We start from the raw sequence: 288358 nt of genomic DNA, 5'->3' as shown, positions 1-288358 counted from the left end.
TCTAAACAAAACAAAAGGGAAGAATCCAAATTCTTAGAAAGAGAGAAAAGACTGATCGTTTCCAGAAATGGGGGTTAAGGAGCAGGGGACTGGGTGAAGGTGGTCAAAAGGTACAAACTTCCACTTATAAGGTAAATAAGTCCTGTGGATGTAATGCACAGCATGGTGACTATACTTAATAATACTTTATTATATATTTGAAAGTTGCTAAGAGTAGATCTTAAAAGAGTTCTCACCACAAGGAAAAAAATTGTAATTAGGTGAAGTGATGATGTTAAGTAAACTTGTAGTAATCATTTCACAATATATACATATATTAAGTTATTATGCTGTACACCTTAAATGAGTACAATATGTCAATTATACTCAATAAAACTAGAAAATATTAAAAATCCTCATAACACTTGAGGAGTATTTTCAAAAAGGAAAGGTTTTACATTGTGTGCTTCTGAGTAATCTCTTGATTTTCCATAACTTTAATTGGAATAGTGAATTATTTTTTAAGATTTTCATTCTTAAAAATATTTATGTAGCTGTCTGTATACTTTCAGATGGTGTTGTGCACTGGAAACATTGTCTTACAACAAGATGATTAGCCTTAGTACAAAATGGTTAGCTAAGATTTAAAGCTCTGTCATGCTTATAAAGTTAATCTTGTACAATCTACCATAGTTTCATTTTTAAAAAATCATATATATAACTCTTTCAGGTGTGTGGTAAAAAGCAAACAGCCAGATCTTGGAATGAAGTACTTTGAATCATCATTATATATGTTCTTTTTCTTTTTCTTTTATACTTTGGGCCTGAGACTGTCTTCCTTTGCCAGTTTGCTCAGATATGTTGTGATGCGACAGGTGGCTACCCTGCCTTCCTGTGTTCTATCTGAATTGAAATAAGTGATACTTAGGTACCCGTTGGCTCATCAAGCCCCATATATCTTGGTTGTCAGTTTGAAATGTAGAATGACAATCATTTTAGAGAGTCATCACTTCCCTGATCTAGTGACTCCAATGCAATCACAATTTCAGTCACAGCTAAACCAGCTTATTGTTGTCACCATACACTTAAGCAGTTTAGTGTTTGTCATTCATAGCCACTCCAGGGAACTGCAGAAATTGTTTCATGATAATTAGTAGTTCTTTGCAGATAAAATTGTTTATTAAACTCTTTTTGGTCAATTCATGAATAATCTTACATTTTTGAAATGTTTCTGTACTGGTTCAATTTTACTATAAAGAAGAAAATCTACTTCTCAGTAATATATGAGGGCAGTGAGGTTGGAAGGCAAAAGAATAAAACTGTATTTTTTTCAAGTTTTCTCTTATGTTTTTTTCTGTAGTGATATCTGATTCTTATTATTGTAATATTGTTGGAAATTTCATTTATGATCTAATTATATGGTGTCTTAGAATTATCTTTCCTGAAGTGTACCCAAGAAATGTCCAGATATCATCTGAAAAGTACATAAGCTTTGCAAATAAAGACAGACCATATATAAGTTCTAAATAATTTGTTAACATTTTTTACTTGGAAAATAATTGTCTACCAATGACCCACAGTAGCAAATCCCTACCTCATTTCTTAAGTAATTGTTTTTCTCTCAAAAAAGGATCATGTCATAAAATTTAGGGCAGTGGAGATGTATCAGAATATCTCAAATATTGGGTGTGATATAATGTCTTAATAAAATTCAGAGTGATATTGAGTTTGCATTTCTCATGGACTGATCTAAAATTTCACTCTGAGTAGCTGAATAGGAAGTTAAAACTGAATTGAACTGAGAAAATACAATAATCACTACCTGCAACTAAAACCCAAATCTGTGGGGGAGTTTCTGTGATATGCAATACAATATTTGGGAAGACTCTGCAAAGGATATACAAAAAAATATCCATACATAGTTTTCCTCATTTATTTAAAACATCTTTTTTGGAGTATAATTGCTTTACAATGTTGTGTTACTTTCTGCTGTATAACAAAGTGAATCAGCTATATGTACACATATATCCCCATATCCGTCCCTCTTTCACCTCCCTCCCACCCTCCCTATCCCACCCCTCTAGGTGGTCATAAGGCAGCAAGCTGATCTCCTGTGCTATGCAGCTGCTTCCCACGAGCTATCTATTTTATGTTTGGTAGTGTATATATGTCAATGCTACTCTCTCACTTAGTCCCAGCTTGCCCTTCCCCCTCCCTGTGTCCTCAAGTCCATTCTCTACGTCTGCGTCTTTATTCCTGTACTGCCCCTATGTTCTTCAGAACCTTTTTTTTTTTTTTAGATTCCATACATATGTGTTAGCATACGGTATTTGTTTTTCTCTTTCTGACTTACTTGACTCTGTATGACAGTCTCTAGGTCCATTTTCCTCATTTTATGTATATATAGAAATACCTGATATAAGTGAGAACTTCAATATAGCATAAGAGAAGTGATTACAATATGTATTAAACCATGTTTATAATGAATTACTTTAAAATATGAATAATCAGGGCTTCCCTGGTGGCGCAGTGGTTGAGAGTCCGCCTGCCGATGCAGGGGACACAGGTTCGTGCCCCAGTCCGGGAAGATCCCACATTCTGCAGAGCAGCTGGGCCCGTGAGCCATGGCCGCTGAGCCTGTGCGTCCGGAGCCTGTGCTCTGCAAATGGGAGAGGCCACAACAGTGAGAGGCCTGCGTACCGCCAAAAAAAAAAAGAATGATCTTTCTTAAGAAACCAGTCTTATTTGTTTATGGAATTTGTTAACTAGTTTATATTTAAAATATAAAAACAGACTCCCTCTTGTGAGAGCACCAGAATCACAACTAACTGCTGAACAATCATCGAAAGGAAGACACTGGAACTCACCAAAAAAGATACCCCACATCCAAAGACAAAGGAGAAGCCACACTGAGACAGTAGGAGTGGCGCAATCACAATAAAATCCAATCCCATAACTGCTGGGTGGGTGACTCACAAACTGGAGAACACTTATACCATAGAAGCCCACCCACTGGAGTGAAGGTTCTGAGCCCCACGTCAGGCTTCCCAACCTGGGGGTCTGGCAATGGGAGGAGGAATTCCTAGAGAATCAGATTTTGAAGGCTAGCGGGATTTGATTGCAGGACTTTGACAGGACTGGGAGAAACAGAGACTCCACACTTGGAGGGCACACACAAAGAAGTGTGCACATCGGGACCCAAAGGAAGGAGCAGTGACCCCATAGGAGACTGAAACAGACCTACCTGCTAGTGTTAGAGGGTCCCCTGCAGAGGTGGGGGTGGCTGTGCCTCACCATGAGGACAAGGACACTGACAGCAGAAGTTCTGGGAAGTACTCCTTGGCATGAGCCCTCCCAGAGTCCGCCATTAGTCCCACCAAAGAACGTGGGTAGGCCCCACTATAGCGTCAAACAACCAACATATATACAGTGGAATATTACTCAGCCATAAAAAGGAACTAAATTGGGTCATTTGTGGAGATGTGGATGGATCTAGAGACTGTCATACAGAGTGAAGTAAGTCAGAAAGAGAAAAACAAATATCGTATATTAAGGCTATGTGGAGCCTAGTAAAATGGTACAGATGAACCAGTTTGCCGGGCAGAAACTGAGACACAGATGTATAGAACAAACGTATGGACACCAAGGGGGGAAAGTGGTGGTAGTGGGGGGGGTGGTGTGATGAATTGGGAGGTTGGCATTGACATATATGCACTAATATGTATAAAATGGATAATAAGAACCTGCTGTTTAAAAAAATAAATTAAAATTCAAAAAAAAGAAAAAATATATAAAAACATGTCTATTGGATATGCTATTAAGATCAGTTTGAATGTACTGAATGGTTATGTGTTAACTCCACAGTAGAGAAGAGACCGTTAATTTAGGCATGGGAAAAAATCATTTAGGAGAATAAAAAGTTAAAATTAAAGTGATTTTTTTTAACTTGTAAAGAACAAGCTAACTGGGAAACTTGAATGAATTTCCTTGGAGTCATGGAGACAACCCCTACCCCAAGTAGAAAGCACAGGAAGTTTTCCATGCCCAGTGGACTCTTTTTTCCAAATGCTTTTTTGTTTCCTGCTAATTAATCTTTTACAATGAGTTCTTATTGGTGTTCCAAAAGTCATGCGTGATGTGACTTCTTTAACCAGGTACTATTACGGTGTGATTGTTAACTTCTTAGAGTTCTGATGATGATAGTTATTTCTTTTGAAGTTTATATGAATATCAATTCTAAATTGTGCAGTTACAAGGTGAAAATTTTTTAACAATTTTAAAAATTTTAACATGCAATTCTGCAATCTTAACTTTTGTAATAAATCAAGCTAGTAATTTGACTACTATCCCATTTGTCCCTCTAGTCATTTATACCATTTTTCTCCACTAGAATACAACTGCTTCCCCCGCTGAGAATATCCAAATTTATGTCCTCCTTGATTTTTTTAACCAACACTTGAGCTCTAAGATAGTGAAATACAAAACGCCACATGTTAACAGCTGGGTGTGTGAGTTCATTGCATATCTGCTGAAATCACTGAGTTAGATTTGGTGATTTCTTGCAAGCACATCTAGAGCAATTTCCCGACACAGAAGCATTCAGTTACAAATCTAAATATAATCAAACACCTAAGTAAAACCAAATTCTGAAGATGTAATTTAGCATGATGTCCATCTTAATAAAAGAGGGAAGCTTGGAGGTGAAATTTTGTTGTTCCATTTTATTTTCACTAAATTATTGCCATTTTCCATTGTTGAAGCCAATGTTCACTTTAAGTTTATACCAGAAGTTTACATTATCATGAACATTTGACAATTTGTAATTGAATGCTTACAGGCTAAAGAGGTTCTGCTCTTTCATTTGATGGATTGTGTCATGCCAGAGTCTGGCAGTGCATTTTATTTGACCTTTCTCCTTAACTCCATTCATCTTAAACCCCTTGTCACATGAGTGACGGGCCATCGTGATGTGATGGAACACAAAACTTCAAAAAGATGCATCACTTTGTCAGATAATTGCAGATCAAAAATCTTTTTAAAAAAATGTTTAGTGAGTTGGAGGACAACTTAGGCTAAATTAGGTTATAATGTTAAAGAGTAGAAGAGTAAACTTTGGAGATCAAAGATTACTGTTGGAATGTCTCTAATAATACTTACAAATGAAAAATCAGAATGCTTTGTAGGATCTTTCCTATAAATCAGGAGAAGTGACAAGACACAAAATTTTCCTAAAAAGGTTATTAGTGAGAGAAAATAATTTAACTAGATGTGTGTGCATAAACACACACACACACACACACACACACGTATACACACACACACCCTAGTTAAACTTTGGGCATTTATTTAAAAAAAACCCAAACTATCTTTATAGGGAGATACACAAACTTTGTTCATTTTGGGCCCATGATACTGTTAGGAACTTGATACAACTGAAGATGGGCAGTTTTGTATTCCTTGAGCAGAAATCATCTATCTTCTCACAGAACAAACATGATTGAGGTGAAGAAAGGGGTAGATTTCCTTATCTTTTGTAGGCCATTCATCTCACACCCAAGACTTTTTATTACAAAGTCCTGAAAGATTCTCTGCTTTGTGTGTTTATACCAATACACAGAGGCCACTCATATCGTAAATCAATGAACTAGTTTCTTATTTTGGCAGGATCAGCAGTGATTTAGTGGTGGAATATGAGCACAGAGTAAAGATATTGACCTGACACATTTTTATCCCTTCTCATGTGAGTATATTTTTTCTGTCTGTGGAAGAACAGAAAAATAAGAGAAACAAAATAATCAAGTTAGAAATACTATTGCCCAGGAACAGAAATGGAGAGAAGTAGAGACCTGAGTCCTCTTTAACAAGATACTGGAATTTGGTAATATTGTTTATCTATTATAAGAGTATACAACTATCCAAACACATATATATACATATAGATACACACATATATTGGAATTAATATTTTCTTTGTTCATTCATGTATTTAGTCATTCTAAGTCACATATTGTGTATTTTTTGAATAATAAAGCAATCATCAAAGACAACACAAAAAGACTTAACATCTCCAAAGTTTAACATATATGAATTAAATATATATATATATATTTATATATGGATATACATAAGTACTCTGGAACAACTAATATATTTATATTTTTCCCTATTATTGTATGATCTGTTTAATTTAGGTCATAAATTTTGTCCAATTCTCTCTTCTTCATAAGGTTGTAAAACCACTGTTATCCAAAGTAAATTAATACAGCAAATTGATACAGCAAATTATTAATACAGTAAATTAATTTCTATTAATATATAAAACAGTATGGAGGTTCCTCAAAAAATGAAACACAACACTACCATATGATTCAACAATTCCATTTCTGGGTATATATCCGAAGGAAACGACATAACTTTTTTTTTTTTTTTTTGCGGTACGCGGGCCTCTCACTGTTGTGGCCTCTCCCGTTGTGGAGCACAGGCTCCGGACGCGCAGGCTCAGCGGCCACGGCCCACGGGCCCAGCCGCTCCGCGGCATGTGGGATCCTCCCGGACCGGGGCACGAACCCGTGTCCCCTGCATCGGCAGGTGGACTCTCAACCACTGAGCCGCCAGGGAAGCCGACATCACTATCTTGAAGAGATATCTGCATCCCATTTTTGTTGCAACATTACTCACAGTAGCCGGGGCATGGGAACAACCTATCTGTCCATGGATGGATGAATAAAGAAAATGGTATATATACACAATGGAATATTTTCAGCCATAAAAAAGAAGGAAATCCTGCCATTTGTGATAACATGGATGAAACTGGAGGACGTTATGCTTAGTAAATAACCCAGACACATAAAGACATATATACTTTATGGTTTCACTTATATGTGGAATCTAAAAAAGTCAAACTCATAGAACCAGAGCACCATGGTGTTGCCATGGCCTGGGGGATGAAGAAATAGGAAGTTATGATCAAATGGAACAAACTTTCAGTTACAAGATGAATAAATTCTGGGGACCTAATGCACAGTATGGTGATTATAGGTAATAATACTTAATTGTATACTTGAAATTTGGCAAGACAGTAGTAGATCTTAAGTTTTTTCACCATGAAAAGAAATGGTAACTATGTGAGATGATGATATGTTAACTTGATTGTGGTAATCATTTCACAAATATTAAATCATCACATTATACACCTTAGTGTCACATTGTACAACCTAAATATAAACAATTTTTATTGGTCAATTATAACTCAAAAAAACTGAAAAAATCCAAAGTGGTATAAAAGAATGTTTTCTGGCAGTTGATATTAGGACACATTGTGCCCTGTCTTTATAATTTCCCTTTCCTTTGCTATTACCTTTTCTTTTTTCAAACAATGTTTCTTGGCATAAATGAATGCCAACAAGAAATGATATTTGATTCAGTTATTATTGTAGGATTTGTGCACCACCTGCAAAATATTTTATATAGTATCTTTATACTCTTTCTGTTGCCTTTCAAACTTAAGTGAAATGATATAAATGTTACATATATTTAACGGTGATAATTTTTGCTCTAAATTCTGAAAGATAAAATTTTCTACCTTAGTAAGGATTTACTTGCCATGAACATCATTTTTCACTACTACAGTAGATTTGGAAGAGATTAAATTTTAAAATGACCTGCATTGGCAGGCAGATTCTTAACTACTGCACCACCACGGAAGTCCCTATATGTATATTTTCTGTCCTGCTAATTTCTTTCATTCCCATATTCCATATCTTCTCTGTTTATCAACAGTATGTAATTAAAAAACTTTTTCTTCATTCACTGTTTCTCTTTTTTTTAAATTTTCTTTAACATGTTAAGTTCTTTTCCCCATGACAAGTTTTGAACATATTCTAAACTGTTTTCTCCTGCTGATAAATCTCAGCTTAAATACCACTGTCTCTAAAAAACATTCCATGACTACCCTGCTCTACCTAAAATAGTACTAAAATCTCCATGTTATTCTTTCTCAAAATCATTTTGTGTGTATGGGTGTGTGTGTGTTTATTCTCTTATGCTTTAGATTGTAAACTCTGTTAAGGGCTCATAGAGTGTGATTAACACATATGATCTATCTACTAATAAATGAATCATGGAATAAATGGATTGATCTGAGATGTAATATGGTCAGGGTTTTGCATTAAAATATATATGATTAATTTCTAATATTTGTTATAATGTGTTATTTTTAAAAGACTACTATTAGTACAAGTCCTTATGTCCAGAATCATGCCTATCATTGCCATTATAACTCTGAAGTCACTGGAGTAAAATATTGTTCTAAGCATTTAAATGCTACAATTTGTTTATTAATTTATCACATAACCGAGGGAGGTAGACCTTTAATGATGTACTTACCTGCCCAAATTGAAACTTATAGATCTCACTAAATCCCTTAATATAGTATATGTGTAATGCATTCACATTTTATATAGCAATTAGACCATAAAATTAATAGGAAAAATGTTATACCTAAGAGCATAAGTCTGGGATTTTATTCTATGACAGAGTCCGAAATCCAGATACATAACTCAGTGGTTGGCTTTGGATATTACCCCATTTAAATTTTTTGGACTTGATCTACTTTTTGTCTTCAATCTTATTTGGATCATTATTTTATAATTCTAGATCACTTTTGCATTGATGCTGATTATTCCCAGGTTACCTATACAGCCATTACTTTTGCATTTAAAATTGACTAATTCTACAAGACAAAGGACAACAGTCTTCTATTGTTTAACACTGAAAAAATTTTCATTCAAATTAACTACTAAATGTATTTTTAAAAAACAGGATTATGAAATGTTTGGAGTAACTGAAGAATTAGTGAATGTACTTTCTGATACCTTGATTTTACAAAGAAACTATTTTTAGATCAATTTTAATATGCCCAATATTAAAGTTTTCAAATTTTACTTTTTATTTCTATATTCTGTATTGTTTCAGGAAAGATGTAAGAAAGATAAGTTTTACAAAACACTTTCAATGAAGTCCAAATTTGAATTATTTCTGTGCTCTCTGAATATCCACAGATATCTTACTGGATTAAATGAGAATGCCACGTGGAACAGTAAAACAGGGTGGGTTAGTCTGCTAGGGCTGCCATAACAAAATATCACAGACTGGATGACTTAAACAACAGAAATGCATTTTCTCATAGCCCTGGAGACTGGAAGTCCAAGATCAGTGTTCTGGTGAAAACTTTCTTCTTGGCTTGCAGATGGCCATCTTCTCACTGTGTCCTCACATGGCCTTTCTGTGAGCATTTACTCATGGTGTCACATCCTTTTTGTTTAAAGACACCAGTCCTATTGGTGTCCTTTATGACCTTGTTTAACCTTAATTACCTCCTTAAAGGTCCTGTCTCCAAATATAGGTACATGGATGTAAGGGCTTCAACACATGGTTTAGGGAGGAATACAATTCAGTCTACTATACTCGTATTCAAAATATTGACGAACTCATTTTTCATTATTGTTAAAAATAATAAGTGACTGACAACTTATACTAAGCAAACAAGAAGGAAATTTATTCTGATCTTTTCTAATGAAAACTAAAATTGATTAAGTAATACAACTATAACTAATTGAGGAAAGACAACATAATTATTTCATACACGCATACACAAACACACACACACTCTATGTACATATTTAGGAAACATCGTATTTGCAATTCAGATTCAATTTTCCTGCCTCAGTGTTGGATCTAGAATTTCTCTGTAGGTGAGGGTAAGTAAAAATCTTCTGGCCAAAAGTATCTATGTGGTGAATGTGCATGGGAGTGTGTATCTATGTAGAATTGTGCTTGATGAAGAAGTAGTCTAAGGAGCTCACCTTAAAGCTTGGATTTCCTAGCAAGCACACTGATTTTACTTAAATTTTGTTTATTGGGAGGGAGACTGAGTGTGACTGAACCGTCCAAAATATCTTAGTGCTTCTCCTGATAAAGACTGTCAGCTCATACAGTACTTTTCTCGGTCTTAGCAAAACTTTAAACATCTGTGGAGACCAGAAACTATAGAATGTTCTGAAATACTCCAGAACTACTTGGGGGCAAGGTGGGGGGAGGAAAACTTAAATTACATTTAAAAAATGAAGGTATTATCACATAAAGTGCTCTATGTCTGTTTCTCTCAATAGATAGATCAATAGAGATTGTGTGTGTGCACGCTCTCTGCTCTCACAGCACTGATATGTTCAATCTGTACTATCAATTTTGCAGTAGATGATTGTTCTCAAACTATTAGCTTTGAACTCCAGAGCTGTCCTCAGCATATGATGATCGAAGCTTCTAAGATTCTTATCTTGCCTTCTTGACAAAATTTTAATTATTTGCTAAACAGTCCCAGGATGTGCTATACAAGATAAGCCATGGTGTATACCTAATTAAAGTTATGAAAAATGCTACAATGCCTACTTAGAAAAGAATAATTTAATGCCAAAATAATAATATAGATAAAAATATAAGTGATGTAAAAACAGAAAGTGAAGCATACACACACATATGCAGATACACACATACACACACATTTTGGGAGTGTGTGTGGCTGTTTGATTATGCCTTGTCTCTAAAAGTGCATTGAACTCAGATTGCTCAAACTAGGAAAGAAAACCAAGAAATCCTAAGACCAAAATAAATTCTTTCTCTGTGTGTTTTTAAATGTACATACCTTTTCATAAGAATCTGTTCTTCTTCACACACCCTGGTCTGTCATAAGAATTTTTTTCTTGGAAAGTCTACTCTCTTTTCTAATGTTTGACATGTCCATATTTAATATAGCTAAAACTGGCTTTTTAAAATCCCCTCACATAAAATGTACTTCGTGTTAATCTACCTCTTCTCAAGTATCTTTTATTAAACATAAAACTTAATCTTTCCTACTTTCTTCTAAGTTACCTTCCGCTTTTGAAATTCTGTAAGCATAGGAGTTTACATTGGGTCAAGCTATTTGGAGAGTTGAAAATGGTTAGTTATGAATTCAGCATGACCTTTTGAGCTGGATGACACTCTTCTAAGTTGGAAGCTATGTTAAAGAATCCCAATTTTTTTCATCACTAAAATGGGTATGAGTGCGTTAACCATTGTTTTGGGGGAGATCAGCCTATGGAAAGCACAATATATGACAAATAAACACTCAATACATATTAGACAATATTGCCTTGAAAATATACAATTTTATTTGTTTTCAAAAAATTTGCAATGCTACATATAAATTCTTTCATGATTTTTCATGAAATCTGAATCCTATGAGGTAGAAGGGGGAGAAGTTTTTGTATATTCTTTGAATTAAAAGAAGTAATACCAGAATATTAATGCCAAATATTTTGTGTATCAGATTAAAATAGAAGAGGAAACTTGTAAACTATTTTGTTGGATTAGTGTGACCTGGTAGGATGGGGGTGGGGCAGAAGTGGGGGAAAGGAATAAGCAAAAAAGTAATGCAGATTTTTAATAAAATAGTGATGTATTGCAGCAGCAGTAATGCAACTGTATATATATATATATTTTTTAAGTGGTCCAAATAGTTCCATTACCACTGTGAATAAACCATTCACCATTGTGGTTAGAAAAAGTTTATTTTAGCAATTTCCATACTTAAGGGCTTTCACTAAACAATGATTCTATGGTGGTGACTTTTTGGTGTGTCTAACTGTCCACAAAACTTAGCCTGAAACTGGCATTTCATGTCATTAAGAAACAAGTATTCAAAATATATTTATAATAATAATATAATAATAAAAGATTTACAAGGCTAGTTATTTAAGAAAAATAGTAACATTAAAATGTTAAAGAACTTTGTATACACACATGTTAAAATATTGTGGTTAAACATACAAAAAAATGTCTAAAAATATCATAAAGCATATTGATTGGAAATTACCTTTGCTGTCACAGATTTCTTTTTTAACAATCACTTTATATCAAGTTTGTTTCAACATTCCTAATGAAGGCAAATGGCACTAGCAAAAGTTAAGAATTTGTCTGATGTTTTCTAAAATATTTAAATATTAGTTAGCATTGCCAAGAAGTAATTGCCCTTTGTACACATTTTATAGATGTGCAACATTACCAAAGAACCCTGGCTTTTAAATATATATATATTTGAGGCAGAAAGGAAAGATTCTCATTGTAAGGTCATCTGGAGAGTAGTGCTACCCTCAGGACAGCCTGAGTTTTAGCTGGACTCTGAGAATATTTACAAAAACTGATGAAATTTCATCATTACAGTTCTCTGTGATTGAAGCCAACATATCAAATAAACCTATATTGAACTTTGTGCTGAGGTTATGAGCATGATACAGAGATAATTTGGAATAGGGTAGGAGTATTGTGTTTTGGTCATAATGAGTTTTTGGTCAAAAGAATGTGTGTTTATAAAATAATGGGACTGATTTTTCTTTCTAGTCTCATAAAACTTTTAAAGCTGCTTATAAAATTAAGATAAAAGTTTCCAATATTTTAAAAATAGTCAACCTAACACCATATACAAAAATAAACTCAAAATGGATTAAAGACCTAAATGTAAGGCCAGACATTATCAAACTCTGAGAGGAAAACTTAGGCAGAACACTCTATGACATAAATCACAGCAAGATCCTTTTTGACCCACCTCCTAGAGAAATGGAAATAAAAACAAAAATAAACAAATGGGACCTAATGAAACACAAAAGCTTTTACACAGCAAAGGAAACCATAAACAAGACTAAAAGACAACCCTCAGAATGGGAGAAAATATTTGCAAATGAAGCAACTGACAAAGGATTAATCTCCAAAATTTACAAGCAGCTCATGCAGCTCAATATCAAAAAAACAAACAACCCAATCCAGAAATGGGCAGAAGAACTAAATAGACATTTCTCCAAAGAAGATATACAGATTGCCAACAAACACATGAAAGAATGCTCAACATCATTAATCATTAGAGAAATGCAAATCAAAACTACAATGAGATATCATCTCACACTGGTCAGAATGGCCATCATCAAAAAAATCTACAAACAGTAAATGCTGGAGAGGGTGTGGAGAAAAGGGAACCCTCTTGTTGGTAGGAATGTAAATTGGTACAGCCACTATGGAGAACAGTATGGAGGTTCCTTAAAAAACTACAAATAGAACTACCATATGACCCAGCAATCCCACTACTGGGCATATACCCTGAGAAAACCATAATTCAAAAAGAGTCATGTCACAATGTTCATTGCAGCTCTATTTGCAATAGGCAGGACATGGAAGCAACCTAAGTGTCCATCAACAGATGAAGGGATAAAGAAGATGTGGCACATATATACAATGGAATATTACTCAGCCATAAAAAGAAACAAAATTGAGTTTTTTGTAATGAGGTGGATGGACCTAGAGTCTGTCATACAGAGTGAAGTAAATCAGAAGGAGAAAAGCAAATACCATATGCTAACACATATATATGGAATCTTAAAAAAAAAATGCTCATGAAGAACCTTGGGGCAAGATGGGAATAAAGACACAGACCTACTAGAGAATGGACTTGAGGATATGGGGAGGGAGCAGGGTAAGCTTGGACAAAGTGAGAGAGTGGCATGGACATATATACACTACCAAACGTAAAATAGATAGCTAGTGGGAAGCAGCTGCATAGCACAGGGAGATCAGCTCGATGCTTTGTGACCACCTAGAGGGGTGGGATAGGGAGGGTGAGAGGGAGGGAGATGCAAGAGGGAAGAGATATGGGGACATATGTATATGTATAACTGATTCACTTTGTTATAAAGCAGAAACACACCATTGTAAAGCAATTTTACTCCAATAAAGATGTTAAAAATAAATAAAAAAATAAAAATAGTCAACGTGATGAAGTAAGCATACATCTGTTGTTGACAGCTTTGCAGAGGGCAGTATATAATTGTCATTTTTGATACGCTAATTGGAAAATTAGATTTAATAATGTATAGCCATTTTGTAAACAAAGATATAAGTTAAAATTTTGTCAGTACTATCTTAAATCTTTATACCAATTCTTTATACCAACATATTTAATATTACATGATTTCTTATGGGCAAGAGTTATTAATCATTTTCTATTGAAATGAAAAGGTAACTCAGTCTAGTTACATGTCTCTAGATCATTGAAACATGACAGAATATATGATTTTCTGTTTTCAGCTAAATGCTTCTGCAAAAATATTTTTTATCGGTAACTATATTATGTTTAATCAATCCTTTTATTTTAAGAATAATGAGATTTGTTATTAGTCTTCTCTGGGGAAACAAGTGAGTAGCTTTCAAGCAAATAAGTGAATTATCTGTAAAATTGTCATTGACAAAAAAAACCCTATATTTTATGCACATAAGTAATGAAGGATAAAAATGAAATTGAAAAAGATCTCATATAAGATTATTTTAAAAGTCTGTGCTTGGTCATTGTCTACTCTAAGACCCTTATAATACAATCATAAATATTTAAACTGTTTGACATTAAATTCTTTTTTTCTTGTTTATTTGATGAAGTTAAGTCAGCTCTATCTATTCCTTTAAGCAGTGAGAGTTTTCTGCAAAACAGTTGCAGCATACCTGAATCTTCTTCAACCTTCAGAACCTTCTACATTTTCTGAATGAAAGATGTATATAAATGGTATTGGCATTCATAATACTTGTTAGAGAAAATCACTTCCATGTCCAACTTTCTAAATCAGATCATCTTTCTAATTCCAAATTTCAGACATATTTCTTATTGATCATTCTGACATTCATCTTTTCCTCACTTCCTGACACAGATATGATCCTCAGTAATCTAGTTTTATTTAAGATCCCAATCCCAATTGTCCCCAGTCTTATCAGGGTCCATAATATTTTAAGGTAAATTTCTTATTTATATCTGAAAAACTGCTTGTTCAGTATTTTCAAATGTTTATCATTGCCTGACTAGAGCAGCATATTGATTAAAGGAAGCAAACCATCACTTTGACAACAGGAAACACAGAAAAAAAAAAACTTTGAAATGCATATTAATGGCATAGGAGATTTCTAAAGACTACATTTAAAGGAACAAGAGGAGTCAGGAAGTGAGTTAATATTTTCTGTTTACTTGGAAATGTTATCAGAGAGAAAAGTAAAAATACTTTTTAGGATTCAGGAATTGGAACTGGAATATAATGGGATATAAACAGGTAATAGAGTTCTTCATGATTAAGATTAAAACAAAAACAAAAAAACCTGAAAGGAAAAATCCATACAAGTCTTATAGAAGAAAAAAGAATAAGGTTTTATTGACTTGTGATGATGGTAACATAAGGGTAATATATTCTAACATGGATAGATCTTGACCACAAGACACATAATAAAACAACTCATGTTTATTAAGCTTACTTAAGACCGTAGTTCTAAGGGCTTTTCTTACATTAATTCACTTAGTAGTCATAAAAGATCTGTGAGGTAAGAGCTAATAGTTTTCCATTTTTATAGATAATAAAACTAATAACATTTCTAAGATCAACGAATCAGTAAATGACAGACCCAGAACTTGAACGTGGCAAGATGGAGTCAAGGTAGCTCTCTTAATCATTATGCAACTGTATTTCCCTTTGATTGAGAAAGAGACAAACGTGTAACCTGGGAAAATCAATGAAGAACGGCAAAGCTATAATTAAATGGTGCAGAGTATTCTACGGCAACTCAGAAAAGGATATCCATCTACACGATCTCAGAACTTACTTTTGAAATTAAGTAAACTTAAAATAAGTGAAAAAAATAATGCAATGGATAGAAGGGAGTAATTGGACTTAAAGTGTTCTAAAGTTCTAAAATTATCTTGGGAGTATAGAAGAAAAACTTAATAACACATTTTGTTTTAAAGCATTTTTGAATATAATGTTATTATCTACACAATAATCTCTTGAGAATTAGTTAAAAGAATAATAAAAAATAGCAAAGTAATTATAGTTACTTCAAACATATGGATACCAAGTGGCCAATAAACATCTGAAGATCTATTCAACTTCAGTAGTCACCAAGGAAATGTAATTCTATTGCTAGATACATACCTGAAAAAAAATGTATTTCTCGCTGTGTTTATGTGTCTGTGTGTTTCACCAAAAACACACTTATAAGGATAGCAAAACTCTTCCAATAGCCTAAACTGGAAGTAAGCCAAATGTTCATCTACACTGGGGTAAATAAATGCACTGTGGTGTAATCATACAAAGAAATTATATACAAAAATGAGAGTGAACAATTTGAAACTGCATGAGTCTCACAAATATAATGATGAGTGAAAGAAGTCAGAAACAATGTATGCTACACAATTTCATTTACATACAGCTCAAATAAAGTAAAAATTAATCTCTGGTGTTAGAAGTCAGGGTAGTAGTTATTTTGTGAGTGGAAACAGTGATGAAAATGGTTTTGCACATAGACTCTGGGGTATGGTTAAAACTTTGTTTCTTGATCTTTGTGCTGGTTACACAACTGTTCCATCTGTGAAAAGCCATTAAACTGTGTACTTGTGAATTGTTATTTATATGAATATATTTTGTGAATGTTTTATTTCAATTAAATATTTCCATAAAATTAAATTTTATAGATGGAATTAGATATAGCAGAATGTATTCCCGATGTTTTTCCCGATGGCAAAACATGAAATGATATTTAAAAGGACGTTGTTTATTTTTAGTAATACTGTCAACAGGAGATAGTCAACTATCTGTATCAGTTTTATGTGTGTGTATACACACACACACACATATACACACACACATTATATACATATATACATCTTTATATATATGAATCTTCAATTCTTTATTTATATGATAGAATTTAAGAGTTCATATTTTAGCATTATGATTATGGGTTGGGAAAGAAAATGAACCTCATAACCAAGCATGGGCAGTGGTGCTAAAACTTTTTGAAAGCTGTGTACATATTTCTTAAATGTTTCATTACAAAAATTGTGTTCATCTAATTGATTGTGAGAGAACAAAACATATTTTTAGCCTTAAATGTTCAAAGCAAATAGCACATACTGCCTTCAAGTAGTAGTGCTGAAATTAAAAATAAATTTCCATCTCATCTTCAGGACAATGAGTCTCACAAAAAGGCCATTTTTCTCTAGTAATATTTACATATTTTATTTTCAGAATAAAAACTCAGAATAAAAATGCAATTTGATTTCTAATGTTTTAAATTGATCCTTAAGCACTAATAATGAGTATGAAAAAAAAAGTTACCTTTAGTATGTATTTATTTGCTACATAGGAATAAGTCTTTGTATGTAAAAAATAAAATGAATGAGTAATAAGGAAGCTTCCTGGAATTGGGCATAGTTTCTAAATTCTTTACCTGTATGTAGCACACTTAAACGCAACACTATTTTGAGAATCAGCACGGTTTTAGTTTTCCAAGAATTTTTGCTGTCACCAGAAATTCTATGACAGTTCTCGGGAACTAAAGTGTATGAATTTGAAAAGCTCCATTCTGTTACCTGAGAATTAAAAGGTACAGATATTGGTTAAAGGAAGGAATTGTACCATAATTCTATAAGCTCTCCTCTCTGATTTTCCCTTCTTATGCTCCCTATGAACTATATTAACCAAAAGGAAACTGTGGACCATCTTTTTGTTAGTATTGCCAACTAGAAATATGAAATAAATAAATGATATATAATTTTATTATCATATAATTATTTTGTAAAAAATAAATAATTAGTGATTAAAATCATATATGAAGCAATTCTTCCAGGGATAGGGGAAACATATTGATAAACATGGCTAAGGTAGGCAGAATAATGGCCTTCCAAAGATGAACTTGTGAGTATGTTGCAGTACATGAAAAAGGAAGGTAATCTTCTGGATGGCATTAAGGTTGCTAAACTGCCAGACAGGGTAATTATCCTGGACTGTCTGGAGGGGCGGGGGTAGAATGTAATCACAAGAGTCCTTGAAACTGCCAAAGAGAGGGAGAAGAAGAGAATCAGAGAATAGGCCCTCCAGAAGGGAATACGGCCCTGACAACACCTTGATTTTAGCTCAGTGAGAACTGTGCTGAACTTCTAACCTACAGAAATATAAGATAATACATTTCTGTTGTTTTAAGTTACTAAATTTGTGGTAATTTGTTATATCAGCAATAAAAAACTAATACAATTCTTATGAGCTGTATTTGCCAAGCAGCAAAACAGGGATGCTGTTACAATCAACTAAAACTGCATGGGCATGGACTAGGCACCAAAACAAGTGTTCACAGATTGTATAATTCTGGGTAAAGAGTCTCAAACTTATTCCAGTTTATAAAATATAAAACATGCTTCCACCATTACACTTCTGTTGGAAAGCAAAAGAATATGCTTCATTGTGCACTGTGGGGGAACTGGCAGAGCAAAGATTGGTTCCAACCAGAGCTCCTAATGCTGTCACTGAGGCCTGAAAAGCACCTGCTTACACATCATCTGCTTTAGTACCTCTGTCTCTGGTTATTGGGCAATGTTTCAAATGTATATTTTGTGCCAATCCAAAGCAGTTCTATCCACATTCCCTGCAGATCAAGGTCTAGGAGCAGAAGGTCATTGTGAACTAGCAATAGCTTAGAGGTATTTTAATGAGAGATAGAAGGAAAAAGATTGAGCTACGGAATATGGTTTGAGATGCAATTAGTCCCTGCTATTGCAAATGTAAATGAAGACTCAAGTAAAGGAAAAAGTTAAATTCCCCTTTTGTTGATGCCTATGGTTGTGTTCTCTCAGGATACAAATAAACAGAGAAAAAGAGTCTATCAGAGTCAAGTATGTCGGAAAACAGCTTAAGTTCACTCCTGCCAAAGTTGGCATCAGATTGAGCTGTCTCTGGTACTCAATTGCTAACAGCTGAAATGTAAACCACAGAGAGAGTAACTTCACACAGAGATACTAAATCTGTAAAAATTGTTCATTCATAAATTGGCAAGAAGTAGATGGAGGAGACAGAGTATATAGACTGAAATTCCAATATGGGAGTAAATAATTACTGAAATATAATTTTAATGAAAAAATGTATAGATTTGTTCCCAAGTTCTACATTACAAAATATAAAAAAAGAAGAAAGAGATTAGGTTCATTCACATGGAGTGTATGGATCACTTTGAAACAAGGAGTATTAATTTTGCTACTAGAAACCAGAGTATGTCGTGGTCACTGGATTAATTGGATCCTTACAAAATAGATCAGGTTGTGTAGTCTTAGTGATTTTTTTCCTCCTCTTTTGCTGTCAAACTAGTGATGCAGAGGTTGACCGTTTTGGATAAAATATCAGAATGGATTCTCTGTATCTGAATTTTTCCAGGTTCAAAACACTAGGGAAGTGAAAGTGACATGTATGTATTTTATAACTTATTTTCACTGTCTCCGATTATTTCAGATTGAATGGAGTTATGGAAATATGGGACCTTCTGACATCTCATGACTGATGAACTATAGCTCTGATTTTTATGATGATTGATTTTATTTTTCAATTGTTCTGATTTCTGAAAATTTAAGCACCCACTTAGCGTGAGACTGATAATGGTTATTTGTCATGTAGAAAATCTGACTTAGATTTATGGAACTGCTTGACATATTTCTGACCTGTTTGTACATGTGAATCCCTATTATTTTATTCATATATGAATTTGAAATAAAACAAGAATATCTGCTATTAGATTAGCTTGAGAAGGGCAAGTTCTTATTATTGGCACCACCGATTTTGGTGACAAAAAAGTATTGTAGTTTATCACCTTATTCCCAGAAGAATGTGTGTGTGCGTGTGTGTGTGTGTGTGTGTGTGTGTGTGTGTGTGTGTGTGTGTGTATTTTTTTTTCTCCCCTTCAAAATAAGCCCTTCCAGCAATATCACATTAACACAGGAATGACTGTTCTGTGGGTATGAACCACTATCAGATGCTGAAATGTTTTCAAATAGTCATTGCATGTAATAAAAAGAAAGAAGAGTTTATTCTTGGACCCAGCTGGCCAGCAAGCATTTATCTGGGATACTTATACATGTTAGTGTGAGTTCATCAAATCTAAAAGATTTTTCCCTTTCAGTTGAAATAATCATAGAAGTTTTGAGTTGGAGTTGACCTAAGACATAACCTTGCTTACCCACCTAAAGTAGAAATTATCAATGTCAGTATCTCTGGCAAGTGGTCATCCATTATATGTTTCAGATACTACAAGTGATAAGAAATTCAGTGTTTGAATCAGGTCATTTTATTGTTGAATAGACCAATTTTCTAAAAATATTCTCCTGTATGGTGAGGAATCTGCATCTTCTTAATACATACCCATTGATTCTTTATCTGGCCCCTATAGCTCTAAGAATATTGCAGCTGCTACCATCTTCCTCTCACCTTTGTCTCAGGTTCTATTACCCTTAATCCTAACATTGCTCTTTAGAAATGTTCTCCAGGGCTGTTGTGTATGTTGTTCACCATGTTTTGGATACATGCTGATTTTTCAACAGAGTCTTAAAACTTTGGCTTGAGAAGATTACTGGGTTTCTCCGGTGTAGACTTCAGAGACAGATATTGGCTTTCTGTCTTTTGAATACTATTATTCTGCTGAAGACCATGTTTTTTTTTTGTTTTTTTTTGTTTTTTTAATGTCTTTATTGCAGTATAATAGCTTTACAATAGTGTGTTAGTTTCTGCTTTATAACAAAGTGAATCAGTTATACATAAACATATGTTCCCATATCTCTTCCCTCTTGCATCTCCCTCCCTCCCACCCTCCCTATCCCACCCCTTTAGGTAGTCACAAAGCACCGAGCTGATCTCCCTATGAAATGGGGCTGCTTCCCACTAGCTATCGATTTTACATTTGGTAGTGTATATATGTCCATGCCACTCTCTCACTTTGTCCCAGCTTACCCTTCCCCCTCCCAGTATCCTCAAGTCCATTCTCTAGTAGGTCTGTGTCTTTATTCCCATCTTGCCCCTAGGTTCTTCATGACCATTTTTTTTTTTCGATTACCTATATATGCGTTAGCATATGGTATATGTTTTTCTCTTTCTGACTTACTTCACTTTGTCTGACAAATTCTAGGTCCATCCACCTAGATGGCTGAGTAATATTCCATTGTATATATGTGCCACATCTTCTTTGTCCATTCATTTGTCAGTGGACACTTAGGTTTCTTCTATGTCCTGGCTATTGTAAATAGAGCTGCAATGAATTTGAAGTACATGACTCTTTTTGAATTATGGTTTTCTCAGGGTATAGTAGTGGGCACAGTAGTGGGATTGCTGGGTTGTATGGTAGTTCTGTTTTTAGTTTTTTAAGGAACCTCCATACTGTTCTTCATAGTGGCTGTATCAATTTACATTCCCACCAACAGTGCAGGAGGGTTCCCTTTTCTCCACACCCTCTCCAGCATTTATAGTTGGTAGATTTTTTGATGATGGCCATTCTGACTGGTGTGAGGTGATACCTCATTGTAGTTTTGATTTGCGTTTCTCTAATAATTAGTGTTGTTGAGCATCCTTTCATGTCTTTGTTGGCAATCTGTATATCTTCTTTGGAGAAATGTCTATGTAGGTCTTCTTCCTATTTTTGCATTGGGTTCTTTTATTTATTTTTTTTATATTGAGCAGCATGAGCTGGTTGTAAATTTTGGAGATTAATCCTTTGTCAGTTGCTTCATTTGCAAATATTTTCTCCCATTCTGAGGGTTGTCTTTTCGTCTTGTTTATGGTTTCCTTTGCTGTGCAAAAGCTTTTGTGTTTCATTAGGTCCCATTTGTTTATTTTTGTTTTTATTTCCATTTCTCTAGGAGGTGGGTCGAAAAGGATCTTGCTGGGATTTAAGTCATAGAGTGTTCTGCCTATGTTTTCCTCTAAGGGTTTTATAGTGTGTGGCCTTACATTTAGGTCTTTAATTCATTTTGAGTTTATTTTTGTGTATGGTGTTAGGGAGTATTCTAATTTCATACTTTTACAGGTAGCTCTCCAGTTTCCCCAGCAGCACTTATGGAAAAGGCTGTCCTTTCTCCATTGTATATTCTTGCCTCCTGTATCAAAAATAAGGGGACCATATGTGTGTGGGTTTATCTCTGGGCTTTCTATCCTGTTCCATTGATCTATATGTCTGTTTTTGTGCCTGTACCATACTGTCTTGATGACTGTAGCTTTGTAGTATTATCTGAAGTCAGGGAGCCTGATTCCTCCAGCTCCATTTTTCTTTCTCAAGATTGCTTTGGCTATTTGGGGTCTTTTGTGTTTCCATACAAATTGTGAAATTTTTTGTTCTAGTTCTGTGAAAAATGCCATTGGTAGTTTGATAGGGATTGCACTGAATCTGTGGATTGCTTTGAGTAGTATAGTCATTTTCACAATGTTGATTCTTTCAATCCAAGAACATGGTATATCTCTCCATCTGTTTGTATCATCTTTAATTTCTTTCATCAGTGTCTTATAGTTTTCTGCATACAGGTCTTTTGTCTCCCTAGGTAGGTTTATTCGTAGGTTTTTTATTCTTTTTGTTGCAATGGTAAATGGGAGTGTTCCCTTAATTTCTCTTTCAGATTTTTCATCATTAGTGTATAGGAATGCAAGAGATTTCTGTGCATTAATGTTGTATCCTGCTGTTTTGCCAAATTCGTTGATTAGCTCTAGTAGTTTTCTGGTAGCATCTTTAGGATTCTCTCTGTACAGTATCATGTCATCTGCAAACAGTGATAGCTTTACGTCTTCTTTTCAGGTTTGGATTCTCTTTATTTTTTTTTTCCTCTCTGATTGCTGTGGCTAAAACTTCCAGAACAATGTTGAATAATAGTGGTGAGAGTGGGCAACCTTGTCCTGTTCCTGATCTTAGGTGAAATGGTTTCAGTTTTTTACCATTGAAGAGGATGTTGGCTGTGGGTTTGTCATATATGGCCTTTATTATGTTGAGGAAAGTTCCCTCAATGCCTACTTTCCACAGGGTTTTTATCATAACTGGGTGTTGAATTTTGTGAAAAGCTTTTTCTGCATCTATTGAGATGATCATATGGTTTTTCTCCTTCAATTTGTTAATATGGTGTATCCCATTGATTGATTTGCATATATTGAAGAATCCTTGAATTCCTGGGATAAACCCCACTTGATCATGGTGTATGATCCTTTTAATGTGCTGTTAGATTCTGTTTGCTAGTATTTTGTTGAGGATTTTTACATCTATGTTCATCAGTGATATTGGCCTGTAGTTTTCCATCTTTGTCACATCTTTGTCTGGTTTTGGTATCAGGGTGATGATAGCCTCATAGAATGAGTTTGGGAGTGTTCCTCTCTCTGCGATATTCTGGAAGAGTTTGAGAAGGATAGGTGTTAGGTCTTATCTAAATGATAGAATTCACCTGTGAAGCCATCTGGTCCTTGGTTTTTGTTTGTTGGAAGATTTTAAATCACAGTCTCAATTTCAGTGCTTGTGATTGGTCTGTTTATATTTTCTGTTTCTTCCTGGATCAGCCTCGGAAGGTTGTGCTTTTCTAAGGAATTGTCCATTTCTTCCAGGTTGTCCATTTTATTGGCATATAGTTACTTGTAGTAATCTCTCATGATCCTTGTATTTCTGCAGTGTCATTGTTAGCTCTCCTTTTTCATTTCTAATTGTATTGATTTGAGTCTTCTCCCTTTTATTCTTGATGAGTCTGGCTAATGGTTTATCAATTTTGTTTATCTTCTCAAAGACCCAGCTTTTAATTTTATTCATCTTTGCTATTGTTTCCTTCATTTATTTTTCATTTATTTCTGATCTGATCTTTATGATTTCTTTCCTTCTGCTAACTTTGAGGTTTTTCGGTTCTTATTTTTCTAATTGCATTAGATGTAAAGTTAGGTTGTTTATTTGAGATGTTTCTTGTTTCTTAAGGTAAGATTGTACTGCTATAAACTACCCTCTTAGAACTTCTGCTGCATCCATAGGTTTTGGGTTGTCGTGTTTTCATTGTCATTTTTTTCTAGGTATTTTTTGATTTCCTCTTTGATTTCTTCAGTGATCTCTTGTTTATTAAGTAGTGTATTGTTTAGCCTCCAAGTGTTTGTAATTTTTACAGATTTTTTTCCTGTAATCGATATCCAGTCTTAGAGCATTCTGTTTGGAAAAGATACTTGATACGATTTCAATTTTCTTAAATTTCCCAAGGCTTGATTTGTGACCCCAAGATATGATCTATCCTGGAGAATGTTCCATGAGCACTTGAGAAGAAAGTGTATTTTGTTGTTTTTGGATGGAATGTCCTATAAATATCAATGAAGTCCATCTTGTTTAATGTGTCATTTAAAGCTTGTGTTTCCTTATTTATTTTCATTTTGGATGATCTGTCCATTTGTGAAAGTGGGGTGTTAAATTCCCCTACCATGATTGTGTTACTGTCGATTTCCCATTTTATGGCTGTTTGCATTTGCCTTACGTATTGAGGTGTTCCTATGTCAGGTGCATAAATAACTACAATTTTTATATCTCCTTGGATTGATCCCTTGATCATTATGTAGGGTCCTTCTTTGTCTTTTGTATAAGTCTTTATTTTAAATTCTATTTTGTTTGATATGAGAATTGCTACTCCAGCTTTCTTTTGATTTCCATTTGCATGGAATATCTTTTTCCATCCCCTCACTTTCAGTCTGGATGTGTTCCTAGGTCTGAAGTGAGCCTCTTGTAGACAGCATATATACAGTCTTGTTTTGTATCGATTCAGCCAGTCTATGCCTTTTGGTTGGAGCATTTAATCCATTTACCTTTTAGGTAATTATCGATATGTATGTTCCTATTACCATTTTCTTAATTGTTTTGGGTTTGTTATTTGTAGGTCTTTTCTTTCTCTTGTGTTTCCTGCCTAGAGTAGTTCCTTTAGCATTTGTTGTAAAGCTGGTTTGGTGGTGCTGAATTCTCTTAGGTTGTGCTTGTCTGTAAAAGTTTTAATTTCCCCATCAAATCTGAATGAGATCCTTGCTGGGTAGAGTAATCTTGGTTGTAGATTTTTCTCCTTCATCACTTTAAATATGTCCTGCCAGTCCCTTCTAGCTTGCAGAGTTTCTGCTGAAAGATCAGCTGTTACCCTTATGGGGATTCCCTTGTATGTTATTTGCTATTTTTCCCTTGCTGCTTTTAATATTTTTTTTGTATTTAATTTTTGATAGTTTGATTAATATGTGTCTTGGCATATTTCTCCTTGGAGTTACCTGTATGGGACTCTCTGTGCTTTCTGGACTTGATTAACTATTTCCTTTCCCATATTAGGGAAGTTTTCAATTATAATCTCTTCATATATTTTCTCAGTCCCTTTCTTTTTCTCTTTTTCTTCTGGGACCCCTATAAATCAAATGTTGGTGCATTTAACCTAGAGGTCTCTGAGAGTGTCCTCAATTCTTTTCATTCTTTTTTCTTTATTCTGCTCTGCAGTAGTTATTTCCACTATTTTATCTTCCAGGTCACTTATCTGTTCTTCTACCTCAGTTATTCTCCTGTTGATTCCTTCTAGAGAATTTTTAATTTCATTTATTGTGTTGTTCATCATTGTTTGTTTCCTCTTTAGTTGTTCTATGTCCTTGTTAGACGTTTCTTGTATTTTCTCCATTCTATTTCCAAGATTTTGGATCCTCTTTACTCTCATTACTCTGAATTCTTTTTCAGGTAGACTGCCTATTTCCTCTTCATTTGGACCAGTGGGTTTTTACCTTGGTCCTTCATCTGTTGTGTGTTTCTCTGTCTTCTTATTTTGCTTAACTTACTGTATTTGGTGTCTCCTTTTTGCAGGCTGCAGGTTCGTATTTCCCATTGTTTTTGTTGTCTGCCTCCAGTGGCTAAGGATCATTCAGTGGGTTGTGTAGGCTTCTTGGTGGAGGGCACTATTGCATGTGTTCTAGTGGATGAGGTTGGATCTTTTCTTTCTGGTGGGCAGACCCGTGTCTGGTGGTGTGTTTTGGGGTGTCTGTGACCTTATTATTATTTTAGGCAGGCTTTCTGCTAATGGATGGTGTTGTGTGTCTGTTTTTCTAGTTGTTTGGCATAGGGTGTCCAGCACTGGAGACTGCTGGTCATTGAGTGGAGCTCTGTCTTGGTGTTGAGATGGAGATCTCTGGGAGATTTTCACCATTTGATATTATGTGGAGCTGGGAGGTCTCTGGTGGACCAATGTCCTGAACCTGGTTCTCCCACCTCAGAGGCACAGGCCTGACATACTGCCAGAGCACCAAGACCCTGTCATCTACATGGAAAAAGAGAAAAAGGAAAAATAAATAAAAAAAAATATATATATATATATCATTGCTCCCAAAGTCCATCACCTCAATTTGGGATGATTCGTTGTCTATTCAGGTATTCCACAAATGCAGGTACATCAAGTTGATTGTGGAGATTTAATCAGCTGCTCCTGAGGCTGCTGGGTGAGATTTCCCTTTCTCTTCTTTGTTGCACAGCTCCTGGGGTTCAGCTTTGGATTTGGCCCCGCCTCTGCATGTAGGTCGCATAAGGGCGTCTGTTCTTCACTCATGCAGGACGGGGTTAAAGTAGCAGCTGATTAGGGGTCTCTGACTCACTCAGGCCGGGGGGAGGGAGGGGTACGGATCTGGGGCGATCCTGCAGCGGCAGAGGCCGGCGTGATGTTGCAATAGCCTGAGGTGCGCCGTGTGTTCTCCCAGTGAAGTTGTCCCTGGTTCACGGGACCCTGGCAGTGGCCAGCCGCCCAGGCTCCCGGGAGGGGAGGTGTGGATAGTGACCTGTGCTTGCACACAGGCTTCTTGGTGGCGGCAGCAGCAGCCTTAGCGTCTCATGCCTGTCTCTGGGGTCCATGCTGATAGCCGCGGCTCGCGCCCATCTCAGGAGCTTGTTTAGGCAGTGCTCTGAGTCCCCTCTCCTCGCTGTGAAACAAAGAGGCAAGAAAAAGTCTCTTGCCTCTTCGGCAGTTCCAGACTTTTTCCCGGACACACTTCTGGCTAGCTGTGGCACGCTACTCCCCTCCAGGCTGTGTTCACGCAGTCAACCCCAGTCCTGTCCCTTGGATCTGACCTCCGAAGCCGGAGCCTCAGCTCCCAGCCCCTGCCCGCCCCAGCGGGTGAGCAGACAAGCCTCTTGGGCCAGTGAGTGCTGGTTGGCACCGATCCTCTGTGCGGGAATCTCTCTGCTTTGTCCTCTGCACCCCTGTTGTTGCCCTCTCCTCTGTGGCTTCAAAGCCTTCCCACCTACCACCCGCCGTCTTCGCCAGTGAAGGGGCTTCTACTGTGTGGAAACCTTTCCTCCTTCACAGCTCCTTCCCACTCCTTCCCACTGGTGCTTCCCCGTCCCTATTCTTTTGTCTCTGTTTTTTCTTTTCTCTTTTGCCCTACCCAGGTACGTGGGGAGTTTGTTGCGTTTTGGGAGGTCTGAGGTCTTCTGCCAGCATTCACTAGGTGTTCTCTAGGAGTTGTTCCACATGGAGATGTGGAGATGTATTTTTCATGTATTTTGGGGGAGGAAGGTGATATCCACTCTTACTCTTCTGCCATCTTGAAGGTCTCCTGAAGACCATGTTTTGTATTATTATTTAAATAGTCTTGTTTTCTTGGGACTCAAAATAGACTTTGGGTTTATTTCATTTAATTTTGTCTGAATTATTATTCAATCATGCTACCCTCTGACTCCTGAATCCTCCCTCCCTGTCACCACATCCACACACAGACACACACACATTATTTGCAGTTGATTTTTTAAACACGAATGCAACACTTCACATTTTCCTATGTCAGGGCATATTACTGCACTATTTTAGAAATTGTTTTATGCAATGTGGTGGTAGTTATTCCTGTAGCATAGTATAATCTTTTCAAGACTGGCTTCTGAGTCTTCACCCAAGTCATCTATTAAAAAAAGAAAAGTTTTACAAGAATAAGTCCAAAGACTGGTTTCTGTGGCATATTTTGAGAAGTCTCTTTCCATTAATCATCATACTTAATATAGTATTTCTTTAACATGATATGAAATTCTTTTGATACTTGAATAACAATTTCTTGAAACAATACATAGTATCAATAAAATTTCTGGGTATTTTCTCATTATACATGTTCTGACTCAAGCATGTTCATACATGTTCAATTTCTTTTAATACATGTTTGTTTCACCAATTTTAGTTTGAAGGAAATTTTATGCCCTGTAATACATCAGCATTATATTAGTTATTCTTACTGTTTAGGGATAATCTCCTTCATTTTCTCTCAGCATGTTGAGTAATCATCAACTTATTCTCTACTCTAGATTTCCTAAAGCTGTTAATTTTGGTTAGCAGCATTTTCTAAAAATTTATCTTTGGTGATGGACACTTCTTCCATCTTTTGCACATAGTATTTTCAAATATTGGCTTTCTGCCAGACATATTATTTTCATTCTAGGTGTCTCTTCAGAGTAAAAACATACAAATCTTTAGAAACAGGGAAGTTATAATAAGTAACTAGTTGTTGCCCCATTGCCAATTTTGTAGCCTATTTCAGAAGTCCACAAAAACTACCCACCGTCTTATATAACCATAACAGGTATGGCCATAAAGTTGGTGCTGTGTCATTTAATTTGCAAACTCAACTATAGATTTATAATTTAAGTTTTCTGGATATTTATTCAGTTGTATATGTTTTTCTTGTCCTATTTTTCTATTAAATCTGTTTGTAATTAAAGGTGTATACATTTTATTAGAAATAATGCAATCAAGAGACCAATTTTAGTATGTGGGAGAACCAATAAAGTCAATTAAAAGTCTAAATGAATACACATGAGGACAAGGCACAATAGGCAAATCAATGGCTTCACAAAGATTTTTGTGTTTAACATTTTCAGGTAATGGGGTGTCTTCTGATTTTATAGGAATGTTTCCCTCAGCAACATTTCTGTTTCTTTATTAAAAGTACAAGTTCTTAAAGTAGATTTTTTTGGCAGGAAAGGACTGTAGATACTTAGTATTTGACTCTTGTTAAACTCTGGAGAATACAGAGATTCAAATATTGCTACTACTTTCTTCATGAGCCCTAAAATATACCTAGATATACATACAAAAAACAAAGCAAAGCAGTATAGCTACAGTTGAATTTATATGTAGTAAGAACAATGCTATAACAGTTCTGAAGAATATGATATTTGGATGTTACAAACAAGGAGTTATTTGTGTAACTGTTATGGACTAAATAGTGTTCTCTCAAAAATAGCACATTGAAGCCCTAACCCCCAATATGACTGTGCTTGGAGATAGTGCCTCTAGGGAGGTAATTAAGGTTTAATAAGGTCATAAGACTGATAACCTAATCCACTGAGGCTTGTGTCCTTATGGAAAAAAAAAAGAGGTTATCAAATTGTTCTCTCTGCACTCACCGAGAAAAGTACATATGAAGACACTATGAGAAGGCTCCCTTGCAAGAACAGGGGAGAGACTTCACCAGTAACCAGCCTTGCTGGCACCTTGATCATGGACTTCTAAACTCCAGAATTGTGAGAAAATAAGTTTCTGTTGTTTGAGTAATACAGTATATGGTATTTTGTTACAGCAGCCTGAGCAGACTAATATAGTAGGTAAGTATTTTAGTACCAATTTATTGGAAGAAGACATTCAGATAATATGCATTTTCCTTTTTATTTATTATTAGCATATTTGCAATATAACAATCAAAATAACTTTTACTTAATTGATATTCAACAAGTAATCCATGTGTGTGTATCTTGATTTCTCTCTTCCCTTACAGAATGATTTAAATTGATGCGTGGACTTGCTTGTTCTCAGGTTCAGATAAAATTGAAAGTATTTTTGGACCCATAAAGACATGAATAAATTGAAGGTTGTCATAAATTGGTTAAAAAAAAAAAAAGCTTGGTGATGATCTGTAACTCCAAAACTCCTTCAAAGTGGCTGCAACTATTTTTTCTTTAATATTTTCTATTGCTATGAAGCTTGAGAAGTTAAGACTCTATCAGAGTTAACCAGAGAGGAAAATACTGAGAAGTCAGAAATATTAAAGAAAATTTTGAAAGTTAAAGAAAAAATATTCAAGAAAAATCTATGAAATTTATCTTACTTTAAGATACAGAAGATTGCATAATTACAGTCTTCTCAATCTTGGGGTCAAATTGGGTTGCAAAATAAAATATATTAATATTAGGGAAGAAGATGGTAAAAAATAAGTGGCCTCCTTCATAAACAATAGAGTTTTAAATAAAACATAGTGGGAGGAAATCTGTGCTTATAATATCATTAATGTGACAAAATTTTTCTTTCCCTTAATTATGTTGTATAGACAGTGATGAACAGAAAGGGGGACAGGCAAAATGGCAATATGTGTGGTAATAACCCAGTAACTCTTTGAGCCTGAAGAGATCTTCACCACCACATGTTATAGTAGATATAACTGATGAGCAGCACCATCCCCAGCCCACTGCATCTCCTGCTTCTGCTGACTCAATGCACTGGGTTTGACTATGGCACACTCTGTGACAGCATACCTCTCTACCACACGAGTCAAGTGGAACTCCTAGTCTTCATTCAAATAAAGCTATTCGTGACTATTTCATTTGTAAATCACTTATGATTTTTGTACCTATGATATAACATGTATGTGAAGCTGATGAGTTCATTATAATATATACAAATGAGAATTGAACTGGTTAAAAATGGCATCTGAGAATTCAGAATGGCATACATATACCCAAAGACTTTGAAAAACATTTTACATGTATTTTTGCATGTAATCCTCAGGAACTAGGTTTTTCACCAGTTTACAAATAGAAACACTGAGGGAGAGAATGGGTTAGTTACTAGGCAAACCTCACATTTAGGTCAACCTTAAGTCCTAGAGCTTATCCATCACACTAGACTGATTTGGAGAGGGGGCAGATGTTAAATATGATGAATACATAAAACTTGTTTAATTAAAATTAGCCAGACCTTCTGCAGAAATTGTATGTTTCTGCTGTCTAACAAACCCCAGCTTCTAGTAGCTAGGGTTAATGAATAGGCTGTGTGTGGGTACTTCCACAGTTAGAATGTGATGTGAGAATAAATACTATAAGGAGTAATGATCATGATGAGACATATTGAGAACTTTGGGAATAAGTGACCTGAGTTTATGAATTCAACCAGTTAGATAAATATAAGGCATATACTGAGGTTTATAGTATGGCTTTGGCTTCTCTATGATACTTAAAAATGTCCTCGTTCAAGTACACCCTTTGGAAATATATACCAAGAACCCAAATGCAAAGCACATACCAAAAACAAAACAAAATAAAACAAAATAGAACCTTGGGATACCAAAGGAAATTTACAGAGGACATTATTATTACTATTATTACTGTTATTTATGTCAGGTCTCTTTTTTGTGGCTGTTCGTTTGTTTTAAAGATAAAATATTGTCATCTGGGGAAAAAATGAGCATACGTTTAATTTAAACCCTATTCAAATCCATGCATATATAAAATAGTGAAAACAGGGTTTCACCTCTACTTATTTCCCGCTACAGAAAATAATTACAAAACTAATAAAACAAAAGTTTGTAAGGTAATTGGAAGGAAGTGAACAGTATAAATTCATTACACTCCAAACTAACATTATACAGCAGTGTTACATTAGGTAAGATATGTGTAAAAACATTGTTATAACAAAATAAAAGAATCTGAACATAAGTCTAGACAATAGATGGAGTAGAAAATACTTATATGGATTATATCTCAATTTTGGCTTCATGAGGTATAACATGTCTGGGTCAGAGGACAGTGACTTACCTCCCCAAACCTCAAATATCTGAGAAAACATGGTTTAAGAGCAGGAGTGAGAATCTGCTGCCACAGAGCTGAACAAAATGAGAGGATGCTTGTTGTCCTTCATGTCAATGACAACAGGTCTCTGGTAAGAGAGAAGAGTGGATTATGAAGTCTAGGAATCCTACTCTTCACATGAGATTGGGCTACTCTCGACCTTCCTACTCTGGTTCAAGCTGTAATTCTTTTTGTAGCCCTCTTTCTTCCTCCCTCAGTTAATCCTGTTCTCTTCTTTTCTCATCAATATTATCCTAAGTCCCTGCTAGGGACTTTTCCAAGTCTTGAAAATATGTTAATGAATTAGATTCCTAAAGAACTCTGATTCTAGTGGAAATGAAATAAAAGATAATAGGACGGGGAAATCACACATTTATGGAAAATTTATTTTACATGCCTCATTTTGTCTCATCATCACAACAATGAGATTGGTTCTGTCCAACATATGTGGAACCTGGGACTCATAGTTTTTAGAAAGTTGTCAAAGGATTGGAGATAAGTAAGAAAATTATCTTTGAAATCAGAAAATAAATGCATCAGCAACTTTAATAGTGTGCAGATGTTACTAATGAGGTGTAGAAGAAAGGCACTCAGTGAATTTAGGTATGTCTTTTGGGGATAGGGGAGAACTGAGTAGTCACAAAAGGCTTGGTGGAGAAGAAGATGGGGACTTATATTTAAAGAGTAGCAGATTTAAATTGATGGATAATATGGGGAATGGTTATCTGGGCACAGCAAGCTATATTTGCAAACATATGGTATTATGGGAAAGTATGGGATATTTGGTGAACCATAATTTGTGAAGTATAACTATCACAGGATACATGGTAGGAATGGTAGTCACAGAGTTTGAATAGAATGCAGGAACAAGATGAAGAAAAATCTAGTAACATATGGTACTAAATTTAAACTTTATACTTAAGGCAGTGGTAATCCACATAGAGATTTTTAGCAGAGTAGTTGCACAGATTGCACTTCTAAATTTACTGAGAGATAATGAGGAATGGAGAAAAATAGTGTAGGAGAGAAATGATGATACATACTCAAGCAGTGCTAGTGTGAATGGTGGCAGCACTTTGAGAGATAATCCGGAGTAACTAAATTTGTGCCCAGAACAGCCCCTTTTACAGTAATAGAAAAATGCCCCTTATAAAACCATGTTTGGTGATTGGTCTCTACATTTATATGTCCCATACATACATATGTGTATTTAATGAGTAAGAGGGAATTTGTCTATCATAGCAGCACATTGCTTTTAGAATAACATACATTTTCAAAGATTCTGCTAGTAATGCAAAGCATATTAATGCATTACCTGAATGTATTGCTGATTGTATGTGCACCACACTTCCACTTATATTCTGCATACTTCCCACAGGAATCATGGGCTTCATACTGCACAGGCAAAAATGTTCTGTAAATAGACTTCAATGACATTAATTGTATTTTATTTGCATAGTAACTCTGTTACAAATCAGTTTTTAAAAGATTAATCTTACTTAATTAAAGCAAATCTAAAGTAAAAAATAGTTATAAATCATTTACTAGGATATGTTTTTGCCATCATTTAAGAGAAAATTAATTTAACATTCTTAAAATATAATACCACAACAAAACACCACTCCCTATTTCTATTTTGGTTGCATGGACGTCCTCAGTTATTAAAAGAAATTTCTATGTACATTAAATACAAATTTTATCATTAGTTGCATGAAGTTTTTCAGCCCCTGAAAGGGATCCTGGCTGAAATCTGATTATTATAACATTATATCAATATGCTTCTTCATATTGCAAAGTGAGGTAGAAACTTACAGGTGCTTTAGTTTAAGAATATATTTCATCCTACTCATTTATTTTCTCTTCTCCTTGGTATTAGTTTGTTTTTTTTTAAAATAAATTTATTTATTTTTATTTTTGGCTGCGTTGGGTCCTCTATGCTGCGCGGCTTTCTCTAGTTTCAGCGAGTGGGGACTACTCTTTGTTGTGCTGCGTGGGCTTCTCATTGCGGTGGCTTCTCTTGTTTTGGAGCACAGGCTCTAGGCACGTGGGCTTCAGTAGTTGTGGCACACAGGCTTAGTTGCTCCGTGGCATGTGGGATCTTCCCGGACCAGGGCTCGGACCCGTGTCCCCTGCATTGGCAGGCGGATTCTTAACCACTGCACCACCAGGGAAATCCCAGCATTAGTTTCTTAAGTGCAAAGTATCATTTCATTGCATCATTGTATTTTTGAATGTTATTTTCATCAATTTCCCTCATATTATTTTCTTCAATACCCTTCAAATATGATTTTTAAAGCAAAAGTCTGTGCTCTTCTAAGCCTTTTATTCTTTGATCTGCCTTCTAAAATTTATTGTTTTGTTTCTCTATGCTATAAACATGCTCAAAACAATCTATCTGTTCTTCTAGTATTTGAATCACTGCCTATTCTTTTTTGACATGCACTTCTAATTTAAAGTCCTTGTATTTTCTTTCAATATCATTGCATCACTTGCCTTTTGCCATTTTGGAATTCAGTATACAAAAGGTCCTCTCTATTCCATTTTCATCTATACTTCAGGCCAAGTATGTTCATAATACAGTACATTTCTCTTCCTTTAAAACAAGTAGTCAAACCTATAAAATAGGCCTTATTCTTGTCTTCCCACACCAAAGTTATTGCAGTTTTCTCTTCTAAGTTTTTTTTTTTTTAAAGCTAAGAAATACTGAGCCCAGATATAAAAGTCATGTAGCACAGTGTACACAGATACTCAATAACTGTGTTTCTTGAGTTACACAATATAGAAAGGTGGGGACTGTGAGAAATTTTGACTGAGATCTATAAAGCATGAGCATTATGGACAGGCAAAAGTACAGTTTTTCTCTTTCCTCTTCTGCCAGTGAATAAACTTAGCAATGTACTTTATCATGGTAATCAATACAAATTTTTGCTGAAGATCTTTGATGAGCAGAGTGCTGTTCCATATCCTTGTAGATGTAAAGAGTTATAAAACACAGGTCCTGCTTTTAAGTATCTTTAATTTAGATGAAGAGTTAATAATTATATGATGCATAAAACATACTTTTTGGATCCAAAAAAAAAATGAAGGAATTTCACTTACCATAAAGAACAGATTGATTGGAAGTTAAAATTTCTGATGAGTTCATGCGATGCTTTCACTTGTTTTGTCCTGTTTCTTACTCCTTTTTAGGGAAAATCTTCAGGCTTAGCCATACCCAGACTGGGCAGTAATGTTGTAATGTAGAGAAAGGATATCTCCCTAAATACATGCATGCACACACGCACACACATTAAGTACAACTACAATGTCTTTAAATAAACTCACAGTAACATTTTCTCTGATCAGCAGGAGTAGTTCCATGCAGATAAATAAATTATAAACAATTCTATGAAAAAGAATAAATAGCATTAAAGCACTTCTGTTTATATGAGCATAAGTTGACATCATCTATCTTTACATGGAGTAAATGTGAAATGAATCATGAAATAAAATTAAAGTAACATCTTCATAATACAAAATACATTCATAAAATATTTTAAAGGGGTTTACTATAAAAATAAAACTATGAAATGGACTAAAATTGTTGGTAGTTATTTAGAGTATTGATAAATATTTAGAATAATTAACTTGAAAAATGTGTAGTAATTCACACTCTTCATATATAAAAGTTTTACAAATCATTAAAGAGAATGAACATGTTATAGCATTAAACGAAAGAATCAGGAATTCAGTTCTTTAGTAATATCAAATGTTTATATGCTTTTAATTCTCTCTAGCTATCTAAGTACATGTATCCATCATTTAGCTATATATTCATCCATATATATGCATCTGAATATACGGCTCTATAGTAATTTCTGAAGAAATGTATAGTTCATATTTTCTCTATTTTTTTCATGTGCTTTCTATACTCTACAAACACGACATTGGCATTATTATAACAATCAGAAAAAGAGAGTTTTGTGTATAAATTTCCATAGCCTTATAGAAAACTATTTGTGCCAAAATATTTCTAGAGATGTATTATGGAGTAATGCTCTGTGAGCCTTTTATTTCTGTAACCCCTTCCGAAGGAATCAGTGAGAGACATATCAAAAGTTATTCAGGTCATGGGCAGCCCCTCTGCACATGGTCCCCAGCTGCCATCTTGGATTGCAGTGTCTTTTGCCCCACTTCTGCACATGGCCCACCTGAGCTGAGGTGTTGGTGGCAGCCATTACACACTAGGAGCTCCATTGGAAGAGCTGGGTGCGAGGCCTCAGCATGTGGCCCCCTGTGAGCAAGAGAAACATGACTAAAAACAAAGAAAAAAAAAAGCCATCTCAGAGCTGTGACTATTTTCAAGGCTGCTGTTTTTCTCTGTGGAACACTACCTTTGGGGCAAAACAAGGAGGAAGCAGGTGATTCTAATGGGCAGCACAGAAGGAGAGCCACTACAGGCCAGCTTCTATAACCCTGGAGGCACTTCAGCCGTGTGGCTGACGGGTCGTGGTGCTCTGGCCAGGTGTCAGGCCTGAGCCTCTGAGGTGGGAGAGCTGAGTGAAGGACATTGGACCACCAGAGACCTCCCAGCCCCACGTAATATCAATCAGCAAGAGCTCTCTCAGAGATCTCCGTGTCAACACTAGACCCAGCTCCACTCAACAACAAGCAGGCTCCAGTGCTGGACAACCTATGCCAAACAACTAGTAAGACAGGAACACAACCCCAACCATCATCAGAGAGGCTGCCTAAAATCATACTAAGTTCACAGACACCGCAAAACACACTACCAGATGCAGTCCTGCCCACCAGAGAGACAAGATCCATCCTCATCCACCAGAACACAGGCACCGGTCCCCTCATGAGGAAGGCTACACAACCCACTGAACCAACCTTACCCACTGGGGGCAGACACCAAAAACAATGGAAACTATGAACCTGTAGCCTGTGAATAGGAGATGCCAAGCGCAGTAAGCTAAGCAAAATGAGAACACAGAGAAATACACAGCAGATGAAGGAGCACAGTAAAAACCCACCAGACCAAACAAATGAAGAGGAAATAGTCAGTCGACCTGAAAAAGAATTCAGAGTAATGAGAGTAAAGATTATCCAAAATCTTGGAAATAGAATGGAGAAAATACAAGAAATATTTCACAAGGAGCTAGAGCAACTAAAGAGGAAACAAACAATGATGAACAACACAACAAATGAAATGAAAAATACTCTAGATGGGATCAATAGCAGAATAACTGAGGCAGAAGAACGGACAAGTGACCTGGAAGATAAAATAGTGGAAATAACTACTGCAGAGCAGAATAAAGAAAAAAGAATGAAAAGAATTAAGGACATTCTCAGAGACCTCTAGGACAACATTAAACACACCAACATTCAATTGTAGATGTCCCAGAAGAAGAAGAGAAAAAGAAAGGGACTGAGAAAATATTTGAAGAGATTATAGTTGAAAACTTCCCTAATATGGGAAAGGAAATAGTCAATCAAGTCCAGGAAGTGCAGAGAGGCCCATACCTATAAATCCAAAGAGAAACATGCCAACACATATTAATCAAACTATCAAAAATTAAATACAAAAAAAGTATTAAAGCAGCAAGGGAAAAATAACAAATAACATACAAGGGAATTCCCGTAAGGGTAACAGCTGATCTTTCAGCAGAAACTCTGCAAGCCAGAAAGGAGTGGCAGGACATTTAAAGTGATGAAAGGGAAAAACCTACAACCAAGATTATTCTACCCAGCAAGGATCTCATTCAGATTTGATGGGGAAATTAAAACCATTACCAACAAGCAAAAGCTAAGAGAATTCAGCACCACTACACCAGCTTTACAACAAATGCTAAAGGACTACTCTAGACAGGAAAAACAAGAGCAGGAAAAGACCTACAATAACAAACCCAAAACAATTAAGAAAATGGTAATAGGAACATACATATTGATAATTACCTTAAACGTAAGTGGATTAAATGCTCAAATCAAAAGGCATAGATATATGCCGTATATATGCTGTCTACAAGAGACCCACTTCAAACCTAGGGACACATACTGACTGAAAGTGAGGGGATGGAATAGATATTCCATGCAAATGGAAATCAAAAGAAAGCTGGAGTAGGAATTCTCATATCAGATAAATAGACTTTAAAATAAAAACTATTACAAGGGACAAAGAAGGACACTACATAATGATCAAGGATCAATCAAAGAAGAAGATATAACAATTGTAAGTATTTATGCACCCAACATAGGAGCACCTCAATACATAAGGCAAATGCTAACAGCTATAAAAAGGGAAATCACTTTCACCAATGGATATATCAACCAAAATGAAAAAAAACTAAGGAAACATAAGTCTTAAATGATACATTAAACAAGATGGACTTAACTGATATTTATAGACATTCCAACCAAAAACAAGAATACAGTTTCTTCTCAAGTACACACAGAACATTCTCCAGGATAGATCACATCTTGGGTCACAAATCAAGCTTTGGTAAATTTAAGAAAATTGATATCATGTTAACTATCTTTTCCAACCACAATGCTAAGAGACTAGATATCAATTACAGGAAAAAATCTGTAAAAAATACAAACACATGGAAGCTAAACAATATACTACTAAAAAACCAAGCAATCAATGATGAAATCAAAGAGGAAATCAGAAAATACCTAGAAAAAATTACAATTACGATTACACCAGCCCAGAACCTATGGGATGCAGCAAAAGAAGTTCTAAGAGGGAAGTTTATAGCAATATAATCCTATCTCAAGAAATAAGAAAAATCTCAAATAAGCAACCTAACCTTACACCTAAAGCAATTAGAGAAAGAAAAACAAAAAATGCCCAAAGTTAGCAGAAGGAAAGAAAACATAAAGATCAGATCAGAAGTAAATGAAAATGATGTGAAGGAAATGATAGCAAAGATCAATAAAACTAAAAGCTGGTTCTTTGAGAAGACAAACAATATTGATAAACCATTAGCCAGACTCATCAAGAAAAAAAGAGAAAAGCCTCAAGTCAATAGAATTAGAAATGAAAAAGGAGAAGTAATAACTGACACTGAAGAAATACAAAGGATCATGAGAGATTATTACAGGCAACTATATGCCAAAAAAATGGACAACCTGGAAGAAATGGACAATTTCTTAGAAAAGCACAACCTTCTGAAACGGAACCAGGAAGAAATAGAAATTATAAACAGACCAATCACAAGCACTGAAATTGAAACTGTGATTAAAACTCTTCCAACAAACTAAAGCCCAGGCCCAGATGGCTTCACAGGCGAATTCTATCAAACATTTAGAGAAGAACTAACACCTATCCTTCTCAAACTCTTCCAAAATATAGCAGAGGGAGGAATACTCCCAAACTCATTCTACAAGGCCACCTTCACCCTGGTACCAAAACCAGACAAAGATATTCCGAAAAAAGAAAAGTAAAGACCAATATCACTGATGAACATAGATGCAACAATCCTTAACAAAATACTAGCAAACAGAATCTAACAGCACATTAAAAGGATCATAAACCATGATCAAGTGGGGTTTATCTCAAGAATGCAAGGATTCTTCTATATTTGCAAATCAATCAGTGTGATACACCATATTAACTGACTGAAGGATAAAAACAATATGATCATCTCAATAGATGCAGAAAAAGCTTTCAACAAAACTCAACACCCATTTATGATAAAAACCCTCCAGAAAGTAGGCTAGAGTGAACTTACCTGAATATAATTAAGGCCATATATGACAACCTACAGCCAACATTGTTCTGAATGGTGAAAAACTGAAACCGTTTCCACTAAGATCAGAAAGAAGACAAGGTTGCCCACTCTCACTACTATTATTCAGCATAGTTTTGGAAGTTTTAGCTGCATCAATGAGGCAAGAAAAAGAAATAAAAGCAATCAAAATCAGAAAAGAAGCAAAATTGTCACTGTTTGTAGATGACATGCTACTATACATAGAGAATCCTAAAGATGCCACCAGAAAACTACTAGAGCTAATCAATGAATTTGGAGAAGTAGCAGGATGCAAAATTAATGCACAGAAATATCCTGAATTCCTATACACTAATGATGAAAAATCTGAAAGAGAAATTAAGGAAACACTCCCATTTACCATTGCAACAAAAAGAATAAAATACCTAGGAATAAACCTACCTAAGGAGACAAAAGACCTGTATGCAGAAAACTATAAGACAGTGATGGAAGAAATTAAAGATGATACAAACAGATGGAGAGGTATACCATGTCATGGATTGGTAGAATCAACATTGTGAAAATAAGTATACTACCCAGAGCAATCTACAGATTCAATGCAATCCCTATTAAGCTACCAATGGCCTTTTTCACAGAAGTCGAAGAAAAACTTTCACAATTTGTATGGAAACACAAAAGACCCTGAGTAGCCAAAGCAATTTTGAGAAAGAAGAACGGCGCTGGAGGAATCAGGCTCCCTGTCTTCAGACTATACTACAAAGCTACAGTCATCAAGACAGTATGGTACTGGACCAAAAACAGAAATATAGATCAATGGAATAGGATAGAAAGCCCAGAGATAAACCCATGTATACATGGTCACCTTATCTTCAATAAAGGAGGCAAGAATATACAATGGAGAAAAAACAGCCTGTTCAATAAGTGGTGGTGTGCAAACTGGCCAGCTACATGTAAAAGAATGAAATTAGAACACTCCCTAACACTATACACAAAAATAAACTCAAAATGGATTAAAGACCTAAATGTAAGGCCAGACATTTTCAAACTCTTAGAGGAAAACATAGGCCAAACACTCTATATCATAAATCACAGCAAGATCCTTTTTGACCCACCTCGTAGAGAAATGGAAATAAAAACAAAAATAAAGAAATGTGACCTAAGGAAACTTAAAATCTTTTGCACAGCAAAGGAAAACATAAGATGAAAAGACAGCCCTCAGAATGGGAGAAAATATTTGCAAATGAAGCAACTGACAAAGGATAAATCTCCAAAATTTACAAGCAGCTCATGCAGCTCAGTATCAAAAAAACAAACAAACCAATCCAAAACTGGGCAGAAGACCTAAATAGACATTTCTCCAAAGAAGATATACAGATTGCCAACAAACACATGAAAGAATGCTCAACATCATTAATCATTAGAGAAATGCAAATGAAAACTACATTGAGGTATCACCTCATACCCGTCAGAATGGCCATCATCGAAAAATCTAGAAACAATAAATGCTGGAGAGGGTGTGGGGAAAAGGGAACCCTCTTGCACTGTTGGTGGGAATGTAAATTGATACAGCCACTATGGAGAACAGTATGGAGGTTCCTTAAAAACTAAAAATAGGGGGCTTCCCTGGTGGCGCAGTGGTTGAGAGTCCACCTGCCAATGCAGGGGACACGGGTTCGTGCCCCATTCCGGGAGGATCCCACATGCTGCGGAGCGGCTGGGCCCATGAGCCATGGCTGCTGGGCCTGCATGTCCGGAGCCTTTGCTCCGCAGCGGGAGAGGCCACAACAGTAAGCGGCTTACGTACCGCAAAAAAAAAGAAAAAAGAAACTTAAAAAAAAAAATACTAAATATAGAACTACCATATGACCCAGCAATCCCACTACTGGGCATATAAACTGAGAAAACCATAATTCAAAAAGAGTCATGTACCACAATGTTCATTGCAGCTCTATTTACAATAGCCAGGACATGGAAGCAACCTAAGTGTCCATCAACAGATGAATGGATATAGAAGATGTGGCACATATATGCAATGGAATATTACTCAGCCATAAAAAGAAACGAAATTGAGTTTTTTGTAGTGAGGTGGATGGACCTAGAGTCTGTCATACAGAGTGAAGTAAATCAGAAAGAGAAAAACAAATACCGTATGCTAACAGATATATATGGAATCTAAAAAAAAAAACAAAACTGGTTCTGAAGAACCTAGGGGCCAGACAGGAATAAAGACGTATATGTAGAGAATGGACTTGAGGACACGGGGAGTTGGCAGGGTAAGCTGGGACAAAGTGAGATAGTGGCATGGACATATATACACTACCAAATGTAAAACAGCTAGTTGGAAGCTGCTGCATAGCACAGGAAGATCAGCTCAGTGCTTTGTGACCACCAAGAGGTGCGGGATAGGGAGGCTGGGAGGGAGACGCAAGAGGGAGCGGATATGGGGATATATGTATACGTATAGCTGAATTACTTTGTTATACAGCAGCAAACTAACACAACAGTGTAAAGCAATTATACTCCAGTAAAGATGTTTAAAAAATCGTCCCTTAAAAAAAGTTATTCATTCAAGTAAATTAATATCAGCATTACTTATAAACATTTGGAAAGAATCTAAATCCAAAGAATTGGAAAATACTTAAGTATTGTTTGAGATAATCATGAGGTAGAATATTATGCAACCAGTTACATCATATTGGGAATTAATATTTAATGACTTGGGAGCAAGTTTATAACATGAGTTAATAAATACAAACACTATATCCAATATAATATAGTGACTTATACAGACATACTTTTAGGTACACATGGGTTTTATATGTTCATAGAATAGTACTAAAATTAAGTACATTAATATAGGAATTCTTCCAGTAGGATTTTAATTTTCTTTATGATTTTTTATATGTTAAAATATACCACCATGAAATCATATTGCTACTCCAATCAGATAAAAAGATAAATGGTGCAAAAAAGTGGGGCTAGGTGTCAATCTCTTTATTAGGTTTTATAGTAATGGATATAAAAAAGAGATAGGGTATTTTTCACATTGGGCCTGACATATAATTATGGAAATAATACAGAAAAGAATAGAAAAATGGAAAATGTAGTTAGTCCTCTGTGGGTTTGTGAATTTCTTAACTACTAGAAAACACAGTAAGCAGGCTTCTGTGGTTAGAAGATAGATTCATAATTTAGGAATGAGGAGGTTGGAAACTACTCAGAACTCATCTGACTTCCAGCAGGAGTAGATGAGCACTGATACTGTATTGTTGTGTAGCTAAAAAGTAGCTTGGAGGAAGTTATCCTGAGTAATTTCCACAGGCTGTGTTTATGTTGTGGCCTGCCAGAGAGTTTTTCTGTTAGTACTGTCATGAGTCTTGAGTGCCAGCAGGCTCCCTGGCCTGATGCATGTTCCAAGATGCCATATTCACGGATTAGACACACAGGGTACATATCGAGTTTTGGTGAGCATCTCACTAACTCTGCATCTCAACCTTATATAACTACCAAGGGGTTCAGGAGGGAAAGAAAATAAGCCCTGTTTGTTTCCCTAAATACCCAAAAGAACTTATGCTGCCATATTCTTAAATAATTTCCTGGTTTTTATAGTACAGTTTTGAGATTTAACAAAAGTCAGTGGACAGGAAAAGACAGGAAGTTAAGGATCCGTATATTTTCCTCACTTGTCCCAAGTAACAACAGATTCAATCTGGCTCTAATATTATTGTATATTTGGGTGAGAAATCACTGTGTAATTCAAATAATCCTTGACTTAAAATTCTAAAAATCTGAGATGAAATCTAGTTTTCTGATTTCTAGCTACATGACATTATTTATCTTAACATGTCAAGTTATTTAACACTTCAACTTCAGTTTCCTTTTCTGTAAAACAAGAGTATAAAATCTACTTTATAGGTTTGATGTGGGCTTTGAATGAGATTATTATTTTGGAAATGCAATGCAAAACATAAACATAACATTACTAGTTCTCTATTGCCCTTTCTTTTTTAATAAGACCTGTGGTCAGTGTAATTAGGGAACTTTGTGTCAGATGTATCTGATCAGTTCCTAGATCAGCCACTTACTAACTGAGCTCTTCTAACCTGTTTCAATTTTTTTCATTTGTAGTATAGAATATTATAATATAAATCGTAGCAGGGTTGAAAATATTGAAGTGAGAATAGGGGACATTTTAGGCTCTGCCATTTATTTGCCCGTAATTATCACAACTGTCCCTAAAAAGTTTGTGTTATCAGAGACAGAAAACAAATTTCACACAGTCACACAAAGGTAAAAGGCAGTATTCAACAGCAAGTCTTTCTAGCATCAAAGTCCCTTTCTGTTTTTTCACACTGCCACCTATTGTTGAGGCACCTAGAAGCCACCCCAATTTGTGCCTCTCGGTAACTTCATTGCTATGGGTAAGTTTCTCTGGACTTCTCTGTCCTCATCTGTAAAATAAGAAGCTGTATTAAATCATTATTTGCAATCTGGATTCATTTGAGGTCATGGGTTTCTCCAACCTTCTCAGAAACAACTTTGTGGGAAACTGAGGCAAACTGGAAAGTTCTACCTCTTCAGCTACCTCAAAAAGACCAGCTTTTCTATTATATTTTAAAATTTTCTTGTCTACATATTTAAGATTTCATTTGGGCAAAATACTCCATTGTTAAAAACAAGCTTGAAAACCACAATATTAGATATTCTCTAAGGATCTATTCATTCTAAAGTATTTAATTCTAATTAAATATATTTAAGGGCCTGGATTAGTCATAAGGTCAGAATAAACAATGGATAAGTCAGCAAATGAATATTTAGCCCTAGAAATATTTCCCTGGAATATGTGCTGAATATGAGTAGATGAATAAAGCAAATTTTGGGACAATTTCTTACATTGCTATTTATGATAAAATTAAGTTCTTTGGTCAAAAAAGTAAAAATGAAGGTTAAACTATCTGAGTATGTCTATGAGAGTAACAGACAGCTTATTCAGTGACTATATTAATAAATATATTAGCCAGAAGAAGGGTCAGAATAAACAAGTACAAAACAGATGTTCCAGGAGTACATACAAACCAAGAGAAATGGGATAGAGCCTTAAGAAGCATAATCAAATGTTCACCAAAACCAGTCCTGATCACTCAAGGACAGATGTCTGATGTAGCCAGAAGGGCAGGAGTACATCTCTAGAGACCTTGAGAGTTAGAGCTAGAATTTGAAGGCTGTAAGCAAAGATACGGATATTTCATCACATCTTCTGGTTCATTCACTCATTCAGTGATTCACTCAACATACATTTATTAAGGATGATATAGAAAATGAGTAACTGGTGGAAAAGTTTTTGAATAGTCAAATTGACTTTCTGAGACTGTAATTTACAATATGAAAGTAATGGTTCTCAGGAAAGGACAGAATTCACCTAAAATAGATTAAAGATAATGTGTGGAGAAAGATTCAATAACGTAATGAGAGAAATTTAAAACAACACTGGTGTGTATGAAGCAGGGAGAGGAAGGCATGTCTAGTAAATCAATAAAACCAGATGCTATGGGGAAGAAGCTATGTTATTCTTTTATTCTGTCCATCTCCACTACTAATACCATAGGCATATTCTCTACCCTGGAGTTTTAAAATTGCCCTTTTAACTGGCCTCTGTGCTTCTATTCAATCCATGACTGTTCCTTGCCCACAAAGCAACCATAATACTCTTTTTAAAACCAAACAGATTATATCTTGCCCCTGCTGTAAATCTCCAATGACATATTTTACTACATAGTACATACTATACTACAAAGATCCTCTACAAATAGGCCCTGCTCTCTCCATCCTCACCTTGTGCCATTGTCCCCTGTCCATCAGTACTGACCCAAGGGCTTTTGTTGATTTCTCAAACACCTCAGATCAATCCAACCTTAAGATTTTTGTACCAGCTATTCCAACTGAGTTGAATTCTATTTCCTGTGATCCTTCTATGGAAAGTTCATTCTATGGAGAATTTATTCTAACCTAAGCTTACTTATAATTCTCTCAGAATATATTGCTGACCATCAAATCTTAAGTAATCCCTCAGACACTTAGTGTTTAATCACTCTAGCTTTATGCTGGATCTGTGAAATTATAGTTTGTATCTCTCATTCAGTCACTATATGCACTATGTCTAGTTGTTACCTGGTACATATTAGGTTCTCTCTCTCTCTCTCTCCCTCTCTCTCTCTCTCTCTCTCTCTCTCTCTCTCTCTCTCTCTCTATATATATATATATATATATAAAGCATAAAAGTCAATTGTGAAGGTTATTCCCAGTCCAGAATAACAGAGTGTCAGAAACAATACCTGTGGTTTAAGATTGCTATTACAGGTTCATAGAATATGCAAAATAAGCAATGCTTATCTAAAATTTTCATGTAAACTATGTTACCTTACAATTGTTACCGAGACTGGGTGAGAGAGTGCTTTATCTGAGGAACATCAATGAAAGGACATTTCACATTAGTTAGAGATCTAATACAGAATTAAGGAAAGGGGAAAAAATGTAATGCATTTACATTACATTGATTACATTGTAATCATATTAGATACATTTTCATTTAGTCATCAAAACAACCCTGGAATATTTTCAAATATTTGTATCCCTGTTTATCAAATACTGGAACTGAGACTCAAAACAAGGGACAAAACTAATGACATATAGTTAATGATAGAGGTATTATATAATTCATGTTCATCTAATTCAAAATGAATTTCCATCAAACCAGATTAGAAATATCTTTGTAAATGTATTTAAAAAAAAAAAAAAAACCTCTTCCTTAAAATCAAGATCTTAATTAGAAGCCCAATATGTAAAGGGGCTTTTCCTATGGCTTCCATGGAGAGCTGAATTTCCCCTTCTGAGCTGCTCACGTGTTTCCTTTGTATATTTTCATATGTTCATGCAGCTTTAATCAAATCTTAAAGGCTTAGATGTCAGTCTGTCTTCTAAAAGTCATTCTGCCTCTATGGTCTCTGTAGGTTCTATATTGATTAATTGGCTTCTCCCAAATTTACTTAGAGGAAGAGCATAGGGACAAGGATATTGTTGAGAAGAAGAGATTTGTTTCGTAGCTGTATTTTCTCATGCTCAGTTGGAATACTTTTAGGTGATCTGATGGAAGTGGTGCTACATGCCTACTAATTAATTTTGTAGTTAACTTCCAGTTAACATTATAAATGTAAAGTAATTACAACCTCCACATGTGGATCAAATAGTCACATACATACATACATATATGAATACATACATGCATGCATGCACCAATAGTCCATTCTCCTTTCCCCAATTTATGTTCCCCAATTATTACCATAATTTATTTTTTTTGAAATTGCCACTTACTGAATCAAATAGAAAATTGGAGAGTAAGGAATATTTCCCTCCTGTAACAATCAAGAGGAATGCAGGCTGCAGAGAAGCACATGACATGGGCAGGCTGTAGAGAAGCACCTGTCATGCACAAAGTTAGGGTGTAGTTGCCCCTTTATTCCCTGACTAGGGAAATTAAGACATTGGAACCTAGCAGTAACCTGAAAGGTTGTACTGGTAAGAGAATGACAGCTCATGTAGAGGGTCATGTGCCAGGCTGAGTTGAATGTCCCTGCTATCATGGTGCAAAGTTTTGCCTCTTCACAGCTATTCTCCTTCTTGTTCACAGACCTTCCAGACCTCATAATTTTCTGGCCATTTGCTAGCCATGGAGCACCATTTATGTCACAGGCATAAATCTCAAGGATATACCTTTTCCTTGCCTCTACCTAGGGTTTATATTTTTCCCAATTAAACCCTCCAAATCCCCCCCAAATTATCTGATTATAACACTTTTCCCAAAAAGCAGCTACTTGCATAACTTTCTAACAACAGCACAAGCATCTAGAAAATGTAGAGCTGTCTCTTACATCTTAATGATAACTTATCTCTCAACTGTGACCAATGGGAATTTCTGGTTCTTCTCTCATTTAAGTGTTGGGAAAAACATACTTTCTGGAGAGATACCACAGGGCCCTTTTCCTTTAATAAATTTTTTGTAGTCTTATATAGTTAATTCTAATGCTAAATCCTACCCCATCCCTAAATTCCTTCCTCAGGAGCTGGACAGGGATGCCATCTTTCATCTGGAGCTTCATGATTCTGCTTCAAGGATAGGTCACCAAAGTGCTCACCCTACACACAGAGCAGCATTTCATTATTTCAGTGCTATTTCTCCCAGGCACTCCAGAATATCTGGAAGTGAGATTCATACCTAGCAATTTTGCCTTCCCTACTGTTGATAAGACTATAAATTGGTGCTGTTAATTCTTACACATGGACTTTTTTTTTCATGGTCCTTCCAGTTATAAATGGCAAAAGCAGTGATCATCCTTGTACCATAGTCATTTTTAAATACCATTATACTATACTATTTTACTTTTAAAAATATTTTTAATATTTTATTACACTCTTAACACATTTTATTACACCATACCATTTTGCCTGTACTTTTTCATCTATTTTCTATCTCATGCATTGTACTGGAAAGTCATTCAGAGAAAGAACAGTTTTTACATTGAACATTGTATATTGATATATCCTAAACACCTTGAATATTTCTGAGCCTCTAGTTTTTCCTCAGAGATTAAAAAAATAATGATTTTTTAAATGAATGGAAGGAGCATATATTGATGTTTAGACAACAGTGAATAATAACAATGGCTGACTAGATAGAAACTTATCCTTAAGTTCTACTGCACACTGAGAGAAGATCCTGAGCATGTTGCTTTCCTCACTCAGCACAGAGCAGTGATTGCTTTGCCATTGTGATTCCAAACAAATTTCAAGAATTCAAGACTGTGTTGTAATAGCGGGTATTGATATAGGCATGTAGCAAAAATTGTTTCTGTTGGTAGCACTGACCCTCCTTTCTACGAAATAGGGTATAGTTTTCATTGTTTACCAGTTGTTCTATTTAGTAGGTTCTTCCTTTTGTGTTCCTTAGATTTGGCTAATGCACCATTATCCAGAAGTTAGAGGAAAACCACACCTGGCTATAGCTTGGGAAGTCATGCCTGGATATTTCATATAGATAGGAGATAATAGCTGTTATTTATAAAATGCTTCCTCTGCCCAGAACTAGGAGATTTTGTTTATATGATAAAACACTTTTACTGGTACAGAGACTGAGGGCGAGGGAAGTTAAATAGTATCCAAAGTAGGAAGTTAAATTGTATACAAAGTAGCACAACTGAGACCACGTGAGCTCTCATAGACAGAATAATTAAAAGCTGCAATTCAAATTCATGTCATTTTCATTTTTTCATAAATTTATCTTTATTAATTTTAGACACTTTAGTTAATCATAAATGTGTAAATAAATTCTGAGAATTCTATAATACTCAAAGCTCAATACTATGCATTTCCCACATTTGTTTTCCATCCAAAGAAGATTTCCTCGACTGATTCTTTGCTACTTTAGTGTTTAAATATTCTTTTTTTACTTGGCTTCCAGTCTGCCCATATACTTTTTTTTGTTGAAATATAGTTGATTTACAATATTATATTTATTTTAGGGGTACAGCATAGTGATTCAGTATTTTTACGTATTATACTCCATTAAATGTTATTACAAGATAATGGCTATAATTCCCTATGCTATGCAATATATCTTTATTGCTTATCTATTTTATACATAGTAGTTTGTATCTCTTAATCTCATACCCATAACTTGCCCCTTCACCCTTCCGTCTCCCCTCTGGTAACCACTAGTTTGTTTTCTATATCTGTGAGTCTGTTTCTGTTTTGCTATATACATTTGTTTGTATTTTTTTTGGATTTCACACATAAGTGATATCATACAGTGGTTTTCTTACTCTGTCTGACTTATTTCACTAGGCATAATATTGTCTAGGTCCATCCATGTTGCTGCAAAGGCAGAATTTCATTCTTTTTTATGGCTAAGTAATATTCCATTGTATGTATATACCACATCTTCTTTATCCATTCCTCTGTTGATGGACATTTGGATTACTTCTATATCTTGGCTATTGTAAATAGTGTTGCTATGAACATTGGAATGCATGTCTTTTCAAATTAGTGTTTTCATTTTTTTCTGGATATATACCCAGGAGTAGAATGCTGGATCATATGGTAGTTCTATTTTTAATTTTTTTAGGAACCTCCATACTGTTGTCCATAGTGCTGCACAAGTTTAGTTTCCTACCAACAGTGTACAAGGGTTCTCTTTTCTCCACATCCTCTCCAATGTTTGTTATTTGTAGACTTTTTAATGATAGCCATTCTGTCAGGTGTGAGCTGATATCTCACCATTGCTTTGATAAATATTCCTCATTAAGATGGAGGAAATTGTTGTCATCTTAATCATATTGCCTCAAGACTTCAAAAAGCATCTAGAAAGGTATCAGATTGCATGTGTAGAGAATGATAGTGGATAAACCACACAGATCACTCAGACTTTTATCTAAAGAAGTAACCACCAATTTGGAGAGTACCATGCTGTTACTAATAATGAATAACGATTATTAAATCATAGGGCATGCAAAGATTATAATCAACATTATAAAAAACATTCAAAAGTCAACTGGATAGAAAGATTTCATTTTAGTATTGAGTTTTGCTTCTCTGTTTTTCAGTAGAGTCCTCTTTCTAAACCATTGCAGGATGCAAAACAAGATGTCTATTTAAAAACTCATATGCTGTGTTTTGCATGTTCAAATATAAGTTTTCTGGATATTGTATAGTTGCTATGCCACAGGCTTAACAATAAAAATTTAGTACTGGAAAAAAGTACAAATAGAAAGAGTAAAATTGTCTGTCTTTTCAGAGTATACTAAATTGTTCTTAAGGTAGCTTTCAGACTCTGATGCACTATTTATTTTTAGTCAAGATTATTGAACCATTTAGTAATGAATCCAGTATGTAAGCATACAGATATAGATCAGTATTTCCCAAAGTTCTTTGACCATGAATCAGCTTTATGGTCTAGTAGTTTGAGAAAATACCAGAAGTCCATGAGATGTAACATATACTAGGATTAAAAAGGTGACAAAATATAGCTCTGTAAATAAATTAACTGGAGAAATTATAAAAATATGGTCATATGCTTTTTATTATATAAGAAAAAGATAAGAGAATAATATCGACTTTGTATTAAATATTGTGTATTATCCCTTTGTACAATTTAACAAATTTATACTGAAATTGCGTGAGATAAATGATATCATCAGATAGATCAGAGGTCAGCAAATGTTTTCTGAAATGGGCCAGATAGTAAATATAATAAACTCTGGGAGCTATGCAAGTCGCTATCATAACTACTCAACTCTGCCATGTAGGGCAAAAGTAGCCACACACAATATGGAAGCAAATGGGTGTAGCTGGATTCTGATAAAATTGCATTTTCAAAAGCAGAAAACAGGCCTTATTTGGCCCAAGGACCATAGCTGGCCAATTCATGGACCTAGATTATTAACTAGGTTGTAGATGATGCAATGGTTAAATACTATATGGTGTTCATACATCAGTGCAAGGAAACAACAAGCAGAGCATTTGTTCAACAAGGAACTAATGGTGCATTCTTTGATACGGTGTATATTTTCTTAAAGGCAGATTAAATACGTAAAAGTTAGAATAATTTTATAGGTATATATGATATTTTACCTGTGACTTAAAATATATTTTAGCTAAAAATAATTATATAGCAATTTACTTCTTTTTTTCTTTCTCCCTCCTTCCCTCCCCCTCCCTCCCCCTCCCTCCCATCCTTCTTTCCTCCTTTCTTTTTCCTTTATTTGCATTTATTTTCTTTACTTTCAGTTATTTTTCTTTTTAAAACCTTTTATTAGCATCTTGCAGAATGAAATTATTTTCCAAATACAGTTTAGGAAATTCTTCTGGAGATGAATCAGGACAATAGTGCATCTTGTTTTATATAATCATAGATGCGTCTTTTTCTTTTCAGTGGCTGTATTCTACAGATAAATATCTGAATTCCCCATTTGCCATTGCTGACATAAATTATTTCTTAATATATTGGTCAATGTAGCATACTAGTAGAAATAACTCAGTCCTGATATAGAAAACTAAAGTTCTTCAAAAATGTGATATTAAAAAAATTAAAAGATTCAGTTAGTAAAAACAGCAGTTTCTTACAACCACTAAATAACTACTATCCTTGATCATTTTCTATGTTCTATATGTTCAAAGAAGTTTGGAAAATTTGCCTCTACCGTGTTCTGACACAATACTGGAGTGTAGTCTTGAGCAATCCCAAACTGATTCAACATGTTTGTGATTTGGTGTTATTTGAAGTCCTTTCCTCACCTAGGATTTATCAGTAACAGAACAGCAGCAAGGCAAAAACCCCTTTAGGTGAATCTCCTGTATTTTTACCATTCGGTAAATGAAGCTATTTAGGTTAAGATGTTGGGAAATGGAATACAGGAAACCTCCAGAAACTGGACAGAAAGAAAGAAAACAAAGCAAACAAAACAACTCCATAATAGTCCTTTCATCACCCAGGAAACCAATCTTTCTTCATGACAAAATACCATAGCATCAAATTAGACTTCTTTTTTATTTGGTTTATAAAGGAATTGATCAAAGAATTATGAGTCATCTACTCAGTTGTGATGTTTTAACAAAGCAGGGAGACAAATAGAGAACATGTAGTACGGTTATAGCAAACCTAGAAATGCAATCTTTTCCAATGCTTTGTTACTCAAAAAAAGCTCGAAACCATCTAGAGCCGAATTATTTCTTCATTAGACAGAAAATAAAACACTACGAACTTCTGAAGCAAGGAGGTTCATAAAATTAGTTAGTAAACAAGTGAGTAAAATAAGTGATTGACCTAAGTGCCAATTTGGGCCTATATTTTGCTTTAATTTAGCACCTTTTCTTTTTCTTTTATATTTACTGGATTATTACTATATTGTATATCTATCTCTCTATCTATCTTAGATACACACATATATATATACATATGCATCTATATATGTGTATGTATGTGTATATATATATATATGTATATATATATATATATATATATATATATATATATCCTTTAAAAAATAAAAATAATGTGTTTCTTGAATCACTTCTGGAAAGTGATTTTCCCCAGAGTTCTTTCTTCTCCTTCTGAATTATGGATATTTTTAATTCCAATAATCATTCAAGCTGGAAAACTTTAAATCTACTCCTCTTCAAATTCTGTCCTATCCCAACCAATGATACATGGAGCTCTTTCAATGATAGCTCTTATTTTTATTGATCAAAACTTTTTTCTTTCATCCTAACTCTATCTGACTCATTCAGGCTCTCATTATTCCTGTTCTGAACCACTGCAGCAGCCTCTCAATTCTGTCCTCTAACTCTGGTTTACCCTCATTTCACTGCAAACAAACATACACAGCTCCAAAGTCATGTTACAATACAGATCTCAACAGGTTAAACCTTTACTTTAATCTTTAATGTATCTTCAACTCCTTTAGGCAGAAGTCCAAACTGTAGTCACTGTTATACACACAGTGTGTTATTTTATGTTGCTAAGGCTTTTGCAGGCTCTCTGCTGGGTCTACCAGGTTCCAAAATCTCTCCTTTCTTCAAACTCTCGACATCTTTTCCAGGGAAGTACCTACTCATCATAAGGCAAGCAGCCAGAAAGTTACCTTTTGGATGTAATTGTACAAGACATGCATTAAGCAATTCCCACTTCTATACGTATACAAATAAAACAATACAATATAGTGTTGTCCCAAGAAGGTTATTATATTAGCTCATCAAGGAAAAGACAAATACTTTATTCATACCTCAATGCCCAAGACAGTTCACTGTCTGCATTAAGGGATCTTGACTGTAGGTATTTATGTAAAAATGAACCATCCACTGGAGACAGCTGCAAATTTATTCTTTTATCCCAATTTCAGGAGCTGAAGAGTAACAAAGTAGACACTAACTTTGGTGTCAGACAGCTGTAGGTTTTATACCTGGATCTATCTCTAATTTTGTGATCTTGGTCAAACTACTTAGACTAGGTTTCATTTCCTAATCCATGTACAGGGGATAATAGTACTTACAGATTTGGGTTTCAGACTTATTTGTTACTGCCTAATGAGTAATAGCAGTTGTTGCTATTATTACTGTTATTAACTGGATTTCAAAAATTTCTTATGTATAAACATTTGACTACCTTGCTATAATTCCCTTCCCCCAAATCTCTATTCAATATCACCCTAAGAGAAGTTCATCAATAACTTAAAGATAATTTTTGTGCATTTATTGTGTTAAGACCTTCATTTTATATTAGAAGTTCATAAATGACAACTAGATTTAGAACTTAGATCTAAATTTCTTTACTCTTTCAACTGCTTGGGTCTGAAGATATATATTTCTTATAGAGAGTTTAAACTTTTGAAATTCTCTCATATATAGAAGAATCATTTTAAAAACTCTCCAACTTTGTACTTAGATCATACAGATGCTTTTTAACATTAATTTGAATAGTTCTTTATGTGTTAATTATTTGTGTGTCCAATGACATAGAAAACCTAAAAGAAGAATTATACCTTATATACATTAAAACAATCTCCTAATTAATAGGTAGAAAAAGGAATGACAAATGAAGTTCTAACAAGAATTTTCTGGTATACATGTAACATTTTCTTGTATACCTAAAAGAATTTGAATCTATTGTTGGCTACCAATATTTTTCTATTATTCCCTAATTATTTATGTTTAAAGCTTCTGCTTGATGGTATTTCCCTTTAAGTATAGTCTCATGATTGTTCTTATTTCTTTTTTTTATTTTAACATCTTCATTGGAGTATAATTGCTTTACAATGGTATGTTAGTTTCAGCTTCACAACAAAATGAATCAGTTATATATATACATATGTTCCCATATCTCTTCCCGCTTGTGTCTCCCTCCCTCCCACCCTCCCTATCCCACCCCTCCAGGCAGTCACAAAGCACCCAGCTGATCTCCCTGTGCTATGCGGCTGCTTCCCACTAGCTATCTACCTTACGTTTGGTAGTGTATATATGTCCATGCCTCTCTCTCGCTTTGTCACCATTTACCCTTCCCCCTCCCCATAGCCTCAAGTCCATTCTCTAGTAAGTCTGTGTCTTTATTCCTGTTTCACCCCTAGGTTTTTCATGACATTTTTTTTTCTTAAATTCCATATATATGTGTTAGCATACGGTATTTGTCTCTCTCTTTCTGACTTACTTCACTCTGTATGACAGACTCTAGGTCTATCCACCTCATTACAAATAGCTCAATTTCGTTTCTTTTCATGGCTGAGTAATATTCCATTGTATATATGTGCCACATCTTCTTTATCCATTCATCCGATGATGGACACTTAGGTTGTTTCCATCTCTGGACTATTGTAAATAGAGCTGCAGTGAACATTTTGGTACATGACTCTTTCTGAATTACGGTTTTCTCAGGGTATATGCCCAGTAGTGGGATTGCTGGGTCATATGGTAGTTCTATTTCTAGTTTTTTAAGGAACCTCCATACTGTTCTCCACAGTGGCTGTATCAATTTACATTCCCACCAACAGTGTAAGAGGGTTCCCTTTTCTCCACACCCTCTCCAGCATTTACTGTTTCTAGATTTTTTGATGATGGCCATTCTGACTGGTGTGAGATGATATCTCATTGTAGTTTTGATTTGCATTTCTCTAATGATTAGTGATGTTGAGCATTCTTTCATGTGTTTGTTGGCACTCTGTATATCTTCTTTGGAGAAATGTCTATTTAGGTCTTCTGCCCATTTTTGGATTGGGTTGTTTGTTTTTTTGTTATTAAGCTGCATGAGCTGCTTATAAATTTTGGAGATTAATCCTTTGTCAGTTGCTTCATTTGCAAATATTTTCTCCCATTCTGAGGGTTGTCTTTTGGTCTTCTTTATGGTTTCCTTTGCTGCGCAAAAGCTTTTAAGTTTCATTAGGTCCCATTTGTTTACTTTTGTTTTTATTTCCATTACTCTAGGAGGTGGGTCAAAAAGGACCTTGCTGTGATTTACGTCATAGAGTGTCCTGCCTATGTTTTCCTCTAAGAGTTTGACAGTTTCTGGCCTTACATTTAGGTCTTTAATCCATTTTGAGCTTATTTTTGTGTATGGTGTTAGGGAGTGATCTAATCTCATACTTTTACATGTACCTGTCCAGTTTGCCCAGCACCACTTATTGAAGAGGCTGTCCTTTCTCTACTGTACATTCCTGCCTCCTTTGTCAAAGATAAGGTGACCATATGTGCGTGGGTTTATCTCTGGGCTTTCTATCTGGCATTCCTATACACTAAGGATATACTCTGGCATTCCTATACACTAAGGATGAAAAATCTGAAAGTGAAATCAAGAAAACACTCCCATTTACCATTGCAACAAAAGGAATAAAATATCTAGGAATAAACCTACCTAAGGAGACAAAAGACCTGTATGCAGAAAATTATAAGACACTGATGAAAGAAATTAAAGATGATACAAATAGATGGAGAGATATACCATGTTCTTGGATTGGAAGAATCAACATTGTGTAAATGACTGTACTACCCAAAGCAATCTACAGATTCAATGCAATCCCTATCAAACTACCACTGGCATTTTTCACAGAACTAGAACAAAAAATTTCACAATTTGTATGGAAACACAAAAGACCCCGAATAGCCAAAGCAATCTTGAGAACGAAAAACGGAGCTGGAGGAATCAGGCTTCCTGACTTCAGACTATACTACAAAGCTACAGTAATCAAGACAGAATGGTACTGGCACAAAAACAGAAATATTGATCAATGGAACAGGATAGAAAGCCCAGAGATAAACCCATGCACAGATTGTTCTTATTTATAATTGTGATTATGAATAATTATTTTTCAGAGCTACAAGCTGCAATTTTACTACTACATAGAATATTTAGCATAAGAGCTATTAAGATAGTGTATAGTGTGTCTCAACTGAATTGCTTAAGAAAAGTCACAGAATTTTGTACACAAAAGCAAACAATTAATAAAAGAATATTTCACAATAGAAATTTTATTAGTGCTTTATCTATTTACTTCCTTAGTATTTTAAATATAAATTGAAAAAAACTCTAAAAAATGAATCTGAATATAATAAATATAATTCATAATTAAAACTGATGTTTGTAGTCGATGTGTGCCAAAGGGTAACCAAAAACATTTGTTGATTCCATACAATTAAAGTCCATTCATGATCTTCAAAAAAATCCCAATTAATTACTAAGTATCCCTTTCACAATATAAAAAACTTGATAGGGCTTTTCTGTATTTGTCTTTTATTTCTTACCTAAAATATTTATTGTGACTTCGTATAGAAATATCCTATGACCAGGAAAAGCATAACGTTTTTATATGAATAAAATTAATCTTTGGTCTACAAGTAAAAAGTACGTGAAATGGAGAAAGGACAATATTTCTAAATAATTGGAAAAATCATCTTAATAATCAGTTTAAATCATTTTTATACTTATTGTCCAGCTAAAGCCTCTTCTTTCCTTAAGAGTAACATAAATACTTGTTTGATAAAAAGTATGCATTTAGTGACCATTATATTTAAATTTATATAATTTGAAAACCCCACATGGTTTTCAAGGTTGAATAATCATAAAATAGATCTAAATTCTTACTTAAAAATAATATGAAGTGTGATTCAGTTATTGTACTGTTTCATTTTTCAACATTTTCTTCTCTAGTAGGCTACCATAGCATCTAGGTTTTCATCATTAATAATATGCGTTTTTTCTACTACACTGTTTTATTGGAGACATTACATATGACATTAATGAGTAGAAAGGGTATTGAAAAGAATGTTGATAGCTTTAAACTCTAACAGAAGTTAAATTTATTTGCTCCTTGCTTCAATTTTTTGCAGTATAACTGTCTAATAACATTATATAATTCACTTGTCAATCAAAGTTTACCTTTGTATTAGCAATATGAAATTCACTTTGAATTGCATCCTTATATATTAATGTTAATGTACTATCAGTAAAATTCTTACTAAATTTTATAAAGATTATAATAGTAGTTCAATAAAGTGAGAAATTATTCCATAGCATTCCAGTAGGCAATATCATTGACATATTTAAAGTGGTGATACCTTTAGCATTGCGTTCATTTTTAAGAAATTATATTTTCCAACCATTGTTTAAGGTAAACAGTTGAACAAGCTACAAACATAAAAGATGTCTTCTAAAAAGTGGTTTTATATATGCAGTTTATTAAAAAAATAAAATGATCTTTAATATAGATTAATTGCATTACCCAGGCCAAATGATATTTTCTCTCAAGGACAAGAGCTTAGTTATGGAGTCCAAGGTTCATTTTGTTAGCTAAATGAAAATAAATTGGTGACAACTTAGAGTTAGCATCTAAGAACTCATAGAGGATTACTCTAACTTGAGAAGATTAAAAGTTCTTTAAAGAAAGAGACCTCTCTCAAAAATTCAATCCTGGCACCATTTCTGCCAATCATACCTGTAAATCATTAGACACACAGACACATACATATTTGGTGTTCAGCCAGCATGCTCCCTTATTACTTCTGATCTGTCTTGTATTCATTCTGTTTGCTTTGTGCTTATAGCTTTCTAATCATTAAATTATTTTGCCTAGTATTTGTGTTTATACATACACATATATATGTGTGTCTGAAATAAAGATCACATATTGTGAAAATCTTTCTGAGGATATGGTTAATAATAAATGAGTATTGAAACTCAAATTCTTTCTAAAGTGATATCTATTAGAATGCAATTCTATATAAAAGGAAGTAATATAAATGTAATAAAAATTACTCTTAAACAGGCTGAAAGAACATCTTGAGTAAAGACAGAATCTATGTGGGCTGGGGAGAAGAGTCTGGAGAATATGGTATATACAGAAAACTTACTGAGTCATTGGCATATGGTGAATGTAAAGAGAAATATTTGGAGGTAACACTAGAGATCTCTAAATGTCAACTGAAGAGAAAAGTCTGTCTCTGAGAGGCAATGAGAATCATTGAAGATGACTGAGCAGAGGATAGGTATGATCAGATTTATGATTTAGGAAGATTTACATCATCCACACCCATAAAGGGTTTAAGTAGAACTTAGAGGTAGGAGACCACATTGTTCTCATTTGGCCTCAGTGGTCGTGAAGAAAAAATACGAATAAATTGAGCTCATTTACTCTAATTCCACAGATATGAGTTAGAAAAGTATTTTTCATTCTTGAACACAAATATTCTTTTCTCTGACAGCATGAATTTACATTTTCTTTGATATATATATGTGAAGAAGGTTGGAATAGTATATTCTAAAAATATGCTTAATTAATAGAATTTATGTTACTCATCTATGAATCTTTTTACCTTACTCTCCATTAGATGAGTCGGATAGATATAAACAGGAAAGAAAGCAAAATTAGTCATTCTTTTCAAATCTAGGATATTGGAATCAGGGTATAGTTGAGTATAAAGGTACATTTTGCTGCTGAAACCAAATAGTTGTTGGTGCCTGGAGATTTCACATTGTGGAAAATGCTATAATTTTTGAATTCAGTAATAAACTATATCAAGAGAAAAATTAGTATCTCAAAATATGCTAAGGAATTGCAGACTGTTCTCCCCAAAGAAAGCAAGTGATGTGACAATAAGTTCTTTCTGAAGCAAGAGAAATCTTAAAGGAAAATGTGCTAATTATCTTTATCTGGGAATTTCATCAAAGAATTGGCATGTGGGGGTTTGTTGTTAACATAATTCATTGCTCGTGTCCATGCTGTGCTTGAATTTTCTTCAGTTTCACTCTAATTATTGCTTAAGTAATTATGGTCAGCTATTTTAATCGCTTTGAACCCAAGGAAGAAAAAAATGTAATAGTAGTTGTTTAATAATATCTTCTGGTAATGTAAGAAACAACATAGCAATAAAAGTTTTAATCATAAAGTGCAATCACAGCCCCACTGTCTTCCACTGTGTGTGCTCTCTTGTACCTAACTGGTATTGATGCAATCTATAATAGAAGAGCCAACTCCTCCTGGCACACTATTCTTTAACTATGTACTTCCATCCCATAAATCTAAAAGCTTTTGAAAAATTTTTTTTAATTTATTTTTTGGCTGCCTTGGGTCTGTTGCTGCCTGCAGGCTTTCACTAGTTGTGGTGAGCGGGGGCTGTTCTTCGTTGCAGTGCTTGGGCTTCTCGTGGCGGTGGCTTCTCTTGTTGCAGAGCACGGGCCATAGGTGCGGGCTTCAGAAGTTGTGGCACGTGGGCTCAGTAGTTGTGGCTTGTGGGCTCTAGAGTGCAGGCTCAGTAATTGTGGCACACAGGCTCAGCTGCTCTGCCGCATGTGGGATCTTCCCGGACCTGGGCTTGAACCCATGTCCCCTGCACGGGTAGGCAGATTCTTAACCACTGCGTCACCAGGGAGAGCCCAAGCTTTTGAAATTTGATTTTCAATCTTTCTTAGCTTCTTTAAATCTCTCAAATAGAATTTATTATTTCATAGACCTCTGATTAATATTGAGTCATTATAAAGCATTATAGGAGTAATGCTCTTCTGAATTGTGATTCAGATCTTATACAAAGAAAACACCTTCATTGCATTTTTAAAAATTAGAATATCTCACAATTTTTTAATTTATTATTTTTTAAGGGAATTTATAGATTTTTAGAAAGTCGCCTCTAAGTTGTTTGAAAGAATAACTATAGAAGGTTTGCAATGAACTATGCAAATATGAAGAGCCACTTTTAAAACTGACTTATAAGAAGGATCAAAACAAGCTCGACTTGAGAAAAACAAGCAAAATCTACTTATTGCGTGATCAGAAACAGTCAGTGCCCAAGTATCGAAGAGAAAGTTTGTTAGTCCTGCACATCATCTTCCATAAAGACTAAGAAATATAAGTAGTAATTCCACGATCCTGTGATTACTTAAGAACAAATGGAAGGTCCTATGTATGAACTGGGAAAATATCTGAGTCATGGGGAGAAATAAATTAAAAAGGTTTTCATTTAAAGGAACCTCAATAAAAATGCAAAAATAAAAGATAATATGCCTCTTTTTACATGGAATTTTAAAAGATTAATGTAGAAACAACCACAGCAGCCATAGTCTCAGAGAAGTCACCTTGTTTTCTAGTCATAAGACAACTATATAGCCGTATGTTCTATTCCATTATAAAAGTAGTAGTTAAATCTGGCCACACATTAGACATGCCTAGATTTTTAAATATCCAAGTCTGTGCCTCACCTATGGAGATTCTGATGTAATTGTTTTGGAATGGGGCTCAGAGACTGGCAGGGTTTCAGTGGCAACCCACATGATTCTAATTTGCAGAAAGGGTTGGGAATCACTGCATTAAGTGGAGGGAATGGTGATCCTGTTAGTTTATTCCATGCTGGGCATTGTGTAAACTCTTTACTTACATAAACTTATTTAATCCTTCCAGCAATCCTACATTGCAGAAATCACTCCCCTCATTTTGCTGATGGAACAAGTAGAAAAATTAAATAAATTGCCAAAAACAATACAGTTTATAAATGTTGAAACAAAGACTCAAACTAAGGCTATATGAATTCAAATCCCACACTCATAGCACCTTTACTCTCTAGTTTCTGCATCTAGGTTGTAATGATAGAGCAGTCCTGGTTTATTTCCTCTGCCCCTTCTGGACCAAAGGTGTCACATGTCATGACTTAAGGGGATTGTCTCCACTTCAGAAATAGGTAAAATGTGAAAAACCTAGAGAAGAATGTAGAAACCTTTTGCCTCCAACAGTGTCTGATACATAGACATGTTTTGTGAATTGCAGAATGTATTTAATATTTTTCTTTAAATTATTAAAAGTATAAATATTGGAAATTTTCCTTTAAAAATGAGAGTACAGATTCCACTTTAAAAGTTGTAAAATCTGTACAATTCTGGACCTAAACAGATGAAGGTCTTTAGCTATAAATAGGTTGTGCTTTCTCCTACTCACCATAGTTCCTGCAGATGCCTGTTGTCTCATATGCCAGTGTTTCTCATAGATTAATAATGTTCATGCAGTTAACCTGGGGTCTCATCAAAATGCAGATTTTGACTTAGCATTACTGGAATGAGGGCAGAGATTCAGCATTTCCAGCAAGTTTTTAGGTTATGCTGATGTTCCTGGTATTCTGACGACAACTTAAGTATCAAGGTTGTATACCACCTGTCATATTTACTTATATTACTTGACTTTAATCAATCAATTAATTTTGTGTCTCCCACTATGGCTATCTTTATGTAGTCTCACATTAACTAATTCACTCATGCTTTATTGGATAAAAATAAAAGCATGCGTTTCTAATTTTTTTTCCTTCTTTTCCTAGAAAAGTTGTTTTCTTTCTAAACTTGTCACATGGCACATAAGAAAGAACAAAAGTCCATTATGGATTTAGATTTTTACATTCCCCAGCCCAAATTCCCACGGGTGACATTAAGTGAACCATTTGATGCACACACACACAGTGTATTGCACTGCAAAAGAGAAACTCAAAATACAGAGAATTCTTTCTAGCAGAGTCTAAATTGAGCTACCCCAGAATAGAGATATCAGGCTGGAGTTTCACAAGGCCTCCAGGGGTTATGCATTCAATTTCAACAAGAGGCCAGTGGCAAGATAATAGCTGCTTTCCAAGTGGTGTACTTGGTAGTCATGCCTGGGAGGCAACAAGTCCTAAACCTCAAGGGTCACCTCCAGGCAGGGGCTGCCTTCTTTTGCCAGAGACCCCAATCATTAAAATTCTCAGGCATGAAGACTTCTAGTTCAAAGGAGTCATTAGGGTTGTGTGGTCCCCCCAATAAAAGCACTTTCTATATCATTCTTCCTGATCAAGAGAATCCCCTCCGCACTTATGGGATAGGGAAGTAAAAGTATATAAAACATCAACAAACTGAAAATTCAGTAGTAGAAGCCACAAAAAAACAGTACACTGAACTGGCCCAAAGGGCCACATCCACTGGTAATATTAGTTTTTCTTTCTTAATATAAACATTTTTCAAATGCTATCAGTTGAATTTGGGTGCCCCCTTTGCCCATGAACCTAAATAGGATGGTGACGTGGATGCATATATACAACAGTGCCATAAAAGTTTGAGTCCCTTCCTTCTTCAAGTTTACCTAGACTAATCGGATGAGTGAATATGCCCTTTAGGATTTACAGGAGACAGGAGGCCATCAGTCCCATTTTACACCTTTATAGCTCCTGAGTTTGAGGCAAAGAGACTGGAAATGGTCAGGGTGAAATTTGAAAACAGTTCTATTCCAATAAGCAATACACATTTGCCTTTGGTTTTCAGGCAGCAAATAGCTCAATCAAATGAAACTTCAGTATTTTCTGTTCACCCCAAATCCCATTCTGGGCAACAACATCTTCATTAATGACAACATCTATTTCAGCTTCGGATACATCTGGATTCGATAGCCACAGCCACATTGCTTTTCATCTGTGTCCACAATGGTTTATACTCCTTGGCTGATTTGGGTTTGACTAACAGATAAATGCTTCTTTTTTATGAAGTTCACATGAATCTGGTGAATCATCTGCTCCCTTACTAAAATAAGATATAAGTTTTCAACCAGTTTCAATATAAGGGCTAAGAGAGTTTCCAAGGTAGGAGGGATGACCACAAGAATTATCTAGATTTCTTTGGGCCACTTTTCCATTCTCCCTTGGATAGACTTTATGGGCATGGTAAATCCAATCTCGAGCAGTAGTATCCCAGATAATAGTTAGTACTTCATGTATTTTTTCCCATGGAAAATGGTGTGTCACAGGGATGTTTCCCTAAGAGAGTCAAAACTCTCTTATAGCAGGCAGGACACACTTCAAAAAACTCTGAGTCCTTTTAACATTCTCTCTAAATGGATATAAGTTTGGCATAATAGACTGTAGGGAATCTGGGGTGGGAGTGTGGGGCTCAGCCTTAAGACAACACAAACTTTGCCATTCTTCATTAATAAACAATAAATGCTCTGCCCCCCTTACCCCCCAAGTGAACAAGCCATTGTTCTAAACATTCACCTTCTTTACCCTTAGCAGTCGTAAATTTTTCTCTTTTCATACTCAGTGTAGAAAAGCATTTCTGTAACTTTTATCTGAAAGGAGACAGAACCTGGGAATTTCCTGGTGGTCCAGTGGTTAGGACTCCATGCTTTCACTGGTGAGGACCCGGATTCGATCTCTGTTTGGGGAACTAAAAATCCCACAAGCCGCACAGCCAAAAAAAAAAAAAAATAAGGCTGACAGGAGGCAGAACTTCCCACTGCTAATGAAATTTTTGGTTCTAGTAGTTATAGTTGGGTGGGCCTGCAGCTGACCACCAGACAACTTACTGGGCGGTGAGTTAGCTTCAAACTAGGGCATTGTCCGTGAAGCTATCTTTGAACCTACTTCTGGCTAGTTCGCCTACAACTACCTTCCCAATTCTGGCCCATGAGTAGGCAATAAAATGGAAAACCATTTATTTCCTGGTGGCCCATACAAATGGGTCAACATGTTTGCTACCAATCCTATGGACTTTCCTCAAATCCCATTAACTGGCCCATGAGATCTTCATCCTTCCTCTTCCAGAAAGTCTTGTCACTGCACCATCCAATCCTTATCAACAGTCAAGAAGTGTGAATTGTCTGAGATTTTGTACTGCCTGTAAGCTAACATTTTCCTCTGTTACAGTCATGGATGCTATCAGAAACAAAACAAAACACGCCTGGGTCAAAAAGTGAAAGAACATTATTCACAACAGTAGCAATAACCAGAGTAGCAGCACTTTTACTAAAACCCTGAATCCCTATCCCCACAGGGCAATGTGAAGAGAGTCAAGTGACACCTGACATACAGTGGGTTGTTTCTGGAGAGTCTCCCTCAGCTGAGGAAATGGGAAATTGTTATAATGGACTATAAACATTCCTGCCCTTTGCTCTAGAGCATAATACTATCTCTATCTTCCAAAGTTGTTTACTGTATATTCTTGAAAGATAATATAGAGCAAAAGCAGTCAGTGCCTTTTGTGTCAGGACATGCAAATATGGGAGAGGCCCATGAAGAAGTATCTCCCTACAGAGGCAAGTCAGCTATATCAGTAAACAGTACATAAGAGAGAACCAAAGGCAAGTGTAAAAATAAATGTCAGGTGGGATAACACAATATCTCAGGCAAATTTTATTTATAAGCCACATGCCTAAAAGCAAAATATGGAGAGATTGAAAATAACCCTCATCTGTGAGATTTTCTCTTTTCTCAGTTGCCCACTGCTTTTAATGAAGGCCTTGGGAGAGGGAGAGGAAGTCAGGATGCTTGTGGGCAGTCCCAAGTCATGCTTCTGTTGGGTCTACTTCTTTCCCCTGAAGAGCTCTGGGGCAGACCTCATGTTATCATTCCACTCACCCCCGTAGTACTGGGCTCAGTCTGCTGTGTTACTGTATCCTGCAATATATTAACAGCAGGAAGGCAAAGAGCAAGGCCTCAACTCAAAAATCTGTTGTAAGACAATTCTCTGGGAATGGTGTCTTACCCTCCTACACCCCGCCTGTCCTCTCCGTCCCCATGGAGTTCTTGTAGTGGAGTTCTTGTAGTCTTTATTTTGATTATTCCTATAAGTCTGTGCGCCACAACTACTGAGCCTGCACACTACAGCCTGCGAGCCACAACTACTGAGCCCACATGTCACAACTACCGAAGCCCACGAGCCTAGAGCCCATGCTCTGCAACGGGAAGCCACCTCAATGAGCAGCCCACGCACTACAATGAAGAGTAGACCCTGCTCGCTGCAACTAGTGAAAGCCTGCGCTGCAACGAAGACCCAATGCAGCCAAAAATAAATAAATAAATAAATAAATTTATTTATTTAAAAAAATCATTTTCCTTCTGTGGCATCTCTAAGGTTGGACTAAGGCAAGGAATCAGCCTGACCTTGTGTAGCATCTTGACAGCTAGGGCATCTGTTTTGCTTTTATCTTTTTAGAGTTGTTCGTTTTTTTGTCCATTTTGGCTCAGAACTGATAAACTCACTTCACTGAGTGATATTGAATGTCTCTCTTTTTACTTACTATGTAATTGGATTTAAAGCTGATCGTGTTAGGCATTAAACAATAAATACATTACTTTTTCTTCTTGCTTTCGTTATTGTTGCATGTTTGTCTCCCCACCCCAAATCTAGTTAATATCTTTTATTCTGTGCCATTTTACTCTGATATAGATATATGCCCCAAAACAAGAAAAACAGTAAAATACAATCTGGATTGAATTTCATGATAAAAGGTATTTTTAAAGCAAAGATTATAATTTTTTGACTTTGTTTGAATAATAAAAAAAAAAATCCCACCAGGACTCAGAGGCAAAAAATATACAAATCAATTTTCACTGCAAAGTAAAGGTGCTGTTACAGTGGAGGATTACTGGACCGAATGTCAGTATTATGACATAGTATGAGTGTGGTCGTGTTTGGTAATTGCAATCATTGTTGCTTTTGTTGTGGTCATCTATTTACAATGCTTGGTGTCAGTTTATTTATCTTTTGTAAAAATAAAATGCAGTGTGTGTGTGTGTGTGTGTGTGTGTGTGTGTGTGTGTGTGTGTGAAAAAAATAAATAACCGTATGGTATAACCCCTCATTTTGAGGCTAGTAAGAAAATGGATAAACCTGAAAATGCCCATTGTCTAAGACTGTCTCAATAATGACATTTCATCCAATAAATCCCATACATTCTCACACATGTACTACCCTAAAAAAAAAAAAAGCAAAGAGATTTTTTAACAGTCAAGAATTTTTTCATCAATAATGTAAGCTGCTTATTTTAAATTGTAGCACTATTACAGATGTGCGTGATAAATTTCTCCTGAATGCATGCTATCCCACAGATTTGAAACATATGAGTACTATGAATATCATATTGGCTCTGAAGTAGCACAGCCCTTATAAAAAAGCTTGGCAAAATATAGACTGTGTTTTATCTACTAGCACGTACTATCTCACCATTTAACAAGAAGATTATTATAGAAATAGAAGGAAAGACAACTCCTGACTTGGCTAAATTGTGAATTCACCATCCTCCTTGACTTGCTCTGCTAGGGTCTAAGTTGGACATCCAAGGCTACTCCTTTGCAACTCTGAACCACTCCATCTGGACTTTGCCTGGCAGTTTTACATGCTTGAATCATTCCTGATTTTATGCTTTTCAATAAAAATCCATTCATTCATGAATGATCTTATCAGCTATTGTCTCAACCATTCTTTTGATCAAAGGTAGTTCTTAAGAAAGTAATTGTTTAAATCAGTGTTTCTTAAAGTGTGGCCCCACTGAAATAAAATTGTCAAGTAAGGTCCAGGAATTTTTTTTTTAACTAAACTTCCTACGTGACTCTAAAGTCCTCAAAGGTTTGGAAAGCACTGCCCTAAACTAGTTTTTCCTAAACTAGAGGAAAAAATAACAGGAAAATTATAGGCATCCATTGAAAGGTATAAAGGAAAAACATTTTAGGCAAGCAGGAGGAGGGTGATTTCCTTCCAAACATGCCAATATGTTTATCAACTATGACATCTGGGTATAATGTTTACCAGGAATCAGTTTAAAGTATTTAAATCTTCATTATAGATACTGTGAACTTATATAATTATTGTATAATTTCTATCTCTTGAATTCATAGGCCACATCACACTTGTTTTGGTATAAAACCACAAAGGTATTAGCCCAACTACCCTATACAGTGTAATAGTGAGGGCCATAGGTTTTGGGCCACACTGGGGAATAAGTTTCAACATATGAATTTGGGGGACATAAACATTCAACCTATATCATAACCCCTGCTTTAAGTGAAATTCAGGCCCTTCTCAGAGGAAAATAGTTCCCCTCTAGCCTCTGAAACCAATCCTCATTCTGATGCCCTCATAATCCATACTCAAGAGATTGACCCTCTCCACTATTCTATTTTAGCCACTCTTTATTTTGGCCATTTGGGGGATTTTATGACCATACTGCACTTTCTCTGAAGCTATGGTATACAGTCTTTAGAACTGTCCAAATAGTTTAGAGCCCTGTCTGCCAACTCATTACCATGCTATAGAGTACATTTATTTTTTACTGAAAATTTTAGAAAGGGAGATCTTGTTCTGTGTGAAATTCTTTCAGTCAAAGAAGGGTATTCAAGCAGTGTGTACGAGTCTCTTGTCCCTCACACCTCCCCATCCTTTTGTTTTAGACCTGGAAAACAGGTCCCTGTCGTGGGCTCCATGATTCAAACGGCACCGCATATTACAAGTGTAACAATAGTATTTAGTATATTATAAAAATTTAAGAATACATGAGTGACTTTTCACTCAATTCCAGGGCTAAAAGGTAGCATAGTTCAATTCAGTTGCTTTAGTGACTACTACAACCTTTAATATCCCAGAGAAACATGACTCCACATCTCTTGCCTAATGTCTTTATTTATTTATTTTTAACATCTTTATTGGAGTATAATTGCTTTACAATGGTGTGTTAGTTTCTGCTTTATAACAAAGTGAATCAGCTATACATATATATATATATATACACCCATATCCCCTCCCTCTTGAGCCTCCCTCCCATCCTCCCTATCCCACCCCTGTAGGTCATTGTAAAGCGCTGAACTGATCTCCCTGTGCTATGCAGCTACTTCCCACTATCTATTTTACATTTGATAGTATATATAAGTCCATGCCACTCTCTCACTTCGTCCCAGCTTACCCTTCTCCCTCCCCATGTCAAGTCCATTCTCTCCCTCTGTGTCTTTCTTCAGTCCTGTCCTGCCCCTAGGTTCTTCTTTTTTTTTTTTTTTTTAGATTCCATACATATGTGTTAGCAAATGGTATTTATTTTTCTCTTTCTGACTTACTTCACTCTGCATGACAGTCTCTAGGCCCATCCATCTCACTACAAATAACTCAATTTTGTTTCTTTTTATGGCTAATATTCCATTGTATATATGTGCCATATCTTCTTTATCCATTCATCCGTTGATGGGCACTTAGGTTGTTGCTTCCATGTCCTGGCTATTGTAAATAGTGCTGCAGTGAACATTGTGGTACATGACTCTTTTTGAATTATGGTTTTCTCAGGGTATATGCCCAGTAGTGAGATTGCTGGGTCATTTTTAGTTTTTTAAGGAACCACCATACTGTTCTCCATAGTGGCTGTATCAATTTACATTCCCACCACAGTGCAAGAGGGTTCCCTTTTCTCCACACCCTCTCCAGCATTTATTGTTTGTAGATTTTATGATGATGGCCATTCCGACTGGTGTGAGGTGATACCTCATTGTAGTTTTGATTTGCATTTCTCTTATGATTAGTGATGTTGAGCATTCTTTCATGTGTTTGTTGGCTATCTGTATATCTTCTCTGGAGAAATGTCTATTTAGGTCTTCTACCAATTTTTGTATTGGGTTGTTTATTTTTTTGATATTGAGCTGCATGAGCTGCTTGTAAATTTTGGAGATTAATCCTTTGTCCAGTATTCATTTGCAAATATTTTCTCCCATTCTGAGGGTTGTCTTTTCATCTTGTTTATGGTTTCCTTTGCTGTGCAAAAGCTTTTAAGTTTCATTAGGTCCCATTTGTTTATTTTTGTTTTAATTTCCATTACTTTAGGAGGTGGATCAAAAAATGTCTTGCTGTGATTTATGTCAAAGAATGTTCTTCCTATGTTTTCCTCTAAGAGTTTTATAGTGCCCAGTCTTACATTTAGGTCTCTAATCCATTTTGAGTTTATTTTTGTGTATGGTGTTAGGGAGTGTTCTAATTTCATTCTTTTACATGTAGCCGTCCATTTTTCCCAGTACCACTTATTGAAGAGGCTGTCTTTTCTCTATTGCATATTCTTGCCTCCTTTATCAAAAATAAGGTGACCATATGTGCATGGGTTTATCCCTGGGCTTTCTATCCTGTTCCATTGATTTGTATTTCTGTTTTTGTGCCAGTACTATACTGTCTTGATTACTGTAGCTTTGTAGTATAGTCTGAAGTCTAGGAGCCTGATTCCTCCAGCCTCATTTTTCTTTCCCAAGATTGCTTTGGCTATTCAGGGTCTTTTGTGTTTCCATACAAACTGTGAAATATTTTGTTCTAGTTCTGTGAAAAATGCCATTGGTAGTTTGATAGGGATTGCATTAATTCTGTAGATTACTTTTGGTAGTACAGTCATTTTCACAATGTTGATTCTTCCAGTCCAAGAACATGGTATATCCTCTCTTGCCTTATGTCTTTAAAACACCAGGTAAATGAAGTATGCCACTATAATGTTTTTGGTAATTGGCCCTGCTTTGGAGTGAGGGAAGATTTCGAGTAACACAGTGCTTATGGAACAAAAAAGACATTGATAAACTTGTTAATTCTTTTATCTTATACAGCATAAACGTCAATTATTATTATATAGAAAACTATTATTTCCAATTTTCTCAGTAATGTCAGGGTATTCATTTTCTTGTTTATGGTTTTGATTTCCATGTACTAATTTGTGCTCCGGAATTAGCCATTAGTTAGCACAATTTTTATAACATTTACACTAGTTGGCTGAGGATATTAAATAATTCATATTAAATAATTCATATGGAGCTGTATTTGTACGTGTGTACGTCCAATTGTCAATGGATGAAATATGACAGCAATTTTTTTTTTTTTTTTTTTTTTTTTTTGCGGTACACGGGCCTCTCACTGTTGTGGCCTCTCCCGTTGTGGAGCACAGGCTCCGGATGCGCAGGCTCAGTGGCCATGGCTCACGGGCCCAGCCGCTCCACGGCATGTGGGATCTTCCCGGACCAGGGCACGAACCCGTGTCCCCTGCATTGGCAGGCGGACTCTCAACCACTGCGCCACCAGGGAAGCCTGATAGCAATTATTTACATTAGCAACTTCATAGGCATTGAATGTTGAGATTAAAATATTAAACAAAAATAAAATTAAATAAAATATTAAAACAAGGAAAAGTGAGTTAAAGAATTTTTATTTAAAATTTCAATATGCATTCAGTATAATTAGTATTTGCCCTTAAATTTTAATAGATACATTTAAATTTTGAGAATATACCTGTTTTTTTTTTTTTGAGAATATACCTGTTTTGAAAACATGAAGATATTATTTTGACATTAACATGAGCATTAATTTACATTATGTAAAATCTCCAAATTTTGAGTGGTTTGAATACAAATACAGTTGTTAAATCCTTTAAGTTATCACTACTGATCAAATGCTATTACATGAAAATCCTGGTCATAACATATTTTTCAAATTTTTATGGATAACTATTTACTAATTTATAGATTATATATACTTTTTTATTTCCCCTCCAAACATCACTAGCCTATAAGCTCAATACTTAATAATGTGTTATTATTAATTTTCTTTGATATTTTGCTTACTTTTATGTATAAAAACATAACTTTACACATATTTTTCTATGTTGTAATAAATTATATTTGTCAGGGTTATATTTTATTTAGCAGTTAGCATGATTCATTACTTTTAAATACATGGATTCACCATACCTAATGTCTCATTTATATTTTTGCCATGTCTACTACGTATGTTAGGGACCTACTCTTCCCCCAGAGCATGTCAAATGGAGACTCAGAAGTGAGAGTGGAGTGTTTATTGATCTAAATTGTACTGTAGTATGTGTATGTGTGTGTGTCAGTGTGTGTGTATGTGTGCTTATCAGGTGTGAGAAGATTTGCCAGGGATGACAGATGATGGTAATGAGGAGAAAAGAGAGATTGTAAAATAACTTGATTAAGTAGCCTAGTTGTAAAATCAAAACAAACACCATAACAAACACATTTTTTGAACTCACATTGGCAATGTCAGACTGTTTAATAAATTGGGTATATTATCTGGGAATTAATATTGACTTTTCCCCTATATTTAGGGTAGTGTTTTAGGTATAACTTTTTGTGGTCTTTCAAAATTGTCAAGAAAATATAGTTATAATAGCAAAGCAATCTGATATTGATGGGAAAGAGACTATTTTGCAAATAAAATTTTAGTGTTTTGTGAAGATAGGTTTCCTTTCTTCTCTCGAAGAGTCAACGTTTTTTATCAAATGAAATAGAATGCACTTACATTTCATCTCAGCAAGTTGTGTGCATTGGAACATTTAGGGGAAAAAATGAGGGAACGGTTGAATATAACTTATTTATTAGGATAGAACAATTATTTACAAGGAAATACTTACGAGAAAAAAAGGATAATTACTTATCATTCACTACCAATGGAGTTGCCTCTGCTTCCACTGATGGGGAAATGTTATAACTTATGTTTCCTGACATTCACTTCTAACTCTGCCAATCTCTCCCAGACTTCTAAATCTATCTCTAATTTCTCTATTGATTCCTGGGAAATTTCTGATGTGTATGAGGCACATCACGCTAATGTTTGTTAAAGAATAACTCAGGATCTCACCCAAATGCAAATGTGAGGGTTGATAGTCAGTGGGAGTTTAAATCACTTCAGAACTCCTGAATCAGCCCTATGCTGTGTGCTGTTTCTGACAATGCCAGTCTTGGCTTCTCATATTCCATCCAGCCCCAAAATAATACTTTGAGGTTTTCACCAAATAAACAGTAAGCAAATGATCCTCCATAAAATAATTCTTACTTTAATGTGTAACAAGATTTTGATTTTAATCTTACATATATTAAGGAAAAAATATGGCCAATGGATAGAGTATTTAATACCACTTCGTACTTATTAAAGAATCAGTGACTAAATGGTAAAATCAAGAACGTTCAAGTGCATTGTTTGATATTTTTCTCATGTTAAATACATCACAGGAAAAGATTTACTTTCATGATAACTTAGGTTGTATGTTCTTGTAATTAACCACCTTTTGGGAAGTCTCCCACAAATAGAGGAAGTTAGAAGGTACTCGTATAGGATTTCCAGAAGCAGAAGAAATGCTTCAATTTAATCAGAAATAGTTTGTCCCCAGTTGCCTGAAAATATGTTACTAGCAAAACTAACTCCAATAATTGTAAATTTTAATATCTTTGGGGATCTGTTTAATAATGAATAAAAACTCATTCTAGGACCATCTCAACTTTCTGGTTTCTCTGAGGCCAGCATTGTCATTAAATCTTAGTAAGAGAAATGTGAAAAATGGCTGTGTATATTCATTTAATTTATTTACATTGTGGCATCATCACTTTTAACTAAAGTTATCAAATAGAAACTTACTTTGCTGAGAATTTGGGGGAAAAAATATTTATTCTCAAAAAAACTCCAGGTTGAAAATTTAAATATTAGTGTGGGAATGGACATGGGGAAGGGTTGACTGCATTTTGTGAGCACTAAACTTTATCTGCCATCACTGACAAGGTCAAATAACTCTCTTAATCAAAAATAGCAAGAAGATAATATTTTGAAAGCTATTCTAACCTGCATTCTTTTACAAGTAGTACACTTTGTTTTATTTTTTAAGCCACATATCTCACCTAGGAGGAATTTTCTTTTCTGAATCTAATTCATTGTTGGATGTTACATTGCTACCTTAAGTTCTATCATCATGCACAAATAATTTAACTAATCAAAAGGAAACATTATGGAATGAAGAACTTAATAGTTAGTTGTATCACAAAAGTTTAAATAATTAAACTTTTGTTCCTTATAAGACCAAATATGAGAGAAGAGAATGAAGAGTCAAAAATTTTGAGGGACTCAACACAGGCATCTGTTAGAAAATTGTGTGTCAAATTGGTACAATTATTATTGTCTTCTTAATATAACCAGAGTGTTATAGCCAATCTTTTATCAATTTGTTTAATAAGCATTTGTGGAACACCAAGCATTTCCTTGGCACTCTGCTGAGGATACTAGGATTAGACAAAACTCCTGTTTTAATGGAATTTTGAGCCTTCTGAGAAAAAAACATATAAATCATCTTAGTTCATATTTGGGACAAGAGCAGCAAGGGGAAAAATACAGTGTAAAGTGAATATACTTCACATTGTACCTTACCTAGCTGAGGTGATTAGGAAAGATGTTCCTGAAGCAGAGACCTGAAACTCAGATTTGAAGATGAATTAGTAATTAGGAGAGGACTGCTACAGTAAGGGAGAGAAGAATATTTTAAAGCCCTGAGATTCATACACAGCCAAGAAGACCATAGTAAATGGTTTTGACCTAAGAGTTTTGGGAAGCCATTGAAGAGCATAGACAAGGTTGTTATAGGGTCAGATTTATTTGATTAAAAACTATATACTTTGGATATCTGCATTCAAGAAAAATGAATCTGGATGCAGACCTTACACTCTTCACAGAAATTCCTCAAAATGGATCAAAGATCTAAAAGTAAAACACAAAACTATACAGCTCTAAAGAATAACATAGGAGAAAACCTAGATGACCTTGTGTTTGGTGATGACTTTTTAGATAAAACACCAAAAGCATGATCATAATCATAAAGCAAAGAATTGATAAGCTGAACTTTATTGAAAATAAATTTTTCTGCTCTGTGAAGACACTGTAAGAGAATGAAATGAAAAGCCACAGATGGGGAGAAAATATTTACAAAAAATATATCTGATAAAGGAATTGTTATAAAAATATACAAAGAACTCTTGAAATTCAACAATAAGAAAACAAATAAGCTGACTGAAGAGTGGGCTGAACACTTTACCAGGTCAGCAAAGAAGAGTACACATGTTAAATAAGTACACAAAAAGATGATTCATATGATATACCAACTGAGAGATGCAAATTAAAACAACAATAGAATACCACTGCACACCCATTAGAATGCCTAAAGTCTAGACCATCAACAACACTGAAGAGTGTGGAGCAACAGGAACTCATTCATTGCTATTGGGAATGCAAAATGACACAGCCATTTCTTTAGAGGGCAGTTTGACTCTTCTTATATGATCCAGCAATTGTGCTCCTTGGCATTTATCCAAAGGAAATGAAAATTTATGTTCACAAAAAACCTACATCCTAATGTTTAGAGCAGCTTTACTCATAATTGCCAAAACTTGGAAACAAAAAATGTCTCTTAGTAGGTTAACAGGTAAACTCTGGTATATCCAGAAAATGAAATATTATTCAGCACTCAAAAGGAATGAGTTATCAGGCTATGAAAAGACATGGGCGAAACTTAAATGCATATAATGAAATGAAAGGAGGCAACCTGAAAAGTCTACATACTACATGATTCAAACTATATGACATGATGTAAAAGGCAAAACTATGGAGACAATAAAAGGATCAGTTGTTGCCAGGGGTTGTAGATCTGTGGGTGGGAAAGATGAATAGGCAGAACGTAGAGGATTTTTAGGATAGTGAAAATACTCTGTTTGATACTGTTATGTTAGATACATGCCCTTATACATTTCCCCAAACCCATAGAATGTACAACACATGGAGTGAAATTTAAGGTAAACTACGGACTTTGGGTAATAATGATGTCAATGTAGGTTTGTCAGTTGTAACAAATGTATTATCACTCTGGTGAGGAACATTGGCAATGGTGGGGTGGGGGGCCATTGAATGTGTACTCCAGGGAGTATATGGAAAATCTCTATACCTTCCCTTCAGTTTTGCTCTGAACATAAAATTTCTCTAAAAAATAAAGTCTATTAAAAAAAAAAAAAACCTATATGCTTCTGGGTTGTAGAGACTAGACTGCAGAACAAATGTGGGTGTATGGAGACCAGTTACAAACCTACTGCATAGTTCCAACAAGAGGGGACACTATAAAGAGATAGAATTGGTGAGATTAACGTACCTTAGAAAATACAAATTGAAAAGACTTAGTGACTGAGTAGTGAGATTGACACAAGTAAAAGTGTCAAGAATATCTTTCAAGTTATTGTCATGAGCAATTGCTTCACTGATAGGAATGTCGATTGCTTCTACTCTTTTTTGTAGATTGCCCCATTTTCATCATTAATTATCTTCCTTTTTCTAAAATTTAATGTTTTTTTTAATTTTTGGACCAGGGCTTGATTCTCAGCTCCCATTTTAACCCTCCCTTCCTTCCCCCACCATTTATTTCTCCCCCACCATTCTCTCTTCTTTTCTCCTCTTCTTTTCTCTTCATTTTTTTCTCTTCTCTGTCTTATCTTCTCTTTTCCTCTCCCCTCTTACCCTCTCCCTCCTTTTACTCATTATTAATCATCTTTTCTTTTCCTTGTTTTCTCTATATCACTCTATAAAAGTCCTCATCAAGTGTTATGTTGTCACAGGTTTGTCTTTCTGGAAATAGATGCAGAAATGGAACATGTCGGATATTTATTAGAGACTGGCACTTGTGGATCAGAGGGGAAGAGAGCAGGATTGGGCAGAGTAAGAAGTCAAACTACAGTGTGGGCCAATGAGACCCCTAGGAAACACCTGTGTGTAGAGGACCAGGGTTGTCCCATGGAGGTCAAACTTTTATATCTTCACTGTGGTCAGTTATTGGATGTCTGCTGCTCTGGGGATGTGTGATTTGGGAGAAGGGACTTTCTGTACCTGGCGCAGACCCTGAAGGAGCTGACAACTGGAGTCTCTCTGTTGAGAGCACTCCCAGCTGCTGGGTCAACAAGTCCTTCTATGAAGGAGCATCTCAAAGTAAATGTCTGTCTACTATACATGGCTTTCTGATAATGACACAAATATATCTCTACCATGGCTGTTCTCCTAAGCTTCCATACAAACTATTTAATATTTCTATGTTCATGTTTTATGCATTTCAACCGTACCATGTAATTCTTCCTCCAGTTTGCTCCTAATGACTTATCCAGCTTCATAAATAGCACCATTATCAGTTGTTCAAGCCAACGTCTTGGGCTATTTCATGATTTCTCCCATTCTTTGACTAGACTAAGTCAAATCATAATCAATTTATTTCATTTTTACCTCCAAAATATGCATCAGTCTCCATGTCCACAATGACCATTGTTTCAATTCACCAATTCACCATCATTGTCTCTCCCTTAGTCTTTTACAATGGCCTACTAATTTGTCCTCTAGGGTCCATAATTACACACCTCTGACATAAACTCCACACTATGGAGAGAATCATATTTTAATAAAATGAGTTGGATCTTTACATACTGCTTATTAAACATTCACGTGGTTTCTCACTATTCTTAAAATAGTATTCTAACTCCTTATTATAACTTCTGTGCCCAACTTGACACCTGGTCCCTTCTTATCTCTAAGACACCATCCCTAACCACATTTTTCTTCTATTATTTTCTTCTAGTCACATCGCCTACTTTTCTCCAATCAAAATTTGAATCTCATATCTACCCCTGTATATTTGCTTTTAAAGGTTCTTTTGCATGGAATTATCTTTCCTTGGCTCCCTGCATGTATCATTCACATTTCAGTTCAAATACAAACTCTTTAAATGTGACTTAACTGTACCACATAAACCACATCACCATGTTTATTCACTTCATTGCATATATCATGATCTATATGATCTATATTTATGGTTTTTACTTGTTTATTTACTCGATTCTCCCTTCCTACTCCCAGTACGAAGATTTTAAAGGCAGAAGATCGTGTGCCTTGTTAATTGTTGTATCACTAATACTTACAAAAAAGATTGCCTATCATATACTAAACATTCAAAATGTATTTTTGCCTCCATTAATGAATTGGCTGTGATCATGTTTGCTGAGATAGAAGAGGTTGAGAAGGAGCAGGTTTATGCCTGAAGATGTTGGATTAAGGTCTAGATATTGGGCATCACAAGTAGATATGTCCGATAGATAACTGAACACACGAGAATGTAACTTAAAAGGAAGATGTAAGCTGAAAATATAAACTAATCATCAGAGAAATGCAACTCAAAACCACAGTGAAATGTTACCTCACACTTGTTAGGATGGCTATTATCAAAACAAACAAACAACAAAAGACAGCAAATGTTGGTGAGGATATGGAGAAATTAGAACCCTTTGCACAGTGTTGGTGGGAATGTAAAATAGTGCAGCCACTATGTAAAACAGGATGGAGTTTCCTAAAAAAATTAAAAATAGAACTGCCACATGGTCCAGCAATCCCACTTTTGAGTCTTTATTTAAAAGAACTGAAATCAGGTTCTTGAAGAATATTAGCACTTTCGTGTGCCTTACAGCACTTTTCACACAAGCCAACATGTGAAAACAAAGTAAATGTTTATCAAAAGATGAATAGATTAAAAAAAAGTGTAGTATACATATGTACAATAATACTATTAGGCCTTAAAAACATAGGAAATTCTATAATATTGGACAACATGGATGAACCTTGAGGGAATTAAGCTAAATTAAATAATCCAGTTACAAAAAGACAAATACTGCATGATTCCACTTAGATGAGGTATCTAAAATAGTCAAATTCATAGACTCAAACTTTGGAATGATGGTTTTCAGGTGCTGGGGGAGAGGAAAATTAATGGGCGTAAAATTTCATTCAGCATGATAAATAAGCTGTAGAGATCTGCTGTTCAACAATATAAACAAAGTCAACTATAAAGTATTGTACAAGTACAAATTTGTTAAGTGGGTAGACCTCATGTTAAGTGTTCTCACCAAGGAAAACCCTGGGGTGCCTTGTATAGATAAAGCTTATGGGTGTCCTGGAAAGATTTTCCTGAAATCTGAAGAATGAGTAAGAATAAATTAGGCAATTGGTGGGGATGAGGTTTTTGGAATACCAGGAACGGCACATGCAAATTCACTGAGATAAACAGAATTTTGACATAGGGCAGAGATGGTACAAAGGCCAGTGTGATTCTATAACAGGTATTGATGAGAATAATGGCAAAAGAATAGACTGTAAATAAAAGCACAGGCTTGATATAAATGCCCTTATGGGTCTGAAGGATTTTATACTTTATCCAAACGACAATGAGAAACTATTAAACTGTTTTATATAAGTCAGCAATGTGTGTCTCTTTCTTTCTAAAAGATCCTTATGGCTTTATTATAGAAAGGAAATTACAAAGATAAATATGGGATGACCTGGTAGATAGTCACCAAAGACCATGCACATGACAGAGTAACTCAGAATAAGGAAGATATATAGAAATGGAAAAGAGAGGTCACATTTGAAAGTATTTGAGGAGATAATTTTTTTTTTTTTTTTTTTTTTTTTTTTTGCGGTACGCGGGCCTCTCACTGTTGTGGCCTCTCCTGTTGCAGAGCACAGGCTCAGGACGCGCAGGCTCAGCAGCCATGGCTCACGGGCCTAGCCACTCCGCAGCATGTGGCATCTTCCCGGACCGGGATACGAGCCCGTGTCCCCTGCATCGGCAGGCAGACTCTCAACCACTGCGCCACCAGGGGAGCCCCAAGGAGATAATTTTGAAGAAATTAGTGATCAACTGTGTAGTGGGTGGGTGTGGAAGTGTCAAGAAATACTCCGATTTTCCATCTCGTTCAGCTGAAATTCCATTTTGTTTTCTACTTATAATTATACAAGAGTGTAGAGCTGGAAGACATGCCTAAATTAAAAAAAATAGCATCTAGAGGATATAGACATTAATTGAATATGGGCATGAATAAATATTACGGACTAAAGAGCAGGAAGAAGAAAAATTGCTTTGAGTTGTAATAGTTAAAGGTCAGGTAACCAGAGGAGTATCAAAACAAGACTGAAAAGTAGCCAGTACATAAATAGATCAGTGCAACACCATAAAGAGAAATCAAGTTTTCAGAAAGAAGAGATGGTAAGCAGTGTTACCTACAGCTGAGGGTCAAGTAAAATGGTGCATTTGAAAATGTCCATTGGAGTTAGAGACCCTAGGGAAAGTCATTACTATAGAGTGATGAAGGTGAAAGCCATTTTCCTGCAGATTGAATGGAATTGTAGCCCTCTGATTCCTTCAAAACAGAAAACAAAATTATGAATCTATCAAAAAATCAGGCTAACATTTTACTTTGTGTGGGTCAGTATCAGTGATGAAATTAGCAACATTAATATGCTAGAGATTTCTAGGCAGATAAAACTGAATCCAAAGAGGAAATGCAGCATCTTACCAAATAATTCAGATATTTTTGGTTCTAGAGATTACACTGGCCCAGAAAAAGTGCTGACATTGAAGAATTGAAGGCAGGAGTAAAAGAAGTGAGACAAATGGGGATTCTCTCTCAAGTCTTCTCTTTGAGCTCATTATATCATATGGACATTCTTTTATTTAATTGTATTTTCAACACTTTTTCTCCTTTCATGATTTTTTAGGGGAAGCTATCCACAGATTTTAAATTAATGGATTTGTACAATAAATCACTTCTGTGTGGGAGAGGAAAAAAGTATAAGTTTCTGGCTTTGTTATCAAGGGGCTTACATTCGTAGACATGCATACGTGGAGCTTTCAAAAATCCTAGGCAAAACAAGAAAGAATGTAAACAAATCAATGCTTATGTTAATATTCAATACATTCCTTAAGCCACAGGTCAATGCATGCCATAGGAGTTAAAAAAATGATAGATTTCTTCTAGACCTGGCTCTGAGCTTTCTCTGTCATTCCAAGCAGTGTACTATTTCTTGGAAATCATCCAGATAAATTGCCATTGATCAGAACATGCACAGAAATGGGCAACATTACCATGTAACATTAAATCAACTTTTGATTAATGTATTCATTTAGTCCAAGGCGTTTCATAAGAGCCGAATTTCTTATGACAAAAAAGTTTTCTCTACTCCACTAACTTAAGACATCTCTTAAAATCTCATTCACAACTTCCAATGTGTATTTTCTCCATTCAAATTTTTTCTTCCACTTTGATAAACATTTCTATTTTCTGACAGAGCTTTTTTATTTTCTTACCTCTTGTTCTTTTCCTAGTTTGTATGTGCATGTGTGTGTGTATGCTTGACTACATATCAGTTACATTAGGAGTAAAGGTCGTACTTTAGTGATAAGTAAATAGAAGAGCCATACATTTGCTAGTGTTTACTGATCAAAACCAAAAAGAAACAAAGAAGATAAAAAGTATATTATGTGTTCTTTTATGTTAAAGCTAGTAAAATGATTATCTGATTAAAGCATACATGATAAAACCTTAAATAGGTCCAGAATCCTATGTCTGAAAATCCTGAGGTTACACATATTTTCAAATTCAGAATTATTCAAATTCTAGAAAGATAATACATGCATGGACTATATTATATAATATTCCCAGCAAGTTCTAAAGCAACACCCTATATTTACATAAATCAATATTACTGAAGTTAAAGAGTCACCCTACTTAGGACAAAATAATTATTTATTTGTGTTTAGCTAGAGTCAAATCATATAGTAATATGTTGATAAGTGATGTGGGTAAATATATACTGCAAATATCCTAATACTTCTCAATTCAAAGAAAATATTCATATTTCTATCTATTCTCCCTCTCTCCCTTTCTCTCGGTCTCTGTCTCTCTCTCTCTTTCCCCATGTAATTAATATGCATTCTGTCAGGTTGTTTGGAAATCTTAGTGAATGGGTCACTTCAATGTTAACACGTTCATTGTCATCAGGTTGGAGCTAGATATGTGATGATGGGACAGAAACAGGATTCTCGAGTAATGAGACAGAACTTCGATAGGCTGCTTTTAAAGAGAGGTTTCAGTTTCCCTTCCCTTCCTCATTAAATAGCCTTCTGTCTAAGCAGTCTATAATCGAGTAAAACTGCCATAATCTTCTGCTGATTGATAAATGGATCATGATCAAAGAAGGAAGTTAGTCGGTCACAATTTTTTACCATATCTTAGGGATTTTTCCACCTGTGTTCATAAACACTACTCTCCTCATGCTCATCATTCAAGCAATTTCTTCATCATCCATGGGATTGCACAATAGGAATATTGCTATAACTGTTCACCATTCTTTCAGTTTTCTCCAAGGATTATGATTTTTGTCCATTATTATCAAATTTGTCAACATATTGATAATTTTCAGCTGCTTCACAATTTGCAGGAAATTTTGCTATAGGTTTGCAGATACTTTGCATAATGATGCTTCTTGAATTCCTGAATATTCATACTTGTCTTTAATGTTTAATTCTTTGTGATATATTCTAGCTTAATAAACAAATCAGCCATATGAGTTTCCTTCTTCACTGTCAAATCTATTTAATCAGTACCAGTCATTATCTTTTTTTGTTTTTATGTTGTTTGTTTCGTTATAGTGTTTGCCTATTTTTCATTAGTTCTTGTAACCACTCTCAGGCTCCAGTGTAAAAACTTCAACAATTTATGTTTCTGTTTCTTTAAATCATATTCTAAAGAAAAAGTAATAATGGATTTTCTATATCACATTCCTTATTAAGATACCTCACAAACACACCTTGACGAAGCTTATACAATAACAACATTTGCTGAGATATTGATAGTAAAATTTGTTGTAATTTTCATCTCTTGATATTACTCATGGAGTTGTATTTAACATTTTTTGTCAACTTCACTATTTAATTTAACACAATGTCACAAAACACAAAACACAAAATACTGATGAACACAAGTGTGTGACTACTAGAGATACCAAATCTCAACAAGTGCCTCCTATCAGTTCAAATAAGATTTTTGCACAAAATATATTTTGTTTCCAAATTTACAGAAAAAAGAAAAGAAAAAGGAAATTTAGATTTTTGAGCTTTTCAGGTTTTGAAATTGCCCTGAAAGATTGTAGATCTATATTGATTTAAGATAGACATTTTAAATATCAGTTACAGGGGAATACCTTTTGATAAATGAATACTCATGATTAATCTAAAAATAGATACTAATAAAAGATACATATATTAGTTAACTCACTCCATTATGAAAACTAAAACATTACACATTTACATTCTTTTAGTCCTAAGATTTTCATTGATGATGAATACCTCCCTGCGTACTAGAAATGCTAAGAAATTTATATTTTATGTGCTAAAAAATTCATCAGTTTACCTGTATTAAATAATGCATTTAGACTTATAGCTAGCAAGACTTCCAGAAACTCTTCAGAAAATGGTTCATCTCATAGTCACTGACTTTTTTCAACAAGGAAACATTCATTTTTACATGCAAAGTATAACAAAGAATAAATGGTAGCTAGAGCTACATTACTTTGAATTTTTTTGATTTTTTTCTGTTTTGAGTACTTTACATGCAATTTTATCACTTTTAACACTTTTTAACTTTATTTTTATTTTATATTATTATGGTTGAAATGGTTTCCATTCACATTCCTAGGAAAACAGTAATTTAGGGTATTATGCATCATACTTATTTGTTTACTAAACAAATTTTATTTATTCTATTCTCACCTTGTGGCAGTCACTGTTCTAGGCATTCTGGACCTAGCAGTGAAGGAACCAAACCTCCTGAGTTATGAAGAATTAAATGTGTTAATACAATATGATTCTTAGAAGAGTACCTGGCATATAGTAAGCACTTAATAAATTATAGCCAGTAATAATATTAGAGGTGACTATATTTTATTATTAAGCAACTCTTCTACTGGCAAATACATGCTATAGATATATACAACAATTATAATATCACTTTATATGGAGATTGATGCTTTGAAGTAAACACAGTAGGTGAAAGGAGTGGGGTGCTCTTTAGTTAGGATAGTGAGAAAAAAATTCCTGTGAGGAGCTGAAATTTGAACTTAAACCTAATTGAAGGGAAATAACTGCAGAAACTCCTGCAGAGTTCTGGGGAAAGAGTATTTCAGGTAGAGTGATATTTAGTGCAATGCCCACAAGGAAGGAAAGAGATTGGTATGTTCAGAGGCTTGGAAAAATGTAGCCGGAACATACTACACTAGGAAGAAATAGGTAGGATATGAGGTCAGAGATTTGTAGGTTATTACATGCCATAGAAGGAGACTGAGTTTTACGCTAGTTGCTATGGGAAGCAAGCGGAGGGTCTTAAGAGGAATGTTGTTACCTGATTTGAAGGTAAAACATGATTCTTACTGCCCTTTGCTCATGTGTGCGGGGAAGAAGACCAGTTAGGAATCTAAAACATCAGTCCTAGTTAGACATAACGTTGGTTTGGGCTTGTTAGCAGTGGAGATGATGGAATCAGGCTAGATTATAGATGTAGCACTAATGGGATATGTTCATGAATTAATATAAAAGATGGCAGAAGAAGAGGAATCAAGAATGGGTTTTTTAATTGAACATTTGAATAGATGGGGTAACTTTATTCTAGAGAATACTGGAGAAGAAACAGATTTGATGTGAATGAACTTGTGTGTTGGAGTGGTGATGGTGGTGTGTGAGTGCAAACATGACTCCAATTTTGCTAACTATTCAAATGACAGAATGTTCTTTAAGTATAAATCTATGTGATAAATTCCCTAGATTATATTGCCAGAGGGGAAAAAAATACAACAGCCTGTTTGCTTTCTTTAATCAGTCACTGATTTATTAGCGTAGAAAATATTTCCTCTTTTAAGTTGGCTATCTGGAAATGAAGAGATAAATTTAATGCTCCATTACAATAAATAATTCCTTCCAGTTATATAGTACATTACTACCATTCTACCTTATAAATGGATTTTGAACAAACTTTATATTTTAATTCGCTTGCTTCATATGTGTTTTAAGAATACATGTTACTTCAAACTAGTTTGGGGACTCTGTAAATCATAGATGAATAAATAAGTAAATGAGTGAATTAATTAACAAATATCCGTTGCTTCAAATTCAGTCCATCAACAAATTTGGATAAATAGCAACACCACATACAAAATTCACTAATTAAAAATGTTAATTGTATCTAGCACTTGATGAAATTAAGCAATGAGTAAAATCTGACCTGTGAATCATAAATTCCTTACCTTCTCTTTCCTGAAGAATTAGCATTTGAGTAATTGAGCATATTTTTCTTACTAAATTGAGAAAAATAGTTGGTAAAATGTAGAAACAGCCACAGTTTGCCTCAGAGCTTGCTCACATTTAATATAAGCAAAGTGGCCAAAAAATTATTTTAATTCATATACAGACCAAAAAAAGCCTTACACACATGGTTTAAGAAGTACTCCTTGAGAATGTTAATTTATATATTCCTTTTCAGTTGTTGAGTAAGTGGAGAAACAATGCATGCATTTAGTTTTAGCCTTAAGAGAGATACATAAAACTTACTTTACTCTGTTATGCTTTCAGAGCAGCTTATAATTCTGACCCTTAAGAGTATTACAACCACTGAACTCACTTGTTCTCTGTCACCTCCTGAATAATATCACAGCCCCCCATTTCAAGGAAAACATCTATTGCTTCTGGCAAATCTCCTCTTCTTTGCAACATGAGAGGACTCTGAAGCCAGGCTGCCTAGCCCAAGGTTCTGTCGTCTGCACACTGGCTGTGTGCTCTTGGACAAGTTGCTTGCCTTCTGAAGCTTTATGTCTTGTTTGCAATCTAGACATGACGTAGTACTTTTTTCATACAATCATTGATAATAAATAAGCCACTTAATATAATTCTTCAAAAAGAATCAATGCTAAATTAAAATTAGCACTATCACAGTACCATTTTTTTCTCCTTCTGGACCCAATAGCAGGAATGCTCACAGGAAAAGCAAATGATGGTAATTAATTTAAAGTGATTTTAGTAATTTCTTTTGGAGACTCTGCCTCCAGCAGAGCAGCAGCAAAAAACTCTTGATTTGCACAATCAAGTCAGAAAGTCAAGAGTATTTGGAGGCCTTCTAGAATGTGTCAGGCCCAGGAGTGAGTAAGTGTTAGTTGTGTCTTCTTCATTTAGTTTTACATGAGAGGATATAAAGCAGATGTAAAATATTCTCATTAGCACTGAGAATAAGGTGGAGAATGTTGAGGGATGTGCAACAATTACCAATGGCTTGAATAAATACATTAGCTGTGGTTCCAGAAGGATAAATATACATAAACTAAAGAGAGAGGGAAAAGAGTTCAGAATAGAAAGACGAGAGATGATATATAAATAGCCAACAGCATATGAAAAGATGTTCAACATCACTAATCACTAGGAAAGTGCAAATCAAAACCACAGTGGGATATCATTTCACACCCCTGAGGATGGCTACTATAAAACACACACACATATATACACACACCATCTGAAAATAACAAGTGTTTTTGAGGATGTGGAGAAATTGGAACCTCTGTGCACTGTTGGTCGTATTGTAAAATGATGCAACCACTATGGAAAACAGTATGGAAGTTTTTCAAAGAGTGAAAGTAAAACTACCATATGAGCCAGCAATCCCATTTCTGGGTATATATCCAAAAGAAGTTAAAGCAGGGAAGAGATATTTACACACTCATGTTCATAGCAACACTTTTCACAATAGCCAAGAGATGGAAGCAACTGAACTGTCCATCCATGGGTGAATGGATAAAGAAAATGTGGCAAACACATATAAGTATGAATAAGCATATTATTCATCCTTATAAAAGAAGAAAATTCTGTCACATGCTACAACATGGATGAACCTTGAGGATATTATGCTAAATGAAATAAGCCAGTCACAAAAGTACAAATGCTTTTTGATTCCACTTACATAAGGTATATCTAAAGTAGTTAAATTTATAGAAACAGATATTAAAATGCTGTTTATCAGGGGTTCAGAAAAGGGGGTTGCTGTTTATTGTGTATAGAGTTACAGATTTGAAGGTGAGAAAGTTCTGGAAATATTTTACAACAATGTAAACATACTTAACACTACAGAACTGTACATTTACAAATAGTTAAGATGGTAAATTTTATATATGTTCTTACCACAATTAAAAAAATATATACAAAAGGAAGAGTGTTGCTATCAGCCCATAGAGGAGTGATGAACTACCTCACCCAATATTTCTTCAGATGTTGAGATTGATGACACCACACATATATTAGGAGGGTATGAAAAGGTTTATTACTCATATAATGATGAAGCTTTCTGAGGTCAAATAATGGTATGAAAGAACAAGAAGACTGGCTTGGGGTTTCATGGTATCTAGGGAGTGGGGCAGAGTTAGGGTTTCTGCATGTGAGTTGGGGCTTATGTGGTTTGTATTTTCGTGCAGTACTAAAGGAGGGAATATCTAAACTTTCTTAACTCATCCAGATGTGGGGCAGAATGGGAAGAGGAAATAGTGGGACTTGAAAGCCATAAGTGGTCAAAAAAATGAAGTCAGACTGTTAAAATTCATGATTGTTACAGACTATTACAATTATGATATTTGGCTGGTGACTGAAATGTGCCATGCTTCATTTAATTATATTTGGGCTTAAGTAAGCTACTGGGGTCCTCTATGATGCTTATAGCCTTGAGGCCATAAGTGAGGTGAAATTTTCATTGAATGCTTTGTTCATAAGCTCCTCATTGTCACTTTTGTATAGTGCCTTGTACTGTGACTTTTATGTAAAGAAAAATGTGAGACCTTCATTTATAGTGAGGATATATATGAAGTGAGAGATTCCTAGAGTTCCTTACCCCCAAAGAGGAAAAGCTTGGATAAGGAATTTTTGTTGCTGCTATTGGCCACACAAGACAAGCTGAATCATTGGCAATAGTTTAAGAGTTTGGAAAAGTGTGCAGATGGGGCCAATTGTTGGCCAGGGAATCCAGTGCTAAAATGAGTACCTGAAGTTTAGCCAATTATGCTGACCCTTCAGTCTCATCATGATGAGGCATAGCCTGATTAATGGATGAAAAGCAGCAGATCTCCGAGGAGCTCCATCATGTGTATAGTGGCAACACATCTTAAGTGTAGGAATTCTCTTTGCTGTTCACTGAAGCCAAGATGGCCAGGGCAGGGCTGACCTCATTAGAGAGCATCATGGCATCTGGCAAGGGACTGAAGACAGGAGAAGAGGCCACCCCTTCCTGCAGTCAGGATATGCAAGAAGGCCCAGTCTTGTCTCTATCTTATAGCAAGGAGATCTTGGGGACCATGCCAAGCTTTCAGGTGCTGCAAGGCATAACGGGCAGTTGGGTACCAAGGGTCATAGACTTAGGGCCCATGAGAGCCTCTGTTTCCAGCAGAGTGTAGTAACAGCATGCACTTACACTAGAGTGTAAATTTACACTCTAGTGATATACAGAATAGGACTGAGGAGAGTTTCTTGTACCAGAGTTTCATGGGCAATTTATGGCTATCATGAGTGGCCCAGAGATTCCAAGATACATAAAATGAAGTTGCTAAAGGCTCAATAGGAAAGGAGTCTCTGGGGGCACTAATGGGAATGCTGTTGTATTGCAGTTTGGACAAATTCTAGAGACTTTGTTGTAGGAGGCTCATTCCAACTGGGCCAGTTTTCAAGTAACAGCCTGGATAGCGTTAAGTAAAATTTAAGTAAAAAAAATAAGTAAAATTGAGAAATATATTGCCTCCAGAATCCAAAAAGGCCTAAAAGACATTGGACTTGTTTCAACTTTATGGGTGCTGAGAGGGTCAATAACTGTTTCTTGGCAGTGTCAGGGATGGAACAGACTTTAATTATCAAATAATTTTCAAGAATTTAACGAAGGTGACAGGTGCCTAGTACTATGTGTGGGGCAAAGACCCATCCCGTTTTTGTGAGCTCCTTTGTGCATATTGGTATGTCCTGAAACGGTGTCAAATGAATCTCCTTGGTAGATGATGTCTTCAGTGTGATATCATACCTGTGTTTTTAGAGAATGTCAGTTGCAGTTAAGATCTTTCCTGCAAATGCTGTATGTGATGCCAGGGTTGTTGAGTTACTGCAAGAATAGCTGAGTAAAAGCATATTGGTGTTCCTTCAAAGAGGAAGGCAAACGGCAACTAAAAGCCTGTTGAAATAGGAACCAAATAGAACATATTAGTCAAATATACATCTGCAATGAATTTAACTGCTGCTAATGGGATGGTGTCAGTAATTTCAGTAACACTGCTATAGAGACACGAATAAAATCACATGAGCTTAGGGCACTTTGAAGAGGGCCTCATTCCCATCTTCTTGTCCCTATACACCCATTATAACTTCTAATTTAGGTTGGGATAAATCTATAACACAGGCAAGGTAGAACCCATTAAATGTAGCACAGATCAAAGTACAAGCTTGCCAGTGGGCAGCAACACAACTCAAAAGCATGCTAACCTGCAAGCATAAGAGTTAGTTGTTAACAAGTCCCAGCAAGAGAAGAAAGATCCCCAGTGAGGGTGATCATTGTCTAGACTCCCTGTTCCCAGTGCCAGTAGTTGTGTCACCTTGCAGAGGCAGAAGGACTCTCACACTCAAAATCTGGTTCAGATGTTGAGATTAATAATGCAACACAAGTACTAAGAGGGCATGAAAAGTTTTACTATTCACAGAACCAGGCTTTCTGAAGAGAGCTGGGTAGGCTCATGTGCAGATCCAAGAATGGCATGAGAGAGCAGGGAAAAAAGCCTAGCTCGGGATCTTATGGTGGTAATCACGTGGACTGGAGTTAAGATTCCCACACACAGGCCAATGTTTGTGTAGTTTGAAGTTCCCACAGGTGCCAAAGTAGAAAGCAACTGGGTTTTTTTCTTATCAGCTTACCCAGATGTGAGGCAGAAGAGGAAGGGAAAATTGGTGAGGTTTGAAATCTATTAGCAGTGAAACATCAAAAATGGAGTCAGACTCACAAAGTGCATGAGCAAAGGCACTGAGGTCAGTGAGAACATAAAATTTTGAAGGAACTAAGAGTGTGGCTAAGGGGTAAGAGCAAAATTGTAAATAAAAAGAGAAGACTATATTCCACTGTGTGTGTGTGTGTGTGTGTGTGTGTGTGTGTGTGTGTGTGTGTGTGTATATATATATATATATATATATATATATATACACACACACATCTTTATCCATTCATCTATAAATGGACACAGACTACTGTAAATAATGTTGCTATAAACATTGGGCTACCTGTATCTTTTTGAACTAGTGTTTCAGTTTTCTTCAGTTATATACCCAGGAGTGAAATTGTTGGATGATATGGTAGTTCTATTTTTAATTTTTTGGGGAAACTCCATACTGTTTTCCATAGTGACTGTACCAATTTACAATCCCACCAACAGCCTACTAGTGTTCCCTTTTCTCCACATCCTCATAAACACTTATTATTTCTTGTCTTTTTTAAAAATTTTATTTTTGTATTGAAATATAGTTGATTTACAATGTTGTGTTAGTTTCAGGTGTACAGCATAGTGATTCAGTTATACATATACATATATTCATTCTTTTCAGATTCTTTTTCCCATATAGGTTATTACAGAATATTGAGTAGCATTCCCTGTGCTATACAGTAGGTCCTTGTTAGTTATCTATTATGTATATATATAGTACTGTGTGTAAGTTAATCCCAAGGTTCTAATTTATCCCTCCCCTGCAACATTTCCCTTTCAGTCACCATATATATATTCTTTTTCAGGTTCTTTTCCCTTATAGGTTATAACAAAATATTGAGTATAGTCCCCTGTGCTATCCAGTAGGTCCTTGTTGGGTATCTATTTTATATATAGTCGTGTGTATCTGCTAATCACAAACTCCTAATTTATCCATCCCTCCCTTTTCCCCTTTGGTAACCATAAGTTTTTGTTTTCTATGTCTGTGGGTCTATTTCTGTTTTGTATATAAGTTCATTTGTATCTTTCTTTTTTTAGATTCCAGAAACAAGTGATATCACATGATGTTTGCCTTTCTCTGTCTGGCTTACTTCACTTAGTATGATCATCTCTAGGTCCACCCACATTGCTGCAAATGGCATTACTTCATTCTTTTTTATGGCTGAGTAATATTCCATTGAATATATATATCACATCTTTATCCATTCATCTGTTGAGGACATTTAGGTTGTTTTCATGTCTTGGCTGTTGTAAATAATGCTGATATGAACATTGGGGTGCATGTATCTTTTTGAATTACAGTTTTCTCCAGATATATGCCCAGGAGTGGGATTGCAGGATCATATGGTAGTTCTATTTTTAGTTTTTTAAGGAACCTCCATACTGTTCTCCATAGTGGCTGTACCAATATCTTGTCTTTTAAAATAACCATTCTGACATGTATGAGAGGATATTTCACTGTGGTTTTGATTTGAATTTCCCTGATGATTAGTGATGTTGAGCATTTTTTCATTTACCTGTTGTCCACCTGTATGTATTACTCAGCCACAAAAAATAAAGACATTTTGCTATTTGTGACAACATGGATGGACCTAGAGGGTATTATGCTTAGTGAAAGAGTCAGACAGAGAAAGACAAATGCTATATGTTTTAACTTATGTATGGAATCTAAAAAATAAAACAAATGAATGAATATAACAGAAACAGACTCACAGAGAACAAACTAGTGGTTACCAGTGGGAAGAGGGGTGGGAGGAAGGACAAGATAGGGGAAGGAGATTAAGAGTTACAAACTACTAGGCATAAAATAAATCAGATACAAGGATGCAATGTACAGCACAGTGAATATACCCAATATTTTATAATAACTTTACATGGAGTATAATCTATAAAATATTACAGGGCTTCCCTGATGGCACAGTGGTTGAGAATATGCCTGCCAATGCAGGGGACACGGGTTCAAGCCCTGGTCTGGGAAGATCCCACATGCTGCGGAGCAGCTAGGCCCGTGAGCCACAACTACTGAGCCTGCGCGTCTGGAGCCTGTGCTCCACAACAAGAGAGGCCGCAATAGTGAGAGGCCCGCGCACTGCAATGAAAAGTGGCCCCCGCTTGCCTCAACTAGAGAAAGCCCTGGCACAGAAACAAAGACCCAACACAGCCAAAAATAAATAAATAACTTGAAAAAAGGCCACAAGCAAAATTAAAAAAAAAAAAAAATTACAATGTTACACACCTGAAACTAATATAATATTGTAAGTCAACTATACTTCAATAAAAAATAAAATAAATCATAAAAAAATAAAAGGGAAGATTTAGGTGAAATGGGCTAGTTATTTTATCCCTGTATTTGTAATAAGAAAAGTATATATTCTTCATGATGAAAATAACTTCGAAAAGTCTGTATCAAAATGCATAAGAAGATATTTTCACTAATATTTAGATATATTTCGTACTGGCTCCCTGAAAGTGTGTTCTCTACTCTTCCTAATTTCTGAATAGAAAAATCCCACAATATCTAGGGCCAAAGGGAAGAGAAAATAAGTCTGTTCCAGTCTAATCCTGCTAACTTATTGCTATTTTATTATTTCAAATTTAATTTATTTTTATTTGATTGGTTATAAACATTCTATATGGTATCAACTTAAATAATGCATATCAACAATTGGGATGTATTTTCTTGTAATACACAGACACACAATTCTGAAATTTGCAAAGCAAGATGACCATAGCATTTTTGGTCAATTTAGAAAATTTATTTTATAGTAATGTCTACCATTTGCCTACATATGGCTTTTCAAATGCCTTTTGCATATATTATCACATTTTACCTACAAAATAGTTTTATGAGGACAAATAATATGTTGATCATCTGCATATATATGTGTGTATATACATATATACGTTCTCTTTATGTTTCAGTTCATATATAAAATCAAAATGTACATTATATTTTGTGCAAAATTAGGCAACCACAAATAAAATCTGTCTTCTAACTTGCAATCTAAATTCTTCTTAACTATGAAATATTTAAATTTAAGAACTAGAAATGTTTATTAGTTTAAATTTACATTATATGAGTCCAGTCAAAAAAATAGAAACCTCATTAATTATTTTAGCAGAAATAATTTAGAGCAGGAATTTGGTTACAAAGGTGAGAACACAGAGATAACACACAACAAATAGCAGGGAGCAGCTACGCATCCCAATGAGGAAATGAAAGGAAAATGAGCACTTGAAGGAAGGTCTTTAGCAGACCACCAAGGAGAGGGTACTGCCCAACTGCTACTGATTCCTTTGAGGGGTTGTGGAAAGATTCGTTCTGGAGTGAAGAAAATGATAGAATTAACAGCTGGAAGCAACTGCTTCTGCAGGAATTAAGAACTATTGGCTAAGTGACTTTACAGGCACCATAGTCAAAGAGGACCAGAAGAGCCCTTCCAGTCTCCTCAAAGGTCTCCTTTGGGCAGAACCTAACAGGGAGTCAGCCTGAAGAAGGGGAAATGTAATATGCACAGCCAGTTCTCAGCCCAGGCATTACACTACTATAGATGGGTGAATTTGGAGCTGAAAGATTGTAGTCTAGTAATTACCTGCACAACGTGGAAAATGAAAATCCATTCAGTGTATATATATTGTGATGACCTTAAATGATAACTAATATGTTTAGGGAACAGTAAGCTATTTTACACTCATGAAGAGAAAACATATATTAGATATATGTAGAATGAGCTTTTCCCCCCCTGCCCCTTCTCTCTTTTCTTTTTGGGGCTAGAGTAATTATTGATAAACTGTGCCACTGGCACATAATTCAAGAGTGCTCTTTACTGAGTGCTAGACTCTCAGTACTCTATATGCCATTTGTGAAGCCTCCCTTCAGATACTTGTAAATTGGGAATTGTGCAATATTTATTAATTCAACAAGTATATGTGGAACATCTACAATTTTATGTGTTATAGATGGGTAAAATAAAGGATTTAGAGATCCTAAGAATAGGATAGGTTTTCAAAAGACCCTTTCTCCTGATATATATAAAAATATGAAATCATAATATCTAAAGTTTATAGGTATGCTAAAGTCAAAGTGGATTTTATTATCATATTATGGACAAGCCTAAAATCTGAACTAACCATCTTTCTTTCTCTCTTTTTGTGCTTGCCTCTACTGGTTCCGCTTCATCAGGGATATAATTGGTCGTATCATTACATGGATTATACAGGCTTGGTGCTAGTGGTCCAGAGGTCAGCAAGACTTAGGGTCTTTGTACTTGTGGAGCTTATACAGGTTGCCAGCTTCCAGAGGGCAATTCACTGTTCCTGCTAGGTCTGAACAAGCAAAGAAATCTTGCTTTCATTTTATGACCTTGAGAATGTAAGGGGGATATGTGCAGACTATACAGAAACGAGCTCTGACTATAAATTAAAGCATAACCCATCAATTTTAGAGACGGTATATTTCAATGTCCTCCTTACTATTTTAAAATATGTAGTTTCAGGTAACAGATGTGAAATATTAATTTATAAAAACCAGCTCTATATAGTAGTATGAATTTTGTCTAGAAAAACTGTTTGTGTTAACAGTTCAATCTTTTATGAAGTCTTTAAACGATTGTCTACCAGTAGAAACAGGAAGTTCTAGTACTGCCCTTCCATGTAATGGAATCAATGCCTCCCTATTTCTACCACCTATTCTGTGGTAGATATTAATCCATGGTAAATTTGTCCTAATAGAGGTGGTTCTGTCCCTTTCCAACTAAAAAGATGTAACAGGCTGTGAGGATAAAATCAATGTTAATTTTCAGTGAATTGTGTTCATATGAAAATAACCAAGTTTTCCACATATAAGGAGACAGCAAACCAGAAAACAAAGGAAAAGGTAAGGCCTCTGCTCAGCTTTTGTATTTGTGTATTTTGTTTCTATTACAAATAACTCCATCTTAATGATCTGTTCTTTAATCTTTCTTTGACTTGCCTCATTATGTATCAATCAGTGAATTGAGTAGTGAAAAATTACATCCAATTGACATTTAGAGGATTTGTTTTTACCTATGAAAAATATACTATATATATATATATATATATATATATTTAAAATTTCCTCCTTATGTATAAATATATACATAAATATATATGTATATATTTAAAATATACTATATATATTTAAAATTTCCTATAAATTTTATATATATATATATAAATATATATATATTTAAAATTTCCTTCTACCTACTCCTGCTCTTACCCTTTTACTTATCTCTTCTTTATCCTAATATTTGCAAATGCAGTGAAACTTTTGTAGGGATAGTACTCAGGTATCAAAGACTAGTTATGTCTGTAGTCCTTTCTGAATCAGTGTCTTTTTATAGGGATATGTAATAAGCACAGCACTCAGGGTTAATTGTACACAGTCCTCACTTCAGTTAGGAACTCAGAAAACTTTTCCTTCCACAGAAACTATTTTAGGAAGGATCAACAGGTTCCTAAAACCTCTAAGAATACCTTTTTAAACTGATAACATATATAAGTAATTAAGGAAATAATAGTAGAAACATATATAGAAGCAATGGATAAAGTCATTTGGAGTTTAACTTGTGGGCAAAATAATACGCCGTCCATAAAAGGAGAGGCACTAGGTGAAGTCACTCTTTGACCTTAGACAACCTACTTGAGACAATTTACTCATCTATAAAGTATGGGCAGTATCATCCATTTTATATTATAAGTGAGAACTAAGTGTGACAATATGTAGATGAATAAAGTGCTTAGCACCAGATTTGGCATTAAGTGACCATGAGTTGTTACCATGATGGTGAGGTCAGCAGTTTGCCCTTTCCTCATGTCTTAGGAAATTGGAGAGCAAACTCAGTGAAGAAGCTTCCTTTAGGTTCAGGCCTACAGAGATATGGGTGCTGGTGTGGTAATAAAATTTGGCTGAAGACATGGGATTTGGGAATTTATGGTAAAAAAGAAAGAGCATTGAACTTGGAGCCAGGAAAATTAGACCTAAGTCCTGATGTATGAATTATGCTCTATAAGATTTAGTTCAGTTATTTAATTTGAAAATAAGTGTGATGTTACCCAGAGAAATAGCCTGGTAGAGGGACATCCCTGGAAGTCCAGTGTTTAAGACTCTGTGCTTCCACTGCAGGGGGCATGGGTTTGATCCCTGGTCAGGGAACTAAGGTCCCGCATGCCACACGGCCAAAAAAAAAGAAGAAAAAAAAAAAAGGGTGGTAGATGTGATGTTCAAATTATGCTTGTTAAAATTATGTAAGCTATAAAGCATTGTAGAGTTGCCATACTCTATTCTTATTATTATTACTACAAGTAATAATCGGAACTTGTTTGTTTTCCCTAGAACTGTCATGACCCAGATGATCAAATAATGATCTCTTTTAAATGATAACATCAAAGTCTTATGATATTTACCCAAATTTTTAGTTTCTAAAACAAGCACAGACTATTCCTCAACTTCTTTGCTCAATCTTATTTTCTTTCTTTTCCTTCCTTCCTTCCTTCCTTCTTCCTGTCTTTATTTCATTTAGGTTTTATAGGTTATTTTCTACTGTAAATAATAAGGTAATAACTGAAATGTGGATTAAAGTAGTAGATATAAATAAGTAAATTTACAGGAAAGCACACATAATGTTTTACTCAGATCATGTAGGGAAAGGCTATAGATAATAACTTGTTTTCAGAGAAGAAAGGACATAAGAAAGATTCATCCACATTCATAAAAGAAGGACTGAGGCTTTTTAAAACAAGACATATCATAGCAGTCATGGTTTGTAAACAGAAGCCACTTTGGAAGGAAAGTTTAAGGTCACTAGGCTGGAGCTAGGATGCTGCCTTTGAAAGTGGGCTTCTGGGACTGACAATGAGAGATCAGGATGTGGGAAAGGGTGTAGGACTTCCCTAGATAATCCTTTTCTTTTCCTCATCTACCCTGATATTCTAGCAATTTAGAAATTTCCAAAGTAAATGCCCTCTTACTAATTCAGGGGATCTTTCCTATTAACCAATACTTAGAATTTTATTTTATTTATTTATTTATTTATTTATTTTTAATAGATCTTTATTGGAGTATAATTGCTTCACAATACTGTGTTAGTTTCTGTTGTACACCAAAGTGAATCAGCCATATGCATACATATGTCCCCATGTCCACTCCCTCTTGAGCCTCCCTCCCACCCTCCCTATCCCACCCCTCTAGGTCATCACAAAGCACTGAGCTGATCTCCCTGTGCTATGCTGCTGCCTTCCACTAGCTAACTATTTTACATTCGGTAGTGTATTAGATTCAAGTTAGGAAAAGCCATAGGGCTCAACAAATGCCGTTTTTCCAAATTTGTCTGAGCATAAGAGATACTTGGGCACCTCTTCCATGGAGATTCTAATTCAAGATGTCTGTGGTATGCCATAGGAATTTATATTTTCAACAAATGTCTAGGTGATTCTGTTGATCACGCAGTTGTAAAAATACTCCCGTGTTACTGCCTTGGAGCTAAAATCTTTGAGACTCAGTGTGGTAAACAAATGAATTGTAAGATCCCATAAAATGGAAGGAAACTGAAACCAGTTAAGAATCCAGATCTCCTAACGTTTAAACCAGAGATCTTTTCTCTTTTAACTTAGGGTCTGACCCATGTGAAACAACATCACATGTACTTGTATTATTTGATATTCACCAGTCTACAACTCAAAAGAACGATGCATGTTAAAATAGGAATTGTTTTTGTTTCATGTACTCATGAAAAGTAGAACAAGCTACCCAAAATCTTTTCAACAAATTTTTATTTGTGAGGTAAGCTATAATTTGAAACCAGAACTTGGCAAGTTTATAAGAATGGTTATAAACTAAAATAAGCTATTAAGTGGAGTTTTAGAATCCTTTTCCAAAGAGATAGGTTTTTTTGGTTTTTGGTATTTTGGGGTTTTGTTTTGTTTTGTTTTCCGTGTAGTGGAACCAATAGGCAGTGGAAAAAATGGAAAAGTGGGAATGTACTTTAGCACTGTAATTTTAATAATTTACCAACTCTTCCCCTTTTGATTCCAACTTTCCTTCATTCACAAGAAATTATTAATAAATACCTGCATTTGGGTGGGACCTATTGATGAATACAAGGAAATAACATAGATGAAATATCTTAGAAGATTTTAGACTAGACATGTTAGTTACAACCAAAAGTTGTTAAGAAAATGAATGGGAACCTCTTTAAATTTACCCAGATTATATCTCATGCTTCTCTCCTTCCCATCAGTAAGCACAACAACTAAAAAAAGACAAGGACATTAATAGTACAATGAGAAGCAGATATAAACAGATAATAAGAGAAAACCATGGTTATAGAAGGAAAAATCTTATTCAAGATTATGAGTAGTCAGAGATATAAAAATAAATCTTTTCATGTAACAGATTTTTTTTCAGTTTTTTTTAAATTAATGATAATTTCAGAATAGTCATTGGGATATACAAAAGGAACCCTCAAACTTTGCTAGGTGGACAGTAAATATTTACAGGAAGGCAATTTGGCAATTTGTAAAAAACCTTAAAAAAGTTAATAGTCTATAACATAGAATTCTACTTTTAGAATATTTTTCTAAGGAAATAATTGGACAAGTTTTCAAGGATATAGTCATTTACTAATTTATTCATTCAACAGATATTGAGTATCTGCTATGTATCAGGCAATGGTCTGGTCACTTGACATATATCTTAAAGAAAAATCAAGTGTAACTCATGTTTTCAGGATACTTACAGTCTAATAAGGGAGTTAACAGTCACAGATAGGTACATGATTACAAATACAGGAAAGTTCTGTGAAGTTAAAGAACATGGTGTTATCAGACACTTCTCTACTTCCCTTCAGGATTATTTCTCTAAAGAAAGAAATATTTAAGCTAGGATTTAAAGAACAAAATGTGAGTGAACTAAGCAAAGAGAGTTTGGGAGAAGGAGCAGCACATGCAAGGCCCAGGACTGAGGAAAACATATTTTGTTCGAGAAACCAAAATGTGGTCTGTCTGGAGAAATAGATGGTGATGACAAAAGATGCAGCCGGATGGTAAGCAGAGTGAAATGTTGGCAAGCTGTCTTAGATATTGTTTTCTTATCCAAAAATAATAATAATCCATTGAGCAGACTTGATAGCAAGTAATAGAAACCAATTTTTCTCTTGAAAGTATCACTCTAGCTACAGTGTAAAGAACAGATTAGAGAGAGTCAAGGAGAGATTGTAAAAAAACAGTTATTGGGCGAATGCTGTGCTGTGAATTAGAGGTGACTGGCTTATATCAAGGTAGTGCAGATCAGATGGAGAGAAATAGATGAACTCAACCTCTGTATAAGATGTAGGATCTTAAGGATATATTGTGGGTTGGATTTGGGGAGAAAGGAGAGGGATTCTTTAAAAGTGACTCCAAGACTTGCTGAATTAACTGTTAAGACAAAGGGCCCAATCAGAAAAATTAGAGAATCATGGCCGAAGACAGAGTTTTGGTAGATTGCTGGGAAGGGAATGTCAAGAGTTCAATTCTGTAGCTGTTTTGAAGGAGTTGGCTCTGAGAATTCTAAGTGGCCATGTCAGTAATTGACTTGAGTATTCAGGGCTAGAGTTCTAAGGAGAGGTCTTCAATGGAGATATAAATATACATATATTTCCTGAGTATTTGATAATTATTGAAGTTATAAACACGAATGAGGTTTTCCTGAAAAAAATGTAGAATGATGAAAAATAAGAAGAAATGGAGACTTTGGACTTGAGTCTTTTTGCAGACTCTGACGTAAATAGTAGTGCATGGTTCTGCAGCAGAAACTGAGAATGGCAGTCACACTCTAGAAAGAAAACCAGAAGACACTGGAGATAGAAAAGCTAATGGCCAATGGAGGGAGTCTCACTGAGCAAAAAGTAACCAATAAGTAACTTATAAGTAACCAAAAAAGTAACCAAAAAGTAACTTATAAGTAAGTACACAAAAGATGAAGGCAAGGACTGACTGGATTTAGTGAGCTAGAGCAATGACACTAGTTTTCATAGTGTAAAGGAGAGGAGAGCCATGCGGGAATGAATTGAGGAATGAGTAGATGTGTGAAAATGGTGATTGAAACACTACTAAAATAGAAAAGAGCTTAGTTTACAGTTGAAACTTGCAGTTAAGGAAGGAGTTTTGGGTTATTGTGGCTGGTTTTTTTTTTTCATTCTTTTTCTTTTAAGATGAGAAAGATATGAGATAATTAAATGGAAATAGAGGGAGAAGGAAGCAATGATAATGAGACTTTCTAGGAAAATAAGAGGTATAGGCTACGCCATGTCAAATAAATGAGCATCCTTTATGCTAACAGGATACTTCTAGTATAATGTTTATTAAATTTAGGAGTTTTTTGGTTTTTTAATTCTAGAGGGAAGTTAGAAGTTGCCTAAATGTTAAACCAATATGTAGTTCATTAAATAGAATATTGTATAAACATGAAATAAATTATAATTTGGACTTTAAAATTATCTAAATTTTTATTTATTAAACTGGAAATATTTTACCAGTAGTAGAATTGTCCACGAATTTATCTTTTTGCCTTATGTTTAGCAAAGTGTCTTATACATAATGAATTTTTAATAAACATTTACTAAGTAACTAAGTAGAGAGATACACTATTTTGAGTAAAAATCCTACTACATAACAGATATACAAAGAATATTGGCATACTGAGAGCATTTCTTCATCTTCTATAAATCAGCTTAATTTTTATTCCAAATTCTCATTTCAAAGGGACTTGTGAAAAACCCCCTCTCAGTGTCTGGACAAGAATATCAGGGGGGTAACTCTCATCATGGGCAATGTTTATCAATGGGCAACTATGTTCTGACTTCCATGGTCCTTTCCAGTCTGTTATTTTGTATCATTTGCGCAATGAGAATATTAGACTGTGGTGTATAGTGTAGGATCTGACCTTCTAGTGCATCAAGCAGCCTTGCCCACAGAGAATATCTTGACTTCATGCCAGTGTACTGACAGAGAGCTAACCCAGGCACCATTGGCTTACATCACTCATGCCTATTTCTCCCATCTCCAGAAATGCTGAGTAAGTAAAGCAAGTTCTCTTCTTCATTGTCATTCTCCCCCATGAACTTGGACTTTTGATAATAAAAGACAGCTCTACAGCAAAACTGCCCTGAATCATAAAGCACAGAAAATGCTTTATGGAAATAGGAAAATGTTAGGACCAAAAAAAGAAATATCTCAAAAATTATCTGGTCATATATATCAATTCTATGAAAAAGCCATTAGAATGTGAGATAGATAGATAGATAATAGATAGATAGAAAGATAGATAGATAGATGGAAGGATTGACAGAGTCTTTGTGTAGGGAGGTAGTGTGGGTTTATTTTTTTTTGATTTGTTTTTCTTGACTCATTTTTTAAAATTATTTTAATAATTTATACTATATTATTTAATAAATGCAATAGAGAAATACTGGAAAAAGAAAAAAAAACCTTAATATTGTGGAAACATAAATGATTTTCCTTTGAAAATAGAGCAAAGCCTAGAGCTGATACATGGTAGAGTCCGCTAACAATGCCAGCTTCTAAATGGCCAGAAATATAGGTGTAAAAAATCCTCGTTCCATGTTGGCTCTTACAAGCTTTATGCAACTCTTGCCTTGGGGATACACTATATTAATTATGTGCTCCACTTTTGAGTATTTTTCTTTCTTATATAGTCATATTGTATGCATTACATACAGAATAATATCATATTTTTTCTTCAGTGGACTCCATCCTGCTTTGCATTTATGTAGTTTTTGGATGTATTATGAAAAGGTCTCCAATTACAGCTGGAGGACAAGGTCTAATAAAACAAAGAGGAGGGAAATTTTATATGGGAAAAGGCATTTTCCATACCTTTGCCATTTCTAAAATATATCATCCATCCATATAAGCATTTGGTTACAGAAAGGACTTGTACATATTGATATCCCTTTTGAGCATATTCTTTAATTGACTTAGCTTTAGAACATTTGGGCTCTATTCAGACTGCAATACTGTCTATGTTACTTGGTCTTCTAACATTTTCTTTCTTTCACTTCAATTCTCTTAGCACTTTGAGATTAGGAATGAGAATTCTGCTTTCTTCTTTTCCCCTCAAGTAATCATTTGCTATGACTAAATTCCTCTTGGTAATGCTGACAGGCATGTTTCCAATAACAGAGTGTACATTGCTTATTGCTCTTGACCCTGCTCTGCTGGACTCGGGGCTACACACCAAAAGAGCATATTCTGATCTTCTCCATAGAGAAAGTAAAACTGAAGCATGAACTGATAGCTACCTACTGTTTTTCTGGTTTGATTCTAAGAATTATACATGACCCTTCTTTCATCTTCACTTTGTATAAATTCCCTGTGCTCCTAAGGCCGATGGACTAGGAAGATAGAAGCAAAAAGTAAAGCTGCAAATATTCAAGGCTAAGGACTCTCTCAAAACAAAATCTCACCTTAATGAGAACTGTGCATGCATTTGAGAAACCTATCTTTTGCTACCTTGTGCCTTTTGGGAATTCAGTTCCAGAAAATATTTTACTTGTCAGATATCTGTCCAAACCTTCAGATTAAAGACTTTGGGCAGCAGCTACTGGGCACAGAAGCAGAAAAGAGAAGCTAGGACTAGAAGAGATAGGGATTCAATGAAGCTGAGCAAAAAAAGGCTCAGCAGTGGATCCACAATAGACAAAACCAGGTATCCAGAGGCAAATAAAAACGGAAGATCACCATGAAATAGTAGCTTGGAAATCATACTGGTAAGCAAAAGTTCCAGGCACCTGGATCCTGGGAGTTATTTTAGAGAATATCTCCTACAAAATGTGGAACCCACAACAGTGAAGGGGCAAGAGAAGATTTTAGGCTTTGCTCAGAGCCACTATTCAATAAAAGTGAATCAAAATGTGATCACTTTATTTCATATTTAACTACCTTTCAAGCCTTTTCAAGGAAAAAGTCTCAATTTAAAGCTTTATTTTTCATAACTCTCCACTAATTTCTTTTTTATAAAAAGGAAACCTAGTCTCTGATTCAAAGACTTTAAATAATGTTGTGCTTTTCATCACATTTATTTTGTTTCACTTCCTATTTATGACAAGTTATATTTTCATTTTTAATATAAATTTTCCTTTTAAACATATTTAAAGTTAATTTACTTAAATATAAATCTTAGGTAAATAATAATTTTAATGTAGTAGAGCTAGTACTTAGATATGGCAGAATCCTGAAGATGGCACTCAGAGGACAGACATTTGGGAAATACTGTTTGGAGCAGTATGTTGATACACATACTCTTGCATATACACCAGTTTCCTCCATCAGTTAGAAGCTATGTCTATTTTCATGCAAGACTGAGGATACTGAACACACACTCATACACATACAAATAGATGTTACTGTGAAGGACATGGGGAAGGGAATCTGCTTCCAACTTTTATTATCCTCTTATCCAAAAAAAGAATTTGAAATGAAAGAATAACTTGGATTTTGGATTTATGACCCAGGAAGAACAACAAAAAAATGTGTGTCTACCTTATGTTTGTAACTTCTCTGAATTAACTTTCACACATAAGTGATCCAGTTCCAAATTGTCAGTGGCATTCCCCATGGTTGATGACAATAGCACTGTGTAATCCCAATATTCTGATATCAGTAAGGAATATAAGACTTAAATGCTTCAATTTCACACACTCACACAAAAACTTTCTAGTCTGAAAACTCCATGAATATAGCGCATAAGGCAATACTCTTCTGTGATAATTGTGAAGCAGAAACAAGTTAGGATACTAGTCAACTGTCACAAATCAGCCTATATTTGAATAATAAGAAAAGACTTGTCTTTTCTTTTCTTTCATATTTGATAACATATTAAACTCTGTATCTAGTAGCCTTGTCAATCTAAGCCCACTGTGTTTTTAACAATATAAATATGCATACAGAAAAGTGCACATATCATAATTCTACAGCTCAAGAAACTTTCACAATCCAAACATGCTCATGAAACAAGCACCTAGATTAAGAAACATGAGATTACCAAGTATCTCAGGGACTGTCAGCATTATCCTTTGTGGTCACTACAAGTCTGACAAGGATAACCGCTATCCTGATTTATAATAGTGTAGATTAGTTTTGACACATTTTGTTATTTATATGAATGAGATAATGCAGAATACTATTTTATGCCTAGTTTCTTACATTCAAAAGTATATTTTTGAGATTCAACATTATGTTTGAGTGCAATTGTAGATCGCTCATTTTTATGCTGTACATTATTTATGAAAAGATGTTCAACCTCACTCAGAACAGAGAATTACAAATTAAAAATGCACTGAGATACAGTTTTTATCTATCAGATTTACAGAATTAAAAAAGTTAAACAACATGGTCTATTGCTGAGGCTGTGCAATAGGACAATCTCACACTTTTTGGGTTAGAATTCAAATCAATACACTGCTTATGAAAAACACACTCATTTATCTTTTGATCCAGCCATCTGACTTCTAGGAACTTACCCTACAGATACACCAATCACAGTTTTTAAAAAATAAAAATATCATGTGATTTAATGTAGCATTATTTGTAACTATGAAATATTGAAAATAATGTTCATACATAAGAGAGTGCTTGAATAAATTATAGCACATTCTCACAAAGGAGAGCTTAATAACTCAAAGAATGAGCATTTCTCCCTTCTTCTAGGAGTTTTACAATTTCAGATCTTAACACACACACACAAAGAGAGAGGAACAGGGAAACTTTTGGAGGTGATGATTATATTTGTTACAGTAATGGCAAAAGTGTATATATATGTCCAAATTCAACAAATTCTGTACATTAAGTATATGTAATTTTTTGTATAACAATTATGTACCTTCATAAAGCTGAGGAAAAAAAAAAGAAATGAGGCGAAGTGACTCTTCTCTGAGTATATCGTTTAATGATGTTTCATATATTTAAAAAAAAGGTATGAGGAGAGTGAAGTAAGTCAGAAAGAGAAAGACAAATACCGTATGCTAACACATATATATGGAATTTAATTTTAAAAAAATGTCATGAAGAACCTAAGGGTAAGACAGGAATAAAGACACAGACCTACTAGAGAATGGACTTGAGGATATGGGGAGGGGGAAGGGTAAGCTGTGACAAAGCGAGAGAGAGGCATGGACATATACACACTACCAAACGTAAGGTAGATAGCTAGTGGGAAGCAGCTGCATAGCACAGGGAGATCAGCTCTGTGCTTTGTGACCACCTAGAGGGGTGGGATAGGGAGGGTGGGAGGGAGGGAGACGCAAGAGGGAAGAGATATGGGAACATATGTATATGTATAACTGATTCACTTTGTTATAAAGCAGAAACTAACACACCATTGTGAAGCAATTATACCCCAATGAAGATGTTAAAAAAAAAAAAAAAGATGTTAAAAAAAAAAAGGTATGAGGGAAAATTGAAATGGAATTTCAACAAAAACAAATTAATCAAATCATATTTCAAATAAATATTATAACCCACTCTAAAGGTTGAAGAAAAAACCCAAACAAAATATAAATCAATATATCAAAAATAGTAAATGATTAATAAATAAACCAACAAGCAAATGAATGAACAAACAAATAGGAAAAATAGGGAAGTTCTTCCTTGTAGTATACGGCTATAGTAAATGTGGAGATAACGAATAGTTATGATGGCAACAATCATCATACCTGATTCAAGCAGGAATTATAAATAGATGATAAAATAAATAAATGAAAGTTTGAGAATTGGGAGTTACTTATATAGTCTAAAAGTATTTCCATACATGGTATTTATTAATTATAAAGGAAAAAATAAAAAGTGTATAGTGAAGAAACTTTGCAGAAAATGACCCTAACCAGCGGATCCAAATTAATATTACAATAATGGGAAAAACAAGCCTCACACTCTACCTGATGCTATGCACTGGGAAGACAGCAATACCATTCCTGTGATATCCAAAACAACAGTGAAGCTGAAAGTGAGGAACATTTTACAAAATAATTGTCCTGTACTTTTAAAAAATATCAATATGCTAAAACCCAAGGACTACAAATCTATTTCAGAATCAAGGAGTCTAAAAACATGTGACAACTGGATGCAGTACACAACCTGGGATTTTATTTTTTATAAAGGACATCATTGGGAAATGAATGGAATCTGAATTTTGGCTACCAATTAGAGAATTATATCAAATTAATTACCTAAACTTTTATAATTTTACTGTAGTTGTGTAAGAGAATGTCCCTTACCCTTAGAGATGCAAATTGAAGTATTTAGGATAAATGAATATCATGTTTGGAAAATTATTGTCCAAAGATTGTGGGGAAGATATACATATATATTAATATAGAGAGAATATAAATTATAAAATATCAACTACCAATATACATATATATATGTTTATGTATACATATAGGCATGTGTGTATATATACATGCATACATATATTACATATGGGTACATATAATACATATATTACATATAATACATTATATTAAAATTTGGGGTATCTGGGTAGTGAAGGGTATACAGGAATTTTTATAAAGATTATTTGTATTTTTCTTGCAACTTTTTTGTTGGTCTGAAATTATGTCAAAACAAAAAGATAAAAATGAAATTTAAAAAGTACAGGGCCAGCACACTAATTTTAAAAAGTGTCATAGGATCAGGTGCCACACTTTAGTGAAAAAATGAAATTATAGAACCTGAGCCTAGGGATGTAGTAAAGGTAGAGAAAGACAAGTTCTCAGGGATCAGTTGCTACATCAATCAGGCTAATTTTGCCAGGTGACATCTCTTTCACCCAGACCTTTTAAAATCAATCACGTGGATCCTTGCCAAAATGTGGACTCCTGTGCTTTAAAATTGTGGCCTGGAACTGAAGAACAACAAAAACCCCACACTTCTTTGGAAATGCTAGTGAATTTGACAGTTTGTCTCTCTCCCTCAGCTTTATCAATGAAAGTGAACATTAGTTAACTGAGGAAGGTGTGTACATTTCTATTTTCAAATATAAATTTCCCTTCAGTAAAATAATCATCGTGCCTTTTATAAAGTTTTTAGTGGCTCTTATATAGTAATGAGGTGTTTAAACTTGCAGGGTGTGCCTGACTTTCACAAATGTTTTAAAATAGGCATAGAAATGTTTTCAATGTGTTTATTTATTTAGTATTTATTCAAGGCTGATATAACCTACAAGCTTAATTATTTAAAATACAAACAGGATTCAATTAACAAATATGCTAATTGTGCTAATTTAGAAATTAAGCTCAATTCAGTTCTTTGGAAAACTTTGAGAAAGAGTGGATTGTAGTCAAATATAAAAGATGTAAATGCACTGGAGTTTCTTTGAAATACTTTTCTTGATTCCAGTATTTCATTGTTAACATTTGGAATTTGTGTATTTTTTGTAAAATATCAGTGTATTTTGCAAAGTTTAAAAATGTCATTTGATATTATCTTCAGCTTATTTTTTTCAGTGGAGAATATGCGGTAAGATATGGCTTAAATAGCCAAGCTGACCTTTAAATTAAAAAAAAAAAATTAAGAAAAGCAAATAGTGTTAGTGTTTTTGTTGATAGACCTCAAAGACAAGTTAAACTTCTGCTAGCAGCTAGAGGGAAAAACCAAGAAAGGTATTGGCTTATAATTATAACCTTTTCTCAAGAAAGTGTTGACTCTGAAAGCCAGCACCACAAAGCTTCCACTTATTCATAGCTATTATTTCTTATATCAGTAAATTAATGGTGACAACAAATGATAAACATTACAAACAAAAAATCAAAATTCCTTATTTGGGGGCTACAAATAACCTAGAAAAAAAGATTTCATTGACAGGAAATTTCTGATATCTAATCTAATTGGCCATGGCTTAATATAAGACTTCTGGTGAATGTAATCTGAGTGGAGACAATTATATTCAAAAGATTCTTATTAAGTACCTAGTACATGCCAGGCTAATCTGAAAATATTTTACCTAAGACAAATATTATGTCAGTATCTGAGTGATCTGCTGTGCTGATATTTATAGAGGAGAAGAGTATGTACAGAACACAAAACAAATGATAAAGTTAAAAAAATGACAGGAAGAGGGTATCAGTTGTCAGAAAATACAGATTATTGCACCTTATTCTCTTCTCCTGAATTCTCATAGAAGCTAAAATAATCTTAAATAATTTATTGATTTAAATAAAAATTTGGTAGTCAACAGTGGGTCAATTTCTGAAAGCCTCTTTCTTTACTTTATAAAAATAGGTTTCTCACAGTTTATATGACTCACAAACAGGTGGCCTTTCTCATCCAATTGAGAATATAAGTTTTTTGTCATATTTAAGAGTCTAATGTCATAATTTTAATGTTCTGAGGATTAACTTCGTATTATGTTATTTCTACAATATATATGCATGTACGCATATTTTCAGTCATTTTTTCCCTCTTAATTTTAATTAAAATAAAGTTCATTAAGGCTACACAGAAGCTGAAGACAAAGGAGTCCAGGACAGTGTCTTCCACAAAAGGAACACCTGAAATTTACATGCCAAAACTTCATAAATTTGGTTTGGCTCTTATTTTCATTAAATAAATATTACATTGAAATTTCATTTTATAATGCTTTCCTACTCTCTTTTAAAATGATATTTAAATTGTTTAGAAAACTAATAGATAAGATTTCATAAAATTATTTATTTAAAAATTTTAAACATAAAGGGAGGAGAGAAAAAAACAGAAGAGAGAAAAAAATAGGATTTTTAGTATAGAAAACTAATAATGTTTAAAATTTTTTGATGAGTAAATATGAGAGTAAACTAAGAGAACCTTTGTTTTAAAAGCTAAGTCTTAAGATGGCTAAATGAAGCATCATTTCTGTTGATTCTTGTGAAGAGCAGATAAAGCAGAAGAAAATAAGACTCTTCTGCAGGAAAGATGAAGGTAACTCCAGCCACACTGACTCAGTTAAAGCAAACTTTATGTTGGTTTTTGTTCACAGATGTCATGTCCACTGCATTTTGCCTTTGGTTTCCTTTCCTTTGAAACACTGGGAAACCTGAAACTCAAAATCTCTACCCTTTGCTCAGCTATGTGGGTTTGGAAACTTCTCTAGGGTTTAGTTCATTTTTTCATTCTTACCAACTGGCATAAGAATTAGATACTAAACCCAAATGAAACCACAAAAATTGGTCTCAAAACAGCCCTGGCTATGAAGAGAGAGGAAAATGTTGTTTGTAGGTTCACTGAATGGTTCAGGGTTTTGGAAAGTATTCACCTTATACTTGGCCATTTTTATCTCTATTTTCAACCCCCAACTAAAGAATCTCACAGGATTTAAGCTTTCAGTTTTAGGACAGAAACTTGGATCTTAACTATAGAAACTTTCTTGAATAGATACTCAAAGAAAGAGGGTTGTATATATTTGAATCTTAGGAAAAATAAATTTACATCATAAAGTTGCAATGAAAACTTGTAACGTGCAAACTAATCTTATTATGGACCCAGAATGATGGGATATCACTGACTTACTCACTAGATTATCCAAATATGATGAGCAGTGTACAATATAGGTATTTAGGTAGTTAAATAATTTGAGAAGATTAAAATACACTTAGTGTTTTTGGAGTATTTAGTTAAAATTGTAAATATAATAAAAATAAAGATTATTATTTACTTTGCATAGGAACTAAATTTACAATTATATTGTCAGTAATTCTGAGAATGAACAAAAGTAGACAAAAACAAGTTATGTTTATCTTCTCTACTTCAAAAATATTCTTTTTTCTTTTCTACTATGTCTTACTTATGGAATGATTGTCATCTCTTGTCATCTCTTGTGACATCTCTTGTTCTTATATTTGGGTTCCACTAATTGCTTCTCATTTAAAACTGTATAATTTACTTCCTTTAAAAATCAACAACAACACCAAAACCAAAACCAAAATCGAAACCAAAATACCTTCTATTGACTAGAAGCCTTGTTAGGCTAAAACTTGGATTGAATTTGGCTCCCTAATAAACCAATGTGCGTGCGTGCGTGCGTGCGCGCGCGCACACACACACACACACACATTTGGTAGCTTTACAAAATAGGCATTTATTTATATATTTATTTATTTTCGCACACAGGTAACCTGGAGGTAAAAAAGAAAGTCAGTTGTTTAGGTAATTAATCAAGGACATAAGTTTCCTCTTGTTTCCTATTCCTTCTCTTGTACTACACAGCTTTTCCTTTACCTCCTAGCATTACAATTTTTTTCTAGGGAAGAAGAGCAGATAACAGTCAACAAAAAAGAAAAAAGCTTTCCATTTATCTATCCCCTTTTTATCTTATTGTGGTAAGAAAAACAACTGAGACCTACCTTCTTAACAAATTTTTAATTGTACAGTGTAGTATTATTAACTACAGGTCTCTATCCCTTTTAGAAGCTTTCTTAGAACCTCCAGCCAGCGATATCCACTTACTTCATCTTGGTCAGAACTGCATCAAATGATAACTGCCTACAGGAAGGCAGTCTGTGAAGCCAATCATTTTTAACTAGACACAATATCACCATTTAAAAAATAGGAATTTTTTTATTAAGGCAGAATGAGAAAACAAATATTGTACGTTGAACCACAACCAGCATTGTCTATTGAATACAGCTGATTAAAAACAAATCAAAACAGTAATTCTTGCCCTATATTTATCTATCATAGATAGATAGATTTGAAGATTAAGGATTATGTAAAATGATAACTGTTGAGAGTTTTCCACAGGTACAGAAAGATAGTCTTCAGATCTAAAAAACACATTGTAACCAAATAGGGTAATGAAACCTATAAACTGGAACTCCAGGAAAAAAAAGAAAGGAAAAAATATCCTAAAGGCAATGACAGAAGGAAGAGAAAAAATACTTACAAATGAACAATAACTTGATAAGGGCAGACTCCTCTTGTAAGACTAGTGCTCTAAAGGGAATGAAATACTGTTTTATTTGTGCTCAGGGAAAATGTCTGTCAACATGGAACACTATTATTCATGAATAAAGGTAAAATAAAAACATCTTTAAGACAAATAATTTTATTGTAATGGATACTTACCTGTCACACCAATATCCATTTTACACAATTAGTTCAACAAAGCATAATTCTTTCATTCTCCTTTCCATTATATAGGTGGATTTCAAACGTGCCAATATACTGTAATCACCTAAATTCTTGTGCATTGGATCCATTGACACAGATAAAAATTTAATTCTCTGGGGTTGGGGTCCAGATATTGGTTTATTCTAAAGCCTCCCCAAAGTGATAACAATATGGAATCAATGTGAAAACTACTACAGTAAATGCTTTGACAACCTCAGCTCTAACCAATTTCCAGCTGAGGATTGTTGTTGTCTGGATACTGGATTTTTTGTTTTATGAGTTAGCTCAGTGAGGTTAAAAAGAAGAACTTAAAATGCATGATTGAGGAGGAAGTCCTTCATTTCTTCTACTTAGTATAAACAAAGAAGAAAGATGTCTCAATTGACAATGGCAGTTACACCAGCAGAGCTGCATGATGGAAAAAAATAAAGTTCAAGACCTTATTAACAAAATAAAGGTACTGACTGCATTATTTTTATACTTGGTTCTATAATATGGTAACTTCCCTTAATAGTTTATTCAGTTTGATTTAGGTCTCAATAGTTGTTATTTGTTGTTTGTAATTATCCCAACTGATGTGTTCCCAAGTCATAGAACTCTCAGGAAAACACACACACACACACACACACACACACACACACACACACACAAAGAAATATTACATTTCAGACAAAAGAAAATTGAACTCAGAAGGATAGATTGGAATATAAGGAAAACTGATGGGAAAATAAGAAATAAAAATATAGGTAAAACCAAATAAGCATAGGTGACTAGTTGGGGGATGACAACTAACAAGATATAACTAAAAGAATAAAACCAGAAGATAAAATGAAAGATAAAAAATACAAAAATAAAGTAATAAAAATAAAGATTTGAGTAGCACAGATAATAAGCGTGATTAAATGAACATACAGGACTCTGTTCAACAATTAGAGACTACATATTCTTTTTAAGTACACAGGAAACATTTAGTGAAATGGACCATAAAATAGAACAAAATACAACAAAAATACAAAAAATATTATATGAATACAGAAACATAGTTTTAGACATTAAAAAGAAAACCCATGTATTAGAATATTTAAGAAATGTGATTTTTAATTAATAGTCAAAGAAGAATTCATAATTGAAATTATAATTATTTTATTTACATATAAACACTAATATATCAAAGCATACAAAATACAAGGTATATCAAAAGCAGTACACAGAGAGGCAGTTATAGTCCTAAATGCAATATTTGAAATTAAAAAAAAATAAAATTAATGACCTAAAATTTCAAATCAAAAAATAGGAAAAAAGAAAAGAGAGGAAAAAAAGAGAGAGAAACAAAAGATGATGAAAAATTGGAGAAAAGAAATCATAGCAATTAGAGTAGAAAATACCTAAATATAAAATAAGAACAGGGCTTCCCTGGTGGCGCAGTGGTTGAGAGTCCGCCTGCCGATGCAGGGGACGCAGGTTCGTGCCCCGGTCCGGGAGGATCCCACATGCCGCAGAGCGGCTGGGCCCGTGAGCCATGGCCGCTGAGCCTGTGCGTCCGGAGCCTGTTTCTCCGCAATGGGAGAGGCCACAACAGTGAGAGGCCCACGTACCGCAAAAAAAAAAAAAAAAAAAAAAAAAAGAACATATTAGAATGGTTAAACAAAGCCAACCGATAAAATCATGGGGGTAGGCCCTCATGATGGAATTAATGGCCTTATAAGGAAAGGAAGAGAGAGAGATTGTTCTTTTTCTCTGTTTGCATCCACAAAATAAAGGTCATGTGATTACATATTGATAAGATAGCCATCTGCAATCCATGAAGAGAGCCCTCACAAGGAATCTACTCAGGTGGCACCTTGATCTTGGACCTCCAGTTTCCAGAACTGTTAAAAATAAGTTTCTGTCATTAAAGCTACCTAGTCTATGTTATCTTGTACTAACAACCTGAACAGACTAGTACAAGTAGGTATTAAATTATATTAGAATAGTATAAGCAACAAACTTCCAATGAAAAGAAAATTTAGATGCAAAACAAATATTCTTAGAAGTATAAAAATTACCAAAATGCAGTCAATTAAAATTTTTACTGACAAAATTAAAGCTCATAATACTCAAATTTTTGTGGGAGAATTCTATCAAAATTTCAAGGAAGACAATTCCTTTCATATGCAGACAGTTTCACAAAGCAGGAAACACAAAACAAGAAGAATCAAAGCATGACAAGTACAGTAAAAAAAAAATAGGGCATAGTGGTTTAGGAACATAAATGTAAAAAGACAGAATAAAATGTTAGCCAAATTAATGAAGCTATATCTGAGAGAAAAAAATCACACCAAGTAATTTTCACTGACAGAAAAACATTGGTATTAGATGATCTTTAAAGTAATTAATCTCATTAACTTATACAGGGTGAAATGGAAATGATTATTCAACAGATGCAGAAGAAGTAAATATTTGCTAAAATTCATATTTTGACAGAAATTTTAGTAAAAGTGAAAGAAACTTACTGAATCTATTAAAATTATCCATGTATAACCTACAAAACTTCACAATTAATGATAATATCATTCATTTTAAAGGCAGGAAAAAACACAGAAAAGCGAACTATCATTGCTGCAATTCAGAATATTATATCTGACTTCAGTTAGTAAAACAATGATAGAAATTACATAGAAAAGCCACTTAGAAATTGGAACAACCACAAAAATATCATGTTTTTGCATATGTCATTATTACATAGGGAATTCAGAATATCCTAAAGAAAAAAAATATATAAAGACAGAGTTCAGCATGATTGTTGGATATATCAAGCAATGGTCAAAACATACCTATAAAAGAAGTAAAAAGTGTACTATTTGAGAACCTTATTCATAATATTTAAAAAAAGCCTTAAAGGTATTTCAGAATAGCAATATGTACTAGAACTTTATGGAGAATATCATAACATTTACTTTGGTACTTATACAAATATTAAATAACAAAAAAAATCTTTAAATGGAGGTACAATCTACTGGCATATATGGAGAGATTGAATGTATTAATAATGTCAATTCTTCTCCAGATCAGTTTGTAAATTCTTTGCAATTCTAATCAAATTCCCAGTAGGATTTTTTTCCAGAACTAGGTAATCTGATCCTGTAGTTCCTTTGGATGAAGAAAAAGTCAAATAGAGACCAAGAATTTTGAAGAGAAAATTGTATTTGTATGGGAGCACAGTGGAGCACTTAGTCTGCCAGATATTTAGACTTAGTATAAAAATTTAGTAACTGCAATCAAATGGTATTTGTAAAGGGATTCTCCTTCTGATAGCTCAGAAGGAGATCCAAATCATATAGAAAATTGATATATGACCAAGATAGCATTGTGTGTTTATGAGGAATGGGTAAGATAGTCTAGTCAATAAACACCATTGGTACCTTTGGCTACACATATGAATAAATTGTTTCTATGTTACACAGTACTTCAAAACAAATTCCAGATGAATTCATAAAATAAATGCAGAAAACAAAACTTTAAAACTTTTCGGACACAATGTAGAAGTAACCAGCCAACTATTAGTGCTTAAAATATAAAAGTGTCTCCCATATTACTTAAAAAAAAGATGAACAATCTAATTAAAATCTGAAAATGAATATAAAGAGTTAAGAATCTGAATGATTAATATATGTATATGAAAATATAATTATTTATGAAAAATAATAGTATAATTTATTTTTGTTTAAAGTTGTGTTTCCCAGGTTATGCAGTTTCTGCTAACCTGAAGACCACACTTTGACTAACAAGATATAAAGAATCTCAACTTGTGCAAAAGGGTGCCTGTAATTCTTGTTGGCAATTGATAAATTGGAAGTTTCATAAAAAGTGGATCAGAGAAATGAAGACTTCTGCAATCATAAACTGAAATACTGTTCCACTTTTAAAATGAATTTAACCAAATTTAAATATATCAACCTAAATACATTTGGAAAAAGTAATGTTGATTTTTAAATATCTCAAGAAAATATTTACAGTATGATAGCATGTTAAAATAAAACAAATCCTACTATTGGTATGTGAAAGTGATTATTTACATAATATATAAAATATGAAAATGCATTAAATATTCCAACCTAAATATAAGAGTTTCCTCTTGGATAGGAGGAAAGGATATGGGATAGATGGAGTAGGTTTTAATCTATATTTCTCCAGGTATTTAATAATGAGAAGTATAAGACAATTATTATGTTTATCAGTTAAAAAATACAGGCATTTAAAAAAATCTAGCTGGTACGTACATGAGTTCATAGCATATTATGTTCTGTATGCATGAAGCATTTCATAATTAAAATAGTTTTAAAATATACTCAACTTATCAATATCAATTTCTCAGTAGAAAAAAATAGACATTTCTTTACCAAAATGATTTTTTAAATGTAATGGCATTTCCTTATATATTCCCTAATTATCATTCTGTCATCAAATGAAAATCAAATCAAAACCTTTATTTTATTTTCTTCCAGTTTTATTGAGGTATAATTGACATACAGCACTGTATAAGTTTAAGGTGTATAGCATAATGATATGACTTACGTACATCCTGGAATGATTATTGCAATAAATTTAATGAATAACCATTATATTATATAGATACAATATTAAAGAAATAGAAAAAAATTTTTCCTTGTGATGGGAACTCTTCAGATTTCCTCTCCTAACAGGTTTCATGTATAACATACAACAGTGCTAATTATATTTATCATGCTGTATGTTACATCCCTAGCACTTATTTATCTTACAACTAGAAGTTTATGCCTTTTGACTGCCTTCGTCTGGTTCTCCCTTCCTCCACTCCCTGCTCTGGTAACCACAGATATGATCTCTTTTCCTATGAGTTTGTTTGATTGCTTTTGAAGTTTAATTGACCTACAACACTTAGTTCCTGTTATACAACACAGTGATTCGATATTTCTATCATTTTAAAATGATCACCAACGTAAGTCTAGTTGAAATATGTCACCAAAATAGATATTACATAGTTAATGTCTATATTCCCCAACAAAATAATATTTTCACGAATAGGCTCAGATTTATAAGATTTACCCCTCAGCTGTGTCAACTTTGCTAGGTAAATATTAATATAAGTATTGCTGTGAGGTGTTCTGTAGTGTGATTAACATCTAGATCACTTGACTTTAAGGAAAGAAGGCTATCCTCAATAATGTGGGTGGGACTTATCCTGTCAGTTAAAAGGACCTTAGAGCAAAACTGAGGTTTCCCTGAGCAAGAAGAAATTCTTCCTCAAGACTGCATGCAGCATTAGCCTCTGCCTCAGAGTTTCTAGCCTCAACTCTGTCCTATGAACTTCTGACTTGCCAGCCCACAATAATGTAAAACAGTTATCTGAAATAAATTTCTTTATGTGTAAATAGTAATGCTATATCAGCTAATTCCTACAGTGATTCATAAATATTGTATAATTTTAAGTTAGGTTAATTTTAAGCAGTTTTATGTGAGAATATGTACGTATACACATTCACATGTGCATATGTTGATTTTCTTGCTGGAGACTGTTTATGCTGTTCTTTGATTTGTATTCTCTCTACAGCTCCTTTTCTGTAGAAAACTATAGGTTACTGACATAATATCCATCCCTTGCTTCTCTGCAAGCAAAATCACAATTTGTTCATATTTACATCCTTTAGTAAAAGTGACTGTATGCCCAGCTGGGGGGTAAATCTTATAAATCTGAACCTATTCCTGAAAATATTTCTCTTTCCAGTGACTGATCAAGGGCTGAGCACATGGCTAATTTCTGGGCATTGATACACAATGATAGGTCTACTGGATGTTCTAGAGGCAAACTAGAAGAAATAGTCCCTTTTCTCCCTCTGGATATTGTCTTGTCCATATGAAATACGTGGAATTGTTGGAACCATAACTCAACTATGATAGGAGCTAGCCTCAATTAAACCTTTTGGAATATTTCACATTTCCATACTTTTTTAGCTAATCTAGGCTAGATTTTTCTGTTGCTTGTGGCCAAAGTCACCCTAATTTATATATACTTTTATCTCTTTATTTAGAAATTGTGAAAAAATATGTAACTTGCCAACTACTAAGTCCACTGCATTTCAACTGACAGGGTAGTTTAAGACTTGAACATTAAATGCCAGAATATTATAGTATATTCAGTGAAACCTAATATCTTGGTAGAGCCTCTTCAAAGACCCAGTTTGAGTGAATTCAACTAATGACACTTAATTCCAGAATTTTTTGGCTGGTTTCAGTCAATTGAAAGCATTATTAATGTGGAGTGCAAATGGGTATGAATTCAAAAAAGCATTCATTCCAATCCTATTCTCATAATACTGATAGAGTATAGACCAATCTTTGTTAACTACTGAAAATACTTTTCAACCATATCTGATTAATTGTGTAGACTGATAGAAATCTCTATTTGTAGAACAGGATATTGCGTTATCAGATTGCGTACCTTTGGTTCTTTATCCAAATTAGAATTTATAGGGGAATTACCTGAGAGACTATGCCACTAAATAGCCATTTATTTTCTTTTATATATTGCCTAAAATAGGAATGTTAACTGTTTTATTTTATTATGGAAAAAGAGTATAATCCAGCCTGTAGTCTCTTTTGCTGTGGAAATGTGCTAATATTAAAAAGATAAAAACAAAATAACAAAAACAATTTTGAAAACAATTTAAAAGCTTTTAAAATCTCAATGAGGTGTTTAAAGGTCTAATAACTACATATGTATTTCTATTATTTGTACCTGTCTTAATTTACATAATTGCCACACAATTTTAGTTAACTGTATATTTTCAGTGGCTAGTATGGAATGGGATCTCTCAACTGTTTGTATTTCATTCTGAGTTGGTATAATATTCTGTATCTCACCTACAAGTTTGCTTTTATTTTTTAGTGTGTTACTTAGATAATAAAAAATAACTTATTTCAATATTCTAATGATCACAGAAAGGAATGAGTTCAAGTTCAGGGCTTCCCCACTGTTGGAGCTGCATCATAGGGTATCTGGCTTCTTCACTGGGGATCAACCACATGTCCTTTCTTTCTCATATTGTCTCTTAGGTCATGTTACATAGAGAAGAATCCTGTAATCTCCTGCCTGTGTGAGAGTTGGTGTGGGAAAGTATGGGTCAGTTTTAGCTGGTTTTTGGAATTTGTGGGAGTTGAGTGAGAGAAATGGGCTGGGGTTCTCACCACTCACTTTGTCTATTGTCACCAAATATTTTCAGAATTCTCCCAGTATCTACCCTCTGATATGCTTCCCATATCTGATAGAATGAGGAAGACCAGTTTCCTGCCTACATAGTCTGGGAAAGGGGTCCTAACTTCCCCTCTACTTCCTCTGACACAAATTTCTAGCTAATCTTCCTATGTTAAACCTGTCCCTGTATTCTGGCCTTCAGCAATATCAGGGACCTCAAATTCCTGAGAATGTCTGAGGTTTTGTGACATTAGTTGTCTTCCTTGTTATTAGAATGCCTATATATTTACCCTGTCACAGTCAGACTTAGATGTTCTTCAGTCTGAATTTAGGTTACCAGGTGTCTTTCATTTGTACAACTTCTAATCAACTGTTGTCTAATGTTCTTTTCTCACTGTCTTTGTGGTTTTATAACTTTTTAATCATTTTTGTGTTGTATCAGAAAGGAGTAAAAGTAAATGTAATGTGTCAGTGTTCCATATTATAAAAACAGATATTCTATAAAATGGTATTGTCATATTGGCCAGACACTTACATTTGCATTATATGTTATGCTATACTTAATAATTATTATAGAAAAGAGAGAGAAGTAAACTAGATAAAATTTACATCATTTGGCATTTCACAAGGCTAATTTTAGTCATATACTATATTTACCAATTTCCTTTGTGAAGTAAATTTACACTTTTTTAAATTTTAAAAATATTCAATGTATATATTAAAAAATAAAACAATATGACTGATGATATTAATATTGAATAAACATAGTCAGAAGTATTATAAGTACATTTTGCCCCTCTCTAAAAATTAGTTTAACTATTTCCCTTTACCATGCACAGGCAATATGTTTTTACACCATATCTGTTTTGAAAACATAAATGCACCTATAAAATCTACACTCTTGTTTTCACCGATTTAGTGATACTTGAGTTACATTATAATGTCTGAAAGCTGGAATATTCTGAAGATAATGAATATTCACAGGTTTTAATAATAAAGTAAACACCAATTTGACCAGAAGACCAAGAATCTTTGGCATAAAGTGCCCAAGAAAAACTGAGACTTTGTTGTATCTTGCTTTCTACTAATTTTGAACCAAAGGAATCTATAAGAGAAATCCAAAACAATGCTTCCTTATATCAAAACCAAAATTCTGAATACCCTTTTATGCCTCCTTCACAGTCGAAGTATGTCATAATAATTGCTGGGCATTTTCAGAGCTTTTAAGCATTGTAGTTTTAGTATTAGCCTATGCAACATGATAGACTTGAGTAACCCTGTGTGTGCTAATAGTGGAATTTCTGGCAGCATAATAAACGAAAGCTTGTGATTCGGAACTCCATAGGTTTTTCATAACACATACAACTGAGAATCATTTTTCAGTTGTTATTGTTCCATGATAATCAGGATTTTTCTGGATAGTTTTTATTTGGATATTCAACTAAAAGTCTCATATTTAGCTCACTATTCACAGTTTGGACATAGGAAAGAATGACCCTAGCACTATTTGTTGTGATTTAATAACATTAAATATATTGACTGGGTTGAGCCATACTGGATATTATAAACTTTTGTTCTTAAGTCAATTAGATTGCTATGTTTGTGAAGAAACTGTAGTTTGTTAACGTTTATGCAGAGTGGGTTACACTTTAATTCAAATATGTGTGATAAACTGACAGAAGAGTTGGAGAGGAATGGTCTGAAACTTGTGTTTTCCATTATAACATGTTTCTATCCTCAAACCTGAAACAAAACAATAGAGAAGTCAGTGTGTTGTTTATGCCAAACAGCAATTTCCTGGATGGAGGTAGCCTCGTGGGCTTGTACCTGAGAGTCACAGAAAGAGAATTATGAAGAGAAACTCTGCTAAGCTTATATACAAAGAATACCCTAAGAGCTGTGGGTAATTTTTACGACCCTCTCTTTCAGACTACCTGTTTTCTGTTTTCTTCTTAAGAGATGAGGAGCTACACATCCTTGGCCTTAGCTTGCAAAAAAATGAGATGTATGTTCAGAGGTGTTGAGAGACAGTTTTCCATGGGCCTCTTGCATTTCTGCATGTCTTGTTAGCAGAAGCACTGACTGTATTCTGGAATATTTTTTAAGAATCTGTATGTAGCGAAGAGCCTTGGAAGACAGAGATATTGTCACCTTTCAAAGCAAAGGGCAGGTTTGCTTACATCCTTGGAAGCTAGACAAAATTTCACTCTCTGGATAGTTTGCTTAATATTCTCTGGAGCATAAAACAAGACATGCTTGCTGTCCATAGTAACCCATTGCATGTACAATTTCCCTGGGGAATTTTTCCCTTTACATTTCCCTGGGGAATTTTGGCTTGAGGAAACAGCACAGGAAAATGCTGGTACTCTGACTACTGCTATTACTGTGAGTAATAAAACCATTTTTGTCTCTGACCCAGGTGTCTTACATCTTCCACCAGTGTCTATTAAACTATCCTAGATTAACTGTTGGCTTGCAAGTTGGGTAAAAATTCGGACTCACCACAGTTCTTGACAGAAGGAAACCTTTTATCTTGCTTCAAATTCCCTTACTCATATTTCCCCAATTTCTTTCAAGACATGACTACCTATCTTACTTTCACTTGCTACTTCAGTCCTTCGGAAATATTCAAAGAGGTCTTGTTTAACTTATTTTAAGAAATGTATATTGGGGCTTCCCTGGTGGCGCAGTGGTTGAGAGTCCGCCTGCCGAGGCAGGCGACATGGGTTCGTGCTCCTGTCCGGGAAGATTCGACATGCCGCAGAGCGGCTGGTCCCGTGAGCCATGGCTGCTGAGCCTGCGGGTCCGGAGCCTGTGCTCTGCAACGGGAGAGGCCACAACAGTGAGAGGCCCGCGTACCACAAAAAAAAAAAAAAAAAAAAAAAAAGAAATGTATAATGTCTGAAGATAAATAATCTCTTAATTTAAGACAGACTAACTTTAGAAAAAATAGATTTAGTCAATGAAGTTAAAAATTATATTCATAAACATTGTTTCACCAAAAAATTTGTGCTTGACTCTTCAAGTATGTGAAAACTCAGAATTCATTTCTATATTTTTTTTCTTTGACCTTAAAACCATTGAGGTCAAAAGTGCACTACCACCCAGTGTTAGAATTCACACTTTCTCAGTAGGACCATTTGAGTATGAGGAACTACAGGTCAACCCTATTTCAATATGGTTTGTGTCAGCTCTACAGATCTAGTCAAATTCTAGCCTGCCTCAACACAGGAATTCTATTTTGGCTTTATACTTCTAAAGAGACATTCATACCAGTGTGAAATGTTCTTCTTTATGTTTCTAATAGAATTAAAAAGGCACTTAAAAATCTGCAAGTGACACTAATTTGATTGCTAATTCTGATATGTGCTTTGGTGCATATTCATATTTATTACTTGCATTTAATGACTATGGGTGGGTGGAAAAGTCACACAAGTCAGTGCTCCTCTCTTGGGAGCCAGTAAATAATCTGATGTCTAGCCTTGGGTATTAATATCTGGCAAATAACTTTGACTTATATTCTAGTTGGAATTTATTATTTTGATATAAATTGTGATATGTTTATTTGATATTATAATAAAATTTTGAGGTTTGGGATATTACATTAAATCTGTTTCATAGAGTCCAACAGAACTCTTTTAAGAAACTACAATGTTCCCTTCTGTTGTATAGGCAAGTTTCAAGAAGCATATGTCCGTTTTTATATAGAAAAATAGACCTCATGATGCCATCAATATTGTCATATATGCTTGTTGAAATAACAAAAATAATCTGGACACTTATTTGTTAGCTTATTGACTTGTGGGCAAATGATATACTACAAAGTTTTTTTTTAATCTTTCAACCATCTGTTTTTGCAAAGTTTTAGGATAATACATTTCTTTGTAGGATTATAATCAATGCTGTATAGTTTCTATATTTTAGAATTAAGGAAATTAAGGCATAGAGAATGGTGGTTTTTTTGGTTCAAAAGGACACTTAACAGGGGATCTAATACTAGAATTCTAATTTAGAGTACTATAGCAATGGCATCAGAATTACCACAGGAAATTTATATATATATATATATATATATATATATATATATATATATATATATATATATATATTTATTTATTTATTTACACATACACATTCATATTACTTGATCTGATTCCAGGAAATTCTGTCATAACAGGCATAGAATCAGTGTCAAATGATTCAAACAGATCACAGGAAAAGAAAAAAGGTACCTCAGAAAGAAACAAGCAATGCCGTGGGAAAGTTTTTGAATGAGGTGGGCACTTTGTTGACAGTCATCTTTGTGGGCAATCTAAAAATACACTAGAAAGTTTTCTGAGGATCTAGACACATATTGTATCAGGTTTATATTGATCTGTTTCATTCAATAATTATATTTTGGAGTATATATTGTCTTCTGGACAGAGATATGATGATGGATATATATAGACTCAATATCTAGTAGGGAAGATTTTTAAAAATAATTATACTAATAATTATATTAACTATAAGAGAGATATTTTGAAGGACAGATTAGACATGACCTGCATAATTCTCTCTGTAGAAAGAGATTATAAAATGACTGTTGCGCAGTTTTTCTTCTTCTTTACTAATCTTTTTTCTTCTCTGCCTTTCTTCATGAGAAACCCATTTATTTATTTTTTAATAAATAAGTCGTTGAAGTTGTTTGACAATGTATTGAATTATCTGACCACCTAGTTTACTAACAGAATTTAATTCAAACTATTGTTTTCAACTTTCCACTACAGATTAAAGGAACTTCATGAGAGGAGAAATACATTACATTAATAGATCAAAGTTCAGTAGAAAACATAGACCCTCAAAAAATTGGATCTGGCGGAAAAAAAACTTTGAAATCTTACGTTGAGGGCAGGATTATTGTATATTCCTTCAGTTTACAGAGAGCTTGTACTTTCTTTTCTCTTTGAGGAAATGAGAAGTGGGAGATTCAATAAGAGTTTTAACTTACACCTTCTATCTGGGGAAGTGTTCTCCAATAGCTCTCTTGCTATGCAATTTGAGCTTTGCATTGAATGGCCACTTTTGGAATGCAGGTTTCTTTGTACAGCCTTAAAAATGACGTTTTAATCAGTAACATGACTTTTTAGGTTTGTTTTATCTAAGATACAAACATTACCAAATATGAGTAGAATTTAATTAACTAAAACGTGAAGTAATTACATATGAATTATTTTTCTGCAATTTATCATCTTTCTGCTTTGTTTGTGTGAATACATACTACCTCATGGGTTAAATACACTTTCTAACATGCTGGTTCATTTTCCAGGGTTAGAGGTGAATGCTCAATGATTTCCACCAGTTAATGTAAACATTGACCTGACCAAATGCATAGATCCCCACGTGCCGTTAAATGGCCACAGATTTATTACTCCTGTCGAGGTTTTGCTCCTGGCATCTGATTAAAAGCCATAGGCCAATGTCTGCTTTTATCTACTTTTTTTTTTTTTAATCTACTTATTTTGATTTCCTCTTTGGATCTCTTCTTTGGCAATGTACTTATGACTCCCTACTGTTTACATGCTTCCTAGCATTTATTATCTTGTTTTTTCTCTCAGTGTGGTACCACAGTCCAACTGCATGATATGCTTCCCTGTACAAGGATAATCCACGTCTTTACCATCACTCAACCATCCTGAACATGGTTTCTATAATGTTATGGTATAATAGAGAGGAAAGCAATCACCAACGACTCTAGGATATTTCAATTTGGTATAGAATGCTAATAAAATGCACCATATGCTTCTGTGAGCCAGTTTATTCCTGAAATCTATGCAAGACACTAAAGTTTTCATTCAAATGATGATGTCATCTAGCAGAATAGTTTTCTGGAGAAATTAATGGAAAGAGTCCTTATTACTGGGTCATTCAAATCCACATGGGCACTCCTCTCACTAGAGTGTTTATTAAAACAAATGACTTTTGCTTCTTAAGGATCAGGCTGAATTCAGTCCTCCATTAAATAAAGAGAACAAGATTGATATGCTAAGAAGACAGGATATTTGGGTATAAATGATAGCCTATTAGTCTAATTTATTAATATTATGATTTTTATTAAAGAGAGAGAAAAAATAGTTGAGAGTGATTGCAAAATAATGGGTAGACATTGTTTCCTTCTATATCCACCAAAAATATTTATAAAATATTTTCTATGTAATGTAACTTTGTGTCATTGATGTAGTTTCTCTTTTTGTGATTGCTAGTGTTTAATCTCTCTCTGTTTTTTTATTAAAATATAATTGATTTACAATATTGTATTAGTTTCAGTTATACATCAAGGTGATTCAGTTTTATATGCATATATATTTTTTTCAGGTTATTTCCCATTACAGTGTATATTTTTACTAGATACTGAATATAGTTCCCTGTGTTGTACAGTTAATCCTTGTTGCTTATCTATTTTATGTGTAGTAGTTTGTATCTCTTAATCCCATACTCCTAATTATTCCTTCTCCACCTTCCTTTCCCCTTTGGTAAACATGAGTTTGTTTTTCTATGTCTGTGACTTTGTTTCTGTTTTGTAGAAAGATTCACTTGTGTTATTTTTTAGATTCCACATATAAGTAATATCATATAATATTTGTCTTTCTCTGTCCAACTTACTTCACTTAGTATGATATTCTCTAGGACCATTCATGTTGCTGCAAATGGCAGTATTTCATTCTTTTTTATGGCTGAGTAGTATTCCATTGCATATATATCACGTCTTCATAAACCAATCGTTTATTCATGGGCACTTGGGTTGTTTCCATGTCTTGGCTATTTTCAATAGTGCTGCTATGAACTTTGCGGATCATGTATCTTTTTGAATTAGAGGTTTTATCTTTTCTGGATATATGCCCAGGACTGGGATTGCTGGAACATATGGTAGCTCTATTTTCAGCTTTTTTTAAAGAACCTCCATACTGTTCCATAGTGGCTGACCAATTTACGTTCCTGCCAACAGTGTAGGAAGGTTGCCTTTTCCCCACACCCTCTCCAGCATTTATTTTCCCCACACCCTCTCCAGCATTTATTACCCTCTCCAGCATTTATTACTTTTGGATGATAGCCATTCTGACCATTATGAGGTGATATTTCATTGTGGTTTTGATTTACATTTCTCTAATAATTAGTATTTAATCAATATATTTTATGATTAGTATCCATATGATATTTCAGAAGTCTCAACAATTAAAATAAAATACCATAAAGATAAAATAATTATTTAATATTTACTTACTTTGAATCCATTACAAGAAAATGTATTATGTACCCATGATATGAGAAAAATGGAGAAATATACATTTTAGGTCTGTAACAAATCAGCAATACTTTGAGATCTTCTGTTTGAACAATATTTTGAAATATTTATTCATAGTCTCTTTCAATGAAAATTTGAATTTGCAGTTGCTGGGTGAAAAAGTAGTGTTAAAATTAGTTAGAAAAGAGCATGGTGAAATAAGAAATATATGACATCATATGGAGTATGTTCTATGTATAATGACAATATTATGCTATTATTTAACATTATGTGTTAATGTGTATGTTTATATAATGTATAATTAATAACGTATCCATTTATATAATATAGTCTGAGAAATGGTCCCTTTTCCTTTAGCTATATTCAGTTTTACCTAGTCTTCAAAGTATACAAGTCCTAGATAGAAACAATATACTATTTAAAGTCAATAAAAGAAAATGGACTGGTTTTTTGGGGCCATTTTGAGAGATTTTCATTTTATTGAAAATTGAAATGACCTCATTATCTCAAATAATAAAACATACTGAGAATAGATGAAATTTCATCTGTCTGAATATATGTATATATATTATATAAATACATATAATCTAGTTATTTTAAAGTCTCATAACCTATGAGTTTCAATGGTATTATTACTCTAAAAAATTTGCCAGTTTTGTTTCTAGATTTATTTTGGGATTTATCCTGTAAGCCTCCCACATTATATATCATTAAACATTAAGAATTTATAATTAATTACCAAGAATATATGCAAGGCAAAAGATTAGTAAGACTGAAAAGCAATAGAGGCATATGATACGCACATAAATGAGAGTATAATTTTATGAGTTGTCATAATACAGGCTTTTATTTTAGTAGAAATATTTCTTGTTTCAAACATTGAGATACTTGAAATTAGTGTACAAGGTCAAAGACTTGTTTATGTTGCCTTGAGTTTAAGAGGTTAATATTTTAAAGCAGGATTCCAGTAGATACGATTTCCCAGTCACATTTTAATTAATCCCCATTCTTCATGGGGTACCCACTTTTCACATCACATACTAATTTCATACTTGAGACAGTCCACTGTAATATCATATGTAAATATGACTGTTATGTCTTAGAGTTCCTGGATAAAAAAGGAGTTGACTTTATTTCTGCCACAACATAACCTTTGATAATTAATTAAATCCTATATTCTACTCTGTTATTGTTATTATTATATTTGGTTTGTTAATTTATTACTTACTTTTCATATATTTTACCTATAATTGAATACTAGGGCTAAACGACATAAGATTAACAGTAGGTAAATAGGTAGATAGATAATCAGAAAAACAGAAAGACAGATAGATAAATAAGAATGGTAAAAATAATCATTGCCTCTGTCTTTGTGAATACCAGGTGACTGCACTCTGTTTTTTTTACAAACATAAATAAAATTCCCAGTCACTAGTCCCTGGGCAAAACCTTGCAAAATCTATTAATCAAAATGTACAAGTTCTAGGGCTTCCCTGGTGGCTCAGTGGTTTAGAGTCTGCCTGCCGATGCAGGGGACACGGGTTCATGCCCCGGTCCGGGAGGATCCCACATGCTGTGGAGCGGCTGGGCCCGTGAGCCATGGCCACTGGGTCTGCGCGTCCGGAGCCTGTGCTCTGCAATGGGAGAGGCCACAGCAGTGAGAGGCCCATGTGCCGCAAAACAAAAACAAAAACAAAATGTACATGTTCTAGACTAAGAAACTAAATATTATGTTATTGTAAAGTATGAGTATTACTTCAGAGATGAATATTGCATCTCTACAAATATTTTTCCTTTCTGATTGCTTAACATGCAGTGTGGCCAGACAATGAGAAAGGATTTCCTTCTTCTATATTATCTATAAACTCATTTTTTTGTAGAGATGTTTTCTTATTTTTTCCTAATAAGCCAGTTACAAGACAGGCACAAACTTCACCTCATTTCAAAAGAACAACTTTAAAAAGGGTGAAATTCAATGCAGAATGTGATATATGATTCTGAATAACCGTTACACTGGGAAGGATACTGATGTTAGATTATGCCCTTAACTATTACCTGAGTAGATACAGTGGTAAGGCCACATCTCTGTTGGTAGAAGGTAAAGTTCCAACTCTAAGATGTAGACATATGCACTATGGGAAATAGTACAATCTGGGAAATATCAGATCTTGCATAATTTGGACAGCAAAGACTCATATATAACATAGGCTTCAAATCTAGTATCATCAACCTAATAATGCTCACAAATGCTAGTTGTGTTCTCATTTTAACAAAGTGTATTAATTTAGAACACATTGTCATTATCATCAACGTTATTTTATCATCGTAATCATCATTCTATTCATTCTGTGGCAAGAAATCTCTGGAGTAATTTTGGGAACTACATTTTTAATGGTTACCCTGAGCTACTCATGTTCCTTAAAGTAATTTAAGCACTGCTTAACTTAATGCCCATCTTCTAAGTTCCTGCTTCTGTAGCTACCCAGTGTGGACTGGGAAATCAACAGCTAGAAGGATTCTGATGCAGACTGTGAATGATCACTCTTAAAAAATATTGGAATAAGTTGAGAGGCAAGTGTTTTTCTTCCTTTGTGCTCCTAAATTCTGGATAGTAAAATCAAAAACTGCTTCAGTGGGAAAGTGAGGATAATTGGCCTCAGGCCTATAGAGGAGGCTGGAAATGTGTCAGAGATGCTGCAGGCAGAGTTGTGTGCCCATGGCATAACACAGAAGGCACATGCAGTTGCTGTTTCTTGTTAATATCTTCACTGTACCTTCTTCTTTTGAACATTTAAAGAAAATCTTGAAGAAAGATTGATATTAGCTTGGCTTTGTGAAACAGCTTGGGATTGGGACAGAGTAGTAAATGGAAAGTCAAAGTTTGAAACCCATCCACAAATAAAATCTCACAAGTGGACAAAAGGATCAACGAGAGACGAAGCAGTAGTACTACTCTAAGGATAGGATAAATGAGTACTTTGCTGGGATTTTTCTTTGGTTCAGGAGAAAGATAAGAAAAGAAAATTGTAATGAGAATGAATAAAAAAGAGAAGGATGGAGGAAAGCAAACAAAGATGACATAATTTCTGCAAACCATAACCCTAAAGGTAATAACAATTTTGAAGTTTATGTGCACGCTAGTATTTTATGTATGTACAGTTTATACTCTATTTTCATGTGCTTCATATCATTTTATCTTCACAGAACCTTCATGAGATAGGTTTGGCAGGAGTTGCCAAGTTGCCAACTTATTTTTTTAATGAAAAAATAGAAGCCTAAATTATTTCCTCTGATTTCCTTCCCAGTTTTAAAACAGCTTACTTTTGCTGACTAGCTAGAGAATAATAAAGAAAAAGTAGTAGGAGTTATACCCCTATATTAAGGATAACACAGCTAAAGCATTGTGAAATCATTGTTTTCACATTTATTTGATCAAAAGACTGAGATATAGCATCTAGAAAGTAAATATCACAGAAAGAAAGATTATTTAGTTTAGCCTAGTCAGCTAAATTGAATAATAATAAAATTTTCATCTTTAAGTCTGTGGATAACAGCTATAGTATCTTGAAAAAGAAAATGGTGATAATATATGTAGTATTTGCTCTAATAATGCTAAATGGGATCTGGGTTTGCAGCATCAAAGTACCTATATCCAAGTTTAGTAATGAACTTCTTCTAGCCCTCAAAACTATCCTTTTGCTTGCTTGCTACATCCATTCTTTTTCATTTATCCTTCTTATCACTGGGTAATAAATGATATGAACGTGAACATAAAATTGTCTTAGGCTGTAAAGTCACACCAGATATTTTGTGAACCTAGAAAAAATTCATATACTACTAAGAGTATACTGTTCCTTTTCTTTCTATAATGCCACAAATGATTTCAATGAAAATGAGTCATAGTACCCAAGAAGAACTAGATATTGAACTTTATAAAAGTACAAGCAGACCTCACTGACAGGCAGTTCATCATGCTTCTACATTTAGGTATTAATTTCAATTTCAATCTTCCTGTAAAACAAAAAGGAAGAATTTTTTATTATGGAGTAATGGCCTTGCTGAAGTGACATAAATTATAGTTGAAGACATTAAAGTTACACACTAAAGGCTATTTCCTACTCCTTTCCACAGTGTATTTCTTTCCAGTAGAGTCTGGATTATTTCTAAAAATAACCTAGACTTTTACCAAACCAGGCTGTCTACTTTCCATGTAGGATTGCTGCAACATTCTTGGACAAAGAATGTCAGAGATCATTGGTGTGTTATTCTCTCTTACTGATATCACTACCATCTATGAATATGAAAGCTGCTAAAGCCCTAATATGGCAATCAAAGACAAAGTCAAGTCATAGCCAGAATTATGAATTTGACAAATGTAATTTTTGGGTTTTTCTTTTTTCTATCCCAATTATATTTCTAGATTTTATCTCCATTTATTCACAGTTCTTTTAACTCCACTACATACTTTATTGAGTATAAATAATATCATAAATCTATTGTAGTTGCAGGAGTTACAATTCTGAATATTGCAATGTAGTTTTCTTCAAGGAGCTTTTGGTAATATTGAGGGAAAGCAAAAAATTTTGCTACATCTTTTATATCCTTTGAATATTTTTTCCATCCATTGTTTCCCTTTGTATTATTAGTTTGCTCATTTTATGATACGTAAATAATTTATGAAAATCATTACTAGCACAAACGTTGCAGTGTTTTTCCTGAGCTTTTTATTATTTTATTTTGTTCAGAGTGAATTTTATTATAGAAATCATAAAAAAATTATAAACAAAATGATTAACCTTGAGCTTTATTTAAGGTTTAGAAAAGTCTTTCCCTCTCTAAGATCAAGTGTGTGTGTGTGAATCTATTATATTCCTCTAGTACTTTTAGGTTTTCATTTCTTTAAATTTAGAATATTGATCCATTTGAACTTTTTAAAAATAATAGATAAGAAAATGATGCATTCTCATTTATTTAATAAGTTAGAAAGTCATCACAGCACTATTTAGTAAGCAATACATTTTTTTTGCACTGTTTGAATTGCAAGTTGAAAATATGCATATCTACTAGCTTTGTTACTCTCCCTTCTTTTCTATGTTGATCTGCTGATCTTTTTGTCTATCCCTTTGACTACACTAAATCATTTTAGTTAGTGTAGGTTTAATATTGATTTTGGAAAACTATCCAATAAAACTTTCCTACATGATTTCTTCTGGCAATTTTTATACATCTATTTTTCCTCATAGAGCTAAGTTTTTTATAATTTACACATTCACATTTACAAACAAAATACTCTTATTTTGTGGGGGAACACTACACACACGTGTTTGCGAAGAGGGAGAATTGACATCTCCATAACATCGATGCTTTAAGTCCAAAAAAATAATGTTTTTCCACTTATGCAAATCTACATTTGGGTACTTCAGTAGAATATTAAATATTTTATGTAATTCCCTTAGACTTCTAAAAAATTATCAAAACGTTACACATATTAAAAAAAAAATCTTCACACGTATTAGCTTTAAAACAGTAAGTAACAACAATCACAACAATGACAACAACAAACTGCTAACTTTAGAAATGCAGTAGTCTCTTGCCATACAGTCTCATCACAAGTTTCAGGCTCCAAAGGCAAACACTTACAAATATTTATAAGCATTTTTTCTGTCAATGTTCTGGTTGTTATCTTCATAATATGTCTGCATTTCTCAACTAATCAAACTTTTGATATTTTATCTTCCAGATACCAAAGTTGGTGGATTATATTAGTAAAATACAGTATCTAATTTCCTCTTACCATTTACATCATTATCTTTATATCAGTTCTTAGCAACTCTATAACTTCTAATAATAGACTTCAAACTTTATTTCTTGTGTTTCAATGAAGAAGTCATCGCTCCTTTGTTTCTCTTCTTGTCTGCTGCCTCTGAATTTGTCTTAATTATAAAATCACATATTTTATCATAAACTTTATAACATGTTGGTTCTGTTTTGCAATCATTATTAAAACTAGGGCACTTTGTTTAAATATTGATTCAAAACTTCTTTAAAAAAACTAATAAGGAGATTTATAATTTGTAAAAGCTAAAATTCATCTAGAATTGAAAGAGAGAAAATCAGCTCCAACTGATCAGCTCCAAGAGAAAAAGCTTTCCTTCCCATAATTAAGATGGAGAGACAGACAGAGGTAAAGCCAGTTGCAAAGTAAACAGAAAACGTTGTTTCTCCCCAGTTCATGTAGCAGTTATAAAATGCCTTAGCAACATCTTATCAAGTGACTACTGCTTTCTTACCAGTAATGCCCCAGGCATATTTTCATTTATTACTGTAGATACTCAATTGCTACATTGCCCTTAATTTGTGATAGCACCCAATTACTAGTTAATTCTCACTTCTCCTATTCCCACTTTAGGAATAAATTCTCCTTTTAGACCCTCTTCAAACTTTCAGCAGAAACCACAACTTTGAAAAAATTGTTTCCCTCCTCTTCTAGTTGAGTAGCATTCCCAGGTTCCCTCCTTCCTTTTGTTGAGTGACTTTCTTGAGATTTAATAAATCTGATCTTGTCTGACTACTGGCTAGTTCTTGGTAGTTTTTGGCTGAGTAGACTTTAATGTTTTGGAGATTACACCAAGATTTGTCTGAGACTTATTGCTGAGGACCAGGACTCTTGACTAGATAACAGTGCATATATATAAGACTGTATCCTCTGGTATGATTAAGTTTGGCATTGAACTTGGGCTCTGATGTGTTCTTCGAGCCTTTCAGTGTCACATTTGTTTCTCAGGATATGTGTTTTTATCATACTTTGGTGTTCTCTTGTGAATTTTGGCTTCTAATCCTCTGATTGCCTGCCTGTTAGACAGTCTATAGGAAAGTTCTGGTGCATCATAATTAGCTTACATTTAACTGGCCTTGGGAGCTGAGGAGTTCAGACAATCTCTTCAGCCAGACACTCTGGAAAATTTGCTTTGGGTCACCTTTTATTTTATTTATTTATTTATTTATTTATTTATTTTTTGCAGTATGCGGGCCTCTCACTGTTGTGACCTCTCCCATTGCGGAGCACAGGCTCCGGACTTGCAGGCTCAGTGACCATGGCTCACGGGCCTAGCCGCTCCGCGGCACGGGGAATCATCCCGGACCGGGGCACGAACCCGTGTCCCCTGCGTCAGCAGGTGGACTCTCAACCACTGCACCACTAGGGAAGCCCCTGGGTCACCTTTTAAAAACCACATAAGGACTTTCCTCTGTGCTGCTTTTGTGTCCCTGAAACTTCCCTGTTTAGCTCAGAGTTTTATCAGAACCTTGCTAATGGCATTTTTTAAACTAGATTCTATAGATAGGGAGTTATACAAGAATCATTCTTAACAACTGTGTATTTATCATGGGTCATCTTGTTCTCAGCCAGCCCCTTTACTGGGTTGGAAGTCAATCTTTCTCATGTATACATACTACAATGCTAATTTATTTGCTTATGTCTCTAAATGACACAGTCTAACCAAGGACATTTTGCAATTATTGTGACCACAAGAATTTGGGAAATTTTTAGTACAAAAGTGTCTTATAATAGAAAAGAGAACAAAAATACAATGGAAAATTGTCTGCTTTCTGTAATTAGTATGATAAAGCATCTAAAGTCAATTAAAACTCTAAAACTTCTTCCATAAAAGGTTCCTAGCAAAGGTGTGATGTTAAATTGCTTTCCCCCAAAAGATATGTTCAAGTCCTAACCCCGATACCTGTGAATGTGATCTCATTTGGAAATAGGGTATTTGCAGGTGTAATCAGGTTAAAGTGAGGTGATACTGTGCCCTAAATCCAATGACCACTTTCTTTATAATGGAAGAAGAAGTAGATTTGGATACAGAAACACAGAAGGAAGAGACCACTTGAAGACAGTGGTAATAGCTGGAATAATGCAGCAACAAAGGCAAGGAATAACAAGGATTGTTGGCAACCACTAGAAATTGAAAGAGGCAAAAATAAAGATTCTTTCCTACAGCCGTTAGACAGAGCATGGCCCTTTTGAAAGCTTGATATTGGAATTCTAGCCTCCAGAACTTTGAGAGAAATGTATGATCTTTTAAGCCATGTGGTTTGTGGTAATTTATTATGGAAGCCCTAGGAAACTAATATAAAAGACAAATGAAAAATGAGAAAAACTTGAGACTGCTTCTTTTGTGAATCTTTGTAAATCCTACTCCTCTTGTCTTTATCCAACTCTTACCTTTCCTGACTCTTCATCTCCCAAACTTCCAGGGCCATGCCAGTCCCCACAGACCTTCTCCCTTTTTCCCCTTCAACTACACCTGTAAAGCCCAGGCAACCACAATTTATTTTATATTTGTCTAAAGCCAAAACATCTCTCACCTTTTTTTTTTTTCTGTTTCTCTATTTTTTTCCCCTCGAGAAATTTAAAAGGTAAATTGATCAGAAAACAATCATTTTGTCATTATGTGAACACTCTAGGAATATCTATTTCAGATAAACAGTTAAAATGTATAAGAAAAAGTTAATTAACTGTTATTCTTTTGCTTTAAGAAATGTGAACAAGTAAATTTAAATAATAGCTTTTGTTGCTATAGTTACAAGATGAGAAGAAAAGGCTTTGGTTCAAGATAAAAGAGGAGCTTTCAAAAATGATTTAAAGATTTTTAAAAATTTAGTTCATGAATATCAGATCTGTATTTTGCATTTTTTGAAGTTTATATAATATTTCTGATAGGTAGGTAAAATTGTGGCCTGAAATGAGTTAGTAATTTTATTGTAAAGATAAGTCTGTATCTATTCTATTTATTATATGAAATAACAATTTTCCTTAAATAAGACTAAATTTAAACTTCTCATGATTCAAAGTTTCTAAGTACATTATCAACCTTGCTAAAAACGGTTTTAAATTACAAGCTAGAAAATAATACTTAGCTAAGTGATATTACAATGATGGATGTCTTTTTAAAGTTTTTTTTAATAAAAGCTTTATTGAGGTATAATGGTAAACAATAAACTGCACGTATTTAAAGCATGCAGTTTGGTATGTTTGCACATATGTATACAGCCATGAGCCATCATACTGTCAAGATAAAGAACATATCCATCACCTTCAAAAGTCCTCTTATTCCCTATTGTAATCTATCTCTTCCTCCTTCCTCTCCTTGTCCCAACGCTGTCTCCAGGAAAGACTGATCTACCTGCTTATAGATGTTCGTATTGTCTAGAATTTTATAAAAATGGAATTATACAATAAGTACTTTGTTTTGTTTGGATTTTTTTTTTTTTTTTTTTTTTTTTTTTTTTTAGCGGTACGCGGGCCTCTCACTGTTGTGGCCTCTCCCGTTGAGGAGCACAGGCTCCGGACGCTTAGGCTCAGCGGCCATGGGTCACGGGCCCAGCCGCTCCGCGGCATGTGGGATCTTCCTGGACCAGGGCACGAACCTGTGTCCCCTGCATCGGCAGGCGGACTCTCAACCACTGAGCCACCAGGGAAGCTCTAGACTATTTTTAACAGTTTTATTGAGGAATACTTAATATACCATAAAATGTACTAATTTTTTAATGTTTCAATAAGTTTTAGTAAATTTACAGAGTTGTATAATTATTACTACAATCTAACTTTAGAACATTTCCATCATTCCAAAACCAAACCTCATGCCCAATTGAGGCGACTGTCTATTCTCACCCTCGGGCCAGGGAAACTGCAAATCTACTCTTTCTGTCTATAAAATATGCCTTCTCTGAACACTTCATTTAGTAAATGGAATCATACAATATGTGGTCTGTAACGTCTGGCTTCTTTTGCTGACACTGTTTTAAGGTTCATCCATGTTGTAGCATGTTTCAATACTTTGTTCTTTCTTCTTAAAATTTCCTTGTCAGGAATTTTGAGACTTTGTTCCCACACATATTTTCACAAATACCTAACATAGAGACTCTCACAACTGCCCTTGAATTTCCTAACTAGTGACTGACTAGCTGCTTCACATATCTTTTACCATGCCACAGCACAACTGGCACATATACCAGTGACTGGAAGGCAGCAGTGTCAAATTCTTCTCCCAGCTCCACCTGGGACTAGAAGGTGTTGGCTGTGAGGAACGTGAAATGGGTTACCCCAGGTCTTCTTTCAGATTTCACTACATGTTGAAGTGGGAACTCGGTTCACTGTACATGTGGTGCACATATTTCTAGACCATGGCAAAATGTTAGAAGTTTAAGACAAGGACTTCCAAACCTATTCCATCCTATTTTAATGCTAACTATTATTAATACACATTGTTTTAAATGTAAAAATCTGGATTCTGTGACAAGAGGCATAATCTGAGGCTGTCCTGCACCAAGCATTACATATGATCACCCGAAGCCCAGTGTACTATCTCAAAATATAAGCTGATCCTTGCACTTTTCTTATTAAGCTTATTGTAGTCATTATTGTTGCTACTGTACTTTTTGCACATTCTATAGTGGTTTATAGATTGTTATTAAACATACTAATTCTTGCATATTAATATTACTACATAACAATTACTATATTCTCCCATTTTATCTGAAAAGATTTTTGTTGTCCTCCCTTTGGATTCCATGTACACAGTCATATTAGATGCAAGTAATTCATCAATTCAAGGAGGATATGGAGTGAAAATTGGAGACATAGAGGTCTATATTGCTTTACCTAAGAAGAAAAGATAAAAATGGGGAAGGAGGAGGTAAAGGAGAGATGTGGGTAATCTTGGGCAATGTCCTATAATCATGAGCACCAGCCTGACAATGCCTGCTGTTTTGTGTCACTATTGTGAGGTAATTTTATCCTCATATTTCAAAACAACTCAGGTCTGGTTTATAAAGCCAGTCTAAAAAATGTATATATTGTCAAGTGCCAGATAAATAACCAATCAAGTTACTATAATCTATTTCTACCTAATTGTCTAGCAAGAAGAAACAGAAGAAAGGAAAGAAATGGGCATCACCTTTGCACCATTTGTGAATCAAAAAGAAAGGAAATGAGTTGATTGTGGTTAGAAAGCTATCACTGAACATGGGAGCTTCGGGTTAGCATTAAACTTGGGACTGTGCAAATTATTTCTTGCAAGTCACAAAGATATGCTAATGAGTATCATGGTGAGAAACCTCTATTGCTCATCATGTGGCTTCAAAACTAACATTAATCCAGAAGCTGTGTGAATGTTGTTCACTAAACACAAAAGATTTTCTTTCTTTAACTTTTGTCATTTGGTATTTTATATGTGGGACACAGAAACACAGTATGCAGCCATACAAACTATTTTGTATCAGGCAGGGGCTGCAAGAGAAATATGCTGAACAAAGAGACAAGTAGAGTTCAAAGATCTTCCAAACCAATTTTGATATAGGTAATGATTAGAAAGGAAATGCATTGCATGACTCAGACATAATGATAAAAAAGAAATGAATGAAATGCAAATTAATGATTCTAAGATAATTTTCTTCTACCACAAAAACACAGTCTGCTAATTTTCACTCCTTTAAATTGTTAGAATTACAATTAACTGACTATCAAAAACAGGATTCTATCCTCATTTGTGTATTTTAGTAAAAAGTGAACTAAGATATGGATAGTTTTCATTTTTGAGTGCCATTTGTTATATTCCTCAGTTCAAATATCACCACCTTTATTTCACACTCAAAATATTTTGTTGGATTCTTATTTAGGGTAATTGTAATTTATGTTAATTCTGATTCAAGAAACAATTTAGCTTAATGGGGAGGACAAGAGAAAATCTTACTTTTAAGAACATGGATCTCTCAAAATCAAAAGAAATTTGAAAGGGAATAAAGCTTGTGTTATATATTAATTGCAGGTATATTTGCAGGAGAATTTGATTGGTCTTTGTTCTCATGCCTCTTATTCATATGACTCAGCATGACCTCACATCTTCCCATGTGAACCGTATTGGCATGATCTATTCTGTGGATTCATCCATCTATGTTTAGAGCTCCACCTATTCCAATCACCTGTGTCAATCAAATACTACAAAATGTTGTAGCTTGCACACTGTGAGTAGGATGGAAAAATTTTTTTAAGGCATTAAAATTGGGGAAAAAAGGATGGATTTTTCTGATACAGCTTATTTTAAAAATTATATTCTACTTTGCAACCAAATAGCCATCTCTAATTCCCACTTTAGTATAAGCTATTTAAGGACCATAAGTAATTCTACAGTAGGTTCTAATATCAGTTTCTAGGCATTCTTCACTAAGGAACACACAAAAGATTTTAGCTCAACATATCTAAAAATATTTCTCTAATGTATCACTTAATACTTCAGGACACTTATTACAAAGTCCTTAGCCTTCCTACTTGAAAATTCTCAAAGTTCACTTTATAAAATAATTATATCTTTAATTCATTATTTTACTTTTTTTTAGATATGCAAGGTGTCAATAGTTGCATCTTATAAACAAAACAATATTAATAAAGCCAAAATTTGCAGTCCACATCACAAAATTTACCCACATATTTCATTTGAGTCAATGAACTTACAGATTTTTTTATGCATTTTACATTTACACATGTACATATAGAAGTATGTCTGAGGATACCTATATAATCATTTTATATACATTTATGTTTCTATGATTTTCTTTTATATACAAATTATATGCATTAGAGTTATTCTATATCAGTGCATATTTTTATGCCTCTTTTTAACTCTTGTACAGGGTTCTATAGTATGACTACAACATAATCAATCTATCACTTTCCCTGGGGTACAAATTGAGATTGCTTTATTAAAAATGTTGCTAAAATGAACATCCTTGTATATGTTTTTGTGATTATTTCTTTGGGAAATATATATATATATATATATATATATATATATACACACATATAGAGAGAGAGAGGCAGAGACAGAGTCAGAGTGAGAGAGACAGAAAGAGAGAGAGAGAGAAAATTGGAGAATTGTTCACATAAAGATTTATTTTTAATTTGTCTGTATAATATACCACTAAATTCCAGCAATTGCATGCCACAATGTTGTTTCTATTTCTAACTCAGTAGTCTAATTCCCAGCCAGTGATTAGTGCTGTTATAATGAGGGTTGAGTTTTCATGATGAGAAATTTCAGCTGTGCCTATGTAAAAATCGTGATATCATAGCCCATATTTCCCAGACTTAGTAATAGTTACTAAGTAATAGTAACTACACTTAGTAATAGTTGTATTTTTCCAACTATTATAATTTGATTGAAGGAGAATTCAGGTTAAAAGAATCACACATTTTGGAGTCTGACAAGTTCCTAACTACTCCCTGGAACTGGGTGAGGATAGTAGTACATAAATTCACAGCAGTATTGAAATTTTACTAAGACAGGGATTCATTGAATTGAATAAAAAATACTTATTCTGTATCTTCTTTTAGTTTTATCATTTACTCGACAAAATTACATACCAGAGATTAACGTTTAAGATGGGGAATACAAAACCCCTTCAAGACTGACTAATGAAATTGGAAGGTGGTTTAATGGCTTGGAAAAATGAGAAAATATATTAATCTTTTATTTTCTGAAATCACAATTTTCTGAGGTAGATAATAAATGTAGTTTTATTTCCTATTTTTAAACTCACATTCTGATAACTTCCTGGTTAACTTTTGTGTGTCTAACAAAGTCTGTCTCTTCCACTTCACATTGAAATCACTAAATTATGATGATTTCTCTAGAATAGTAATTTCTATATGAATAGAGACTGAAAATATTCAATGATAACAGCAAAATCAGTTTGGGTCTGACTTCCATCTCCTCTAGGTCAGGGGTTCAACAGAAAATGTCAGAGAGGATTTCTCAGAAGATCTGTAAAAAGAAATATGCTTGAGCTTTAGAGACAATATAATCTGGATTTGATTACCACTTCTTACAAACTATGTGATCTTGGATAATTTACTCAACCTCTCTGCGCTTCAATTTTCCTTTCTGAAAACAGAGGATGATAATGCTATTATTTTCAAGGAAGACTAAATAACCTATTTCATCAAGTAGATAGCTTAGCACAGTGCCTGAAATATTGAGCACTAGATGTAAATTCACCTTCCTAACATGAGGAATTATACAATTCCATTCGTATCTAACTATAATAATTAAAAGTTTTCCTAACCAATTCTTATCCTTTTTAACTTGTAATTTTCCTTGTGACACAAATCAGCTTTATCTGTGCATAATAGCAAACTATTAGCAAACTCATGATTAAACTAATTTGAAAACAACCATTTCAGGATGGTGCTTAGGTGATGCTAGGCATGCAAAGATGAATGAAGCACAAATTACTCATGGAATCATTGTACTTCTTGGATTCTTTTTGTGTTCTCTAGGAGTTTATGTGATATCAAACATTGAAGTATATACAACTTAAGCACACATAGGTGTGTGTTTGTTTTTAACCTACACAGAGGATCCTTTCACTCCTTACACCTTGTATCAGTTCGACAATTGAAGAAGTTAATCCTACACTTAAATATTTGTTCTGTGGCCTACAAATTAACATAACTTTTTGAAGTTTTCCTTTTCCATTTTTTTTTTCCTAGATGAGAAGGATGAGAAGGAATTTTTTTTCCTAGATGAGCAGCTTTGTATTGCTGCTCCCAAATCTTACTTTCTATCTTTCCTTAAAAATTTGCCTGGACTTCCCTGGTGGCACAAAGGTTAAGAATCTGCCTACCAATGCAGGGGACACGGGTTTGAGCCCTGGTCCGGGAAGATCCCACATGCCGTGGAGCAGCTAAGCCCCTGTGCCACAGCTACTGAGCCTGCGCTCTAGAGTCCGCGAGCCATGACTACTGAGCCTGCGTGCCACAACTACTGAAGCCCATGTGCCTAGAGCCCGTGCTCCTCAATAAGAGAAGCCACTGCAATGAGAAGCCCATGCACCACAACGAAGAGTAGCCCCCACTTGCTGCAATAGAGAAAAGCCCACGTGCAGCAGTGAAGATCCAATGCAGCCAAAAATAAATAAGTAAATAAATACATTTTTAAAAATTTACTTGAAAAACGATGTTCTTTTATAAATATGGATATATATAGATGTTGCTAAACACAAAATTATGTTTTCTTATGATATTCCAGACATATGGAGTATCAATATCAAATTATATAAGATGATTATGTTTTCATTACAGAAACTCACCTGGTGTATTGTCTTTGAAATATATATGTGTATATTTACACACACACATACACATTTGCCAAAAAATAATATAAATCCTTTATGGGGCTTTTTTGTTGTCGCATAGATGTGTTTGATATCTGCTGAGCTTACCTATTCTCAGATCACTGAGGGAGTCAATACAGATACTGTGAATCAATCTGTGTCTCAGTTGCTGGCAGGTGGAAATGATATCTCTTCTACTTCACTGAACTGTTCACTATGGTTTGAGGACAAATGAAAGAATCAGATTTTCTGTTGGACAATAAACATTTTCTGAAAACTTGATATGGTCCTCCTTTCGGTATTTGATCTGTACCATATGTAGGTTTTTTGTGATTTTTTTATTACATTTCCCCACCAATTCTTTATCTACTAACTTTGGTCCACTTTCTTTTCTGAGAGTAATTTATTACTTTTAGAATTATCACTACATTTACTTTTACATTAATTCCCTGTTGCAGATTATTTCTAATTCCTAAACCCTATTCCAGTGTGTTTATGGCTCTAATTTAGTCTATGTAATAGTCAATGTTCATGTCAGTATTAGACACTTGATTATGTTTTTATTGATATGTCAGAGGTTAATCAACATGCCTGGAGTTATAACAAAGCAGATGTGAATACTGGTATTTAAATGTAGAACATGTGCATAAATGAGCCTTTTGAGATTCACATAGCAGTTGTGCAGTTAAAATAATCTCAAAGTTATGTATTCTACACTTGTAAAGGACCTAAGTGAATAGCTAACTTTATCTATAGTCTGAACCTTATATGATTTTTTTTTTAATTCTCTCAACAAGATATTCTTACACCCATTTTTAGATGAGACCACTGTTAAAAATAGTGAGTACCTTCCTAAAATCATAGTTAAAATTTGTCCACATGTCAAGGTTGTTTTTTTTTTAGTATTTCTCTTACTTTAGTGTCCCTTAATTTTAAAAGTTTAGCACATCTCTCTTGAAAAGGACATGATTGTAATGCTTAGGCTACTGAAGAGAGGTGGACACATAAGAGGCCTACAATTTAAACTAGTTTCAACATTAATTCTGTGATATTACGTTTTTAGTTTTTCGACACTTGTTTCCTTATCTATAAAATGTAGAAGTTATATTAGATGACTTCTAAGTTCCCACTGGGCTCTGAAATTCTAACTCAGATCAACACTGTATAATTTACTCTTTTTTCAAATTATGATTGCCAAGCTCCAAACCAATCTTTACTCTTCAGGAGTGTCAAGATATGTCATGTATTAAGGTCTTATTTTATAATCACATTCATGCTCTTATAACATTCTGGTAATCTTTTTACTCTCAAGAAGTCTGAAAAACTATGCATCATTTAGCTAACAGGATTGTCTCTAAACTTTTAGCCACGGTTCCTCAGTGTTGGCAGAATCGAAATTTTGTGTTGGATAACTATTATGTTGTGGAGGGCTGTCCTTGACATTTTAGTATGTTTAACACCATGATTGGTGTAACACTAGATAGGAAGAACACTGTTCTTTAATTGTGACAATCAAATATGACTTTAGACATTCTTAAATATCCCTCTGGTGATAATCACTGATATACTTATAACAATATCAATAAAATAGTGTATTCCAGCTTTCTTACTGCTTCTGTGTTTTAACAAAAATATTTTTTTTTCCTTCTTATGGGTAAATTATAAAACTTGGCCCCAGAACAAATGTAATTCTCCCTAATTTGTAGCCCCATAGAGAATAATTTATGGTGTCTATAGTCATCAGCTTATAAGCTACCAAAGTTGACTTCATGACAATTGGATATACATCTGTTGAAACTCTGAGGATTATTTATCCTTTATTTATCCTAGGTCCTTCCTAGTCTGGAGTATATCTTAAATTTCTGTACCCAATTAGATCGAATGATGTGGCTCTCTTCTAAAAAAAAAAAAACAAAACCAAAACTCCAAACCAAAAACCCTGCTAGTGTGTCTTTACTTTTAGAGAATGAGAATTCTGAAAAATGTGAACCAACAGCAGTTTTAAGGTTTGTTTTCTTGATTTTTTCCCTCTTTCCACCTCTTTTTTTCTCTCTATTTGGGTGTAGTGCCTTAAGTATAGACAATTAGCTGAAATCTTATCTGTTCCCAAGCTCTGTGGCTTTCCATTAAAAGTTTAATGTTACTTAAGAAAGACTTTTGTAGCTCATTATAAAACCCACTACCTTATGTTACAATTGGGGCTCCCAGGGAGAAACACATTTTTTTGCTATTGTTCCCATTTGTATGACGTATCATGTCTAAGAAATTCATAGCACTTTGCTGTCTTTAAATAAACTGAGTTATGGTTTATGGGGAGAGAGAGAAGAAGGAAAGGAAGAGAAACACACCAACAGGGGTGGGGGGGATAAAAAGACAGAAAACAGAAAAACTTCGAGAAAAAACAATTCTTTTGGAACATGAGTAGATTCAGAAACAGACCATTTGGCTAATGTTCTACATTGGGCAAACAAACTGTGAAGGGAATTTTTTCCTACAATTGTTTCATTTGGTTTCTTACATATACATAGAAACAAGGAATACCTGCAATCAAAAACAATTCCTGCTTTCCAGACTCCATAGCATCTAAGTTTAATCTTGCCCCTCTTTTCTTAATAGATGGCTAATGCAGTCATTTTCTTTCCTTTTTCCTCCCTTCTTCTTTCCCCCAGTCAGGTTCTAGTGGCAAGTTTCTTCTCACACGTACGAAGTCTGGTTAGTTTGAGATCAATGCAGATGATGTGGAGAGCCTGACCTTACTCTAATACATAAAAACAAGGCTGGGACGAAAGACTGGGGATGTTTTAGAGATGTCCTCTTCATTCTACCATACATAATACTCAGAAAGAGAAAGTCTGACTCAGAAATCACATTTTAGAATTTTGGGTTCCCACTCTCCTTGTGGTCCCAAACTGATTATTTACTGCTCAGGTGACTAGGGGTTTCATAGTGGTTCCCACAGATTATAGGTATTTTTTCTGGGCCTTTGAAATAAACTTTGAACAAATGTACTTTTCATAGTCAGGAGAATAAAAGCAGTGATATCTCCAACAAATGATTGTAAGAAACCATGTGCCTTTATAATTTAAAATAAGATACTTTGGCATGAGGGTTAGCCCTGAACAGAAAGAGTTGATGCTATATCAAGATTAATTCTTAGATCTTTTGCTTTTTTACTGACCTAAATTATCAATATACTAGCAAGTAGGAGTACTATAGCATATATTGCTTTGGGGTTTTGCATGTTTGTTTGTTTAACATTCAAGTGAAATAAGTCTCCCTTCTAATGTCACCCTTATTGGCACTGTTCCCAGAGAAGGGAACACTCTGTCATGGCAGAGGTGGAATGGAGAAGTCAGGCTTTCCTCTGACAACAATCTGTCATCGTAACATGGTGACCTAGCAGGCTACATCAGAAGAAGAAACCAAACCAACCAAACAAAGAAACAATAAAATACAAACAACCCAAAATATAATCATACAGTTGTGTGAGAAGAAACATGGAAAGGACTTTCATTCAGGTCCAGAAGGTCCTGTTAAAAATCTGACCCTTCTCGTGGAAATGTAAGCAGGTCATAAGCTGGTATAGCTTGAATTTCCTTGTCTAAAATGATATTCCAGTCCCTACAACCTTACTTATGTGATCCAGTATAATTATAAAATGTTTAAGTGCTATATAATATAGGGTGTAAGATCATATATATGTATGTATACATATAATAGAAATATTTTGTAGAGCTCTTTCAAGATGTTTGTATTTTTTATCCGCTTTAAAAATTATTTCTTTTATTATTTATTTATTTATATATTTATTTTATTGAAGTATAGTTGATTTACAATGTTTCAGGTGTACAGCAAAGTGATTCAGTTATATGTTTGTGTATATATATACATATATATTCTTTTTTTAACATCTTTATTGGAGTATAATTGCTTTACAATGGTGTGTTAGTTTCTGCTTTATAACAATGTGAATCAGCTATATATATACATATATCCCCATATCTCTTCCCTCTTGTGTCTCCCTCCCTCCCACCCTCCCTATCCCACCCCTCTAGGTGGTCACAAAGCACCGAGCTGAGCTGATCTCCCTGAGATATGCGGCTGCTTCCCACTAGCTATCTATTTTACATTTGGTAGTGTATATATGTCAATGCTACTCTCTCACTTCGTCTTGGCTTACCCTTCAGATCCTTTTCCATTATAGGTTATTAAAAGATATTGAATATAGTTCCCTGTGCTATAGAGTAGGTCCTTGTTGTTTATCTATTTTATATATAGTAGTGTGTATCTTTTAATCTCGAATTCTTAATTTATCCCTCTCCCCCCTTTCCTCTTTGGTAACCATAAGTTTGTTTTCTATGTCTGTGGGTCTATTTCTTTGTTTTAAATAAGTTCATTTATATCATTTTTTTTTTAGATTTCACATGTAAGTGATATCATATGATATTTGGCTTTCCCTGTCTGACTTACTTCACATATTCACATAGGATGATAATCTCTAGGCCCATCTATGTTGCTGCAAATGACATTATTTTGTTCTTTTTTATGGCTGAGTAATATTCCTGTGTGTGTGTGTGTGTGTGTGTGTGTGTGTGTGTGTGTGTGTACATACCACATCTTTATCCATCCATCTATTGATAGACATTAAGTTTGCTTCCATGTCTTAACTATTGTAAATAGTGCTGCTGTGAACAGTGGAGTGCATTTATCTTTTTGAGTTAGAGTTTTCTCCAGATATATGTCCAGTAGTGGGATTCCTGGATCATATGGTAAATCTATTTTTAGTTCTTTAAGGAACCTCCATACTATTCTCCACAGTGGCTGCACCAATTCACATTCCCTAAAAATATTTCTTTTAAGTTCAACATTCTGAATGGACTCTTATGCTGACCTATTTTAACAGTATCAAATTGTTCTAATTGTTTGACATAATGCCAGGTTAGAGATTGATCTGATTTGGGATTAGAAGAGAGGCATTTCAAAATATGCTCAGTACTGCATAAAATCACTGAAAGTGGTTAAAATCATTTCAGAAAACCAAGGTTAATTTGTCCATATTTAAACGAAAATTAGGGACTGCTTTACTTTTATTTTAATACATTTGTTTGTGTATTTCTAGTATTCATGTCTTAAACCTTTTAGTGTATCTTATAAACTAGTTCATCTTACATGCAGTTTGGAAAGGTAGCTTTACTGCTAATGTCTCCAAATGGTTCTCTCTTCACATTTTGTTTGTATGGTTCTATAACACCTTGGGAAATAACTTAAGCCTCCTTATGCTATTGACTTTCTCTTTTGTGATTTTTAAAAGCATTCTTCCAATTTTCCTTTTTTATTTATTCTCTATGGACTTTGAAGTTCAAGTGTCCATTTTTTATTTTTAGAAGTGATTTTCGATTCTCTGATTTACTAATGTCTCTATAAAATTAATAAATTAACAAAAGTTACACCTGTTTACAACTCTTTGAGAATGGCAAATCATAGATGAGCTTTGCCTTTCTTTAGTAAAATAATTTGATTTTTAAAATGTCTTTCTCTAGTACTTCAAATAAAAATTTCCTATTGGAGGTAAAAGGCATATCATGCTAACAAACTCATTGCACTAACTTATTTGATCCTTATAAGAAGACAACTATTATCCTTATCTTACAAATGAGAAGACTCAGGCACAGTGAGAAGTTAAGTTTCTTCCCCAAGATCACACTGTTTTTAACTTGGCAGATTCATGATTTCAATGCAGACAGTCTGACTCCAATACCCATGCTGTTTACTACTATGCTTCTATGCCCAGTAGACAAGTAGCCATTCCACTGTTAACATTTTTGTCCTCTTTCTTATGGGAATACCTCTCTTCAACACTCATTATTTGTGTTTGCCACATTTCCATAGGAGAAAACACTGTATAATGGAAAGAGATCTGTATTATTAGTCTAAAGAACTGTGGTCATTTCAGAAATTTACCTGCGTTATGATATTGGGCAAAAGCAATTAGTCTGCTTCTGTATCAGTAAATAAAGGTAGACCTTACTTGCCCAACTTCTAATAAATTTGTGAGGAAGAAGAAATTACATTATATCTAGGAAAAGTCCATTTTAAATGTTAAATGCTGTTAATATGATACATTATTAAGTCTCTACTCTTATCACCTACTCTGAATCTATTCTCATCATATCCCTCAACGCTTCTCTTCATTATGGTAGTTCTATAAAACCATAAAAGCCTACATTGTGTGTATTATGTGTGTATATACATATATACCACATTTTCCTGGAAGTTACTGTATCACTTTCTTTACCTCCCTATACTTTAGTGCTTGCCAATCTAATTTCTTCACCCCACATTCACCCAAAGCAGGTTGTGCTAAAATCCCAAGTGCTTAAGTCCAATAGGAAATTCTAATTTATCATTTATTTCATTTCTTCAGCAGTTTTGAAGATGTTGATCACTTCTCCTTCTGGAATATTCCATTCAGGAGGTTCCTAAAACAAAAACACCTGGATTTCCTCCTTTCTTTCTGATTGCTGCTTTGTCTTTGTTTGGCATTCATTTTCCTACTTGTCATTAGATTTCTTCGAGACGAAAGCCTAGACACTCTTATTTTCTCAATCTATTTTAACATTGTAACTGATGTCAAACACATACAAAGCTTCAATTTCACTGTATCTACTAATGGATTACAAAAGTTTTATCAAAAGCCTGACCTTTAGTAAGAATTTTATACCCATATTTAATGAGCTCCAGAGGCCTATTTAATTCATCTTTGAAGTTTCAAGCCAACTCATTTCAATATGCATTTACAATCACAAACATGGTCTTATAGATCTTTCCATCTCATGAGTGGTACAATCAAGTCTGTAGCTGTGCAAAACATAAATGTAGGCTCTTTTTCTTAATAGTTATTTACTCTCACTCCCTGTATCCAATCCAGTTATCAAGTTCTGTCTACTACTTTTTTTTTTTTTTCCTGTATATCTCTCAAGTCTAGGAGGAAAACTGTGGGCACTCCCCAATACAAGCCATTTAACTGGTGTTTAGCAGTCACCTCATAACTTGTGTCCACTGTTTCCTGCTATGGTAGATTAGAAACATAGCCACAATAAATTTTTTTATTCATACCCCCTTGCCATGTAATTTTTCTGTGCTCTCTCATTCTAACTCTGGGTTTTGGCATGTGATTTAATTTGGTTACTTCATGTCAACTGAAAAAACACACAACCTGAGGGCTGTGAGTTCAGTTTTTTTATTTTTTCCTTTTCGGTACGCTGGCCTCTCACTGTTGTGGCCTCTCCCGTTGCGGAGCACAGGCTCCGGACGCACAGGCTCAGCGGCCATGGCTCACGGGCCCAGCCGCTCCGCTGCATGTGGGATCTTCGCGGACCGGGGCACGAACCCGTGTCCCCTGCATCGGCAGGCGGACTCTCAACCACTGCGCCACCAGGGAAGCCCCTGAGTTCAGTGTTATTGGGGGCTTACTGAGGACTGTAGTCTGGAGACAATCTGTCAGGTAGCTCTGAGGAACTGCTCTGAAGATTTGGGGAGTGATCAGTATATATATGATTTTGGTGAAGAGGATAACGTGCAATCAAGCACACATCTCTGTAGAAGGTTGCTGATAGTCAAGAGGAGCAGATGTCTCCATTAATGATTTTAATGCTTTTCTAGGTATGAGAAGATGCAAGAAATAGGGTTCATAAAATTGTTTCCTGTAAATATCTAACTATCTGATGGTCTGTTCTTGCCAGTTTTTCCCAGAGCACAGAGTGCCTCATTCCTGATCTCCACCCTGAACTTTCAGGGTGTGTTGAAGGTCAGTGAACTGCAGTGGCTAGTTACTTCATTCTTGTAGAACCAGATAGTGAGCAACATTCTTTAGTTGGCATACACAAAGAGAGCCTTGAAAAACACTTGTATAGTCAGGCTTGTCATTTCTTTATTTTCTTGAGATCCCTTCCATTGACATCATGTGACAAAGCCTTAGCTAGCCTGTTGGATGGTGAATCGTGCATAATTCAATCACTACAGTTAAACCAGCCAACAGACAACCAACCTCTAGAAATAGAGCCATCTAGCTGACTGGCAGATGACTGCACATGCATGAGCAAGCCCAGCTGAGTCCAGTGTAAATTACTGACCCACAGAATTTTGAACTAAATAAATAATGACTGTTTAAGCTATTAAGTTTTTGGTCGTTTCTTGTGCAGCAAAAACTAACTGATACTTCTCTTCTTAGTATTTTTTCCATTCTGCATTTGCAAATATTTTTTTGTGAAGCAATCAGGTCATGTCATCTCTGTGTAATCTTTGGATAGCTACCAATGACATTTAGAATACAAACTCAACACCACAACAAGGAATAAAAAGGACCAGCCTATTCTGGCTTCTACCAACATCTATAGTTTAATCTATGATAATCATGATTATGTTCTCCTTTGCTCTCTGTACAAACCACGGTAGTCTTTTTCTTCTTTCATGAAAGTTCCATGCCCTCTACTAACACATGACTTTGCACAGTCTGATTTTTTTGGGCCTAGACTAATATCCCCTCAAATACTTTTTTGTCCATTTAGTCATTATGCATTCTTTGTATTTCAGTTTGATCATCACTTTCACAGGGAGGATTAGGTTAACCTCTCTGACAAGGTCAAATCACACTATTGGTTAAACTTTCTTAAAACATACCTGTCTCTCTATATAAACCTGTCTCCTGTTCACGTTGTGACATTACATTTCTTGATTAATGCCTCTGTTTTTTTAGTGGAATGTAAGCTCCAGGAATACAGTGACCTTATCTTTCTCACTTTCTTATTTCCAATGCTTAACATTAGTGTGTAACACATAGTAGACATTCAATAATTGTGGAAAAAATAAATGAGTGAGTCAATTAATGAACTTAGTTGAAATATGTTTAGAATATAATTATTAAATTTGTTGACTATTAGACTAACAATGATTTAGTCTAGTTTTTAGAAGTAAATGATGTTGATTCTGCATCATGTGAACATATAGATAGCCAAAGTTCAGTATATTTAAGAATCAACTGGGGATTACATTAAAATGAAAATACTTGATCCATAGTTCCAGAAAAGGTGGTAAGGAAATTCTGGGATATTTCCCATGGGACTACATTTTTAGTAATCCCCCAATGACTTAAATGTACAAATTTAATGAAATTTGCTTTGAGAAATACCAACTATTGAATTTTGTTCACTCACTTTAAACACCAGGCTTTTTTATCTATTCCACTAAGAATATTTCTGGTTACCTATTGAAATGCACTCAGAAAATATAAATTGATTTTAATATTGGTCTAAGGAAGCCATAAATGCGAAAATAAATATGAGCTAAAAAACTATAACAACAGAAACAAAAATATCTATTACTCTTCAGCAACAAAGTCTTTTTGATTATTTTCTGTTTGGATTTGTATATACTATCTCTTCCTTCTTCCTTTATCATTGGTATTTGACAGCTAATTGAATACCAAGAGAAGAAAGCCATCTTGTTCTAAGTCACAAAGAATCTACTATTTCTTAAAGAGTATATGTGGATTCATCCTATCTTAGCATTTGAAAGGGATTTTAGGATTTTTTTCTAGTTCACCAGACATATTGTGAGTAAATGTCCCAATGGAATTATTTCTGATCAAGAGGGAGCTCTCAGTTGGGAATAATTTAGTCCCTAGTGTCCCCACATTGCAAACTACTCAATCAAAAATGAGAATATTGTTACTACTTTGCTGTTCTTGAATATACAGCCTCAGTTACATTCCCTAGTTTAAAGGTCTCTATAACGTTGTTTGGGGGATATGGACATAGATGTCACTCTTAAATAATAAAGTGAGAAGAGAGAAATCTAATCTACCATTTTTGGGTCTCTGAAGGAAACAACCAGAAAATCAAGATGGTAAGAATTACTGGGTAACTTCTTCCATTTGCTCATTTGACTCTCTCATGTCTTTTTCATTGTGGTGATTTTAAGCAGTATAGCTGAGGGTGGGAGATTAAGAATGAAATGGCCAGGATATAGACAATGAATTAGGGAACAGATGTTTATAACTTCCACATATTCTTGAGGAGACATATATATACAGAAGTCAAAGACAAGCAAACATACTATTTTTATTATTATGATTTATATGGAAAAATTTCTTTTGTCCCAGAATAGTTGTCTTATTCAGTGTGTTTGCTAATTGAATAGACCTAGCTCTTAATATTTTACATGCTTCCTGCCCTCCAGCCATCTAGACTCCCTATCCTCTTATAGTTTGGCAAAATGCAACAATAATGATCCCAAACAACTACCACATAAAAAGAGAAATATTTGATATTGATTGCTTTTAATAAAAGAATACTTTTTGTTCAGGAACACACTTATTGTCAAAGATGGGGCCCAGCATATGGTGGCACTAGTAGTCACTCAGTATATCTTTTCTTGCCTAGGGGCTCCCATTTGATGAGCTGGCATATCTGTTCAAGAATGAAGCCAATCAATGGACTGGGTAGCTGGAGGATCCGCTAGTCAAATGAAAAGTCAACTCCTTGGCTTATTTAGAGCCCCTTTTCCAATAAAACTGTCTAAGATCATATAATAATTTCTGTAAAACTAAAAGACTGTATGACAAATAAGTCCAAACACTTGTTAAATTAAAGCAAATATATTGTTACCACAGTAACCAGCAAGCAAGGATCAAGTAGTATTATCACCTGTTGCCTATACTTTGGACTATAAAATAGTATTGGTTTACCTGCGTACTGGTTATCATCACAAATGAGAGTGGAAAGTAGAAACATGGAATTAAAAACTTCAAATTAAAGTACTCATGAGTTTATGGGAAAGTTTGTTCATACCTTCTGCTTGAGAATTTAGACAATTGCCTTGATTATGAAGGGACGTGAAACAGGCTGCCTAGGAATTTATAATGGCTGATTCCACCTTCTTTGTGTGTATGTGTTTGCACATGTGTGCACACGTACAGATATATGTGCATGTTTGTGTGCATTGCCATATATTGAATTTTTGTAAGGACCTTGTAAAATATTACAAGTAAAAGTGTCTGCTACTTTCTTATCCTTTTTCTTGAGCTCATAACAACATGATGATGATGAAATATCATTAGTTTCTCCAGTAATGTGGAAGATATATATTGTAGGGGGAAACAATTAGGCTTTTTAAAAATTTAAACCCTTAACTGAATCAATCCAGACTTTTCATTAACATTTATAAATATTATATTTTGAAAATTATTTTCACTCTTAGTTAGCTTGGCAAATGTCATAACCTGGAATCCAGTTTATGATTGTCCCTGGTGTTCTAGAAACAGTGGATTCAGATGTTTAGGAACATATCAGGTTCTTGCTCAGGATTATCCACCACTTGGCCCCTACTCTCTATATTCAGTGGAAATCATATCCCATATGGCAAGTGGGTTCTTGAGACTTATACATACGTGCCCACCATCCTTTTATTCAAAATTTCATTTTGACTTGCTGTCAAGAACTATGAAGTGCCTAAACAAGTTAGCTTGCCACAGTTTCATGGATGTTGATAGAGGACTCGAGACTTCTGGATCAGAGCCTGAGTTCTACAGGACAATGTGAGCCAGGCTACATTAGACCTCCATACCCAGTGGGTTATGTTATCATAGAAGAGCCCTGCTCATAGACTGAATTTTTTTTTTTTTGTAATTGACAGTAAACATGACTATCATTTGCTTTGGAGGGAGACACTATTTCTGTCTTCCAAGACTGTTTGCTATACAAAGATCCTTGAAAAGATAATCTGGAAAAAAAGTCCAATTGGCATTTTACTCACAATAAATGAATAAACGTGAGAGATCCATGAATATCATTTTCCAAAATTTATTTTCTTTATTTTCCCCCTCAAAAACATAATTTGAGTTAGTTTCTTATGTGGGAGCTCTTATAATTGAACTTAGGTTAAAAGTTTCTGAATATGAGTGCTAAGAATCCTTTTTACGGATGCCAGCTCCATTTTGTTTGTTTGTTTTTGTTTTTGTAATCACAGCTAACTCTATTGGATTGATTTTCAGCTTGTTGTGAGGATATGGAATGTGTCAGAATAAGTCATCCTTAGAAGATGATAATATAAACCCCATGAGGCAAAATACCCTTATTAGTTTTTAAAACTAATTATATCATTTTCTTATTTCTCAATAAAAGACAGTACCAACTTCTTAGAATTCTTTAATAATCTTGTGCTAGAAAGAAATATTTTCCAAAGTTATCTATCAATGTGCTTGCATAAGTCATTAGACTCTAAAACTACTTACTTGGAAATATGAAACCCCCGTTGGGAAACAGTATAGCATGCAAAGTAGTAATTGTTCTGAATTAAATTTTAGTGCTTAAACACTATCTATTATTTGATTGGTGCTTTAGGAAAGAAATGGGTCAATAAGACATTACTATCATTTGACTTTTATTTAACAAATATTTATTGACAACCTACTATGGAGTGGGCATTGTACATGAAGCTAATGATAAGAGGCAGATTTATTGGGAAGATAAAGAAGCTTAAGTCTCTAGACCTCTCACCTGATTGGGGTCCCTCACCTCTCTAAGACCTTATCCAAGGCTCTGGGAATTGTTCAGCAATGGATTCATGTCATTTTTGTAAATTTTGGTCATGTCATTTTCGTAAATTTTGCAGAAATATGACTGAAATATTTTTCCATTCTGATTTCCACTCAGGAAAGACTGCTGTCTTTTAACCACTCTGATTTTCTGTCTATTATACTTTTCTTTATGAGTAGCATTGGATTGGCTAGGGATATTTAAGGATCTAACTAAGGAAAAAGTTGAAGTGATACACTGTCATTTCTACACAGTTCAGTTTTTGCTAGGTATCCTTGTACAAGAATAGTTTCCTAGGAAAATTCTCCCAACCTGTATCAATTACCCAGAATTCATACCACAAAGATGTAGTGCCAGAGGCAATATCTTGATATGAATAAATTTGATGGGCAGTGGGAGATAAACATGGTTTTAAATATATGGTGTCAGAAGCTGGTCTGGATTTTTTTCTTTTTTGCATTCTGTGATGTTCTACTAAATGTTTGTATTTATTTTTTTCTATTTTTAAAATTGAAAGTGTTTATGTATATTTTTTACTCCTAATTTTATATTTATTATGTATAAAATTGAATCTGACCTTACTTGGGACACAGTGATGAGCCAAAAAGAGTCATACTTCTTATCTGGAGACATACTGGAGCTTAGAGTCTCATAGACAACATAGATATTAATAAAATATTCACAAGTTGATTTAAAATTCTAGCAAATATAAATACCCCAGATGAATGGTCCATTGTGCAATGAGCACATGCTTTTTGTGTGTGTGTGTGGTACGCGGGCCTCTCACTGTTGTGGCCTCTCCTGTTGCGGAGCACAGGCTCTGGGCACGCAGGCTCAGTGGCCATGGCTCACGGGCCTAGCCGCTCCATGGCATGTGGGATCTTCCCAGACCAGGGCACGAACCCGTGTCCCTTGCATCGGCAGGCAGACTCTCAACCACTGTGCCACATGCTTTAAGAGAGCCGGCTTTGTCTGGAGGGTGAGATATGTCTTCCATGTGGAATTACTGCTTGAAAAGAGATCTGAATTAGATACCCATCTGAATTAACAGGTGACAGTGGTGTGGGCAAAAAGGTAATTACTTGAGATGAACCAGAGAACCTGTATGAAGACCCTTTGGAAAAAGGAAACACACATTTTTTTGCTTATCTTAAATCTTTCACAAGAATATCCAGTTTTTAAAATTTTCTTACTGACCGCTAATTGTGTTGTAGCACACAAGAAAACTGCCAAAGTAGTGAGGCCTATCCTGTTTCCTGTGTAAGTAAAAATACTGGCTAGGATAAACTAATTTCCCTTTCTCTCTCCTCTCTCTTTCTCTCTTCCTTCCTTTCTTTTTTCTTTGTTTCTTTCTTTCTTATTTTCTGTCTTTCTCTTTCTTTGTGCTTCCTCCCTCTCTCCCTCCCTCCCTTCCTTCCTTCCTCCCTTCCTTTCTTCTTTCCTTCCTTCCTCTAGTATAGAAAATTGTATTGATTTCAAGGAGAATATTAGCCTGTTTAAGAGTTATTTTCTTTAAACCCATTGTATAAATAAAGTCATACATTTACAAGTTTGTAAGGTCTTTTTGTGGATATGTGTGTATAATGCTTAGTTTTGGCTGGGGACTACATTTTAGTTGAGGTTTAACTATCCTTAAAATTGATTTTTAGTTATTTATTCCCTCTCCATTTCAAAATGTTTTACTGTAATCACTGAATGCTGTCTGTGTTTTCTCCAATGGCTAATTCAACTGTTAAATGTTTCAAACATTTTTGGAAAGATAGTAGTGTAACAGAAAATGGTGGCTGATAGAGATGTCGTATAGTTGATGTAGTTCTTATTGATAATACATTTCTTATTCTGTGAGGTTCTCTTTTCATGTCTTCATCCACAGTTTCCTCAATATTGTTTTCTGTAAAATAAAAAAATAATAGGTGACAATATGTAGAAAGTTTAGTGGATGCTTTTAGTGCCTCATGCAGATCCCTTTCACCAGACAAATTAATCTATCTGCTGTAAATTGAGCTGCTACTGGCTCAGGATAGCTTTTCTTTTCCTGCAGAATTACCAAAGGAATTGCTCTAGGCCAAAGGTTCTCAACTTTTAGGGGACAGCAGAATATTCTGGAAGGAATGTAAAAACACAGATTCCACTTCCAGATCTTGAGTGAAGAATTAGAATTCTCATTTCTACTAAGTTTCCTGTATTGCTGGTGGTGTTGGTCACAAGTACTAGGTTTAAGGAAATTGCTTTCCTGGGTCTCTGCATTCCTGCAAGGGAATGGCCCAAGGGGTGAAAATTTAGGACAATTCTTGGGTGTGATTTTTGCTCAAAAGGCATCCTGTCCTTTGGAGCAGACCAAGAAAAGACTTTCTCTGGGTCCACAATCTTGCTCAACTCTTTTCCCTTCACTGTATTGCTTTCCAAAAACACACTCTCCCTATATATCACGTGCTAGAAGCCCAGACTCAGGCTCTGTTTCTAGGAATTGAACCTAAAAAAGACTAAGAGAATTAATTTTCTTCAAAGTAATTAAACAATTTTTATAATCATTAATTGTCTTGATTCCATGCTAGTATCCTTACTTTGATTTGTCAGATTTGTTAAATTGAGGCCGGAGTGTAAATCCACCATTGTTTGGGGATCAGTGCTGAGATCTTGGATTAGCAGATGCTCAGACCTGTTACCAAAAAAAATCAGGCTTGAGCCAGAAAAAACCCTCTGTTCTTGGACTTTATTTCCTCCCTACCTATCCCCTTCTCTTCCCACCTAGGGCTGAAGAAAAGGTAAGTTCTATTGACTGATCTTGCAAGTAAGACAAAATAAAGCTCATATTTTCAAAGTTAATCATCTTGAATAATGAAGATATGATATATAGAATACATATATGTATACTTGATGTTGAATATACCTTCAAGCAGTACATCTAAGAATACAAAAATATAGACTAATTAATAGAGAAAAGAAAAAGTATCTTATTTAGGTTAGTATACCTGCATTATAATTACTGTGCAAATTGTGTACTCTGGGTCAATTTTTATATTTTCTTTTTTGATTTTCAAATATTTACATATTTTATGTAATTTGTTTTTATTCTGGTAATTTTTTGGCAGAAGTAGTATCACACTATTTAACAGATAAGCATTTAGGCTTAATTTAAATAAATTAGCATGGAGTGAGGTCCTCTTGTTCTTGTTTTCAGTCAGCTTCTCAAGGAAAGTGGAAGGACTCATTTTGAGAGATCAATGAGAAATTTCTATTAAATAACTTTAATAAGCATAAGGCTTAGTGAATTATAGGAGAGAAGGACTTGCTTGTGATGTGGTTACATTCCTATCCACTACCATACATACTAGTGGCTTTCACAGCTCTAAAGGAACAGGAAATACATACATACACACATGCACACACACACACACACACACACACACACACACACACGCATACACACACATCCCTGTTTTATGTGGTTATATGGCCATATGAGTTACAGATTAAGAAATGCATGTTGTAAAATAAAATATTTTATGATTACATAAAGAGTAAATCATGTTGCTAAACTTAATTCACAGTACCATATAGGGAAAATATTCAGAGGAAATATGCATTTAAGTATAATATTGCTACAGAACTGATGAGGAAATATTTAGAGGTGGCAAAAACTGTTATTTATCAATGACTTATTAATTATAGACATTGATCTATTATTTGCTCATATAGGATTTTAATTTAGCAGGATTTTAATTGAAAGTTAAACATCTCAGTGCAACAAGTGAAAAAACTCAAATGGCTTATGGAAAAGAGAAGCAATCTATTCACCAAATATGCCATCAATAGCAGAGGGATTGTGCATGGTTATATTGAGTTTAAATTCTGCATTTGCAAAGGAAGCTGAGTTTTGTTTTTTTCTTAACTGCAAACATTACTCCATACATTTTGAATAAAAAAAGACAGCAGAGACTATTATAATTTGTGTAAGTAAACTAATTTTTTAAGATTTTATTCTTTGAAGGAAATGGGGGATGTTTTCTCTTAGTTTTCTTACTCTCAAATCAGCTTTTCAACCTGAGATCAGCCTATGAAATTTCAGATACCAGTTCTAACACATATTAACTCTTTATTTTTTAAAAATTTTTTTTAACATCTTTATTGGAGTATAACTGCTTTACAATGGTGTGTTAGTTTCTGCTTTATAACAAAGTGAATCAGTTATACATATACATATGTTCCCATATCTCTTCTCTTTTGTGTCTCCCTCCCTCCCACCCTCCCTATCTCACCCCTCTAGGTGGTCACAGAGCACCGAGCTGATCTCCCTGTGCTATGCGGCTGCTTCCCCCTAGCTATCTATTTTACATTAGGTAGTGTATATATGTCCATGCCACTCTCTCACTTTGCAGCTTACCCTTCCCCCCTCCATATCCTCAAGTCCATTCTCTAGTAGGTCTGTGTCTTTATTCCCCATATTAACTCTTTAAATATGACTCTGTTACTTTTCTTTACAATGTCTTGGTTTTCTAGACTGTGAAATAGGAAAGAGATTACTGACCTCGATAATTAACTAAATTTATATCTTCAGAGAGTGTTGAACTGTGAGTGCCTGTCACATAGCTCAGCAGAGGTACACATGTTTGTTATTATTGCCCCTAAGTACCCATATTCCAGGTCTTTTTATATTTTTGTCTTTTAAATGTCATCAGAAGCACTTATTTCAAATTTAAATACATTTGCTTTTTGAGAGACAAAACCTCTAACTCTTACAAAAATTGTCAAAGGAAAACCACATTTCATCTTACAAAAATTGTCAAACAAAACCACATTTCATCTTTTTTTTATAACACAGTTTAAAAAAAGAAATACAAAAACGTATTTAGGAATTAAAATTACTGTACTAGTGTTTTAGACTAAATAAGGGATTGGAAGTACTTATATAAACCGTAAGTCCAATAAAATTTATGGTGACATTATTCTTGTCTATGCTCCTACCCTTCACTCTAATAGTCATTTTAATAGTGGAAATTTTCTTGAGTATATATGAAACTTTTGTTAATTTCATAAATCATTAATAGTAGTAGGTTTATTTTCCATCCAATGTGAACAAAATTTTTTGTGTGTCTACTGTGTAAACAAAATAGAGCCCTCAGTCTTAGGTCTTAGAGCTAAAATTCTGGTGAGGAGAATACAGACAATAAAAACACTAACAAATAAAATTTTAGTTATTGCTATGTGCTATAAAATAAAAGAGATGAGCAATGTAATAAGGAATAACATGGGGAAAGAAGTATATGGAGGAATTGCTTTAGCAATGGTGATTGGATAAGGCCTCTCTGGAGACCTGAAAGATGAGAAGAAGCCAGGGTTGTGAAGATCTAGTAGTAAAAGGACAACCCACAATGAAAAAAATCACAGGATAAAATACCTGAGCATGTTTAAGGGATACACTAAAGGCCAGTGGGAATGAAATGTAATGACTAAGTGGAAGAAAGGAGAGAAAAGAGACCAGAGATTCAGGCATCAGTCAGAACACATAGTAGCTTGCAGAACAGAATATAAGTTGATATATTTATTCTGGTTGCAGTGGGAAGCCACTGGAGAGTTCTAAGAAGAGGAGTATGTTCTGAGATTTATGCTATCCAGAGCTACAAACAGCAGAATATCAGAAATCCTATGAGAGCCCAGCCTGTAATGTATTTATCATTTTAATGGGCACTAATCATATTTTGATGGTATTATACATTCGGAAGTTATCTTGTAAATCATTGGGTTTTTATATCACTAACAACATTTGGACTCAGAGGTACAGGTGTAGGGAATAAAACTTTGGTAGAAGAATCACCCTGCACATCTCTAATCAGCCACTGTTCATAATTAGCTAAGCAACTATTCACATAGATATCTTCATGTTGCTTCTCTCTCTAGGCTTGCCAGCCTCAGTGGAAGCTTGCTGCATTTATTGGGTAGTAAATTAACATCACAGTGCTTCAAGCAACAACATGTTTTTTTTTTAATTTCTGTTACAATTTCAGCCCGTCTGCCTTCCATGCTGCAATCCTCTGACAATGGAGCCAACTTACAAACTGAATGCTGAGATAGTTTTGTCAGCTTGGCAAATGATTTTATTTTTCTTCCCTTGTTTAGTAGAAATAACAAGATGATTCTCTTTTAGTATAAAAATTTAAAAAAAATATAGCAGGAATTGTACGGAAACTTAGTCCTAGAACATTTTATATAGGCAATACTAGATCATTTCCTTTCACAGCAAGAAAAGCTATTACTACTTCAAATGCTCTAATTCCTTTAAAGTTTCATTGAATGTACCTTCTGAGAAACATCAATTACAGTAGAAATCAATCATAAAGGGGCCTATTTGATAAGCTTTAACTGTATAACAACACTCACACACTTACACTGATACTATACAGAGGAAGAAATTGCCATTATAAAAGAAGTGAATGTTCTTAATCCAAGTATCATCCAGAGTCATTTACAGAATAGGGAAAATGACTGGGAAGTGGACTGTTTTGAGCTAACTGAATATAGTAAAATAAAGGGGGAGCATTAAAATATATTAAAAAATAGTAAGGTAAATTAAAAATAGGAACAAAGAAATATTTGAACTTTTGAGACCAAACAGGGAGATCTATAATTTAAAAATGGGTATTAGTAATATTAAATCATGCAAAGAGAATCTGGCAAAAATAGAAAGTAAGGGAGGGAAGAATAGGTCCTCTGTTCCTCTTATATTGGGAGAAGAGTGGAGCAAAATTCCCTAAAGATATTTTCCCTTTAATAATTATAAATATGATTTTTTTTGTTACAAATTCACTTTGTAATCAAAGAAAGAGCAATATTTTTAGATGTCCTCAATCACACACAGAGATAAAAAGTCAGTCATGACATACTACTTCAACAGGTGCATCTCAAGAATAATTAACTTCTGCTTATTTTCTGGTATTAATTCATTTTTGTGTACAGGGACCTAAAACAACAATCCATACTTTATTTTAGATATTTCTAGAATGCAGAAAAGAATGTCTGCCTTTGTGGCATATTTAGAATCAAGAAAAGATGATGTTTCTATAAACCATGCTAAACATATAAACTATAAACTGTATTGTTAACTTAAAATAATGATAACTGATTAAATGCCACTAGGTTTCAGCTTACAAGTGCATGTGACTATTGAATTATAAAAAATAATAGGATTCTGGTTTCTTTTGTGTGTTCAGGTATATTTATCTTATTAACTTCACAAAAGAGCTGTATGAAAGTGAGTGACTTTCAGCCCATGTTTTGGCTTTCATACTAGATTTCAAAGTTTTAAAACATTGCACCTTTTATTGGCTTAATGATATTTCACTTATTAGACAAGGCTATAGGAAGAACTTTCCTTTTCTTAGGCCAAATTTTTGTATGGAAATCAAACTCAGTATGATGTATTAAGTATCTTTCCTTGGGAAAGGAACATGTGGATTTGTCCTCTATTTGTTCATGTAGGAGGAAAGCCATAAAATCTATGAGAGTAGGAAATGTACTAACACTAGACTTTCTCATGTTTCTCATGTTATTCATTCAATACAATCTACTGAACTGAATTTTAGGAAAAATAAAAGTTTATGCCCGGAAGGTTTGTTGTTTAATGCCTACCATTACACAAATATCTGTTCCTACACAGTTGCACATGAGAGAATAATCTTGAAAAACAAAACTAAAGTATAGCTTTGTGCAAAATGCATGTGAGTGAGCTCTTATTGAAATGTATTTTGGGGGTAGAAATTGGTTCTAGGGTTGTATAGGAACTATACTTTGAATAAACTTTTTAATAAAGAAAGCAAATGAAAGCATGTATATACTTACAGTCAGTGTCATTAGATTAAATATAGCATCGCCTCTTTAACATTTTTCTCTCATCCATGTTATTATCATTGCTCTTCTACATAGTAACACTGGAGATTTTATATTAATGCATGTTATATGTATATATAACATGATTTAAGATAATCTTGTATTGGTACAATGTTAATAATATATCCTGAAAATTGGCCATTTTGCCTATCCTTAAAAAAACAAAATGATGGTGTCACTTGTATCAACATTTAGTAATTGGTTTTTTATTTACATCTTTAAAAGGTTGAAAACTCTTAAAAAAGAAAAATATAATGTGCATTATTTTTTGTAATTACACATAGACTTCTTAAGATTGAGATTTAAGTAGCATTACATCACAGACAAATATAACTTTAGAAATGTCTAGTACTTTCAATTATTTGCTAAGTTTATGTATTTTAGTTTTATACTTTTCCAGTGTATCTAGGTCATTCCACATTATATAGAATTTTCTAAACTGTGAAATATATTAGCATTTTCTATTCGGTGTATCTGAAACATTTTAATGTAATAAGATAAAAAATGTATCTTAAATCTGGTGCCATAAACTTGTGTATGTCAATTTCCACTACTAGCAGTATGGGAGACAAGACTCCCTGATGATCTCTTGAATTTAACACAGCTAAGCTATGAATAAGAACAATATGCTATAAAATGACCAAGACAATTGGAAAATATTAAACAGGACTGCTTAAAATAAATGCAATAAAAATTGGAAATAAATCACAATGAATTAGTGATTTGATCAAATTGTAGAGGGAATTTGGAGACTAAAGTAAATTATAAAATTAAATTAAATTATTAAATGTGTATGTAATTCTCAGTAATAATTTACTGTTAAAATAACAGTAGTAGTCATGTGTTATTCTAAGTCACTAGTGGACCCTTGACTTACATATATCTCAGTTAGGAAAAAAATACTATCTTCCATAACTGTTAAACAAATTTGAAATGCTAGTAAATGATTGAGTTTCATAAAAAATCTACTACATGCTTAGTTATTAGTTTTTCAAAGAATTTATGTGACAGTAAAAATTATATATTGGTTATTTTGTGCTTGTTAACATTCAATTAAAAGATTATTTAAGTTGATGTTATTTACCATTTGCCATTATTCATATTTCTTAAGTTTGTGGGTTCTTAAAAATATGATGTTGTAGTTCCAATTCACCAAATGAACAGATCACTTTAAAAGTATTCATTAAAGCATAAGATGTGTTAATATTATCCATAATCATAGTTTTAAAATATTACACAGAAAAGTATAGAAGCAAATAATAAACTGAACTCAGGAAATACAGAATGTAAATCTTTACATTCTGGTATAAGGAAATATGTGAAACAAATATTTCTGCACAAGCAATTCAAAAATTGTAAAAAGAGAAAACAATGTATTTTAAAGTTTTATGCATTAGACCAGCTATCTAGTCACAGTTTCTTTCCTATTTACCCATATATTATACAGTGTTGTCAATACTCATTAAGGTTTTACATCACTTTTGTAGAGAACAAAGTTATGGACACCAAGTGGGGGAAAGGAAGGTGGGATGAATTGGGACACTGGGATTAACATATATACACTAATATGTGTAAAATCGTTAACTAATGAGAACATGCTGTATAGCACAGGGAACTCCACTTCGCTGTACAGTAGAAATTAACACAACATTGTAAAACAACTATAGCCCAATTAAAAAAACTAAAAAAGGTTACACATCATTTTAGAACAAAGCACAGAGATCATTGTTATAATTATTGTTTGTTGTTTGTGTTTTATTGAATAATCATGAAATGTTTTCCAGCACAAAATTGGTAAATTTTTGTCACTAATGGCAGGCAAGAGCCCAAAATTAAAGAAGTATCATTCAGCCTACTAACATGGCATAGTTTGCTAGGAGAGAAAAAAAAAATGAACTACTGGAAAAACATTATTTAATAGTACAGTTATATCAACAGCACCAAGTCAGTACGCTGACTGCCAAGGGAAAAGTACTCACATGCATTTTGGTACTAAGGGAAGATGTACAATATTTACTTATTGCACTGATTATACAAAAAAAAAGAGTCCATTTCAGTTATTTTAGGTGACCTGTTATATTGTGTGGTGAGGGATAATTTTAATATCCTGTATAGAAAGAACCTATAATTTCCCAGATAAAAATAGTTCTTTTTTAACATTGAGGATAAGATATTCAGCTGTTTTAAAGCACAAATTCTGATAGCAATAATTTGAAAAGTAAGAGCTTGAGTCATTCTTTCTTTTTAAAAAAACTGTTACTGTGGTTTCTATGCTTAGAAGGTGATGCTTTACATTCTCTGCTCAGCCTCCTTCTACCAAGCCCAAGGGTTATGTCAGGGCTCTAATATACCCTTTTGCCAGGCTCACGGCACTGTCCTAATTGGATTTTAATTTTCTAGTAACCTGCAGCAGTACACTGAGTTCAGTTCATTACAGTCCTGAATAGAGATGCAGACAAAATATTCCCCATGGTTGGCCTTGAAAAGCTGCTTCTTCTCCTTCTTCCTCTTCTTCTCTCCTTCTTCTTCTCCTTCTCCTTCTTCTCCTCCTCCTCCTCCTTCTTATTCCTTTTTCTTTAATTTTTAAAAGTTGCAGAAGATGCAAAGAAATGTACAGGGAAGACCTGTTCAGCCATCACCCCACGTCCGCCAGTGTTGACATCTTACATGACTGTAGTAAAATACCAAATCCAGGAAGTTGCCATTACTAAAATCCACAGAGAAGATGCTTCATTTTATAAGATGAAACTAGAACATTCTCTAACACCATATACAAAAATAAACTCAAAATTGATTGAAGACCTAAATGAAAGACTGGACACTATAAATCTCCTAGAGGAAAAACATAGGCAGAACATTCTTTGACATAAAATGCAGCAATACTTTTTTGGATCTGTCTCCTAAAGTAAAGGAAATAAAAACAAATAATAAACAAATGAGACATAATTAAACTTAAAAGCTTTTGTCCAGCAAAGGAAATCATTGATGAAATGAAAATACAATCTACTGAATGGGAGAAAATATTTGCAAATGATATGACCTACAAGTGGTTAATATTCAAAATATATAAACAGCTCATACAACTCAACATCAAAAAAAAAACAAACAACTGATTAAAAAATTGGCAGAAAAACTGAATAGACATTTTCCAAAGAGGAAATGCAAATCGACAACAGACATGCTCAACATGCTCAACATCAGTAATCATCAGGGAAATACAAGTCAAAACCATAATGAGATATCTGTCATAATGGCTATCACCAAAATGAACATAAATAACAAATGTTGGTGAGGATGTGAAGAAAAGGGAACCCTTGTAAACTGTTGGGAACCCCCGTACACTGTGGAAAACAGTATGCTGGTTTCTCAAAGCACTAGAAATAGAATTACCATATGACCCAGATATTCCACTCCTGGGTATATATTCAAAAGAAACAAAAACACTAATTCAAAAAGATACATGCACCCCAATGTTCATAACAGCATTATTTACAATTGCCAAGATATAGAAGCAACCTCAGTGTCCATCAACAGATGAATAAAGAAGATGGTATATATATACAATGGAATACTACTCAGCCATTAAAAAAATAAATTTTTGTCACTTGCAGCAAAGTGGATGGACTTGGAGGGCATTATGCTGAGTGAAATAAGTCAGACAGAGAAAGACAAATACTGTATGATATCACTTAATATGTAGAATCTAAAAAATACAATGATCTAATAGATATAACGAAAAAGAAGCAGACTCACAGATATAGAGAACAAAGTAGTGGTTACCAGTGGGGAGAGGTGGGGGAGGGCAATAGATGGGTGGAGGAGTGGGAGGCACAAACTTTTGGGAGTAAGATCGGCTCAAGGATGTATTGTACAACATGGGAAATAGAGCCAATATTTTGTAATAACTGTAAATGGAAAGTAACCTTTAAAATACTTTAAAAATAGTCAGTAAAAAGGGATGAAAATTAAAAAAAAAAAAAAAAGGACTGCAAATAAGCTAAGCTTGTTACAGGCATAAACAAAGAGCTGTATCAGTACAGAGGAAAGGTACCTAACCCAGCTTGAGAGGAATTACAAAGAGGATGTTGTTGGAGAGGAGGTAACACTATGACTTAATCTTAGAAGATGAGGAAGCCTTGGGCAGGCAAAAAGACTAGATGTGTGTGTGAGTGTGTGTGTGTTGGGGGTGGTGGTGGCAGAAGGCAGATCAAAGCAAAAGGAGAACTCTATAAAGGCAAAGGATCATCATCATTTGCCTCTAAAAAGAAGAAATTTCTCTCAATAGAAAGTGCAGGACATTTAAAATGAGCTCTTCAGCTCTTGAATATCAAAGTAACACTAAGGTATCAGCAACTCTTAGCTAAGTGAGAAATTTGCTAATAGAACCCCTGCAATAGTGGGAAGGGACAAAAGAGCTTTGATAAGTATAAAAGCACGTGTGTATACAATAGTTTATTATTATTACTACCATATTGCCAAACACCACCGTCCCAGCCCGGAGGCGTCTTCTACAACTCATTCTTTCTTTTTTTAGATAATATATTTGTGATGAATTATTGGGTATATAAAAAAAATTCTAAATATGCCACAGGAATGAGGAGACTCTTTTCACCGTTTAAATATAAATAAAGATGGATTAAATCTTCATTAGACTCTGACTTGCAAATTGAAATCCTCAACACTTAATTTGAATCTAACATACGCGTTGTGTTAGCATATTACATAAGATTGTTAAAGATTTTCAAGAATAAATATCTCCTTATTTTCTAAGTCCATGTCAAATAATCCAATTCATATGGTAAGGCCACCAAGAACTTGCTACAACTTCCCAACCTCTAGCTGTGTGTTGCTTTAAATAATTATAAATAGAGAAAGAAAAAATAAAGATAATTGGATAAAGAATCTGAACTAAAGTTCAATGTCAATCACCAAGACTCATAGAGATCCCTTAGTGTTCATTGGGTAAACCATATAATCCCTCTCAAAGATCTGAAATCATTAGTTTTAATATTATGTTTATTGTCACATTAACAGAAATTATTTTATCCATTTCACTTGAAAACTATTTTTCTATCACTAAAATTCACCTACAGTGAAATTGAACTCCAATTCCATATTGAGAAACACCATATTGGCCTCAGGTACAAAATTTTGAGAAACCTGATCTAACTGAACTTAGAAAATGGGAAAATATAAATTTGGTGTATAGCACAGTATATTACTAAAAGTGGAATATTCTGATTAATATATTTTCCCTCCCATGACCATCTCATTAGACTTTATCATTGAGGTTAATTTTCTGCTCCAAATCTAGCTGTTACTTTGTGTATAATATGCCTACATACATATATAGAACACCAAAGAAGTAATTGACTTTCCCAACTGAAATTTAACTCACATAACGGCTAAGATACAGAATTTCCCAGAAATTTTATTCTTTGCCTGTATCTTTAAAACATACAACTTTATTTAAAGTATAAACGGATTTTAACTGATCTTATTAATGCACAGTGATGTCAGTGTTCTGGTGAAATAAATATACTTAGTGACTCAATATAATACTTTGATGTGGAAAATAATCCTTTGGAAAAGTGGGACAGAGTAGACATAAACATATTATCATTTACTATAATAGGTTTACTGAATTATGTTGTATGAAAATGGCCATGCTTAATTAGCTAAATCTAATATATGAATTTCTAGAAAAAAATTACCAAGGGCAATTTTGCTCATATCTATGTTATATTTAGACAAGTCAATTTGTTATTATTTGTTAAAGTATATCTATCTTAAATTAACTATATCATGCCCTAAAGAATTCTTTCTTAGAGTTCTGGAAATAGTACATTCTACTTAGAAGAAAATAATAATAATAATAAATCAAATCAAATCAAATGTGTTTAAATATTGCCTTTCCAATTTCCTCAGTTTTCTCATTTGTAAAATCAAAATAACAATTGTACATATCTCATATAATTTCACAATGTTTAAATATAATAATAAATGCAAATAAGGTAAAACTATATATGGGGCATTTGTGGATATTCTATATTTAGCTAATAGCATTTCAGTATTCGAAGTATATATTTTTTTACCATGTATAGATCAATATTTTAAAAGATGTATTGATAAAACGTATTGCAGTTTGCAAGAGGATAAGTATATTAATGGCAAAGTAAAGTTCTTTCATTCAATATTTTCCCAATCTATATATACTTCTTTGTATATATAAAATTTCTGTATATTTTATTCCATCTATTTATTTTGTTAATAGTAATGGACATATTAAGGATAAAGTATTTTTAATTAATAAGCTTTGAGAAATGGAGGTTCATATGAGATGGTCATTTCCACACTAAGAATGAAATAACTCAAGCTACAAAATTATGATTTTGCAAAATTAATTATAAAATTAATGTCTCTCTTTCACATATACACACAAACACAACTGAAAACAAATACGTTCCAGACAATCTCAGGTTCTATTCGGGAGAGAACAGACTCACAACTTATCCCTAGCAGAGATCCTCAGGAGAAGGAAGCCATTAAAGAAGTGGAAGAGACACTACTTGAATTTTAGCACCCATTTAATAGTGGTTTGTGGGCTGGTGTGACAGAATAGAATTCAGAACATCCCACAAAAAGTAAATTGCATCTACATGTTCTCCTTGACTTGTTGTTCTTCACTATACATGGTGGTGGTGAAGGAGACAGGAGTACTGAGAGAAATCCCTCAATAGCTCTCTAAATCTTCAGTTATAAAAAGACTCCAGTCATTCAGGGTAAGGGGACAAAGAGAAACACCTCAGGCACTCTAGGCTTTCACCTTCAAAATGCTGAGGGGTTGTCAAGTGAACTAAGAGACATGCTCCTAGAGAATGTTGTACACCTTAAACTCATACAATATTATGTGTCGATTATATCTCAATAAAACTGGGAGAGAAAAAGTACCCCACACAGCATAGAGCTGGAGCCCTACAGAAGCTAGGAAGGGGTAACTAGATTGGAAGAGATTTACTGAGACACAAAAAACAGAGGGCAGAGCTAGAGTTCAAAGACTTCCACAGAAAGCCAAAAACCTGACAGTGAAGCTATAAAGAAGCATGAGATTTTCCACACGTTTGAAAAATAGAAGTTTAATTGTGAAACAAGGAAGATCTTTGGAATCTCCTCTGTGTTCAGATCTCTGGTCTGGGTTCTATCCTCAAAATGTTTAAAAAACAGCTGTGATCTGAACCACATTAAGCCTGCAACAAAACTCAGACCCAGAATAAGTATAGGTTAGATTGACTCAGCCCCACTGTTTTGGGACAACAAGAAAGAGATCTGCTCTTTTCTTGATATTAACATTATTTACTTAAGTCTCCATCATTATTTTATATAAAACTTTCAGTAAAAAATCAAATATTATAAAATACATTTAAAAAATCAAGAAAATATGACCCAAGATCAAGAGAGAAAATGGTCAATAGAAGCAGTCTCAGAAATGATCCAAATATTAGAATTATCAGACAGGGACTTTCAAATAATTTTGTATGAATAATCAAATTATGTATTTGAAAAAGTGCAAAAAACTGTGTGAAGAGATGCAAAATTTAAGCAGAGGTATAGACACTATAAAAATGAACTGAATGGAGTGCTAGAAATTTTTGAATGTAATATCATATAGGAAGAAATCATTTGAAAGGTTAAATTCAGATTAGACTAACTGAAGAAAAGATGAGAGGCCTTGAAGATGAAATAGAAAAATAGGACAAAATAGTCATGAAAGCAATCCAGAGAGTCTGAGATCCATGGGATAATAACAAATAGTTTAGTATACTACAATTTAAGTCCCAGAGGGAGAAAAGAAAAATATAGGGAAAAGGGCTGAGAACTGTCCCAAAACTGAAGGACAAAAACAGATCTAACAAATTCAATAACTTCCAAGCAGGGTTAATAAAGAGAAAATACACCTAGTCACATTATACTCTAAGTAGTGAAAACTGAAAAGAAAGGGCAGATGTTAAATGGTGCCAAAGAAAACAAATTGTATCATAGGAACAAAATACGGATATTGCTGATTTTCTATTAAAATAAAGTGAAAAATAAGATAATGAAATAATACTAAATGGTTGACTCAAAATAAGTAAATGATTTAAAAAATTGTAAAATTTAAAAAAATTCACAACAGTATCGAATTACTAAATTCTCAAAAACATTACTAAGGTAAGTAAAGAATAACTAAACAAATGGAGAAATATATTATATTCATGGATTGGAAGATTCCACATTTTTCAGATGTAGTTTTCCCTAAGTTGATTATGGATTCTTTGCCATTCCAGCCAATTTATTGAAAAAATAGATAAGCTGATTCTAAAATTAACATAATAAAGTGTCTAGAAAAGCCAAAAGGGTCTTGCAAAACAAAAACAAGTTGGAAGACATATACTACCTGATTTCAATAATTACTGTAAAGCTACAGCCATCAAAACATCATATTTGCATAAGGATAGACAAATCAATCAATTGAACAGAATAAAGTTTCAAAATAGACCAACATTTTTTATGGCCAATTGATTTTCAGTTAAGGTCCCAAGTCAATACAACAGAGAAGAGAAAGTCTTTTTCACAAAAATTACTGGAAAATTAGATATCAATATGAAAATAAAATAACTTCAACCACTGTCTCATTCTCTATACAAAATTAATTTGAGGTATAGATGGAACCATAGCACCAAGATCCATAAATATCTAGAAAACCAGATTTTTAAAAATCTATGGGAACTTAGCATAGGAAAAGATTTCTTAAACTAGATGCCAAAAGCATGTACTATACCAGGAAAAAACGATAAAATGGACTTTATCAAAATTAAAAATGTTTGCTCCCGAAAAATCACCATTAAACGTTGAGTTGGCAGACTACAATTTGGAAAAAGAATGTATATGACAAAGAATGTGTCTCTAGAGTATGTATAAAGAACTTGTACAAATAAATAATAAATAAAAAACAATCAGTCCATTAAACATGGCCAAAACTTTAATGGACACCTCAAATAAAAGGCACCAAAATTATTATTTTTCAGAAAAATCCCAGTTAAAACACTAAAAATATACTGCTTTATACCAAACAGAGTGGCTAAATTTTCAAATATATATATTGACAACACCAAATATTGGTATGGATGTGAAGCAACTGGAACTCTCATATAGTGTTTGTAGGTATGTAAACTGGTGTAACCTCTTTGGAATAGTGTTTGGCAGTTTCTAATGAAGTTAAAAATATATCAACCCTGTGGCTGAGGAATTATATTGCTAGATATTCACCGCTACCACCACCAATAAAAATGTATGTCCACAAAAAGACTCATACAAGAATCTTAATAGCCACCTTACTCATAGTAACCAAAACTGGAAACGACTGACATGTCTATCAACAAGAGAATAGATAAAAATATTGTGGCCTATTCATACAATGTAACACTACTCAGTACTAAAAAATAATAATAATGAACTCCCAATACATGCAATAGCAACACAATTGAATCTCAGAAACTTTGTGTTGAGTGAAAGTAGCCAGACACATAAAAGCATGTATTAACTAATTCTATTTATAAAATATAAGAACAGCCAAAATCCATCCATAGCACTAGAAATGAGAGTATAATTTGGGGCAGGGACAGAGCATTTGTAGGAAAAATACATGAAGGAATTTTGGGGGTGATGGAAATTTTGCATCTTGCTTTGGGTGGTGGTTGTATAGCTATGTAAAATTGGCAAAACCGTTAAACTGAATTATTGTTTCTGTGTTATTTTATTTTATGACAATGACACATCCATAAAAAATATATACAGATCATATTTGGAAATTATACCATGTTAAAGTATATAATGTTTTAAATATACTTTATATAATATCATCAATCTTATGATTTCTTTCTTATATAAACAGTTTCCTCAACCAGGAGAGAAATTTTTCTCTCAGTCTCATGGATATACTAATATTTTAAATTTAACTTACTCTTTACTATTTTTAATTGTTGCAAGGAACAGGAGAGACATGAGTCACTGAAAACTGATGAATTCTTATCACTGTTAACTTAAAAGAGAATAGTAGCGTAAAATGGTAAAGTGGTTTCTTCATATTTAAGCAATTTTTCCCCTTTTGATTTAATATTTTAATAATAAATGTATCAATATTTTACATTAGTTGTTTTATACAAGCTATTTAGCCATATATTTATGATTAAATTATTCTAAACTTTAATGTAAGAAATTTCTAAGGTAAACAGATTACCTTAAGGGAAAGCACTTATTTGTTCATTAAACACTCAACTATTGATCACCAGTACTTGCTAGGCCCTTAGGAAACTCATATCATGACAAGACAAAAGAAAGGAAATAAAATATTAAGAGATAAAGTGTTTTTAATGTTTGTTTTGCTTTATTTTTCTTTTTGTGTGTGCTTTTAATCACGTGGATTAAACTAAGGAAGGAGGAGAATGATTAAATTCTACATATAGAAAGATAAAATGGAATTCAAAGTACATAGAAAAGAGATTTAGAAAAAACAAATCAGAGGCAAAAAGTTAATAATGTAAGCATATTGTATACTAGCAATATGAAACATTCAAAAAGTTTACACCTAAAGTCTTCTCTTTTCTCTGGAAAGTAAGAGGAAGTAAAATCACCTAGTGTAGGAGAGGCACTGTGATAAGAACACCTCTTGTATTTCTTTTCCCTATATACACAGTCAGTTAAAAAATCAAGGCTTTCTAAAGGAGACACAGACATAAAGCTTTTACTCTTCGATGGCTTATTAAACTGTTTAAGAGTAATACTTTTCCTATGCTTATTTCAGAAATAATTCCAGATAATTATAATTCTTATACAATATTAGTGTAAATACTGCTAAATAGCTTATTTGAGATTTGTATATCCACAGGTATTTTTCTTAACTATTAATGAGGAAGGGAAAAAAATGGTGGAGTATGGAAATCCTGGGCTTGTCTCCTCTCAGGGCACACCAAAACTACAACTACACATGGAGCAAGTATCTCTGAGAATGACCTGAAGACTAACAGAAAAGATTTTTGATAACTAAGAATATAAAGAAAAGCCACATTGAGACAAGTAGGTGGGGCAGAGACACAGTCTGGCCACGACCCACACACCCAACACAATGACCTACAGGCAGAAGAGATATCACAGCAGCAGAGGTTCTCCCTGAGGAGAAAGGGATCAGCAGGTCCCCAGACTGAGTTCCCCAGCCTGGGGACCTGCACCAAAAAGACAAGCACACATAATCACTGGCTTTGAGAACCAGTGGGGCTTACCTCCAGAAAGTCTGTGGGAAACCCAAGACTCTGCTCTTAAAGGGTGATTGCAAAAACTCACTGGCTTGGAGTCCTGGTACAGGGACAGCAGTTTGAAAATCATCTGGGTCATACATAAAGGGGATTCATTGACTAATTTTAGGGCATGCGCTGGAGGGTCAGGGACCTGTTGGAAATTTATTCAGGTAGGGAGGTACTGGTGGGCCACATTTTTTTTTCTCACCTTCTGCTTAGCTGGCCTAGCCCTGGTGGGTGCCACTTCTGACTCTCTTCATCTAGCTTACCAGCACTGCTTGCCCCATCATGGTGCTAACCTGTGGAACTGCCCCAGACACATTCTTACAAAGTGGCCTTCTAAAACATGACATCTGGCAGGCAGGCTTAGTTGGCACCAGAGACCCTCCAAACCGGAATCCTGCCCACCCACACCAGCAGGTGGCATCAGCCGGCACAAGGCCAGCCATTCACACTAGTGTACCTGTAGTAATTGCAGCTTAGCCACAACAGAAGGACACATGGATAGCACACCAGGAAAACTCCTGAAGCACCTGGCTCTGATGACCAGGAGGGACTGTGCTACTGGGCCTAACAAGACATTTTCTACATAAAGCCACTCCTTCAAGACTGGGAGATATAGCTGATCTACCTAACACATAAAGACAAAAACAGAGAGTTAGGCAAAAGAGGAGACAAAGGAATATGTTCTGCACCAAAGAACAAGACAGAACTTCAGAAAAAAACTCAATGAACAGAGATAAGCAACCTAGCAGATAAGGAGTTCAAAGTAATGGTCATAAGGATGTTCACCAAACTCAGGAGAAGAATAGAGGAACACAATGAGTGTTTAAGAAGAGATAGAAAATATAAAAAATAACTAATCAGAATGGAAGAATACCAGAAATCAAAACTACGGTAGAGAAAATCAACAGCAGATTAGATTATGAAGAAGAAAAAAATCAGCAATCTGGAAGACAGGGCAGTGAAAATCATCCAATCAGAAAAGCAAAAAGAACTAAAAAAAATAGTTTAAGGGACCTCTGAAACAACATCAAGCATACTAACATTCACATTATAGGGGTCACAGAAGGAGAAGAGAGAGATAAAGAACCAGAAAAACTATTTGAAAAAATAATGGCTAAAACTTACCTAACCTAGTGAAAATAGCAGACATCCAAGTTCAGGAAGCACAGAGAGTTCAAAACAAGGTGAACTTAAGGAGATCCACACCAAGACACATTATAATAAAAAGGTAAAAGTAAAAGATAAAGAGAGGATCTTAACAGCAGCAAAAGAAAAAAAATGTCTTATTTACAAGGAAAACCCCATATGGCTATGAGCTGACTTTTCAGCAGAAAGTATATAGGCAAGAAGGGAGTGTAATGACGTGTTTTAACTGCTGAAAAGAAAAACTTGCAAAACCGAGAATATTCTACTGGGCAAATTTATCATTCAGAATTGAAGAAAAGATAAAGAGTTTCCCAGACCAAAAAAAAAAAAAAGAGTTCATCATCATTAAACAATCTTAGAAGGAATGTTAAAGGGAATTCTTTAAACGAAAAAGACAAAGTCATAACTAGGAAGAAAAAAATTATGAAAGAAAAGATTTCATTATAAAGGCAAGCCTATGTTAAATGTAGTCCATCAACCACCTATAGAGCTAGTATGAAGGTTAAAAGACAAAAGTAGTAAAATTTATCTATATCAATGATAATTAGTCAAGGAACACAAAAAATAAAAATATGTAAATTATGACAATGAAAACATAAGGCTTGAGGGGCAGAGTAAAAATTCAGTGCCTTCAGAATGTGTTCCAACCTAAGTGACCATCAACTTAAAATAGACTGCTATATACATAGGTTGTTATAAAAGAACCTCATGGTAACCACAAACCAAAAACCAATAACTGATCCACAAACAATAAAGAGAAAGGAATACAAAAATAACATAAAGAACGCCATCAAATCATAAGGAAAAAGAATAAGAGAAAAAGAAAGGAAAATAGATAAAAAGCAACCAGAAAACAATAAACAAAATGACAATAACTACACACCTATTAATAACTACTTTAAATGGAAATGGACTGAAGACTTCAATCAAAGATACAGAGTGAATAACTGGAAAAACTAGGGCTGTCCTTTGGAACAAATTAAAATACCAAGCAATGAAATTCTACATTCTAGAGGCTTGATGCTATTTCCTTGATTTTTTTCAGTTAGAATTCCCACAGAATTTTTTTTTCAAAATGTGTGGCATGTATACAGCAATAGGTATACAAAGTAATTTTATGTGGTAAAAAAAATCAGGCTAATATGTATTCAAAAATACAATTAACACGTGAATCTGATTTCAAGGACACTATTTTCTAGGATGAAACAAGACTAGATAGTGATAACTGGGATTATTAGATTTAAATGGAAATATCAAGTTAATGATAATAAAATTACTAGATGATATAAAAAATGAGAAAGTAATACATAAGAGCACTAAATTAGTGGAACACACTAAATTAGAACATTTCTTAAGGCCTTGCTAACTCCTAAATATTTCTTCTTTTGTACTATGTATTGGCTTTTATATTTTTTATTTTTTATATGTGCACCACACAGTATTATTATTTTTGTTTTGTTTTGTTTTTGCGGTAGGTGGGCTACTCACTGTTGTGGCCTCTCCCGTTGCAGAGCACAGGCTCCAGATACACAGGCTCAGTGGCCATGGCTCACGGGACTAGCCACTCCGCGGCATGTGGGATCTTCCCAAACCGGGGCACGAACCCATGTCCCCTGCATTGGCAGGCAGAATCTCAAGCACTGCACCACCAGGGAAGCCCCTACACAGTATTTTATTGTAATTATATGTTTTCTCATCATGAACTGTGTGTTTCTTTTCTTCCCTTCCTTCTTTCTTCCTTTCTTTCTTCCTTTCTTTCTTTCTTTCTTTCTTTCTTCCTTTCTTCCTTTCTTTCTTTCTTTCTTTCTTTCTTTCTTTCTTTCAACATCTTTATTGGAGTATAATTGCTTTACAGTGGTGTGTTCATTTCTGCTTTATAACAAAGTGAATCACTTATACATATACATATGTCCCCATATCTCTACCCTCTTCCATCTCCCTCCCTCCCACCCTCCCTATCTCCCCCCTCCAGGCGGTCACAAAGCACCGAGCTGATCTCCCTGTGCTATGCGGCTGCTTACCACTAGCTATCTATTTTACGTTTGGTAGTGTATATATGTCCATGCCACTCTCTCACTTTGTCCCAGCTTACCCTCCCCCCTCCCCATACCCTCAAGTCCATTCTCTAGTATGTCTGCATCTTTATTCTGGTCTTCTCCCTAGGTTCTTCATGACCATTTTTTCTTTTTTTTAGATTCCATATATATATGTTAGCATACAGTATTTGTTTTTCTCTTTCTGACTTACTTCACTCTGAATGACAGTCTCTGGGTCCAACCACCTCACTACAAATAACTTAGTTTCGTCCCTTTTTGTGGCTGAGTAATATTCCATTGAATGTATGTGCCACATCTTCTTTATCCATTCACCTGTTGATGGACACTTAGCTTGCTTCCATGTCCTAGCTATTGTAAATAGAGCTGCAAAGAAGATTTTGGTACATGACTCTTTTTGAATTATGGTTTTCTCAGGGTATATGCCCAGTAGTGGGATTGCTGGGTTGTATTGTAGTTCTATTTGTAGTTTTTTAAGGAACCTCCATACTGTTCTCTACAGTGATTGTATCAATTTACATTCCCACCAACAGTGCAAGAGGGTTCCCTTTTCTCCACACCCTCTCCAGCATTTATGGTTTGTAGATTTTTGAATGATTGCCATTCTGACTGGTGTGAGATGATGCCTCATTGTAGTTTTTATTTGCATTTCTCTAATGATTAATGATGTTGAGCATTCTTTCATCTGTTTGTTGGCAATCTGCATATCTTCTTTGGAGAAATGTCTATTTAGATCTTCTTCCCATATTTGGACTGGGTTCTTTATCATAAATGGGTGTTGTATTTTGTTGAAAGCTTTCTCTGCATCTATTGAGATGATCATATGGTTTTTCTCCTTTAATTTTTTAATATGGTGTATCACATTGATTGATTTGCATATATTGAAGAATCCTTGCATTCCTAGGATAAACCCCACTTGATCATGGTGTGTGATCCTTTTAATGTGCTGTTGGATTCTGTGTCCTAGTATTTTGTTGAAGATTTTTGCATCTGTGTTCATCAGGGATATTGGCCTGTAGTTTGAGAAGGATAGATGTTATCTCTTCTCTAAATGTTTGATAGAATTCGCCTGTGAAGACATCTGTCCCTGGGCTTTTGTTTGTTGGAAGATTTTTAATCACAGTTTCAGTTTCAGTGCTTGTGATTGGTATGTTCATATTTTCTATTTCTTCCTGGTTCAGTCTCAGAAGGTTGTGCATTTCTAAGAATTTGTCCATTTCTTCCAGGTTGTCCATTTTATTGGCATAGAGTTGCTTGTAGTAATCTCTCATGATCCTTTGTATTTCTGCAGTATCAGTTGTTACTTCTCCTTTTTCATTTCTAATTCTATTGATTTGAGTCTTCTCCCTTTTTTTCATCATGAGTCTGGCTAATGGTTTATCAATTTAGTTTATCTTCTCAAAGAACCAGCTTTTAGTTTTATTGATCTTTGCTATCACTTCCTTCATTTCTTTTGCATTTATTTCTGATCTGATCTTTATGATTTCTTTCCTTCTGCTAACTTTGGGTTTTTTTTTGTTCTTCTTTCTCTAACTGCTTTAGATGTAAGGTTAGGTTGTTTATTTGAGATGTTTCTTGTTTCTTAAGGTAGGATTGTATTGCTATAAACTTCCCTCTTAGAACTGCTTTTGCTGTATCCCATAGGTTTTGGGTTGTCATATTTTCATTGTCATTTGAGTCTGCATGTTTTTTTGATTTCCTCTTTGATTTTTTCAGTGATCTCTTGGTTATTAAGTAGTGTGTTGTTTAACCTCCATATGTTTGTATTTCTTACAGATTTTTCCCTGTAATTGATATCTAGTGTCATAGCATTGCATTGGAAAAGATTTTTAATACGATTTCAATTTTCTTACATTTACCATAGCTTCATTTGTGACCCAAAATATGGTCTATCCTGTAGAATGTTTCATGAGCACTTGAGAAGAATGTGTATTCTGTTGTTTTTGGATGGAGTGTCCTATAAATATCAATTAAGTCCATCTTGTTTACTGTATCATTTAAAGCTTGTGTTTCCTTATTTATTTTCATTTTGGATAATCTGTCCATTGGTGAAAGTGAGATGTTAAAGTCCCCTATTATGATTGTGATACTGTCAATTTTCCATTTTATCTGTTAGTATTTGCCTTATGTATTGAGTTGCTCCTATGTTGGGTGCATAAATATTTACAATTGTTATATCTTCTTCTTGGATTGATCCCTTGCTGATCATGTAGTGTCCTTCTTTGTCTCTTGTAATAGTCTTTGTTTTAAAGTCTATTTTGTCTGATATGAGAATTGCTACCCCAGCTTTCTTTTGATTTCCATTTGCATGGAATATCTTTTTCCATCTCTTCACTTTCAGTCTGTATGTGTCCCTAGGTCTGAGTGGGTCCCTTGTAGACAGCACATATATGGGTCTTGTTTTTGTGTCCATGCAGCCAATCTATGCCTTTTGGTTGGAGCATTTAATCGATTTACATTTAAGGTAATTATCGATATGTATGTTCCTATTACCATTTTCTTATTTGTTTTGAGTTATTATTGTAGGTCTTTTCCTTCTCTTGTGTTTCTTGCCTAGAGGAGTTCCTTTAGCATTTGTTGTAAAGCTGGTTTGGTGGTGCTGAACTCTCTCAGCTTTCGCTTGCCTGTAAAGGTTTTAATTTCTCCATCAAATCTGAATGAGATCCTTGCTGGGTAGAGTAATATTGGTTGTAGGTTTTTCTCCTTCCTCACTTTAAATATGTCCTGCCACTCCCTTCTGGCTTGCAGAGTTTCTGCTGAAAGATCAGCTGTTAACCTTATGGGGATTCCCTTGTGTGTTATTTGTTGTTTTTCCCTTGTTGCTTTTAAGATTTGTTCTTTGTATTTAATTTTTGATAGTTTGATTAATATGTTTCTTGGCATGTTTCTTCGTGGATTTATCCTGTATGGGACTCTCTGTGCTTCCTGGACTTGATTAACTATTTCCTTTCCCATATTAGGGAAGTTTTCAATTATAATCTCTTCAAATATTTTCTCAGTCCCTTTCTTTTTTTCTTCTTCTTCTTGTACCCCTATAATTCAAATGTTGGTGCATTTAATGTTGTCCCAGAGGTCTCTGAGACTGTCCTCAATTCTTTTCATTCTTTTTCTTTATTCTGCTCTGCAGTAGTTATTTCCACTATTTTATCTTCCAAGTCATTTATCCATTCTTCTGCCTCAGTTATTCTGTTATTGATCCCTTCTAGAGAATTTTTTATTTCATTTATTGTTTTGTTCATCACTGTTTGTTTGCTCTTTAGTTCTTCTTGGTCCTTGTTAAAGGTTTCTTGTATTTTCTCCATTGTATTTCCAAGATTTTGGATCATCTTTACTATAATTATTCTGAATTCTTTCTCAGGTATACTGCCAATTTCCTCTTCATTTGTTAGATCTGGTGGGTTTTTGCCTTGCTCCTTCGTCCTGTGTGTGTTTCTCTGTCTTCTCAGTTTGCTTAACTTACTGTGTTTGGGATCTCGTTTTCACAGCCTGCAGGTTCGTAGTTTCTGTTTGTTTTTGGTGCCTGTCCCCAGTGGCTAAGCTTTGTTCAGTGGGTTGTGTAGGCTTCCCGGTGGAGGGGACTAATGCTGGTGTTCTGGTGGATGAGGCTGGATCTTGTCCTTCTTGCGGGCAGGTCCGCATCTGGTGGTGTGTTTTGAGGTGTCTGTTGCCTTTTTATGATTTTAGGCAGCCTCTGTGCTAATGGATGGGGTTTTGTTCCTGTCTTGCTAGTTGTTTGGCACAGGGTATCCAGCACTGTAGCTTGCTGGTCCTTGAGTGGAGCTGGGTCTTGGCGTTGAGATGGAGATCTCTGGGAGATTTTCGCTTTTTGATATTACGTGGAGCTGGGAGGTCTCTTGTGGACCAGTGTCCTGAACTTGGCTATACCACCTCTGTGGCACAGCACTGACTCCTGGGTGAAGCACCAAGATCCTGTCCTCCACATGGATCAGAATAAAAGGGAGAAAAAAGAAGGAAAGAAAGAAAGAAGATAAAGTACAATAAAATAAAATAAAGTAAAATAAGATAAAGTTATTTTAAAAAATTATTAAGAGAAAAAAATTTTTTAAGTAATGAAAAAAAGGGCAGACAGAACCTTAGGACAAATGATAAAAGCAAAGCTATACAGACAAAATCACACACAGAAGCATACATATACACACTCACAAAAAAAGAAAAAGGAAAGAAATATATATCGTTGCTCCCAAAGCCCACCTCCTCAATTTGGGGCGATTCGTAGTCTATTCAGGTATTCCACAGATGCAGGGTGCATGAAGTTGATTGTGGAGATTTAATCTGCTGCTCCTGAGGCTGGTAGGAGAAATTTCCCTTTCTCTTCATTGTTCACTCAGCTCCTGGGGTACAGCTTTGGATTTGGACCCACCTTTGCCTGTAGGTCGCCTGAGGGCATCTGTTCATCACTCAGACAAGACGGGGTTAAAGGAGCAGCTGATTAGGGGGCTCTGGCTCACTCAGGCTGGGGGGGAGGGAGGGGCACGGAGTGCGGGGTGAGCCTGCGGCGGCAGAGGCCGGTGTGACGTTGCACCAGCGTGAGGCGTGCCATGTGTTCCCGCAGGGAAGTTGTCCCTGGATCACGGGACCCTGGCAGTGGCAGGCTGCACAGGCTCCCGGGAGGGGAGGTGTGGATAGTGACCTGTGCTTGCACACAGACTTCTTGGTGGCTGCAGTAGCAGCCTTAGCGTCTTATGCCCGTCTCTGGGGTCCGCGCTTTTAGCCGCGGCTCGCGCCAGTCTCTGGAGCTCCTTTAAGCAGCGCTCTTAATCCCCTCCCCTCGCGCATCAGGAAACAGAAGGAAGAAAGTCACTTGCCTCTTTGGCAGGTCCAGACTTTTCCCAGACTCCCTCCCGTTTAGCCGTGGCGCACTAGCCCCCTTCAGGCTGTGTTCATGCAGCCAACCCCAGTCCTCTCCCTGCAATCCGACCGAAGCCCGAGCCTCAGCTCCCAGCCCCCACCCGTCCGGGTGAGCAGACAAGCCTCACGGGCTGGTGAGTGCTGGTCTGCAGCGATCCTCTGTGTGGGAATCTCTCCACTTTCCCTCCTCACCCCTGTTGCTACGCTCTCCTCCGTGGCTCTGAAGCCTCCCCCCTCGGCCACTGGCAGTCTCCACCCACGAAGGGGCTTCCTAGTGTGTGGAAACCTTTCCTCCTTCACAGCTCCCTCCCACTGGTGAAGGTCCCGTCCCTATTGTTTTGTGCCTGTTTTTCCTTTTTTCTTTTGCCCTACCCAGGTATGTGGGGAGTTTCTTAACTTTAGGAGGTCTGAGATCTTCTGGTAGCGTTCAGTAGGTGTTCTGTAGGAGTTGTCCCACATGTAGATGTATTTCTGATGTATTTGTGGGGAGGAAGTTGATCTCCGTGTCTTACTCTTCTGCCATCTTGCAGCTCCTCCTCTTTGTATTGGCTTTTAAGTGAAGGTTCTCCATTTTACTCTCCTCATATTTTGTCTAATCAGTGTTCATTTCCTCTTCCTGAATATATATTCAGGAAATAGTAATTTATTTCATTTGATTATGTATATTCAAAAAGTTTTAAATTTTTCCACATGCTTTCTTGTTTTGAAAAATATTGAATTTTATTTGCTTTATAAAGGTGTAATTTGATACAATTCATGTCTAAATGGAATGTTATCATATTTCAAGAACTTTTCATATCAAACAACTAAGTTAAAAATATGTTCCCATGGCAATCAAACTTTCAAAATCACAAAGCAGAAACAATATTGTTCAATTTTAAAACCCCACTGGTAAATATTGGCAGAGCTTTTCATAGTTTGGAATAATTAAATCATCATACAAAGTGTTTATGAACCCAGATCCATAAGATATAAACAAAAATGTTGGCAAATATTTTAAACTTTGCATTGTCTTAAAAGTGACTGATGACACATAGTAATATTGGCAGGCCTCAAAATTACAAATAAATTGTGTTTTTAGCATTCAATTTTAAGTTGATTATTTATAACTCAGAGCACATACCTCAATGGAAAAAATATTAACTTTATTCAGTTCTCAGCTTAGCCTTAAATGGCTACAAAATATAATGTAGAAAAATGAAATGCTAGTACTTCTGGACTGAATTCTGAATACTAGGATGAGAAAACAATGATATATCAAAAGAAGCAGAGATTCCTTATTTTTCTGAGAATAGGTTAAATATTAAACAAAGTTGTGGTATTATTTATTATCATTGTTACTAATATCATTGGTATCTATTGTCCATTCCAATACCCTTTTCTTACCCAGTTTCCTTCCTCTAAAATGTTTTGAGTTGTATCCATCGTTAAAGCACCCACCCTGTAACCTCCAGTCAACCCATTCCACTCAGCTGCTCCAAAGTATCTCATAGTTCAAAGTCACTGCCTTACTATGTGATCAAAACTCCTGTTAATTAAGGACTGCTGATTTAGCTATATTTTAGGAAGAATATAATATGATATATAATATAATATATAATATGTTTCATACTAATATGGGATTATTACCCCTTTAAAGCCTTAAAGTTTAAAAAATGATATAATCTTAAAATTTATAGTGACTGTATCTAAAGGCAGTCCTCTCTTGAAATTGGCTACTGAATTTATCTCTACCAAGATGATTATTTTCTGGGTTAGTTTGAGCATCATTTGTTGTATCATTCCAGTTTCCTCCATTATTCCACCTCTGAATTTATAAGACCACCAAAAATTCCAAGCCTTATTTCTCTCCCACAAAAGCTTCTATGGCCAAAGTAGTGAGTTTTGGTGGCTTGGGAAGGATCAGAGGAACAAAGGCCAGGGGAAAAGCTACAGGAGAGGTGGCATCAGTCCATAAGTGAAGGATGTTTGCAATAAAGATCATTGTAAGAGGGTGGGTTAGTCAGGGTTCTCCAGAGAAACAGAGCCAACAGGATGTTTTTGTGTGTGTGCTTGTGTGTGGGTTGGGGGTGGGGGTGTGTATGAGAAAGAGATTTTAAGGTTGGCTTATGCAGTCATAGGGACTGATAAGTCCAAAATCTGAAAGGCAGGCAGGCAAGCTAGATGACCAAGGAAGAATTGATGTCATAGCTGTAGTCTGAAGGCAGTCTATAGACAGAATTAATTTTTCTTTGAGGAACCTCAACCTTTTTCTCTTAAGGCCTTCAACTGGTTGGATGAGGTTGGAGATTATGGAGGTTAACCTGTTTTACTCAAAAGTCTACTAATTTAATGTTAACCTCATTTTAAAAGTACTTTCACAATAATATCTAGACTCGTGCTTGACCAAATATGTAGTCAAGTTGGCACATAAAATTAACCATCACACACAAACTGCCCACCAGAACTATAAAGATGATGTTTGTGATTTAAATATATTTAAATGTAAATATAATTACTTCTATTTTAAAGTAAGCAATGGTATCATTGTATAGGAATATCTATGTATTTAAATTTTGCAAAGTATAAAAGTAGGAGACAAATTTTTAAAAATTAATACTAGTTGTTTTTTAATAATAAATTGCCTATATTCTTTATATTTTAATGATTTATACTATTTAGTGATTAAAAACTGTCACCTGTGAAATCAGTAGAGATTATGCTTATTGTTCCTTCAATATATGTATATGAAATACATATTTTCATAAAAATTAGAATTGAAAATACTTCTTAAAGTGAATCTTGCTATTACTTCATCTAAAGAGATGAATGCAAGAGTAGGGCATGTTTGTATTTTGTAACAAGATAAAATTCAAAGCAGTTATGTACATTCTCCAAAAAAATTTAAAAAGAAAAAAAAATTGTCATTCTGGGGTGTAAATTCCCACTTTAATTAATTTGGCAGAACATAATTTATACAAGGCATAAACTTTTTTTACCTAGAGTATGCAGGTATTACTGTCATTATTCATTTCTCTTTCAACTATAAAAGGCAATATTTTACAGTTTAAAGGACATATAGATTTAAATAAGTTAAACAAACAAGCAGATACTGAAAGCAGTTGTTCATGGACACCATAATAAAAACAAACTCATACACTCATACAATGATTTAAAAAAAGTGACATTTTATGTTTAATGAAGTTCCTTTTTTAACAAATTATAATAAGAGAAGATGCTGATTTTCAAATGAAATACTTTTAGCTCTGTATCCATAGCAATATATATCACTCCTTTACGGTTATTATAATGCTGAGCAATGATAAAGTCACATACACACATAATGAATACAAATGAAAGGTAATAGTTAGCTAAATAATGTGTGCCACATAGATGTATGAAACACTAATTTAGAAATTTCTAGCAACCAAAGGGAATATCAATGAGAAATACCTAGAGCAAGAAAGAATCAGTTTGATGAATTGGGCTATATTAAGGAAGTTCTGAGATTTTTTCTTTTTTCAACTCCAGCAATAAAATAGACAAAACTTTCATGTGAGAAAGTAATATTTTACTCTTGGAAAATGAAAACTTCGAACCTTTTCCTTAAGGGAAGAACTTTGCATTTAAACCACTGGCTCTTTAGAGACATTTTCAGGATGAAAAAAATCAAAAGATTCATTTTGCTTGGAGCATTAAAAAAGATGAAACACATGGGGCTCCTGGTATTCCTCCTATTTAAGTTTAGTGTCACAGTGGTTTGAAAGGGTCTGAACATTTCATTTAAAAAGATATGCCAAGTAATTAAAAATATTGCAGGTACGTTGAACATTTGACCTATTTGCTTATTTTAAGCTCTGCCTCGGGATCACTCCTATTCCACAATGTAGACTATTCCACAGAAGTTATAGGCCATGCATATATTTTAGCATGGTGAATGTTGGTATTAAAAGGCTACAGTATATCCCATTTGAGGCAGCACTTTATATCAATATAGAAACTTATTGTGAGATTGAGAGTTACTGCAGTATCCTAAGGAGTCAAGAAAAGTCATACTGTAATGTGATGAATACTCAGAAGGAACAACATATAAATGTACCATGTTTTAATCAACATCTCTACATCAGTATTATAATAAATGTTCTAAAATAATACATTGTCATTTTGATAGTAACATTTGGTCATTTATGCTTTAATTCATTCATTCATTTGTGTATTGCTTCATTTATTTAACACATTTATTGAGCATCATTTATGTTTCTAGGACTTCTTCTAAATTCTGGGACGTAGCTGTGAATAAAACGTGTTTCCCCAATCCTCATTTAGTGAAGGGAGATAGAAAACAAGCACATAAATAAATAAAATATATGATGTCTTAGGTGACTAACAATAAAACATGATGAGAACAGAGAGTGACGGATGAGAATGGTGAGATATAATTTTGGAAAGCACTGTTACAGAAGGCCTCAGTTAACAACTACCATTTGAGGAAAGATCCAAAAGATGAGAGGAGAGCCACGTGTTGATAACGGCGAGAAAAACCTTCCAGGCAGAGTGAATAGCAAGCACAAAGGCCCTAATATGATTGGCAAATTCTATAAACAGCAAGAGGTTCTATTGCTGGGGTGGAGAAAATCAACAGAAAAGGGGCTAGACATTTTAGGACCTAGTAGGCCACAAGAACTTTGGCTTTTCTTCTGAGATTTTCTACTTATCAGAAGCCACCAAAGGACTTGAGCTAAGGATAACATGATGTGACCTAGGTTTTAATAGCAAATTCTGACTGCTATATCGAGAATTGACTATACGTGGGTGAGGAAGAAAGTGGTTATACTGGTTAAAAGACTTTCCCAATAATTCAGGTGAGAAGTGACAGCAGAAGATTAGCTGCTGAAACGTGTCAGATACTACATGAATTTTGACTGTAGAGCAAACAAAATCTAGACACAAGAGGATTTCTTGCTCTTCCCTCATGGACAGAGGTCTTTTGCTTTTACATAGGGTTGACAGCTAAAATACAAAATTCCCTGTTAAATTTGAATTTCAGGAAAACAGTAAGTCGTTTGTAGTATAAGTATGTCTTATAGAATATACTATTAATGCAAGTATGTTTCATGTGGTAAAAAAGTATACTAAAAAGTTATTTGTTTTGTGTTTGAAATTTAACTGGAAGTCTTGTATTTTTATTTGCTGAATCCAGCAACCCTACTTCTAACATTTCACCAGCTACAATGGCTCTTTACTTGCATCCTATTGGTGAGAGTGTTCTTGTATTTCCTCAGATGCAAATATGTTTTTCTTCTTCCAAACCCATTCCCCCAGAATCAATAGATTTTTCCTCATCCCTGGGAGATGGAGAGTTTGCTATTCTTTACCAGCAGCCTCAGATTTTTGCTCCAATGAGAGATGGTTCTGAGGGAAATGGGCACGGCTTTCTGTCGTTCTCAAGCAGGAGCTAATAACCTCTGTATCCTGTATCATAGAGAATAGTTCTCTTTGATTTTCTGCCTTGCCCCCAATCCTTCTTATGAGCACCCTTTGGAGGTCTACAAAGTCATCTTGGGTTTGGAGCTCCCAGATTTTCCAAACAAGTGTTCCACATCTGGCCTTTAATAATCAGTTAATATTTTAGCTAATTTCTTCTTACCCTTTTGTAGAGTAACCAATCTTTTCCATGCTTTTCCAAAGGTAAAAAACTTTCTATGTGTCATCTCTTCCAGGAGGGTCATGCTTTGAAATTCAATTTATTTGGTTGCCTTGTGACATCCTATGTCTGATAGTTTCAGAAAAGTTACTTGGCCTTTTCTCATTGTTAGGGTGGAAGAAATACCATTAAGTCCCCTACATACAAATGGGTTCCGTTCCATTCTTAAGTTCAGTTTGTTCCTAAGTTCAACAAAGTTAGCCTAGGTACCCAACTAACACAATTGGCTATATAGTACTGTGCTGTAATAGGTTTATAATATTTTTCACATAAATAATACATAAAAAACAAACAGTACAGTAAAGCACAGCCACTTGTAGGGGATGCACCCACGTGACAATGCATGCCAGACACGTGAAGTAACTTACGTGATTGGACCTGTGAACACAAGTTCGCATCTTTGAAAGTTTGCAACTTAAATTTTCATATGTAGGGGAATTACTGTACTCTCTTGCAGCTCCTACATACTAAGTGGAGTAAGATCATTAAAAACTTTTAAAAAATTTAGACACATTATCACCCTACATTTTCCCTTCTTTTCTTATCCATCATCCAGGAAGACTAGAGACAGTATTTTTGATTTCATTGTAACCACTGAAAACAAATAGGAGGTAGTGCCAATAAAGAGAGCAGAAATTTAGACAATTAAAATTTAGACAAGTAAACAAATAAAAAATAGTGCTCCCTAAGCAAATATTCTGCCTGTGTATTTACTTCATTTTTTGCTCCTGTTCAGCCTTATATGGCTGGAAATGCTCATAGAAACATGTGACAGGTATTCACTATAATATGGATATTTAATCTCCCCTAGCTTTTGATCTCTGCCTAGCCATCTGTTTAGTTAACCCATATTAATTCTCTCCCTGTAGAAATATTTTAAATTTGTCTATCCCATCCTAGACCTCTATTTTAATGTCATTTTCAATATCATTCTTCTCTTTCAACAGAAAGTCATCCCATCTAATTCATTGAGGGTGGAGGTCATTTGGCATGAGCTCCCTCAATTTCACCACTCTTCAAATGTAGTTTACCCTTGTATTCACACATCATTGTTTCCTTTTCTTCTGCCTCAAAAAGATTCTTCTTTTCCAAAACCAAAATTATTTCTGTTACCTTGACATGGTCCTAGATTTTACAAATTGATATTCTTATTTGTTTGTGATTGACCTTTCTCCTTATAACTGAATATTCCTAATTCATCTCCCCATCTTTTAAAACATTGCTGTTACTTATTTTACTTATCCATAAGCTATAATCACCCGTTATATTGTTGATGTGATTATTTTGAACAAATAGGTCTATTAAATCAATTAAGAATAAGAAAGACAAAAGATTTTATTTTACATTCTTGCAAGGCAGATCTACTGATGACAAATCCCCTCATTTTTTTTATATGAGGACATTTGTATTTGTCTTTCACTTTTGAGAATAATTTGAAAAGGTACATATTTCTAGGTTATTGTTGTGTGTTTTTTTTAACACTTTAAATATTTCATTCCACTTTCTTCTTGCTTGTATTGTTTTTGAAGAGAAGTCTGACGTAATTCTAATCTTTGCTCTTCTGAAAGTAAAACATTTTTTTCTTTGACTTCTTTCAAGAGTCTTTTATTTCCTGCAGTTTGAATATGATATGCCTATGTATAGGTTTATAATATTTACCCTGCTTGCCGTTCTCCAGACTTCTTAGTGTAAGTCATTAATTTTGAAAAGTTATCAGCAATTATTAGTTCAAATATTTATCTTGCTGTTTTTTCTCTCTCTTTTCCTTCTGATATTCCCCCATGTGCATGTTTCACTTTTTATTATAGTCCCATAGTTTTTGGCTCTTCTATTCTTTTTTGTTTTCATTTCTTTTTTTTTTCAGTTTGGGAAATTTCTATTCATATATCTGCAGGCTCACTGATTCTTTCCTCAGCGGTGTCCAATTTAATAATGAATCCATCAAAGGAATTATTTAATTATTTCACTGACTCTAATTTCTTGCACTTCCTTTTGATTCTTTCTTATGGTTTCCATCTCTTCACTTACATTCCTCATCTGTTCTTTCATGTTGCCAACATTTTTCATTAAAGCCCTCAGCATATTAATCAGTTATTTTAAATTCCCTGTCTGATAATTCCAAAATCTCTCCCTTATCTGATTCTAGATGCTTGTGTTGTCTCTGCAGATGATGACTTTCTCTTGCCTTTTTACCATGTCTTGTAATTTTTTGTTGTAATGTCTTGTAATTTTTTGTTGAAAGTTGAACATGAAATAAGAACTGAGGCAAATAGGCCTTCTTTGAGAGGTTATATGTTTATCTGGCTAGGAGTTATGAAGCATTAAATGTTTGCTGTAACTGGAAGGGTCCGAGGCTTCAGTTTCCTATATGCTGTTATTTTTTCCTCCACTGTTGTTTTTGGGTTTTCCTAGAAACTGTCTCTTAAATAGAGTCTGTCTTGAAGCTACCTCAGTTATAATTTACTGTTACTATACTGAACCCCTGGATGTGGTTGTAAGGTATTGGGGGAGAGAACCATTCTATAATTTTTTAATTAATTATCCATTTTGGGAGTCTGCCACTGTCCCTGGGCTGTGACCTTTAGAAACATTTATTAGCCATTTTTTCTTCCCTGTGTGAGACCTAAAGTCTTCTGGAAGCTGGAGTTGTCTAATTCCTCTTCCCCTTGGTTAGATAAGCCTCTGATAAAGTATTTTCCCATGAGGGCAATTTGTTATGGAGAACATAATGGTCATGGCATATTTCAAAATTGTTATATTCCCTCCCCTCCTCTACCACCAGAAGTAGGAAGTCATTTTTCTCTGACCTTCATCAAGAGAACCTAGTAGGGGTCCTAGAGGTAAAACTCATGAAAGTTCAGAGGTGCTTCCTGAGTCTGGGCCTCCAAGAGATTTTAACTCTCAAGCCAGCCCACATTCAGCTTACAGTCATTTGCAAATTACTGGTTAAGTGTTCCTATTTATGACTCGTTCCAGTGATTTCTCTTTCCTGGAAGCTGTGATTCTCTTTATTTGTCTGTGTCTACAGTTTTCAGGACAGTGGTTTGTTATGTGAACTCAATTCTTTGGTGGACCTAACAAGAGTTGTTGGTTATCAATCTGTTTAGTTTGTTTCTTATTATAAGTATGTGAGTGATGACTTCCAAGATTTTTACACATCAGAGCAAAAACTGGTAATGTCTCTTAGAGTTTTTAAAACCTTTTTATACTAGTCTTGAAATGCTTATTAACTGATCCTTATCTAAAATTCACTGCAGAGTACAATATATTTTTATATATGTCACAATTTGTGAGACTTGCCACACACTTGAATCAATTGCAATATATATAGGGGTATTTTTTCCATCTCCTTATTCCTTAATAGATAAATTATATAGCTGGGACCATGTTTTATTTGCAGAAACATTTTAATCTGTGTAGTTTTTGCAGCAGATATTTGTAGGAGACATGCTCTAATCATGCATGAATATAAATGTTTAACTAAGCACCAATTTGTTATCTTGAGACTGTTTTTTTCTGTTCAGAGGTAGTTTCAGATATTTAAGTTCTTAAGTCAAAAAAATAATTCAAGCTTTCAGTACTAAATAGATTTTTATTGACATATAGTGTCTGTTGTGTAAATATTTTCTTTAGTTTCTTAACGTCAACATTTAAGGTCAGCAATGTTTGATAGCTATGCTATTTTTCTTACCTCGATCTTTGCCTCTTTTTGAACCAAGCCTACCTTAACAGATAGGATTTTAGAAGATTTCCCCTAGAGACTTACTTCAAGCTATTTAAGCTGCCATCGGCTCCTGATTTAGCATTTTTAATAAACTTCCTAGGGCAAAGGATTAATTTCCCTGGACCCTCTTTATCCTTGATGTAAAAGTATAATGTTTAATCGAGGATGGATCATTGTTCTCCTGCTGTCTTCCCTGTTAGTTTATGAATAAGTTGTTACAAGCTCAGGGAACGGAGGAAAGCCAGGGCAAAATAAAAGTATTCCCAATACTTAAAATTTGTTGCTAAATGAAAACAGCAACTAATACATATGAATGCAGATAGAATTACTTTTACCACATTAAAGTGAACGCATTAAAGAAACATATGTCTACTGATGTAGTTTATAGCCAAGTAGTTGCATTAAATTGCCTATGTGCTTACTGATTCTTATCTAAAACTCATCTAAAAACAGAAGTTCCACTGTCTTAGCAAAACTGTGGTTCACATAGTGACCCAGAAATTTGGGGCTTTAGCATTATTAGAGACACTTGGATTAGTAAGTCAACTCTCAACATTTTCTCATCATTATAATGGGAAGTTAATCTAGGAAAAATATGTGTAATTTTTCCTACTCTCATTACATATATACATATTAATATTCAGAACCCAGTTATTTCAGAACATACCAGATTATTATTTGTGAGATTCTCTAGTCTCAAGCTTGGACCCACATAAAACCCTTTCCAAGAAAATGAGAAACTAGGTGAGAAGGTATATATTACCCAGAAAATTGTATAGGAAATTCTGGCAAACAGTGTATTGCTTACATATACTCTTTGCTAAAATCGAACTTTCTATCATTGTTTCTTTCTTTTTTTTTTTTAGAGTAACCTTCTCTGAGCTTCAGTTTTTTATTTTTTTCTTTTTTTAAAATTTATTTATTTATTTTTGGCTGTGTTGGGTCTTCACTTCTGTGCGAGGGCCTTCTCCAGTTGCGGCAAGCGGGGGCCACTCTTCATCGCGGTGTGTGGGCCTCTCACAATCGCGGCCTCTCCCGTTGCGGAGCATAGGCTCCAGACGCGCAGACTCAGTAGTTGTGACTCACGGGCCCAGTTGCTCCACGGCATGTGGGATCTTCCCAGACCAGGGCTCGAACCCGTGTCCCCTGCATTGGCAGACAGACTCTCAACCACTGAGCCACCAGGGAAGCCCCATTGTTTCTTTTTTTTTTTTCTTTTGGCCGTGCTCATGTGGCTTGCGGGACCTTAGTTCTCTGACCAGGGATCAAAGCTGGGCCCTTGGCAGTGAAACACAGAGTCCTAACCACTCGACTGCCAGGGAATTCCCATCATTGTTTCTAATAAGATCTGATATAACTTATAATATGACAAAACATATACATTCTATGTTAAGGCACATAATATGCTGCCACACTGCCATGAGTCAAACACAAGCCAGAGTCATTGACAAGAACTTTCTTAATGATAATTAAAGATGATATTATCTCTCAAGTGCCATTCTGTTATCCCTTCTTATTGAGGATGACTGTATAATTTATTGTCCAAATGGGACACATTTCAACATAAAAGATGGCACTTAGTGGGCAGGATGTTGCAACAACAAACCTAAATTGTGACTATTCCAGGAAAATCAAGATGCATTTGATAAAATATCGAACAAATTTCAAACTTATGGTTTGATGACTTATTTTCCTTCTACTGTAAGATAAGCGTTCCAAAATTACCAGTGTTTTCTAAGATAGAATATGTATGCGAGTAAAATAACTATGAAACATTTAAAAAAATAAGTAAAAATGAAATCCAACATTTTAAGGTAAGTTTTTAAAATAATAAAAAGTAATCATTTTTAAAAGAAACGGGTGCTAGATAAAAGGCATTTAAAAACAAATATTTGGAAATATATCTAACATTAAGGGGTCTTTTTAGACAAAAACTATATATTTCACATGTAAAAATTCCATCATCTGCAAACTTTTACACATTAAAAGCTCATATATAGACCCTTAATTTTCCAAAGGAAGAGATTTAATAGGATATAAGTGTATACGCTTACACTTTTCTTTTTTATATGTTTCTAATTTAATTTTTGTAATTACTAAACTATTTGTGTAGTTAGAGGGTTACAGGAGAATTCAGTAGAAAATACAGAGTTCTCATATACATCCTTACACCATCCCATTTTCCCCATTAATATCTTGCACTACTAGGTTACATTTGTTACATTTAATGAGCAATAACTGATATTAACTAAAGTCAGTAATTTACATTAGGGTTCACTCTTGCTGTTGTACATTCTATTGGTTTTCATAAATGTGTGACATGTATTCATCATTCTACTATCATATGGGATAGTTTGACTGCCTTAAAAATCCCCTGTGGAAAATCCATAGGACATAATTGAACTCAGCAACAACATCAATCAACTGTATATAATTGACATCTATAAACTACTTCATCCAACAACAGCAGAATTAACATTTCTCACAGGCTCATTTGGAACATTCACTAAGAGACCACATTCTGTTACAAAACACACCTTACCATATTTAAAAGAATAAAAATTATACAATGTGTATTCTCAGACCATGATGGAATCAAACTAGAAATCAGTAACAGAAAGAAAACTGGAAAATTTCAAAATATATGGAGTTGTGTAAACACTTCTAAATAATACTTGGATTAAAGAAGAAATCTCAAGAAACTGTAATAATATTTTGATTCAAATGAAAATTTGTGGGACAAAGTGAAAATAATATATACAGGGAAATTTATAGCATTGAATGCATATGTTAGAAAAGGAGAAAGATCTAAAATCACCTAAGTTTCTACCTTAGGAAACTTGAAAAAGAAGAGCAAATTAAATCCAAAGTAAGCAGAAGAAAAAAAATAAGAAGAATTAGAATAGAAATCAGTAACAATTGAAAATAGGAAATCAATAGAGAAAATCAACAAAACCAAAAGCTGGTGCTTAGAAAAGATCAAAAAAGTTGATAAGTCAGACTAAGAAAAAAAGAGAGAAGACAAAAATTACCAGTATTGGAAATGAAAGAGAGGACATAACCTTTTGAAGAAGAGGTTAAGAGAAATAAGAGGTTAATAAAAAAATACTAGGAAAAACTCTTTGCCTACAAATTTGATAATATAAGTGAAATGGACCAATTTCTTGAAAAATACAATCTACCGAAACTCACTCAATAAGAGATAAAAGGCCTATATTTATTAAAGATATTGTGTCAATAATTAATAACCATCTGAAACTGAAAGCAACAGGCCAAGACAGAGCACAGAGGGGTTTTTTTTGGGGGGGGAGAGTGAAAATACTCTATATGATATTATAATTATTGATGTAATTATGTAGTTTTTCAAACCCATAAAAAGTATACCAACAATAGTGAGCTCTAAGGTAAACTTTGGATTTTGAGTGATTATGATGTGCCAATGTAGGTTCATCCTTGCTTAAAAATGTTCCATTTTGGTAAGTGCTTTGACAATAGGTAAGGCTATGCATGTGTGCCTTGGCAGGTGGTATATGAAAAATCTCTTTGTCTTACTCTCAATTTTGTTATAAACCTATAACTGATCTAAAAAATTGTCTTCAAAACATCCCCTGTGCAGCATTTATTTATCTTTCCCTACCCCTACTAATGGCAACCACTCACCTTTTTACCATCTTCACAGTTTCGCTTTTTCCAGAATGTGCTATAATTAAAATCATACTAGAAAACAATTTTATATTAGTTTCTTTCACTTAGCAAATACTTTTAAAGTTCCTCCATATCTTATCATTATTTGATAACTCATTTCTTTTTATCACTAAGTAATATTTCATATTATGAAGGTACCACAGATTGTTTATACATTTATCTATTGATGTCTGTCTTAGTTGCTTCCAAGTTTTAGTGATTAGAAAACTTGTGATAAGCATTTGTGTAGACATAAGTTTTCAACTCCTTAGGGTAGATACCAAGTAGTGCCACTGGTGGATCACATGGCAAGATTATGTTTAGTTTTGTAAAAAACTGCCAAACTGACTTCCAGAGCGGCTGTACTTTTTTGTATTCCCACAAACACAAATGAGAATTACTTTTGCTCCACAACTTTATAAATAGCAAAGTAAGTAATCTCAATAGATGCAGAAAAAGCATTTGATAAAATTCAACATCCACTCATGATACAAACTCATACTAAATTAGGAATAGAGGGAACATATCTTAACATAATAGAAGATATTTATAACAAACCCACAGCCAAAATAATATTCCATGGTGAGAAGCTGAAAGCCTTCCTACTAAAATCTGGAACAAGACAAGGATGCCTACTCTCACCAGTTTTCTTCAACATAATATTGGAAGGCCGAGCCACAGCAATCAGACAAGAAAAAGAAATAAAAGATATCCAAATTGTAAAGGAAAAGGTAAAAGTGTCAATATATGCAGATGACATGATATTACCTATAGAAAACCCTAAAGACCCCACACAAAAACTATTAGAACTGATAAATAAATTCAGTAAGGTAGCAGGATACAAGATCAATATACAGAAATCTGTTGCATTTCTTTACACTAAAAACAAAATATCAGAAAGGGAAAGTAAAAAAAAAAACCTTTAAAAATTGCATAGGGCTTCCCTGGTGGCGCAGTGGTTGAGAGTCTGCCTGCTGATGCAGGGGACACGGGTTCGTGCCCCGGTCCGGGAAGATCCCACATGCCGCGGAGCAGCTGCGCCCGTGAGCCATGGCCGCTGAGCCTGCGCATCCTGAGCCTGTGCTCCACAACGGGAGAGGCCACAACAGTGAAAGGCCCGCGTTCTGAAAAAAAAAAAAAAAAAAATTGCATAAAAAATAAAATACTTAGGAATAAACCTCACCAAGGTAGTGAAAAACTTACATGCTAAGAACTATAAAACAGTGATAAAGGAAACTGAAGATGACTTAAAGAAATGGAAAGATATCCCATGCTGTTAGATTGGAAGAATTAATATTGTTAAAATGGCCATAATACCAAAAGCAACCTATAGATTTAATGTATCCCTATCAAATAATCCGCGGCATTTTTCACAGAACTAGAACAAACAATCCTAAAATTTATATGGAACCATAAAAGACCAGAATTGTCAAAGAAATCCTGAGGAAGAAGAACAAAGGTGGAGGTATAACCTTCTCAGACTTCAGACAATACTACAAAGCTAAAGTAATCCAAACAGTGTGATATTGGCACAAAAACAGACATATGGATCAATGGAACAGAATAGAGACCCCAGAAATAAACCCACACAACTACCATCAATTAATCTTTGACAAAGGAGGCAAGAATATACAATGGGAAAAAGACATTCTCTTTGACAAGTGGTGTTGGGAAAGCTGGACAACCACATGTAAATCAATGACATTAGAACACACCCTCTCACCATACACAAAAATAAACTCAAAATGGCTCAAAGAATTAAATATAAGACATGACACCATAAAACGCCTAGAAAAGGACATAGGCAAAACGTTCTCTGACATAAATGGTAGCAATGTTTTCTTAGGTGAGTCTCCCAATGCAATAGAAACAAAAGCAAAAATAAAGAAATGGGACCTAATCAAACTTATAAGCTTTTGCACAGCACCAAACCATCAACAAAATGAAAAGACAACCTATGGACTGGGAGAAAATATTTGCAAATAATGTGACTGTCAAGGGCTTAACTTCCAAAATATACAAACAGCTCAATATCAAAAAAAAAAAGAACAACCTAATCAAAAAATGGGCAAATCTAAATAGATGTTTCTCCAAAGAAGATATACAGATGGCCAAGAGACATATGAAAAGATGCTCAACATCGCTAATTATTAGAGAAATGCAAATCAAAACTACAATGAGGTATCACCACACACCAGTCAGAATGGCCATCATCAAAATGTCTACAATTAATAAATGTTGGAGAGAGTGTGGAGATAAGGGAACCCTCCTACACTACTGATGGGAATATAAATTGGTGCAGTCACTATGAGAACAGTATGAAAGTTCCTTAAAAAACTAAAAATAGAGTTTCCAGTGTGAGATGGTATCTCACTGTAATTTTGGTTTGCATTTCTCTTGTAATTAGCAATGCTGAGCATATTTTCATGTGCCTTTTGGCCATCTGTATCTCTTCTTTGGAGAAATGTCTATTTAGGTCTTCTGCCCATTTTTCAATTGGGTTGTTTATTTGTTTGTTGTTGAGTTGTATGAGCTGTTTGTATATTTAGGAAATTAAGCCCTTGTCGGTTTCATCATTTGCAAATATTTTCTTCCGTTCAGTAGGTTGTCTTTAATGTCCATCAACAGAAGAATGGAAAAAGATGTGGTACATATATACAATGAAATACTACTCAGCCATAAAATAGAATGAATTAATGCCATTTGCAGCAACATGAATGGACTTGGCGATTATCATACTAAGTGAAGTTAAGTAAGAAAGAGAAAGACAAATGCCATATGATATCACTTATATTTGGAATCTAAAGCATGATACAAATCAACTTATTTTAAAAAAACAGAGACAGCCTCACAGACATAGAAAACAAACTTATGGTTACCAAAGGAGAAAAGGGGTGGGGGAGGGATAAAGTAGGATTTTGGGATTAGCAGATATACACTACTATATATAAAACAGATAAACAACGAGATCCTACTGTACAGCATAGGGAACTCTATTCAATACCTTGTAATAAACTATAATGGGAAAGAATAGAAAAAGAATATATATATATATATATATATATATATATATATATAACTGAATCACTTTGCTTTATATCAGAAACTAACACAACAAGAAAATTAAGTGCTCTTCTCAAATAAAAGGGGAACGGATGCCTGTCAGCTAACAGAGAATGCCCACTAAACTAGTAAAGTAAACCTTATTATTTTTCTGACTCTTATATACACCATTCAATAAACACAGATTGTCTGCAATGTGCAAGACGTATGAGGCACTGGTCAGAGGCAGAGAAAGACACTGCTTTATATATGAGAGTGGCATAAATCTTCCTAAGAAATTATAGCTAGGCTATTCATATTTTATAAAAATTGTATTTTGATATATTTTAAAGTACATGAGTGTAGTGATTTTTTTTCCCTAAATACTTTTCTGCAGTCCTGTGATTCATACTGCTTTTCATTCTTAAACCTAGATTTGAATGGCTATTAGTCTATAATCTTAACTAATTGCTTTTCTGGACTTGAAAAGAAATATTTATAAATGCCTAAGAAATCAAAATCCACATGACATCTGTTACTCACAGCCAGAACATTACTCATTTACTTTTATTGTTCAAAATCATTTACATTTGACATAAGGACAATTAACTACACACACATGAAAGATAATCACATAATTAAATATTATTCCTAGCACCAGAACACTTTAAAAATATTACTGCAGGGCTTCCCTGGTGGCGCAGTGGTTGGGAGTCTGCCTGCCGACGCAGGGGACGCGGGTTCGTGCCCCGGTCCGGGAAGATCCCACGTGCCGCGGAGCGGCTGGGCCCGTAAGCCGTGGCCGCTGAGCCTGCGCCTCCGGAGCCTGTGCTCCGCAACGGGAGAGGCCACAACGGTGAGAGGCCCGCATACCGCAAAGAAAAAAAAAAAAAAAAAAAATATTACTGCAGAAAGTTGGTTCACAGTGGGAGGGCAATTTTAACAAAGTTGTATAAAAGATGATTTTAATTTTTAAAAAATACCTTTTTTTCAGGTGTGAGAATATGCTTAAGGAAGGAAAATAATATTTTCTTAATTCCAACCCCAGCATTTATTTTTAAATCTTATCTCCTATTTTTAAAGAATGTTTTTGAAGGAAAAATTGATTCTTGTTGAACTCCTAAGGTTCGGAGGGATGAGGACAACACATAAGTTATAGCCATGAATTGTATTTGTTCAACCTCTATACTGTTGGGAATCTTGGTGTTCTGCTGGGAAACTGACATTCCAATCTAGTTTACAATCTGGCTGTCATAAGAGACTATTTGGAAGAAAATTTTGAGCCTCTTACTCAGGGGATTGTGGATAGGAATGGGAGGGAGTGGTAGCAGTGTTTAAGGGGATAGTCCCTGGGGAGGAGACAATTGACTTTGGAAACATCTGTTCTGGAACAGTCAAGAGCACCTGATTTAGTTTTCTTCTTGCCATCTGAATTATTTTCCATTTTATGTAAAAAAATGTTTTTATAAAAAAAATCTTTAAAGAAAGTGACCCCATAGTGTATACTGACAGCATCAGCATCGACTCTTAACACCAGCATTGTCAAATATAAAACATATTCATTGTGATCATCAGAGGGAAAGGGTAGAAGCTCAGCCTACATAATTTAAGTACAATTCTCGATCCAGGGGTAGTCATGTGACAAAATTCAGCAGACAAGAACATCACAAAGTAGTCACCCAGAGTATTTTGGCTGAGAGAGAGTAATATGATTCAGGCAGTGTCAAACTCTTGGAGCTTTTGCTTGAGTGATTAGGAGAGGAGTGATTAGGAGAGGAGCAGACACTCTTCTCGATTGGAGTTACTGAAGTGACTAGAAAAGCTTAGAGCTCAGGGAATCACCCAGAGGAATCATTTTGCTTAGGAAAGGAGCAAAGCCAAAACAAAAGGGAACAGAGCTGTGAGGCAGAGAAAGATTAATATTGATGAAGTCATTTGAGCTGCTGGATCCAGCCATGGGTGATAATTTTCTTCACTAATTTGTGAGATTCTCTCCTTGACCAAACTGTAGCCAGGTTCCTCTGAGCCCTTTCTGGACTAGGCCTCAATCTTGGCCTATAAAGACTTGAACAAACATGAACAGTTTTTAATGGCCAAGGCCACATTCCTAGGATGACTCTACTTCCCTTAAAGTGTCAGCTGAGAAAACATAAGGTTGCCAACAGAATTTACTGTTTGTACACAAGGTTACCAACAGCTGGAAATAGGGTGCCTGTCTCTCAGTATCTGTGGGAAGATAGGAGCCTGTTATAGATAAACACCAGTTAGCAAACCCAGATGTCTTTCACATGGACCAAGGCCTGTCTCTTGTTGATTTTGTAATTTTTTACTTCCCTGACTTCACCAAGCTCTGCTCAGCCCACTCCCTATTCCTTCATTCTCCTTTTAAAATCTTCAGTCAACTCATTACATAAGTCAAAGTTGAATTCAGTTCACACTATACTGTTTTTTCTATTGTAGTAGTATATTACTGATTAAAATCTGTCCTTACTCCTTTAACTTGTGTTTGGCATTGTTTACTTTTCTTTGCTTACAGTAGCCAATAACCTAACATGTAGCAAATTGAGTTTAGTTTCTCCCTCATTTGCAAACAAAAAGAATCATAATTATTTTATTCTGTGCACTACCTAGAGTTTGATTTCCCTTCTCCACGTGCCGATGCTCATATTTCGTAAAGATGATCACAAAGATATTATTGTGAGGCAGATCTTCCTCAGAGATTCCTCTTTATCTCTAGGAGGAAACAAGCGTGAAACTTGTTTGATAGTTACTCTAATGTAATCTAATCCTTGTTAAAATAGTAAATTCAGTGTTGTTTTAACTGTGGAGAAGAGAAGAATCAGAGATGGGCAAGAAACACAAGTAGAGGAATGACATATAGGCTAGACAGCATGAATTTAAGATATTTAATGGAGACAAAAGAAGTTGGAAAGGCAACATGATAGGAAATATAAAGGAAGATGATTAAGCATTTTTTATACAAGTGGAGAATTAAAGGTTATAATTATTTTTAAATTGAAGTGAAAGTGAGAATGAAGGACTTAATGAGTGTTATAAGAATGGGAATACACAAACTGTGTGGATAAGAGAAGTGTAGATTCTATTTTGACTCAAGAGACCAGAAGAAGAAGGCTAATGGAAAGTTGGATCTAGTTTATTTAGTAGCTATTCTAACACAAGCTAAAGCAGATGCTCTTTCTCAACTCTGATCATGGTTTTAATAGTTTGAAGTTGTAATTTTCTTGCTTGGAGTGAAAGACCACTTAGTTTTAACTATTACCAAGGTTGAGATTACTGTTGCAAAATATTTTATTCCTTTGATGTACAGTAGTTAAATGTAGCTTTTGACTGCAGGTACAATAGATTAAAAAAAATACTCAGATAATCAATGGCCTGTTCCTACAAATGTATACTGTATCAGCACAGCAAGGAGTCTCTTGTTTCTGTGAAAACTGGTTGTTGAAAAAAATAATGATAATTTTCAGAAGATCAATGGTTTCTGAAAGTGAGGAGGCGTTAGTGTAAAACAGGAATGCCTTTTAGAGTCATCACTTTCAAACTCGATTGTGCATTGGAATCAACAAGGATGTTTTAAAATAAAATCTCTGATGTCTGGTACCCCCTCCAGAGATTCTAATTGTTCTGAAATTAAGGCTATTGGATTTTAAAAGAAAATATCTCCTCAGATGGGTGTAATGTGCATCCAAGGTTGAAAATTACTCTTTTGAGAGCTCAGTTCAGGGGCAGGCTTCTAGGCTTTGGGAGCATTTCTACAGTGGCCTCCAATGTAGCTGCTAAACACTCGGGAATTAGAGGTTGAATGATGGAAATAAGCATATTCTCTTAAAGCTAATAGCTCTCTGATGAGCTAAATTAAACTCTGATGAGTTATTGGAATTTAAGCAATGTTTATAATATTTACATAGCAAAAGTGTGAACAACTTCTTAATAAACTTTGGAAGAAAATATGCAACCATTGCAAGTTATGGGAATACTTGTACATTATTAATTCAATTTAACAAATATTCCTTAATGAAAACTATTTTAAATACATTATACAGCTTAAAGTGTATTTCCAATTCTTAGATGAATTGCTACAATCGGGAAAATTATAATGTATATTAAGTTGAATCCATTAGAGAATTTTTACAAAAGTACTTGATAGTAATTTTTTTTTTTTTAGATCGTCAGCTGGGAATTGTGGCTAGTTATATTTCCATGATGCAGTTTATAAAATTTTATTTTATTTGTCCTTGTAGACAATTCAAATTACCTGTAAGATATATTTAACTGTTCCAAATTATTCTTTTGAGAATATCTCTATTCCCTGAGAAGAAATATATTTAATTGTCAAACAAATTGTAATTTTGTAAAGCCTTCCAAGAAACACTACCCTAAAATCATCACCTTATCAAATAAGATATTAGGAATATTTTAATAAACATATTATTTATTAACAAGTGCTAGAAAAGAATTATGATTATAAACTAAAGTTAATAATACTTCGTTTGGATAGTTAAACTTTATCACTTAAAAAAATATATAACAGGGCTTCCCTGGTGGCGCAGTGGTTGAGAGTCCGCCTGCCGATGTAGGGGACACAGGTTAGTTCTCCGGTTCGGGAGGATCGCACATGCCACGAAGTGGCTGGGCCCGTGAGCCATGGCCGCTGAGCCTGCGCGTCCGGAGCCTGTGCTCCGCAAAGGGAGAGGCCACACCAGTGAGAGGCCTGCTTACCGCAAAAAATATATATATACATATATATATATCAATTTTAAAAATAGTTATGCACACATAAAAATTCATAACGTAGTGATGAATCTCTTTTAGTTCAGAATCCTTAGTTGTGGGTAAGGACTACATTCATGTAAGTAGCATTGCTCACTAAAAGAGTATATGTTGTTTTAATTTTGAAGGACATTACCAAGTTATGCTACATGAAGTTTCCAAACCAAAATATGTGAGAGAATATATATAAATTCACCCCCACCTCTTGTTATCATAAACATTAATCTGACAGATATGAATTATACTTTACAAAACTTTCAATGTACTGAATCATAAGTGTGTTGAGCATGTTTTCACATATTCCTAAGTTATTTTTCTTTTTGGTAAGCTTGCTGGTTATGACATTTACTAACTTTTTTTGTAATGGGATATTTTTATTACACTGATTTATATAAAGGCTTTGCATTTTTTTTAAAAAGGGTTTATAGTGGTGCGTGTGTTTGTGTGTGTGTGTGTGTGTGTGTGTGTGTGTATGTGCTTGCCTGCATGTTGTAAATATATTTTCCTGATTCATTGTTTGACTTTGGACTCCTTGATATTTTAAGAAATGCAAATTTTAAAGTATTATGTAATCAAATTTATCATTTTTATTGCAGTTCAATTTTATATCTTGTTTAGGAAAGCTTTCCTCATTCTGAGGTTATGATGATAATAATCCCCATGTTTTCATCTAATATTTTCATGGTATGAAATGACATTTTTTTCTCTTTTTCTTTGAAATATAACAGTTGGTGAGGATGAGAGACAGAAAACAAAGTAAAGGTTTATATAACAGCAACTTATAATAACAACAAATAAAGAAAGAGAATATTTCCAAACCTCACGAATTCTACATTTCTTTTCTAGGTCTGGAGTAACAAATTACCATAAATTTTGGGGCTCATAAAAACAGGGATTTATTCTCTCACAGTTCAAGAGTCCAGAAGTACAAAATCAAGGTGTCAGCTGGGTTGATATTTTTCTTTTTGAAATTTATAGTGATGCTATCTGGGTTTTTATTTTCCTTTGCGATATACTCAGTTCTATTCAACAGATATAAAATTAATCAAAATTACTATTTCTTCATTTTAAAATTTTGGTAATGAATTTATTTAGGAATTGTCCATTTTAATTAAATATTCAAATATATAGTATATATTTTATCATGATATCATCTTATTACCTAATTTTAATGTGAATGGGCTCTGAAGCAGTGTCCCTTTTTTCTTTCTCTTCGAATTACCAACTTTGGGCTTTGTGGATGCTCTCTGTGTTATGCTTATTTTCCTTTTTATTATTTTCTCCTATATTCTTTACTTTTTCCTAGCTTTAAGATACTCTAGGTTTAACTTGCTATTCTTGGTCTATTTTTATAAACCATAAAGTGTGTACTAAAATAAATTTCCTCATAAACATGGCTTTATTTTCCTTGCATGTATTTTATATGTAATATTTTCATGATTCTTCAGTCAAAATTACTTTTTAGTTTTTATTGTTTTCTTTGACCATGGGTTATTTAGAGTTTACTTCTTAATTCCCAAACATACAACTTTTTTCATTTTGTTGTTTTTAATTAATTTTTATTAACTGAATTCTAAAATTTACCTTAAGACTCACTTTTTTTGTTGTACAGTTTTAAGGGTTTTCATAAATTCATGTCATGTATCCACCATTATGGTAGCATACAGAATTATTTCTCTATCCTAAAAATCCACTGTGTTTCATCAGTTTATCCCTCCTCCACTCTTCCCAGCTGCTGACATTCACTGATCTCTTTTATTGTCTTTATAGTTTTGTCTTTTTGTCATGTCAATATTAGTTGGAATCATATAGTATGTAGCCTTTTCAGACTGGGTTGCTTTTCTCTTCTGTTATCTTCTAGAAGTTTTATATTTTGGGTTTTAAATTTAGGGCTATGATCCATTTTGAGTTCAGCTTTGTCAAAGATATAAATTCTATGTCTAGATTTTATTTTATTTTTTGTTGTTGTATGCAGATGCCCAGCTATTCTAGCACTGTTTGCTAAAAAACTATCTTTTCTTCCATTGAATTCCCTTTGCTCCTTTGTCAAAAATCAGGTGTCTGTATATGTGTGGATTCATCTATTTACCCTTGCATGTCTATCAGTTTTCCTCCAATATTTGACACTTTCTTGTTAGGCACAAACACATTAAGGTTTATTGTATCTACTTGGAGAATTGACTCCTTTATTATTATTTAATGCCCCTCATCATCCCTGATAAATTTTCTTGCTCTGAAGTCTGTTTTGTCTGAAATTAATTTAGCTACTCCAGCTTTGTTGGATTAGTGTTAGTGTGGTATACCATTCTTCAACCCTTTAATTGTAATCTACCAGGACCCTGCCCCAAGGCTGCACTATTGTTTCTTGACTGCTTCTCCCTTGCTTCTGCATCCCCTTCCTTCCCTGATTAAAAACTGCTTGAATCTGCCCTTTGGAACTCAGGTCATGGAGGTTCAAGCCTGTTTCCTACAAACAGGAAATGGGGGACTCAGAAAGGCTTTTGGGCCCAGGAGCCCCACAGGGTCCTGCTTGGTTTCAAGCCTTTGGCATATTCATCATAGTTATTTTAAATTCCTTGTCTAATATTTTCAAAATCCCTACCATAGCTGATTCTTTTTTTTTTTTTTTTCTTTTTTGCGATACGTGGGCCTCTCACTGTTGTGCCCTCTCCCGTTGTGGAGCACAGGCTCCGGACGTGCAGGTCCAGCGGCCATGGCTCACAGGCCCAGCCACTCCGCGGCATGTGGGATCTTCCCAGACTGGGGGATGAACCCGTGTCCCCTCCATCGGCAGGCGGACTCTCAACCACTGTGCCACCAGGGAGGTCCCATAGTTTATTCTTGATGCTTCCTTTGTCTCTTCAGACTGTGTTTTTCCTACCTTTTAGTATGTCTTGTAATTTTTTGCTGAAAGACAGATATGGTGTATTGAGTAATAAAAAATGAGGTAAATACACATTTAGTGTGAGGTTTCTCTGTTTCCTGGCTAAGGATTTGTGAGATAAAATTTATATTTTATGGCAAGACAAGAAGTTAACCATGAAAATTTTTCTCTGTCCTTTGGCCTCCCCTTTCCCCCCACTGTGCATTTTGTGTATCTGCATTATGCATCGATCAAACCTCCCCATTGGTAGAAATACCTGATCAAACATAAAGAGCAACATTCTCCTAAGCATCAGTAAGACAGCTCCCTAAAAGATAACATTCCTTCTTGATCTTGTAAGGGGCCACAAAGATGCTTATATCTGAGGTGTGTAAACTGTCAATAATACATCATTTAATGTACAGCCCTCTGTCTCAAAAAACTTACATAGCTGTGCTTTGACTTCTAAGGGACTGTGCAGAGTTTTCTGAGGTGCTCTTCCTGAGTTATAATTCTCAAATTTGCCTTGAATAAAATTTTCCATTTCTTTTTTAGATTGACTGGTTAATTTTTCATCCACAAGTTAAACTGTGTTTAACGTTTGCTATCACTGTATATGTCAGAGGTTTCAATTTCCTCTAATGTCATTGTTTTTGTCTCCCCTGTTGTATTTGGGTTTCCCTAGAAACTCCTTTTTAAATGGAGTATGTGTCATGCTGCTCTCTCAGTTTTAATCCAGTATTTTTATTCTCTTATGCTGGAGTCCTGTTGATGTGGTTGTAAGGTATACAATAATCTGTATAATCTATAATCTTATGATTACCTTTTTTTTTTCTTAGTGGACTAGAATGCTTGGGATGTGACCTTCAAAAGCACTTCTTAGCTTTTTTTCGCTCCACTTTTGTAACAGAAAGAAGGCTGAAGGAGGATGAAGTTAACTAATTGCCCTTCCCTCAGGTAGGTTAGGGCTCTGGTTAAATAGTTTCCCTTGAGGGTAGGCCTTTGTTATAAAGAACAAGAATGCTTCCGCCATATTTCACAATGGCTGCTCCCTTCCCCATCTCTTTAGCAGCCTCTGCTCCTGTTCAGCTGAGATATCTGTATTCACCTGCCTTTCCAAATTCCATGGCAGTAGTTTGCCCTGCCACTTAACTTCTCTCATGGATCTGAAAAGAGTTATTAGTATTCACTTCTTCAGCCTTTTTCCTGTTGTGAGATTGGGAGTGACAACTTGCAAGCTCTTTATATGCCCAAATGGAAATGATAGCCCAATTTTGTATAAATGGATTTTGGGGTTTAATTTAATTCCTTTATGTTCATGGAAATCAAATATTTTTTGGCCCAATATAGTGTCAATTTTGGTAAATATTCCCTATGAATTTGAAAAGAATATGCAGGATACATATTTTTAAAATACTACATACTTTTGGTGTAATATTTTACATATGTCAATATGGCCATGTGTATTGTTCAAATCATTTACATGTTTACTAAAACGTATGTTCTTTTCAAAACATGAGTGGTGGTTTATTACTATCTCTATAGATTTAGGTCAAAATCTCCACAAATTTTGGATTATCCAGGGCATTTCTTTTTCTACACACAGATAAATCTTTTTTTTTTTTTTTTTTTGGCTTCATGCATTTTCAGACTATATAGTATTAGACATCACCTTGGACAGTTATCTCAATTTTCCAGCAAATTGTCATCATTTTGAAATATCTCTATCATTGATAGTGTTTCTTTCCTTAAAGTCTATTTGTGTAATATGAATATGGTCTTCAAGCTTTCTTTTGCTAAATGTTGGCATGATCTTTTTCCATTCTTTCATATTTCATCTTTCTGCATATTTATATTTTATCTATGTGTCTCAAAAACATATATACATGAGTTTCATTTTTTGTTTCCAGCACCACAATTTTTTCCTTTTAGTTGAAGCATATACTTCATTTACATTGGACCTCATTATTAACATATTTAATTTTAAATGTATTATCTTACTGTTTACTTTCTGTTTACACCCATTTTGTTTTCATTTTTGTTTCTTTTTTTTTTTTGGATTGATGTTAATTTTTAAATGTCTTTTCCCTTTTATTTCTCTAGTTCTCTAGTACAATTCAGAGATTATAACATGCATCCTTGACTTACTAAAGTCTAATATAAATTTGAACATATTAATACATATTTATATATTTACCCTACTTGATTTATCTGCAAGATTAGTGTACTTCTATATTTATAAAGTTCACAACACATAGTTTTTAAAGTTTTGTATATATTAATATTTAGTTATATATACCCACATATTTACTGTCTTTATATGAAACTGAGTCTTTATTTTCATAACTGAAAGAGTATCCATTTTTATCCTATCAGTGATGAAATTACTTGTTTTTGTTTGTCTGAAATTATCTTTTTAAAATATTTTTTAACTGGAAGTTGTTTTCATTTATTTATAGAATATAGAATTTGACACATTCAAGAAACTATTCAGTTTTTTTCTGACTCCCATTGTTTTGGTTAAAATGTTTTAAATTGTCTATGTTTAATATTTTTGGTTTAATCTTTGTGGATTTCAAACTTTTTGATGAAATATTTTTCCAGAGATTGGTCAATTATTCCATTTTATTTCACTTTATTTTTTTCTCCGTCACTCTGATATGCCTTCTTTATCATATATTAACTTCTTTATATCATATCATATATCATCTTCTCTAGATACTTGAATATTTTTCTAGATGTTCTTTACTTTTACATTGATTTGCTGTCTATTCATGAATTGGTTTTAATTTGTTTTATGTAATGTATCATTATAATGAATTTAAAGTTTGCATCATTAGTCCTGACACTAGTATTCTTTTAAAACTATTTCCCAGGCTATTCTTTTATGGTCTCCTTACCATGTGAGTTTTATCATTTTTGCCCATTTGAAAATTCCTGTTGATATTCTTAAAGAGAAAAAATAAAGTTTGTCGTATTTTCTAACATTTTGAATTTGTTTTATTTCCTATTAAACATATCCATAACTTTTAAAACAAGGTGTCGTATAACTTCCAATAGTTTCCATTTACTGAAAGACATCTAACTGGGGATTGGTATTCTTCACCAATCTTCCCTGGACATTATTAAAGCTTAATATATAACTTACCTCAATACTCTACTTTTCAAGTCTTCTGGTGAATTTCTTCCTCACCCATAAGAATTGGACACCATGTATTCTTCATCTCATGTTTCTTCATCTTCATGTTTCATTTTGTTGTTCTTTATATTGTTTCTCTTGTTGATGCTGTTGTTGTTTGCTTGTTTGATTATGCAGATACTGTCTCTTGTTTGTGGATAATAGCACCTGATAGTTCTTGAGAAAAAGTGAATGGTAGTATTTTTTTTTTTAATATTCAAAATCTGTAAAAAAAAAGTTTTATTGTACTCTTAACCTTGATGGATAATTTTCTAAGTGTATCACTCTGGCTAAACATTATTTTTTTCCTTCAGTATTTTCAAAGCATTGCTCCTTTGTACCATTTTCTTCTAACTGTTACTATGTAGGTATTTCTTTTGGTGCCATTCTTTTCACTACAACCCATTACTCCTTCCTTAGCCATACTGGTGTCACCAAGCCATACTGTTTTTGGTTCATCCTGTCCAGAGAGCAGTCCCCCAATTATCTACTGAATTGAGGGAGGTTTACTGATTTTGGAGGGGATACAGAATCTTATGGTCTAAGAGTTTCATAAAATCACTTTCAATCAATTATCTGCTCTCAGTCCCACTCTGTACTTTGACTTCAGCAATACCTGGTGTTTTCACTGCCTGGCTTTGTTGCATTGATCAGCTTGTTTCTTGCTGGTATTCTCTCTTGGGTATTTATATTGCAGGCACTAGTTTAATGCCTTTTGTATTATTGACTATCGTATTAGAAGGGATCCATGAGAATTCTGATAACCATGTGGATTCAAACTATTTTAAAATCAGAGATATTTTTTAAACAGGATTGTGTATTGTACCTCTGTAGCAAAATACATAATGTCAAAGTTTTAGTTTTTGTGTGATTGTTTTCCTTTATTTTATTAATGGATCTTCCTCATTTTTCAGGTCTCCATTCAAAGGTCGCTTATTCTGTCTTCCCTGCATGTCACCAACCCCATCTCTTGCTATTATAGTGTGCTGTTACACTGATTTCATAGAACTTATCTAAAGTAATTCATTATATTCCACACATTTCATTTCTTTTATCAATCTTGTTCAACACTATATACCAAACACATTGAAAAGTACCTGTTTAAAGATATACAGTAAGTGCACCATAGATATTTGATGAATGAAAAACTAAATGAATGAGTATGACATTTTGTATATTGAGGATTTTGATTACAGAAAAAATCTAGTAAAAGAACAGCTTATTATCACAAGTCACATTACTTGTATGAACCTTGGCATAGATTAGTCACTTAACAAAATGTTGACTTAATAGAAATGGAAAGAATTTCAATTGTCACTTCAGATGGAATTTTCTGTATAATACACCCATTTTTCTAATAAACAAAGCCCATTTGTATCAGAGTTTGTGGTATGCATTTAGAGTATTAACTATGTGATACTAACCCTTTATATTATTTTTCAAAACACCCCATCTGAGTTTCAACTAGTAAATATTTCCTATTTCAATTAGTAAATATAAAATCCTAAAATATGATCTTGTCACAACTTTAGTTTTTAATGTTATGCTAGTTTTTTGTCTTTTTAAGTATTCTAGGACATGAGTTTTCTGCTGTATGAACCCAGAAGCACAATTCGTTCTTAGATAACCTTTTTCTTCTCTTTAGAAGAATCAGTGTCCTGCTGTTTTACTATTCACGAACTTTTACACATTATTGTATATTTATTGTTAAAAAATGCAACAAAAGAAAGATCACTCAAAGGACTAAAAAAGAAAAATTGAAAGCATATTTCAGTGCTTTCAATGCATTGAAATGCATTGAGTAAAATGCATATTTCATGTCATAGTGGTAAGCGCTGCATTATATTAGCAATTTAGCTATAGGTTCAGTGACTTTTCTGTCCTGTATTGAATTTCTAATATCATAAGAAAGTTACTAATGTGATAAAAGTCTTAAAGTATTACCGACTTTCTATCATGATCTTGAAGTAAATTTTTATAGTATTAGCAAAAACAGAGTTTCAGAATACCATATAAACTGACCAAAATGATAATTAAAAAAAGCTTTAAAAATCAATAATACAGTTTATTCAGCTGGTCTATTTGAAGCTTCTTATATTTCATTTTCAGATCTTTCTCTTTTAGTGGCTCCCGCCCATTGGTAAGAATAGAAGCTGCAAAATCCTAACTTCCTCTGAAACAACATCTAGTTTTCAATAGATTTTCTTACTAAGAGCAGATTCAGAAAATTGCTAGCAGTCTTATTTACAGAAAAGAATGATAAAGTACTTGCAACACAATAAAAGTTACTGCCAGCTTTACAAAATATCCAGCAAAAAATAAAGTCCACTGAGTGGATATGTATGTCTTGTACATATGGAATGTGTCAGTTATGGCAGACAGAATGTCATGTATTATTTTATTTTCTATAATATTGAATATGAAAAATTAAAAAATAGGAAAAAATGTTTACTTTTCTCCAGTCCTACATAGACAAACTAATTGTTATTCTTTACCACCATTCAGTTTTACTAATGTAAATTCATTACAGTTGTTTGTAATAGAAATGTAACATAAATGGGCCACAAAGACAGATTTTAAAAAAGCACACATAACCAAATTAGTTTTCAGTAGGTTAACTTTTCCTTAGCACGAATCCTGTATTATTTGAAAAAAGGAAATTCTTAAAATTTTCTTGCTTCTTGAGAATTTTTATACTCTCTTTTAAAATAGCTACTTTGGTTTACTTACTGATCAGTGCTAGTTGTCCAAACACTTTTTTTGTACTCTAGCTGTGTAATTAAATACCAAAAATGTAATTTGGAAGATAAAATTTAAAAAGAGTTATGCATTAGTAACTTTGGAAAAAATTACAAAAATTTAGTTTCATAAATTTGATTCCATAAATTTGGAAAAATATCACAAAAATTATTCATGTTCCTGTGTTTTGTTTCTGTATTAGACCACAAAATAGAAATTGATGATGTTAGTGAAATTACTAAAACTACCCACTATTTTCTGAGTCTCTTGTTATTTTATGTTTCTTTCTCACTACATATAAATCATCAGATTGATTTTTAATCTTTTATGAAATTGATTTTAATTATATTTATTTGTCTTGTGTATCCTCTCTTTGTACTATGAATCTTTTAATTTAAAATCTGTATTAGAGCTTCATGGTTTCCTACAATTCTTTAGCATTTAGTAGTTTGTATTTGGTTGAGAGAAGTAGTGTAGTGAAGAGTGCCAAAATGTGTATTATAGCAAATCTTGAATCAGGAACTTAACACAATCATTCCACCCTTACCATCTCCATGTTCCTTTAAACCTTCATAGAGTACTCACAATGTGCCTATAATCATAGTGCTATGCACACATGTTTTCCTCACTAGAGTGTAAACCATATGTGGGAATATTCTCTGCAGACCACGACACTTGGAGCATAATCCAACATGACCCAGGAAATATAGAACCAATTTAAAACACATCTTAAAAGAAAAATTAATCCAATCATCTATTGCATAAGATCACTGTTTCTCTCAGAAAACTGTCTTACTGGATTCAATCTTTCATAATTTTGTTCATAAATTTGTTTATTTGTTCAAATAAAAGTCGTAGTGCCACATAGGTATCCTGTTAGAAATATGAAGTTCCGAATAATATCATGGCAATGACTTCCAGCCAAATATCACCTGAAACACACCTATAGATTAAAAAGTCAGATTTATTATTCATTGCAGCAAAGAAGAAGATACTTCTTGGGGAGCTGTAGGAAGTCTCAGTAAGAGCACATCAAATGAATTAAGGGAAGATTTAAGGAAGTGGGGATTTGTTCCCGATTGTATGTTATCAAGAATCCTGGTAAATCTATGACTAGGTATTTTTAAATCTTGAGTATTGGGAGGGAAGACTAGACAGGGCCAAAGGCATAATTTATAAGCAAGTGGCAGTAAGAGATGTTTATTATTTTGTGCCTTGATGATATTCTTGTTTCATTTGTATTCAGACATGATTACATAGTGATATTATTTTTGTTTTGTTTCATCACGGTCAGAGTGACCGGTCTGATGTCGATGTTCTTTCAAATTATTTATGTTCAAGAGGAAAACATTCACACTTAGCTGTGAGTGCCATGACAGTTCATAGTAACACCAAAGCCTAGCTGATATTACGAGAATAGCTCCTGGATGTCAGCGATCACTTTTTTCTTTCTCAATAATTAACGTATAATTATATGTACTAGCAAACAAAACTTTCATTAAATCTATTTTGGACTTTGTATCATAAAAAAATTACTGGAGATTGCCTTAAACAGTTTTTTGGAATTATTGTTTTTTCTTCAAAGTTATGTATAATACTCAATATTTTTCAAAGTAATGTCATAAATTGATAGAAGTAGAGAATCAAATATAAATTATTATTTTGCTGGGGAACTTATCATATATGTAAAACAAATTAATGATGCTCTCTGTGAGAATTGTGTCATTGTTTCTAGGAAAAAAATGCTAGCATACATAAAAACAACTTTCCTTGTTTCTGAATGAGGCTGATTTATAGTCAATACTATTCTATGACTTAATGCCAGAGACTTCGGACAGCTTGAGGCTTATTTTGGCTGTTCTTCTAATTGAATATTCCAGAGAATAACCAGTTTTTAGCTTCTTCAATGTGTGATCAACTGTAGCCCCCTCAGAAAAATTGCATTATAGATACAGAAATATCATTGTGAGCTTGTAATTGTCAATTTAAGTGTTATTAGTTGTGTTAATTATAGATGAATGATTGACAAATCAAGTTCATAACAGGGGCTCCAGTGTGGAGGCTTGACAGTCTCTGCATGAGTATTCCATCACTGTAGCCCTGTTTTGGAAAAATAGATGAAAGTTTCATGAATGTGAAATTTAAAACCATATTCCTAGAGCTTTTACTGAAGGACCTTTTAACTAATTTAATAAAAATGCTCCTTCTTATGGGCCTGAGGAATAAAGTCTTGGAAATTGATAAGAGACTGCCTAAAGATAAAAGAAAAGGCTGAGCTGTAGTGAGATTATCATTTCCACAAGTTTAGCTTCAAAACTGCATCAGAGAACCAATAGTAATTTTATTTGCTTTGTAAATCTAGAAAGAAACCTGAGCCATTGTGCAGGGTAGAAGACAACTATTACCATGCAACCCAGGTTCCTTAAAATGTCTGGTTCAATCTCAGCAAGGATGCAGTCTTCCCAGTTATTTTTGTCATTTGTCCTGCCCAACCTGCACCACCCCCGCCATTGCCAAGTAGGACTGAAACAAAAGTGTTCAGACAGAAGAGAGAATTTACAACTGATATAGAATGGAAAAGTTAATTGGATATTTTCTATGTAAGGGCACTGCTGCAATTGCCAACTGTATTCCAGTCACAGAAGAAGCCATGTGTCTAGGAACATGATGATATAGCCCCTGTTACTGGTCAATTATGAGATAACAACATTGTGGTAGTAATTTGCCTCTCCATCTGCAGCAATCTGTCAGTGGCTCTAAAAGCCACTTATCCTAGGAAGACAAACCTAAAATAACCTGGAAAATTAAGAATAAAGTATAAACAGCGAAGGAAGATTTCAGGCAAGAGTTGCACAGCAGCAAAATCAATTTGACATTATTACACATTATTTTGTATGTCCTAAATATTATTTTTATATCATTCTATTATATCATCCTAGATAATTTCTAGAGGAAATTATTAGGTGCCATTTTCTCATATTAATTAATTTACAAAGTAAATTTCTTACTAGTCTAATGACAAAAGAACCAACTAATTTACACATATTGATCTACTTAAGCCTTCGGGAAGGTACTATGTCTATTTCCATTTTACAGTTAAGGAAACTCATCTGTAAGAAGAGTCAGATTACTTGCCAAAGATCACATAACTAGTATTTGAACAAAATCCATATTTGTAAGCTACTTTACAATTCAGTAAGAATAGTATAAAAAAATGTAGTCGAGTTAACACAAGATAATTATACAGCTAATCCCCCTAACAAATTTATATATAAATAATAAATTACCAGTTGATACAGGATAATTATGTACTTAATCTCCCTAACAAATGTTCATGTGAATAATATATATTGGAAAGGTAGTCAATCAAAGTGAATTATGGAGGACATTACAAATTTGTCTATGGTGTTCTTTCATTTATTTGTTTAAGGGCTTAAGGGGTAGTGTTAGTAATAGGTCAACAGGAGGTTAACTAGGAGTAGTGTTTATTAACAGTATGATCATAGCCGTTTCCTATTTTTTAGACTATGATACAGAAATGCCAAATGAAAGAAAAATTACATTAGAGACTTAGTTGAATTCAACATAGTTCCTTTTTGTGGATGCAAAAGAATAGAAGGCTTATCTTCCTCTGCTCTTGATCAACTTAAAAAAATAAACACTTTCTGCTTAAAAAAAAAAGTTGATTAAAATCAAGACCCTGTATTCTATAAAACATGGTCTTATTTTCTTTATCCTCTCAATATAAACATCCAAGTATGCCATAAATATGAAAACAGTTTTCAGAGTAGAAGTAACTAATCATGATCTTCCTTTTTAAAAATGTCTCTGGATTCTAAAAGAGACTTATTCTTCTTAGGGTTTAGCAAAGTTGTCATACTCATTTTCAACAAAAAATTAATTGCCACTGAGGCTTGAAACCCAAACATTTCTTTGCTAAAAAAATTGTTTGAAAAACTGACAACTATAAAAATATAAGAGAGAAAGAACATTTAATAGCAAGATCATATAATCCTATCAAACTCTTCAACAAAATAACATAGTCTTCTCTTTTGCTATGTTCTACCAGATTTGTACATTTTACATTGCTTTAATGGGTGACAAATGCTTGGTAACTTTCTCTTCAGGAAATCTGTTTTCAATCTTCAAATTTACTTTTGACATTTAAAACTATCATTATAATTCTCACCATTGATGCATATCATAAGTTACACTATTTTATTTACTGTAGTTTCATGCATATGAGAACACACTGTTCATTTTAAAATATCAAGTTTACAATTCTCCCATCTCATCAGGTGAGCTATTTGAAGCAAAACTCCCTGTCAACAATATGTGATACCTAAATTTGATGAGAGTATTTTTCAGTTAAGCTACTATTGGATTATAGTTTCCAATTTAACATTTCAAAATATTTGTAATGTTTCCTAAAGTTTCATCAGAGAGATCATTTTGGTTTTCATTTGAGATGAGAAACCTAGTAATTATTTTTGTTTGGAGGTAATTTTGTTTGGAACCAAATGATGGGTCTGCTAATGCTAAAATTTGCCTCTGGAAATGGACACATAAAACTACTTGTATAGCAACAGGAAGAATAGAGTGCTTGATATTAATGGGCTGTGACAGTCATTCTAAAGGGGACTTCTTGTATATAGAAAAAGGAAAAATAATAACTATACAATAAATTATCTTACATTTTGATAGGTGTTTTTTTGGTCAATTCATAATAAATTGAATGTGGTAAATAGTTCATCTGTATTTGCAAAATTAAATTGATACTATTATCTAATCTGCAACCAAAAGCCCCAAACTACTGTGAGTAAGATTTCCAAAATACATAAAGGGCTTCTTTCATTAGATATATCAGACATATTTTTGAACAGACATGTTCAAGATCTTGATACAAGCTTATTGTCTGAGGATACTTGACTAGTCATTCAGACTCTTGTCTTTCTCATATAAGAGTTTGATCTATACTGAAGATTACTCTTGGACATACTACTTGAGAAGTAATCTGTCAGTTCTCCCATGTTAGGAAGAGATTAAATCTTAACCTAAAGAATAATAGGTCTCCTAAAATCTAAAACAATACTCAACTGTCTTAATAAAATAATGTGGTAGCAATGATAGATTTTTATCCAACCAAATTCGTTGTTTAAAGTTGTATGTGTATATCATAACAAAACAAAGGGGTACGTGTGTGTGTCTGTATGTGTGTATTTGCACCTAATCTGTGACCCAAGTAAGCAACTCCTAAGAATGATTTTAAGGAAATAACAATGTGTATTAAGCTATGAACTTAAAGAGAAATATCCCACGTAGTTAAATTTATGTTTTCATTTGAAGGGTAGATTACATTTGACTTGCATAGAACTGAAGGTCAAGTCTGGCACAATCAAATTATTTCATCTTTTAAACTGCATCCAAACATTTAAATTGACTACCTTTTAAAAAAATCACTATGGATAAGTGGAAAGAATATATTCCTTAAAGAATGGTTTGTGAAATAACAGAGAACATTGACTGCAGCAACAATAGAGCATAATAATGTTCTCATGGGGATAAACACCAAGTTCAATTTCACTGGAAAGTCAAAAATCACAAGGAAAATTAATGTTTTACTATAAAACTTTGACCAAAGTACCTACACTATAAGATTCACACCAGCACATTTGAACAAATGTAGATAAACAGATTTAGTCAGAAAGTCTTTTTTCCCCACCAGAAGGAAAGACTTGAGGAAGATACCAGGAGGATCTTTTGAAATTTAAGTTTAAAGAAAAAGCTCTTTTTCCCTCAGAAATGGGGCTTTGAACACTGGCAAAAACTGTATTTACTTACTATATCAGTTGAATTATTACTTTATTACATGTACAATATATATGAAAACCTTATTTATACAAAGATTCAGATAATTGTGCAATTTTTCTTCATTTGAATGTAAATATTTCTATTTATATATGTGCATATCCAACAATATATGTATATGTAGGTAAATGTGTGTGTATAAATGTTTTTGTGTGTGAGTGTATATATTCCAGTTTCCATGTAGAACCCAGGGTGAGAAATAATTTTTTTTTCTCCCAATAGTGACATACTTGCTACTATTATATAAGAGTTTCCAAATATACTGAGTTTCTTTTTTTGCCATGGACACTTCAATGTTTGCACAAAGAAAAGCTAAAACTTGCTATTTCATTCAACTTTTTAACTTCTGTAAAAGTCCTCAAACAGGATTTTATTATTTTTTTGGGGGGGGGTATTGTCTTCTATCTCTAGAAGTATAATCTTCTATCTCTAGGTGTAAAGTCTTCTATCTCTAGGACTATACTCTTCTATCTCAAGGTATATAGTCTTCTATCTCTAGAAGTATAAGCTTCTATCTCTAGGTGTAAAGTCTTCTATCTCTAGGAGTATACTCTTCTATCTCTAGATGTACAGTCTTCTATCTCTAGAAGTATAATCTTCTACCTCTAGGTGTAAAGTCTTCTATCACTAAGAATATACTCTTCTATCTCTACGTGTATAGTCTTGTATCTCTAGAAGTATAAACTTCTATCTCTGGTTTAAAGTCTTCTATCTCTAGGAGTATACTCTTCTATCTCTAGGTGTACTCAAACAGGATTTTAAAAACGTTCCTTTTCTTTCTATTTTACTTCATGTTTTTAATGTGTTTCTTTTGCCTTTTAAGTTAATAAATTTCTGTTATTATTTATATTTGCATTGCCTTGATGCTTTTTGGTAGTTTGTTACATTTGATACAGGTATCAGTCAATAAAAAAGTATTTCTTAATTAAAATAAAATTCATAAAAGTGATTTAAAGAACATGAGAACTAGGTTCAGACTTATACTATTATTAGGAGTTTAGAATATTATGTAATTATCTTAGAAATAGAATATTCAAATATAATATTTGAAATAATGGTAATGAAAACAAAATACAAGAAATAAATGTTATTGTTTTAACATTTTGCAAGAGCTTTAAATCTACCAAAAGCAAGGATATAAGCAACAAAAATGATGAAAACATTTAAAATGCAAAAGCAAACATCTCAGGAACATACATTAAGTTTTTTGTTGAGAGTTCTGTTATTTCTATGCCTTAACATTACTTTCTTACCTTAAACATTATTTTCTTTTTATCGAAGTATACTTGATTTACAGTATCGTGTTAGTTTTAGATGTACAGCACAGTGATTTAGACTCAGATATATATATATATATATATATATATATTCTTTTTAAGACTATTTTTCCTTATAGGTTATTATAAAATATTGATTTATTTCCCTGTGCTATACAGTAGGTCATTGTTGGTTATCTATTTTATATATAGTAGTGTACATGTTAATCCCAAACTCCTAATATATCCCCTCATCCTTTCCCCTTTGGTAACCATAAGATTGTTTTCTATATCACTGAGTCTCTTTCTGTTTTGTAAGTTCATTTGTATTCTGTTTTTTTTTTTTTTTTAGATTCCGCATGTAAGCGATATCATGATATTTGTCTTACACAGTCTGGCTTACTTCACTTAGTATGATAATCTCTAGATCCATTCATGTTGCTGCAAATGGCATCATTTTGTTCTTTTTTATGGCTAATGTTCCATTGTGTATATGTACCACATCTTATTTATCCATTCATTTGTTCTGCCTGCGTTTTCCTCTAGGAGTTTTATAGTATCTGGTCTTACATTTAGGTCTTTAATCCATTTCAAGTTTATTTTTGCATATGGTGTTAAAGAATATTCTAATTTCATTTATTTACATGTAGCTCTCCTGTTTGCCCAACACAACTTATTGAAGAGACTGTCTTTTCTCCATTGTATAGTCTTGCCTCCTTGTCATAGATTAATTGACGATATAGGTGTGTGGGTTTATTTCTGGGCTTTCTATTCTGTTCCATTGATCTATATGTCTGTTTCTGTGCCAATACCATACTGTTTTGATTACTGTAGCTTTGTAGTATAGTCTGGAGTCAGGGAGCCTGATTCCTCCAGCTTCATTTTTCTTTCTCAATGTTGCTTTGGCTATTCAGAGTCTTTTGTGTTTCCATACAAATTTAAAAAATTAAAATTTGTTCTAGTTCTATGAAAAATGGCATTAGTAATTTGATAGGGATTGCACTGAATCTATAGATTGCCTTGGGTATTATAGTCATTTCAACAATATTGATTCCTCCAATCCAAAAATGGTATTCTTTCCATCTGGTTGTGTCTTCTTCAATTTCTTTCATTAGCATTTTATAGTTTTTGGAATAGTGTTTTGCCTCCTTAGGTAGGTTTATTCCTAGGTATTTTCTTCTTTTTGATGCAATGGTAAATGGGATTGTTTCCTTAATTTCTCTTTCTGATCTTTCATTGTTAGTGTATAAAAATATAACAGATTTCTGTGCATTAATTTTGTATCCTGCAACTTTACTGAATTCATTGATGAGCTCTAGTAGTTTTCTGGTAGCATCTTTAAGGATTTTCTATATATAGTATTGTGTCATCTGAAAACAGTGACAGTTTTACCTCTTCTTTTCCAGTTTGGATTCCTTTTATTTCTTTTTCTTCTCTAATTGCTGTATCTAGGACTTCCAAAATTATGTTGAATAAAAGTGGCAAGAGTGGGCATTCTTAGGATTTGCTGATAGTAAAAGAGCAAAGCTGCCTTGATGGGTTGCTGGATTTTGAATGACAGTCTCTCCATCATATTAGTAGTAAATATTATGTTTGTTATTCAATTTTAAATATATACATGGCATATCTTGATTCTTAGGATAACTTGTATAGGAATACTAAATAACTTGAAAGAGTTAAAGACTGTGTTAAAAGACTAAAACTTGTTAGAAAACATTCAGTAGATACATTTAATTTACCCTTGCAGAATCATGTAAATCATTATTTTTAAAGTCAGGTAGTTTGCTTTTACATCATATATGAACATTTCTCTAAATTGAATGAAGTCTTTGAATTAGACTATGACATTGGAATTTTTGTAGAGTACTTTCTGAGTTGATTTTAAAGATTTCCTCCTTGATATCATTGACTTAAAATGTTATAACAATGTTAATTAGGATGGTTTTGTACTTTTAATTAAATTCCTTAAACTATAAAAAAAAGACTGGACATTCTTGTCTTGTTTCTGACCTTAGAGGAAATGCTTTCAGCTTTTTACCATTGAGTATGATGTTAGCTGTGTATTTGTCATATATGACCTTTATTATGTTGAGGTAGGTTCCCTCTATGTCCACATTCTGGACAGTTTTTATCATAAATTGGTGTTGAATCTTATCAAAAGGTTTTTCTGCATCTTTTGAGATGATCATATGACTTTTATTCTTCAATTGGTTAATGTGGTGTATTGCACTGATTGATTTGTGGATATTGAAAAATCCTTGCATCCCTGGGGTAAATTCAACTTTATTGATCATGGTGTATGATCCTTTTAATGTATCATTGGATTCAGGTTGCTAGTACTTTGTTGAGGATTTTTGCATCCATGTTCATCAGTGATATTGGCCTGTAATTTTCTTTTCTGTGTGTGGAATGTTTGTCTGATTTTGGTACCAGGTTGAGGGTGGCCTTATAGGATGAGTTTGGAAGTGTTCCTTCCTTTACAATTTTTTGCAGTAGTTTCAAAAGGATAGATGTTATCTCTTCTCTAAATGTTTGGTAGAATTCACCTGTGAAGCCATCCAGTCCTGGACTTTTGTTTCTTGGGAGTTTTTAAATCACAGATTCAATTTCTATACTTATAACTGGTGTGTTCATATTTTCTATTTCTTCCTCGTTCAGTCTTGGGAGATTATACCTTTCTAAGAATTTGTCCATTTCTTCTAGGTTGTCTATTTTATTGGCATATAATTTCTTATAGTAGTCTTTTATGGACCTTTGTATTTCTGTGGTGTTGGTTGTAACTTCTACTTTTTCATTTCTGATTTTATTGATTTGGGCCCTTTCCCTATTTTTCTTGATGAGTCTGAGTGAAGGTTTATCAATTTTGTTTATCTTTTCAAAGAACCAGTTTTTAGTTGCTTACATATGTGTAAACAATTAATGTAGAAAATATCTCTCAGGGGAAGAGCTGTTGCTATATTAACAAAAATTCACCTCATTCCTTATTTTCAATCTTTATAAGTATCCCAGTGTCTGAAATGACAGTAAATATTTTTATTTAAAATTTTACAAAATTTAAAGTATTGAGGGTAGGATCAACATGCTTTTGTTTTTTAGTAGAAAAATACCTGCTGATTTAAACAATTGAAAATATTACCTTTTGTTAATCATTTTATAAACATTTCTACATGCCAAATGTGAGAACTTAGTGAAAACAAATAGTTTTAACTATTTAAAATTAAATAGAAAATTTTAAGAAATTATGGCAATGTGTTTTCATGTTATATGATATTTAATAGTGAATTTTAATGAGTTGAATAGTTCATCGATGATTCTTAAAATAGACCTAAGGTGAGATATGCTTATTTACCTTTTCTATACTGGACTTGTGCAAATTGGACAACTATTAAAAGCATACTATACTAAAGGAAGAGGTATTTTATAACAACAAAATAAATGTAGACTCTCTGTAAAGGTTTTGTTAAGGGAATGAATGAATATGTGTGCATATGAGTGTGTGGGGTGTATGCGCATGGGGTGTATGTGTATGCATATGTGTGTATATAGAAATTTATATTAAGTAATGGAAGGGAATTTTTCCTTTTTTGAAAAAAGTATTTCAATAAAATTTCAGATCTAAATATGTAAATTAGAACAGTAAAATGCTTAGAGGAAATCAACTTCACGGCATTGAAGTAGGCAAATATTTCTTAAATAGGTCCCAAAACTCTAGTTGTAAAAGAAAAAGTATATAGATTGGACTGTAATAAACAAAAGAACTTCTGTTCTTCAAAGTAATTATTATGGGAATGGAAAGGCAACTCAGGAGTGAGGAGAGCTTTCCACAATACATATAACTCACAAAGGATGTAAATCTAGATTATGAAAAGACATCACACAAATCATTAGAAAAAAAACAGTTGAATAGAGCCTGGACTAATGTCATGACTAGACAATTTACAAAAGAAAAACCAAGCTGGCTAATAGATTTATAAGATGCTCATCTTCATTATTCATTGTGGAAGTTCCCATTAAAAATACAATGTGGTACCACAACACACTCAACAGAATAAATAAAGTTAAAAGATAGAAAGCATAAAGCATTAGTGAGGCTGTGAAACAAGTTACACCGTACAAGTGCAACTTGGTAAAATCACTCAGGAAAACTTTATGGAAGTTTCTTATAAATTTGAATATACATGTACCCTATTACGCAGCAATTCAACTTCTAGTTATATTTCAAGCAAAATTGTACCCAAATATTCACCAAAGTCATTGATCAGAATCTTCACAGCGACTTTAATCACAATAGCAAAAATCTGGAAACAAGCAAAGTAACTTATCTCAAGTAGAATGGAATACTACCCAGCGATGAGAATGAATGATCTAAAACAACAAACCACAATATGAATGAATTTACAAAAGAAGTCAGACACAAGAGAGGATTACTCTATTAAAACAAAGTACAAAAGCAAGCAAAACCAATTTATGACATTAAAAATAAGGCTAGTGGTGCTGGTCCCGGAAGGGAGGTAAGGGCATCTGAGATGGGTTCTTAATCTCTGTTGCAAAAAATTCATCAGGACTTATGTGTATTTTATTACACATATATTTTACTTCAATAAAAAGTTTAAAATGTATGTCATGTACCCTAAATCAATTCCTATTTTCAATAAAGTTTGAGACCTCTTAAAATATAGATGCTCATTTTTTTTCCTTGCTCCCTCCTGTTATTTTCTCTGTAGTCCAAATTTGGCCATATTTCTACGTACTCAGGTCCTCCAAATATCATAATGATACAATGTAAAAAGTTCAATCGAGGGCTTCCCTGGTGGCGCAGTGGTTGAGAGTCCGCCTGCCGATGCAGGACACACAGGTTTGTGCCCCGGTCCGGGAAGATCCCACATGCCGCGGAGTGGCTGGGCCCGTGAGCCATGGCCGCTGAGCCTGTGCGTCCGGAGCCTGTGTTCTGCAACGGGAGAGGCCACAACAGTGAGAGGTACGGCAAAAAAAAAAAAAAAAAAAGTTCAATCGAGACATGATATTTTTGAATTTGAAGAAGCAAAACTCCTAACGAATGACTCTTCACATAAGATTCCATCCTATATTGAAGTTAAAGGTTGACTTTTTTACTGGAAGTCAACATATGGTGAGAGCCTAGTACATATAAAGTAAATTAAAATATACCAATTGTGAATGGCAGACTTGAAATTGCTCAACGGCATTTTCTAGATTAGATCATCAGTTTTAATATGACTCTTTCTGTTTTTGGTTTTTTTTTTTCCTTTCACTTGGGAAATGTGTATTGTTGTGAAACAAATGCTGAGCTCAGGAAATCCCTGCAAAAGCATTGCTTACCTTCTAGCAAATGATTTTTGACACTGTTTTCTGGTCCAGCTATTCTGAAAATATCTAAGTATGTTTTGAATTGCTTAGTATTTTAATTTTTAGAAAAGGTGTAATTATTCAGTTGGGACATAGAGAAAGTCACAAGCATTCCTATTATATCAATTTATATTTTTTCCTTATGTTCTACAAAGTTCCAAATTTTTACATGAGGAAATAGTCTCACCTATATTAATACACAATAGTAAAATACATTAGTTACTGGAGGTGAAAAATTTGCATCCACACTCAATAACTCAGTGTTCAGAAGATTTTCCTGGCCTCCGCTCTTCTTCCTGTCCAGGGCAGTATGATGTTGTCTCCATCCTCCCAGTTTGGCCCAGCTTGAATTCGGGAGTTGCTCTTTTTCCAGATATAACCAAACAGGTTAGTTCTGCTTTTGGATTTAAACACTCATGCTCTCTTTGACCTTTGATTAATTCCTGATAACAGCCAGGTGACCTGAGAGGTTAATGTACTGACACAACTGCCTAAATGACACAGAATGCTAGAATCCTAGTGCCAACATCCATAGCACTTTATTATCACCATCCCCACCCTCACCTGAGTGTTTTCATTCCCACTGGAGATTTACAAGCTGAATAATATGACTTGGTGAAAAATGTCTTCTTACTAGTGAATTAAACCCTGCTTTGAAAGTAATTAGACACTGTGAACATTTAGCTACATTTTGTCTTTTTAAGCATTCATAGAATATCACTGGAAAGTGCACATTATTTTCTTCCTTTTTTTTTTTTTTTTGTCTGCTTTAAAATTTCACCCTGTTATATTATGTCCCTGGAAAGAAGTTAACATTTACTGACCACTCTGCTAGATGTGTTTTGTGCCCTTGCCCTGCCTCCCTAAAACTCCCACAACAGCTAGGCTAGAGTCTACAGTAGACTTAAAATGAGGGCACTAATGTGATTTTTTTGCTTACTCTCTTCACCTCGAGACAGTTCTCACCATCCAGAGTAATAAAACAAGTGTGATTCTGGTGCTGGAACATTCAATCCAGCAATTTACAACAGTGTCACCTAAGAAAGCATAACAGCTTGTCTGCGTAAGGCTCTCAGAAGTAGCATTTTCTGAATTTATGTGAGGAGACTCAGATCTAGAAAAAAGAAAAATTTCAGGAATTTCTACCATTCTTTAATCCATTTCTTCTCTTTCAAATATTAGCCTCATTATGTAGCATATTTTTGCAGTGGTCTTCTTCAAGTCTTTCTTTGCTTGTTAATACCAGATTTTTGGTCAGAAGCATTACAGCTTGTTAGTTTAACTCTCCCTCCATTTACTCTTTACAATATAAAAAATATAGATGAAGATTCATGCAAGGTGAATTAAATTCATTCTTTTATCTTAATAGTAAATAGTTCATACTCATTTGTAAAAGAGTTGCTAGTAAGTCTTAATTTGTGGGCAGTGCTTTTTAGTTAACAGTGGGCTTTTACATAAACCCCATTTTCATTTTTAATCCCATAAAAATTCTGGGAACTTTTTTCCAGGGTAGCTGTGATTATTTCTGTTTTCAGTGAAAGAAACTGAACATGCTTTCTGATCCTCTCTTGATTCCAGTGGATGTTATTATTTTTAGTATACCATTACATAGTAATGTCTATAGCTAAATGCCCCATCTTGTGATTTTCTTAAGGGCTTTGATTGGGACTTGTTGGGGGTTAGCATAGGATGTGGCACATAATATATGTTTGTGAATGAGTTCTAAATATAATAAACAGAGTTGGTTAAGGCACCAGCTACTGAATGGCAGAAATATTATATAAATTTGGTAATCCAACAGTAAGTTTTGAACTCTTCACTAAAATATATTTCCACTTAACCCTTAGGCAATAAGTCAATTAAGTAAGGCCTCTGCATTAAATGATACATGCTATCTACAACCTATAGCCAAGTGACAATAGCAATGAGATAAATATCAGGAGGTTCCATGTAAAAATATATGTTTTGCTTTAATTTTCACTTCCCAATTGAGCAGGTCAACCATCCACTTTACCATTATCATTTGTTAGTGGAAAACACTCCAAACTCTTCCTGTTGTTATTGCCTTTTCAGATTTAAGTTGCATTGTATTTTAACTTTTCAGAAAATATGTCAAGAAAAATTACTGTTTTTATTACCAAAAATGAAAGATGAATACCAGCTGACTTGTAAGAATTTGTGGGTAGAAGTTTGTAAGCATTAAAGGAGAGGCTCAAAATGAATTCAGAAATAAGTACCTTAATAATGACTATTTGTGAAGATAATTCAGTGGGTAAACTAATTTTCTTCCCCAATAAAGTAAAAAAGAAAGAAAATTAGTTAAAACAATTGTTGACTAGCTTGAGAGAATAAAGTGTTGGTTGAATGAACTTTGAGATTAATGCTGAATTCATAAGAATTACAATTTTTTCTCCATTCAAAGCAAGAGTGGTGTCAAAAAGAGTTTTGCTCCTAAGTTCATACATTTTTAGAATAATGTGTTTTAAAACTGAATGTAGTCTGGAAATGTGTTGTAGCATCACATATATGCATTTTATTCTGTAAATCTTTCAATAATTATTTCAGTCAAGACATCTATCTCCTTATCTTTATTTATTTACTTATTTATTTTGCGGTACGCGGGCCTCTCACTGTTGTGGCCTCTCCCGTTGCGGAGCACAGGCTCAGGACGCGCAGGCTCAGCGGCCATGGCTCACCGGCCTAGCTGCTCCACGGCGTGTGGGATCTTCCTGGACCGGGGCACGAACCCGTGTCCCTTGCATCGGCAGGCGGACTCTCAACCACTGCGCCACCAGAGCAGCCCTCTCCTTATCTTTAAAAGCAGTGAAATCCACAAGTTATACCATAGAAAGTGCAAATGTGTGGAACCAAAGGATATTCTATTTCAAATATGAATCTAGTATTTTTCATTAGAAGGAGAAATATTGATAGAATATAGAGACTGGGTGGGAAAGGATATAACTATTTGATCAAGGCTATTTGATCAAGACTATTTTTCCAACAGTAGGGTTGAAGTGAACCTTACAAAGTCATCTGGTCCAGTCCTCTGCCTTGAGGCAGAAGTACATCATCGAAGTAGATGAGAATCAATACTGTTTGTTGAGAACCCCCCCAGAGAAGATCATGCCTAGCTTCCCTCATAACCTTTGAATCTTCTTCTTGTGGCTATTTAAAATGGTTGAAATCCATATGGTTTTCTGAAGCCTTGAGTTTCCTTTAGGAGAAATGAACTAAAAGCTTCTGAAACAAATCAGCCCCCCTTTAAGAAGATCTTTGACCACGGGTCTAGAGATTACTTTAAAGTAGTCAAGTAGGAGAGAACCACATAATTTCAATATTAAAAAAAGCCGGAGGGAGGGAGACGCAAGAGGGAAGACATATGGGAACATATGTTTATGTATGACTGATTCACTTTGTTATAAAGCAGAAACTAACACCCATTGTAAAGCAATTATACCCCAATAAAGATGTTAAAAAAAAATGAAAAAAGCGTCAAACACTAGATCATTAGCATACTTAAGTTAAACTGCTCAAATAATGTTACTGTTAAAATGGCATATTCATTTCGTAAGAAAGACCCACTAATGCTTGGTAGAAAAAAAATGTGTTGGTCATAATTGTGTTGGTGTTTTAGGTTGGGGAGGTCTTTTGTGTTTTTTTTCTCTTCCCTTATGGTTTATAACAGGATATTGAGTATAGTTCCTTGTGCTGTACATTAGGATCTTGTTGTTTATCCAGTCTAAATGTAATAGTTTGCATCTACCAACCCAAAACTCCCAGTCCATCTTTGAAAGAAAATAAGTCTACTCCTTTATTTCAATAAAGCTCTTTTCCATGTGGAGTAGGTCAGAGAAGAAGACTTTTTACATCAGGTAAAACATTTAAAAATAACAACAAAAATCACAAATAATACATAATTGCTACTTATAAAACTTATTGGTAGAGAACATATTTAAGGAGCTCTTATTCACACTGAGTCCTAATTAATGAAGTAAGTCTGCTATAACACAACCCATAGATTTAGTATGTAGGATAGTATAAATGCATTCAAAGTTTACAGATATTTTTATTGCTTGCTTTTGGTATTTTTCATGTTCATTTTATTTAATTTGTGGTATTTTCTATAAGCCCCATTTTATTTGGATAATTTTTCCTTTGTTATTTTCATAAGGACAGTATTCAAACATATATAAAATAGAGAAAAGAGTATAAAAAACCTCACCATATCCATCATTAACCTCAACAATTATCAACATATATTTATATTTTTATACTTTCTCTTTCTATACAGTATTATATTACAGCAAATAAGAGGTATTATGTTATCTTCCCTGTAATACTTTGACAGAATTTTTAAAATAACAATAAGTTTGATTGCTCAAGTTTCAAAATGATCTTTTTTTTTTTTTTTTTTTTTTTTTTGTGGTACGCAGGCCACTCACTGTTGTGGCCTCTCCCGTTGTGGAGCACAGGCTCCGGACGCGCAGGCTCAGCGGCCATGGCTCACGGGCCCAGCTGCTCCTCAGCATGTGGGATCTTCCCGGACCGGGACACGAACCCGTGTCCCCTGCATCGGCTGGCAGACTCTCAACCACTGAGCCACCAGGGAAGCTCCAAAATGATCTTTTCATGAAAATTGATAATGCCCTAAATAACTCAACTTCGTCAAGAAAACATGCTATTCTTTGAACTGACAATGTGATCATAAGCAAGAAATAAAAGTCATCAAGACACCTGGACAGTTCTGAGAGGCAGATGTGTCTTGATCATATCCTGTGCAATTAGATTAGAAATGTAGATGGAATTTTGTGGACCATAGATATCTACTAAGCAGGCAGGAATATAATGTAGATGTGTTTCAGGTATTTATTATGTCCACGCCACATCAATGTCATTTAGATAAAAATTAATAAGGAATTTGGTAAATACTAGTCTTCACTTATATAAATTTGGGAAAATCCTTAGCAATTCATCAACAAGAAATAGAGGAAGAAAATTAAAATTTTATGGCACAGGAAAATTAAAGCAAAACATCTTTCAGAAACTATCCCAGAGAGAAAACAAAGAATTTAAAAATTTAGAACAATTTGTTTATATAATTAGCTTATACCAAGACAACTAAACAGGAAAAACCAAACCTATAAAACATATTTTGAATATTATAGCCAAAATGAAAATATTTTTAAAAATAGTGATTTTAGAAAACCTCTAGAAAAGTATTGAAAACTAAAAATTCTCAATCTTTTTTGAGCATATACTCTAGTGTTCCATTTGTTCCTCTTGTTTTTGCTTTGACACAGCTCAGCCTAGGCAACTGTAACATCTTTCACCACTCCCAGTGATGCTCAAGTATAGTGAAGGAGTTGGGTCCATAAATCCTGGGCTCAGTATAGTGGAATCTCCTTGAGAGGACATAAACCTTAGTATTACGGTATGAAAGTGATGTTTTAATACAAATTTTGAACAAAGTAAAAACAAAACCCAATTAAGACAAATTTCTTAATGTGTCAGGGACATAACATTAACAATATCTAATAATTTTAGTATAATTACACAAACGTGTATTACGAATGACTAGAAATCTAGATTTTTAGTGCAGTGATATTGCAAAGAGAGGTATTTCTATATGCTGCAGCTGGTATCACAAACTAACATACCAGTTGTTCTCAATTCTAGTGCTTCAATTGTCTAAAAGATATTATCAATAAAATTATCCATGAATATATGCTAGGTTTTAGGAAAGTGAATTATGCTGTGACCAAGGATTCTTTCCAAAAGGAATTATGAAAAATAATTATGAAATAACCAGTATCTTAAAGTTCATTGATTTCTGTAAAGCTTTTGATAGCCATCCTTCCCCCCAAACCTACTTTAATTATGCTTTTTCAGGGAAGTTATAATCTCTTTCAATGAAGTCCTATGTTTTCCTCTAAGAGTTTTATAGTATCCAGTCTCACATTTAGGTCTTTAATCCATTTTGAGATGATTTTTGTGTATGATGTTAAAGAATGTTCTAATTTCATTTTTTTACATGTAGCTGCCCGGTTTTCTCAGAACCATTTATTGAAGAGACTGTCTTTCCTCCATTGTATAGTCTTGCCTCCTTTGTCTTAGATTAATTAACCATAGGTTTGTGGGTTTATTTCTGGACTTTCTATCCTGTTCCCTTGATATATATTTCTATTTTTGTGCCAGTACCATACTGTTTTGATGACTATAACTTTGTAGTATAGTCTGAAGTCAGGGAACCTGATTCCTCCAGCTCTTTTTTTCTTTCACAAGATTGCTTTGGCTATGAGGTCTTTTGTGTCTCCATACAAATTTTAAGCTTTTTTATTCTAGTTCTGTGAAAAATGCCATTGGTAATTTCATAGGGATTTCATTGATTCTGTAGATTGCCTTGGGTAGTTTAGTCATTTTGACAATATTGATTCTTCCAATCCAAGAACATGGTATATCTTTCCATCTGTTTGTGTCATCTTCAGTTCCTTTCATCAGCATCTTATAATAGTTTTCGGAGTACAGGTGTTTTGCCTCCTTAGGTAGGTTTATTCCTAGGTATTTTATTCTTTTTGATGCAATGGTAAATATTTCTTGAATTTCTCTTTCTGATCTTTCATTGTTAGGGTATAGAAATGCAACAGATTTCTGTGTATTAATTTTGTAACCTGCAACTTTACCAAATTCACTGGTGAGCTCTAGTAGTTTTCTGGTGGCATCTTTAGGATTTTCTTTGTATAGTATCATGTCATATTAAACAGTGACAGCTTTACTTCTTCTTTCCAATTTGGATTCACTTTATTTCTTTTTCTTCTCTGATTGCCATAGCTAAGACCTCCAAAACTAAATTGAATAATAGTGATGAGAGTGTACATTCTTGTTTTGTTCCTGATCTTAGAGGAAATGCTTTCAGCTTTTCACCATTGAATATGATGTTAGCTGTATGTTTGTTTTATATGACCTTTATTATGTTGAGCTATATTCCCTCTATGCCCACATTATATAGAGTTTTTGTCATAAGTGGGTGTTGAATTTGTCAAAAGCTTTTTCTGAATCTACTGAGATGATCATATGGTTTTTATTCTTCAATTTGTTGATGTGGTGTATCACACTGATTAATTTGTGGATATGAAAAATCCTTGCATCCCTGGGATAAATCCCACTTGATCATGTTGTATGATCCTTTTAATATATTGTTGGATTTGGATTGGTAGTATTTTGTTGAGGATTTTTGTGTCTATGTTCATCAATGATATTGGCCTTTAATTTTCTTTTTTTGTGGTGTCTTTGTCTGGTTTTGGTATCAGGGTGATTATGGCCTCATAGAATGAGTTTGGGAATTTTTCTTCCACTGCAATTTTTTGGACAGTTTAAGAAGGATAAGTCTTAATTCTTCTCTAAATGTTTGATAGAATTCGCCTGTGAAGCCATCTGGTCCTGGACTTTTGTTTGTTGGGAGTCTTTTAATCACAGTTTCAATTTCACCACTTGTGATTTTTATGTTCATATCTTCTATTTCTTCCTGGTTTAGTCTTGGGAGATTGTACCTCTCCTAGAATTTGTCGATTTCTTTTAGGTTGTCCATTTTATTGGTGTATAGTTGCTTGTAGTAGTCTCTTATGATCCATTGTATTTCTGTGGTGTCACTGTAACTTCTCCTTTTTCATTTCTAATTTTATTGATTTGAGTCCTCTCCCTTTGTTTTTGATGAGTCTGGCTAAAAGTTTATCAATTTTGTTTATCTTTCCATAGAACCAGCTTTTATTTTCATTGATCTTTGCTATTGCTTTTCATTTATTTTTATTCATTTATTTCTATTTCATTTATTTCTGATTTTTATGATTCCTTTCCTTCTGCTAACTTTAGATTTCATTTGTTCTTCTTTCTCTACTTGTTTAAGATGTAAGGATAAGTTGTTTATTTGAAATTTTTCTTGTTTCCTGAGGTAAAATTGTGTTGCTATAAACTTCCCTCTTAGAACGTCTTTTGCTGCATCCCATTGGTTTTTGATCATTGTGTTCTCATTTTCATTTGTCTCCAGGTAATTTTTGATTTCCTCTTAGATTTCTTCAGTGATCCATTGGTTTTTTAGCAGCATATTGTTTAGCCTCCACATGTTTGCGTTTTTTACAGGTTTTTTTCTTGTAGTTTACTTCTAATCTCATTGTGTTGTGGTCAGAAAAGATGCTTCATATGATTTCAGTTTTCTTAAAGTGAAAGTGAGGCTTGCTTTGTGGCCTGGATGTGGTCAGTCCTGGACAATATCCATGTGCACATGAGAAGAATGTGTATTCTGCTGCCTTTGGATGGAATGTTGTTTAAATATCAATTAAGTCCATCTCCTGTAATGTGTCGTTTAAAGCCTGTGTGTTCATATTGATTTTCTGTCTGGATGATTGTCCATTCATGAAAGCGGGGTGTTAAAGTCCCCCACAATTATTGTGTTACTGTTGATTTCTCCCTTTTTGGCTGCTAGTATTTGCCTTATATATTGCGGTGCTCCTTTGTTAGGTGCATATATATTTACAATTGGTATATCTTCTTCTTGGATTGATCCTTTGATCATTAGGTAGTGTCCCTCTTTATCTCTTACAACAGACTTTATTTTAAAGTCCATTTTGTCTGATATGAGTATTGCTCCTCCAGCTTTGTTTTCCTTTTTTTTTTTAAACATCTTTATTGGAGTATAATTGCTTTACAATGGTGTGTTAGTTTCTGCTTTATAGCAAAGTGAATCAGCTATACATATACATAAATCCCCATATCTCTTCCCTCTTGCAACTTCCTCCCTCCCACCCTCCCTATCCTACCCCTCTAGGTGGACACAGAGCACCAGGCTGATCTCCCTGTGTTCTGCGACTGCTTCCCACTAGCTATGTACCTTACGTTTGGTAGTGTATATATGTCCATGCCACTCTCTCACTTTGTCACAGCTTACCCTTCCCCCTCCCCATGTCCTCAAGTCCATTCTCTAGAGGTCTGCCTCTTTATTCCCATCCTGCCTCACCATTTTTTTTTTTTTTAGATTCCATATATATGTGTTAGCATATGGTATTTGTTTTTCTCTTTCTGACTTACTTCACTGTGTATGACAGACTCTAGGTCCATCCACCTCACTACAAATAATTCAATTTTGTTTCTTTTTATGGCTGACTAATATTCCATTGTATATATGTGCCACATCTTCTTTATCCATTCATCTGTCAATGGACACTTAGATTGCCTCCATGTCCTGGCTATTGTAAATAAAGCTGTAATGAACATTGTGGTACATGACTCTTTTTGAATTATGGGTTTCTCAGGGCGTATCCCCAGTAGTGGGATTGCTGGGTTGTATTGTAGTTCTACTTTTAGTTTTTTAAGAAACCTCCATACTGTTCTCCATAGTGGCTGTATCAATTTACATTCCCACCAACAGTGAAAGAGGGTTCCTTTTTCTCCACACCCTCTCCAGCATTTATTGTTTGTAGATTTTTTGATGATGGCAATTCTGACTGGTAAGAGATGATATCTCATTGTGGTTTTGATTTGCATTTCTCTAATAATTATTGACGTTGAGCATTCTTTCATGTGTTTGTTGGCAATATGTATATCTTTGGAGAAAGGTCTATCTAGGTCTCATACACATTATTGGAAAATATTTGAAGAGATTATAGTTGAAAACTTCCCTAGTATTAGAAAGGAAATCAAGTCCAGGAAGCACAGAGTGTCCCATACAGGATGAATCCAAGGAGAAACATGTCAAAACACATATTAATCAAGCTATCAAAAATTAAATACAAAGAAAACATATTAAAAGCAGCAAGGGAAAAACAAAAAATAACACACAAGGGAATCCCCATAAGGTTAACAGCTGATCTTTCAGCAGAAACTCTGCAAGCCAGAAGAGAGAGGCAGGACATATTTAAAGTGATGAAGGAGAAAAACCTACAACCAAGATTACTCTACCCACCAAGGATCTCATTCAGATTTGATGGAGAAATTAAAACCTTTACAGACAAGCAAAAGCTAAGAGAATTCAGCACCATGAAACCAGTTTTACAACAAATGCTAGAGGAACTTCTCTAGGCAGGAAACACAAGACAAGGAAAAGACCTACAATAACAAACACAAAACAATTAAGAAAATGGGAATAGGAACATACATATCGATAATTACCTTAAATGTAAGTGGAATAAATTCTCCAACCAGAAGACATAGACTGGCTGAATGGATACATAAACAAGACCCATATATATGCTGTCTACAAAAGACCCTCTTCAGACCTAGGGACACATACAGACTGAAAGTGAGGGGATGGAAAAAGATATTCCATGCAAATGGAAATCAAAAGAAAGCTGGAGTAGCAATTCTCATATCAGACAAAATAGACTTTAAAACAAAGACTATTACAAGAGACAAAGAAGGACGCTACATAATGATCAAGGGACCACTCCAAGAAGAAGGTATAACAATTGTAAATATTTAAACACCCAATATCGAAGCACCTCAATGCCTAAGGCAAATACTAACAGCCATAAAAGGGGAAATCAACAGTAACACAATCACAGTAGGGGACTTTAACACCCCACTTTCACCAATGGGCAGATCATCCAAAATGAAAATAAATAAGGAAATGCAACCTTTAAATGATACGATATATTAAACAAGATTGACTTAATTGATATTTATAGGACATTCCATACAAAAAAAAAGAATACACATTCTTCTCAAGTGCTCATGGAACATTCTCTAGGATAGATCGTATCTTGGGTCACAAATCAAGCCTTGGTAAATTTAAGAAAATTGAAATTGTATCAAGTGTCTATTCTGACCACAACGCTATGAGGCTAGATATCAATTACAGGAAAAATCTGTAAAATATACAAGCACATGGAGGCTAAACAATACACTACTTAACAACCAAGAGATAACTGAAAAAATCAAAGAGGAAATCAAAAAATATCTAGAAACAATGACAATGAAAACACGATGACCCAAAACCTATGGGATGCAGCAAAAGCAGTTCTAAGAGGGAAGTTTATAGCAATACAATCCTACCTTAAGAAACAAGAAACATCTCAAATAAAGGACCTGTCCTTACACATAAAGCAATTAGAGAAAGAGGAACAAAAATCCCCCAAATTTAGCAGAAGGAAAGAAATCATAAAGATCAAATTAGAAATAAATGAAAAAGAAATGAAGGAAATGATAACAAAGATCAATAAAACTAAAGGCTGGTTCTTTGAGAAGACAGACAAAATTGATAAACCATTAGCCAGACTCATGAAGAAAAAAAGGGAGAATATTCAAATCAATAGAATTAGAAATGAAGAAGGAGAAGTAACAACTGACACTGCAGAAATACAAAGGATCATGAGAGATTACTACAAGCAACTCAATGCCAATAAAATGGACAACCTGGAAGAAATGGACAAATTCTTAGAAATGCACAACCTTCTGAGACTGAACCAGGAAGAAATAGAAAATATGAACAACCAATCACAAGCACTGAAACTGAAACTGTGATTAAAAGTCTTCCAACAAACAAAAGCCCAGGACCAGATGTCTTCACAGTAGAATTCTATCAAACATTTAAAAAAGAGATAACATCTATCCTTCTCAAACTACAGGCCAATATCCCCGATGAACACAGATGCAAAATCCTCAACAAAATACTAGGAAACAGAATTCCACAGCACATTAAAAGGGTCATGCAGCATGATCAAGTGGGGTTTATCCCAGGAATGCAAGGATTCTTCAATATATGCAAATCAATCAATGTGATGCACTGTATTAAAAAATTAAAGGAGAAGAACCATATGATCATCTCAATAGATGCAGAGAAAGCGTTCGACAAAATACAACACCCATTTATGATAAAGAACCCTCCATAAAGTAGGCATAGAGGGAACTTGCCTTAACATAATAAAGGGCATATATGACAAACCCACAGTCAACATCTTCCTCAATGTTGAAAAAGTGAAATCATTTCCCCTAAGATCAGGAACAAGACAAGGTTGCCCACTCTCACCACTATTATTCAACATAGTTTTGGAAGTTTTAGCTACAGCAATCAGAGAAGAAAAAGAAATAAAAGGGATCCAAATCGGAAAAGAAGAAGTAAAGCTGTCACTGTTTGCAAATTACATGATACTATACATAGAGAATCCTAAAGATGCTACCAGAAAATGACTAGAGCTAATCAGTGAGTTTGGTAAAGTAGCAGGATACAAAATTAATGCACAGAAATCTCTTGCACTCCTATACACTAATGATGAATAATCTGGAAGTGAAATTAAGAAAACCCTCCAATTTACCATTGCAACCAAAAGAATAAAATATCTAGGAATAAACCTACCTAAGGAGACAAAAGACCTGTATGTAGAAAATTATAAGACACTTATGAAAGAAATTTAAGATGATACAAATAGATGGAGAGATATACCATGTTCTTGGATTGGAAGAATCAATATTGTGAACATGACTCTACTACCCAAAGCAATCTACAGATTCAATGCAATCCCTATCAAACTACCACTGGCATTTTTCATAGAACTAGAACAAATAATTCACAATTTGTATGGAAACACAAAAGACCCCAAATAGCCAAAGCAATCTTGGGAAAGAAAAATGGAGCTGGAAGAATCAGGCTCCCTGACTTCAGACTATACTACAAAGCTACAGTAATCAAGATAGTATGGTACTGGCACAAAAACAGAAAGATAGATCAATGGTACAGGATAGAAAGCCCAGAGATAAACTCACACACATATGGTCACCTTATCTTTGATAAAGGAGGTAAGAATATACAGTGGAGAAAGGACAGCCTCTTCAATAAGTGGTGCTGGGAAAAATGGACAGCTACATTTAAAAGTATGAAATTAGAACTCTCACTAACACCATACACAAAAATAAACTCAAAATTGATTAAAGACCTAAAAGTAAGGCCAGACACTATCAAACTCTTAGAGGAAAACATAGGCAGAACACTCTATGACATAAATCACAGCAAGATCCTTTTTTATCCACCTCCTAGAGAAATGGAAATAAAAACAAAAATAAACAAATGGCACCTAATTAAACTTAAATGCTTTTGCACAGCAAAGGAAACCATAAACAAGATGAAAAGACAACCCTCAGAATGGGAGAAAATATTTGCAAATGAAGCAACTGACAAAGGATTAATCTCCAAAATTTACAAGCAGCTCATGTAGCTCAATATCAAACAAACAAACAAACCAATCCAAGAATGGGCAGAAGACCTAAATAGACATTTCTCCAAAGATATACAGATTGCCAACTAACACATGAAAGAATGCTCAACATTTTTAATCATTAGAGAAAGGCAAATGAAAACTATGATGAGGTATTACCTCACACCAGTCAGAATGGTCATCATCAAAAAATCTACAAACAATAAAGGCTGGAAAGGGTGTGGAGAAAAGGGATCCCTCTTGCACTCTTGGTGGGAATGTAAATTGATACAGCCACTATGGAGAACAATATGGAGGTTCCTTAAAAACTACAAATAGATCTACCATACAACCCAGCAATCCCACTACTGGGCATATATCCTGAGAAAACCATAATTCAAAAAGTGTCATGTATCAAAATGTTCATTGCCCCTCTATTTACAATAGCCAGGACATGGAAGCAACCTAAGTGTCCATCAACAGATGAATGGCTAAAGAAGATGTGGCACATATATACAATGGAATATAACTCAGCCATAAAAAGAAACGAAATTGAGTTACTTGTAGTGAGGTGGATGGACCTAGAGTCTCATACAGAGTGAAGTAAGTCAGAAAGAGAAAAATGAATACCGTATTCTAACACATGTATATGGAGTCTAAGAAAAAGAAAAATCGTCATGAAGAACCTAGTGGCAAGATGGGAATAAAGGCAAAGACCTAGTAGACAATGGACTTGAGGATATGGGGAGGGGGAAGGGTAAGCTGTGACAAAATGAGAGAGTGGCATGGATATATATACACTACCAAACGTAAAATAGATAGCTAGTGGCAAGCAGCCACATAGCACAGGGAGATCAGCTCGGTGCTTTGTGACCACCTAGAGGGGTGGGATAGGGAGGGTGGGAGGGAGGGAGATGGAAGAGGGAAGAGATATGGGAACATATGTATATGTATAACTGATTCACTTTGTTATAAAACAGAAACTAAAACACCATTGTAAAGCAATTATGCTCCAATAAAGATGTTAAAAACAAAATATAATAAAATATTGAATACATCTTCCTGCTCAGTCCAAAATCTTTTTGTTTAAAACATCATGCCACATTAGAGAATTGATATATTTTATAAATTGGGTTTGATTCTGCCTTTGTTTTGAATTAGTGTTCATAAAATGGATGTTAACATGTTTTTTCAGTGGGGAAGTGATGCTAATCATTCATAGAATTTTTGAATATTCCAAAAGCGGTCCAGTGGTTTTAGATGATCCATGAATAAGATTTAGAGTATACACATGCCAGGCAGGTATAAATGCAGAGTTATCACTTTTTCTATTTCTTATTCACTCACATGCATACACACATACACATGTTCTTAAATATTTCGATAAAAGTCTACATCAAGTCCAAGAAATATAAGTTTGTAATTCTAATCCTATGATAATAGTTTCTTCTCCAATTAGATAATTTCTCATAGAATGAATGAATCTATGTTTCTATTGTAAATTAATTGCTTGGAAGAATACTGCCTTGTTCAGACTGTGTTTTTACTGACACATATTTCCCTGTAGGTCCACAAATAGCGTGTTTTCAAATTTATTGGTTAAATTTAGTTTGGGTAAAGCTTTATATTCATGGAGATTTCCTTCCTAAGGTGGGAGTAATCAGTGATGGTAAAACCTTTAACATAATGCTTTACATATAATACCTTTTCTTTACATCAAGAAAGATTGAATAATTTGGATGGCTAACATGGTATAAATTTTGTAGGAATATCCATGAGTGGAGACCACTTTTCCTTGGAAAGAGGCAACTAAATTTTCTTGATATAGATGCTATATATTAAAGTTTGTAATCAAAAGTTAATTGACCAAAATATCCCTTTATTATTAAAATGGAAAGTAATATTTTAGTTATAGTTTGTTTCCAACCCTTATGGGCCATATGGATTACTCATTAGTAATTAAACTAAAAAATAACAATCTTTTGAAAGCAGTGTAGAAAATTGGAAGCACAATTATAAAACAAAGGGTGGATTTTATATAATTATATAATCTCTTTCAAATTTCAGGAAGTTGCATTTTTTCTAATTTATGAATAATGGAAGTGACTACTAAGTAAACATGATGTCAGTTGTCACTTACTTCATATGTCCCCAAATGCTGGGCAATGGAATACTTCAGTGTTTGTTGTATAGGCACCCCCTCAAAAAAAAAATTAGAGAGACTCAATCATGGGGAATACTTAGTAGTGTTGCTGATATTCTGCCTCTGTACACTGGTGCCAGATTAAATCTCAGAGACAGAGTTTTGGGTGAAGTATAAAGAAATAGCTTTATCGTTTTGCCAGGCAAAGGGAGCCACAGTGAGCTAATGCCCTCAAAAGTGTGTCCCAACCTGGAGGGGGTGGTAAGGAGTCTTATAGTAAAGGTTCAAGGAGCAGGGCATGATCAGCTTGTGGTCATTCTTCTGATTAGTTGGTGGTGAGGTAACTGGGAGTCAGCATCATCACCCTTCTGGTTCCAACCAGTTTAGGGCCTATGTTCTTGCTGTCAGCAGTTTTCATCTGGTGGGGGTCTGCTTCCTGTAAAACCAACTTAGGAATGTGTGTCAATCGTTTATCTATACCTTTCAGGGTACTGGGAGTTTGGTGTCTTCTATGTGGCAGCTTCATAGTCTAAATTGTTACCAGCCCAACAGCTATTCTTTGTTTCTACATCTTCACATTTCCCAGTCATTAATTCCTGAGTCAGCCTTTTACTTCAAAAGACAAAGACACAGGGACTTGTACATGGTTCTGTAGCTCTGAAGTGGAACCTAAAAATCTGTATACTTTACTCCTACCAGGTCCTTCTTAAAGAAAAAAACAAGGTACACAGTCCAACAACTCTTTTTAACATATAAGAAACCTAGAACCCCAAGACATTAGGTAAATTCTTCAAGTTCATAAAACTACTGAGGAACAGGATCACAACTAGAAACAATTGATCTTCCGATTCATACTCTTGTTCTGCTCCCCAGTAACAACATATTATCACTATATCTCTTTCAAAGTTAGTATTTATGTTATTTCTAGTGCATGCATTTTTTCTGTTTATAAAACAAGTATGTCGAAAAGAAAAAAAGAAGTCCCTGGAAGACAAGGACTTTTCTCCCCAGGCTTATTGAAATATATAGATGTATAACATTGTATAACTTAAGGTGTACAGGTGATGGTTTGAAATGTATGTATTTTGAAATGATTACCACAATAACTCTACGCGAAACATTCATTACCTCATAGTTGCCATTTTGTGTGTGTGGAGGGGATGGTGAGAATCTTTAAGAGCTACTCTCTTACAAGCTTTCAAGTGAACAACAATAGGGTAATCACCATGCCATACATTATATCCCCAGAACTCATTAATCTTTTAACGAGAAGTTTGTACCCTGTGACCAACACCTCCCCATTTCCCCAGCCCCCAGCTCCTGGCAATCACATATTTACTCTGTTTCTATGAGTCTGGCTTTTCTAGATTCCACATAGAAGTAAGATCATGTAATATTTACTTCTCTCTGTCTGACTTATTTCACTTAGCATAATGCCTTCAAGATTCTTACATCTTATGAGAAGTGACAGGATTTCCATTTTTATCATTGACTAATATTCCATTGTAAATATATACCACTTTTTAAAAAGTTCATCTATCAGTGAACATTTAGGTTTCTCCCATGTCTTGACTATTATGAATAATGCTGCAATGAAAATGAGATGCAAATATCTCTCTGTGATACTGATTTCTTTTCCTTTGGATATATAACCAGAAGTGAGATTTCTGATCATACGCTAGTCCCAATTTTATCTTTTGAGGAACCTCCATACTGTTTTCCACAGTGGCTACACCAATTTACGTTTCTACCAGCAATACCTAGGTTTCCCTTTTCTGCATATTCTCACCAGCACTTGTTATATCATGTCTTTTTATTAATAGCCATTCTAACAAGTGTGAGGTGATAGCTCATTGTGGTTTTCACTTTCATTTCTCTGGTGATTAGTAATGCTGAGTATCTTTTTCATGTACCTTTTGGCCACTTGTATATTTTCTTTGGAAAAATGTCTATTCATGTATTTTGCCCATTTTTAAAATCAAACATATATGTTTTTTCTTCTGTTGATTTATGTGAGTTCAACAAGAGTGTATTTTACTCTTCATATCTCTGATACTGAGGAAAACAAGTTATATAAATAAATTCATAGATTTTCAATTAAATTAAATTGCTATTTCAAAGATATTACTACAGAAAGAAAATGAGTCCAATACTACTAGAACATGCATTTGGAGTTGGCCTATCAGAATTGTAATGGTTTGTTGCTGTGCAGGGTGTGTAGTTACTGATTGTGTTCCTCTCAAGTAAAAAGTACTAATACTTTGAATGGTCTTTGTCCAATGCTTTGTCCCTTTCCCCATTTCACTGTGTATACTCTTCCTTGCAATCTCATCTACTCCCTTAGCAAGTTTAAGTTGACAAAATATCTAGCTGTAACTCTAGGTTAAATATGTCCTAAGCTTTAGACATATACTATAAACCAAATTTTATACAGCTCAGCTTGGAGATCCCAGAGTTGATTCTAACGCAACCTGTCCAAAACAAAACTCATCATCTTCCTTCTATGAATGGTTTGCTTCTGAATTTTCTATTCCAGTCACTGGTACCATCATCCATCTTGTTGATCAAAACAGAAATATGGTACTTCCAAGAAATGCTATGTACTACCCCAAATATTTCCAGTGAATACCCATATATTATATCACACCATCCTTAAAGTTCTCCGTTGACCTAATGGCAAATCCAAATTTCAAAACAGGGCTAGTAAGATTCTTTATTAATATCATCTTATTAATTTCTTCAACCCTCTCTTCTCGATATATGCACAAGTGTTTTCCTCTACTCAGAAAACTCTGCCTCCTCTTCCTTCCAGACAATTCATCTCTTCTCCATAATCCCATGTAACCTTTAGCATTCATACCAGGCAGACACTCTTTGATGCAAATGTCTGGGTTAAGTACCTATTCAGTACACTGAAAGCATTCTATTGTAATTGGCAGTTTATTGGTCAGGATTCTCATCTGTGCTCAAATAAGTCAGGTTTCATAGAACAGTCTTATTCTAAATGTAATACATGGCCCATTGCCAGTCTACAAACTCTTACTAATCTGAGATGAAATAGGTAAATAAATTGAAAGTAAGTGTTTAGAAACTCTTTTAGCAATTTGTCAGAGTAATCTTATATTTGGTGGATGTAATAATAAAGAATTTGGCCTTGTATTCTATTTCACTTCTCTGGTAATTCATTTTCACTGTGGCATACAAAAATATCAGTCAGTGATAGTTTGGAAATCACTGCAATTGAAGCAAGGTCTTTGTGGCCTATGTCTGTTCACTGCAATATTATATCAGCTGAACCCAACACAGAATTTTACTCATTGTAGTTACAATATGTTTATTGATTTATTATTGAATGAATGAAAATACTAATGAATATAACTATATTCACAAACCTCACTTAAATTTGATAACCAGTGCTTAAATGAAGCAAACACATCAAATCTTGAAAAGCAAGAAATATGAAACATAATACTCATGAAAGAGCATTCACTATATTTGGAGCAGCTAACAACTTTCTCAGTTGCAAATATTACTCACAAAATATTCATATTAAATAAAACCAGATTTTGAAACACCTCTTTTCACTGAAATGTTATCATTTGCAATATTTTTGGTTAACAAGTTTTTATCAGAAATTACAAAATCTTAAGAATGTTAAACATTTTAATTGACAAAAGATATACACTCTGTATATAAAGTGTATATACTGTGCCTTTATATATACTATCCAGATATACACTTTCTTATATCCGCGGGGCAACTAGCCCGTGCACCACAACTACTGAGCCCTTGCGCCTAGAGCCCATGCTTCACAGCAAGAGAAGCCACAACTATGAGAAGCCCATACACTGCAACGAAGAGTAGCCCCCACTCGCCACAACTGGAGAAAGCCCAAGTGCAGCAATGAAGACGCAACCCAGCCAAAAGAAAAAAAAAATCTTGGAGGTTTTAAAATTTTTATTTGTTTATTATTTATTTATTTATTTATTTTTTCTGGGTGGTACCGATCTGTGTTTATTCAATAACCTATATCCAGGACACAGTGAATGACTCCACATCAAAGAAGCCATAGGTGTATCCCCCTTTTCAGTGAAAAACCACCCCCTCCCACCCCTAAACAAGAATGGGAAAGGCACAGTATATACACGATATATCCTATCATGGATAAAGGAAAACTCTATATATGTTTTACAACTTTTGTGAGTCTTTCTCTTCTGAAGTCTTTTTTCTCTAAAATATCCTTTACTCTCTAAACTCTTCCCTTCTCATATCTTTATTTTTTTTCTTGTCTTAACGAGGAAGGAATTTCTTGAGCAATACTTTCATAAGAAATTAATGAGTGTGTCTATGAAGACAAACAGTTCACAAATCAACTTTTATCTGCTAATGCTGTAGTGGATTATGTACTTCTCCATCCAGATCCTGCGTTTAGGACTGAGGCACTCATTTTTAGCTACTGCCAGGATTTTTAGCTATTGATAGTTCACAGCATATTCACTCACTAGAAGTTGGCCTTTACTGATAAAGGCTGCCTCAGTCAAGGTTATACTCTTTTCCTGGGAGTTTCTCAAATCCAATGACTAGTGATGTGGAGGTACAAACGACCAGTCTCATTGCTTCAATTCGAAACAACTGCAAGTTCCTTCTAGTTCCTTTGCATCTCATGGGATGGACTGAGGTCTTTGTTTTAACTTTATTGCATTTCAGTTTCTCCCTCCAGTCAAAACTGCTTCTCCTTTCCATACAGGAATAGTTCCTGAGAGCACTCCCTAATAAGCCACATAAATGTATATATACATCTCAGATTCTATTTTCTAGGGGAAACTGACTTAAGAGAAAGAATAAAACATGTTAGACTGGGATCATATCTTACAGAGGAAGTCAAAAGACATATAAACTGAAATAAGTTTAAAAACATTGTAGAAGTCACAAAGGAGAAGCATATAAACCAGTGGTTCAAATCTATACCCAGCCTACTCACAAAGTATTAAAATGCAAATAGGATCTCTGTGGGTAAGAACACAATAGTGACTATCTGGAACAGTGGTTCTGGAACTTCATTCAATATAAGAATCGTGTTAAAAACTTATAACAAATTCAGTTGGTTTGAGGCAGGGCCTAGGAATCTGTGTTTACCAAGGAACACAGGGAGATTCTGGGCAGAGAACATATATTAATAGCCTTCCGAGAAGAATTGCTCAGATCAACTTTAGGTGAAATCTATTTATGTGTCTTATTTTTTAAAATAAATGTATTTATTTATTTATTTTTGGCTATGTTGGGTCTTTGCTGCTGTGCACGGGTGTTCTCTAGTTGCAGCGAGTGGGGGCTAAACTTTGTTGCAGTGCATGGGCTTCTCATTGTGGTGGCTTCTCTTGTTGCGGAGCATGGGATCTAGGCACGGGCATCAATAGTTATGGCACAGAGCCTCAGTAGTTGTGGCTTACGGGCTCTGGGACACAGGCTCAGTACTTGCGGCACACGGGCTTAGTTGCTCTGCGGCATGTGGGATCTTCCCAAACCAGCGCTCGAACCCATGTCCTCTGCATTGGCAGGAGGATTCTTAACCACTGCGCCACCAGGGAAGTCACTATTTATGTGTCTTTAATGCTGAGATAAAAGAGGAAATAGGTTTAAAAAAAAGAAAGCAAGAAAAGTGCATGAGAGAAAAAAAATTTTTGTTAATTTTTTTCAAAGAGATGATATACAACTTTGCATAGCAAAATTTATATTGGCCCAGTTTAAAAAAGAAAGCCTTTTTTTTTTTCTTTAATAAGAAGTGAATTAGATTGACTTGTAAAAGTTCACCTCATACTGTAAACTTTTTTAGTATATGTCCTTTGGACTATGTGTAAATCAGTTCTGGAATTTTAGAGTGAGAACAATTATTGTTTTTCTTTGTAAAGAGCATAGATACTATTAATGTTTGGAGTTTTGACCTCAATGCTTTTCTTAATCTACAAATTTCCCCTTGGTAATCTTAATCACTTCCATGCCTACAACTGTACTTAACCCTAATGACTTCTAATTGCTTGCTTCCAAATCCAGATCTCGTCTTGGAATATCAGATATAAATATGTATTTGCCTGCTTTATTTTTCTGATTATCCATAGTCTTTTCAAGTTCAACATATTCATAAGCTTACTTTATTTAGCCACCCAAACTGGACCACATCTTACATTTTACATTTCAGATAATATTATCTCTACCTACCCAGTTGATCAAGCTTGTCACCAAACCCCCTTCTTCTTCATCAACTATACACAAGTTGGTGTTAAATCATTCCTGAAGGCTTTATCTTATAAGTATCCCTTTAGTATAATACTTCTCTCTTCCTTGCTGATACTGACTTTGTCCAGGCCTCAGTCATCACTCACCTAGATTCTCGCAGTTATTTTCTTGTTTCCCTGCTGCCAGTTTCTCCCTTTTAATGTCTCAAGTGGCCAAGAGAGTTACATTCCTGAAACTTCTGAATATGTCACTTTTTATTTAAGACTTAAGCAAAATTTCTTAACATCATCTTTGTAACAGCATCTTTGTAAACTTTATTCTACCAACTTATCTTGATTTCTCACAACTGCAGTGCTTTGGCTATGCAATTCTGTCCCACGTGGTTAGGTATAAGATTTAATTTAAAATAAAAAATAGAACAGAAAATTTCTAACATTTTATTTGATTGCTTTAAATATAATAAATGATTACATATTAACATAAACATGTTAAATGTTTTATGAAAATTAACCATATTTTCAAAAAAGTAATTTATAACAAAAGATAGCATGGAGTTTTACAAATTTCTTCCATGTCTTGTTTTATAGAGAACCGGATTATTCTATTTACTTCTACATTCAACCTATTGGGATGTTTTGTTTTTATTGAGGTATATGGTAAAGATGTAGACTCATATAGATAAATTACTAGAGAAGGAAGAGTGTTTAATAACCTTTCCAGATAATTATAGAAATTCTTCTTTGATAGTGTACCCAAATTGTCCAAGTAGTCATTTCTTAAAGGCTAGTTACAATATGGAATCTGAAAATATATGAAAGAAATTTCCATACCCTGTTACACTAAAATTCGTTGGCCTATCTTACACTTTGAATATATGTTTAATCCAAAATTATGCATTTGTCCTTCAGAAAATATTGCCTCATTGAGTTATACAACTTTTTCAAATTCTGATGTAATTTATTACAAAACAGTGACACATAAAATTTTTCCAAATATTTTAATATTTTTATGGAGGCTTAAAGTGTATCATTGAGAACAAATTATGTCATTTTGGTTCCCTTCACATGGCTGGCTCACTTTATTGAATCTTCAAGAAATATTTTGCTAAATGCTTAATTCTGAATCATTCTAGTTTATTGATTGGCCACCCCTTTGAGCAAAAATGGTATTTAACAAGAAAAGCAGCTAATTTGGCCTACAACTCAAATTTTCCCCAACAATTACGATTCCACAACAATCATAATTTGGTATGCAATGCTTTAGCCATACCTCCCAGTTTGTCATGCAGAATACTAAAAACATGTGTATTCAAGAATTAAGATTTAATCTGCCTCATTGAAGATAACTCATTTTTAGATACAGTTTTTCTTTTTCTACAAGTACCTGATGGTGAAGAATATGACTGCTAATACAATTTTTTGCCACTACCTCAATTCAGGTAAAGACACCCAGCAATTTTAGTCACTAGTGCCTGAACAAGCTGTATTGAAGCCTGAAGCAAAGTGAAAAAGTTTGTGTGTTTATGAATTTTATGTATGTTTTTATATACTTTAAAGTATTTATATATATTTATATATGTCTTATGCATTCTTAATAATTATTTTTTTCCAGAACATTAATGTAGTTTAAAAATAATGAAACGTTGAAACTCTTTTCCTAAGACCCCAGTATAACTCATCATGGCATTGGTGTTTATTTAAATTTTTATTTTTTTGTCACAGATTTTTGTGTAATTTTTTATTTTTTAAATATTGCACTAAAATATTATTTGTATGAATCCCTGAGTGTTTTGGTGTTCCCTTAAATTTTGCATCCAAGTAGAGTGCTTCACTTGCCTCACCCTAACCTTTACCCTATTAAACCTCTGTCGCTTTTGTTAACATCAGTGCAAAGCCAACACAATGAAAAAGGCAAATGACATCTTAGTAGTGTATAAACATAGTTTTGACCTTCTAGACCTACTGAAAGTGTCTCAGTAGCTGTCTTTGTGTCACATTTTAAAACTACTGCTTTGGACTTCCCTGGTGGTGCAGTGTTTAAGAATCCGCCTGCCAATGCAGGGGACATGGGTTCAATCCCTGGTCCAGGAAGATCCCACATGCCACAGAGTAACTAAGCCCATTCCCCACAACTACTGAGCCTGCACAACGCAACTACTGAGCCCACATGCTATAACTACTGAAGCCCACATGCTATAGGACCTGCATGCTGCAACTACTGAGCCCGTGAGCTGCAACTACTGAAGCCTGCATGCCTAGATCCCATGCTCCACAATAAGAGAAGCCACTGCAATGAGAAGCCCGTGCACTGCAATGAAAAGTAACTCCCGCTCACTGTAACTAGAGAAAGCCCACGCACAGCAGTGAAGACCCAATGCAGCCAAAAATAAATTTAAAAAATAAATAAAACCACTGCTTCAAGCTAAAATAATTAAAAAGTTAATTTAAAATAATGTTGCTTCTAATAATTCATTCCCTCTCCATCCTCACACACAAAAGTAAAGCATGTTGACTTTCAAGACTGTCACTATGCAGTATAAGCAAGTATATTAATTCCTTAAAAAGATCCACATGTTTAAGAGAACTGTTACAAGGGACATTAAACAGGAATATTAAACAAGATAGAAGAAACACTCTCAACATGGAAGGAAAAAATCTTTCTGTGTTCATGACTTATAATAAATTAAGTAAAATCTCTAAGCCTGTGCTATTCACATGTAACGCAAGTGAAGGCCTTTCCTACAATGACTTTCTGAATATTGGCCGTGACATAGATAATTATGTGTCAGGTGATTGTGAGGTTGTTCAAACTAACCATCTCTAACTGTTGCTCGTTATCATTACAGTGAGACATTTATAATTATTTCCAAGATTATAAACTCCTTGAAATTAGGGTCATACTTTTTTTTTTTTTTTTTTTGCGGTACGCGGGCCTCTCACTATTGTGGCCTCTCCCGTTGCGGAGCAAAGGCTCCGGACGCGCAGGCTCAGCGGCCATGGCTCACGGGCCCAGCCGCTCCGCGGCATGTGGGATTTTCCCGGACCGGGGCACGAACCCGTGTTCCCTGCATCGGCAGGCGGACTCTCAACCACTGCGCCACCAGGGAAGCCCAGGGTCATACTTTTTACACATTGAGATTCCCTACATCATTAAGTGTCATGATCTAAACATAAATGTTTATTAAATTAAATTTCCTGCATAAACTGAAAGCCACTATTATGGATGGTATGATTTTATTTTCAAACCCTCCAAAAATAAAATTTATTAAACTCAAAAAGCAATCTATTTTTCATGTTATAATGGACTCACATGAAATTCTAGAAGGCTGCAAAATTATTTTCAAAAATGATTATGACTAGAATAAAAGATTTTAGCAAAAAACCACAAATTTATACAGACACTAAACAATCATCCTTAACCTTCACTTCAGTTTATCATCTTTGTATGTGGATAAACTGTATATATTGCCTCATTTTCAAAAGAAAAAACTTGTATGAATCAAATTTTAGAAAAGGTAATTATAGATAGCCCTTAAAATTCTGAATTTTCTTAATTACAGATTTTTGGTTACTAACCCTTTATTCCTACTAGTAGAGCAAGGAAAGAGTGAATATGTAATGATAATTCTCTTGCTACACAATAGCTTTGTGTATTACATCAAATTAAGAAGTTGACTTAAGCCACACTGCCAAGTATTTAGAAAAATGACTTTGTCTAATTAAAGTTAAAATACAAGTTGTTATTAAGGTGCATTTTAGGCTGTTTGTTAAGTAAGAAATATCAGTGAGCAGTAAAGTCAGTGCCAGAGTCTAGGAATCATATGACTATAGCGTGTAATATAAACTAGTACGTGCATTCGTTAGGTATCATGAAGTAACACTAATAAAGAGTAGGGATGAACAGTTTTAATTACTCTGTGATTAATGACAATGAAAACAAAATCATGGCTTTATTCTAGGAAATGTTTTCTAGTAATTTATTCCATTCAACCTACTTCAGGAGGTAACAATCTTATTGCTGGATGGAAACAGAAAGACTAAGAGCTTCACATAAACTAGAAAGCCAGAGGAATTATAAACTGACACTTTATTCCACAGAGGTTTTTATAGAGACTCACTGCATTGCTTAGTAAGGAAAATTCTTTTTAGCTCACTAAAGGATTTAGAATCAAAAGTTCAAAAACTGAGCATTTTTACAGTGCTTCTACTTTCTTAAGTACTAAACTTTATGAAACTAAATCAGGGTTAGGATGGAATGAAAGTTTCTCTTTAACAAGATAAATGCAATCAGTTTAATGAACTCTTCTTGGAGACAAGGATGAGACAGAAGAAATTATTTGTTCATTATGTTAATTAAAATAGGGGATCTAAAGTCTATGAAAACAAAATTGATTAAAGCATATCCAGTTTGTCTACTTAGAATTGTGAAGCACAAAATCCATACTTAGTGTGCAAGCCATGGATATAGATTGGAGACTGCACATAATTATTATTTTTTTGCATGTGGTGAATATGGTTTTTGGTTTTTACCTATGACTGTTTGAAATATTAAACACATATGGGAAATATAAATTCAAAAAGAGGGAGATCACTGAGCAAGGCAGAAGGAAACTCTTAATGTTACATTGCAATTAAACAGCACATAGACTAAGGCACAGAGAAAAAATTCCTAATGGCCTTCTTTTATGAAACTGCTAAGAAGTCTAGTTGAAATAGTGTTCACAATATATAATGTTGGCTTGACAACAGAGAAAAATGTTTTTCACCAGCTTTTTTCCATTAGCCAGTCAGAGGGAGCTTGCAGGGATATAAGAGTTTAATCATCATTTAACAGCTCCTTTTGATCCACCCCCTATCTTTGGTGAGGACTGGAAAGTGTTTCTCTTGCACTCATAGTTTCAGTTGTTAACAAAAGTCCTAGTATATGAGTGAATACACATGACATTGAACTCTAAGCTACTGAAAAGAAAATAGAAAGTTTATTTCTGAATGAGGTTAAATGTAGATCAACCTCTTTCCTAAGAGTCAAGAGGTTGACTCTTGACTTAATTAATTAGATAATTAAATTATCTAATTAATTTAGAATTAATTTCAGGTGAAACTTAATATGCTATATTAGAATAAAATGACTGTATTTTCCAAACATTTTATATGATGAAATATATTTCAAATTATAAATAGAGAACTGATGAAAACTCTGGAAATTTTTGCAAACTTAAAAAAAAATAGTTTGATGAAAGTGATATGCATTTATTAAGTAAATTCAGTACTCTCCACTGGCATTTTACCAGATCTATTTCATATAACTTACAGAAAGTTTTCTAAGCAGAGCAGATAGAAAACAATTCGATTTCATGCCATTTTATTAAGTTCTTCTTTTAGTCTTAAGACTTTGCTTAACCATGTGTTTCCCTGTGAGGTTTTGGGGGTTTTTTTGTTTTTATGTTTTTTTTTCTTGCGGTACGCGGGCCTCTCACTGTTGTGGCCTCTCCCGTTGCGGAGCACAGGCTCTGGACATGCAGGCTCAGCGGCCATGGCTCACAGGCCCAGACGCTCCGCGGCACGTGGGATCTTCCTGGACAGGGGCATGAACCCGTTCCCCCTGCATCGGCAGGCGGACTCTCAACTACTGCGCCACCAGGGAAGCCTCCCTGTGAGGTTTTATTCAGAATATATAGACAAAATCAATTACACTCCATATGAACTTCAAATTCTCTCTCTTTTGATTATAAGCTCTTTGGGAAGACTTGCAATATCTTGGATTCCAAAATAGTAAATGATATTGATAAATGTACCAAAAAACAAAAACACTGTATAAATATCAGTTGGATTTATTTATACCCTTGGACATTATGAATACTATTCTCACTATAGTTTTAACATGATGTGGTATGGTGAATGAAACATGGAACTCCAAGTTAAAAGACTTCAGTTTGAGTTCTGAAACTAACAATTACAACCTTGGGATATTGGACAATGCATTATTATTCTGCCCATATTTCCTTATCGACAAAATACAAGAATAACCTGACTCTTTCTATGTAACTCATAGTGTTATTTGGGGATGATATAAACCAGAATATAGTGTGATAGCTCCATACACAGGAATCACTTGGCTGCCTACTAAGCAAATAGATTCCAGGGCCCAGAGGTGACTAATATAATTACATCTAGGGGCACCAAGAACCTGATTTTTAACGAATTCCCCTGCTAAAGTTTGATTGAGATTTGTCATATAATTTCTAAGGAATAATATGAAAATCAGTAGTTCTATGTATCATTTATATTTTTGTATTAGTATAGATCTCTTAGAGTCTATTTTTCTTCAGAAAAGTTTAACCTACTAAAATAATAGGGCATTACCACTCAGTGCAAAAGGAACCAACTTAAATCTTGATCCCTGGTTAAATGAAGAGTATTCTTCCTCCATTATCATTATTACTGTTCTTATAATTGTCATTCAGCTTTGTCACATGAGGGAAGTATCACACACTATGAATCTTTTTTTTTTTTTTTTTTTTTTTTTTTTTTTTTTTGTTGCGGTACGCGGGCCTCTCACTGTTGTGGCCTCTCCCGTTGCGGAGCACAGGCTCCGGACGCGCAGGCTCAGTGGCCATGGCTCACGGGCCCAGCCGCTCCGCAGCATGTGGGATCTTCCCGGACCGGGGCACGAACCCGCGTCCCCTGCATCGGCAGGCGGACTCTCAACCACTGCGCCACCAGGGAAGCCCCACACTATGAATCTTAAAATTTTAATTTTAATATTTGAACTCAGTAGCAACTTGGCTTTAGGACAGTTGTTCTCAAAGTGTGGACTCAGAACCAGAAGGAACATTATTACCTGGGAACTTATTAAAATCAGAAAATCTGGTGTGGCACCACCGAGCAAGCTCAGTTTTTATAAGGCTTCAAAGTTCTTGGGATGCATGCCAAATTATGGGAGCCACTAATGTAGGATAATTGGGCTAAGGGCAAGTGTTGTAGGATAATTTTACTTATCCCTTAGGATTATCCTACATCAAGCCTTGTTGATCTTCAGTGGGAAAATGAAGCACATACTATTTAACACATTTTATTTATCTTTTTGTAATTCAGGATAATTGTGCTAAGACCAGTGCTGTTTTTCCGCAACTTATCCTATTGTCAGGCCACTCCATTTATGTCTCCTCAAATGCAGCCCAGAGAGTCCTCTAATTCTTATATTTCGGGATTGACTTTAAGACAACTCCTGATAACACTTAAAGATAAATTTTCTGGCAGGAGGTATCCGGTCCTTTTAGAAAAAGGCTTGATCTTTTCTCTTTAACTAATTGTACTGAAGATTAGCTATCTTTTCCCTTCTATTGAGAACAGAGATAAGGGAACTGACTGGAGTTTATTTTCAGCTGGAAGCCTACAGGGGAATGAAAGTTATGCTAATGGTATGCTGAGAATTCTGTTCTGACACCGTTTGAGATCTACATCTAAAGCATATAAAACAAATTCTATGTAGCCAATTTTTATCCAGTCTCTTTGTAGTCACAATTTGGGAAAGGTAATATATGAGAAATTAATTTTCTTCAACCTATTTTTACTAGGCTCATGATGGGAAAACTCCTATGCTATTATGAAAATTTGTGAAAGCAAATCATTTGATTTTTTAATATAAGGATGACATATTCTGGGCCAGTGTTTACCAAAGTGTGGTGCTATAACACTGGTTTTATTTAGCACAATGAAAAGACTTCAGCTGAAATGCACAAGTGAGGGGCTGACATTCTGTAATCCTTCCTTTCCTCTTCATTTCCTTTTCCGTCTCTTCTCTTCTCTTCTCCTTCTGCTGTGGTTTTTCTGTCATGAATTCTTTTCTTGACTGGGCCACTGCCAGCAAATACCTGGCTATTCTCATCCCTTTTGCCCTCCAAGGTTCTTTCAGGTTGCGTTGACTAGGTATTCAGGAGATTTCCCAGTTCTAATCCCTCCCACAAACACCACCAGCAGCTCTGTATACCCCAAGCACATCCGGAGTTAAATCTAGCGACACCAGATCCATAAAATATGACACTGCTCTAATGGATATGACTGACTAGGCCAGGCATCATCCAAGGCCAATCCAATTCCCTGTCCTGGGAATTAGAACAAAGATATTCATACCATAGGCTAGTATATCTATGGAATGGAAGAGATGTAAACTTGGAAGCTGGGCCAGTTGTGTCTTGTTGTGTAAACTGGGAATCATAAAACTTTGCTCCTCAGAGACAGAAAAGTAAAAAAGTACCCAGAGAGTTGCAGAAGATAGAGATGGGGAGAGAGAAACTTGATGCTGTTTTAGTCCTGGTTCTAATTTACTGCTGATGTTAGGATTTACTCCTGCACTAGGGTGTGGGAAGTAACACTTAAACAATGCCTCCTTTTGTAATAAGTGAATTCAATGGGATCCTATTTCTTTCAGTCAAAAAAACTGAATCAATATAATATTATCTTTGTGTTTCTTATCACAAATGGACAGTTAAACTGGTTTTATAAGCTAAGGTGAGAAACCTAAAGAACATGTTGCACACCTCTGTGGTCAAATGAGTTCTGAGTTCAAAACATTAATAAATAATAAAATTTTAGAACCACAGTTCTTCTTTTGTGAAGGACTGTATTTGTGTTCTTTACTGATATTTTAAAATACTATGGGGCCTGCAATATTTCTTGTTCATTGTGATTTTAAATTATGTTCCTTTGAAAAATAGTTTAGTTTATAAGGTTAATTATGCTTTTAGATATTTGTCAAATATTATATCTAAGAGTAAATATACAAGAGGTGCATGATACAGTATACTGCTCCCATATATACATATATATATATATATATATATGTATATATATATATACACATACACGCATACATATTATTGGGTGGTTTTATTTATTCTGACCCACAAAATATGAGAACCAATTCATTTTATAAATAATGTTAACATCTTCAAATCTTAACATACTTCTAGATGATCATCTGAAAAAGAATATTATCAGATTCAAGAAGAGAAAAAAAGAACATGTTTTACTTTACTGTAAGCTGAATGGCTCATAAATTTAACATTCAAAATTAAAAATAATAATGTTAAAAAATAAAGAGCAGCAAAGAAATATTATGAATCTTACTACAATTTCCAGAATAAAATAAATTTGTTGTAAGCCCTATAATATAAATGTGAGTGATTTATTAAGGAAATTTACATATAATTTTTGTTCTTAACATAGAGCTGAGATTAAATACATAAATATATAACAAAAGAAATTATAATGAAAAAAAGATGGAAAGTTTTTTTAGATGCTTATTCCAAGACACTTTCCTAAGTGCACACTTTCCTTCTGAAGTAACACTTTTTATGGTTCTTCCTTCAAATTGCAGTCACTTGATGTATTAAACTGGCACGCAAATAATGCTATTTATCTGCAACTCATTTCTCAGATTTTTTTTGCCATTATATTTAGTCTTGGATTTCTAGATTTTCCATGTGTTTCTGGATAATGGTATTGTTTTAGATAGATTTCTTATAATTTCTACTTAGAAATTTCTAATTGGGAAAGAAGGAGGGAAACTGACATTTATTGATTCCCTACTGAGTGTCAATCAATTTCTATGGATTATTCAGTTATGCTAGCCACACAACACATACTCAGAAATTTACATTTTGAGGTTAAGACTTTCCCCAAGTATCTGAGACTCAGAGCAATTGAGAAACTTGCTGAGGAATTCAGAGTTTTGAGAATTGAAGCCAGAATTTCAATCACAAGCCTATGCTCTTTCTAATACATTTGTCACCTGTTTCAAGTAAACACTAATGTGCTGAATACATGGAACTAAATTTCACATCACTGAATGAACGGTTTGATGTAAACATTTGTTTGATAGTATAAGACTGACTCTTATAGTTTGAAACACTTGTATTTGGCTAAGTCAAAGATTATGCATTTGTTGAAATCAAATGGAGATGTGTAAAAGAAAAGGTGGTTCTGCCTTATTAATTCTATGAAAGTAAGTTATAGAACTTTTGATTCCATGAAAAATTGTTGTGTAGATTTTTTTATATGCTTAAGGATATATATTTACTTTTCTTTTACAAAGCATGAGGAATAGGTCTAAAGCGTAAAATGAGCATCTTAACTCATTTATTGTGCCTTTCGGCAGGCATTATATTCTCCTACAGGAGAGTTAAAGTGTTCAACATTCATAATCTGCACCTAGAAAAGATAGATGTTGGTATTAACATATATTCCACATTTCACTAATTCAATTATATGAGAGAAAAAGTAATCACAATTATAATAAGAAGCTCACTATAATTTGGTTAGATTTACAGTTGAAGGATGTGAAGTACATGTGTGTTTTGTATATTAATAAATAGAAAGTAATGAATTCTACACTCTGGAACAAACATACTTTTACTCAGCACAGGTAACCACAATAGCCAGAATTTGCTGACATCTAGTTTCTCAACAAAGTCACAACAAACAAAGATATCCAAAAAATGCAATTTTAAGTTAGGAATTTCCTAAGAAAAAGTAATAGCTCTCTTCCAAGACTATATTTGAGTGCTCCCAGAAGACCTGTTTTTGTACTGGGTGCATGCCAGCTGTACCTGCAATTTCTTCCTGTATGCTGAACTGTGACAATGGCGTGGAGCCCAGGAACTCATCATGCCAAGAAAGTTCTGTAGTCCACCGAAGATTGAGGGTCAGTTAGAGATGAATACATATTGGCAAATGTTTTAGAAAATAATTTTTAATTATTCTTTAAACTTTCTGATCTAAACAACATCTGGGGAGCTGGGCTACATGATATGGAAGAAAGTGGCTCCCTCCTTGTTAAACTCCAGATAACTGGTACATGAGCCATTGTATGAAAATTTTCTGTTCAAAAACAAACAAGTAAAGGAAGAGGAAAGGAAAGGGAAAGGGAAGGAAAGTAGAAAATAAAGGAGAGAGAAAGAAAGTAAAGAAAGAAGCATATAGGTCATTTGATCAATCCAGAATAACTAGAAAAAATTGTGCCTTGATATATATTGCGAATTTCGATTTCTAGAAGTAGTCCAACAAATCTTTTCTGCTTTGACTTTCAAACAATTTTTCATCTATTAATATACCTTTGATCCCTCTTCACTTTGATTCTCAGTCTGTGCTGGCTTTTTTGTTATAGGCATATATGATTTTGATACAACTTTGTTTCAGATTCTTATTCTTTCTAAATTTTGGTACATTCAGAATCTTGCACCAAACAACTAGAAGTTTTAAGGGACAAAAATGCCAATGTTTCTTTTCTATACAGTGTCAAAGAGTTATATCCCTGCTCTTACACAGATCACCTGTCTAGGTGTCAGTGAATTTTAGCAAAAGTTACACACCACATTGAACAGTTGAAACTTATTCTATGGAAAGTATAGTAATTCACATGAACTTTCCATTTATAACATCTAAAAAATTAGTATACTTAAATCATGCAGTCTTATAAGGCACCTCTTCCTGCTTTAATACAAACGAATGATACTTATGCATCTACACAGAATAGAAAGTGTTATCATTGATTGGCTTAAGTTACTATAAGAGCAAAAGCAATTTCTTTTGATATATGTGTTGTACCTATTTTTTTTCTGATGAGATACAGATTTTTTTTCTAATTACAATAATTTTAATGACATTCCACATTCATATGTAGTCAAAGCTTTTTTAAAATGTGTATTTTCTACAATGGCTTTTATCAAATGCAACACAAGACATGTCTTTCACTCATGTATTTTCTCTTTGCAGTAGTACCGAAAAGTTAAGAAGGAGTAAACAAGATGTTTTTTGGCTTCAGGATCAATACTCTATATTGGAAAACTCCAGAACCAAAAGTGAGTTATTTAAGCAACAGTTTCTCTTTGAAAAATGTTCAACAGTAACAGAAGTCATGAAAGCAATCAGGTTCTATCTCAAGAGGGAGCAGAAGGGCCTTTTGGCATACACAGATAGACAGTCTATAAATGTCGATGCTCAGATTGGAACCTAGATCTATCTGAGTATAAAACTTATACATACTATAAGCAACTGTATTTTGCTGCCTCATAATAACACATGTTAGCTCTATGGGCCATACTTCCTTGCTTTGGATTCTGCATGATTAGTCCTTTTTGTGCATTGCCGTTCTCTGGCTTTTGAAAACTGATGCTAACTCAAGAAGTGATGGATCATTTATTTGAGGGGGAGGAAGCAATGTTGTAGAAATATACTGTCAAAATAGTACTACCTAACAATACCACCTCAAAATTCAGTGGCTAAAACAGTAAGCATTTGCAATTTTGCTCACAAGCTTACAGGCTTGCTGGGCCATATTTCTAGTTTGTTCTCACTCATGCTCCTGCAAGTTAGTAATGAAGCTTTGCTGATCTTCCCTAGGCTCTTTCCTGTTTCTGGGGTTTCAGCTGAGACAAATAGATTGACTTGGATCTGCTCCATATATTCTTTCCAGCAGTGTAGGCAGGAGTCCAAGAGAAGTAAAAAGCAATGATGTCATTAGACCAAAATTTGATACTGGAAAATCATCACTTCTGCCATACTCTATTAGCCAAAGCAAGTCAAAGGTTTATCTCAGAGTCATTGTGTAGAGACATAGATTCTTCTTGTGGAATCAACTCAATTATGGATAGTAAGAGACATGGAGAATTGGATGATTTTTTTCAATCAATCTACCACAAGGAATCCTACATATACTTTAACAGATATAAAAATGTCTACTATAAATGTTCATTCCTAGTTTATAATCTTTAGTATTCAGTTTTCAGTAGACTAGGAAATTATTTAAAATTAATTCCAGTTATCTCAATGAAAAATTCAACTAAACTTTTTATTATCATTCTTAAAAATAGAAAGTTTGGATGCTAATGTCACAAGGTGAGCAACAGTAAAGTTACATCTCTGTGTTTCAAATCTAACACTGAACCGTCTAACCACTGATATCCTAAAACAGTAAATTCAGCAACTTGGTGTTATGCTTTAGGAATCCCTCTTCTGAACAAACATCAATGTAGAAAAACTTTTTTTTTTTTTTTTTTAGTTAACAAAATGCCACGTCCATATGTTACCCACTTCCTCATTGGAACTCCTGTTGACATCAACAGGAACAACTTATGTAGCATATGGTCTTAAGAGGTAACTACTTTTATTTGGAATTTTAACTCCCCCCAAATAAAGGACTTTTAATTATAATATTGCCTTTTCCTTCAGTTATCACTCTTTTAAGGGATCTGAGGTTTATTAGCAAGAATATCATAAGAAATTTTAAAAGCCCACTAATTTAGACAGAAGATAGTTTTGCAGTGCTGATATAATAAAATGATATTAAACAAAAGTAATACTTGATAAAACATTTGTATTATCAAAGTAAAAACAACTTTCTGTAATTTGTTATTCACTTTTAATTCTTTCTTATTTTATTTTTATGCATGTTTGATATCTGAGGAAGAAAAACAGCTGAATAAATGTTGTTCTCAAGTTTTATCTGGAAGTGAAATGGACAAGTATTAACATCATAAACAATCTATGATTTATTTTACCAAAATAAATTTTAATGGGCTAACACAATCCAAGAATGTACCAAAAAAATACAGTTAAAGAGCACAAATATTAGAGTCTGACAAAAATAGGTATTAATTCAAATTCGGCAATAAGATCAGCTGAGTAACTGTAAGTTTTCTCACCAAAGCCACAGTTTTCTTATCGTAATACAGTGATAATAATGGTTCCATATATAGATGACATGAGGATTCAATGGCTTCATGTATAAAGAGGATTTTGCATAGTACCTGACAAAATTATTATCCAATGATAAGAAAATATACACTAGGTAAACTGAAGCTTTTGTGTTTCATACTTATTTTTGTGCTTATTGGTGCTAACCTTCTCATTCACTTTTACTTTCTCCTTCATCTTTTCCTTCTACTTTTCCTCCTCCTCCTTTACCTAGTAGTTCCACTTCTCCTTCTCCTCCTTCTTCTTCTTATTCTCAGTATTCACATTAATATTAGAAATGTAATTACTACAGATGTAATAAAACTAAGTTGATTCACTGCTTATTATTTTATAATATTTTCCCTTCAACTAGGTAGGTATTAGAGTACTGTGTAAGATCACAGATCTAGTTAGCATTGCATTTGGTAACTCAAAGTGTTTTATTCTTCCTTTCCTTCATTTTCTGAATTCTGCACATAAAGCTATTCATAAACCATAGGAATCAACTCACTCCAGAAAAATGACATTAATGACCTAGGAAGAAATTCACTATCAGTTTTGCGAATTATAAGAGCCCTTTAGTGAGGTGAGAAATTAAGATGACATGTACGGTTGACTTCCTATTAGGTTTTCTTCAGTAAAATATAAGACCGCTAGAAACTAAGTCATATGTGGTTCATGATAATAGAGAGGGCAGCAAGTGAGTTAATTAAATGTATAGAGTAACTTTCCTTTCTTCAGAATGAAATCTATATAAAGAAATATAAGAAATAATTTCATTAAATATTTTTTACATTGCTCTTAAAATGATAAATTTATTTAAAATGTATTTTTTAAACTATCACAGGTGAAATGCCTCATAATAATTTAGGAAAAAGAAAAAACTTTCATTATTAGTAGTTGTCAGTTTTCTTTCTCAACATATATAATAGAAAAGAAAACAAAGATAAATGCTACATCACATGTTTTGTGGAAACAAATATTCATAAATATAAAATATCTTTATGGACTGAATCCAAATAAATAGATAAGTACTAGTCATCTAGTACATAGAAAAAAGTTCAACTCATAAAAATAAATTTCTAATTCTGTTATAATATGATTATTAGAGTATTTAGAGTTTGGCTGAAATTTGAGTTTAGTTAATTTACTATTTTTTGACATCTTTATTGGAGTATAATTGTTTTACAGTAATGTGTTAGTTTCTGCTTTATAACAAAGTGAATCAGCTATACATATACATATATCCCCATATCTCCTCCCTCTTGTGTCTTAGTTAATTGACTTTTTTAAGTCTACTTATGGAAATAGATTTAATAGCAGTTTATCATTCTTCTTTTATGAATATATGCCAACTGGCAATTTATTTCTTACCAATTGGCGAGTTTTGATGTTCACACTGATATTTGGAAGCAGTCATGGTGTGGTATATATTTATAGGCATTTGTATAAGAGGGCAGGGAGTGATGGAGGGGTCAAGTGTATTATGTGCCACTTTTGGATTTAGGTAACCAGATATGGAGTACAGAAATTTAAGATACACATCCTATCAGTACTCTCACTGCATGCCTAATGAATTGGGATATTCATTTGCATTAGCCTCATAGCACAAAAATACCTTGGGAAACAAAGGCTCCGTATAACTTTCCAAAAATCACCAATAATATTTTAAGACAGTAAATATTAATTTTATATTATAATGCGAATTTTTCTTCTGGAAGAGTGTGATCAAGAATTCTAGTGGTTCTTTTAAACATACTATTGCTTTTCTCTTTTAAGTTATGATAAAAGAATTTTAAAATAAATGTCAAGATTTTGTTGTGTTTATCGTGAAGGTTTAAAGTTTATAGATGTATATTTATACACCACATAATTACAGATACCCTCCTACAGCTAATCATGCATGCATATCCATTACACTCAAAGCTTCCATTCCTTAATCAAGCATTCTGTGATTACGCAAATTTGGAAGATAATGAGGTGCACCCTATAACAGGCAGCAAATCAGCCTTGTTAAATAAGTCCTGAAAAATGAGAAAATTGACTCTTGGTCTTGAAAATCTTAGGGAACTTTCATAATTAGTGAATTAGTCACATAGAGGAAAGTATCACTTTTTCATATATTGTATTAGTTTTCTCTTTGCATTTATTTGGTTGTTTCCTTTCCTCATTGTCAGTGATTAAGTATTCCCCAAATTTCTGGTCACATCCAGCAATCAGAAAAATGATGAAAAAGATAAAAGAGGACTTAAATCAAAAACACACTTGTCATGACCATTGCCTATTGCTAGTTCAGAATTTGTTTTAAAGATTTATTTTGCATGGGTCATTTGCCTAATGAAAGTTGTGATACTTTTAAGAATCAATGTAGAATTTTAGGTTTTGGTACTTTCTCAGCCAGGATATATTTGGCAGCAGAATAAGTAACTGCATTTTTCATACTTTGCTCTTTCTTATGCTGTGTTGATCCCTTCCACATAACTTTGCTTTGATCATTGCAATGGACCACACAATGGTCTTATGCAAGTCGAAGCACATTTTTATTGAAAGTTTTCATTTTTCCCCCCTTTTTGGAAAGGAACTTATGACTTAGGAGGAGTTGGAACAAAATGCTAATGTGTTGTATTATCCAGCTATTTCTGTTAATAGGTCTTTGTTAAGGGTGGGTTAACTAAATACTTCATCTTAAAAAACCAGGAATGCATCATAAACATTATTTTCTGTAAAATATAAGAAGAGTGATTACAGATTATTTAAGGAGGCCAGTAGGTGTTCAACAATTCAGTGCGATTTAGAATTAGTAAGAGACCGCCCCATCCTAGGATATTTTGTCTAGCTGTATGTAATGGAAATTGAAATGTTAATCACTCTTTCAATTAGCATATGAGTAGATAGACCCAATGATCAAACTATGCTTACAATTCCTAATAGTTGTGTATAAAATTGTAAGACATTTGACTTCATTACATGTATATTTAAAACAAACAAAAACAGCACTCTCATTCTTCTTCAAAATAATATTAAATGAGATAGTGACCTTGCTCTTAAAAGGGGTGGGGGGGGCAGCGCTGCAGCGGTCCATGAGATCAGTGTTTCAGAAGATAAAATCAGATTGTCTCAAAAGTCTGTTTCAGTGGCTTAAAGATGATTATTGCCAAAAGCTAATATTAGAAGAAACTGTGTGTGTATGTGTGTGTGTTTGTGTGTGTTTTAATGTGAGAGGCATATTCATTTTAGGTGGAATAGAAAGTCAAAAGTATAAGATCAATATTCAAGTGCTAATAGTTGTGGGTTTTATTTGTTAAGTTGCCTTCTTTCAAATATATTACATCTTGTTGATTGTTTGCATCAGATACCTGTATCTGAAGAACCTCATAGTGTTAAAATTCTCACTTTCTTTCTTTTCAAAAGTCTCTGTATCTCTGTCATTTGAAAGTTTATGTCTTATAGTCTTTTTGATAACTACTACAATGTTCCATTACATATTATCATGTGATTATATTTGAAAACTTTTAATCAATATATTTTTATTTTTCCAAATGTTTCTTGCCTTTGAACAAATGATATTTCCCTCCCCTTGGGGAAGTAGTGGATAGAACCTAGAGTAAAAATGTCAATTAATGAAGTGATGTGTTAGCTTATAGTAGGTACTTTGATTTGAAATCAAACAGTTTTGAGATGAACACTTCATATAGACATAGATATATTACATTTCCAAAGGCTCAATTGGAATACTCAGCCAGGCTTTACAATGCTAGAGCATAGATCATTGGGGAATAGATCTAATGAAAGTAAACTGTAGAGTAGGGAATGGTACAGGTTAAGCCTGGGACATGAGGGTCATGACAACATAAATTCTAGATATGTTGAGAGGAAATTCAATGTCTGATGGCTTGTTCTCTGCCTGCCATTTAGAGACCCAATAAGAGACCATCTTTCATGAAAATGGAGAAGCCACAGGTTAAATCTGGCTTTTTAATAAATATATACTCAAAACAGTCTAAGTTTGTAAGCATAAATGAGTCCATATCTACTAGCAAAGATTATTATGAAATGGCAAAATTTAATAGTTTATTATACAGATATTTATTGAGCCTCTACAATGTTATTAGAAACAAAATAATGTCCCTGCTCTCACAGAACTTACTTCTAGAGATAAAGAAGGGCTAAGATTAAGAATTTTCAGATATCAGCAGAATTAGGTGCTTCTCAGCTAAGATGAATTTGTTATAGAAAATAATGTTATAACATTGTTATGAACAAATGATAACATTGTTATAATGTTATATAAATAATGTTATAACATGTTATAATATTATAACATTATAATAATGTTATAATAATGAAAATAATGTTACATTTCTGTACATCTGAGTAGTGAATATACATTTAGAATGTAAAATTAGAACTTAGAATTCTTAGAGTTCAGCTCTTTTAATCCTTTATAAAACTTTTAAACTTTAGAGACAAACTAAGGGGCAAAAGCAGAAACAATTATATTTTTAAAAGAATCACTACTACGTGTTACTTGTCAGAATCAACATTTTTTTTTCATTAACAACAGTGATTTTCACATGATCCCAGGTTGTTTCTGCATTCATTGTCTGAAGGTATCAAGAGAAACCATATTCTGTTGAAACTTAAGAAAACATCCCTATCTATTACATAGAAAAAGAGAAGACTCTATATAGATAGATGATAGATACAAAGATGGATGGGCAAACAGACACATTTTTTTCTTAACATCCCATCAACAATAAATTCAACATTTATCTATTTAATTGGTAATAACTCTAACAGTTCCTGGCACCTTGTAGATGCTCATTTTATGTTTTAAATGTATAAAACTATTCATCAGCAATTATTAGATGTACTTTAGTATTGCTAGGTTTATAATACTTATTCAGTGATTATTGTATATATATTTTTTCATTTTAGCTGCATATTCCCTGAGGAAATTTAACTAAAGTTAAGCAAATTACCGTTGCTCTACAGAAAAGGTGAAAGGCTTGTTGGTCAGTAGCACTATACACATGGGTCCTAGAGTTGAGTCCCTGTTCTATTAAAAAAAAAAAAAATGAGCTAGTTAGACTACACAGAAACCCAGAAATGGAAGAGAGACACTCTGAGAAAGTGGGGGGAAAACCAAAGACACACTTTCCTTTATTTTGCAATTTTGCCCCGGGTGTGCTTTGTTTTCCAGTTATGATTTATTACTATGGGAGATCCCTGAGCACTTACATGATTTCACATTATCATCTTTCTGCTTTCTGGAAAGATTTAAGTACAATTTGAACAGCTGACATTGACACAAAGCTTTATTTAGCATGGAAGTGCTCCAGGAATTTCAGTTCATACTTGGGAGACTACTTGTCACCTAATCATATTGTACATGACAGTTCTGAGAAGAAATTTACAATATTTAACCATCTGTAAATATGTATAAAACATCAGAGGGAGTGAAGACACACAACAATGCTTTATTTGCCCTTTTTTTCCTTAGACTAAGTGTAAGAAGTTTGTCTTCCTTGTCTCTACCACACAGGAGACCACTGCTGCTAAAGGCCAACACAGTCACCTACACAGTGTTCATCAATGATTTAGCATTTGTCAACTGAAGCCAAGGCAGGAAATGCTTGTTCCAAATAACAGTAATTTCTGTCTTACCCACCTCCAAGAAGAATATTTGGAGTAAATGCAGGCTTTCATTTTTATCAGAAAAAAGACCTCACCATAAAAAACGGTGACTTGAGCAACTTAGTCCTAAATTGTAGGAAGGGTTGGGAGAGAATTTTCCAAGGGAAGTTTTTTGTTTTTCTCATTAATAAGTGATTGTATATGAAAAGAAGATAGGAAACAGGGCTGATAACTAGTAAAAGAGCTAGGTAAGCCATTACTCACTTAACTTCCAGTTAGTATAATATGTAGAACTATAAAATAAAACCTATTTTATGACTTTAAAATACCACTAAAGAAAATCAGGAAAAGCATGCCATCAGATTTATTTATAATTTTGTGAATAGCTTTGCATGGCCCATCTTTAGGTTTGTGAAAACATCACTTGCATTATTATTATTTATAATGCAAATTTTTTTAAGGAGACTAACTCTGAAAAGACCTTGACTACACTGTGGTGAAATAAAACAATTCAAAGAGATACTATGCTTTACAATATGCACAGGTTATAACATGTTTACAGAGATATTGAAGGCAAATATACAACAATTTCATAAATATACCCAAGTAAAGAAGGAAATATACTTGGATAAAAAAAAAATCATACAAAGTCAGAATAAGAATAAACATTTGTTTTGCCCTATCAGCTTCAATAAGAAATCAAAGTGATTTTGAGACAAGCTGGTTGGGCAACAAATTATTTTTAATGAATTGAAAACTTAAATATTTGATTTTTGACATTTATAATGGCATTTAATATTGGCAGGCTAAAGAAGAAAAATCATATGATTATATTAATTGACAGAAAAAAGCATTTGACAAATCATCCATTCTAATCCATTACAACACCAGCTAACATCATATGTAGTGGTGAATATCATTCCCCTAGGATTGGGAGCAAGGCTTTTTCAAAATAGCACTGGAAATTCTAGCCACTGCAACAAGTCAAGAAAAATAAACAAAAGCATGTATAATGGAAAAGAAAAAATAAAACTGTCTCTATTTGCAGGTGACATGAGTGTATAAGTAGAATAGCCCAAGGAATCTAAAGAAACACTTGGAGAATTAAAAAGTGAGCATATTAATATTGCATGATATACAACTATAATGAGGGGTCTGACTTTATTTTTGATGTTTGACTGCAGCATCTTTTAAGTCTCATCCCTCCTTTTTCTCTGTGAGCCACATCTGTATAAGCTAATGAGAAAGCCAAGGTGGATTTTCCTTTGGTGCCTGTGGGGAATTCTAACCATGCAAGTCCCTTCCAGTGTTCAGCAATGCTTACCCTGACCCTATCCCCTAATCACAATATAAATGCAGGCCAGTCTTCTTTCCTTGCTCTCTCAAGCCATTTTGGACCTACTTGAGATGCCTGGCCTGATCCCCCAGAGTCTTCAGTGATAATAAACCTTTTCATACCCTCTTGGTGTATATTTGATATTGTCAGTCTCAGTAACTGACCCAGACTTTATGTGGGGTTCATCCACTTCAGCAGATGATCATAAAAAGACCAAACATTTTAAAAAATCAATTGCATTTATTATACTAACAGTGAACATTCCAAAACTAAAATTAAAAGCACAAAACCATTCACAACTATGTCAAAGAAAATGAAATACTTAAATATACATTTAACAAATCATGTATAGGAAATGTATGTTGAAAATTAAGATAGACCTAAATACATAGAGAGGTATACCATGTTCATGGAGTAGAAGACTCACGATAGCAAATATGTCATTCAGATCTATAGATTTAATGCAATTGATATCAAAATTCCTACAAAGTGTTTTATAAATCCAGGCAAAATTGTTTTCAAATGTATATGAAAATGTAAAGAAACTAGAATAGCTAAGACACTCTTGACAAAGAATGAAGTGGAATAATCATTCTACTGAATATTAAGTTTTACTATGTAGCTACAGTAATTAAGAGAGTTGCTATTAGTAAAGTAATAAACACATAGAACAATGGAATCAGATATATAACCATACAACTGTGCCCAACTGATTCTTGACAAGGTACAAAAGAATTCAGTAGAGGAAAGATAACTTATTCAATAGATAGTGCTGGAGAAATTGGTTATCCATAGATAACCAATTTCTCCAGCACTATCTATTGAATAAGTTATCTTTTTTATTAAAAAAAAAGGTAAAAAAAACCTTAAACCTAAACTTCATACATTATTAAAAATTAAAAATAAACTTCATACATTATTAAATAATAAACTTCATACATTATTAAAATAATTAACTCAAAATGGGATACAGATATAAATGTAAAACATAAAGCTATACAACTTAAAAACAAAAAAGGGAGAACATATCAGGGGACCATGGCTAGGGACAGTTCATAGTCTTGGCATGAAAGCACAATCTATAAAAGACAAATATATATTAGTTGCATCTCATCAAAATTAAAAACATTTCCTCTGGAAAGGCCCATGTGAACGTCCTACAGCTTAAGAGAAAAATCAAACAAAAAGCAACAAAAAAAGACGAAGAGCTTGATTAAAAATGAACAAAAGACTTGAACAGACAATTCTCCAAAGAAGACATACAAAATGGCCAACAGGTCATTGTGAAAGAAATAAAAAGCTGCTCAACACCATTAATTATCATGAAATGCAAATCAAAACTACATTGAGATATCACCTCACACCTGTTAGGATGGCTGTTATCAAAAAACCAAAGCAAACAAGTGTTGGCAAGGATATGGAGAAAGAGGAACCTTTGAACATTGTTTATGGGAACGTAAAATGGCTTAGCAGCTATGGAAAACAGTATGGAACTTCTTCAAAAATTAAAATAGAACCTCTATATGATCCAACAATCCCATGTCTGGGCATATACACCCAAAGGAATTGAAATGAGGATCTCAAAAAAATATCTTCATTGCATCATTATTCACAATGGCCAAGATATGGCAACTACCTAAGTGTCCATTGCAAGATGAATGGATGAAGAAAATGGTATATACATATGATGGAGTATTATTCAGCTTTAAAAAGGAAGGAAATTCTGCCATTTTCAACAACATAGATGAATCTAAAGAGATTATACTAAGTAAAAGAAGCTAGTCACAGAAGGGCAAATAGTACATTATCGCAATAATTAAACTCATAGAAGCGAAGAATATAATAATGGTTGTGAGGTGTTGGGAGTAGGGAAAATGGAGAGTTGTTGTTCCATGGATATAACGTTTTATTTATGCAAAATGACTAAGTTTTAGAGATCTGCTATACAATGTAATGCCTATAGTTAACAGTACAGTATTGCACACTTCAAAATTTGTTAGGAGGGTGGAGCTCATGTTAAATGTTCTTACCATACACACAAAACAACCAGAACCAAAATAAAGGGACCTAAGGAAACTTTGAGAGGTGTTGGCTGTGTGTATTACATTGATTTTGGTGATAGCATCATGAGTGTTTGTACTTGTCCAAACTCATTAAATTTTACACATTAAATATATTTAGTTCTTTTTAAACAACTATACCTCAGTAGAACTACTTTAAAAAACCAATGTGAGGAAGAAGAAAAGATAAAGTACATTCTGGGGAAAAATATTTATGAACTACATATCTGCCATAGGATTAGTATTTATAATACACAAAGAACTCTAAAAATTCAACAGTGAAAAATAAACAAAAACTCAATTTAGAAATAGACAAAACACATGAACAGACATTTCACTGAAGAAGATATTTAGCATCAGTAGCCACCAGGAAAAGGAAAATTAAAACTATAATGAGATATCACTACATACTTCCAAGAATAAATTTTAAAAAACAGTGATAAAAACAAATACTCGTGAGAACATGGAAAAATTGTATCATTCATACATTGCTTGTGGGAATGCAAATGGTATAGCCAATCTACAAAATAGTTTGTCACTTTTTTCTAAAACTAGATATGCAACTGCTATACTACACAACAATTGCCCTCTTTGGTATTCATCCTAGAGAAATAAAATTTTTGTTCACAACAAATCTCATACACAGGTGTTCATAGCAATTTCATTTGTAACAGCCAAGAAACTGTAATATTCCTAGATGTTCTTCAATAGGTGAATGGTTAGTCAAACTGTGTATTTGTATGTATATGTACATAAACCACTTAATACAACTCAGCAATAAAAAGGAATAAACTAGATATATGTAACAACTTGAATGAATCTCTAGGGAATTATGCTGAGTGAAAAGTACAGAACTCAAAAGATATATATAATGTGTGATTCCACTTATATAACATTTTTGAAAGGAAAACTTTTAGAAGTGGAGGACAACTTAGTGGTCTCCAGTGGGTAGGAACAAGCAGGAGGAACATGGGGGTGATTAAAGAAGGGCAGTAGAAGGGATCCTTGTGATATTGAAACTGTTTAATGTCTTGCCTGTATAATTTTAGTGTAGAAATAAATACACATACACAAATGAGAAGAAATAAAACTGGGGGAATCAGAATAAGACTGGTGGACTGTACCAAAGTAAATATCCTGGTTTTAATACTATACTATAGTTTTGCAAAATATTACCATTGGGGGCACTGGATAAATTATACATGGGTTCTCTGTTTCTTATAACTGCGCGTGAATTTAAAATTATGTCAGTATGAATTTTAACTTCAAAAAAACATAAAAGTACATCTGAAAACCAAAAAAAATTAAAATGCGTTTAGTTGTCTTAAAAATCTGTTGATTCAGTATATATAACAAATGTTTCACTATCTCTCATATATGCTTCAGAATATTATTTGTTAAACCATATGTTCTTCAACTATAATTCAATTTTTCCGTAAGAAGTACAAATCATAATGTCTTCAGTAGAAGTAATGTTTTTCATTACACTTGCTCTTGCATACATTGGATTTAGTGAAAAATATATGCAATTAAGAGCTATGAAATCTGGAAATATAAAAACTAACAGTTTCTAAGGGAAAAATAAAAAATAAAATAACTCCTTTTGGTCACTTTTCAGGTTTTCCAAAACTTATACATATTTTTTTGTAACTCCATTTATGAAGACTATAAGCCAATTAATTTGCGAAATGTTACTAATTTGTTTTTTTAATGATGGTTTCTTATGATCTGATTCAGATTATACAGTTTTTGAAGAATATCACAGTCATGATTTTGCCTTCTCAGTGTATTTTATTCAGGAGGCCTATGGTGTTGTTTTGACTCAACACTGATAACGTTGTCTTTGATCACTAGATTCTCCATGATATAATTGTAATATATCCTCTTATACATAATAAGTGATTTGCGTAAAGACAGTTTTATACAATATAGATATCTATATTTCACCCCATCCATACTCCATCAGTGATAATTTAATGTCATCCTTAGAAGAGATTTTCCTTCTTTTACTGATCTATATCAGAACAGAAAATTGTTCCTATCATTATAGAACTTAAATATACATTTGTGTGTGTATATATATATATATATATATATATGTATATATAATATTTAAAGTTCCAAGTAGAAACTTTTTTGGTCTGTGTAAATAATTCCAATTTTTATTGCACAGTGATCTGATATTTTTGTGTGAAATTTTTTCTTTATAGAATTTATTGATTTTTCTGTCAGTTAATAAAGGATCAATTGTGAATGTTTTAGTGTATTGGAAAGAGGATTTATTTTCTTTTATTAGGATGTAAAGTTTAATATGTATTCATATGATCCACCTAATTTTTTACACAACCAAAAGTAATATGTTGTGTTTGAAGTCATGTTAGTTGTTCCCTTTGGACAAGGGGAAGTAGGTTGTATTGGAGGGGGTATACGGTGAATGCTGGGTTGCTAATGCACTATTTCTTGTCCTAGGACATTATCCTGTAAATTTCATTTTGTGCTAACCTATTTGCTTTTTACAATTCTGACTTGTGCATTCTCTAAATTTTCTAAAACTTACTTAAAAAATAATAAGGAATTGTATAAAGTTTTTTGATGTGGGCTCTGGGAAAAAAAGAGCAACTTTCCTTTAGAATGCACAAGACTGATGTCTGAAGCATAATAGGGCCATGCAAGTTTTTTAGTGTTTGTGTAAAATGTCTGGAAATATATGTAAATATTAATGTTAAAATTAATTGGAATTTAATGAAATATTCATCAGGCAACTATATTTTTACTAAGCTTTAAGGCAGCTGGGGTAATTTGCAAAGGAATATGAGAATGAATATGACATTACTTCAAAGTATATACACAGTTTAGTGGAGAAAACAGGAAAGAGAAAAAATTCACTACATCTCTGTGTGGTAAATTTTACTTTGTATGAGCGTACTGTTCAAGTTGTTATGACAACCAGCAAAGGAGGCTGACAGGAAATGCTCAGAAAAAGTTAAAGGAGAGAGCTCAGGGATGAGAATCACAGGAAAAGTGATGAACTAAAATAATACGGAAGGTCATTGGTTATTTTTAGGAAGAACATTTGCAGTGGCTGTTGGGGAAGAAAAAAATACTAAGTTAAGATGGAACATATGCTTTTGGTGAGTTTGAACAGAAGAAAGAAATAAGCTGTGTTTATAAATTTGTTAAGTATCATAGGAAAGTGAGCTAGTTTGTGGCTTGAGGTGGAGATCCCAGCAGAAAAGAATAAGTTGAAGAAAATTTTTTAAAAGTTTGAATACTTGGACTGCACTATTTCTGGAAAGATTGGATCAAGATTACAGGAAGAATATCTTTTCTTCCAGCATACCAAATGCAGTGAAAAATAGATGCAATTAAATTTAAGAGACTTGAATTAAAATGTATTCTCTGGTATTCTTAATTTCGCTTTTACCTCTGAATTTCTGAACACAATTATTTGTCGTTTTCATTCCTCCCACATGCTTACTCTTTCCTCCTCCATTCTCCACTGCCTTGCTATCTCCAATTTCTGACTCCTCACTTTTTTGTACTCTATTCTCATCTGACTCTTCTACCCAGCAAGCATCTGGTTAATTACTGTCACTCCCTTTTCAAATTCCACATGGACCTACCTTAAAAATCCTTTCTTTTCTGTTTTTTTGTTTTGTTTTGTTTTTTTTACCATTGACTTCTCTATTTCTGCATCAGAAAACTTTTAACTACCATGCATGCCTCCTGGGCTGTGAAAGATCCAAGTTAAAATCATAAAAGAAGATGGCTGAAGTAGATTGGAGAGGAGACCATTACTATAAAATCAGGCTCACGTAACGATCAAGACATTAATCAGGCTCACGTAACAATCAAGACATTATCTCAAATGGTGCCAGAAGTTAGAATCAGAAGGAAAATTGTAAACCAGGTGTTAATAAATATGAATGTATCACCTAAAGGTTATAATCAAAAGTCGGGGTTTGAATAGTGTTATCGAGTTATATGAAATTGAGTGGAGGAAGATTTGTTTGTTTGTTTCCTAGGAGAGAGTGGAAGTTTAATAATCTGGATAGGCAGTGGGAACATGGACCTACAGTCTGACTGATGGGGTTGCATGAGAGAAAGAAGAACCTCTTTTTCAGAGAGCTGTAAGAGATACTCTGTTTGTTTGGGGTGGGGATAGCTTTCTGTTAGTGCAAAGAGGGCATGAAAAATAGGGGTGCCCTCACAGTTCTCAATATTTTACCCATAAAACCATTTTTCCAAAACTGGCAGAGATTCTAACAGGCAGGCCAACACTTGTCTTCAACCTCCAGAGCAGATGGAAGCTATCAAAGGTTTCAGAAAGAATCAGGGTGTGGAATCTATGGGAAAAGATTTTCTCTTTGTATTTCCTATCCCAACATTTATCTACAAGGGCATTCTTCTGTATCACTGTACAATCCTGGCCTGTACACTCTGTGACTGGAGGAAAAATTTATTCTTATGAAGGAGAAGGGTATGGTAGAAAGGGAAGAGACAAGAATTCAGACCTTCTTTCCTAGACTATTCTGAGCAAACAGAGTTACAGAAACTTAAAAACAGAATAGAAGATCGTAATGAAATGTTTTAAAATAGGAAGTGCTGGAGAAGCAAAGAGAACCTGGCTTATTAAATCCCTGCCTTCTTTTATACTTAGTCCCTTCTCAGAGGCCCCAGTCAAAGCCAGTTGCCTTCGCAGGAGACAATTAGACTCCCTTGCCATGCAGGCTCAAATATGTGTTTTAACATATGGCAGTTTAGATGCAGTTGCTTGTCTCCTTAAATGTCTTTCTAAGACTATTTACTGTATTTATGGCCAGTTTTAACGTGCTGCCATGTTTTCGGTATTGGCTGCCAGATATTATTTTAATACTGGCATATCTCTTGCAAGGAAGCAACCTGATTCATTATTATTAAGTTATCTTTTTTGAAAGTAAGTTCTGCCTGGCTCAAAGATTATGTAGAAGAAGAATGTCCTTTCACAATCATGGTTGCCTCCTTGACGTTTCTCCTGTTTTCTTTGTAGAGCTTTTCTTGTAAGGTTTTATTACAGCCAGGGTGACAAGTGTTTTGTTGTTGTTGAAGTAAGTTGGCATGTGCTAAATTGCCTCTGACAGAAGAAGAACTCAATCAAAACTGACATTGTCTGTCTAGTGTTTTACTAAAAGCACGCTAGGTTGTGATATGTTTTAATGTTTAGACTTCAGTTCTGCAGTGAACGTTAAATCGACAACTCTGCCTCGCATACCAATTCAGGGAATTAGCACAGAGCTTGGAAACTCTTGAAAATAAGGTGTGACCCTGCTGAAGATAATTCTGGCTTCCAGGCTTTCATGGAGGATATATTAATTCATTAAATTATTCAAGCATGCTGCATACAAATGCTGACAGGCATTCAAAGGTTTGTTGTCTCCTATTAATCACTTTATCATTCATATCATTCTTTCACTAGAGGCATTAGAATACATTTGATTAATATCTTATTTCTATTGTTCTTATGAGCAATGTTCATTGGGTCTGCTCTAGAGAACTTTGTCTCCTTTTAAGTAAATGGGAATAAAACAATAGATAATTACCAAATCTTGGTGTTGTTTTCTGTGATTGCACAGTGTCTCCTGACAACCATGGCTATCACACCTACTTCAGCCTGTGGCTTGGATGGATGATGGTGATACGTGTGTGGTGTCTTATCTTAACCTGAGAAGAGATGAAGACTTGCTGAAGATCACTTGACTGAAGGGAAATCTTAGTACCTCTGAGTATTCCCTGGCTACTTCATTGTTCTTTCATTTGGTATCCTTTCGCAGGGATCCTATCCATTTGGTCTGAATGTCAGATCAAGAGCAACTCTTTCCTTCATCCATTCTACTAAACATAAAGAGAGATGAGGGAAATTTTAGAAGTCTCTTAAAGCTCCAAATATTGAGCTCACTATTGCATATACTCCTTTCTCTAATCTAAACCATTAGGCAATTCTTGATGATTTATACGCCAAATACTTTGCTTCAGTTTTTGAAGCATAAATTATTCTAGAATATGTTTTGAATTGATTTAGGAAAAACCCAAATTTTGATGTGTTTCATGTACAAATCTTATAAAACCAGGTTTTTGAACATTATTATTAGTGAATGTTTTAAAGAGAAAAATAATATTTACTATAAAAAAGAAGGTAAGCGGGGCTTCCCTGGTGGCACAGTGGTTGGGAGTCCACCTGCCAATGCAGGGGACACGGATTCGTGCCCCGGTCCGGGAAGATCCCACATGCCGTGGAGCGGCTAGGCCCGTGAGCCATGGCCACTGAGCCTGCGCGCCCGGAGCCTGTGCTCCGCAACGGGAGAGGCCACAACAGTGAGAGGCCCGCGTACCGCAAAAAAAAAAAAAAAAAAAAAAAAGAAGGTAAGCAAACTAAGCCTGAAGAATAATAGAAACAGTAAACACAGAAGCATGCTTCTTGTTCAAAAATATCTGTTTTTCAGTTGCTGATTTTTTTGTAGTTCCTAGATTCAGCACCTATTTTTTTAATATAGGTAGTTGCCCCTGACATTTGGGGTCCTGCCTTCTCTCAACTGCCTTGCCCTGCCTTCCCTGGGCTGAGCAGCTCACCACAGGAAGCTCCACAGACATGCTGCTTAGAGCTAACTCCTCAGCATCCATATGGCTTGATCAAGGTCCTTTACAAGCTTGATTGCATGCACTTTGTACCTAGTATTTATTGACCCTGCTGCTTTCCTTCTGTTCACTGCATCGTCCTTATTCATTGTTCATTTTCTGCCTTCCTCAAATTAATAAATAATCAACCAATTAGGCAGAAGATTGCCCCACAGAAGTCAGTGCCATCTCACTTATCCAGATTTCAGTTTTCTGGCCGTCTTAATTCTATAAAATTTGGATATGAACAACCCCATATGTGTGAAGAAAAAAAGCCATTGAATGAGAGCTTATATTTACAAGTGAGGGCAAGTCAGCAAAGTATTATAAAAGAAAGATGTAAAGATAGTCTCCCAGAAGTATTTCTGCTTTGTGCAAATTGCCTCATTTTTAGCACCCTTCTTCACACTCTTTTGTGTGTATTAGAAGGGAGATGGGGAGAAACAGGAAGGAAAATGGCATTTGGGGAGAGAACATAGCAAAATGGAAAGTTCAGAGGTTTTAAGTGTAGAAAGACAAAGTTTCAAATATTGGCTTTGACACTTACGATATTGGGCAAGTTATTTAAACTTGAGTTTCATTCCCTTCATCTGTTAAATAGAGAAATATCCCTTGCTTTGTTTGTTTAAACTTTTTGTGATTTCATCTGAAGCTTCTGACCCTAAATCTAACCTAGATGGTTGCAATTTTTATTTCCTTTTCTTTAATTTTATTAGTCCAGGTTCTCCTGTCTTGAGGAGAACATTTCTCTTTGTTCTGTGCCTAGAAGGTGGGAAGAATCCAATAAACATGTGTCATGTGAATCTATGAGTGAATAAGTAATCCATGGTATTCATTCAGAGAAATACTGAACTTGTGTTAAGATACTTTCATAAGTCTTAATTTTTTCTAATAAGGCTAGTATTGTAGTTTCCCAAAATTCAGCAAAAATTGGAAAATTAAATTAGAATCGGGCTTGAAGATGGCTAGTTATGTACATAAACAATAGTAAAACTTATAGCTCACAGGTTGAAGATAGAGAAAAGCTGAAAAACATTTGAGTGTGACCTGTTCTACAGCTCTCCAAGCCATATTGATTCCATTCGCTATTATATTACAGAATAGATTGGCATTCATGTAGATAGATACTTTGAGCTTTAATAGAAAAGTAAAATTATATTAAACTCATGTGTTTTAGAAGGCATAAATGTGTGTAATATGTTTCAGAAATATTTATTAAAATTACTTTCAGTGCTTGAAAGCTTCAGTTATCTATAAAATTAACATACATATACAGATCATTCCGCTTCATTAGCTATCATCCTCCACCTCCATTTGGCATTTTTCCCCTACCAAAGCATGCTACAGTGATGAATAGACTTCCTAAGGAAGGATCCTTTCAGGAAAGGTAAGAAAACCTACTTTAAAATTAGCAAAGGCCATCCCAGACGTGTTTCAGGTGATCATTCAAACATTTATACTTTACTGTGATGTCAAGGAAATTCCCAGGCCCAGCCTGGCATCAGTGCCATTGTATACATTTCTAATCTGAGCCAGACATCTGTGAGTGAACTCAACAAGCCCCAGGGCAGGAAGGCTGGCATTTTTCCACCTGAATGACTGTTTAAGTAAAAGCAGCACAGGGGGAGAAAGACAGGGTAATGTTTTCTTTGTAATTGGTGTTGGCTTGAACCTATGCAATTTATAAACTGGCTCAAAGGCTGTTCATTTTCAAAAAGACAATGCTTTCATATAATGTATCAATCATCAAAGAGCTGGAAGATACAGTAAAGTTTTAACTATATGAGTAGTCTAAACTTTTCCTTATAGCTTTCCATGCATACTGCAGCTCTATCCTTCCCAAATAGACTACCACATCCTTCACCACACACATACACACACATACCTAAAGTATGTGGCAATTTCCTTGCTCTCTTGGCTTATTTGATAAATGCTTTAAAGTATATTCACATAAAAGTAAGTCCCAAGTTCCTTTTAGTGGCTCACTGAGTGAAAGAGATTTACAGATGGACTGACGAATATTAAAGAAAAACCAATTATAAAAATCATACATGTATTTTAATATTCTCATGTAAATCAAAACTTAGAAATTTTTAAGAAAGTAGAAGGGATTAATACTGTCTACAGTAGAAAGTAAATAGGAAGCTAGTTTCAGTAATAATTTCTGAGAGCAACTTTAATAAATTGCTGTGAATACTGGTACAGGTTATTTAGTGTAGGTGCCAGGAAGAGAAGTCAAGTGGTGGCAAATTGTGGAGATGCAGAGATAGACATACTATATGGGACTTTACTTGGGACTGTATTCTAGCCATGGGACTCTCCTTCTTTACTGCTTTCCCTTTTTTTATGGGGCAAGAATAAAAACAGCCCCTATTCAGAGAATACATATTTTGGGCTCAAGCATTAGCTGAGCCTAGCTGCCAGTTTTGAGGAGACTTCAAGGAATTGCCATCTGCCTGATACTTGCAGACATTAGGAGTCTTCAGCTCCTGTAGGCAAATTGAAGATGGGCAAATCCCTAGCCCTGAGAGGAAGGACAAGTTCTCAGTTCCAATAGGTCATTGCCAGACAACCTGTAATTAATCTCTAAAGTTTCTCATCTGATTTTCATAACTGCTTGTCACACAGATGTTTATATAACTATTGAATATCAAATTTAAATCAGAGATTTCATTATTAAAGAAAATATGAATTTGATGGAATTCATTTAGAAAACATAGAATTAAGAGGTTACAATTATTTTTTTCAAGCCCTTCATTTCGCATGTGAAAGAACAGGGTTTAAGGACTTAACTTTATTTGTTGGGATTTCTGACCTTTCTTGGTTTGTGCTCTTGGTCCAAACTTATCTTCTCAATAGCTAATCAGTTTTCCTGAAATAAAGTATGTTGCACATGTCTCAGGTTTACCAGCTGTAGGTCACCTTTTTTCTCCTAATTTTTACACTTCACTTTTTGTACAAATTCTATAGTGAACCAAGCCCCTACCAGTTTCACTGACACAAATTAACTTCTGTTAACACATTCGCAGTACAAGGAGGTTCAAGAAAGGTTTGTAATTTATGCACACAAATAAGCCTGTCAGCTGAAGTTACCATGTGACAAGTGCCTTCTTTTTCTCTACTACTTTGACACTTTCTTGTTAATATCTGATCTTGTGAAACTTCACCCTTGGCTTCGCTGAGGATTTGATCCACAGAACAATCCAAAGGCAGTTAAGTTTCCAGTTAATCCAAATATTCCAATCATAAGGGCAAAATGCATATCTGTATTTTATGAAAAGGCTAAGAATGACCTCCAACATACCCCCAGAGCCTTATAATATAATGTTTATTTCAGCTCTAAAACAAACAAATAGAAATCAAACCAATCTAAAAAGCCATCAAAGGAGATAACTAAATAAATCATAGTAATATATGTCTATACTGAGGCAAAGCTACTCAAGGAAGTGAGTCTATGGGAAAAAAATTCCCAAGATATTATATTAGATATTAATACATACATGGCTGCAGAATGGTATTTTAACATTAAAATTAATAATGAAATTCTCCCATAAAATACAGTATTTATAATTTGGGTACTTAATGAACCAAATGCATATAACAAAAGGCCAGAAAAAATACAAAGCAGATTCAGGAAAGTAGTTCCCTTCCAGGAGTAAGGAAGGGATTAGGGCTGGGGATGCTGATCTATAGAACTTTTATGTAATGACTCTTTACACAGGAATTTATTAAAATATTTTTTTATGTAAATCAATCAACTTTGCTACCTACCTTGCTGAGCCCATAAGAATATAAGAGGATTTATGGGTGGCCAAATGAAAGGGCCAATGCTGTTCAGGAGACTAATGTGTTTTTATTAACAATACCTGTCCTTTATTAAGCCTCCTACTTAGGTCCAGGCACTGTGCCAGGTGCTTTATATGCATTAATGCTAATCTATTTTTTAAGTGAATTGTAATTGACATACAATACTATATTGGTTTCAGGTATACAACATAGTGACTCAATATTTTTATACACTATGAAATGATCACCACAATAAGTCTAGTTACCATCGGTCACCATACAAAGTTGTTACAATATTACTGACTAAATTCCCTATACTGTACATTATATCCCCATGATGTATTTATTTTATAGTTATAAGTTTGTGCCTTTTAATCCTCTTCACAGATTACATATATCTCCCCATCTCCCTACCCTCTGGCAACCACCATTTTGTTCTCTGTATCTGTGAGTCTGTTTCTATTTTGTTATGTTTGTTCATTAGTTTTGCTTTTTAGATTCCAAGTATAAGTGAAATCATATGTTGTTTTTCTCTGACTTATTTCACTTAGTGTATATCTAGCTGCATCCACATTTTCACAAATGGCGAGATTTCATTCTTCATCATCACTGAGTAATATTTCATCATACCTATATCTATATCTATCTATATCTATATATCTCCCATACCTTCATTATCCATTCATCTATCAATAGACATTTAGGTTGCTTCCATATCTTGGCTATTGTAAATAATGATGCAATGAACAATGGGGTGCATGTATGTTTTCAAATTAATATTTTTGTTTTCTTCAGATACATACACAGAAGTGGAATTGCTGGGTCATACAGTAGTTCTAATTTTAGTTTTTGTTGAGAAAACTTCATACTGTTTTTTACAGGGGCTGCACCAATTTACATTCCCACCAACAGTGTACGAGTGTTTCCTTTTCTCCACTTCTTCATCAACACTTGTTTCTTGCCATTTTGATAAAAATCATTCTGACAGATGTGACGTGGTATGGTTTTGATTTGCATTCCCCTGATGATTAGTGATATTGAGCATCTTTTCATGTGCCTGTTGCCCACCTCTATACATTCTTTGGAGAAATGGCTATTCAGATCTTCTGCCCATTTTTCAATAGGGTTGTTTTTATTGTTATTGAGTTGTATGAGTTATTTATATATTTTGGATACCAACCCCTTATCAGATATATCATTTGCAAGCATCTTTTCCCATTTACTAGTTTGCCTTCTTGCTTTGTTTGTAGTTTCCTTTGCTGTGCAAAAGCTTTTTAGTATGATGTACTCCCATTTATTTTTGCTTTTGTTGCCCTTGCCTGATAAGACATATCCAAAAAAATATTAAGACCAAAGTCAAAGAAATTAGTGCCTATGTTTTCTTTTTGGAGTTTTATGATTTCAGGTCTTATATATATAAGTCCTTAATCCATTATGAGTTTATTTTTGTATATGGTGTAAGAAAGTGGTCCAGTTTCATTCTTTTGCATGTGGCTGTCCAGTTTTCCTAATACAATTTATTGAAGAGACTGTCTTTTCCCTATTGTATATTCTTGCCTCCTTTGTTGTAAGTTAACTCACTATATAAGCATGGGTTTATTTCTGAGCTATCCTGTTCCATTGATCTATATGTCTGTTTTTGTGCCAGTACCATACTGTTTTGATTACTGTAGCTATGAGGTATAGTTTTAAGTCTGGGAGCACAATACTTCCAGCTTTGTTCTTCTTTCTCATGATTGTTTTGGCTCTCCAGGGTCTTTTGTGGCTCTGTAGACATTTCAGAATGATTTGTTCTAGTTTTGTGAAAAATACCATGAGTATTTTGATATGGATTGCATTTAACCTGTAGATTGCTTTGGGTAGTAATGAACATTTTAACAATATTGATTCTTTCGCTCCATGAACACAGTATACCTTTCCATTTATTTGTGTCATCTTCAATTTTATTCCTCAGTGTCTTATAGTTTTCAGAGTATAGGTCTTTCACCTCCTTGGTTAAATTTATTTCTAGGTACTTTATTCTTTTTGATATGATTTTCAAATGAAATTTTTTTCTGATAGTTTACTATTAGTATATAAAAATCAACAGACTTCTGTATATTAATTTTGTGTCCTGCAAATTTACTGAATTCATTTATTAGTTGTAATAGTTTTTTGGTGGACTTTGGGGATGTTATCTAAATACAGTATATTGCCATCTGCAAATAGTGACAGTTTCACTTCTTCCTTTTCAGTTGGGATGACTTTTATATTTTTTCTTGTCTGATTGCTGTGTCTAGGACTTCCAAAACTATATTGAATAAAAAGTGATGAGAGTGGGCGTTCTTGTCTCACTCCTGATAATAACAGAAAAGCTTTCAGCTTTCATCATTGGGTATGGTGTTAATTGTGGGTTTGTCATATGTGGCCTTTATTATATTGAGGTATGTTTCCTCTATGCCCACTTTGTTGAGAGTTTTTATCATAAATGGATGTTGATTCTTTTCAAATGCTTTTTTTTTTTTTTGCATCTGTTGAGATGATCAGATGATTTTTATTCTTCATGTTGTTAATGTGAGGTATGATGTTGATTGATTTGCAGATTTTAAACCATACTTGCATCCCTGGAATAAATGCCACTTCATTCTGTTGTATACACCTTTTAATGCATTCTTAAATTTGGTTAGCTAATATTTTGTTGAGGATTTTTGCACTTATGTTTATCCATGATATTGGCCTGTTATTTTCTCTTTTTGTGTTGTCTTAGTCTGGTTCTGATATGAAGGTACTGCTGACCTTGTAAAATGAGTTCATAAACATTCCTTCCTCTTCAAATTTTTTGGAATAATTTGTGAGGATAGGTATTAGCTCTTCTTGAAATGTTTTGTCAAATTCATCTGTGAAGCTATCTGGACCTGGACTTTTTTTCTGGTCGGGGGGGGTGTAGTTTTTTGATTACTGAATCAGTTTTCTTACTAGTGATCAGTTTATTCTTATTTTCTATTTCAGTCTTGGAAGATTGTATAGTTCTAGGACTTTATCCAATTCTTCCAGTTTGTCTAGTTTGTTGGCATATAATTGTTCATAGTATTCTGTTATCATCCTTTGTATTTCTGTGCTGTTGTTTGTAATTTCTCTTCTTTCATTGCTGATTTTTTTTTAAATTTGCCTTTTCTCTTTTTTTCTTGATGAGTCTGGCTAAAGTTTGTCGATGTCTCTTTTTAAATGAAACCAACTCAGTTTCATTGGTCTTTTCTATCATATTTTAGTCTCTATTTCATTTATTTCCAGTTTAATCTTTATTATTTCCTTCCTTGTACTAACTTTGGGCTTTACTTTCTCTTCTTCTTCTAGTTCCTTTAAACATAAATTTAGATTATTTCAGATTTTTCTTGTTTCTTGATGGAGGCCTGTATCTCTATGAACTTCCATCTTAGAACTGTTTTTGCTACATCCCGTGGATTTTGGAAAGTTGTGTTTTCACTTTCTTCATCTCCAGGTGTTTTTTGATTTCCTCTTTGATTTCTTCATTGACTCATTCATTCTTTGGTAGTATGTTTTTAGTCTCAATGTGTTTGTGTTTTATGTAGGGTTTTTTTTTTTCTTGTAGTTGGTTTCTAGTCTCATACCATTGTGATTGGAAAAGATGCTTGTTATGATTTCAGTCTTCTTACATTTATTGACACTTTTTTCACCAAACATGTAAGGTAGTCTGGAGAATGTTCCATATGCACTTGAAAAATGTGTATTTTGCTGCTTTGGGATGTTTATATACCTACTAATTTCATCTGGTTTAACATGTGTTTAAGGTCAGTTTTTCCTTATTGATTTTCTGTCTGGATGATCTATCCATTGATGTTAGTGGGTTATTATAGTCCCCTACTATTATTATATTGCTGTCTATTTTTAAATTTCTCTTACTATTTGCTTTATATATATAAATGTTTACAAATATCATACTCTCTGGTTGGATTGACCCCTTTATCATCAGGAATGCCCTTCTTTGTCTCTTGTTACAGTCTATTTTAAAGTCTATTTCATCTTATATGAGTATTGCTACCCCAGCTCTCTTTTTCTCCATTTGCATGGAGTATCTTTTTCTATCCCTTCATTTGCAGTCTACGTGTATCTTTAGATTTAATGCGAGTCTTTTGTAGACAGCATATAGATGGGTCTTGTTTTTCTATCCATTCAGCCATCCTATATCTTTTAATTGGAGCATTGAGGATTGGAGCAATTAAATTACATTTAAAGTAATTATGGATAGATATGTCCTTATTGCCATTCTGTTAATTGTTCTGGTTGTTTTTGTAGTTCTCTATCTTTTGTAGAACCAGTCTTCCCTTGATTCCTTCCCTTGTGATTTGTTATGTTTGGGTTCCTTTGTCTTAATTTTTGTGTGTATTCATTGTAAGTTTTTGGTTTGTGGTTACCATGAGGTTCATATATATCAACCTGTATGTTTAGCAGACTATTCTAAGCTGATAGTCACTTAAGGTTGAACACCTTCTAAAAGCACTGCATTTTAGTTCCCCCTCCATCATATGAACACCTCCTAAAAGCACTGCATTTTAATTCCCCCTCCACCATATTTATGTTTTTGATATTATATTTTACATCTTGTCATTCTGTGTATACTTACTGTAGTTATACATTTATACAGGTGGATTAAGTGTGCCCATCCACCACATAGTCAAAAATGTGTGTGTAATTTTACAATTGGCCCTCCAAATCTAGTTTCCTTCCCACAGATTCAACCAACCATGGATTGTGTAGTACTGTAGTGTAACTACTGAAAAAAATCCATGTTTAAGTGGATCTGTGCAGTTTCAAACCTGTGTTGTTCAAGGTTCAACTGTAATTGACTGAACTAATTTTATCACGAATCTTCATACTAGCTTTTAAAGTGGCTGATCCACTGCCTCTACTATACACTTGCCTTTGCCAGTGAGATTTTTTTTCTTTCACATATTTTCTTATTTCTAGTTGTAGCCTTTTTATTCCACTTAAAGAAGTCCTTTTAACATTTCTTGAAAGGCTAGTTTAGTGATGATGAACTCCTATAGTTTTTGCTTGTCTGAGAAACTCTTCACCTCTTGTTCAATTCTGAATGATAACCTTGTTGGATAGTTTGAGTCTAGATTGTAAGTTTTTCTCTTTCAGCATTTTAAATATATCCTGCCTCTTTCTTCTGGCCCATGAAGTTTCTGTTGAAAAATAAGCTGATAACCTTTATGGGGTTTCCCTTTTATGTGATTGTTTTTCTCTTGTTCACCTTAAGATTTTCTCTTTATCTTTTTTTTTTTTTTTTTTTTTTTTTTTTTGTGGTACGTGGGCCTCTCACTGTTGTGGCCTCTCCTGTTGCAGAGCACAGGCTCTGGATGCGCAGGCCCAGCTGCCATGGCTCATGGGCCTAGCCGCTCCACAGCATGTGGGATCTTTCTGGACCAGGGCATGAACCGGTGTCCCCTGCATTAGCAGGTAGACTCTCAACAACTGCGCCACCAGGGAAGCCCCTCTCTTTATCTTTAACTTCTACATTTTAACTCTAATGTGTCTTACTGTGGATCTCTTTGGATTCATGTTGTTTGGGACTCTGTGATTCTTAGATCTGGATGTCTGTTTCTTTTACCAGGCTAGGGAAGTTTTCAAACATTACTTCTTCAAATAATTTTTTCTGTCTCTTTCTCTCTCTCTTTCCTTCCAGGACTCCTATAATGCAAACTTTAATATGCTTGATATTGTCCCAGAGGTCTCTTAAACTATCCTCAATTTTTTTTTAAATCTTTTTTCTTTTTGCTGTTCTGATTGGGTGATTTCCACTCTTCTATCTTCAAGATTGCTTATTCATTCTTCTGTATCATTGCTTTATCATATTTTTCATTTCAGTTTTTGTATTTTTAGCTATGAATATTTTCTTCTTATGTTTTCAAACCCTTTGTTAATGTTCATTCATTCTTCATTCACTGAGTTCACTCATTCTCCTGAGTTCAATGAGCATTTTATGACCATTGCTTTAAACTCTTTATCAGGTAAATTACTCATCTCCATTTCATTAGTCCCCCCCTCACCCTGGGTTTTATCTTATTCTATCATTTGGATGGAACATATTCCTCTGTCTCCTCATTTTGTTTGACTTGCTGTATTTGTTTCTATGAATTAGTCAAAACCACTACCTCTTCTTTTCTTGAAGTAGTGGCCTGGTGTGGGAGAATCCCCTGCATAGACTACATGCACAAGTATGGGCTTGATGTATGGCTGGAGTGAGCATGGGCTGGGAGGAGTATGGAGGGACTCAAACAATGGTGCTCATTGGTTCCTCTGACCCCTAATAGGGTTCCAACCTTTCCCTGCCCATTTGGTAGATGTTTTATGGTTAGTAATTGGATTATCTTCCTGCACAGCTTAGGTGCCCTTTAAACTGCTGTGATTTTGCTTTGTCCCATGGTGTGTGAGTCTGGGCTCACGTCCCTCATTAATATCCCTCCCTACTGCAGGTTGCTATGTTGGGAGTGGGGTTCCATGGATGCCATATCTCCATTTTTCTTACCCATTTTTGCATGGTCCCTCTATATGCAGAAGCTCTTCAATCAGCCCTCACATCTTCTTTGGGAGGAATTGCTTTATATGTGGGTGTAGATTCAGTGTATCTGTGGGAGGAAGTGGGTTCAGGGTCTTCCTATGATGCAGTCTTGGACCTGCCTCTGAGACTAATTTTTTTTATGTGTAATATTAAATTTACTTATTAATTTGCAATTACAAATTATATTCTAAAGCCATTCAAACAAGTAGGCCTTACTGCTTAATATACCTCTTTTCTCCTTAAACTTCCCTTGGGAAGAGTAAGTTGCAATAGCAACTCCAAGGAGTTTCTAATGTGAATACCAGTGTCACCAAGTTCTCTGATCTTTCCCTGTCACCAAGAGGCACTGCTTCATTTGGATATGCCCTCTGTTTCAAAGTGTGCATAGAAAACGTTTTTACTTCATACCTTTAGGTGTTATCTGGAGTAAAATGGGAGTAAAACAATTTCTTGTCTGACCACTTGTTTGAGAACTACAAGTGTTGATGGCCTGAGTAAAAACTAGATTTATTCAGGCATGCTCAGTTTTAAATAGGTTTCTCTTTAGTTTTCACAGAACCACACATTGAATTAGTAACTCCAAAGCTCTTGGTGATGCACCAAGGTAATATTTCCTGTTAAGTTCCATCCTTCTCTCCCTACTTCCAGTAAATTTTTCCTTGTTCTGCTTTCTGGTTCTGGGTCTCCCTCACTCTCCAGTTAAAGTCTATTGAGGCAAGAGCCCTGCTGAAGAGGATACTAATTTAAAGATCAATTTCTACTTGATGAAAACATTAGTTCACTGTTGTTTGTTTAGTTGGTTTTGCTCTTTTAATGACCCCAAATGAATATAAAATTATCTGAAGTTATAGAGTTTAATTTATCTTCAAAGCCCTAAGCAAATAATTCAAACAAAAAGGTTCAAAAATTTCATTACAAGATGTCAAATAAGACTCTGCAGATAAAACCAGTTAAGTTCATGATCGTGTCTTCTCTTATTTTCTCTGGGATTGTTATTCATTAGATTATTTTTCTCTGTACTTCTCCCTTTTGTCTTTCTACAGTGAGTTCTCTCCTCAACTTCTAAACATTCTCAGTCTCTCTGTCATTTAAAACTAATGACCTAACTAACAAATAAAATGTGTCTCAGCTATTGTTTACTCTTCATGCTTTGCTCTTGGGGTCCTAATTTCCTTATCTGTCATTCGTTTCACCTCTCAGTCAGTCTGATTTGTTTATGACTCCAACTTCTCTCACTGAGGGAGAGGATTCTTTGGTATTAAGGTAACAAATTGTTCTGAGAGTCTAATCAAAGCTTAAGGTTTAACCCCCGGGGAAAAAATGCAAATACAATATACTCCCCCCAAAATTTGACAGAAGCCTATCTACATGTCTGTCCTGAATTAGGTACATTGAAAGTAAAATCCATGAATTCAGGACTCACAACTCTCTTTTTCTTTATTATATCCTTAAGACAAACATAGTTTCCAGATGCTTGTGAGCATTTAATAAATAAGTGTTACATAACTAAATCAATGCATTAAGTGCCATGGAATATGATGAGTATTTTTCACTCTATTAAATTATTGAGTAATAACAATAGACCATGCAACACACTGGCCTTTTTATATAAGTTTTATATGTGTAACCCACATGAATTCTGGAATTGATATCAGTCCATTATTACCCAGACAGCATTCAAACCATCCAATTCAAATAGCTACAAGAAAAAAGTCATTCCTGTCCTTACTTGAAACACATTAAAAAGAATGCAATTCATAACCCCTAGTAATATTTCTTAGTACCTGAATTTTCATAGGTCAAACTTCTCTGAAACTTTTTATTCACCAATCATATCCTAATTTCTCTCCACCAAAACTGCCTTCACTTTCCTTTCATCTTTTTTGCCCCTAAGAACTTAATAATTTAGATTGGCTTTGTCTCTTTATCTAATTAATATTATTTCCCTTCAAGTGTTAATGATTCTTCCTTTTTGTGCCTGTCATATTATACTGCATAAAAGTTCAGGATTTATCTGAAGAAGATCATTTTTCTACAGAAGTTGGAAGAGAGTGGAGGGGATAAGTGAGAGGAGACAGCATTCTGTTTCTGAACCCTAAATAACTGTAGGTTTTCTTACTATCTTTCTGTGAGTTACCAGAAACAAAATCTCAAAGATATAAAGCTATTTTCCCACAGGCTCACTAAGGGCTAAAACAAGACTCATCCAGATCCATTTGATTCCAAAAAGCATGTTCTTTAGCACCATACTTTACTACTTACTTGAAACTGTATTCATTCATTCAATAAATATTTAGGGTTATCTATTATGTACCAGGGGTACAGACATTAACAGGAAACTATGTAAAAACTCTTGACCTAATGGATCTGATTTTCAAGTGGAAGGATACAAAATAAAGAGTAAAATAAAAATTAAACTGTATAAGGTTTATAAGGTGCTACAAACTATAGAACAAAATAAAGGTGTATCTACACAGTGAGAGGTGGTGAAGGGGTTGAAGTTTTAATTAGATAGTTGTGGTCATCCATATGAGAAGGGGACATTTGAGCAGTGACTTGAAGGAACTGAGGGAGTGAACCAGGAAGATAAATCCGTGAGGATCCTTCCAGACAGATGGAATAGTCAGTGCAAAGGCTTTAAGTGGTTCTGGATATTCAGAAAACAACAAAGAGGCTGTCATGGCTAGAGGGGAGTAAGCCAAGAGAAGAATAAGTGAGAGAGATATATGAAATATTTTATGTTTGTGTATTTTTCTCAGTTAATGGCACATTATTTTACTAAGTCCCCCAAAGAGTTGGTGAATCCAAAGGGTTAAATTTCACTACTTTTGGGAAAAGAGAGTTGGTAGATGGTTGGTTGTGGTACTTATTCACATTAGCTATTAATATGACTGTGTATTACCTACTCCTTGAAATTCTGTATTCTTATCTCCCATAAGCATGCATGCTCCTGGATTGTCTCATAGCTCTTGGGATTTGCAACTTATTTCCATCATGAGATCATATTCCTTAACCTAGGTGGTTGATAATGTCCACTGAAAAAATAAACACATATAAAAATATCTGGAATCCATGCATTTAGCAACAAAATAGAACATTGTGTTATGTGAACCACTCATCAGAGGATTGATCCATACATTGACTTTGAGCACTTGTCAGAAGTTTTCTTGAGACTGACATTTAAGACAGTCAGGCTTTCTATATTCTCAAAGTTCTATCCTTGTCAAGAGTTAACTCACCCAAATGGCATTCCTGAGTTAAATTTTCAGTTCCTTGACTTTTCTAATGAGATATTTGTAAGAAGTATCTACCAGAAAAGTGTATTTTATCTCAGAAAATTATAATCATATATTATTCATTAAGTTATTTATTCCCACTTACATGAGGGTCCATTTGACATAGTTTTTCTAGAACTCAGTGCAACAAAAACATTTGTTTTACAAATTAACTTTCATGCTTTTGTTGTTATTTTCTTAATGAGAACAACCTAAGCCCAACCCCTTTCTCACCTGCCTGTCTCCTATGACACTCAAAACTATATTGAATACTTATTTAAAATATGTGATATACAAGACACTATTACAATCAATCTGTGAAGTGTACAGCGATTGATTAGCTAGCGATACTGTTTTCACAAATCTTGCAGGGAGTGTCAAACTTATGTGTAAACAACAGTGGCATAAGAAGTAAGATAATAAGAACATTAATGAGGTTAAGGAGATAGATTACTTTCAACAGTGGAGAATTATAGCAATCAGCTCTTGAAAGTATGTATCTATCATCTTTTAAAAATGTTTTTCCCTTTAATTATTTTATTCTGTATGTCAAAACTAAGTCATATCCTTTCCACAGATAGTCAAGGAATATATCATCCCTTATAACAATTCCAGATCTTTATGAAACATGACATCACACATCCTGATAATCCTCTATGTATTGTAGAATTGTTCTAGATTGTATGCAAACAAAAACAAAATTCTCTGAGAATGATGAAACAAGAAAAAAAAAAGATTAAAGGAAGCCATGAAGATTTCCTGGAAAAAAGCAAAATAACAATTTGTCCTGGATATATAATTGCCTACCTTTCTGAAGTTAGAGAAATAAACAAGATAAATCATGGGGTAAATTGTTTTCATAGGTCTCTTTGTTTTGCTATTGATTTTCCATATTATAAATGAGAGAAAGCACTACGTATGCCTAAATCTGTATGCATCTGACAAGGGAAGAATATGGTGTGGGTGTGTCTTCATATGTCTCTGTGTGTTTCTTTGAGTCTACTGTGTCTACATTGGAATGATATTTACCTTGATTGAAATCTGGAATTTTATCCAAGATTTGATTGGCACATAGGTAAATCTGACTTAGTGCAAAAGAAGTAAAATCAACAACAAGACAGAGATAATAAAAGCATGATTTAAAAATAAGAGACTGAGTCATAATTAAATATTTTAGAGGAGATAGAAGTAATTATGAGGTTTCAGGCCAAATAACTGTTTTCATATCCTGTATGCACAAGATGGAATTTTGGTGATTTCCACACTTAAAATTTAGTTCTTCATCTCTTAAGAGGAAGTATGCATTTTCACATGAGTATCATTTGTTCAATATCATTTCATTTTAAAAAATATAGTTAGCTGAGCACCACATCAGTTACACAAAACCCCTGTGGAAGTACATTCTCTCACTCTCTATTACAGATAACAGGTAGGTGTTGATGAAATCGTAATTATTGGTCAAAGCCTGATAGCTGACCTTCAATGTTATGGCATCATCTCTATTTCATGACAAGGGAATTCAAACATCATGGACTAAACTGTTATTATCATTAGATTTATACATAAAAAAGGAAAGCATAGTTGCTAACTATTTCTTAATATATCTAACGACTTTTCTTGGCCCGCATTTTCATTTACCAACACTATGATCAAGACCCAGCTTCCTTTTACAATGTGGAAAGACTGTTAGAATGTCAGGATTTCATAAATGTGATAAGCACTGCTAAAGGAGCCTTAGCTAGCTAATTCATCTCATTTCACAGTTTGGGGAGGGGGCAGGGTGGCTATGTTTAGAAGTCCTTTAAAATAAGGGATCCATAGCAGTCCTTTTGTTCACACAATAAGCTCTCCAAGATGAAAGAGGATCTTACATAAAATACCTTTATGTTCTGAACAGTACATCCT

The sequence above is a fragment of the Tursiops truncatus genome, chromosome 3, assembly GCF_011762595.2.
Source record: "Tursiops truncatus isolate mTurTru1 chromosome 3, mTurTru1.mat.Y, whole genome shotgun sequence".
NCBI classification, from domain to species: Eukaryota; Metazoa; Chordata; class Mammalia; order Artiodactyla; family Delphinidae; genus Tursiops; species Tursiops truncatus.
The sequence above is the reverse complement of the archived record's forward strand: the minus strand, read 5'-3'. Positions refer to the sequence as shown.